This window comes from Copadichromis virginalis, linkage group LG5 (assembly GCF_057382275.1).
Source record: "Copadichromis virginalis isolate Kocher_CV1m ecotype Utaka linkage group LG5, C_Virginalis_male_GT1.1, whole genome shotgun sequence".
NCBI lineage: Eukaryota > Metazoa > Chordata > Actinopteri > Cichliformes > Cichlidae > Copadichromis > Copadichromis virginalis.
The window spans coordinates 39,004,222-39,223,072 of NC_140622.1; the positions used below are offsets into that span (position 1 = coordinate 39,004,222).

Consider the following 218,851-nt stretch of genomic DNA (forward strand, 5'->3'; position numbering starts at 1 on the left):
TCTAGTCACAATATTTATGGGCAGAGTTTCTAGGCTCAGCCAAGGTTTGGAGGGTTCAGTGGTCTCAGGGTCTTATCTCTGCTTTTTTTGCAAATGATGGCTGTGTTGGCTTCATCAAAAGACGACCTCCAACTTGCAGTGGGGTGGTTTGCAACTGAGTATCAAATGGCTGGGATGAGAAATGGTCCTCAGCTGGAAAAGGATGGAGTGCCCACTTCTGTTCAGGGATGAGTCGTTTCCCCAAGTTTCTGAGTTTAAGTACTTGCTTAAGTGCCTGTTTAAGGTCTTGCACCCAAGTGAAGGGAGAGTGGAGTGAGAGATTGACAGATGGATTGGTGTAGCATCTACAGTAACATGAACACTGTACCGGTGTGCTGGTGAAGACAGAGCTGATCACAAAGATTTTATGATCTCCAGGTAGTGATTGAAAAAATAGTGCCCTCTCTCACTGTCCCTCTCCCCTTCTGTTTTTCTTTTCCTTCATCTTTCTTTCTCCCTTTCCTATCCCTCAGTCATGTCTGTCCCGTCTGTAACAACTGAAAATAAAATAAAATAAATAATAACAACAAAGGTCGATCAAATGGACTAATACGGCATGGCCGTGATGATCCATTTGGCAAAGTAAATCCATTGGGTATCCTTGTTGGTCTTCAGACAACAATTCTGACGGCTAAAGAACCAAATGGGACAGGCAAAAAAAAAAAAAGAAAAGAAAGAGATAAGGTGAGGAGTTTGGTCATTTGGGAGGGACGAAGCCAAAGAAGCCAGCCGAGGGGACGAGAAAGCCTTCAGGGTGAAACGTTTTGGACAGGGGCAGCGGGAGGAGGTAAGGAGGTGGGGAGGCCCCAGGGCAGACCCAGGACATGCGGGAGAGATTAGATCTCTGGGCTGTCTGGTTGTGTGTTTGTTTCAGTTATTTTATACTGTGGTTAAAATGACCCGTGAACAGGTTTCATCAAATAACTCCAACAAATAATGTTTACTTGAAATTTCTGCAAACTAAGAGTCAAAGTTTAAGTAATAAAATGGACTGTAGATGGGATAGAAGCTGCAAATTGTATTATAGAAAAGTTTAGATTATAATTTTATGACATATGCAAATGAATAGTAACTTTGTAATAATAATAATAATAATGAAAGATGGCATTACATAACTTTAAGAAAAAATGAGATGTGCTATCATTTTTATTTTTCTATTATGATTGTGTCTCACAGTCAATTATTCTTGGGGTCCTGAGTAAACCCAGTCTGTGGTCCAGTATGTATGTAAAATATGTCAATAATAATAATAATAATGGATTGGATTTATATAGCGCTTTTCAAGGCACCCAAAGCGCTTTACAATGCCACTATTCATTCACTCTCACATAGGATGAGGGTTAAGTAAAGATCAGTGTCCACAGTGTTTACATTGATTAAAAGATCTAAAGACGTACTGTTTGGAGCAGATAGTGAGACAGAAAATCAGTTAGCAAGTGTAGCACCAAACTCTGATCAATACAAGTGACACGAAAGAAAAAAACAATCAGGGTTGTGCAGATGTGCTAATTCTCAGATTTGCATGCTCTGAATAAACCGCCACAGTACTTCCTCTCTAATAACTTAGTTTATTATTTAATATTAAACTGAAAGCAAGAGCAATTTAGGGGCAGGACAGTATGTATCTCTATTATTTTTCACTGACTGCGATCACACCACATATTGAGGATAATATAAGGATTATATGAAACATCATGCTTTTCAGGGGTATTCATCAACCATTAGCATTTTTTACAGCTTTGTTTGGGTCAGAGTTCATCACAAATAAACAAAATCTGTCCATGAATAAATGAGAACGTAACAAAAACCTGTACCATACATGAGCAGACAGAAAAGCAGATGAAATAAAAGAATGAGAATAAGTGAGACCGAAACAATCCCACAATAAAAAACATTTTCCTCTTAAAACATAAACAGAAATGATGCAATTAGAGGACTCTTCTATGTTGTGCAGCTCTGTGCACCAGGCTCAGGGTCAGGCCGGGCTGAAAATAGGACTGCTTTATGTCAAAATAAATAACTTGTCGGTGGTAAGATGTTGGGAGCAGCTCTTTATCTTTGCAGAAACACAGTCTTCAAAACAGAATCATTCAATCTTTGATCGCCTAACACTGAGCTGCCATTCTAAACCTGTTTTGGAGGCTTCATTCTCTCGCAGAAATCTGTTTGTCTCGTGGCTCGTATCAAAGAATTTTATCTGCGTTCTGCAAAACAGTTTGTCACTGTGCAAATAAACTCTGTAACTGACAGCGCACATTGTCCCGCCACATGTAGAGCTTGTGTTTCATCATCCGGGGACAAAGCCATCAGTCTGGAACTAATCTTTGTATGTGGTTCCATGTGGACAGATGAGAGGCGTTGAGGAGGTACATCCTGCGACTGAGAGAGCGTTTCAGCTTTAAGTACGTAGACTGCGTGGGTTTCCTTGGCCTCCTGATGTCCCACGATGCCCCTGAGCATGGTTGTGTTTAGTGGACAAAGTGAAATGTCTCTGGCTGCCAGCTCCGTTTGAATGACCATACAAGGCATCAGGATTTTCTTCAGAACTGAGAGATCAGTCAGGAAAGAAGATTACAGGAGCCTCTTTTAGATCTCTCTTTCTTCTTCTATCACGTTCTTTCTCAGTGTCTTTTCTCTGTCTGTCAGCAGTTAAGTTTCTTTTCAAACTTTGTCTTTCTCAGCATTTGTATTCCTTATCTGACTCTTTTTCACTCCCTTAATCTTCACATTTCTTCTTCTTTTCTGGCTACTTCTCACTCTTTCCTCCCTTCCTCCTTTCATTTCGTCTCAGCCCACTAACAGAGAGAGGGTACTCTAACAGACCTCCCTCAGGTCTCCTGTCCGTCCACTCCTCCCTCTCCTCCTCCGTCCTTTCTCTCTCTCCCCCCTCCTCTCTCCCCTCTTCTCTCTCTCATTCCTCCTCTTCTCAGCCAGCGCAGATAAGAAGGGGGCAGAGGCAATTCCCTTCAGCCACTTCTAAAACTGGAGCCACCAGAGAAGAGTGGGAGTACAAAGATATTTAGCTCTTCAGCTTCACAGACTGTTTGGACACAACTGCTCATCATCTTCACATTACTTCTGCTTTTAAATTTGTAGCTTTGGGTTCTTCCATTTTTTTTGCAGAGTGGATCTGGATCTGCACCTGATACCTTAAGGAAAAAACATGCAACAGCTGATCAGTTGAGCTAATATATGAGCCCTAAAAAGTCTTTATTACCTTGAAGAACCCGGCCTCAGAAAACACGATTACGACCAAACAACGAAGACAGAGGAGGGAGGAATCCTTGGACATCGTCACCACAAATGAAGGAGACCATTCAGTGTGAGGCCAGAGATGCTTTCGGCTTTCTTTTCCAAAAACTGTGATTGAAACAGAGGAGATCAAACTAACGACAGACTGTGCTGACACTCTTGTTCATATCCTGCACACAGACGTTTTCCTAAACTTAATCGGGGTCAGAGTGTGAATGAGCTTCCTTTGACCCTCTTCTGCACTGAGAAATAAACAATTTCATATAATTAAAGAGAGTGTCATGAAAGGCTTAAGTCTCAGCCGGGGGTTGCTGGTCCTTCTGCTCCTTTGGACTTTGTCAGCTGTCATTGATGCAGGCAGCGCAGAACGAGGAGTATCTGGAAGAAGGAGAGGAGGAAGTGGTGGCGGCGCCGGCGAGAAAAGGAGGAAGTTGCACCGCATCCAGCACGGCCAGTGCAGCTACACCTTCATCCTGCCAGAGCTGGACGGATGCCCCGGTGGAGGGTCGCCATCACAGACGCAACACTATGGTGGCTTTCAGGGCGGGCCGGGTGTCGTTCAGAGAGACTCGCCGCCTGCTGACAGCGAATGGTCGGCTCAGAAACTGCAACACCTGGAGAGCACGATGGAGAACAACACACAGTGGCTGCAGAAGGTAAGACACAAACTGGCTTCTTATCTTTCCATTAAAGGTCACGTCAACATAAAGTTACAGATTTATAACAGATGTTGAGAAAGGGAAAAGAAAACTGTGTTTACGATCCTGATTAACTCGGGAGAAATGAAAGTATTCACCAGAAAACATCTGTAAAACTATACAGGAACTTTCTTTTCTTGTGTTTTCCCACAAATACCACAACATAATACCAATGGGTACATTCATAACAGTGGAATCAAAATAACACGGTGATTAGAGACTGCAAGTATCAAGAGAATGTGTGTGTGTATTTGTGTTACCACATATGATGATGGGTGTGTTATCATGGAGCACTGAACTCTTTGATAGGAAGAAAAGCATGAAAACCATCCAGTGAGTGGTAATGTCAGAGCAACTCGGGATTCCTCCGACACACACCGCTCGAGCTCCAGCAGCTGTGTGATTTTCAGCAGAAACCGTTTAGGTTTTGGTGTGTGGTGATCTGTGGGCCAGAGATCAAAGTTCCAGGTAATCACTCTGGGACATGTGGTGTCTGCTTCCAATCAGGAGAAAAACAATGAGCGTGTTCCCTTCTGTTGTCCTTACAAACTACAATTCTGTCTAATCTAATCTACTTTCAGCTGAGCTTTGGTTGCGCAGTCAGCGCTGTAATTGAGCTGTAATTGAGCACTTGTAATGCCATTGTTCCTCCATTACCTCACGTTTGTGCTGCAGGATTGATGCAGAAATCCTTGCTGTATGATGAAATTAAGCATTCATCCATTACATTTCTTATCATGTTACCACTTTCCCAGTTTTTCTTTCATCACAGATCATAGCTTTGGTCTTTTTCAAAGTACGGGCTGCTGACTGAATCATCATTCTGAATCATAGGACGCAAAAAGTAACTTTACATCAATACATCATAAAATTACAAAGTCAACAATACAAATCAAGAGAGAGAAAAAAGTGAAATCTTTAAATCCCGTGGTAAAGTGAGGGTAACATAGGAGGATCTACAGGAGGGAATACTGATGTGCACATCAGAGGTAATGAAGAGGCTTCAAAATCAGAAGCAGAATCTTAAAATGAAGCAATATTTTGCAGGCTTCCAATCAAACTGCTGGAGCACAGCAGTTATATGTTCAAGAAATGGCATAAACAGTTTCGAACAATTTGAAGTCTATGGAGACTTTTGTGCAGTAAAGCAGAGAGGACAGAATTACAATAATCAATCTAAGATGTAACCAGCACATGTACAAGAATAGCAGTACTGCTATCTGTGAGGGACGGACACAACCGACTGATATTACATAAGCAGAAATATCCAGGCTGTGATTATTGATATGTGTTTCAAAATTTAAGGTGGTATCGAAAACTCGACTGACATCTTAACCTGGGATGAAGGAGAGATCAGAGAACTGATGATACAAAGAGAATTACCCAACCAATCGTTTACAAAAAGACTTTTAGTTACAACAAGAAGAGTCTCTGTCTTCTCACTCTTTAATTTAATATGCTTCTTACTTTGGTGTTGGTTCCTAATCTGCAGCCAACAACATTCAGATCAGTGTTTGTGCCAAAACTGTTGGAAGCATCAACACTGGTAGCCACAGGAGGGCGGACCACAAGAAATCCACCTCTGCATGCTGCTGATTCTCAGACCTTAACGTGTGGATTGGTTTTCTACAGTTGCCGTCACAGCACCACTTTGGTGGAAAAGAGGATTAAGACCAACTGTGCTCAGTGGAAGGTCAGCCTGTTCTCACTTGGGCGACCGTGGCTCAGGGGGTTGGGAATCGCATCTGTAACCGGAAGGTCGCCGGTTCGATCCCTGGGCTCTCTGTCCTGGTCGTTGTGTCCCTGGGCAAGACACTTTACCCTACTTGCCTACTGGTGTTGGCCAGAGGGGCCGATGGCGCGATATGGCAGCCTCGCTTCTGTCAGTCTGCCCCAGGGCAGCTGTGGCTACAACTGTAGCTGCCTCCACCAGTGTGTGAATGTGAGAGGGAATGAATAGTGGCATTGTAAAGCGCTTTGGGTGCCTTGAAAAGCGCTATATAAATCCAATCCATTATTATTATTATTATTACTCGCAGATTTGACGCCCTGCGATACTCACAAGGTGCTTTTTGGAGTTGAAGCTGTGATGTCATAGTGAGAAAAGTCTTGTTTCTAGTATCTTGAACGGGTTCTGCGGTCGTCATACGATTACTTTGCAGGTTGCGTGTTGTAGCCGTGTACTCGCTGCAGTGTGCTTTTTTATCGTGGTGTTGTTGTTCCTTCAGCCTGCTGCAGAGTACAGTGAACTTCACACTGAAGTGAAACTGAGTGTTTAAAAACCGTGAAACGTGTTTACTGCTGACACTTATTTTTAGCTTTGTTTTTTCCCCATACTTCCCCCAATTTGTAAACTCTGCTGTTCCTCTCTTTCCTGTTCTGCCCCTCTTTTCAACCAATCAGCTTTTATCCGACACACCCAGGTCGAGCTGCATGGTGTTGGGTTTTTGGGGCGACTGCATTTAAGCATTTTAGAATCGGTTGCGTCCCCGTTTGTGTAGGTTTTATGCTCTATACTGAAACTATGTTAAATGCATCATCTCTTTCAGATAAAATGTAATAAAGAAATCAAAAGTAAAAGTGAAACAACACAAAGCTCTCAAACTGGAAATGAACTGCAAACTCTTGGTTGCACAACACTGATGAACTGAGACGGAGAATGGATGACTGAAGAAGTTTCCTTTGGTTCCCTTATTCAAATATACCAATCAAATCAATTTCATGTACTTACACAGTTTGTATTTAAATCTGAGCTGTAAATTTTTTCATCAATCTTCTACCCAAATATGAACTGGATCCCTTTAAAGACAGACCACACAGCATCTTCCTGGGTTTACCTCTCTCCTCCATCGCCTCCAGTCAGTCGCCTGCTGATGTGCAGATTGAAGGGATTTGGCTGCAGCAGGAGATGTTGATCCATTAAATAAGATTAGCTAAAGAAAACATTTCTAAAGGGATCTGCGTGCAGGGAGTTCCCATTCATCATCATTAGAATCATTTAAAGCTTTCGTAGAATGACAGCAGCTGCATGAATAACGCTGCTGTCTTGGCAGATTTATTTAACTTTCTGAAGACGTTGGCTGCATCCGTCACGGCCACCGCAAAGTTGAAATGTGCTGCTAATTCTGTGGAGAGAAGAAAAATCTGCGACTTCCTTAATGTATCACAATTCACATAATTTTCAAACAGGCTGGTATCCTAATAAATTTAGGAAGTGACTAAAGAGCCTTAAACTTTGGCCTGCTTAAAAAAAGTTGTTTCAGCTGGCTGTTAGTTAGCATGCTGATGTGTCAGACGCAAAACCAAAGTGAGGTGGTGCAAATGGTCTCGAGGAAAGAGCCGCAGAGAAATGGAGGTGAAATTGAGGTAAGTAGTTTAGTGAAAAGAGGATTTTTGTTTGGAAAACTCAAACAAAGGTAGACTGTCTGGTTCCCAGTAGCAGATCTTTGAGTTCCAGTCTTTTACCAGAACCACCATCCTGCTGTACTTCCAGAGTAATCCTTAATATTCTGCACTTTAACATATGTCATAATTTCACCTTTATTACTATTTATTGATGTGAGAAAGTTAAGCAAAAATGTTATTTAGCACCAAATTACTGACGTCAGTTGTTGATTTATAACTAGACTCTGTCAGATTTCAGTCTTTGATACGTAGCAATGATCAGATGCCTTACCATCACCTTGGCTAAGAATTTAACTTTGGTGGAGTAAGTACTCGTGGCTTTGACAATGGTTGCTCCGTGTACACTGACAGCATTGGTTATTTCAGAGGAAAACCCCTAAATATTACTGGAAAAGGTTTATCAAGCCCACGCACATGTTAGCAGGTTTTTCCCGTTCAAACAGAGCACATGGCTGAACTCTCAATGACTTTATCTCCACTAAATCTGCTTAAATCATGTCAGTGACTCCACTGATCTTTCCTCAGTAGATCATTTCCCAATATCAGAGCCCTGACTGCCAAAACTAGCCGAGCCTCTGAAACAGACTAAAGTCCCGTGCATGTGCTATTAAGACTTAACGGGAGACGCTGCTTTGTAGCTGCCAGCTGATCGCTGCGTACACTTTAGCAGTGGTATTACAAACTGTTTAATGTTTTCAGAACGTTTGCTGCACCTGTTTTTAGTGAACAAATGTAAAATGTACTAGTGCCAGTGTATTTTACAGTTGCATGGTTGGGCTTTTTTTATTGGCGCTTTATTATTAATATTAGTGTTATTCTTTTAAAAACGGTTAAATCCATTTTTCAAAGCCAGCTGAACAAGAAGAAATAATTGGAAGAAAATGAGTAAAAGTGCCTGTGCTGAAGAAAATGCCTCTTTTTAGAAGCAGGGATGTGGAAAGATCATTTCTCTGTCAGTTTTTTCATAAATTGTTTGGGGTTTTTTTGGTGGGGGGGGGGGGGGGGGGTGTCACCTGTGTTGTGCACTCTTTACGTGTCTTTAATGGTGGTCACGTGATCAAAATTTGCACCTTTGCAACCTGCTGGAATACCAAGGGGTCTTTGAATCAGATTTCCTCATTGTAACAGTTTAAAGCAGATCTGCTGCGATTACAGTGGATACATTAAATTGTGGCTTTAGATACATTCCGGTGTAAATGGAGCGACTAAGAGTTTTATCGTTTCTGCTGCCCACCATAGTTGAGTGTTTCTTTTTTGTTTTCGTGGTAGCTGTTGGAGGGATGGAATTGCTTTCTGGAAGGCTGTTAATCTGACTGTAAATTCAGTGTTTCGTTGGATTAACCCTCTGAGAGTTTTCCAACGTCTTCAACGAGGCTTGTGTGTGAGCATGTGTGTGTTTGCCACCCACAATGTTAAAGCCCGGAGGAGACTCGGGTCAAGTCCACAGCTGAGGTCTGCAGCACCCCGACAGGAGATCAACAGTGACCTTTAACCTTAGGGGTGGAGTTAGGGTCAGCTGTTGGGATCTAATCGGTGTCTCACTTAAGAACATCGGTGCAAGCTGTCACCTTCACCTCATCTGAGCTTTAATTCAGTTCAGTTAAAAGATAATGTCTCCACTTTCTTTCTTCTTTGCTGACTTTGTCTCCGTTTCTTGTCCTCCCTTCAGAAAGATAAACCATCAAAGCATCAACGAGTCAAAGGTTCAGAGTTAAAGTAAATTTCCTAATCATAAATTAATCCTTTGAACAAACAGATTTTTATGTTGTGCATTGAAACCAAGACTTTGAAGTTGGTGTTAATTAGAAACCAATACCCATTCAAAAGTATTTAAAGTCTCCTGCAGAAGAAAACACTAAATCAGGTTTCAAGAGAACAGATAATTAAGTGCACAGCAATAACGTTTAAGTTTTTATCTACAGAAAGTACAGGCAAAAAAACAAAAACAAAACACTGTCATGAGTAGAAAAGGAGGCACATTAGCTAAAACACAACCTAAAGTGTCTTAGCCCTGCACAGGAGCAGCGTCCGTCCTCCTCGGCGTTGATGTTCTGGGCCACATGGGCCTTATTGCTGACTTCCAAACTATATAATTTTATTTTTGAATGATGGTGGTGATGGCTGCTCACTGAGTCCAGTGATGGTCACTCTGCTTTGGACTAACAGCTGAATATAAATGATGGCCATTGCTGCTGTGAAGTGCATCCATCCAAATGCTGATATTTTTCTTTTAATTTGTCACCTTCCTGTAATAACATCAGTGTTAAGTTGCATACAGCCGAGGTTTCTACTGAACCACAGCTGTGTTGCTTCTAAATCACAGAGCTCGGTCGAAGCACAGAGAAGTATCTAATTCCCCCAACCCTCTTAACTGACGCACAGTGGACTCACTCTATTTGTTCAACTCCTTCTCAGTATTTGTGCATTCAAAACTCCTCTCTCGGGGCTCAGGAAGTCACAAATCAAAACCTTAAAGCTGTGGTCTGTAACGTTGGTTAGATCCAGACTGCAGAAGAGGCAGCTGCTCATGCAGTGTTGCAAGAAGATGAAATGGCATCAGTGAACAGCTGTGAGCCAACAAACCTGACTTCACCATGCCACAGCAGTGGGTCATTGAATCTGTTAGGTAGTCTACTGTTCTGTTATAACAGCCACACCACAAACAGAAACTGATTTAATTACAATTTCTCGACCAAACGGCAACTAACTGGTAAACGTAGTTGTGACCATTATCATTAGCATTTCCACTGGCTAGCTTTAATGGTATAAATGAAGAATAGAGATAAATAGTCTTGCTGTTTTGGTCCTCTATATCTTTTAGATGTCTCATCCTGTAGCCAGACTGACTCCAACTCTGTAGTCTCGGACTAGACTGGGACAATCGTGGCTCAAGAGTTGGGAGTTCGGCTTGTAATCGGAAGGTTGCTGGTTCGAGCCCCAGCTTGGACAGTCTCGGTCGTTGTGTCCTTGGGCAAGACACTTCACCCGTTGCCTACTGGTGGTGGTCAGAGGGCCCGGTGGCGCCAGTGTCCGGCAGCCTCGCCTCTGTCAGTGCGCCCCAGGGTGGCTGTGGCTACAATGTAGCTGCCATCACCAGTGTGTGAATGTGTGTGAATGTGTGGATGACTGGATGTGTAAAGCGCTTTGGGGTCCGTAGGGACTAGTAAACTCAGGGCACTCACTAGTGATTGTGTTGGAAATGCTGCACAGAGCTCTGGCACCTTCGCTCTGGACCTGGCTCTGTTTTCTGTTTCCGTCCTGGCAGAAATTATGGATCAATCCTGAAGAAATATTAATGTAGGACCTTCAACTTAAGCTATCAACAGCACTAATTATAATCAGTTTGAATGAGCAAACTGACCCAGACAGAGCAGACTCTGACACAACAGCTCTGGTTTGAAGTTTACTAACGTGGTCTCGAAAAGCAAATTCAGGTTGCTTCTGCAGGTTGCTTATGAAAAGTTAACTTTTATATTTTATTACTGTTTTATATTTCTGTGAAACAATAAAGAACAATAAAATATTTCTTGAATCAGGTATTGTACCTAAAAATTCTTCTTATGGCTTTTATTTATTCTTTAATCTTTTCTATATGAATAAAATAATGCACACTTTTCTTTACCGGCAACAGTAAACTGCAAATGTGTTTATCTCAAGTGTTACCACTCACTCAGACACTGTTTGGCCTCTGCAGCCGTTTGGTGGTTTTCTCAAAATCTGGTCTGTAAACAGAAGTAAGTGAGGTAGTTAACAGGGGGCTTGTTTAGTTTTCTGCCAAATGACTGACTTCAAATGAAGCCGTGCCTGAGAGACGAAGAGAACGAAACAGGAAAGCCACTGTGGTTAGATCACAGCACGGTTATCAACTGCTGCCACTACCATGCCATGCTTTGATGTGGTCAAAGGTTCTGCTGATGATAACCCTCTGCAGAGAGACTAAGCCAGAGCAGCAGCAGCTATGAAAAATGTGGTGGGATAAGACGGAGAAAGTTTGATTTTATAGCAAAGGATAAATATTTTATTAGTCATGCTTCACTATATGAGCCTGAGGATTGTCCTGGAGCATAAAATTATGTTTATTAAGTCAGCATGACATCAAATGTGATTTCAAAATAATCTGCATTTATGGAAAATATGAATTTTTTATTGAGAAATTGGCTCAAATTAAAATACTTCATATGGCCTCCATTATGAGCTGTTTTACAGGCCAGTTTATGATACATGTCTGGAGCACGTAGCTAGTGAATGTTTCCATTAAATTTAAATAAATTATTAGAAACATTTTATCAACAGCAGCACGCATCTTTGCAGAGTGCTCAAATACTTCAAAGTTGGGAAAACAAACTCTTTATATGCGTATAAGTATGTAAATGTGCAAATAAAGACAAAAACAAAAAGTTGTGTCAATTAGTTTCCAGATATTTTATCCCGTCATGAACACCTTTAAAAGAATATCTGCATAGTTGTTTATGTTTGTTGGTAAATATTTAGACTTTATTCATAAAAATAAAATAAAATCACAGCTTTTGAATTACTTTAACAATAAGTCAAGATTTGACTCACAAGTAAAAATCCAAAGAGAAAATCCAACCTGGAACTGTGAGCTGATACATGATCAGATCATTGATCATGTAGCACGTGGCACCCTGAGCTATGGTACCAGTGAGATGGGTTTCCAGCCCAAATCCGACATTCTCAGTGTGAAGTGTGCAGTGTGGGCACTGTTACTCAAAAACAGTAACATATTACACATTCCGCATTACTTTTCTGTACTGCAGTGCGTTACCTAATTACTATCCAAAGAAAGTAGTTTGTTACACTACTCTGTAACTTACTTTACTTTTTATGGCATTACTCAATAAAATAGCCTGAAACGCACTGTCAGATAATGACACTATTAAGAACCTAATACAAGTAATAACATTATTGTTATTGTGATGTCATTACTCAAGCCAGTATAGTTACATTACTACTGAAACATGTACAGTAATGTGTTACTTTGGGAGACATTATACCTGACAGTGCTGCTGTGGAAGGCCAGATTAAACCCAACCAGTCTGATAAACCTGACACACCCACCCACTTTTGTCCCAGTATGGACTTTTTGGCCCCGAGCACAGTGACGCTATCTATCAGTGACCAAAGGAGACCTGGTGTGTGACTAGACCCACACAGGCAGAATCTGATGGTTATCTGACGCCACGGGAAGAAACGCGCCACACTCAGTGACTCTTTGTCGTGCTTCATTGAACAACATGTCTGTACAGTTTAAAGTGTTTTCTGAACTCAAAACATGTCCTGGACGCACAGCCAGCGGGGTAATAACAAACTACACTGAGGAGCTTTCACGAGTACTTTTTGATCTTCGCTCAGAGAAACACCTGGTCTTTGAGCTACTGCCCTGTGCTCCATCATCCTTCACAGCCACACATCAAACAGCTCTGAGCAGACCCCACTGACAGCAATAATAACAGCGTAATGACCCCCATTATCTCCCAGTCAGCCTCCTTCAGTCTAAACACAACTGCTGACAATTCGGCTCTTATTGAGCTGCTACTTGTTCCTAAATACATCGTTAACATTGCAGCGATGTTGAAAGACTCTTATCTGATCTTTTAGAGGACGCAATAACAAATATCTCAGAGGAAGTAAACGTTGCTGATAATCGATCGATGATTCTGTGCTTTAACGTCATAGTTTCAGTTTGTGGTTTTAATCTGAGTAATAGATGAGACATCAAAGATTTTGTGAGGAGATTAACCCTCCTGCCATCCTTTAAAAAACTCACACCCATCACCCTAGGGACCATTCTCAGCCACGCCATAAAAAGACCATATATCCATATTTTATTCCACTTTAAATTAGCCAACCTTGTAAAACTACTTCTCCCTGAAATATTCATGTAAAGTTTTAATTATATTTTCGTTGTTTTAACCCTTCAAATCCCAGTGTTATTACATGAGCGCCCTGTGTTATAAGCCCCAAAAACCAAAAAACGAAACTAAATATTTCCACAAAAAACCAGTTGAAGTAATATGTGATTGTCATTATAAGTAGGCCTTTAGATGGACCAAAGATTGGCACCAACATACATTTTGACCTGCCATTATTTTTTTTGCATTTTTTTTGCAATTTAAAAATTAAAACTTCAAGGCCCTGAGTCTTCATTGACATCCAAGAAAAGAAGAAAAAATAAAATCATATGATGATAATTTGGGGTTGAAAAATAGCGTTTATAATGGAAGTCAATGGGCAGAAAATGGTCCCCAGGGTGATGGGTGTGGGGATTTCTGCTGCTCAGCCATTTTAGGCTGATTTAAGGAATTCACACTGGAATATTAACATTGACAGGTAAAAACTATCCTGTGGCAAGTTTGGTTATATTCCACTGAACACAGTGGAAATGGCAGCCATTTAACACATAGCAGTGGCACAAAAAGGTCCCAAGAAGGCAGGAAGGTTAAGTTAGAATATTCAGCAGCAATGGAGTTTTTTTATGACCTCACTATTATTGGATTTGTATGACCAATATAGCATATTTGTACGAGGGCTGCAAGAGTATCAAATTTTCACTTCATTGTATTGTAGCTGATAGAACTAAGAACATGAATACTTTAAAGATTTCTATACAAAATGTGAATCATATTAACAATTTGACCGTTGCTTGTTTTGTCCATCAGTCCATTTTCTTCGTGTTGTCCAATTCAGGGTTACGCTCAGCTGGAGCCTGTCACAGTTGCCATAGGACAAGGATGCTAACTGATCACAGCAAGACAGACAACCACACACCTACAGCCAGCTTAGAATCAGTAATAAGATAAGATAAGATAAGATAAGATAAGATAAGATAAGATAAGATAGAACTTTATTAATCCCTCGGGTGGGTTCCTCTGGGAAATTCGACTTCCAAAAAGCACAGCAACGACCGAAGTTACAATTAATTATATATTAATTAATTAATTAATTATATAATAATTAACCTTACATGTATGACTCTGAGCTCACACATGGGGAGAACATGCCAACTCCAAGCAGAAAGACCACAGCTGACCAGTGGACTCAAACCCACGACCCTCTTGCTGTGAGGTGATGACGCTGACCACTGCACTACCGCAAAGTCTTGTGGTTTGTCTTTTCTGGCAAATGAATAATTCTTGAAATGCGAGTGGAAGGGAGTGGAGGGAAACCCTTTAACTAAAACTGTTCAGATGTTTACGGAAACAACAATGTCTCGATTATTTATGATATTATCATGTGTGCTATGAAAACAAGAGCGCTCAGAGAGAATAACTTCCCCTGAAGGGTGAAGGCTATACTCAAACTGTTTTATGCTGTCGTCAGCAGAAAAGATGTCAATATTAAAATCCCCGATAATGTGCGTTATTTTCCTAGACCATTACTGCTGATGTCAGCAATGTTACATGGATATCTAATGTGGTATATTCATATTTTTGTGTCATTGTCATTGTCATTTTAAGACATGGACACGTGTTGTCAGGCTCAGGAGAGACTCGGAGGCAGACCGTCTTAAAGTTTCACAATTTATTTACACACAGACACTAAGTGCAGATATATACAGGTGAGGGGGTACGGGAAGAGGGTCTCCGGGGAACACTGGCACGGGAAGGGGACACACGAGGCTATGCACACAATCCTTCGCTGATGCTCAGGTTAGCTCGGACTCCGGCTTTAGCTCACCAAACGGCGGTCCTCAGGCTGACGAGAAATCTGGCACAGGGAGGAAGAACAGGTAAGCTGCGGCACGAAAGAAACTCGTGGAAAAGCTCAGACTTGCAATGACACTGACGAGTGTTACACAATAATCCAGCGAAGAAGCGTTCTCGGCAGCCGCCTTAAGAAGTGAGCGTGGTGATGAGACGATTGCTTGCAGGTGTCTGAGCCAGGGGCTGGAGTCGTCATGACTACGCCCCGGTAGAGCGAGAGACGCAACACAACAGAAACACTTGTAGCCATACAGAGTCAGCCGAGAAGGCACAGGGTCATGACACGTGTTGTGTTTTTGGGGAAACTTTATGGTGTCATTGTGACATCATAGAGTGATGTATTGAAAAAGTAAAACGCAGGTTGTACAGCTCTATCCATGCTCTTCCATATGATATGTTAATCTATATGGTTTCTTGAAATGTATCATTTAAGGTCAACTTTCTCCTTGGGTGGTAACAGTGAAGGTCAAATGTTTATCCAACCTAGGTACTGGTGTCTCCCGTGGCCTAGTATTTGGAGACAAAGTATCTGAATTTCAGGAGCGGGATCACGCCTCCAAACACGCTCCTTTTGGTTTTTATCTATACGTCCCGCCAGTTCTACAAGCTGTTTGTTCAGGTTTATGTGCTCCACCCTCCCTCCCCTTTTCAATTCTTTAACTTCTTCACTTCACTTATTTAATACATGTGGATCTACCAGGCCTGGGAACCACCGCCAACCCCCCTCCAGGCTTTCCCCAAACCGCAGCTCAATTCATGTCCAAGCCCTTTATCGACTAAAATGCTCTGTTGTTGGTGTCGACCATCACACAAAACAAACTGACTAAATGACATACACCTTTCCTTCAGGAGGAAAAAGAAATCTCTAAGGATGACATCTGGGACCTTGAGTTTGCAGAATACGATGTTATTTTGTCAGATCACTTCTGTGTCTCATGATTATGCACAGGGTTTCCTCTGGTCTTGTTGTTTCAGTTGCGTTTTGGTGTCTCGGTGATAATAACCGTTTTAGAGAGCAGCACTAACATCAGGAGGATGGAGCGGTGAGTGTGGCCTGAGCCCAATTAGTGACTATTTGAAATCTTGCCGTGGTGTTCTGCCGTCTGTCTTCACATCTGTGCGAAGGCCTCAGATTAACAACTTTGGGTTCTTGTTTCCGACTTTGCTCCCCTGTTGAGAATAATTGGGAAATGATTTTTGTAGAATTGGCTGCAGTGATGGGAATCTTTGGGAATGCTTTTACCACAATGATGTATTTGATTATGCTTTATGGAGATCTGCAGCAGGGAGGCGGGATTGTGTTTGGGTCTTTCTAAACCAGTTAATAAAAAGATCTGACTGCTGTGCGCTGGCTGAAGCGCTCGTGGTTCATGATCTGATAGTGTAAAGGCCAGAGTCTCAGAGCAAAGGGCCTCTGTTATACACTTCTGTGTTTGTGACATCGACACCAGGATCTCGACAGTTTAATAACAGCAATCACCAAACCTAAGAACAAAATATATCGTTACTTTTTTTTTCTTTCTAAAGTTTCATCTTATTGAGTTTATGGGATGTAAATCAAATGAAAAGAGACAGAGTTGCACAATGTAGTAAAACAAGGGCCAGAATAGCTATTAAAGTAGAAATTAGAAACATAAAAAGTGGTAACAGTGCAGGAAATGCACTCACAGGGGATGAGGCTGTGGTCATGAGTGGGAGAGTGTGTGTTTCTACTTGTGGGTGTGTGGATTGTTTATTGGCATGAGAGTCTGACATCAAGAGAGGCATCATTCAGAGTGACTGCTACACTGAGCTTAAAAACTATGACATAGTGATACATGGTCCCTCCTGAATTTTGCAACATACTGCTTGTTCTTACTACTTGTCATATATAGTGACATGAATCACAAAGGCAGGTAAACAAGGGTATGGGTTTTCACTGGAACACAAAATTGGCAGTTTGGAGTTCGTCAGTTTGTCAAAATTGAATCATTTTTGTTGCATCGCCTGGTACTTTGCACAGTATTTGTTACATGCCTACGGTTAAATGAAAGAGGAAAAGTTGAACAGAAGGCAGGGGGCTGTGCTGTTCAACACGAACAACTTCAGAACTAAATTCTGCAGATGTCCAAACTCTTCTGGAGCAACGAATGCCATTCTTTCCACCCTACACATGATCGTCCACAATTTCAAACTTGATGTAATTTCAGACTTTCCACACCTGCACTGTTAACGTTAAAGCCGGTTATTTAATATCGATCATCTGATAACAATAACTTAAAGCAGCAAATTAGAAGGAAGAGAAAAAAAAGCACACAGGATGAAATGTGGACTAAAATACTTTTGTGAAAACACAACAGTGGCCAGTTTACTGCAGAGCCCAGGTAAGGTGCAGACGTTCTTTCCTGTCAGACAGTTTAAAAACAATATGCTGAAATTATGTTGTTTCCGTGCACTGACGCATATCCACGTTGCCCACTGCAGCTTTAAATAAGAGGATGACTCAGTCTGTTAAAACCCCAGTGATGTGTTTCCTATAGAAACTATTCTGCAGCTGAATGCCATCAGCAGTTACTTAGTACGGCAGCAGGAGAGGGAAAAATAAACCTTGAGCATGTTATTAATAACATAATATTGTTTGGTACTTCTTGAAAATGTCTGCAAGTCTGACACCTGTGAATATACCGTCTGAGCCTCTGTCAGAAATTGTTTGATTTCATTACACAAATGTACCTGGAGAGAATTTCTGAATATTTTGGTGCTGATATTATGTTGGAAATTGTGCAATCCTTTTAAATGTTGCTCAGCATTCTGTAGTTAGCCTCCAGGGACTTTCTCTTGAACGCTCTCTGGTACATCTTGCTGTTGTTGTCTGATACCTTTACTGTGTATTACAATTTGTGCATCTATGAGTATATGAGAAGCATAAATTCAAACTTCACATGTTGAATCGCAGGTGACCCACAGTGCAGTTTTCTGGGTTAATGTCTGTAATTCCTGCATAGGCCTCACTAGAATGAATTTGGTTGCAAAGCAGCGCTTCACCTAAATCCCCCATATGACTGATTTGGTCACAGTCACTGCTAATTTGCATGCGAGACATCAACCTGTCTGTCTGAAGTCAGACAGGTAGTGACACTGTGGAATGAGTGACGCAAACAGAAAACAAAACCTTTTCATACCTATTCCTGGTAAATTTCACTGTTAAACGATCTGCATTGATTCTCTGTAGAGAAATACACAAACAAATGGAACCATGCTTATGTAAAGCATGCACTGGCTTCCATCCACTGTTGAAGTTACTGTCTGCAATATGACATTAAATTTAACTAGTAGAGTGCAACAATGGTTGCTCCAGCTATTGTGGCTCAGAAGCAGGCCCTTGTGTTGTGTTTTACCAATTTTTGCATTGACATGATTATAAAATCTAAAGTAAGTCATTACATGCAACATGTGGCTGCTACTGCACATATCTGTTGTCATGTTTTCAACGGCAGCAGGTCAAAATAATCGCAGCTGCTTTGTGACCACATGTGGCCCATTTTCAGACCTGGTTACTGACGACTTTAACCGCCCCGTGAAGAAGGAAAGGATGAAACAGACTCACTCGGGGGTTTCTTTTTAGTGGGAGCCAATTCGGACATCTGTATCACTCCCACTGATTGTCGTACTGTTATCGACACAGTGAATCTTACTGGCTGCCGGAGACACACTTCAAACAAGCTGGCAGAGATGCAGAGGGAAGGGAAGAAAAAGAAAATCGTTCATTCAAAGGATTCGAGTAACAGTGGCAAGTTTGTTTGTTCTCTTCAGAAGAAAAAACACATTTTTTTAATCACAGAATGAAAACTCGCAGCTGATTAGTTCCTGAACATTTTACCATCTTTAAGAGTTTACAAAGTTTACAAAGTAATACTTCCCTTTCAAAAACATTAGTAAACCTCATCCTGTTTCAACAAAGAAACCACAAAAGCAAGATGTCATCAAAATGCTGTTAAATTATTTTTACAAGATTTCGCTTTTTTGAGCTTTTAAATAATTTGTGCACAGTTCAAAGACCATATTTTCATGGATAATCGTTACTTTGCTGTTTTGAGCGAAGCATGAATGCGTACCTCAGCTGGAAAACTGTGGGAGGAACTGAAATCATTTGTCACCGGAAACCAAAGATAAAAATAAATAAAATACATCCATCTGTCTTTGTCATGTCTACTTTGAGTTTTTGAGCAGGTGACATTTTGCCCCCCTTCAGACTTTTAGAAATAAAATCGGTTTTAGAGTTATCAGAGTGAGGATGCATTTGTCAGTGGATGTCATCACAAAGATGGCAAAGCAATCATGAGAATATGTTTGCGCCTCTGAAATACTGACCATGAAGGATGTATTTTAATCAAAATATAAGTACTACTCATCCAAATCAACACCCCACTTGCTCGTGCCCCAGCAGCACTGTGGTTCTGTGGTTCTCGAGACAGAACAGATGGACATGATTTCTTGAATTATTAGTAAAATATGCATTCAATATTTCCCTGACCTCCTACATAATGCTGTTCTTATTCGTTCTTCATAACAGCAGCTCTTCTCGTCATGTGTTTCACGTACACATGCTGTCATGAGTAATAACAGTTCATATAGAAACCAGACTGAAAGGCACAAAGCATCTACTTCCTAATGAGACTGAGATGATGACATTAATAGATGAGCTAAAGGAGGAAGTCCGTGCTGTTATAATGTCCAACACAGGCCTTTGCTCGCTGTGGAATTCGGGTTTGACTTAATGGCGTCTTGATTCAGCTTGTTGTCATGATAAAACACTACAGTTTAAAAGTTGGAAGAGACAAAGTGGATTAAAAGGAGGGTAAGTGCTTAAAAGAAACAGAGACAGCGAGGAAACAAGGGAGGGGGAACTGAAGAGGAGGACATAGTTCAGCACTTTCAGACATGTCGCCTATTAACTCATGAATCACAACAGTGAAGCCAAGCAAGCACGCTGGGGGGGGGGGGGGGGGGGGTGACGAAGATACAGTCAGCAGAGATAAATGTAAGGAGGGGGAGGGAGGTGAGAGGAACTGTGAGACAGAAACAGCGAGAGGGAGGAAAAATGCAAATACAGTAATACAGAGTTGCAAAACCAATTTTAGGTCAATATTTTTCTGAGAATGTGGCATAAAAGATGTAGTTGTTCTATATTTAAAGATTAGATGCTTATGATTTCAGGGCCTTAGGTAATGTTTTATTGATAGTTCTCAAGAATACAATAAAGTCTAGAGAGAAAGAGTTCTCAGTCTTCAGTCAGGGTCAATAAATAAAGGTAACCATTTAGTATCAAGTGTCTGTGTCTGTGGATTTCACCCAGACAGTTTACAGCACGGTAACTACTCCACCATTTGCTCTAATTATGGCCACATCTAACTCCAGAAAATATAGGTGGGGGTCCTAAAGTGGAGGATTCTCAGAATCCAGAGATGACTGGGAAACATTGCGGTTGCAGTTCATTCTATCTTTTATATACAGTCTATGGCTTCTCATGCATTGGACTCGTGATAAGTGTCTTTTAAATTAGAATAAAGTGTTTTGAGGCACTCATGACTTCTTTATACTTTTCCCCCAAAGAATTCGACCTTCTTTCTACACAAAACAGGAAACCTATAAGAATTAATTTCTTCTTTGAAACTGTCAGCGCAAAGAAGTGTTGGCTGCTGGAGACACACTTCTAACAAACCTGCAGAGATACAGACTGAAGAAGAGGAAGAGAGGAAAATCATTTATTTAAAGAATTATAGTAATAGTGGCAAAATGTTTTCTTTTTGGGAAAAAAAACCACATTTTTTAAATCGATTCAATTCAATTTTATTTACACAGCACCAAATCACAACAGCAGTCGCCTCAAGGCGCTTTATATTATACAGTAGATCGTACAATAATAGATGCAGAGAAAAACCCAACAATCATATGACCCCCTATGAGCAAGCACTTTGGCGACAGTGGGAAGGAAAAACTTCCTTTTAACGGGAAGAAACCTCTGACAGAACCAGGCTCAGCGAGGGGCGGGGCCATCTGCTGCAACCGGTTGGGGTGAGAGAAGGAAGACAGGATAAAGACATGCTGTGGAAGAGAGACAGAGATTAATACCAGATATGATTCAATGCAGAGAGCAAATTGCAAAATTTAAACTCAAAGCTTCAGTTTCTGGAAACTTTGCTGACACCAAACTCAAATGCAGCTCAGTATCTTTAAGAGATACTGGACTGGATGTCTGGACTAGCATGACTTGTAAACTAGATGGCGTTTTGCATATTCTTTAAAGGCCTGCTTTAGACTTGATTTTAGGGATAAAATTTGAGTTAGGTTAAGGCAAGTTTTAGGAACTTAGTTTTGAAGGTTAAAATTTGGGGGTAAGAGGCTAAGGAATGCAATTATGTCATTATTGTGTCTTTAGGAACTTTGTTACTAGCATCCATCCATCCATCCATCTTCTTCCGCTTTATCCGGGGCCGGGTCGCGGGGGCAGCAGCCCAAGCAGAGAAGCCCAGACCTCCCTCTCCCCAGCCACCTCCTCCAGCTTATCCGGGGGAAGACCAAGGCATTCCCAGGCCACCTGCGAGATATAATCTCTCTAGCATGTTCTGGGTCTGCCCCGGGGCCTCCTCCCAGTGGGACATGCCTGGAACACCTCACCCAGGAGGCATCCTTGTCAGATGCCTGAACCACCTCAGCTGGCTCCTTTCGATGTGGAGCAGCAGCTGCTCTACTCTGAGCCCCTCCCGGATGGCCGAACTTCTCACCCTATCTCTAAGGGAGAGGCCAGCCACCCTTCGGAGGAAACCCATTTTCTGCTGCTTGTATCCGCGATCTCGTTCTTTCGGTCACTACCCACAGCTCATGACCATAGGTGAGGGTAGGGACGTAAAAAAATTGAGAGCTTCACTTTTACGCTCATCTCTCTCTTCACCACAAGGGAAGCATCCGCATTACTGCAGCCGCAGCACCAATCCGTCTGTCGATCTCCTGCTCCCTTCTCCCATCACTCGCAAACAAGACCCCGAGATACTTGAACTCCTCCACTTGGTCTTGTCCCTGACAAGACCAAGTGGGAACTCTACCCTTTTCCGGCTGAGGACCATGGCCTCAGATTTGGAGGTGCTGATTCCCACCGCTTCACACTCAACTGCGAACAGTTCCAAGGCAAGTTGGAGGCCATCACCTGATGAAGCCAACAGGCCCACATCATCTGCGAAAAGCAAATGAGATTCTGAGACCACCAAAGTGAAAGCCTTCCGCAACTTGGCTATGCCTAGAAATTCTGTCCATAAAAATTATGAACAGAATCGTGACAAAGGGCAGCCCTGGCGGAGCCCATCACCCACCGGGAACGAGTCTGACTTATTGTCGGCTATGCTCTTGCAATGGTCGTATAAGGACTGAATGGCCCGTAGCAATGGGCCAGACACTCCGTACTCCTGGAGCATCCCGGTCGAATACCTTCTCCGAGTCCACAAAACACACGTAGACTGGTTGAGCAAACTCCCATGCACCCTCAAGCTTCCTCGAGAGGATAAAGAGCTGGTCCAGTGTTCCACGACCAGGATGGAAACCGCATTGTTCCTCCTGTATCCGAGGTTCAACTAACGGACGAACTCTCCTCTCCAGAGGAGAGGTTACTAGCCTCCAATTGCAAAAACACCCCATTTGTTCCCATTTCCTTAGTTGAATCGATGAAAAATGCCAAAGACAACACAGTTTGACAGCCTAAAATTTTATTTTTTTAGTAGTAACGTGATCCCAAAGAGCTATTAGCTGAAAACTAATCTCAAGATGGTATGCAGTGTGTGCTTAAAAAATTAATACAAGTGGAGACAAATCAAGAAGAAGATGAACAGAAACTGAAGTCATGTCCTTAAAAAATAGGGAAAAGTTCAAGCAAAGGCTGACAGATTCATCTGACAATGGCCTTCCTTGAAAGGCAATTGTCAGTGAAGACTGAGGTACACAAGAAATGGACAGAAAATCAGTGGTTCAAGTCATTGTCAATATGTACAGATGAAGCCAGAAGAGAAGTAGAACAGAGAGCGTATAAAGCCATCTGTAAAACATTGCAGAGGCTCTGGCATATACCATCTGGAAAACCTCTGATTGATTATCAGTCTTAGATTGGAGCCCAGATCGCAGCTTTATTGAAGCAGTGTGGGACCGTCCTGACACAGAACGGACCAAAAGGCAGAAACATTGAAAGAAAAAACAGCTTTGAATGTCCTTCAAGAAGCTTGGAGAACTATTACTGAAGACTGGCTCAGAGAGTTAAGATTAAAGGTGGTCAAACCAAATGACTTTCAAGCTCGTTGTAATATAACAAAGTTTACTGTATTTCTGTTTGTATGTTTCAGTAAATCCCTACACCTGTTTCCAAGAATTGAGGTGAAAGACTTGAAACTTTTCCACAATCCTTCCGATAGAGGTTTGGTCTTGTTGGAGGCAAAGTCAAGATGGCCGATTGGTGGCATGCCTGGGTGTAGATGGACTTTCACTGCATTCTGTGTTTTGTTTAAAGAACCAGAAAACGTTTTCCTCTCCAACTCCAAAATCTCACTTCTCTGTTTAGTTTTGAAACCCTTTTTTCACATGTCATGTTTGGATCATTGAGATTTGTGAACAGTTTTGTTTTAAATAGACTGATGAGCTTTAGAAGCTCATCATTCATTTCTGTTAGGGCAGGATAAACATTCCTGCCTGATCTAATACTTCACAAGTTATCTGAAAAGGAGTGATGGCAGAAAATCAAAACGATTTATTCTCATTTAAAACTTCTTGTGTATCATCACTAACATGTGTATCAGAGTGAAGAATTCTTTTGAAGATTACACATAAATGTGAGTTTTACGTTATAATCTAATTCATGTAAAAGGAAAAATATTTAATATTTAATATGTAATTCTCCCTATCAAATCTTGGAAAGTGTGTTGTGCCATAAGATGTATTAACTATATATCAATAAATAAATCAGAAAATCCAATAAAAAAAATATCTATGTTGCGATGAGAATATACAGGGTTTCTTCTCTATCAGTTTTTCAGACAGGCAGTGATAGCAGCACTTTACTGCAGAGCATCACTTCAGCCGCAGCCTCTTCGTCTGCTGCACACCAGCTGCTTCACGTCTCAGCTCAGAGCCGAGACAGAGCTTTTATTTCCCTGGAAGTCAATCTCAAACTACAAGTATCCACAACACCTTTTTTTAAAACCATCTTTCTCTGCTTCAGATCAAACTCGATGTCGCTGCTATGCAGACAGACAGCTCGCATTACCTTCTAATTTACTGCTGTCAACGCAAAGCCATAAATTTCCCTAAAAGACAGTTTGATGAGTTCAGTCAATCAGGAAGACTGACTGAGAAAACCCACTGCTGCTCCATATCGAAAGGAGCCAGTTGAGGCATGCACCTCAAGGATAAGGTCTTCTGGGGTATCCCACCAAGAGGATGGCCCAGAGTAGAGATCAAATCTATTGGCTGGACTGGGAACGCCTCAAGGTTTCCCTGGATGAGCTCAAGGAGGTCTGCGCTTCCCTGACTTAAGACCCAACCTGACTTCAGATAAGCAGGAAAAAATAAAATAAAAATGTTTTAAATATTAATTTGTCATAATATAATAATAAGGGGACTTTAGTAGTAATGTTTTCATATCATATCTGAGTGTTTCTTGGTTGTAGACTTGTTGGTTAGATGGTAACTTTTTTGGGGGTTTCATTGACTAAGAAATTAGTGGCCAGGAGCATCCCTAATATTAATATTTCAATACAAGATCTCCTTAGAAGTGTTTTTTTATCTAACAGTACTTCTGTCAATAATCTCAAGTGTTACACTTACAATTTACTTGGATCTATTTTATCAGTTATATTTTATTATAATTTTGTTATCATCTCAGAGACAAACGCCATCTAAGAGTGAATCTTCTCTTCTCTTTTGTAGAGTGCTATCCAGTTAAACATGGCTCTTCTTCTCTTGTGTTTTCGCTAAAAAGTATCCAAGTAATTAATGTGATTATTGTGACTCTAGCTCTACACGCTTGGTCTGCAGATGGTGGCAGCAGTCCCTGTTCCTGGTGGGCTAATCCAGAACCTGCACCAGATGTAGCGTTGGTTCTCTTCAGGGCAGAACAAACAGACAGTTCAAAGTATCTGCAGAGAATAATCTTCGTTACGGTATTTAATAATAATGACTCCAATGCTTTCAGCCAAATAACTGGAGCGTTATTGTGAAATATAACCAATAACTAGGGCAGCCTAACCACCACAGAGTCAGCATCACAAACACAAAACCTATAAATGAAACTGTCATTCTTATCAGGTCACAGTCAGACTGACCTGCAACAGTAGGAGTAGATCTGCTGGATGGTCACCAGTTTCATTTCTCGAGCAAAAATGGGAGCTGTTCTTGTTCGTGCTTGAAACTATAAACTATGAAGACTTTCCACTGTCGCCATTCTGCCTTTCTCACTTGTGTTTTTCTTTTTCTGTGCATCCCCATTACTTCTGGTTTATGAATGACCATAAATCCTGCATAAAAAATGTTGCCACTGACTTAGCTTATAGTAGCTGCGGGGCACGTGCAGTATGGATGTTTAATCATACAGGCAACACGGAGGACTTTCTTTTGGGGACAAAAAGCATGCTTTGCACAAATCGTTACATTTTAGGGTGGCAGCTAGATTTAGGATCGGGGTTAGTGATTACTTGGTAATTATGGATAGTTTCCAAGAAATTACTCTACTGTAAAGTCAATATAATGTACTCTGAATTGAGGGGAACACAACTTTGTGAGTGTGTGTTGTTGTTGTAACACAGTGAGTTCACAAGCAAATTCATAGCATAATTCTAGATAATTTCTCCGTGTTATGATCCGCAGCTGCTTTTCGTTTCACTGATTTTTACAAAAGCTCTGAGACTTTTTAATAGCACTTAAGTAAACCCAGATACCAAGATAAGTTGCAAAAACACACACACTTTTCTTCTAATCAGCTGATCTGTTGCACAATGAAGTACTCTGATTACGTGCATGTATGAAAACAAAGTGAAAATGCACCAATGTACGGTCTCAGTCTCTCACACAGACATGCAAATGTGTTGACAGATGAAGCAGGTTCATAAGAAACATACACAAACAGTAATATAAAAGAATAAGAACGGAAAAGGTTACACAAAAATGCTGCACGGATCACACGCATGGACACACACAGCTCTCATCAGCTGCTGTGATTCCCTTTGGATGTCCTTTTTTCTGACGTTATTTGTCAGTTGGCTTTTCCCAGAGAAAAGCTGCTGCCAGCACAACAGCTGGAAAACAAACAAACCAACAGTCAGCAACTTTCCCATTACTGCTTCCCATTAGATCTGTGTGCCTGTCCGTGTCCGTGTGTGTGTGTGTGTGTGTGTGTGTTAGATGAACAGGGGTATCATTAAAAAACATTTAATCTGATCCATACAGTGTTTATGTGTGGCATTTGTCCTAAATTATTTATGGGGCGATCGTGGCTCAAGAGTTGGGAGTTCCCTTGTAATTGGAAGGTTGCCAGTTTGAGCCCGGCTCGGACAGTCTCGGTCGTTGTGTCCTTGGGCAAGACACTTCACCCTTTGCCTACTGGTGGTGGTCAGAGGGCCTGGTGGCACCAGTGTCCGGCAGCCTCGCCTCTGTCAGTGCGCCCCAGGGTGGCTGTGGCTACAATGTAGCTGCCATCACCAGTGTGTGAATGTGTGGATGACGGGATATGTAAAGCTCTATACAAATACAGGCCATGTACCATGTCCTGTAAGTTAAACAGTGTTAACATACTGGCTGTGTTTGTAGTGCACCGGTCCATCCTGAACTTTATGCAAGTGTTACATTTGTGTGATTTATTTACTTACTCTACACACTTTTATTTACAGTTGCATTTCTAGTTGGCACCTGTTGTGCTGATAGTGTTGAAAATTGAATGTACATTGTTGGCACTTGCGTGGATCATCTGCGGCCAAACAATCTCTCTATACCAGACATGAATTGAGTACTTGGATCAGGAAGGATGTCTGGATCCCATTAGTCTTTGATATTTTCTTGAGAAGCTCAAGATGATGTCTTTTTAATTTTATTAGAATTTGTTAAGGTATGACTCAAAATGTCCAATTTTGCTCTGCTTCATTATGGTAAAAAAAAAACAATTTTTCCAAAAATTCCTGGATCCAGATCTGGATTGACCTCAAAAGTTAATCATGTCTGGAGGAGGTTGGGCCAAGCCATACCTCCTGTAGGATTTCCATGCAAATCATCCATAACTTTTTGTGGAATTCTACTAACAAAGAAAGAAAGAAACTCAACCTCTGTGGAGGATGTAAAAAAGAGGTGGTGAGTGACGGCAGCAGGGTGGTTTAATTAAGCGACAATAATTTCATGTAGTAAGACGGTGCTGTAACAGTGAGTGGGCCATGTGTAGGGATGGGTACCGGTATCCGGTGCCATTATGGCAGACCGAAAAGCAGCGCACATTTCGGTGCTTTATTTCGGTGCTTTTTCTTCCTGAGATGTCACACACTTTGGATTCTAGCCAATCATTTTACGTTTCCGAGGATAGTAGGCAGGGCCAGGTACGTACGATCTTTCAGAGCAGAGCTACAGAATGCCCAAGGCGAAGCAGTCAAAGTCTGGCTGTACTTCACAGCAAAAGATGCAAACTCAGCAGCCTGCAACAAGTGCTTTAAGGCGATACTATGATACTGTGCAAAGGAGTTAACACCTCGAATCTGATGAAACACCTGGCGACGTATAGCATTTTGTTAAAAGCCGAGAAATGCGCCGTATTTGATAGCTTGCTGCGAGATCTCACACCGTGCACGTCTACTGCGCGTGGGTTGCCTGTTATCAGACCCGGAGTTAGCACCATCCCCCAATAACGTCTGTGAAGGTTCTCAGTCATCCAGGTCATCGTAGTCAAAGGAGCTTGCAAAGAAAAGCGTCTGGACTTCTTTAAGTTGCTTGAAGACGTTTCACCTCTCACCCGAGAAGCTTCTTCAGTTCTAAGGTCAAATGGTGGAGAGTCCCAGATATAAACCTAGTGGGAGTGACCCCCCACAGAGGGACAAAAGGAAGGGACAAAAGGACCCCCTGATGATTAGAGGCTTAAGGTTGTTTGTGTGTAATTTACGTTGAGTAGGCTAACCACGTTATTACATTAATGCATGTAAGGTGAACTAGCAAACATCATCATAGCTACATGCGGCTGTCTTCTTGTTTGATGGCAGATACTCCCTTCACCCTGGCCAAAAAGGCTAAAATGACCAAAGAAAAAGTGGAAAACAGTTAAACATGAGAGGTTTTGGACAAAGTTTGTGTTTTTTCCATTGTTTAAGCACTGCTTCCAGTCAAGAGTGATGCCATAAATCACCTATAGCTGCAGAAAAGGCTAACATTGTTATCTTTTTACAAAAAAACAGCTAAACATGAGAGGTTTTTGGACCAATTTTGTGTTCTCCATTCTTTAAGCACCAGTTTGAGCACCGTTTAAGCACCATCACCGTTTCAAAAGTACTGGTTTGGTACTGGTATCGGATAAAACCTAAACGATACCCATCCCTAGCCATGTGACAATCCTTCAGTTCGCTCTGTGAGACAAACAGCTGCTGTCTGACTGTTCATCCATGTCAGCATTCATTCACTATGGAGGTAAATACTGAGAGACTCCAGTCACATTTAACATGTTGACCAGGCGCCTCTCATACCTCTCATAGACTTTTGCATGTTGTATCTTGTGACATTGGCTCCTTATGTGCCCACAACAGCAATGATCTGAGTTATTGGTCCTCTTAAAAGACCTCCCAGCCCATTGTTCCTTCAGTGGGCTGGTTTCAGTCATAATGCAAATGTACTGTTTATAAGATTGGGGAAACCTGCAGTCAGCTGAGACTGAAGAAGTCACTTGGTTGAGTAACGAAACGTTTCTCCCACAAAACGCTACGTCCAGATGAACAGAATCCACTTTTCGGAGAGGTCCTCTTAAAAGGACTTAAAAAAGTAGGTTTAGAAGTTGGAGGTTTGGAGGCTGGAAAAGGCTGCAGATCATCTACTGTTCAGTTCACTGAGTGTTGTAATTTCCTTTATATTTACTCACAGAGTTTTTTCTTCGTATTGACTTTTAGGTTTCTCTTTCACTCAGCAGTTAAGTTTAGACCTCAAGAGTACTTGGCTAAATTTAACCAAACATTGTGGTTTGTGTTGAAATTTGTGGCTTCACAACGCTGAATGCTACATAATGACCGTTGACCAGTGCGTGTAAATGTGATGACAGGGGGTCCATGTACGAGTGTCAGAGAGATGCCTGCTTGGTGCACTTGGGCTTAACAAAAAGAGGAAAAGGTAGAGCTACTCTGTGCAATTTTTAAATTTTGAAACATGAAATTGTACCGCTAACTGTAATGGGTCATTCACATGGTCCATTTGTCTTAACGGACATTTAATCTAAATCGATCGGTGCAGTTGCAGTGAGCGGTTCACCACATCTTTATTTTCATGATTACAACTTTAGTTGTTTTTGCTACTGAACATAAAAACTGTGGAAATGTTCTGTTACTCTGCTAATTATAATACTGACATGATGGACTGTTTTAAAAGTCACAGAAAAGTTTCGTTTGTGTTATATGAACAATGTGAAGTGAGATTGTTTGATTAGGTGTCAACTGTCTCTCTAATGTAAATTTGTTTGCACTTTCTTAGAGGCCTTTTTCATCTGTGCACAGGACTCGCTGATGTTACAGGATAAAATAATGTTTGTTTTATTTTCTGTTCGTTTATTTGCAGCATTTGAAGCCGAAATGCTGACATTTAAAGTCACAGTTAAATCTTTCAGTTTAATTTCAAATTGGCACAAACTCTCTCTCTGCGGCTCAGACAGGTGGCCAAGTTAAACAAGAAAACGATGCTGTATTTAATCAAGATTTAGAGCAGTGCTGTGGGTGAAAGTGATTTTATTTGAAGCCGCCGGCCAAATATGTGTTTAAATGAGTGAATATCAGTCACTCTGTGTAATAATGCACAAACAAAACGCTATCAAACACACACAGCCTGCCAGCTCTCGAGATGGACACCGATATTTCATCGCTGACGTCTTTTGGAGTGTTTGTGTTGTTGGAGTAATACAGTACGTGCCATTTGTGTTTGTAATGATTATTCAACCTGTCACTGAGCACTTAAGCTACTGCAATTAATTCAGTCCACTTAGAGCTACGTGCTGTGTGACAGTGCCAGCTGCAGCAGCAGCGAGCTCTTTATTCGTCTTTCATTAAGTCCAATTATCTAAATCGTAGATAATGATATCGAAAAGATAAGACTAATTTTACAGGTTCCCAAAGGCGACCTGGGGAGATTGAAGTAGAGGTGGAGGCTGGTGAACAACGAGAAAAACTTACTAAAGGCTTTAAATTAAATGCAAACAGGTGGTTTGGCAATCACTGACAAGTAACGTAATTCTATAAGACATTATTTTCTTAGTAAACTTAGGAGGGAATAGCTGATTAAGTTCTGCTGGGAGCATAAAACTCTTCCATGCAGCTCCAGGGCGTCTGCACAGATTCTGTCTGCAGGACTCCATTTTTTGTCCCACGTACATATCAGACAAAAGCAAAAACACTCAGTAGTGCGAAGCTCAGCTCGGGCCAAGATGATGGGAAGTCAAAAGGCTGCATAGCTGAACTTTGGAAGGATCAACAGTTTCCCTCTGAGTCTTTAGGCAGCGGGTTACCCAGGTCTAGCTGGCTGCCACCATTCACTCTCCACTGCTTGGATGACTCTTCGTTCCTGCGGCAGGTCAGACCTTGTCAGCCGTCTTTAGGAGACAGACGTTGTTTTTAAAAACACTCTGACTCCTTAGAAGATTACTCCAGCTCCCCCTGAAACCTCCAAGTGCTGCTCAGATGTTTGTTTGATTTTTATTTGAGTTGTATTTAAAGTTTATGGAAATCCGCTGAAAAAAAATAAGCACAGCTTTTGTTAAATTAGTGAAAAATCGTGGGATTAAATTTTGAACTATAATAAATTATTGGCTCAGGGGGTCTCCACCTGTTCTCATAACAGGGCGTCAGATACTGTCAGACATGGTCCTGGTGCCTCGACGCACCAACGTGGAGTGAAAAAGGCTCACATCGGGGTGTTGCATAGGAGGCGATTTAGGAGGTCCGATGTTTGTCAGTCATCATGGTCATCAAAAATAATATTTCTTGTGTTATTTATTCTTTAACATTGTTCAAGTTTTAAAAATTTGCCAAACCAATTTTAAAAATGTTTATTGATTAATTTTAAAAAAATGTATTTTTCTGTTTAATTATTTACTTTGATTTGATTTTTGCAGAACAGTTTTACAATATTTGCATCATTTTTCTTACTCTGTGAAGGACTTGAGGCTGATATATGAATATGGTGAATGGACTGATTCTTATATAGCAGTTTTCTACTCTCCTGGAGTACTCAAAGCCACATTCACCCATTCACACAAGCACTGTGTCTATGCTTTAAAGTGCTTTCTAACTACCATTCACACACATTCATGCTCCAATGGATGCATCAGAGAGCAACTTGGGGTTAATATTTTGCCCAAGGATATTTAGCATGCAGACTGGGGGGAGCCAGGGATCAGTAGATGACCTGCTCTAGAGCTCTAGAGGTAGAGCAGGTAGAGCAAATAAACCTCAGTTGAACATTTGTGTTACTGTTGAATCTAATGAACTATATGTTAAATATTCAATCCCCTGATCTAATATTTGATGCATACTGGTAATGAACACTGGATCACATCTCAGCAGCTGTTCCATCGGTCCTTCTGCATGTTCCTCGCACTTTAAAACATCTCATCAGAAAATAATGAGTGAACATGCACATACTTAGAAAGATGTGCATGTTCACGCCAACTGTGCTCTCATAATCACACAGACATCCAAGGACACTGTGGTGGGACTGAAAAACCATTAATTTGCCATTACTCTGGTTTTCTCAGGGGGTCTTTTCATAAACATTCACTGCTTTCAAAATGTCTTCACCTCCCTGATCCAAAGAAAATGTTCTGTTGAGTTGAGAAGAGACAGAGCGCAAAGTGCACCACACATTTAATCACGTGCAAATAAATATTTGTGAGATTTTCAAGACTGCGAGTGTATAATGTATAACATAGTTAGTTCAGTTTATCATGGGGGAGTATATATAATTAGATGATTTAATGTTAAAGTGGATCAAACAGTGTTGACATCATGTGGCGTAACACTTCCAGGAACAGGCGTTATTTCGACTGTACATCTAACCGACTCTAATCAGAGTTTAATCAAACACAGTTAGACGGGGCGTGTGTTTATTCCAGCACAAACGCTACACACACACTTTAGGCTGAGATTTACTGTCCTTGACTTTGATGTGACCCCACCCCACCATGTTCACTTAACTCATTCATGTTGTTTTAGGGGAAGGTTCAGTGTTGCATGGTCCAACGACTTTAGTGCTGATTCCCTCCACTGCCCCAGACGTAGGCTAATACTGTACATAATATTTATATGAGGGTAAATCACACAGGTTTCCATTTCAAAGGCTCATTTGGATTCACGACATAATCTGCTGCCACAGATGGGCAGTTTAATTGCACTCAGCAGGTTCCCATCAAGCTAAAGCTTTGGTTGAAACTTCACCATTATGGAAGTGACTAAAAACTGCTGTTCTTCATGTGGCCACTTGAGGCTAGCTAAAAAAAACCCTCAAATCTCATAGATTCCCATGATAAACACGTTTATATTGTGGTACATAAAATGATTTTGATGATTTACTCCTGCTAATTTGCTGCTCTATGACAGCTGCACAGACTGTTTTTAGTCTATTTGTTTGGATTTTGTCAAGTTAGGTGTGTGGATGCCATTGTTTGCTGTGTGCCAGCACAGGAAGCACAGGAATTGTTTGCTGTAGTAAGTGGACTGAACTGGTAAACTGGAGCTCTAGACTGTGTGTTAACCCTTTTCCACTGAGATGTTTTCACACATTTACATCAATATGTAAAACTCCAAAACTGCTGACCCAAAATTGTGGTTGTGGGAGTTACAGGCAGATGTGGCCTACAGATTTACCAGCATGACTTTCTTCTAATTAATATTGCCCTGACTTGTATTAGATAAAACTAAAGAATATTTGGTTCTTAAATCGGTTGAAATGGTTGTAGTTGGTTCTCAAAAGGCACCAAGGCAAAACTGACTCAGCATAGAGACGCATAGAAGTAAATGTTTACAATGGAGTACACCAGAACTGCATCAGTAGGTAAGAAGTATTTGGGGTCTTGGTGTGTTTTGGAGCATTGTTAATGCTAATATGATGTTTGAGTTTGGAACTAAAATGTTTTTATTTTGGTTTTAGGCAGTGAAATTCTAGTGTGTCCGTCTGGTATTTAGTACTTTTTAGCAGACATCTCCTTCTGTACATAGGCTGTGAATGCAACTTGATAACCAAGGTTGCTATCATTCATTGATAACTTAGCACTCCACCCTGCATAGACCACAATCATAAGATTCTCCCAAAAAGTTGATTCTGCAGTGGGAGACTAAGAAGAGTACTTCTCCCTACAAGACATGGTGGTGTCCAAAACACAAAACCTCAAAGCTTCCAAACTGGGGTCTAAAACCAGTTCAGTTAAGTCCGTCCATCCATCCATCCATCCATGCATCCATCCATCCATCCATCCATCCATCCTCTCCTGCTTATCCTTGTCAGGGTTGTGTCTAGGTGGGAGTCTATCCCAGCTACCATACAGCAAGGGGCGGGGAATGGAGAGCACAGGAAGAGAGTACAAAACACAAACTGAGGGAGCAAGAGGACAAAAATGCAATGGCATGGTGCAGGTATAGAAACATGTGTGGAGTGAAAAGAGGTGAGTGGAGAAGAATTTCTCACAGCGTATCACGATAAGACCTGCAGCAATCTGAGCCTATAGCAGCACAACTAAGGAATGGTTCAGGGTCACCTGATCCAGCCCTGAAAACTAATGGATGATATCATGGTGGCTACCTCCATTTTTTATATGCAGCCTGTAAATTACATGGATATGATTGTAAGTGTTTCATAAACCCAGTTAGATGCTGTTCCTGGTAGAAGCCAGATTACTGTAGCAGACCTGTAACCTGGTTCGGTCTCGCAGGGTCAAGCTGGACTCGTTGCCCTATGCTTGACCGAGTCCAAAAAGCCCTCTGCTGTATTCCTAAACTCGACCGGGAGTTGATGTAAAGCTTCTTAAATACTTGATTACTCTGGTCAAACAAGCCAAATGGTCCCTTTGGCTCTCAGATGTCCTCCTACGCATCTGTGTTTGGCTGTGTCCTGCCTGACTTGGCTGAATATAACAGGGATCCAACAGTCCTGCAGCGATCACTGGTTTATCAGGTTTTTGGCCTCAAAGGCCAGTTTTTCTGTTATTAATGTTGTAGTGCAAGCTGTGCACACATAGTAGAGCTTTATTGTTGAGATATTAAAAGTTTTATACAGATGTCTTCGTTATAATATTCAGAAGGTTAAAAAGAGTCACATTTCCTACTTAATGGCAAACAGAGAAATGAAATCAGCTGTAATTACAAAGACATTTGTTCCAGTGAAACCCAGAGACTGCACATTGTCAGCTAGAGTGTTTATTTTTACAGTTTAACTCACAGAGACCATTATAGCATCACAAACAAGCAATGTGGCACCCAATGACCGAGCAGGACTCGGGATCCACGCTGAGTGAAACATTTGACCACACAGCTGATTCACAATGAAACATGCTGTATGAATGACATTTAGCATGCAGGGCATTTGAATGCTTAAACCATATTTAAATAAGTTATAATCCGTGATTGTGAGGGTGTATAAAGGCTTTTATGTAAACTGTTAGTCGCAGACTGCACGGACTGTGATGTTTCTTTATTAGTGAGACACAAACCAGCTCAAACCGACATCCAACAAATCCGGGGGATGAAGAATATTTCGGTTCATGTGTCATGTACAGCTCAGTTTGATTTCAAATGTGGTCGGAGCAGTGAAATCATTGCATACTAACCTGTAATCAAAACCCAAACGCCTCAGATTTCTTTTCTTCTTCCCGTATGAAGATGTACAAATACGTGTCCGCTTTCAAATCAGATTTAGTGAGAAATATGCGCTTCAAACAACACATCTCAGTTTTTCCACACGCAGCCTTTTGTGAATCAATCAATCAATCATGATAGCTCCTCTGTGCTTTCATCGCCGTGCTCTGGTGTGGTGTGGAAGGCTGTAAGACCGAGATGATTCAGACCTCTGGCTCAGATGAAATTAACAGTACAGACCGCTCTCTGTCATGGTGCTGGGTTTTGTGTAAAGTTTGAGTCTTTGTTCCTGTTTTCAGTTCATTTAATATTCTTTGTTGTGTTTCTGGGTGTTTACCTTTTTCCCAGCATCCCCTGTGTTTGCGTCTCTCGTGTTTCTCTGTAGTCGTTTCCTGTTTCAGTTGTCCTACCTTTGTCTTCTCATCGCTGCTCTTCTCTAATTGATTGCACCTGTGTCTTCTTCTTCCTTTCCCTGCAGCCCTCAGCACAGATCTAATCCTGTCTCTGCTTCCATAATCTTTCACCCTCCCGTGTCCATTAGTGTCATTGCTCACCTCCTGTGTGTTCTCCTTTTTATTCCCTTTTTTGTCTTTTTTCCACCTGTCACCTTCCTATTTGGCTACATTGTTTAAATAAATTATTAAATAACTTATTTGCCCAGAAGTGCAGTTGCAGCCTCTGAGATTTTAAAAACACTCACAATGATTCATTCTTTGCACTATAAAGCTTCTTGCTGCAGAATTTGGGGAAACAAGCTACTTCCTCCTTTTCTACTTTTTTCACAGTTTCATCAGTGGGCTGGATTTGACCTTTACGTGAAGCAGTTCACTGTCTGACCAATCAATCAAATGTCAGACTAAAACTAGGAACTTTTGTTATTAACATCAAATTCTGAAATCAGCTTCCTCCTCACTCTCTCTCATACACAACTGCACAGTCACGATGATTCTTGTTGGGGCTTTTGGGACTAAACGGCCACATATTTTAAGCTTGCGTTGAGTCATTTTTTTAGTTAAGGTGGTCTGATGCAATTGATGTGAACGTGATTCCCTTTACATAAGCCACACTAACAGAAGGCCTGCCTATCCAGTACAGCAGCCTGTACATTAACATATATGCGTGTATATTACTGAAAAGGCTGGTAACTGACTTTTAATAAGTGTTTTTGATGAGCAACAACATGACTGAGGTGGCATTACTTCTGTATTATCAGTACTTTGGCTCTTTTGCTGTGCTGTTGGCCAGTCACTGTTTGTTTATGTGAGCCTGAGAGAGGAATCTCAGCCTTTGGCCCGCCGCTGCTCTTTCCCTCTGAGCAGCCGGGTCAAAGCACTCAGGCCCAGTTTGGGGGAAGCCAGCACCATCTGAATTGCAAAGAAAACATCAAATCTACTTGAGGCTCAGTCCTGACTTTATGATAACACATAATTAATCGACTGGAATCTTCTGGCGCAATCAGCTGTGGCCTTAACCCTGCACCTCTGTGTAATTACAAGCTAAGGATGGAGAATATGAAGTGTGTTCTGGGGGGGAAATTGTTTTACTCAGAGTTGCTCCACATGAACAAACAACTGGGAGGAAGTGTTTACAGCACGTCTGGGTAGAACGTTTTGTGTGTTGAATCTCTGTGCGTACTGCAGGATACTCCGTTTGTTGATTTGCTTATGGCACTTTCTGGAATGAAAGCGTTTGTCTAGAGGGAAAACAAATACTGCAGAGAGGTTCTGTGTCTGTGTTTCAATTTGTGAGGCTCTCTGGGGAGGTAGCGTCTGGACATCAAGTGGACATTCAGCCCACAGCAAAGCGTCAGGAAGCCTCACTGCAGGATTAAAGGATTAGTTCGTCCAATCATAGCAAATGCAGGTTTTTATGATGTCAAACCATCACGGATTATGAGACGGATGCTAAAGTCAAAGAGGACAGAGTCTAAAAAGATCAAATTGAATTATAAATATTATCTGTTTTATGTGACAGTAGGTCAGGTTTTACAAAATGGGTTCCTGTGGGTACTATGAGAGTACCATCAGAAGGTTGGTGGTTGATGGTTCGATCCCAGGCTTCAGTATTTAACATTGAGCAGGTAGAAACAGAGACATTGTGAGATGTAGCGCTAACGAGTCCTGAATGAACAAAGCATCACGGTTGCTGCTCGGTTGCATGCTCACAGTCAAGGTTCATAACATTTTCACTTGTTTGTGTTAGGTCTTTCTAATCGATGTCACAGTACAGGTGTAGGTCTCATGACTTCATATTAGCATCATGATGAACAAGTTCCCTTGTGGAAAATTAACAGGTTTATGAAGCCATGAACTACTGAATGAATTTTGTTTTGTTTGTTTTAACACAGACTTGGTTTGTCATTCCAGACAAGCAGTTTTTCTGTCCTGGTGATCACTAAAATGAAACTATTCTCTTTATTTATTAAAAATGGGCTTCAGTATATGTGCCAATTTTCAAGAGAGCTGCCAAGTGCTTAAACCTCTTGTTATTCTTATCCTGTTGAGACAGATACCCATCTGACTGATGAAATTGTTCTTACTTTTGCAAGTGTGTGACTCCATGGAGCGCAAAAATCTTCCATCCATCCATTCCGCTTGTCCAGGTTGCAGGGTGGGTGGAGCCTATGCCAGCTGTCTTAGAGTGAAAGGCGGGGTACACCCTGGACAGGTCGCCAGTCTCTCACACACAGAGCACTCACATCACCAATTAACCTGTGGGAGGAAGCCAGAGTGTCCAGAGAGAAAAAGCACAGGGGACATGCCTGACGGTGGAAAGGACCTTCTTGCTGTGAGGCAGTCTCAGGCACAAGACTCTGGTTATAAAAGTATGAGGCTTGAAAACAGCAGAATGGCTCCTCTCTAACATGATGAAGTTTACTTTCTCTCTTTTTACATAAAATAAGGTTGATGAGAACCAATTGCTTCATTTTTTCTGGCTGCAGTGCTGCTTCGTGGTGTTTGGGATACATAACCAAACATTCAGTTAATTTTTCCTGTGGACACAGCGATGTTTGTAACTGAGATGGTTACGTTTAGTGGACTAAGGCTGCAGCGTCTCAGTTCCTGCAGGTCAGCAGTACAGGTGTATTTCCTCCACCTTAATTTCCTTCCTGCAGTTTTAATGAACTGTGTGTTTGTTGTCTGATGTTATCGAGATCCTGCGAGCAGGTGAGGACTTGAGATTGTCATCCTTTCATAAAGTAAACACAGTTGCTTTTCCATGGACCAAACGACCACCAACATCTTAGGAATAAAAAGAATAAACAAGATATCTAGGCATAAACAAGCATATGAGACGTCAGCACAGTGAACACAGGGATGCACCAGTACTTCCTGCAGTGTTATAATACACTGAGATCCTTTTTCAACTCAGCTCTGATAGGCCAGCGGAGGCTAACTGAGGACTTTTTCTTTCTGAACCATTTTTGAAATCACAGCCGTTTAGTATAAGAAAATGAATTTTACTTCTAATAAAATTATACTTTAAGTCATACTGTGTTTATATCAAATCGGTCGCACATTATTCCCAATCTGTAGTCCGTAAGAGTTGCATTAATTTGAACTATTCTCTGAACAGATTTGAAGTCCAATATCAACACAGGAACCTTGCAGAAACAGTCTTTACTTGTAGAGTGGTGAAAGGAAACGGGACGCAGCTCGTGGTGATGAATGATCCTCGTTTTGTATGTCAGCAAAGCTTCTCCATATGAAATGGTATCAAAGGAATTATTGGATACCTGTTATATTATAAAATGCATCTTTGGTGTTTTTCTATGAGCTCTGTGTGAAATTCTTAGTTTTCTTTTTTAGTTTTTTTTTTTTAGGCTGCTAAGTTTTGCTATTTCAATAGAAACGAGGGGACGTGCAAGTACTGCCCTTTCTGGTAACAGAAGTAAACAGTCTGAGACTGCAAACCTTCACCTTCAGCCTTAAAATTCACTCCACGCCATGCACAAGGACATAAAACGGATCAAATGACTTTTTCTTGAATTATTCTTCAATTATCGATATGATGTTTTTCATCGTTTCTCGTACCAATTTGTTAGAGTTGATATTTGTGAAAACATAGTGCAACGGAACCATTTTTGTTTTAAATTACAAATGTTAAAGAATAATTCTGGTTTGGATTAATTCCAAAAAATAAATCATCTCAAAGCCGAGCCGGGCCCCACTGCTAGTGGAATTTTCAAGCAAATCCAGCCAACAAACAGACAAACCAAACTGGTCACATGACCTCCTCTGTAGCTGTAGATTACTAAGAGAACTGCCCCCTCATAGTCATAAAGGGCTGTGGTCATTTGAGGTTGCATTTTTTCATGTATTGCTACCTAAATAATAATCTGTCCCGCTTTTGCCTGTCTTAAAATGCTGTTATGTGCAGTACAATTTATTAGCATTGAGCTTTTTGGGGTTACATTCGTACGTGTACTGACTCTACAGCCTCTTATCTTCTGTAGCATGGGCTGTTATCTCACACTTTAAATTCATGTTCGGTTAATGCAGTGCACAGACATGCGTCCGTGTTTTCTTCGTATATAAATTCCTCGACCTTTTGGCTGTGACAGTAATACACAATACTTCTGAACTTCTGGATATGAGGCAACATTTCCTCCTGTGGATCATTTCCTCTTCCTTTCACAAGATGCTTTCTGCCCCAGAATCTGATTTATCACAGCCTCACCTCATGCGTCCTGCAGAGAAACCTTCCTCATGCTGTGGATTGTAAATACACGAGTCTTGTTTAACATCCAGAGTGGATCAACATATGTCCAGTGTTGCATTTAAGAGCACACTTCAGGCTCCCAAACTGTGCGTAAATCTGCTGCTGTTAGAGAGTTTGAGTGCTTTATAAGCATCAGCCACACTCAGATAGCAGCTTATACAGAAGAAATATTGAACACACATGAGTGGCTGTGTGGGTTGCGGTCTGCCTCTAGAAACTTCCAACCTCACATGATTATACGTGCAGCTGTCAAAAAGATTTGTTCAATTTAGGAAAAAAAAGTTGTAAAAACAGAGTGAAAACTTCTCTCACGTGAAGCTGAAATAGCGTTCGTCTTTTATTGATCCCTGAGAGTTTCATGATTCTGATTTCAGTTGATGGTTTTATTTTTTGTTTTTCCACTTTGTATGAAGGAAATTTGACCCAGCAGGACGCCGACATATGACAAAACCATCAGTGAGCTCTGTGGGGTCTGAGCAGACGTACTCACATCTTCTAAAGAGAAAATCAACTAAATACAAATTCCAGTGTTAGTCAAGAAGCTTTGTTCAATTATTTAAAAATCAAAGGCATAAAATGACAATGTGTTAAAAAAAAGTATTTCATTTCATTTCACTGAGCTAAAAACAATGTTTTTAGTTTAAACATCACCAGGAGAAATCACTGCAATAACATGTTTGTTGTTCTGAAGTTATGAGACCATGACCTGCATCGCATGACTGAAATCACACAGGTCTGTCTTGCCATAAGTCAGTGAGAGCAAATCATTCAGTCTTGATGTTTTACCTGTAACTTTGCACCATAAAACGTTCCATAAAACTAGACTGCATTTTCAATTATCTTACAAGGGAAGTGTATCTTCTGACAACAAAAAAAAGTCTTTGGCGTAGGTTAAACGTGAGAAGGCTGAAGCTTGAGCCCCATGTGAGACGTGGGATCAGACTGGAAGTGAACAGAGGTGGGAGGGCTGTTTTCCAGCCTGGCTGGACGATCATGGTGATGATCGTGGTTATTATAAACAGAAGTTAAACGACAAAATTACAACAATAACTAAGAGATAAAGCATGTAGCTGGTCTTCCTACCTACAGTATGCAGAGATGAGTTTCTGGATATCCACTGCATTTCGTTTACAATATGCCACATGAGCAAAGTCAGACCAGTATATAAAACCTACAAATGCATTTATAACATTTATTCAGACGAAGGTTTGAGAACAGCTTTTGCGAGTTTCCTACAGTAGAATTTGAAATTGGCAGGTAGAAGGAAATGTCCTCAAATCAAGGAAAAGGTAAAGTGGGACTGTTGCAGGTACGCTGTTCAGTTAGGCCAAGAAACCCAAACTTCTTGGACAAGATCAGGTATATATTTAGGTTGTGTTATAGCACACGACATGATTCTGAAACGCTGAACTTACCTGACGCATCTCACCGAGGAGGTTTGAAAAAGGCATCTTTTCTCAAAAGCTAACATCGTCTGCATGGAAAGTCGTGTTTTAGGAGACAATGGCATTGTGGGTAAAACAAGACTGTGTAGTCAGCATGAGCAAAGCAATATGCGAACAAAGAGCCCCAGCGATTAGGTTGTGACGGGCATTTGATCTCCACAAAGTGCTGTTCCAGCACATGAAGCGCATCACAGGGCAAAACAAACAGGCTCAGGTGTCTGCCTCAGCTCCAGTTTTGAGCTGCTGACTTTAAACATCCCTGTTCAGCGTCTCTAGGAGACGTTTTTGTGGCGCAGAGCCAGAACTTGAGACCCGGTGCTTTATGTGACAAATAGGCAAGAGGAGGAAAGCGAGCGAGAGAAAGACTGTAAGTGAGATTTATGGTCTGTTCAAAAGGCCACCAAATTTGTTAGTGCAGCAGACGGGCTTTTATCAGCTGGACGGGGATAAAGTATTGTGTGTGTGTCCCACTAAGAGATTGGGAGTGAGTGGTGGTTCCTTTTGTTTTCAAATCCCAGTTTAAAAAGTCATTAGTCACCGTACAGCTGCGAGCTGCCATAGTGAGCGTTGCCGTGGAAGTCGGCGAGCCGAGGGCAAAGGGAGGACAGACGAACAGAAGAGATGAAGAAGGAGGAAGAAAAGGATTAAAACGGGCACGATTACTGTGAAGTTTGGGGCAGAATGATGGAGAGAATCAGGGTGGTAGATGCGTGAAAGAGCATAAAGATGGGGAGTGTGACTGAACGGGGCTGAAAGAAGAAGTAGAAAGAGGGGGAGTAAGAGAGGGAGAGATTCCCAATGACTCGTGGCTGAGCGCCAAGCTGACCACAACCACGCAGGGCTTCTTGGAAAATCTCTTCTTGTTCCCTCTCACTCCGGCTCTCTCTTTCTCTGATTTTCACTGAGCAACCAGAAGCTCACTAACTGCACACACACACACACATGCACTCACACGCACACACACGCACACACACACACACACGCACGCACACACACACACGTATACACACACACACACACACACACACATATACACACACACACACACGCACGCACGCACACACTTGTATTTCTGTCTTTGTGAGGACCATTGTTAACATACTGCATCCCCATCTGCTTATACTAACTTACTGAAAACATGATTTTTAATGGTGGAGATCTCTGTCCCTCTGTATAACGGGGTCATTAACTCTCCCTGATGAATACTGTAAATCAGCTAAAAAGCTGATAAACTGCACCTCAGGATGAACGTATGCTGTGTGTGTCGAACCATCCCAAAGTACACAAAAGGATTCGTCACTGAAATGCAATTCATCGCACAATAAAGAAGACCTCGCGCACATCAAGCACATCAGGTAGACCTTTTTTGGTGTAAATCACTAAAGTACGACAAATACCTCGCACTGAGAGGGGGTCCTGCTGCTGCTTTCCTTGCCTCAGGCTTCCCATGTAAGGCAGGGAGGTCCCAGAACAGAGAGCCATCACCAAATAAGAATCACTGCTGATGGAAATCGCCATCGTCTGCTCACTGCACTGGTAACTAAATTATAGATGGGCTGTTAAAATCCTTTTTTGGTGTTTCGAACTTGTTCCTTGTTTGTTTCATTTCATACGTCGCTCTCTCTGTTTGTCTTTGCATAAATCCACAGATTTTCTTTCTCACTAAAATCATTAAAAACTTGGCTCACTCCCACTGTCGCTTTGTGAGGAGGGAAAGGGAGCTTTGTGAAACAAATTATATCACCCATATTCTCTATAATGCATGCAAATGTCAGGCAGTTTGGTTTAGTGTAGCCGTTGTGTTGCTTAGTGTTTTTGTAGGTGTTTCATATGTGACTTGTATTGCACCGAAAAATAGGAGAAAAAATTTGGCTCTTGTGTATTTTGCAGTTCGTATTAAAGGGTTAGAGACGTGTGTCACATTTGTTCTTTTATTTCATTGTTATAAATGGTAATAATAAAGAAAAACAGGATGATTAAACGTTGCTAAAGCTTCGGTGAAATTTGACCAGAACATGATCCGAATCCATCTGAGAGCAGCAGAAATTCACAAACGATGACTGAAAGCTCCTGTTCTCAACAGAGAAAGCAGAAAGTGTCCTAAAGCTTATCCACAAGTGTGACTCTGCACTGCATTACACTCACAGAGGTCAGTCATGGAGTAGGAGGGTGATGGAACAGAATGGGAGTCTTCTTCTCTTATTCCTTTCCTATTTACTTTGTTTCTGAAACGCATGAGGCAACGCTGCTCCATCAGTTAGAAACATTGGCCGCATCCACTGGATTAGCATGTGTAACCATAAACATTTGTTACACTACACAAACCTGAGCAATAAAACTACATCTGCATTCTTATATAGTTCTTGGAGGATCAGCCAGAATCCTCTGAAAATGTTCACACTCCCCAGATCTCAAATGGTCCCTCCAAAGACAGATGATCAAGTACACAGCTGGCCTGTTTCCAAGCATCACAACCACTCACAGGCTGAAACATTCCTTTTTTATTGCCCTACAAATGAGTGAACACAAATTTTTATCTGCTCTCCTTCCACGGTTCTTAGGGGACAGCAGGTAGTCAAAACCAAAGCCCCGATCGTAATCAGACGTATGAAAGTTTTTAGGACGTGTGGGAGTACATTTGGCTTTCTTCTTTCATAGTCAGACTGCGAGGACAAACAGGAAGGATAGGAGAGCGTGAGGGAGAGGGCATGAAAGACAAAAGTCTTGGATCAGATTCAAACCCACAACGTCTCAGTTACATGATTAGCACAGCAGACCCCCGAAGGCCAAATTCTGAGCCCTTATTTGCAATTCAGTCCTGTCATTTATAAACTCGTAAGTCAGCAGCTGTTATCGCCAACAACTCAGCCCCACATCCTCAGGTTCTCTGCATTTCCCATTTCTGCAAACCACACTTTGATTTCACACTTGTAAACTTTTATTCAGCATGTGTTCACAGTCCCAGGTAGACTGTAACGTGCTGTTGTGGCCAAACAACAAATGCAAACTTCAGCTGCTCCAGAATGTTGCAGCAATTTCAGAATCCAGTAAAATGTAATTAATTTAAAGCATTCATGAGATTGGTTCCTGATTGCATCCCCAAAACCCCCCAGATCCCTTTATGAGCCCTAACGCAACCTTCAGCAGATTTCCTCGGTCATTTCCTAACTGGAGCCAGAGCTATGAAGCCCCTCTAGGGTCAGCTGAGAAAAAGAGAGGCATTTATGACTCTTGGTTTATAAACTGTGCTTTTGGTTTTGTAATTCATGCCCACAGATTTGCAATCAGAGGCCACAAAGACAGATCATATTTCTTCTCTATCTTACTATGTGCATGCATTTATATACTGGAGTCCATTAGCTTTTGTTTTCTCTCTCGTGTCGACCATCTTGGCTCTGCTGGAAGTTTCTCCCTGTTAAAAAGGAAGTTCTTCCTCCCCACTGTCATAAGTGCAGCACACCGCTATCATCGGGTCATTAAACAACTTGTCTAAAGGTTAGTGGCAGTCGGTGCAGTACGAATAAAGCTGTGGTGCAGTGGTTAGCACTGTTGCCTCACAGGGCTCAAATCCATGTTTCTGTGTGGAGTCTGCATGTTCTCCCAGTGTCTGTGTGGGTTCACTCTGAGGCACAGTCCAAGCACATGCATGTGGTTAGGTTAACTTAACTTAATTCTTAACTGGTGTACTCTTCTCTCAGCCTGTGGTTGGATAAGGATGTGCTGTAAGGATGTGTTGAAAAGCTCCGTTCATTGTTCTGTCCAGAAAGAGATCATGTTCAAATGTGTGTGCGCTGATTATTCACATGAAGATGTGATTTATGAACCAAAAGTTTACTTGCTGTCTACAAAATATTTACTGTTTTGGAGCTGATCATATAGATAGAAAAGGGGATAGAAACACCACACTATGTTTTGTGAATTTATTTCTGTTTTATTTGTGATTTTAATTTTAGGTTTATCTGAGATTCTCCTGATTTTGTGTCACTGGTTGAAAAACTAAAGATTTTTGTAGTATTTCTTGTACTGTTCCTTGAGTTAATAAAGATAAAACTACAGCTACATGCAGCACAATCTGATCTCTGAAGAGTCAATTTTGCCCTTCAGCCATGGCCAAGATTTTTTTAGAAAACCCTACAAATCAGGTGAACGTGACGCAGATCGCCCCGTGGGTGGGGCTTCACGGCGTCAATGCATTAGCGCGGTTAGCTCGTTAACGCGTTAGCGCCGTCCAGCCCCACGCACGGGGCAATCCGCGTTAACTTGCTAATGGAGATTTGCCGCATTACTGCGGTTGTGGTGCCAACGTCACTTTAACGAGATTAACGCTGCCAGCACTTTTGAAAACCTCAAAATTATTGGTGTTTTTCTACGTTTCAACTGTAAAAATACTTTAAACTTGCCAGATATTTCCACTGTGGTGTTTTACTGACGAGAACAGAGCGACGTTCGGCTGCTCACTTGTCACAAGGCATATTTGAATTTTCAGAGTTTTAAGACTGGATGCCTAACCCGATGCAAACAGGAAGGGTTTGTGTCTCTGCCTGAAACCGAATGACGAACAATTTGCCTGCCAAGACATTATGTAAATCACCACACTATAGGACAGACATACACAAGAATATCAGCGTACTTCAATAGAAACCCTGCAATAGTTACTGACTTCAGACTTACAGCCATTAAAGAGGCCCAAACTGGACCCTTCAATGGGCCTGCTGGGGCTCCTGGGCCACATGTTTGACACCCTTGTCCTGAGAGGACAAAACCTCTGCGACCACAGATCAGCTCTCTGACTCTTTCCACCATTGTTTGCCGTCTCCACCGAGGATTGCAACATCCACAACCGCAATCACTTTTCTTCTTGCTCTACCAAACTAACATCAGCCACGCCGTCTATCATCCAGCAATAAGTCCGTCATCGAGTGGCGCCCATCCAGCACCATCTGTTCATACACGCTGACGGTGACAACACTGGTCATTAATATTAAACACTGACTTTATTTGTTGTGATAGTAAATAGATTAGGACATGCAGGTAATGTTACAGACGTGCCTTTCAGCGCCTCAGATGTCCATCTTGTCCGTGCAGTTTAGCTAATGTTCAGCACGGTGAGTGCAGAAATAACAGCTGCTGTCGCTCATTTATTTTCCTACACCTTACCTGCAGCCATCACAGCCTGGGCTCAACTATAACTATATTCTATGTTTGCATTCTTCTGCTGCTTTTGAAACCCTCTATTTTACATCAGAGCATTAACCCCTGTGGGCTGTCTTTATATATGAACCAGACAGTCACGCAGCAGGACAGGTTCTGGCCTCGAAGCGGAGCAGCAAAATCCTCTTTCCCAACCCGTTGTTTCTCCCCCTGCTGTGTCTTTGCCCTCTGACGGGCCTGGCAGATTCTTGTGCTTCATGAAGCCTCTACAGAGTCCACAGCCATGCTTGCTGAGGCTCTACTGTCCCCTCGCACTTTAAAAACTAACATCTGCACAACTTCACACTCACACATGCGCACACACATCACTGTGTTGACTTAGCCCATCTGGTCCAGATTGTGTTGAGATGATTGAGATATTTGTCGTAGCTCGTTTGCGGGGGTGTAGCGGTGACCCGGTAGGCTAACTGAGACGCACGGTCATGTGTGTATACGTTGTAGATGGATTTACTTACATGCACCCACTCGCTCGTTCACTTTGCACACGCAAGCATTCAGACATATTTTCAGTGCTGTGGATGTAACACACAGCAGACAGTTAAAAGGTCATTAAACTCTAATATTTAGGTTAGTGACACAGTGGAGGGTTTCATTACACAGAGCTGTGATGCACTGCGTGTCAAACAGGAAGCTTTTCTTTTGTTTTCTTTTTTATTATCTTATCTTTTCTTATCTATTCCTGTCATGTGGGTGTTTGTTTTGCAGCTGGAGTCATCAGTGAGTTATCCTGGCTGCGATTTGATCTCCAATGACAAAAATTCCAAGTAACCGGTGGTCTGTTTCTAAGAAAAGTTACTAATGCTGGAATTTTTTGCTGTATTTAAAGTGTGTGTCATGGTCCTGGGTCATTTTGGCCCAGCGTTTTGTGTTTCCTTGAAGTTCATTTTTGTGCTTTGTGTTTATTCTGATTTTGTATTGGTTTAGGGTTGAACCTGTAGTTTGGTGTGTGTATTCAGCCCTACCTGTGTCTGTCCTTGGTGCTCTGTTCATGTCCCCGTGTTGTGTTGTAAATCAGTCTGTGTGTTCCTGCTTTACTTTGAAGGCTCATGTTCTGGATTTCCTATTCTATTTTGAAGGTCTGTGTCTGTTGTCATTGTGTTCAGCTTGTGTCCTCCGGTCCTCATGTGTATTAGGTTCAGCTGTTCTTCCCTCCTGTGTGTGATTACCTGATTACCTTGTGTGTGTGTGTATATTTAGTGGGTGTCGGTCTGTGTTCATTGTCGGCTCGTCTGCGTTCTATGGTGTTCCTGTCTCTGCGTCTCTCTGCCCCGCACCCCTTTTGTATGGTCTCAGGTTTGTCATTTAGTTCTCCCAGTTTAGGTTTCTTCAGTTGTTTTGTCATGCCTCACTGCCTGTTTCTGCCATTGTCACTTTGTAAATAAACATCACTCGTATCATCAGTCACTGCTGCATTTTGGGTCCTCCCTTTCCTCCACACCACACGGCTCACTCCGCCAGCCGTGACAGTGTGGCTATTGAGACATCTGCCCGTTCAGACTAAAACACTGCCATGAAATTTAGCACAGACGGGAACGTTGTAGTCACAGTGAATGGCATCATTTCTGGCTTCTGACAAATATCATTTTTGTATGAATCACATACCTTTATGTGCCATGCAGCCCTGCTGTCCACCAGCCTGCTGACTACAGGATGTTTTTGTAAACGTTGATCTCAGAAGAACCCACAGTTCAGAGTCTCGGCTGAGACGCTACCACATCGTGCAAACGTCTTCAGCTCGGATGGATGTGTATTTGACGGTTTACAGTTTTGCATGCAGTTTTGAAAACTTGGGTTTGAACACACCTTTATTCTTGTTTTGTTGCATGACTGCACGATGGTGCTCATCATCTGCTTGGACATCTGTGCTGCTAGTTTAAGAACACTCCTGTTCAGAGCACCTTGCTCTTGCTTATCTTTGGTGCATGTAGGATCCTCTAACTCGTGCCAAAATGGTGACCCTTTATCTTGAATTGTATAAGAAGTTGTAGAAGTCAAAGTCATGGGGACGAACTCCTGTAGAGTAGAGCAGTCAGGATTGGATGCAGCAGTAAAAGCCTGTGGTGAGAGTCTCTCACATCCCCGGTTTGTTCCTTCCAGCAAATTACATGAGCTCTAAACCTGTGATGATTCACAACATGAACATGTTGAGTCAGTGTGACACAGAATGTGTTTTTGGGCAACTTTGAGGTCCGTGGTGAAGCACAGCCGAGCTGAAAGCAGGTCAGAGATGCTCAAAGAGCTGAACATGAAGGGGGAAAGTTGTAAACTTGTTTCTGGTGAAACATATATGTGTGTAAGAAATTGGTCCATGAGATGACAGTGGTCTTTTTTGGGGTGTTTGACATTGAAGAAAAACATTTGCATAAATAATCCTCGCATAGAAAATGGTTCCAACTGTAGCCTAAAGCCATTACTGGGCATCACTGCACCAGGATCTGTGCTGTTTGTGTTTGTCCCATGCCTGGTGCAGTCTTTCTGTTGGTGTCCTGTGGGAACAAGATTCAAAATAACTAATCTGGCCCCACATCACCACTTTCCCACTCCTACCTCTTTCATAATTTTAGACTTCCCATAAAAAGGATTAAAAGACACTCAGGCTTGAGTAGAGAAAATGAAAGTTAAAAATGCATCTGTTTTTCATTCAGTTTTCTTCTCTACAAACTGAGCGCTGGAACATGAACTGTGTGTTGAGCACATCCATAAATGTCTGCTCTAACAAAGATGTCAGTGCAACAGAAGAGTCGCTTAAAGACATTGTTGGACAAAGTTTGAGTGATTTAAAAACTGCTGACAATCACATCAAACACATTTAGACACTTGTGGCTTGCATACATTCCCTCCATGAGATTTTTGAAGGCCTGACAAATTTTGCAGACAGTCAACACAAACACATAACAGTTTGTTAAAAAGGGCTCAAGTGAATTGTCATCCCCTGGAGATTTTTCCATTGCACTCTTTGCCTGGTACCAAAGCAACTGTGAGGTCCACGCCAGATTTAAAAGAAACCACAGTGACCCTGATGGATGAGAGGAATGAATATACGCTCTCATTCTTAGTAACTTAGCTGTAAATCCACCTTTTCCCCTCCTGTAGTCACCTGGGCCTGGACTATGAAGTATGATTAGCAGGGTATTCAGGTCCCTTTAGACTTAATCTCTCATTTTTACCTGTGATAAAAGTTCACTTTAGATGCTCGAGGATATCACTCATACAGATGCTATAAAGACATTAACAGAATAGTTTGGTGTTTCCAGATGTGTCTGCAAACAGAAGTACTGACTTGAAAATGACAGCATCATTTGCATCCCACCTGATTACACAACAAATCTTGACTTTAACTAGAGATAAAGCTGAAGTCTGATATTTTGGGACCTGAAAGCACATGAGGAGTCCCACCTTGGATATGTACGTGGCCAGAAATCTCGGAGTGCTCAGACGTGCTTTAGAGATCATTTCATTTTTTTGCAATAAAGTATCTGAATTTCAGGAGCGGGACCACGCCTCAAAACCTCTGGTTCTTATTTATATGTCGCACACTTGGACGAAACGACACTTCCAGGCGTGCATGAGATTGGAATCGTTTCTCTTTACTTGTTCATTTGCTCTGCAAATACACAAACACAAGCACTTTGGTTCATCGTGGCTGCACTCTGCAGGCTGTCTCTGCACTAAAACACACAGGACCCCCAAGCTGTCCCATCCAGCGCCTGCATGAGCGTCACTCATGGGAATCATCATTAACTAAATTATTCTAGCTGGAATGCCAGTGAGCACAATACGTGTCAGAAATACAGTAATAAAGACCTGAATGCACCCAGTAACAACGATAAGCACCCCAAACACATAACATTCACATACACCAGTTCCCCCAGTTCTACAAGCTTCTTGTTTTCATGCCCCACCCTTCCTCCCCTTTTTCAATCATTTCACTTCTTCACTTCTCATTAGTACATGGGGCTGTGTCAGGCCCATCCGAGGCTTTTTCCCAAACTGGAGCTCAATTCATGTCTAATTCCTTCACCTTTGTCTACTAAAAACACTGTTGAACCTAAAAATGAGTTCAGCTGGTGAACTACATGATTCCAAACTCAGACTCATTTGTTTTGTTTAAAGACAAGTTCCTCAGATGTGACACATCAGAGGCGTGTTCTTGCTCGTTGTCTTTTTATCCTCAGCTGTTCTTTGGTGGTGGTTTGTTTTGCAGCATACAAAGTTATTGTTGCAAACAGGACTAAGGCAGCCTGGTTGAAAAACCTGTGAACCACCCTCATTCCTCCGTCTTCCTAACACAGACCTTTTCAGTCTCAAAAAGAGGACCGTTATCTCCCAGGGACCAACAACAAATACCAAAAAGGCTCTTAGGGATGAAGAAGATGTCCTAAATGAAGTATGTGGAGGTTTGCAGACATTTTAAAACATTTTTATGTTTTTTTATTTTGCTTTCGTGTCAGTGTAGAATGTGAATGTGGAGACCTGAAGTGAAGTATTGGCGTATAAAGGTCAGGAGCTGTTATCAGGAAGTGTAGGTGCAGGGATGAAAGTGGAGCAATGAACTGGTCTGTGAAGTCTGGATGAACTGCAAGATTCAAATCAGGGGTCAGATGTATTTTTAAATTTGTATCAGGGACGTGGTGAAGTTACAACTTCATGTTAAGGGGCTCTTCAAATTATTAAGTCCAATTGTAAAAGTAACACTTTATAACCTTCCACTCCTGTAATCGTGAGGGTGTTATTGTATATTTCCTTAGAGGACCATGTGCAAAGCATCTTCTTGCTGCTCTGGTGTTTTTGAAAGCACCTGTCAGGAGATGTGCTAAAGATGGAACATATGAGGCGTGGGGAATGAAAACAGCACACTGTGGTTTTTACAGCTTCGGACAGGTGAAAAAACACGACAGCACTTACAGATGATTAGCAACTGACAGGAAGACGGGAATGCCTTAAAGTGCGTGTGGTTAGTGGGACACACGGGGCATATGAATTCAATGGAAAACACATTAATGAGGCAAGTATGGAGGCTGAAGGTTTCATCGTGTGGTAGCTTTCACAGCTCCGCTTTTACAAGAACACGACTCAAAATGTGCCTTTAGGGGGTGACAGCAATAATCACCAGGGGTCCACGTACAGTAAAGTCAAGTCTGTTATTTATATCGCACATTTAAAAGTAATAGGAGCTGACTGAAAGCAGTTTCCAGTCTGGGTACATGAGCTGACTGACACATGGGTGGTGTAAATGAGAAATACAGCGAGAGAATAATAAAACATGACAACTGCAACCTCAGACTGAGCTACAAGAAAGAAAAGGAAAAGAGGTGCATGTGAAAAAATTAAAAGATGCCAAACTGAATAAATATAAAGTAAATAAAAGAATGCATTATTTTATTATTTCCTGGAATAATTTCCAACTATTCATCAGTTTTCTTATCCACTTCAGGGTTATGAGGGGAGGCTGGTGTCTAAGCTAATGACAACAAGGAATACTTGATTTATCCTAAAAGCTGGGAATGGGGCTGTTAGAGTGAGAGGTGGGGTCATCATGGTCACCAGTACATCAGAAAGACCAGCACAGACCAATTACACTCAATTTACAATGTAAAATCTCCAGATAACCTAACACGCGTGTCTTTGGACTGTGGGAGGCAGAACGGAGAACCCGGACGAATCCCACGCAGACACGGGAATCCGAGCACAGACTCCAGACTCAAACTGAAGTGACGGTGCGGCACAGAGCCAGCCAACGCCTCATAAACAAAGACATGATTTTACTTTTACACACAAACCCTCTTGCAGAGTATGATGAGATGTTTTAAGGTTTTTTTGGTTTAAATGTGGCTGTTTTGGGAAGCAGTGACATGCGTGTGTCCTCTCATGTGCTCCTCGCTGTCCTCTCATACACATTATATATTTATTAATTATTGAACAGCAGCAATTTTCCGTTGAGCTTGTGGGAAGCAGCTGTTGTTAAGGAAGCATCGGGCTCTTTGTTTGGGAAGCTCGTGTTGGAAGTGTTCGTCTTTATGGGTCGGATGTTCTCAGGCACAGTATGGACTGACAGTGACCTCTTAAATTGGAAAGTATGTTATTATTACTGTCACATCATTTTCACATGTGCATTTGTGTAAAAATAAAACTACAATGTCGTAGTGCAAAGTAGAAGTATTTGAATAGTTTATATTGCAGCTACCTCAGAGGTCTGCAGAAGATCCTGACTGGCTGTTCTGTTTTACTTTTAGTGACTAAATAAGAATATTTATCAGATTTTATAGTATTCAGTTGTTTGATGGTGCGAGGTTCTGGAAAGGCAACGAAACACATTGAATAGAGCTATCTTGACCAAATGTCTCTTTGCGTTGATGGCTTTCATGCTGAAGGCTTGGAGGTAAAGCAAATATGGTCCATAAATTGTGTTTTTAATCTCAGGTTGAATATTGCTGTTAAACTGTCAACTTTTGCCGCACGTGCAGGAAAAACTTGGTTTCCTCTTAACAGCAATTACGGTTTTTAACTTTGTCATGTAACTATATTTTTAAATTCTTTGCTTTGCCCCCACTAAGCCTAATCTGATTTTTTGTGCTTATTTGCGTTGTGTCACGACACTGTGGAGCTTCATAAGGAAATGAAATTCTGTCCAGACTACCTTTAGGGATTCCTGTCTGTATCAGAAAGACCAGCATTAGCAGGTGTCACACCTCAGGCACAACCACTGAAAAAACTTCACTCAGCAGCTCATCACTGCACAGATCTTCACAAATAAAGAGAGTTTATTTAAATTTATAAATGTTATGCAGTTATCTAAACAAAAAGTGATGAAGTATCCTGATTATGATCCTCTGCACATGAGACCCTGGAGTCAAGTTCATGCATGAGGCATGCACAGAGAGCACAGAGGGGAAAGAACAAAAGTTGGCGAGTGCACAAAAAGAGGAGAGAGCAAAGGTCGGGTACCACGCAGGCAGATATATTTGCCTACAGTGCAGCAGTGCTCAGAAATGAAGCCTGAGGCTGTTGGCTCGTTCTGCCGGTTTATAAAGTTCTGATTTTCAGCCAAAACATCTGGCCGCTCTAATACTTACAGGCACGCTGCAATAATATAACACGATCTGCAAGTGTGCCTTTCTTATCTCCTGTTCAGCTGGATCAAAATATATCATTATGTAGGCTAATAGCTGGGAAGGTCGGAATTAGAAGAGCCATCTACGCTGCAGTCGTGGATGACAAACAAACACTAAAGTTAAATATCTAAATGTCTTCTGTTGCTTTTTGTGTGTGTGTGTCTATGTTTGCACAGGGTTTACAGTCACTTCTATAGAAAACTTTTAATCTTTTCCTGTACTCGTGAATTTCTGTGCTCACATGCTGGTAATATTTCCACATTTACACTTGGTAATATCGTCATTTTGCTACCCACTGGCACCTGCAGTCTTATTTAGCTTTCAGGCTGGTCAGCACAGCTTTCCATCCGTGACCTCAAACAAAAATTCAGCTTTGCAAAGAAAATCTTCCTCCTTATAAACAGAAACCAGCGGGCGATGTCAACTAAACGCCTTGACTGGACATTCAAGCAATCATTCAATGTCAAATATTTGCTTAACAGAAGTTTTTTCGGGGTTATTAGGTGAATCACTCAAGCTTAAAACGATTGTGGTCATGGGGAAAGGAACTGTTGAGAAACAGGACTTAAACCCTCGTTTTTGATGCCGAGCTGACCTCCAAACTTCACATTTCACTGCACTCAAACGTCACACTGCTTCCTTACTCGGCACTAAAGATAAACACAGAGCTGATTTTAGCTGTTTGAGCAGAGGGGCGGCGGCAGCCATGTTTCAGTCCCTCAGCGCACCTTCGCATCCTCAGCTGCCAACTCAGACCCCGACACACTCCAGCGACGCACGGTGCACTTGTTACCCCAGATCGCTATCGGTGCTACTTGCCTGTGCTTCAGTGTAATCGAGGCTGTTTGGCGACCCCACCCCAGCACCCCCCCCCCCACCCCCACCCACCCACCCACTCTTCTCCCCTCTGTCCCCTGTGAAGTCACCCAGAGGGCCAGATCACAGCAAAGCCAACATGTGGTTTGAGTTAGCGTCTCAGAAACCAGCCCTCCATACGTGGGGTTGTGTGCGTAATCCCAGGGCTCGCTGGTCAGGCTCTGCTTGTGTAGTGTGCAATTGTGAGCGCAGAGCTAATTGTGTTTGTGTGTGTGACTCTTTTTATAAATATATGCCAGGTTTTGTGAGTCTTAAAAGGAAGTACTATTTTGCATGTGGTTGTATCCTCACACAGGAAGTCAGCTGAACAAAACCAAGAACTAATTTTAAATCTCAAGAGTATTTAGTCGCGCTCTCAACATAAGCCGCATATTTCTGTCCATACTGTGTCTGTTTCGGCCTCTCTGGCTCTGCTGGTTGGACTGCGCAGCAGCCAGGTGGAGGTTTTGGCTTTCATCAAACTTTTATCTGCACGACATCTCAGGAAGCAGAGCAGGAGGGAGAAATGAACCGGCTCGTTCCAGCTATTTTCTCCTTTGCTGATTATTTGATTAAGTTCTCGCTGAGACAAAGCATCAGATTTTTCCCCTCTCTCTTTAGTCCAGGTTAGCTCGATTTACTCTCTCACACTAAAGTCCCTAAGAAAGGCCATTCGAATTTGTGACCGCTCCGATAGGCATCTCCCCACTTGTAAAATCATTTTCTGATTGAACAGAGCGATGCTTGTTCAATCTGAATCCGAATTGAAGCAGACTAAACATAATAGCACTGGAATCACTTTAATTGGTTAGTGAAAATGAGTAATAGTGGCGTCAGCATGCGTGAAGAATGATGAACATGATAAGGTCAATCAACCAGGATAACATCGGAAGCTGATGGGAATAAAAGCATGAAAACATTGCTGAAAATCAGGCGGTACTTATTAAAAATGAATCACCTGTCAGTGTTTAGCAGTCATAACAAGTGAGTTAAAGCCAGAGTCTGAAGCACTTTTTACACATGAACTCGTTGGCAGCATCAGGAAGGAACAATTTTCCATTATGGAGAGTATTTAAAATGAAAGAAAATTTATTATTGACACATAATCAGGGGCATAGTCCGGGTTATCAAAGGTGGGGAGGGATCCACAGGAAATCATAAGATTTGTCATATATGCATACACATGTTTTAATGAAAAGGGGTGATGCAAATATTAAAATGTTGATACAAAAGGTCTGATAATAGGTAACTAAAGCTTTAAGATAAACAGCATGGAGTGCAATAATAATAATAATGGATTGCATTTATATAGCGCTTTTCGGGGCCCTCAAAGCGCTTTACATTTCCACTATTCATTCACTCTCACATTCACACACTGGTGGAGGCAGCTACAGTTGTAGCCACAGCTGCCCTGGGGCAGACTGACAGAAGCGAGGCTGCCATATCGCGCCATCGGCCCCTCTGGCCATCACCAGTAGGCGGTAGGTAAAGTGTCTTGCCCAAGGACACAACGACCGAGACTGTCTGAGCCGGGGCTCTTTGAGCCACGATCGCCCCCAATATTTATGAAATACTGTGGAACAGATGAAGAAAATAGCACAAATACTTAAATAAATTACATTAAACTGATTTCAGGAAAGTCTTTAAGGAAATGTAATCACTTACACTACAGTCCTATCCATGCTCTGCCTGGTGATACTGGTCTCTTTTTAAGATTAATAGTACTTTAGCCAATGGAACTGGTGTCTCCAACTTGTCTTTTGTTGGCATTTGTTTATCATTATATCAAAAACTAGTTAATTTAGTTTGATCTAAAGTCTAATTTTGATCAGGGTTCATGTTTTTTTAATCATTTCTTGAAATCCTGGCATTGCTTAAACCCATGTTCATAGATTTTGTCCATGTGCTCGACCCAATCACCTGCACACGATGCTCATGTATGCTGATGTATTGACTTGAGCACATGAGATTATCCCTGCGATTCATTTCTTGATTTTTTAGGGAAATACAGACATTCATGTGCTTTTCAAGATGAAGCATCAAGCTGATTTTCAGTTTAGGCAAAGTAAATCTGTTTTCTCTCCAAACACGTTTTTTAAAAATATCTGTGCAAAAATGTGATAATGAAACACAAAAGAAACAATGATGCCAAACCACAACTAACTTTAAACACTAGTTAAACCTTTGAAAAATGTCACTATTGGGAATAACAAATTAGGTTTTGCAACGAGACCCCTGCAAGAAAAGTGATCTACACCAGAGCCAAATGTGCTCTGGGCACTCTGGCCTGAACTTTGCTCCGCTGGTTACTGGCCGTCCCACTGGGACCAATCTGTTTGTTGGTCCAGCGGTATATTTATCAACTCCTTCTTCTCAGTGGCACTGACATCCTGAGGACGTGGAGACTGAGGCACGAATGGATGGCTGGATGGATAGATTATTTATTTGTCGGGGTTGAAGATTACAGCATGGCAGTGCGAGCTGGCACGGGTTGATATTCCCAGAGATGGAGAGTCCTGCGTCTTTATATACCAGACCCCCTGACATGTTTTATTAACATGTTTGATTTGGTGAACTTGATACACTGAGTGGGTGGCTTTCCAGAATAAAACAACTCACTGCTGAACTGTGGAAAGACTCAGCACAAGTCATTTTATTTTAGCTGTGACGTCAAATTTACTCATTAGCTTTTCATCACATACTCGTCTTTTCTGTTTTATTGGCTCTGTGTCTTTTTACCCATGCATTGCCCTGCACCTGTACGAACACTCGTGGGTTCCAGATGATGAATCCCAGTGATTGTAGCTGAGACAGACACTCAGCAAATACTGAATAGTATACTGGGATAACACCAAAAATGGCAGTTTCCCCATCAGTGTCCCCGAAGAGCAAATCAACAGCAAAAATGAACAAGTCGTCCACGACTAAGTCCAAGTTAGTCCAGTTCAGGCTGTTAAAGTCTTTAATCCAGCAGAAATGTTGTGAAAAGACAAAAGTGAAGCGTTTATGGGAGGACACTCGCCAACATCGTGAATGTTTTCTGGGCATTATAAAGGACTAAAAGTGGATCACGCCAAGTAATAAAAACAAAGGCTCTTAAACTGTTACCCTCACAGATAATAATAATATCGGATCCTTTTCTTAAATAAACAAAAAGTCCAATATTTTAATTTCCTTTCATTAGTTGCTTTTGTCTTTTTCTAGGACGTCTAGGACTAAAATCTGATGGTGCTGCGTTCATATTTATGCAGAAATTTGCAATACTTCAGCTGCTCTGGATCCTGTGGGTTGAACATTGGTTCCTCATTGGGTTGGCTCATCCTACAGGGTTTCAGCCTCAGTCCTGAGTCACTGGCTTGAATACTGTGTGCTGTTTTTCTTAAAGCTGTTAGCATGCTGATTACCACTACAAACTTGAAATACTGGAAGGGTTTGTGGTTGGAGGGTAGGGGTTTATAGAGCGTGCAGGATAGAGGACATGTTGTTCTCTTGCTGTATGATCCACAATATTCTAATTTCACTGTACTATTGTACGAAGTATGACTGTGCAATAAAGAGTTATCTTATGCTCCCGAGTTTGGACTCACTGATCTCATGTTTCTGGCCAAGAAGCTTGTTTTAATGCATCCAACTAACAGCTCCGTGTTTTATTGGTGGGATGCAGTTTTATGTTGGAATGCTGTGTTTTTCCTCCAAACACTTCTCATTCCAAATCAGAAACTTTTAATCTAATTTAAACACAAAACATTGTTCAGCCTTGTTCACATGACTTCAGCAAACTGCAGAAAGGCACCAGTGATCTTTTTAGAGAGCAGAGGCTTTTCATCTTGATGCTCAGTGTCGTCTTGGTTCTGAGAGACTCATTTTAGATGCTACAAGTTACTCCAGGGCAGGCTTGGCCAACTCCAGGCCTCAAGGGCCGGTGTCCTGCAGGTTTTAGATCTCACCCTACACACCTGAATCAAATGATTAGTTCATTCCCAGGCCTCTGGAGAACTTGACATGTTGAGGAGGTCATTTAGCCATTTAAATGAGCTGTGATGGATCAAGGACACATCTAAAGCCTGCAGGACACCGGCTCTCGAGGCCTGGGTTTGGACACCACTGCTCTAGGGTCAGCTGTACTATAACACACCTCATTCTTGAAGGGATCTCTGTTGTCATTAAAATCGTTTAGTTTGAAGTCAGTCTGTTTGATTCTGGGTGGATGACTCCGCTGTGATGACTGGATGTGCACTGGATGGATTTCTTTGTGTCTCTTGTTTTACTTCTCATCTTCCTCTCATATAACAGACTCTGACACCTTGTGTTTCCCTTTCGTTGAGTGCAGTTGGAGAACTTCCTTCAGAAGAACAACAGGCGTGACGTTGCCAACATGCAGTCGCATGTCGTTCACAACCAAACGGCCACGATGCTGGAAATCGGCACGAACCTGCTCACGCACACAGCAGAGCAGACACGCAAGCTCCATGTGGTCGAAGCAAAGGTAAGGAGCTGCCAGTGAACCTGTCATCTGAAAACAGACTTTTGTGAGTTTATTCTCTGTTTTTGTGTCTCATCAGGTCCTAAACCACACATCTCAGATAGAGATAAAGCTTCTGGAGAATTCTCTGTCCACCAACAAGCTGGAAAAGGAACTGTTACTGCAAACTTCAGAGATCAGCCGGCTGCGAGATAAGAACAGGTGGGAAATGGTTTTGTTCTGTCAGCGTCTGCGTAGGTGGAAATGAATCATAAAACCAATTTAAAATCACTCTGAGTAAAGACAACGGCTAAAAGGACTACTTTTTCTACAATCGAATGCTTGTACACGGTTTGTTCTGACTCAGAATTGGCCTTTGGGGGACATTTGATTAACAAAAACATCTGCTGTCAGTTAATCGAGTTAATAAAACCTCGGTTAACAAAACTGGTTAAGAAACAAGAATAATACAGGAAGGGATTGAAGCCTCTTGGAGTGAGGCAGGATTTCTTTTTTCTGTAGAAGAACAACTCGGCAATAGTGAAGTTAGCACATCACAACCTTTAAAAGCAGCCAAGTGATCATGTGAGACTGACATCATACGCTTCTACGACAGAGACATGTCGCAAAGTAGCCGAACCTCATATAACCTCCTTTCTAACACTAATAAAGAGCACAGCTTGCAAAAGGAACATCATATTGTATTCATTAAGACTCCAGCTAGCAGCTGACCCTATAAAGTCACTGAGGTCATAGATCAGGTTAGCCTGAGGGTAGTTTTCCCATGCACTTTTATAAAACTAGACTTCTTTTGGCGTCAGAGAAATGAATCTGGGTTTGAGGCACTTCAGCACTGACTTTACTCTCAGAACTGGAGACTATGTTTATCTTTTATATACTATGACCTCATCAGGATCCCAATGTTATATTTTGTCAAAACATAATGAAACTGATTGGATAATATGTGTATGACTGATGAGCTTTTCTAGTAGCTATTAATACATTTTTCGTTGCCCTCATAAAAATAAAGCCATTTTTTAATGAAAATGTAGCTGAAATATATCGAATCAAATGTTCATTTATGAAAATGATCATTAAGAAAAAATAGGTTTGCTGTAAACTGAATGTATACCAATCAAGTAAATTTAATTTTATCAGATTACATTATATTTTATATTTTACATTCTACTTCTGTTATAAATTACATATAAAAATGTAAATTTTTTAAAAAGCAAAAGTCAGTATTTTGGGTGTAAATCTTTGTTTCAAGTGTTCCTGAAATCAAACAAACAAAAATATTCTGACTGAAGGTTTTACTTGTTTTATGACAAGTTTGGGTAAAAAGGTGGATTTATTTTGCTATTTTCTTAGTATAGTTAGTAGAGGTTTTGACAGACGTCAAACACATTGTGTGTTCTTGTATTTATTACAGGTGGTCTAATACATTTAATAAGCACTGTATATATAAGCACTGTATATTCACCTGTTTGCAGTTTTATGTATTTGGAAGTCAAGTATTTATTTTTTCATGTTCAGATGATGTCGTTGGATCAGGCTTTGTGTGCTCGGTGCTGCAGCCCCCCGTGGGCTCCTGCACTGTGCTTGCTGGGTCTTTCTTTCTTTTTTTCTTTTCCCTCCCCCTGGTCTTGTCCGTTATGGTTGTAATGATCCAAAATAAAAAAATACCAATAAAATTCTAATAAAATGTGACTGTCAAGTGCACCATTATAACAAATGCCGTAATGCTCCACTTGTGAAAGTAAATCTGTTTGGCATTCAGAAAACAGTTCTGATTGCTACACTGCCGGACACGACAAAAAAAAGACTGGAGAAGGCTTATATACATTATTTTTTGCAGTGCACACGAGGTAGCTGACAGATTTAGCATTCCTGCTACATACTGGATCTGCTTCTAGACATGATGTCAAAATGTTGCTTCTTCAACAGCGTGCGTCCATGATCAGCCTCTTTAATAGTGGCATATTTCTGAGATTTCCCCCGAGACAGATCAACATCTAAAACATATTCTGTTGCAGTCTGACAGGAAAAAAGACGAGCAGCTTATCAGTGACAACATCTGAAATACAAGCAAATCATCGCAGCGACGTAAATATGTCCTCAGCTGTTACTGCAAGACGCAGAAATATTTGGAGACACAATATTTTTGTCATTTTTCATTGTGAGGTGAACTTGGACCGTGCACTGTGCAGTAAAACATGCAGAGCAATTATCGAGCATGTTTACAGTAACAGACAAACAGAGTGCGGGTGTGTGAGACTGTGGTGCAAGGGGAACATTCGCTGATGATCAGCCACAACATCAAAAGCACAAAGAAGTCGATAACAAATCAGTAACATTGATCATCTCGTTATCGTGAGATGTTCTGCTGGGAGCCCATCGTCCTGGCTTTCATGTGGATTTTACTTTGACACGTATGAAGGAAATAAGGCGATGAGACCTTTCTAAACAAATGTAGGTGTCATGTTTGGTCCAGATACAGAAAATGGGCAACCAAACCAGTCTGACAATGCAATCAAAGAAGAGCTGATAACATGTCAGATGACATGATACAGATCTGAAATCTGTTAAAGTCCCAAGTTGGACTTTATCCAGCTTCATCTTCAAACTGAAGCCAAAGTAGATTGCATCACTGAACACATTATTAGCAACCGTGTCTAAGTTTGTGTCAACAAAACTGACGTCTTTGTGTCTTTTGTGCCCGATTGCTCCTGATTTCTAGGAGTAGAGACTTCTAGAAATCCTGAAACCATAAACACCCACACAATACATTTTTGGCTCGCATACTTTTGAGACCTCAGTAAAACAGCTGTCTGAATCTACAAGAGTACATAAACTTTGCACACACATTTTAACACACACATTCACAAACACCACTTCACTCATGCTGCACAAACCACAGCGATCAGTGGCTCCCCATCAGTCCACACCACATTAGCGTTTCCCCGTTCATGTGCGGGTCAGCATGTTGAAGTGATCAGAAGCAGAAGCTGATAGTGTGTTTCAGCTCCTAATGTGACCAAAGTCTCACCTGCTAATGTAGAATAACATCAGTCATCGCTGTAAACGAGCTGCATGATACAGCATGATGGTGGTTCACGTCTGACTTATGTCAGCTACACCTCTCAGAAAGTGGACGTGTGGTTGTAAGATTCATATTCACGTATTACAGAACTACAGCAGAGTATTGAAGCCTAAATCTTTTGATATCAGTTTACTTATTTATGTAGAAAGTGTGTAAGAAATAAGTGTTTACTGTATACTACTGTATACTAAATTAAATTCTATTCTATTTTATTTATACAGTGCCAATCACAGCAGCAGTCGCCTCAAGGCGCTTTATATTGTAAGGTCGACTCTCCAATAATACACAGAGAAAAACCCAACAATCATATGACTCCCTATGAAATACCACTTTGGCGACAGTGGGAAGGAAAAACCCTTTTAACAGGAAGAAACCTCTGGCAGAACCAGGCTCAGGGAGGGGCGGGGCCATCTGCTGTGATTGGTTGGGGTGAGAGAAGGAAGACAGGATAAAGACAGGCTGTGGAAGAGAGACAGAGGTTAATAACAATGTTAAATGACATTATGTGTCAAATTTTTAATCTTAAAATCTAAAAAACTGCAGAATTAATGGTCCTTTGAATCAGCCTCAAGAGACTGTATGGTTGGCTACTTAGCATGCTAACACGCTAATCTCTGACGGTAAAGACACGAAATCTTATTGTGGAGCATTTAGCTGAGTGTTTTGTTAAAAAAACAGATGTTATGAGTGAGGCGTGGATCTGACAAAGACACTACATCAGGGATGGGCAACTCCAGGCCTCGAGGGCCGGTGTCCTGCAGGTTTTAGATGTATCCTTGATCCAACACAGCTAATTCAAATTGCTGAATCACCACCTCAACATCTCTTGACGTTCTCCAGAGGCCTGGTAATGAACTAATCATTTGATTCAGGTGTGTTGACCCAGGGTGAGATCTAAAATCTGGAGGACACCAGCACTCGAGGCCTGGAGTTGGCCACCCCTCCACTGCATGATCACATGGATGCAGTCTGTCAATCACAACGGGTGTCCCGTCCTTCTCCACACTAACTGGGACCATCGTTTGCAAAATGAACATCATATTACATCTAATAAGACTTGCAACGCAGTGATTGAGCCCATAGTGCCACCAGAAAGGTGTTTATCAAGACAGAAGTGAGAAGTGGTCAGTTGGATTTTTATTGCCTGGCTGTTTGGTGGCTTTGGTGGAACCAACAGCCGTGATCAACACTAATGTACAGTGTAAGACCATGAGCATGGGTGTTGGATCCACATGGAGAAACTTTGACCCTTCAAAGTCTGAGTCTTCCTCATCAGCTATTTAATACTATATTTAAAAGAAGTGTTCTGATAATGGCTGCCAGCAGTTAGTGTGTATTCAGCATATTTTCACCACATAAGTCACTTAGATGGAGCTTATTTGTAGAAACATTTAAAAGAAGATAACATTTTTCCACTGGACTCCTGCAGACCAACGCACTCTTAGCGAGTTTGAACTAGAAGTTCAGCCACTTCGAGTGTCCCACGTTCCCCTCTGAAACTCCTGCCACTCCTTCATCGGGTTTCATTCATTTGGCTCATACTTTGTTGACCCAACTGTGGGCTGGAGTCTATTTTCAGCAGCTCTACTGCTGGTTCAGCTGCACAGATAACGAGAACTGTGGTCTGATCTGGCACCAGAAATGATGGTCGCAATATTAATCTTTATTTCGCTGCTGCAGCTTTGCTAATGAGACGGAGTAATTCGGGAGGTAAAAACTCCGCTCCATCAAAAACAGAATAGAATATAGTCTTTCAGACCACCTTAATGTTTTTATCAAGATTTTGCTGCTCCTGCTCTTCACTTGGATGTAATTAGGATTTCTCAGGAAAGCCTTGATTTCTTCCTCTGTCCTATGCTGCTTGTTTGCATGCGTGTAAAGCTATTACAAGGGTAGAAATCGTGACTGAATAAAGTGAGCTGTTCCAGAACCCTTCTAGTTTACATTTTGGTTTTGTAAGTGTGGAATCTCCTGGGCCCTTTTCCATTATTTCTTTACAAGTGTTTGTGTAACACCAGGCCTGCAGCACTAGAAAGGCAGCTTTTCTCTTTGCATCTGAAAAAGAAAGAAAAAAACAACCTGCACAAAAACTTGATCTCCCAAAAAATAATATTAGTCCTCAGGTTTTAAAAGACTCATACAGACAGTGGAATTTGTGCGATCTTGCAAATATCACAGAACAATTACTGACTCACATCTGAACTGTGAGGCAAACTGCGAAACCGCGTGCAGCGAAGGACACCAGCATCTCTTATGTTTAAGGAAGCTTCTTATTTCTGTTGTGATGATATTACTGAGTCTCATTTTTCCTTAGTACAACAAAAAATAGTGTGACAGCAGAGTTTATAACAGAAAGCCTTTGTATTCACATTTCCAGATATGAAAAATTTAAATCTAAGTGCAACGTATAAGAAAAAATATAGCAGAGGAGCAGAATGAGAAGCATGAAGTGATGGACTCTGTATGCAAACCCAGTTAGGATTTTCAGCCTGTGCATCACCCAAAACCCTCCATCACCACAGTTCAACATGACTCTTGATAAAACTATTAAAACGTCACCATTACTCTCGTCCTCTGACGGGATGACTGAGACTGTTATTCATTCAAGAATAAAGAAAATAAACTTTTGTCTAAAGTGAAGTCTCGTTTTATTTCCTGAGATTTTCTTCTGTTTTTCTTTTTGTTGCTTTGTTTTGCACTTTAGGGCCACGGCCGTCTAACCTGGTTAAAAGCAGACAGCATGCATAGAGCTGATAACACACATGAGTCAGAAAACTCACAGCAGAGCATTTTATTAACTTTGTTGGTTGTATCATCAAAACACAAAGATCTACTTTGCCTTTGACTTGTGTAAATTATGCAATCAAAGCATTTTTGCAGTTTCTTTGGTTTACTTTATGGGAAAAAGCTCTGAAACAAAAACTGTGCTGCTGTGAGCTGAGTTGTTTTTTTCTTTTGTTTCAGTCATTTGGAGAGCAAAGTTCAGATGTTGGAGTCTAAGCAGCGAGGAGAGCTGGAGGACATGAGGCAGGAGAAGAATAGACTTCAAGTTAGTAAACCTTTGTAATTTTATATATCACCATCAGAAACATTTTTAAGTTTATGAAATCAAATATCAACATGGATTTTTGCCTCACGTGATATTTGTAAGCCCAAGTGGTTTAAAAACCACAAGCTTCTAAACTTGAGTGATAAATGTTAATTATAGAGTTTTAAGCACGTAGATGATGATTTCACTGCTGTAATCTGGGCTGTCTTGGCGAGGGAAAGTCAAACATTACAAGAAATGTTAAAATCTGTAAAACTGTTAAATCATTAAAAGTAAAAAGTCAAAGTAAAGAACAAAAAAGTACATTTTCAAGTCTGTGGGGATGTAGAACCAAAAAGTAGAAAGTGCTTAAACAGCAGTGAAACTTTTTTCTGGCTCAGTCCGTCATCAGGACTCAGATGGCGGCCATCGAGTCTTTAGAGAGGCGGCTGAGAGTCGCCAGCACCAACAACACCGCCCTGCAGAGACAACAGACGCAGCTGATGGAGTCTGTCCACACGCTCCTTAACATGGTGGCTAGTACTACAGGTACACACACACACACACAGGTACACATGTAGTATTTTTCACACAGTACATTTATATTTCTCACAATTTTCTGGCGTTTTGATGTAGCAGCGCCTCCCAGGAGCCAGATGTGGAGGGACTGTGCAGATGCTTACAAGGCCGGTCACTATGTGAGCGGCCTGTATCACATCTACATCGGCAACAGGACTGAACCTGTGCAGGTAACGCCTCAACAGCAAACATGTGCAAACATTTTTGTACATTAAAATGTTTATAAAATGGCTTTAACAGGAGTTTTCTTATCAAACTCCTTTTTTGTCATCTGTTTCCTGCTAGCTAACAACTGCCCTTAAAAATCAGCTTCAACGATTATGTTTAAATGACCTCAAAATGTTCAACAGAAAGAGAAACTGTCTTTATATTCAAGTGTCTTTGTATTTAGAATAATGTGATTCTAATAGTTACAGTTAATATAATTTAAATCATCATTGGTAGTTAATGATCAGTCATTTCTGTTTCTCCCCCTGAAGGTTTACTGTGACATGGAGACGAGTGGTGGAGGCTGGACAGTCTTCCAGAGACGGTTTAATGGCAGCGTGGACTTCCAGAGGAGCTGGAGGGAGTACAAAATGGTGCGTTTGTGTCACAGTCACCAGGATTTATCTCAGTCCCAAAGTTTGAGTTATCAGTGTAAGGAGTGCTCCTCTTATGATTCTCCCTGCAGGGTTTTGGGGACGTGTTGGGCGAGTACTGGATGGGTAATGAAGTTTTGCACCTGCTGACCAATCAAGGTGTCTACTCTATGAGGGTGGAGATGATGGACTGGGAGGGAAACTCCGCCCACTCCCACTATGACCGATTTACACTGACCAGTGAGCGACAGCAGTACAGGTACAACCGCAGTCCAAACACACACACACACACAGTGTTTTACTTTAATGTTTTTAGAGTTTATTTTTACTATAATAATGAAAATAAAAAGCTGCTGATTACATCTGAAGGCGTGTATAACATTCAAACTTGAACAGACTAATATTGATTGTTTTGGAAATACTGCTGTGTTTAACTCTGCGATTTATTTTCCTGCTATTAATTATAATTAAATTGTTAATGACATGGTGAGACCACAGATTCATAAGCCCCAAAAATGATGTCCTGAAATTGTTGATCTTGTCAGCTGAGGAAATGAGATGCTGCATTATTCAGAGTGTCTGTGGGGAAAAAAACACTTTATAATTTATTAGTTGTGAAAATTGCTGTTAATTTGATGAAAACTGATAACACTGCAGCTCAGCTTGGGGAACTGTTTTTGGCATGCTTCAGTGAGTGGATGCACTCGTCTGTGATTGTGTTGAGCAACAGAAAGATTTTCACACAGCTTTATAAAAACACCTTATGGAATTCCATTAATTCCATAAAGCCGGTCCCATGGGTGGTCAGAATTCAGTGTATTCCATAAAGGACCAACACACTTGGTCCTGCCAAAAACAGAGTCACCAGATGGTGATCCGCTGGATTAACTGCCTCATAGATGTACTGTAAATACGTCCTGTCTACAAGAAAAGATTAAATCAGTGTTTGTTTCATCAGATCTTGTCCTCCTGTGTGTCTCCTCTCCCTCAGGTTGTATCTGAGAGGTTACAGTGGCACAGCAGGGAAGCAGAGCAGCCTGACCACCCACGGGTCCGGCTTCAGCACCCGAGACAAAGACAACGACAACTGTGAACACTGCAAATGTGCCATGATGCTCACTGGAGGTAGAAGCTTTTCTGTTCGTCAGCAGTTTAAAGCAAACAAATGAAATAAACGAGATTATGTATTGGAAATACTCCATAAAGTTGAGATACTAAGATATTTTTGAGAAAATAGAAACACTGCATGCATTACATGGACAAAAGTTCTGGGTCATCCCACCTACAGGAGCTGCTTGGCCATAAACGTGGGGCCTTTTACGCACTCTGTGACCCCGCTCTGAAACTTTACATGCTCTCACACTTCATGGCTGAGTTCCTGTGATTCGTAAACACTTCCACTTAACAACACAACTTACAGCCGGTCATGGAAGACCTAGGAGGATCGTGGAGCCATGTTTGAAACCATGGAGCATGTTTCAGTGAGCTCTTTAGAACAAGCCCGTCTTTCACAAATGTCTGTAAAGGCATAGATAGGTACATGATTTTATACACCTTTAGCACGTGGGCTAAAAACACCTGAATTAAAAAATAATAAGGTTCAGTTCAAATTTATTTATAAAGCACAAAATCACCGCAACAATCACCTCAGCATTCTTGGATGTAGTCTGTGTGTTGCAAAGACACAATTTGACTTAAAACCATGAAAACCATGAAACAACTGGATACATTTATTGAACGTTTACTACTGACATAACAAATAAAACACACATGATGATTCACAAATACATTGTTTGCTGTTTGCAGATCAAAATTAGCAGTGTTTTCCCCCAAAGTTCTGCTCTTTCAAACATCTGTCCCCATCATCTTTCACTGCACCACCCTTCATCTCACGCCAACGCCAAGACAAACAGCTCTTTAGACTCCCCTCGATTGGCTGTGAATTAACTTAATCGTTTCGGCAAAACGTCAAGTCCTTTGAGAAAAAGACGCCAGTGGTCACCATTAGACAGTGAGTCATTTAAAATCACAGCAATTTACTGAGTGAAAGAGAAACGGTGACACAGACGAAATAAGAAACCGAGGGGAGTAACAGTAAGGAGAGAGACGAAGAACAGACAAACATGTACAGCTACAGTTTTCTCTCACGGAGAAATTTCAGTCAGACTTTGAAAATGACCCCCAAATATGGAAATAATATAAACTTTCTAAAAGAAAAAAAACATCCTGAGATCAGGAATTAAAGTATTATTTTCGGACACGTGTCACTTATTTACAAAACTGAGAAACAGATCCCAGTGGGTCCCCCTGCTGACATTTTATTGCTTTTATAGTCACTGTTAAAAACTTTTTATGTTTGTCAAACATTTCTAATTGTGTGCAGGCTTAGAACAAACATAATTATAAATCTAAATGGAGCTTAAACAGAAATGTGTCCTGTTCTGTGTCCTGTACTGAGGAAACTCTACAGATATGAGTCTTGTGTGATTATTTCAGAATGACATTCTCAGTACTAAACAAATATCAGAGAGGACATGCCACTCACTCAAAAAGCACTAGCTGTATATCAAAGACGGCAGCCACAGTGACATCACACACTGGTTTCTAGACTCTTTAAAACTTTGACCAAAATCAATGCAGGGAACTGTTCTACTTTCTATTCTTCCCTTTCAATAGAAATTAAGTGCAAATTGGCTTTAGGGCAGCAGAGGGCGCCCGTGAGTCAGTGACACTGACTCAAGTGGCACTTCAGTATTGTGGTGAACATTTATGTGTGTGAACATATTTATTGGCAAGCTCAGTTAGCAAGCTGCTTTCAAAAACTTTATGGGTGCATCACAAAAATACAGATATCTGCTAATATCTGCTCAGGGGATTGGGAAGCTCATCTGTAACCGGAAGGTTGCCAGTTCGATCCCCCTGCTGTCTCTGTCCTGGTCGTTGTGTCCTTGAGCAAGACACTTTACCCTACTGCCTACTGGTGTTGGCCAGAGGGGTCGGTGGTGCGATATGGCAGCCTCGCTTCTGTCAGTCTGCCACAGGGCAGCTGTGGCTACACCTGTAGCTGCCTCCACCAGTGTGTGAATGTGAGAGTGAATGAATAGTGGTATTGTAAAGCACTTTGGGTGCCTAAAAAAGCGCTGTATAAATGCACTCCATTAATAAGTGCTAAAAAACAAAGAAACAAACAAAGCTCAAACTTCTTTAACCATCTATTAGTGCAGCTAACTGCACAACAAGACACAACCTAACAAGCAGCAAACTAGCAGAGTTGCGACAACCAGCACACCTGTCAATCAAAGAAACTGACATTTGAAAACATGGGTTACATATTTATGGTAACTCGTCACAAACGTGCTCTGTAATGCTATAAAGAATTAATGAGCACTTTGGGAGCGTGACCCAATCACAGTGGATGAGACGCCGTTCTTTACCTGTTAGTAGATTTTCACAGATCATTTCTGTTTTTCAAAGCAGAACTTTTCTTGTTTTTATGCTCATGTTGTTTTAATGTTTGCAGCCTTCATCTTTGTCTTTATGGTAGTCAATGCATGTAGTCGATAGACGCTTTGAAACTCACCCCACGTGATGCCACTACGCCAATCAAATGCTTTATTCAGAAAACTCAAAGGAGGAGACGAGACGTGAGACGAGGGATTTAAATGTGACTTGGTTCACACATGAAAGGTAGTTAAGGAAAAATAAGAAAAGGGAAAATCAAACTACACTTTTTCATTATTTTAAGTTGAGCACTTTTTTGAAAACAACTTTTTTTTTTAAAAATTTAATTTATTTTTTTTAATACAAACTTTATTTTACTTGAAACGATTAAAGACCCACAGTTCATTATAAAAATATTAGTAAACATTGTTGAAATAATGTTGAGTTGTTTTCTCTAATTGGACCTAAATAAAAACATCTGGCAGGTTCACATTAGCTGTCACTCCTCCATTCAAAATATGCTTCAAGTGCTCCTAAAGTAAAATTGTACCACTGCAGTCTGCTTGTTTTATTACTGCATTAGTGTTATTAGTTGGCTTTTGTTTCTCACTCCCTCTTGCCTCCATCAGGTTGGTGGTTTGATGCCTGCGGTTTCTCCAACCTAAATGGTGTGTACTACTCCATCGGCCATAACATCAGGAAGCTTAACGGCATCAAGTGGCACCACTTCAAAGGTCCCAGCTACTCTCTGCGCGCCACCTCCATGATGGTACGACCCTACGACTTTTAAAGGCACCTTTCACCCTCCACAATGGTTTGATCCAACGGAGCTTAAATACCACAGCGGTATCGACCTTCAACTCCTCCGAAATACCATCCTAATGATAGCAAAGCTTCAAAACAATGGCTCCCACCTTCACCACCATCATGGTACAACCCTAAAACACCTCTTGGATATGATATGGTACAGCCCTGAACTGAGGAAATAGTGACTTTAAAACAATAATGGTTAAAGTCATGTGACTCGTGAGGACCTTGTTTGTTACATGTCTCCTGGACTTGTTTTCATAACCAAGGATCATATTGAGGAAAATAAGGGATGGATCATGTAAGAAAATATCTCGTCTGCTTGAAATGTGATTGTCCTTTAAATATGATGATAACGACACACATTTTCAGCCAGTCTGTGCTGGAAGCTATTAAAATGGTTGTGCTGGTTTGTACACATGAGAAGTGCCAAAAGTGTTCACCCACACAGCCAGCCAGTCGCTTGAGACGTGGGTTGGATTGTTGCTTTTGGGTTGGAAAAGGTACACTCTGTGGTACTCAGTCACTCCACCCCGGCTGGTACAGAAAGGGTGACTGAGGGGTTTCCAGAGCTGGAGCATACTGGCAGCTTCACGGTACTTTCCTATATGACATTTGAGAATGTGTTTAATGGTAAAAGGCATGAATGTGGACCCTCATAGCTCACCTGGTAGAACAGGCATCGTTTCTACTGAAGGATGAGTTCGCTACTGTAGCCTGGGCTGCCCCCATTAAACTGTCACTGTCTAATAAAGACTGTAAATAGGAATAAATAATATTATCCACAAATCTGAATTGAAATCTGTGGCTAGCATGAAGGTGTTCACCTACTTTTTTAGGAGGGAATACGAGATTCTCTTTGATGTTATCAGTGTGTTTATAGTGCCACTATCTATGACCGGCACCGAAACACAGACAAGATTTAGATAGCTGATGTCCGTGTCTATGGGAGGTGCTACGGCCTCTGGCTGCCATATCACCTTCCCATGGACCCAACGTCTGCTTCTCAGATCTGTTGAGATGAGGACAGTCTGCACCAGCACAACAATGGAAAAGAGGTTTGAGTGATTGGCTGGTTTTTGGTCTTTGGTGAGCAATTGCATTACATGTGCCATGTGGAAGCACTGCAACATGTTAATCAACAAACCAGATATTTCACAGACAGTGATTGTTTGTTAACAGATATCAAAAGACTGGAGAGACTGCAGATTTCTGAAAATGTACTTTCCAGATGGTACACAGGGCAGCAAATTATACAAACCCATCATTTTTGTAGGGTGATTGTGAAACCTCAGCGCTAGTGTTTTGGTCCCTGCCATATTGGGCTCTTGCAGCCAGAAGTGGCCATACTTGGATAAAAGGGTGGCGTTCTGAGTTACCAATTCCTGGAAATCTTGGTGAGGAGCTTCATCTCTCAAACAGATCCCTGCAAATTGCTAACACACCATTCAAATACTAGAATTTCACTCATCAAAACTGGAGCGCAAACTTTTTGGACAGCCTGCACCACACAGCACGCCAGGCTATTAGTCAGATAATTGTCAGATCAAAACTGCTCCAACAGGGAGCAGGATGGCAAACATGATGCAGCGACTCTGAGCAGCAGCTCTATGACAGCTCGCAGCCACAGCAGCCTGCAAGCCTCCAAATACTGAAAAGGTGAGTTAGCAAAAAATATTTACAACCTTGTTTTTGTTGTAAGGACTGAATGACCTCTATGAGTTTGTCCTGTGATTTCTGTTGCTGCGAGTCTTTCTACAGAAAACGTCTATGTTTAAGAAAACGTTAATATAAGGCGAGAAAACAAGCAGTGAGGATATTGGAGTTTATTACACGGACAGCTTAATACTGAGAGATATGTGACTGAGCAAAGAGTGGAGTTGGCTTTCACAACCCACTTTTACTTGGACTGTTTTTAAAGGAAGCCAGCGTTTCCACATGTTTATCAACAATTTTATAAACGTGGACGCTAAAGCTGGTGTGACTGCCAGAACATGAATCAGATCAAACTGATGAAACCTGAGAGTCACGTTGAGGATTGATCTGATTAGCTGGAACAACATCAGGAACCACAGCGGATGATGTCCAGCAGGAGAAGGTGATTTTCTTCCCACTCACCTCCTTTGGGCGGTGGTGGACGGTCCATCCTGGGTCCTCGTGTGAGCCTGGACGTAATTGTGGGACGTCTTAGATGCCGAATCAGCACATCTCAGATTCTACTTACCGTGCACAGTGTTGATTGAAGCTTGTGCATCATAAATAGAGAATCATGCAGAGGCACGCAGCTGGAGAGACCCTGAACGCTCTGGTTTTCATTATTGGTCAAGAAATAATGGCAAGCAGATTGAGTTTTTTCATGAATAAGTAATCGCATGTTTGCATATGTCAACACTTAAAGAACTTTACAGGAAGAAAGGAGGCAAACAAAACGCAGATCAACCTTTTTCAGCTGTTTTTGTTTTGAACGATGAGCAAAGAAAAGAATTCAGTGAAAGTGAACTACACGCCAGTGATTTACCAGATTCTGAAGCAAAGTATTGTTGCTATAATTATCTTCCTAATACGAACAATATTGTTTTTTTGTCTCTTGTTGGTCTCTGCTCTTCATTACTGCACAAAAAAACAAAATTCCCATCGCTCTCATACAAACAATAAATGATTTACAAGATATGATTTTATGATTTCTGGTTGTGAATTTCTCATTTTCTGTCTCATGAAGGCGCTTTCAATCTGTGGGCCCCTGCAGCCGGGCAACCAGATAACATGCAGTGAAACTGAGGCTCCATTAAAATTGTGCAGTTGATACATTGTAGCTGCATGAACTGCAGCATCTATGGTCCACTTGGTGGTAACATGCAGTGAAAACATCATATTGATTAACACAAGGATAATGTCTCTGCTGAATGAGATCTAATGGGCTCACAGTGGTAATGTGCTAATTGCAACAGCTATCAGTCTGCCAAAGTAAACGTGTGTAATAATCATTTAAACACGAGCGTAAACTCAGTCAGTTCTGAAGTTCTCTACTTTTCACGCCGTTTAAAATTCATCAGAGTCCAACATCAGCAGAGCAACGCAGACACACGAGAGCAGAGATTCAGCACAGGATGATAAATCAAGCTTAAAATGTAATTATATAACTTATGTTCAGAAAATAAACACATGTTTTAATGCTAGCAGGTTGACATTTTTGTAATTAAAAGTCAACTTGGGTCATGTTTTTAATAAATAAAGGAAAAATGTTGTAGGAGTGTGGGGGCGTGAACATTTTTGGCTTCTGATGGGGGAGGCACGCCAGAAAACGTCTGAGAAACACTGATGTCATTCTTCTCATCTGTCAGACCGTGCAAACACACACACACACACACACACACACACACACACACACACACACACACACACACACACACGTAACAAGTTTTACATTAAACCATAAGTAACTGACACTAACTAAAACAGAGCTTGGAAAGAGGCGTCTGTCAAGAATTTCATTACAGCTTTCGTATCAGTTTTAGATTTGTTCTAGGTTGTGTGGGTGGGTGAGAAAATTCAATCCCGTGTCTTTGGTATTTGGTATTCAGGAGATGATTCTAACATATATATATAGATATATATATATATCTATATATATATGAACTAATCAGTTAACTTTTTTATGACACATATATGACACATTTTACTTTTTAAAAACATTTGAACATGTTATCACACAAACTACAAGAATGTTTAATGCTTCATTAAATTCAGTTACTACGAATTTGTGGTGGTTTGAGGCAGGAGTGCACTCTCAGTCAAACACCAAAGATCACAAATGAAATTCTTACCTGATCTCGTCTCCAGCAACCACAGCATTTCAGGTTTATTGTCATTATTATCATTAAAAAGTTAATTATCCCGACTTATTATTCTTGAGGAATTTGTGAAGACCATTAATTTGTTTGCAGTTTTTTGAAGTCTTTTAATGAATCCTTCTGATGTCATGGTCTTTATGGTCTTAAGATGCACTTTACAGGAGTGAAGCTGAGGGCGGGTGGAGTGTGTGGCTGGTGTCTCTGTTTTGTACAGGATGTTGTTCTGCAGTGAGGCTCGTTTAACAAGTTTCACTTTTCCAGGGTTAAACCTGTTTTTTATGTACTGCACACATGTAGTGATGCTTGTCCACTTAACACTGAACAGCCTGCAGCTGTACAATAAAGTATGTTATTAAAAACTGCTTTCACTGTGTGATGTTCCTCTTTGACCTGAAAGCACAATGACAGTAAATAATATTTTCAGTAAATACTTACAAAGATGTGCTTTTACATCTTATCATTTTAGAATGTACAGACTTTTGGTACTATGACCATTGGAATCTGTAGTTTAAGAAACTTTTCTTTGCAATTGAAATAATGTTGTTTTATCTCAATCCTGCATTTACTGAACTTATAGATATTAAATAACAACTATTTTTCTATAGATTTAAAATTAGCCTGAGAAAAATATCATTTGCATCATTCGTGTTTTTCAGGTTAGGGTAATAATCTCTCATCTCACATCAAAAAATATATATTATTATTCAAATTTCAGTGAACAGTTTAAACACCAAGTGAGAACAAACAAAATACAAGTAAAAGAAAATAAGTAGAGAATTTAAAATGCATTCTTATGGTTCATTAGTAATAATAATAATAATAATAATAATAATAATAATAATAGTAATAATAATAACTTACATAAACTAATGAATGATAAAATAAATGAATGAAGAACTTGCAGCCTTCTTAAATAAAACGTAAGTATTATGTTATTCTGATCTTATACTATAAATTGCTTTTCTGTTCTTATTTTTATTCATTTATTACATTTAATATTTATATAGTATTATACTACACAAGCTGTTAGGCTCCACAGGTGAACACTTCTTGGTCGCTGTTCTGTTTTCTAACCATTCTGTGTTGTTCTGCCTCCCTCTTGTGGTCAGACTGTGTTACTACAACAGCTAAATTTTGGTCAAAGGATCTGCATATCCTCCTTCATTACATCCCTAAATCTTTTCTGTGGTCCTCCTCTTTTGCTCCTGCCCAGCAGCTCCATTTTCACCATCCTTTATGTAATATATCCACTAACCCGCCTTTGCACATGTCCAAACTATCTCTGCCTCTCTAACTTTAGCGGTGTCTCAATTCAGGGGCTGCATCATTCGGAGGACCCAGGCTTTGCGGTCTATGTGGGCCGGCTCCTCCGAAGACCGAGAAGGCTGGAAGTGCGAGGCTGTGAAATGGGATGGTCACTGCAAACAAGAAGAGGCTCAGAGCAGATCCCTGGTGTAACCCCCAACCCCCAGCATGAATCCATGACCTGACACTCATAAAGCACACATCATCACTGTGTCACTGTCCTCCTCATACATGTCCTGCACCACCCTCTCACACACTTCTCTGCCACTCCTACCTTCCCCATAAAGTACCACAGCTCCTCTCTTAACATCTGTTTTCTCTGATCCACAAAGACTCAGTGAAGCACATTCTGATCATCTTAAAACTTCTACATCAACACTCTCAAAGCAAACATCACATCTGTAGAGCTTTTTCGCCGCATCTCACCCCCCAAAGTTATTCCCAAAGAGATCTAGTGGGGAAAGTCCATTGCCCTCTCTCATAGAAATTTCTATACATCCACAGGTATAACTGAACCTAATAAATCTCACTTAGTTTTGTATTTTATAATTAGTTTTCTTTTTATTTCATTGTGACTTGTATTTATAATTCGGTTTAGTTTCAGTTTTATTTTTTATTGTTTGAAAAGTGCCGTTTTAGTTTAGTTTTTTTTAGTGCTATTATTAGTCTTTTTAATTATTCTTGTAATTGTAATTGAGAGAATTTCCACAATACTGACAAGAACTGAAAATGCAAAGCAATATACTGAAAGATCCATTTCCTGATGTGATGTCATAATGCGAGACAACAAAACAAGATAAAATAGTTTTACAAATAATATCATACAAAACTTTTTCATACGTCACCTTGTCGTTGTTGCCTTCTGTGACCTCAGTTGCTCTGACTGACTGACTTCGCTTTTACTCCACCTAAGTTTGTCCCTCCGCCGTCCCGTCAGAATCTCTTCCGGTTGCAGCTGCAGTGCGTTAGCGGTTTCTGTGAAGGTCGTGAATCCAACCTGTGAGTATCTGTCAAAACGGAAAACGTTTATATTCTTACACTGAATTTTGTATATAATATGTTGATTTTCAGATGGCTGATATCTTCCGGGTTATTAGTTTCTCCTATTTTCTCTGCTTTCTTCTTTTTGTCGCGGGCCGGTTAGCTGTCTTTGTGTACAGCTAAAGCTACCTCGGCGCTAACACAAAGCCTGTTACTCTTATAAACTGTAGTCCAACAATACATGCTAATTTATGCAGGCTGTGTTGGTATGGCTTGTCCCACCAATAGGTAAAGAAATGGTCGTATTAGAAAGCAAATTACTTTTTTTAAGTGTCGCCAGTGAGCTAACGTTATTCTGACCCTGCGCCGAAGCTGGTGGCGTCAAACCGATTTTACTTCGTTAATAATCAAAATCAGCCCGTTCAAGCCCTTCGATAATGCATATAGATATTATTTAAGAGTCTTTAAGTGTAAACGAGGGCACACGTCAGAGGTAGTAATGGGACTAAGGTCACACCGCTTGAGTGCAGACCTGACTCTGCAGCCATGTGTAATGGCGATCCTCCACACACACACACACACACACACGGATTCATTTCATTCTGCGTGTTTTCAATATTTTATTGTTGTCTTGGATCTTGTATGTCGTATTGAGTTAGTTCAGGTGAAGCAGGGATCTGAGAACAGCAGGTTCATTTAGGGGTGACTGCTAACGACCTTCAGGCGAATTAGGAGCCTCAGATGGGTCATTTTACCCGCTTTTATTTATTAACTGGTGCCAGAGACGTGAGGTGGAAACATGACCATTAAAGAATCCAGGATTTAAATCTGCACCAACAAAGATGACGGTATAACTTCCAGCCGAATAAAGCTTTTATCACACCTTTTTAAAGCAGATATATCAACTGTTAGTCGGGTTCTTATTTGTATAGTCTTTATATTTTGGTGACTACCGAAATTAACTTTAATCTATGAAATGATTCAGAATAACTGCCTGAGTAAATGTCTACATGCATTTCAAGGTTTCAAGATTAAAACTTTCCTGCGTTATTAAAAAAAAAAAAATCAGGACTGAGATAAATGTGTTTTTTACACATTATGTTTAAGTAGGGTTAATATACTGTATGAAATGTATTTTTATTTATCAAAAATGAGAAATTAAAGGAAAATGTACCGATTTTGTTTTATTATTACTAAGTTAATTTAGTCAAATAGTGAGTTTAATTGTTGTGTCAGTTTTTAGGGAAAAGGGTGTCTTATGGAAGATATTTTCAGATTTCAGTTTGTCCAGTGAGGAGATTTGCAGCCTTGGTTTGTCACCAACAGGGTTTCTGTTTTTTAATAGTCTAAAAATCCAAAAATGAGTTTCACAAATTAAAATCTTTGTTTTTGTCTTAAAAATTGATCAAGTTTATTTTATAAAGTTGCATTAAATTCAGTTTCTGTTAAATGTGTTTTGGTGGAAAGGTAGAAACGGATCATGCACTCATCGAAAGGTTGGTGGATCAATCCAAGGCAATCAGTCCTCATTCCAGAGATCCTTGGGGCAAGATACTAACCTAAATTCCTCTCTGATGCATCCGTCATAGTATGAACGTGTGTGAATGTTAGAAAGCAATTGCATAGAAAAGTAATTGGAAAAAGTGCTTGTGAATGGGTGAGTAATTGGATTGCTCAGAGTAAGAAAGGACTATGTTAGAAGCCCATTTAGTCCATTTATTATAGCAAAACTACAGAATAAAGCCAACATGGTGAAATTTTGTGGTGAATCAGGGACGAGTCTCATTGTTTTCAAAACTGTCTGCTTAGCAAACTGCATTTAAAAACTACTTTGTATGTACTGCAGTATTCAGTATGTGTACAATTCCAACATATTTTGACTTTGTACTTTCACCTTTGACCCCCTTGCTGAGTGGGTCACAGTAGCCACCAAAGCATGCTGGCAACAGGCATCCTGGTACTTTTAGTGTGCTGCAGTATTTGGATATACATAAAATTTGTGTGCAGGCCATTTAGTCTCATCCACGTTTTCTCCCATATTTCCTTCCACGGTCACTCTCTGTGTCGTCACTGCAGTTTTTATTGTCTCTATTAAAACTTCCATGGTGGCAATGGTAAAACATGGAAGCTATAAAACTACATGCATCTTATTTTTATAAATCCACTTTTATCAAAACACACACCATGATTTGTATTCATTGTATTTACATCGGGTCATTCTTTAAATTGGGTTGTTAAATTCAGCTTTTATTTGACTCTGATCACTAACCAGGAAATGATTGTTTTAAACATTTTAAAGTGAAATGATATAAAGACAGTACTTTTGTTCTTTCTCTCTGATATTTGTACAGAATTTAATAATTGGGGGGAAATTTAAATGATTTTTTTTCCCCTCTGCAGGTGATTCATCATGTCTCTGCCAAAGCCAATGATGAGGGGGCTGCTTGCAAAGCGACTGAGGTTTCACCTGCCCATTGCTTTCACTCTGGCTTTAGCAGCTGCCATTGCATTCAAGGTGAGAGGATGACGCACACTCAGGCGGCTACAAACACAACTCTGATGGTGATGCTAAGATTAAAAAAATGACACAGCCGTGATGAAAGGAACACATCAAGTGTCCTGTCAGTGTCTAGATCCACTTACAGCTCAGCAGACAGCTGATCATATTTTATTCATCACATTTATTTTCTAGTTAAACTTCTTTTTTTCAGATCAGTTTATAAGATGCAATGAATCGTTCACTTAAAGGATATGACATTTTTGATGTTGACAAATAAATACAGTAATATAATAGTTTTTTTTTTATTGTGACCAGTTTTACTCTTCTGCATAGTGAGTATCCTACTTTCATTTTTAATACTTTGAGTAGTCTCTGTTATCTCTGTAGTTATACTAATTTTACCTGCAGTAAGTTCTGTCATATTTTTGTTGTTATTCCCCACAGTACACGGTGACAGAGCCCAAGAAACAGGCGTACGCAGACTTCTACAAGCAGTACGATGCCATCAAAGACTTCAACGCCATGAGGGAAGCTGGGGTCTTTGAGAGTGTGCAGCCCACTGGGAAGTAAAGCCACGGTGAGGGCCTCATTACTTGGCTTTAAATATTGTCATTTCAAACTTCGGTATCATATGGAATGTAACATATGATATGATGGTGTTTCCATCAGCATTAACGTTCTGCTTTTTTTTTTTTTTTCCTGGAGATAATATTCTTAGTCTAAAGCAGGTCATGGAAACACGAACTTTCATCTACGATATGTCGGATTAGCCTTTTAATATTTTCTGAAAATGATACGAGATGTGCAGATATTGAGAATTTATTATTACTGCAGTTTGTAACAACTTCTTTCTTGTTTACGGGCAGTTTCTGTGACTGAGCAGGGCTGCATATTCAAAGGAAAAAGTTCACATCTGTGGTTGGAACAAGAGACACAGCTAGCTTTAAATATAGGGAAAGTGGATCTGATCAGATTTATTGGCATGCAAACAAACATTACAGCAGCCATGTTTTCAAGAAAGTGTTTGAAGGCTGTCTGTACATCGCTGAACAACATTGTTGGAAAGTATTTCATGTTAGGTGCTGTAGCAATTCTTCAAAAGAATGATGCAGATCTCAGTCTTTTAAAAAAAATTGGGGGGGGGGGGGGGGGGGGAGAGTTAAATAATTTAAAAATGTTTTTAAAAGTCTTTTTTTTTTTTTTTTTTTTTTGACCACAGGCATGATCTTAATTGAATCCTAAACAAATGATAAATTCCATTATTCTGAAGTATTTCCACTTCACTCTTGAAGCTGAGTGTTAAGTAAAGCAGTTCACCTTTCATCAGGCTTTAGCTTCACAGCTGCACATTATGCATGAGCAACACAGTACATGGAGATGGACCATCTCACAATATTGCAGATGTTTTCTTTTGCAAGCTCAGATTTTGTTTTAGTGAAACTGTTACGTTTAATTATGAACGCAGCTTGGTGCCTGCTGCTGAGGTCCTTTGAATTTGTATGTTTTCTAAAGGCCAACAGGGAGTGCCGACTCTGACTGGAAATAATTCAGATTGAAGAGAAGTGTTTAGAAAAAAGACGGTTGGCTCTGTGGAGTTTGGTCTCTGAGTTGTTTAAAGTCTCATTGAATACAACATGATGGCCGTTCTTATAAATTATGGAGTCAGAAATGGATGATACAGCAAGGTTTGCTTAAGGGTGGGGCTACCATATGAATGTTGCTGCCCTGTGATGAGCTCGCAGCATCACTCCGTTTCTCAGTCAGGTCTGCGTCTCGCAGGCACGTAAAGTTTCAAAACATCTGTGAGACGGTGACTTTACGAGCCAATAGGTGATGTCATGGTGGCTGCATTCATGTTTTGTATACAGCTTTTGTTTAATCTTAGATCTTTTTTTAATTTAAGTTTTGTAAATTGTATGTAAACTGGAATAGTACTTTATTTTATACTAGCTCAGTAAGAATAGTATTTTTTTATTTTTTATTTAAACAAAACGTTTGTCGTGCTCATCAACGTGCTTACTGACGTATCAAACCACGTGCATCTCTAATGTCTGGTTGTTTCCTTCCTCCAGCTCTGCTTCCCTGTTGTTCATTCCTGGTCTAAAAGATGGTTCCTCTCCACCTCCACCTTGACGTTACCTACTGATCAGATGTAAACGTCGCTTTGCTGTTTTTGTTCATTCAAATAAAATAAACTATTCTATTAATGATCAAACATCTGCCTTTGTGATTTATTCAAAATAAGCTTTGAATCTTGTTCTAATCGGTTTGACATTTTTGAGATGGAGTATTTTGAAAATGCTTTGACATTTGAGGTGAAGCATCAAGTGTGCGCATTACAAATGCTGAGGTTGTGTCTACTGAAAATGCTCAAAGCTTCCAAAATCAAGTTCAAACTGACGGTTATCTTATACATGGCATAAAACCTTCGAGGTTTATCTATCACCCGAGAAAGCAGTGTGATTAAAGTAAATCAGTGTAGACATTATTTCTCACAAAGCAGGAGATAGATACACCAAGTTATTACAACATTTCTAAACTTTATTAATAATACATTAATTATAATTAATACATTATGAAGAAATTAAAGAGATGCTCACTACAGAACAAACCTGATAGAGGCAGGGAGTGAACGATTTCAAAGACTGGAAGAAAGAAAGCTAGTAGTAAATGTTTCTAAAGACTAAAGGACTGAGTTGGGAATTGTAGTCTCAAAGAAAACTATCACTAGACTTCACCCTATAAATGAAATTTAACAGAACTGAATTGAAGAAAAAAGGATGTGTGAAGATTCTGAAAGAAAATCTCAAGCAGTCAGCAGTAAATCTGTGTCTGGGTCTTTGGTCTGTTTTCCTACACAACAACGACCCAAAACATGCCCCGCTCCAAACATGAAGAACAGAAACAGAATACGGTAACTTTATATAATATTAGTAACTTATCATGTTTCGGTGTTATAATTGTTTTTTCAACATACTTGAACAACTGTCGTGTATTGGATGGATGGATTCTATCTGGTGCCCCCTGCTGGCCGCGTCCCGCACTGCAGTCTTTGTTTGCACCGCCTTCTACTACACTTCCTGGTTTTTTCAGGTGGATGTCACAGCGGCTGCCAAACGGTCTGTCAAACAAGTCTAAAGTTGGAGGACGGGAGAGGAGGATGAATTCAGTGATGAGAATACGGCAGCTGGAAGAAACGCGCGGTGTGTGTGGAGCCTGTATTGCAGAATGATGACCGGACGTTGTATTTTTGGCGGATATCAGGCAGCAGCGGCGGCAGCGGGGAGGCTGCTGTGAGGCGGAGGAGCGGGCTAAGTGTCCCTCTAGCTGCTGCTAGCCAGTTAGCGAGCGAGTTAGCATTAAGCGGTCTGCTACTGTTAACATCGAGTGTCTGCTTTGAAACGTTGGCCAGCTCCCCCCGAGTTTGACTGCAGGCCAGAAGATCCAGAAGAGTCCGGTTCTCCTGAAGAGGACATCATGGACTACAAGGACAAAGTACAGATGAGGCATAACCCTCGCAGGTAAAGCTATGCTAAGAATGAAAACAGGCTTTTTGATGGCTGGCATCTCATTGATTTTATCAGTCTAACGGTAGCAGTCGGTGAAGTTTGTCAGTGGGGTGGCAATCTTCCGGCCAATTGGTATCTATTCAATGAGGCTGTAGCATTACATAACCGACTGTACGATAAAACAGACATTAAGTTAAAACGACTTTAAAGCTTCTCCATGTCCCCTGTAGTCTTCTTATGGGTAACTTTAATGGATCGTGCTGTCCTACATGTAGTTTATGTCTTAAAAGAGTCTGTTCTGATATGTTGTTCTTTCACAATATCCAGAAATTGTAACAAAAAGTCAAGTCAGTCTTACGATTCCTTAAGATCTTAAACGTTTCTCACCTAAGAAGCTGCAAACAGAACTTTTTTTTGTCTTAATTGATTAAATAAATAGTGGCCTGTCAGTACGACGCTATCCCAGCTCTTATTGCATTAACCAAGCCGCCTGTGTACACTTGATCTGCTGTGTCAAATCCTTGGGCTTGTCACCATCAAAGGCCCAGTGATCTAATTTAATGCCGTAAATCTCTTTGAAGATCTCGGATTATCTGCTTTAATCTCCAACAGGTTGTTACTGAATCAGCTCAGAGTCAATAAAACGCGCAGTAATTCTAACAGAAGAGCTGTGTGTGTGAAACTTCGTGTGAGTGTGTGGGGTGTCCACAGCACTGGGTTTGTGGCAGGTGGAAAGAATGATACAGGGGTTAGAAGAACACGTTTTAATGAAATGAGTGTGATTCATGCGGGGCTTTGTTGCTCCTGTGTGTGGCTGCTGTGTCTCTGCACCTGCAGATCTTTTATTTACACTGCAGATAACCTGATTCAGATATGAAGTTGTGAAATGTGTGATAGTGTGACTAGGCTTTTAAAAGGAAACGGGTATAATTGTATATGTGCAAAAATATATAGACAGGAGTGGCTTAATGTCCTGTTCAGTTAAAGTTGTAAATATAGGTAAAAATTGCTTTTCTCTGAGATTCTAAATTTAGATTAGTTTTAGTCATTATGTGTTTGGTGCTATGCCCATAAAACTTGTACCAATTCAATTGTATCCAAATTAAATGTTTTCCATCCACAATCCTTCGGCAGGTACTCGCGATATTAAATAAGCTATAAAATACCAAACACATATAAAATACAAGTCATAGTGGTGTAAACATTCTTCAAAACCACAGTTTAGTTAATGCGTTGGTTTCTCGAGATGAATAACAAAACACAGGAAAGTCTTGGTTGCCTGATCAGTTATTCATGACCAAAGAAAAAACCCTCCATTATGATGATGTATTTGCAGTTCACTCGTTTCCTGAGCTGTCCTTAAACGTCACAGCATTCACTTGTCTAGTTCCACTCGGGTATTAAGGTACAGGAAGTTAGAGCTTCGATGTGATATTCTGGCTGTTTGTATCAAAGTCTTAGTTTCTGTAGAATTACACCAATATAAAGCACATAAAAAAATTAACTGATCAGCCGAAAGTGACTAAAATCTATTGTATGGAAAACATATTTCAGGATGCTTTTGTTTTGGCCTTATACATCTCCTTTCTTTACCTTTGTCCCTCTCTTGTGCCAAACAAGTTCAGATTCGCTCCCTATTAAGCTGTGGCACGTTTTGTTCAGTTTGTTTGAATTATAATTAAAGTTCAGGGAAAGCAGTGCATCTTTTCTTATTTGAAATGTAACAAATCTACAATTTTTCTAAAGCCTGAGTAATCGTGTTAAATAGCATCAGCCAAAATAACTGATTGTTTTCCATTATTGAGCAGCTTTAGAGACATTTTCACCATGAAACACCATAAATGCTAAAAATAAAAAAGAGAAGAAGAATAATGAAAACTAAACAACAAACTCTTCATTAAAAATGCATCCTGTTTTTTTTTCTTTCCTCGCTGTCATCACTCTGTATGTTGATGTTGAGCAGCTCATAACAGACGTGAACTTGTTTGTTGTGGGAACTGGTTTGTGAGCTCAGCGTGTTTGACAGTAGGAACTGAGAGGTTCCTATTATCCCCTCTTATCAGGAGGATGCTGGTAAAACTCGCCGCTCTTATGTTATCATTTTAACTCACTCATCCACTGTTTCCTCATTGCGTTGACGTAACGCAGGACTTTTGTGTTGGTTTCATCCCTTGTTATTGCAAGACTGGGTTAGACTTTGTGTTCAAATATAAAATCATGTTTGTATATCCTGATGTATTTCATTGTCACCCTCAGGTGTGTGGGGGAGTCACAGTCGTGCTCTTTTAAATGAATTATTAAATAAATACTTTTATGGGGCCTTCCTCTGCAAATACCGTAATAAGCAAGTACTTTGTGCAGATCAGTAACAGGCTAACAAAATCCACTGTTGCTGTACTGAGTTTGTCGTCCTGTGGATGGACTCCACAGTCTTGCCCTGCAGCTGCTGATGATAGTCGTCGTTTGCTCTGCGAGCTCAGTGCGGTGGTACATGAGTCTGTTCTCCACCTGTAACCTGGATAAAGAGACCCTGTAGAAGCAGCTGAATGACACTAAGGTGTGTTACAATAACAACCTGCTGAGAGGAAGTCAAGAGATGGGAAGGACCTAGCGTGTTAGGAGTGATGGGTCTTTCAAAATAAAAGTGCAAGGATGAGTTGTTTGTTCATTTTAGGATATAAAAAATGACTTGGTATATTATTTTTAGGGTTTTATGTTGCTTTTACTTTATTTTCATCGTCTCCTGAAGCAGATCACCTAAACCCATCCAGTCTAATATTTTCTTAGCTGCTTATCCAGTTTGCAGTTGCAGGGAGGCTGGTGGCTGGCAGACTAGGGGTGGGTGATATAAACGATATACGATAGAAACGATAGAAATTTGGCCAACGATAGAGATTTTGACTATATCGCTCTATCGCGATAGCGCATGTTGATGATGTCATCAAGCTGCACCTGTTTTGGTCGAAAGCATCGCAGAACCATTATCATCTGCAAATTATGCCGGGCGACAGTCATAGCAAAGAGATGAAGCACTTTTGAAATATGGGGAAATCCAAAAACTGCGCTTCCTCCACTTCCGTAACATTGATACATTAATGTTGAATTCTCTGGCAGCTGCTCTATTCCCATGTTATTGCAGTATATTAATGACTAACCTCGTATTGTGGATGAATAATCTCAGTTGTTCTCCTGACTGAAGTTTGGCCCGTGTATAGCATCAGCGAAGCTCCTCACTACGGCAGTAGTGGTGGTAAATTTGATTCTTTTTACTGAATTGAGTTTTAATGAGTCACTCACCAAAGTGAATCGGATTTTTTGAGTCATTTGATTCACTGAGTCAGTCGACCAGAGAGTGCAAAAATGTACATTTTCACTCAAACTTAATTTGTTTCTCTTTTCATGTAAATCCTACTGCTAAGATGAATGATTCTAAAAGAAAACAACTATTTTATAGAGCAAAAAAGAGCAAAAACATTTCTAAAATTAAGCAATTTCCTATCAAAATTGCTTAATAAACATTTATTATGTTTATTTTTATTTTATTAGTATTTTCCTTAAATGTGTCAAATATATATTTTCTCATCTAAATGTCCACTGAGCTGTGAGCCAGGGGGCGGTAATGCGCCTTAACATTGGTTGCCAACCAAGAAAAAATGAAGCTGTGAGCCAGGAGGGAGGGGTGAGTAGCTCAAATGTGCTGTTAGCATGTTAGCAGAGCGATGCTACTGTGAACCGTGGAGCTATTGTCTTGATGTGAGCTTCTACTCAGGGTTTTTTCTTCCAGTTCAGAGCAGAAACGTTTTTGTTGAGATACTGGATGTTGTGTTTTTCTCCACAGTTGTAATTATAAGCTAGATATATTGCTTCTAACAGCAACAGGGATGAGTCAGTGAGTCAGTTGGGCTTGTGAATCATGATTCTCGAGTATCGAACGATTCGTTCATGATTCGCGCATCACTATACGGCAGTAATGCTCCGACAATCCATCAAGCAGTGTGGCTTACCAAAGTTGTACTAAAACATTTTTTAACAGATTTCTGCACCCCCAAATTGGTTAGAGGTCAGTAAGCACAACCAGAATTCATACATAAGGCACACTCTCGATTTTTGAGAAAATTAAAGGATTTTAAGTGCGCCTTATAGTGTGGAAAATACGTTATACAGAAGAAAAGAATATATCGTGATATATATCGTTACTAGGGCTGCCACAAACAATTATTTTGATAGTCGACTAGTCACCGATTATTTTTGCGATTAGTCGACTAATCAGATCATCATCCACTGGACGTACAGCTTATTGCACCAGCAGCATCTGCTCTTATATAACTATCATTAGCTTACAGCTTTAAGTGTTTAAGGTCTGTGCTAACTAAAAATAAAGACAAGATGATAGTTTATTAAATTTTTATGAAATTTGCAGATTGTTTCGGTGAAGTTTAATAAACTCCTTGCTATCTAAAATATAACAGGACACCGGAGTAAATTCTCGAGCATCTCACACTTCTGATAATCAGCTGTCTGCTTGACGTTTATTCAGCTGTGTAAAAACTATAACTTTAATCTCAGCCAAACTGATTTACTCAGGAACAAATAAAATACAAAAAAAAAGCCAAACAACAACATTTTAAAGTTATCTAAGTGACTTATATATATTTAACCTGAGTAGCGAAAGATGGCGGTGGGTTTGAAAACGATCTGCCGGGAGTCCGGTGTTCTCACGGCTCTAGTGAGCCTTGCCCCCGGCTAGCTATCGAGGTAGTGGGTAACAGACGTCCCCGAAAACGTCGGAGCGCTTTTGAAAATATGCGGTGTCTTGATAAACTGAGCAGAGGAAATAGATTTTATAAGTAATGATTGGAACAATACTGGTCCATGTAGATGTAAAAAGCTACAGTCCTGTTTCATTCCTATGCTTAAAAAGACCTGGCACCATGTTTTTAATGCTCATCAAATATAGTTGGGGAAGCAGGTCCTACTGTGTGTGTCTAGTTTCGGGTAGACTTTAAAAAGGGTCTTTAAAAGAAACGTAGCACTTTTTAGACACAAATATTAGTGTTATGCTTTTAAATTAACACTGTCCAGTAATGTTACTGATGGGTACGATGATACATTTCATATTTTATACTTAAGTATATGTATATTAATACATATACTTACTGAATATACAGAGTAGACTCCAGGGTTGGGCGAAATGTAAAAATTTTCCAACCGGCAGTCTCAGTAAGAATACCAGCAAATATCTGCCTGAGCCTGACGTGGCCCCAAATGACAGGAGACAGGCTGTATGTGACTTCCACCGAGCAGCGGGTCGGCCACATGTGGTCTAAATGTCAAAACACACATTTGACATCTGGCACACACGAGGCAGACGTGTGACGGAGTTGTGGCTGACAGATTAGAGGGAACATTTGGGCCAAATACATTCACCCCTGTTTAACATTGCTTTGATCAATTTGATACACGTTGTTTTAATAAAACAACGTTTTCATTGTTTTTAACGGTGTCTGTTATTCATGTTATTAATATGTAATGTCTGCTGGTATTTGTTAGCATCCTCTTATTTGTGGGATACTTGGGATAAAACTTTCACTCGTGTGTGAAAGTTTTCATTAATCACCATCACAGCTGCTTGCCAGCCGCTTTAAAAAAATGTAAACACAAGGTTTTCTTTCTCAGTGTTTTAATAAATATGGAAGAATATTATAAGCAGATGTTGGTAGTGAACAAATCAGTCTGATCAGTCGGACTGTGACTGAATTTCTAGAGGAAAAATAGACATACTTGAAGCATATACAAGGAAAGGAGATTTTAGGTTAAAAGATTTTAAATTTAGGAACAGGAGTCCAGGTCTTTTGGCCTCAGCAGATCCACACATGCGTTTTTAGAAGTTCACTTGAAAAGCAGATCATGGGCTGCTGTGGTAGATTAGCATCTCAATGATTTGCTCTCACTCTCTCTTTTGTGGCTTGACGCTGATACACTGGACAGCTTGGCTTACTGAGCTGTGCTGGGCAGTGTGAGGTAGAAAATGTGGTTTGCTGGCTTTAGAGAGGCACAGACTCACAAATCAGGCTGCCTGAGACACCAAGAGAAAGACCGGCTCTCAGCGTTCAGTATGTTCTTAAAGAGATGTTCTCTGTGTTGTAAAGACTTCTCTGCCATCTCTGCTGTTTTGTTTTTGGATTTTATTCTTATAAAAAAAATCTTGTATGATGTTTTTTGAGCTCAGACCATAAAAATCATTTCCACACTTCTGATCTGCTCCAGACTTCTTCTGGTCACACGTCACACGTCCTTATCTTTGCATAAAGTTTGTCGGTCAGGTTTTTGTGTAATCCCACTGATGAATGCACACTTATAAAAAGTGCAATAAAACACATCTCTGTTTACTCTGTAGATGCAATAACAGTCACCATTTGTAATATCAGGCCTCACAATTCAAACTAGAGCAGATTAAAATGGAAATAGTCCTCATGTGTTCATATCTGAGTGCTGTGTTGGGCTGAGCGTTTGAAATCGGTCAGTGTTATTTGTGGCTAAAGAAATAAGATAAACCTTTTTGTTTAGAGTCGCTAAGAGGCTCAAACTGCACTAACCCCTACTAGTGTTATTTATTATTAATTATTTATTTATACTTGAATGTTTATTTCTACAGAGATAAGCATGCAGTATGACCCTGGAACAACACACAGCATTTATTGCTTTGGCTTTGCAGTGTCCCTCAGACGTCAATAATAATCATTAAATACTATAAATACTAATCCAAATACTCAGAACACAAAATTTAGACAAACACAAGTCAAGTACAACGAGAGAGGAGGCAGCAGATTATTCAGGATATGACTCGGCTGGATCTTTGGTCAGTTGTTTTTAGAATAAATGAGACCTGCTCTCACTGAGTTGGATTTAAATTCTCTCACAGAAGTGTAAATACAGTCCAGGTAAGTTCAGGTATACGCTTGAAGTCTCAGCACAGCAGCCAGCTACAGTTTTTTCCCTGTTATTACTCAGCAGTAAAGTAATCATAGTTTATTTGCCCAAGCAGAAGCTGCCACTCTGTTTTACAGCTGCTGTGATTCAGAGTCTCGGAGTCAAGGCCATCATTATTACTTAAATCATAACATTCCCAACAGCTTCTAGTTAATAGAAAAGATTCTGAGTCGAAAACGATCTACTGCTAACCGATGTTGCTCCACTATTTTGTGCTTTTTTTTCTAATAATATTAATAAAAAGAACCGACCTGTTCAAGAGTCTTTTACACTTCCCTTACTGTACTAAGTACTTGTAGAAAAAGTAACTTGTTACAGAACTTGATCTGTTTAATTGCCTCTTAACAATCTAGAAATAAACTTTTCATGTCTCCACAAATAACTAGAAAATCTATAATCTTAGAGTAACAAAGACTCTTTGTCATAATTATATCAGGTCAAACAAGATAGTCACTCCTCAGGCTCGTTGAACATCAGTAATCTACTTTGTTGTATATAAAGTATAAATTGTGGAGAGAGAGAGAGAGAGAGAGAGAGAGGATTGATTGATTGGGGGTGCAACAATACACAAAATTCACGGTATTTTGTCGATACAAAAAAATGTTTAATTTGTCATTTATTTAAGTTATAAATATATATTTTAACTCAGAAGTACAGTTTTTAAATTTAATGTTGTTGAAACAACAAAGTAGTAAAAAAAAAATCTATCTGATTGAGGAATCACTCATCTTTATTACAGAGAAATGGCTCTTTCCAAAATAAAAGCTATACTATACGCTTCTTCTGGGCTATATTCTCAGCAGCATATTAAACATATTAAAGTTTGTAGCATGCGTGCTTGTTGTTTTTCTGCCTCCACTTGTCTTTGCACTAGGATGATGTCGGTGTAAATGTGCAGTCATATTCGTTGTGTTCCCACTAGTGCTGTCAGCGTTAATCTGAAATGACGTTAACGCCACAACAAATCTCCGTTAACGAGCTACCGCACGATCGCCCCGTGTATGGGGCTGGACGGCATCAACACCTTAACGAGCTAACTGCGCTTATGCGCTAGCTCCCACCCATGTAATTGAGCATTGCGTGGCACATCCAACATACTGTTTTACTTTAGTCCATGACGCGCTTACCTTCAGGGTCATACTTCACATGAAAACCAAAATAATTCCAAAGGCCAGATCTGAATGAGGGTGGGGGAGGTTCAATTTGCCATGTTGCAACGAGCTTAGCTTCTGTCTTGCTAGCTTGCGCTGCGCTCAGTGGATCTGCGCTCGACAGTGCAGCCTAGGCGGAGTAGTCGAACACAGATTCACTGAGCGCTCAACACAGACAGCATCGTCAGAAGAAAAGTTGATAAAATAAATAAATAATTTTGTATTGTTCGATACATATGTGTACCGAAATGAAAGCACTGTATCGAACAGTTCAATATCAATACGAGTATCGTTGCACCCCTAATATGTAGGTGTATTCATCTGCTTATCAGCAGGAGTTCAAAGTGACCCTGTTTTTGTAAATTAATGCCAATTTTAAAAAAAATTTAAGTGACCACATTTCATACTAAAGCTTGCATGTCTGGGTGTTCCCTTTATAATATCGTGATCATAGGCTGTGGACAGCTACAGGTACCTTGGTGTTCATCTGAACAATAGACTGGACTGGACTCATAACTCAGACGCCCTCTACAGGAAAGGGCAGAGCAGGCTGTACCTGCTGCGGAGACTCAGGTCGTTTGGGGTGGAGGGCCCACTCCTGAAGAAATTCTATGACTCTGTTGTGGCTTCTGCTATCTTTTATGGTGTGGTCTGCTGGGGCGGCAGCATCTCTGCTGGGGACAGGAAGAGACTGAACAGGGTGATCCGAAGGGCCAGCTCTGTTCTAGGATGCCCTCTGGACCCAGTGGAGGTGGTGAGTGACAGGAGAACGGCGGCTAAGCTGTCATCCCTGATGGACAACATCTCCCACCCCATGCAGCAGACTGTGACAGCACTGAGCAGCTCCTTCAGTGGGAGACTGCGGCACCCACGGTGTGGGACGGAGAGATTTCGCAGGTCTTTCCTCCCCACTGCTGTCAGACTCCATAATAAAGACTTTAACTGAACAAACACACACATCCACACATGTGCAATAACACTAAGTGCAATAATCCTTTCTGTCATCGTTGTATTTTTACTCAGTTGTATATAGTATTTGTATTTGTATTCTATTTTTATCTTATTGTATATTTATTTTATTTTATTCTACTGTATATAGTATTTTATTTTATTCTATTCTGTACAGTTGTGTACTGTATTTATTCTTATTGTATTCTAATTTTTGCCTCATAACTTTTGCACTGTCCACTTCCTGCTGTGACAAAACAAATTTCCCACGTGTGGGACTAATAAAGGTTATCTTATCTTATCTTATCTTATATTAGCATTACTTAGCCTAACTGTAGAAGTAATGCTATTATAACATAGTATTGCATTTTTATTTTATTCCCATGGACTTGTGAGCAGAGGACCTTCAGTTATCCTAAAAAAATATCTCATCACAAGCTGCATCTGGGACATGTTGCATCTATTTTTGTTTGCGTAGAGATATTTTTGTCTCTTCAGTTCAAAGGTTGTGGAGATATTTTAATGTTTCAGGAGAGAATGAACGTGATCAGCACTCAGAAGAAGGCTGAATTCAGTAATAAAGTCTTCTCTCAGATTACACACATGCTTTTGTTGGAAGGAAAAAAATGTATTTACTGTTTTCATTACTGCATAAAATGTTGGCCTTGAAATGTTAAGCTTTTAACATTTTTTTATCTTGAGGGTGGAAAATGGAACAAAAAATAATAATAATAATAATAATAATAAAGACCCTGCACCAAATTAATGCGTTTACAATTGTTTTTTTGTTTTTTTTTACTTTCAGGTGTTAATTACTGCAATATTTTTTTAATGTGAAAGTGCCAGAGTGTCAGTTTAGGTCAGCAGGAGTTGTCCTAAAGTGCTTTAGAGGCATGTAGTGTACAAAAGCTGTGATCGTGTGCTGCAAACGATGAGACAAATAACCAAAAACCACGAACAAAAATCCTGAAAATTGTTCTTTCTGTCACTGCAGACAGCTGAAGAAGCTGAGCGAGGACAGTCTCACCAAGCAGCCAGAGGAAGTCTTTGATGTCCTGGAGAAGCTGGGTGAAGGGTGAGTCATGTAGCCGTACAGTCTGAGGCTCACCTCGGTCCTGACAGGAGCAAAGTTTCACTTTGCCTGTATTTATGTGTCATCCTGGACTGTGTTAGTCATCCTGGTCCTCTCCGTATCTCTGTCCTTCTTTCTGCTTCATTTCATCTCTGTTCCTGTCAGACTTCAGGCTCCGCCCTCCTCTGTTGCCTGTCAACATTGAGAAACAGGATATGAAGAGGCAATGTGCTTCCTGTTCCGAGCGGTTGATTGACTCCTCGCCTGCACGCGTCATAGCTGATTCCAGACATTTCTTAATGATCCTGCAATTAATCAGAGTCATTTGGTGCTGCTCGACTTTTGCAATAAAGACGTCTTATTAGTAACGCTGGCTTTAATGAAACTATTTTTTTCATACCCGTTTTCTTTCATGCTCATATCACAGCTTTTTCTCACTCTTGCTTCATCTGTCAAAGTGAGAAAAACTGTTGGTGGGAAAGTAATGAAATAAATTGAATAGTACACTGATGTTTACTATTGACATCAGTCACTAATTAATGTGTCTGTGAAGTCTTTCCACTGCAGGAACTCGCAGACAGTTTTTGGGAGGCCACACCTTTAAATGTGGGAACCCCCCCGAGGGCTATTTTCAGTGGAGAAAGAGAAGAAGGACCTCTTCTTAGACGGTTACTTGAATTTTGGTTTCCAGCGATTGTGAAAACAAAATAATCAGGATAAAAGGTTCACAGTTTCTATTCAGTTTTGCTACAACCCTCTCATATTTTTCCAATGTTAGAAATGAAGCCCACCGCTCTCCTATACAGAGACGTGCTTTTCACTTGCTGTCTAGTTAAGCGCAGTACAAGATGACTGAAAGAAAGAGTTTATCTAGGGAAAGAAAAAGTTACAAGGTTTCTGAAGGAAGACCTGTGGAAAGATCGTTAACAGGTGCGTTTGTCTCTAGATCCCTCAGCGTCTTTCACCTCAGAGCTGAGTGAGTTCCAGTAATACGGTTGGAAAAGCAGGAAAAAGAGGATTTGTTGCTTCTTAGCACGTTACAGCTATTCACAGATCAATATTAATAAAGCACAGATTAGCTTTGACTATTTTCCATCCACTGTTGGATCCTTAACTCAGGATTCGTGGGGCTCCTCTGACTTTCCGAGTTGGAAATCCAGCTTGAGGGATCGTTCCATTTTTAAAAACCCGACTGGGAACTCGGACATTATGACTTATATAGGGCCGCTGTTGCCCACCTGCTGGCCGTCATGCAGGTCCTCCGAGGCACCTGAGCTCACAGCTTCTGCTTTTTTACTGCTTTGTGCACCTTCACACATCCTGCTGTAAAGGCCAGCACGGACAGACGAGCATCCCTTAGACTGAAAAAGAAAAAGGCTTCTCTCCTTTTTCAGTAAATGTAATCTGTTAAAATGAAGTTTATAAGTTCAGTAACTGTCTGTGTTTAAGTTAATGAAAATCATTTAAATTCTGTTATAATCGAGCAGCCTCACCAACTCTTGGGTGTGGCTCGATACTGTTTGGTTAAACTTGGAGATAACAACTATCTGCTCATTGATCTCAGTCATTAACAGCCGAAAGAACATGTTAAGCCTCTCTTTGTGTTCCTGCAGGTCTTACGGCTGCGTATTTAAGGCTCATTATAAAGAAACTGGGGAGATCGTAGCCATCAAACAAGTTCCTGTGGAGTCTGATCTGCAAGAGATCATCAAGGAGATCTCCATCATGCAGCAGTGTAACAGGTACATGCGTTACTGAACTCGATCCGTGCCATGAAACATAAGAAAAACCCAAAGGCAGTAAGAGCATCACTGGTGTGACTTGGTGTTTTGTGTGGTCAGCGTTTTGCCGCTCATCTTTTGCACACGTCCTTCCGCCCTGTAATTACACACGACCTCAAACTGGATTAAAAAAAGTCCCCCGTAAGAGAAGTGTGGGCGTAGATGTTTGGTTAAATTGCTGAAAAGCAGTGAAGCAGATACTCGAAACATTTACAGTAAGTGATTTCAGCCTCTGCGGAAACATTTAGAAAGTTTCATTAAGTTTTTCTGGGGGGGCTTTCCCATAAGGTGACAGCCCCACCTCCACACCAACTGACTGTTATATAATTCTCCAGGGGAAACACATTATTATGGTCTGTTTCTCACTGGGAAGTGTACCAGACCTGCAGAGTCTGTCATATAAAAGTGTTTACTGAGGTTTTTCATTCATTGCTGCAGCAGCTATAAATAGACAAAGTACCAGCAGTTCCAGAGTGTTCTTCAAACGTGAGCGACACTTTCACTTTGACTCACAAACCTCATCAGGGCCTGGGGATGCTGTACTACTGCACTCTGTCTGCTGATCTGCAGATAATACAAACTGTGATTTCCACTAGAAAAATAGTGAGATCAGTAAAGTATTACATGTAGTAACAAAATAACTATTACAATATTTCATCAACCTCAGAGGTTCTGTGGTAGTTTTAGTCCATTGTGAGTTAGCACAACACTAAACACTTTGAAACAATAATAACTAAACTTGAACAAACACTCTGAAACTAACCACAGATGTCTGTAAATTCACTTCACCCCTGTGTGATTGCACCACAACTCAGATGTGAGCTGGCCGTTTCATAAGGTCTCCTGCTAATGTTGAGCTCAACTTTAGGAAATAAGTTTCATCAGGGAGAGAATCGTAGCCTGACTGAGCATAAAAGCAACACATTGAATCTCAAACATCCTGAAATAAATGGATGAATGTGGTCTGACTCACCCATGTCCCTGTGTTCAGTCCCCACGTGGTGCGCTACTACGGCAGCTACTTCAAAAACACAGACCTGTGGATCGTCATGGAATATTGTGGCGCTGGGTCCGTATCGGATATCATCCGAATACGTAACAAGACGGTAATGTAACACCCAGACACACACGTACACACTCACTCACATGTAGTTTGCATGGAGCACAGCGTGTGTGTAAGGCTTCTGCACGACTTCAAGGTTTTCGATAAATGAATGTTAGTCTGATGCATCTCTACGGTTTCAGTTTAAGAATATTTAGATGTGCCTCCTCCACATCAGTGCTACGTCTTGTTTGAACATTGCTTTGCATACATGAATCTAATTAATGTTACTTGCGTTTGCCTTGTAGCTCAAAGAAGAGGAGATAGTCACCATCCTTCAGTCCACTCTGAAAGGTCTGGAGTATCTTCACTTCATGAGGAAGATCCACAGAGACATCAAAGCAGGCAACATCCTGCTGAACTCGGAGGGTCAGGCCAAACTGGCCGACTTTGGAGTTGCTGGACAGCTCACAGTAAGAGAAATCAATCTGCTACTATAAATGCATATGATGTATGTTTGATGTGTTTTAAATGTTTTGTTATATCTGGTTTAATATAGAAAGAAAACACAATTAAACACCAGTAGCTGAATAAAGATGCTATCTGCCCTTTGAATGTTGTAGAAGCTTTAACCTTCTATGCTTTACTTTATGTTATTTTCTCTTCATCCTTCATCAGGACACGATGGCGAAACGAAACACTGTCATCGGCACGCCGTTCTGGATGGCTCCAGAAGTCATACAGGAGATCGGATATAACTGTGTGGCAGATATCTGGTCTCTGGGAATAACAGCTATAGAAATGGCTGAGGGCAAGCCACCCTACGCGGACATACACCCAATGAGGGTACGGATCGTGTTATAGTCCACAAATCACGTGTTTTTTACGAATACTTATTTTGAACAAATACTTGAAAAAATATTTGTATTCGGGAACAAGAAAAACTTTATATCAAAAAGCTGAGTTTCCTTATGAGACCGCAGTGCACGACCGGATGAGTGAATGGAAGAGGTGACTGACAGAGAGGCTCGGCTGAGTGAAAAAAGGCTGAACTGCGTCACTATTTTTGTTGAATATATTTCTTTGTACCTTAACTGGGTTCCGGAGACAGTTTATAACTTTTGCGAAGATTGAGAGATTATTCCATTACGCTGCATTACTGACGACTGCAGTCAGTGCTCTCAATGGTAACTTTAACTCATGTTCGCTCTGTTTACGTAGCTTTGTTAGCTCGGTCATTTAAAAATAGGCTGTTGACAGAGTAACATTAAAGTTTGGTTTAAAAGGTTAAAACGATGCTTGTGTAGTTGTGTCAAATTGTATGCACTTGTGGGAGTTATATGATACGTTTAAGTTACTATACCTAATTAACCTTAGCATAGCTTCCCGTCACGCATGAACTTAGCTGAAACTCCCCACATGGATTTGGGCAACAAAATAGAAAAGAGTGTGGCTGCTGCTGAGCCACCTCTTGGTCCTCCACCAGCCAAAACAACTTGATCAAGTTCTGTGTGGAAGCATTCAGTCAGTGCTGCAGATGAAACCAAAGTGATATGTAATGTGTGCAAAAGTCAGATCAGCAGAGGCACACATATCAAACATCTGTCAACATCTGTTATGCGTAATCACATGCACTTAAAGCATCCTCTCCTGGCACTGTCTGCCAACCCCCCCACAAGCACCAATTCATCATCACAGCCATGTTCTGCCCCTGCAAGTCAGTTTCGCTGTCTGTTCAGTCTCCTCCAACAGGACGGGTGGTGGTGGGTTCATAATGTTCATAATGGTATTTTATCAGTTGTTGGTTTGACCACTGATGAGGTAATGGCTGTTATGTTATTTTCTTTTCAATGACGTTCCTTGTTACATGTTCATTGCTGGATTTATGGAAAAACATCAACTAATATTGCATATCCATAATGATTATAAAGGATAGTGCAAGTATTCTTTAATTCTATTACGTTAATTAAAAGTATAACGCAAATTTTTTTGAATTTTACTTGAATACAAATACAAGTACAAATACTTTCCCCCCTCAACAAATACAAATACAGATACCAGCTGCTTTCTACATCTCTAGTAGAAAGCAGTGCAAGTGTGTTTGCACTGTGTGTGTAAGCCCCAAAAATGTTAGTATGTAAATAATAACAGCTGTATGTGTGTGTAAGAGAAGACAAAGAGAGGAAACGAAGGAGTGTGACATAAATTACTGTATTTAGCTGAACAGTGATGGTTAGCTGGTTTTGCCTTCAGTGTGCTGAACTGTTTCCTCTTCCAGGCCATCTTCATGATTCCCACAAACCCTCCCCCAACCTTTCGGAACCCGGATCTGTGGTCTCCGGGCTTCCGGGACTTTGTCAGCCAGTGTTTAGTGAAGAACCCAGAAAACAGAGCTACGGCCACACAGCTGTTACAGGTAACGAAGCAATCCTGTAACTGACAACAGACCGAGTGTCGTGGATGACCGTGTGATCAGAAAACATTCAAACCTTTAGATATCTTTAAATTAGATTTTTAATTATTAAAGCCACACTATGTAAATGAGGTAATAACTATTAAAAAAAATGTGCTCATTTTTTAATCTGTTTATTATTTTTATTTCTGTTTTATTGTGTGACCTGCTCTTTAACTTTTTCAAATCAAATGTATTTTTATTTTAAATTTTAAAATTTTTTTGATTTGATTTTTGAATATTTTCTTTTTTACATTAATGAGCTTTATTTTTTTGATATTGTCTTTTAGTGGACAGCTTCACTTAACCATTCATTTTATTTTGTTTTGTTGCTGGCTGGAATTTCAGTTTAATACATCATATTATAGTAGTATTTTTTACATAATCGTAGTATTTGCTGTAATATTTGCTATTGTGGTCATGCTTTAGCTTTCATGGATCATTTCTAATTGTAACTAATGTCAAAACCCATAAACGTTTGGTTTGAGCGTTACGTGTCTTTCTCCTCGACAGCATCCGTTTATTAAATCGGCCAAGCCCAATTCCATCCTCAGAGCTTTGATCACAGACGCCATGGAGATCAAACTGAAGAGACAGGAGGAAGAACAAAGAGAGCAGGATGCAGACGACGATGAGAATTCGGTACAGACTCAGCAACTTAAATATCAATAGGATAGCATTTACAGCTTTTAAGTTACTGCAACAAAAGAAGACGTTAACTTACGAGTGTTTTTGTAGTTGACGAGCTTTTGATTTCTAACTTTCCAAAGCTAAACACAGCCTCATATTTATAAACATGTCCTTTCTGGATATTGTAACTGCCGTTGGAGAGCATTAAATCACGCTGCCCTCTGCCTCTGTGTTTCAGGATGAAGATGAGGTTGACCAGGGGACGATGGTTCGGGCAGGTACGGGTGACTCAGGAACCATCCGGGCTGCCGGTTCTTTAGGAAGTTCTCTTGGAAGCTCCGCAGGAACAATGATTGAACACGATGACACGGGAACCTTGCAGTCACAGCTGGGCACCATGGTCATCAACTCTAATGATGACGAGGACGATGATGATGACGAAGATGCTGGCACTATGAAAAGTAAGTCCCTCTAAACACATGACATGCGTGCTGAAGTGATCGATGAGGGCTGCAAAATCAACTAAATTCTGGCCTCTGATCGTAATCAAAGTTAACTTTATACAAAGTGTAGTAGTAGTAGTAGTAGTAGTATAATAGTAGTAGTGTAGTAGTGTTGCTTCTCTGTGATTTTTGGCTTTGAGGAGCTGGTTGTCTCGCTGCAGAATGAATTGGAGATTAGTCGAGTGACTTCTCAGTGCTGAAATCTAAATATTTAAATTGGGTAAGTGTTTGCTCTGCACTCCTCAGTGTGTTTTTAGCTACAGTGAAATGTGCTCGTACATTTGTGGAGCTGTGCCTGATAAATGCAGTGATAAATTAGCTCTCAGTTTACTGGAAAACATGTAAGAGGAACCAGATGATGACGTGCTTTGGCATTATTTTTAAACAGACAGGATCAGCGTCACGTCATCCCTCTCTTTCATGCACGCAGGGTTAGAATAATAAGATCAAGACATTCAGAACCGTGTTCATGGACATGCACTGTGTGATATTCTACCTCTGTGACAGGCCAGCGGGATTATGACAGAGAATTGAGTGAGCTGAACTATGTGTGCAAACAAAACCAAAATAAAAACAGAGATTTTAATGGCCACTTACAAAACTAAAGAAAACAAGCCTGAGCTTTGGTGCATGTTTACTGACACTGGGATATCTATCAGACAAATACCACACATTATAACTGAACCAACAATGAAACTAATAATGCCTTCAGGTATATGCATTGTTCTGCAGAACATGCAAAATGCTTGAAATTGAAACAAAAAGCTCAGAATATTCAAAGGCTGGAATGACTGCAGGTGCAACGCAGTCATTTTTTAGCCATAATATCCAAAGATGCAGCTGTAGTGTTTAATTTGTCCACGAGGGGGCAGACTGTGACCGAGCTGTGAACCGACAGGTTCACTGTGTTGTGTGTGTTGGTGTTACTGAGGATGTTTCCTCCAGAGGCTTGAACTCCCGTACCACAGTGACTTTCCTCCTAATTCTGGGTGTGTCCGTTAATTCCTAAATTACAAGCACGAACTTGCTGCTGGTGAACTCGGGCGGGATGCGTGTCAGCAGAGGCCTCGAATAGTAACAGCAGAGTTTGTTCCATGTTTGATTTATACACCAGTGATTTTTCTAATGGCTCAGTGTGTGTGATGTTAGCAGCAGTGATGTCCTGAACACTAACACTTTGTATGGTCACGTGTGATTCTGGGTAATGTAGTTCTGCTTTATTTCTTGTCTCTTTATATAACCTGTGAAAATATATGAGAGACACGTGGCACTCAGATAACCACGAGTAGAAGTAGAAGAATTATGTAGTGCGATTCTTGGCAGTTGGCCCACCTCTGCATCCAGGGAGCCAATCAACGGCCAGTTGTGTGGCTGCAGGAGAGGTTTTATTACAGCTTCAGCTGTGTGGTGGCAGGTATATCTATTGTTTTATTGGGCCAGTCAATGTAGGTAAATGTATTTATATTTTATTCCCGGCAATCTATTCAGAATATTCATTAGCTTCCTGTTTGTGCAGTCCTCTGGTGGGAGGAGGCATGGGCATTAATCATGTGGATGCTCTGGATTGATCTGTTTAGGCGAAATTATGTGAAGCTGCGTGTTTAATAAATGTGTAACTTTTAGGGGAAAATCACAAATTTTTCTCTTCTTGTCTGATTTGACTGATTCTGTATGTTTTTGTTTCAGTTACCTTTGAAGTAAACCTAAAGCCATTCAAGCATTGCCTGTGCGCTCCCCCAAAAGCTTTGCTATAACCTTTAATTGACATAACCTGAGGGACCAGACTCAGTTCACCTGAGAGAAACAAAACCAGAGGGCAAAGAGTTAGAACAAAAAGATGAATAAGATCAGACCTGCTGGAGTGTCTTTCAGGGATGTGTTGGTGCTGCATCGGTCTGTTGGCGTCTGTCGACTGTGTGGGAGCTGAAGCGTTGGCTGTATTTGGTGCTTTGGAACAGATTCTCAATAAGAGTTGGACTGAGTTGATCAGTGCTGGCGGTCTGTGGGCGTGTTTTATGTTTGTTTTTATACGCAAAGAATTAACCCCAATGAGACACTGAGCACGCTGACGCTTGACGTGTGCGTGAGTGTATATTTGCTTTAGCTCTGCGTGACTCCAGTAATATGCAGCCAGAATACGCTCTGATGAAAATAAAGCTACTGTGGAGGTTCGTGGCCAAATATCACAACTCCTACACTTCATCTAATGAGAGTTACTTTCAAACCAGGGGAGCGCTGGCCACATTTACTACCACTGACACGAACCGGCAGCATTCAGGTGCTCACTGGACCAGTTTGCAATTCTCCAGTGCCCTGATGAGAAAAAAACCAAAGTAATCTGGAACCACCATCTGTGGAGAAATAGACCTTTTAGATTCAGATATACTCACATGAGCGACATACAACCCAAAGGCCAAAGCTAGTCTGTGAGCCATCTCAGTCCAGACTCTGACCTCCCACCACAGGAAAATAAATAAAAGGCAGTGTAATGTTGATGGATCTCAGGTTAAATGACTTTAATAGTTTTTATTTTGTGCATTTCACTGCTCTATAAAAGCCCAAACTCACTTACAGCAACTCATCTCTATCATCTCAGCTCATGTCTAGAGCAAAGACGACTACCAAATTAACATTATCTGTTTGCAAGAGTTAATGTGTGCAGTCGTTTCACAACAAGGAGGTCTTTGGTTTGAATCCCCTGGCCTGCCGTGGGCCTGTATATCTACATGGGGACTCTGACTTCCCCCCCCACTGTCATGCATGTTGGTGTTTCTAAATTGTCCATAGGTGTGAATGAAATTGGCCTCCAGGTGGAAGAAAATGGATGGACGAATAAGAGCGAGGGGCTGTTTGTGCAGAGAATTTAACTGAAGTTCAAAAGGGAAATAGATTTTTACTGCTGGTATTTTTGCACAAGCTCAAGAAACTGGAACTGCTCTGACTGCCAACCACACGTAGTTACAGAAATAAACGGTCTATATTTGACCCGCACAGTAACGGCATGGTTGGCTGTTTCATCATAAACAACGCTGTCCACCACGTGCTGTTTACTATGACACCAGAAGTCGACTTTCAGGTGTAATTTGAATTACTTTGAGGGCTTAACTGTTGAAGACTTGGAGTAACAGGCTTTATTGGACTGACACACTGATGCTCACAGTCACTGTTAATGCAAGACACCACACTCTCATATGAGACCAGATGTACAGACGTACACTGCCACAACGCCACTGTGAATTTATTGAGTCTCCATCACACATGCACACACACACACACACACACACACACACACACACACACACACACACACACACACACTTCTCGTACCTATGGTACGACAACTTTTCTCGTGCCTATGGTACGACGACTTTTCTCCGTGCTCCTGGTACACTGCGCAGAAAAACCTTGCCCCACACACACACACACACACACACACACACACACACACACACACACACACACACACACACTGTGTGTCTCCGGTCAGACGTCCTGATATCAGGTTAGTATGGATCTCCACAGGCAGCGGTTTAAACTGCATTAACACTGGAACATTTCGAATTCATAATTGCATTACAACTCCAGTGTCCTTCAGTTGTGTGTGTGTGCGCGCGCGAGTGTGCCTTTTTCTCTTGTCTTTAATGTGCTCCTCAGAGGGTGCCTGTGTGTGTCCCAAGCTAATGACTGTGGTCTGATGCTGAAGGGGCCCTGAAGATCAAGATGAGATATTAGATCAGTTATTGATCCTCCCTAATGCTACTGAAAAATAAAAGGAATTTTAATTTGCAGTGATTAGCCCTTAACTGTGTCTGACTAGAATCCGGATTAGAAACTCATCTCCTGAAAACTGTACGGGACAGAAAACCTCGTAGAGTTTCAGCCAGATCTACATTTAAATGGATAAACGGGTAGAAATATTGCAATTTTTACGATCTAACTTTGTAGTTAGATCGTAAATTTAAAATTTTCAAAATTATTTTGGGATTAAAACTAAACAAAAGAATCAAATATTTGATATGATACGACATAGAACAACAAGAGTCATTACTGCCCTCCAGGTGGACTTAAAGGAACGCAATTGGAATGAGGTTTTTGCAAATGAAGATTCAAATAGTGCATATGATGCATTCTTATCAACTGTAATTTCACTATATGAAAAACATTGTCCTTTAATGAAAATCACTAGAAAGCATCACAGATCAAATAAGCCATGGATCACAAAGGGGATAGAAGATGCATGTAAAAAGAAAAATAATCTATATAAGAGATTCATAAAACAGAGGACAAAAGATGCTGAAATAAAGTACAAGTTATATAAAAATAGATTAGTAAATATTATAAGAACAAGTAAGAAAGAATATTAGCACAAATTATTGGAGTAGAAGTAACACACAAGAAACATGGAGGATATTAAACAGTATAATCAAAAAGGGCTCAAAAAATAAGAATTATCCAGGTTATTTTAAAAAAGATAAAGATATTGTGCTTGATAAAACTAAAGACATTGCAAATGAATTTAATGATTTTTTTGTAAATGTTGGCTTTAATTTAGCAAAAGAAATTCCAGAGTCAAGAAATAATAACGACTTAATATAGACTTAATAAATATATTGAGAAGCATAATCTCCTAAGTGATAACCAATATGGCTTTAGAGTGAAAAGGTCCACTTCGATGGCAGTGATGGAACTTGTAGAAGGGATATCTAATGCTATAGATAATAAGGAATATACTGTTGGTGTTTTTATAGACTTAAAAAGGGTGTTTGATACAATTGATCTATATTAATGAATAAACTAGAGAGATATGGCATAAGAGGGTTAGCATACAAGTGGATGAAAAGTTACCTGGATGAAAGATATCAATATGTCGAATTCAATAATGTAAAATCTAAGCAGTTGAAGGTAACTTGTGTTCCTCAGGGCTCTGTGCTGGGCCCTAAATTATTTATATTATATATAAATGACATATCTAGTGTTTCCAAACTGTTAATATGTGCATTGTTTGCTGATGATACCACTCTGTACTGCTCAGGTAAAAACCTAGAACAGCTTCTGACTACAGCGGAAAAGGAGTTAAATATATTAAAAAACTGGTTTGATGTAAATAAGTTATCATTAAATATAAAGAAAACAAAATGATTATTTTTGGCACTAGACAAATGAAAAATGTATCTAAAATAAGGGTTAATGGAATTGAAATTGAAAGAGTGTACGAAAATAAATTTCTTGGAGTGATAATTGATGATAAGCTGAGTTGGAAGTCTCATATAAACCATGTGAAAACAAAAATGTCAAAAACCATCGATATTCTCTATAAAACAAAGCATGTCCTGAACAAAAAATCATTATACACACTTTATTGTACTCTGTTGCTTCCATATATGACTTACTGTCTGGAGATATGGGCTAATGCATATAAAACGAACACTCTTCATATTTTCAAGTTACAAAAAAGAGCTATAAGAATTATAAACCAATCAAACTATATAGAACCAACTAACATTTTGTTTATTAATCTGAATACCCTGAAATTTTATGATTTAGTTGAATATAAAATGGCACAGATAATTATAAAGCACAAAATAACTTGCTTTGCCCCAGTACTCAGAAGCTGTTCAAAGTCAGAGAGAGTCAATATGACTTAAGGGGAACAGATTTCTTTAAAAAAAAACAAGATAAGGACAAATATAAAGCAGAGATGTGTTTCTGTTAGAGGAGTTAACCTGTGGAATAGTTATGACAGTGATTTAAAAAGGTGTGGTTCATTTTCCTTGTTTAAAAACATGTTTAAAAATAGAGTATTAGAAAAATATATAAATCAAGAATGAAAAGAGCAAAAAAACCAAAACTCTTGGTTCTTTTGCTTTGATGTAGTTACTTGTGTGATGGAAAGTTTTGGTTTTTTTTGTTTGTTTTTTTTCTTGTTTGTTTGTTTGTTTGTTTGTTTGTTTTGTTTTTGCTTTGTTTTAGTCTTTGCTTCGAGCCCTGAGGAGCTGCATGCAAAAAGATCTTTTGTTAAAAGGGTTGGCGTAATAAGCAAACGCTTCAGCCAATACCTTTTGATTAGCCTTGTCTCATGCTTTCTTGCTTTGTGGTAGATCTTTGTTCTGTCTTCACTGAGATATTTGAATGCTAATCAATAAAAAATCAAATCAATAACTTGACAAAATCTGACCCAGAAGAGGATTTTGGTGGACAAAGGTCACACAAATTGTATAATATTGAGATAAAATGATAAAGCCAAAGGTGAGATTCACTGAGCCGTTTTATTGTTCTGCAGAGACACTTTTCTGTCCATTATTCACATGGTAACTGAGGAGCAGGAGGAGACATTATTTCAGAGGAGATTGTGTTTCAGATGTGATCAGATACTGAATTAGTGCATTAATCCCTGGCACTCATCTTGTAAGTGGTGATTATGGCCACATCTGTACACATAAAACCTCCCTGTTTTAGGAGCTCTTTGCAGGACCATCGATATTCGAAGTAGATTTAGTTGACAGACATTTCAATAAATTCCTCCCAAGTCTGCACTACAGTACAGGCAGAGATGTTGACTTTAAATTAGCTGGTTGGAGGAAGCATGCAAGTGCAACGCATTAATTGCAACTAATATTCTAACCACCGGCTCTGATTTTATGTCAGAAAGTAACCTTAATCTCCTTTGATATTTCTTAATGAGACAAGTATGAAGCTATAAAGATGTAGTCTGTGCTCTTCGACCATAACGCAGAGACACAAAATGGGAACATGTGGCAAGTTCTGACATTGGTCTCTTTCCCTCTGTCTCTCTCATGCAAACATGCAGAGTGGCTGGCAGTGTGATCTGAGACCGATTCAGGCTTTCCATTTGTCATCTGAAGTGGATGTAGTCTGCGCCATTAAATTATTTAAATAGAGTTTTCTAACTCTGAGCTGTGACAGTGTTCTCTAATGTCGCTAACATTTTCTAATATAGCAACTCACAGCCATCACACAGTAAACTCTGTACTCTTAAAATGAGCAGGGCAGTGCATTTTCCTCCACCTTCTCTTTACGGATCCTCGTTAAAAAGACAGAAGAGCTTTTTAAGCCTGCTCATCTCTCACAGCTCTTTGTGTTATTAAAGTTTAATTTTGTTGTGGAAAGTCGTAGAACGCACTTCCTTGGCTTTAAATTGAAACTGTATTTTCCTAAACTTGTAGGTTAAAGACTGCAGCCTTAGCTGTTAATTCTAATGATCCAACACCCCAAAACATGGATATATGTGACATATGTCCATACGGATCGCCGGCTACGCCAGCAGGTGTTTGTGGTGCTGGTTTCTTCTCCTAATCAAAAGCTTCTGTTAACTGTTGTGCATGCTCAGACTTGATGGCATGAAACTGCAGAAAAGCATATTGTCTGTAGGCTAATATGAATTTCATATGGATGGAATAGGAAAACAGTATTTGAGTAATGAGCTTTTGGTGATCGCTCTGACCTTTATCAGTCCCCGTAATCATCATCCATTTGCACAACCCTAATGTGATCTGTTTTAGATATGCAAAAAGTTTCAAACTTGAGCATAAACTTGTCTGAGGTTATTAAGTTTACTGGTTCTGAACTGGCGAGTCACTTCCCCAAAGAAAAGGGACACAGGCAGACAGAACTTTGGGTTGTCTGTGAAGGTTCTCAGTCATCCAGATCATCGTAGTCTAAGAAAAAAGCGTCTGGACTTCTTTAAGTTTCTTGAAGACGTTTCATCCGAGAAGTTTCTTCAGTACTGAGAGCGTCTGGTGGAGAGTCCCAGATTGGGAGTGTCCCCAATAGGGTCATGGACCCCTATTGATCCTCTACCTAACGAGTCACTCTCAGCCAAGGTTTTGGGTGAACCCATAGTGAGACCTTGCCACACCCTGTGTTATCTGATTTACTGAGATCAAACGGCCCAGGATGAGCAATAGACAGTTGTTTTGTTTTGTTTTTAAATGCATAGAATCCAGGAAATAAAGTCGCTTAAAATAACCTGTGAATGTCACCAGCCCACCTGCTCGAGGTGTCCTCCCAGGTGCGCAGCTAAAACCGACATCCCAGCAAGCTTCTTGAAATCCAAGTTCTAATAAAACCAATTTTTTTTACTTTAAACCGTTAAACTTATACAAAGTTCTACAAAAATAAAAAGCAGGCCACTATTTATACTTTTTAATTCAAAGTAAACGCCACCATGTCGACTTCCTGCAGTGATGCGACTGCAGTGATGATGTAATTGGTCAGAAAAGACCCAGCAGACAGCAAAGCAGATCAGTGGCAGAGCAGAGAGGACAGAATAATGGGCTTGTCAGTGGGTGACAAACGGTAATGGCAGAATGCTTTTCTTCTACTCTTTTATTTTTGTCTTTTTGGTACAGGCCCCATCAGCTGAGGGCAGTCAGGCTGCGTCTCCAAGCCACTCAGTGTCTGTGCAGCGGTTAGATTTAATGTCTCAATCAGCTGCTCAATTGGTATGAAATATTCTGGTGGCTGTTGCTTCCAGTAAAGGGGGGGAAAAAGAGATCAGTGTCCCCATTTTTTTCCCCCCGCTGCAGTCTACAGCATCTGCTGTCAGAAAGTAGAAAATAAATGGAAGATCTAAATGTCACAAGAATCTTTTCATTAAAGGTGATGGACGTGTGGAGTCTGGGTGCGGCGGCTCTGGTCAAATTAATTACTCACAAAGCCAGTCATGACTCTTGCTGTGTCGCTCAGCTCTCTTTATAAGTTTCCTGTGTCTCCTGATCAAACAAATATGAGAGAAAATTTACTGCAGGCTGAGAAAGATCAAATAAAAGACTTCATTAACTTTTATCTCTACATTTGACTCTTCATATTACTTTCATTATGCATAAACTTTATATTTTACTGTTGTTTCAACTGTTAACAAAATTATTTTCCAAATATGGGATACTTAAAGTAAATCTTCTTGTTTTGCTCATTTGCTGCCAGTGTCGTCATCAGTTTTATCAATTATTGATGTTTCTCTCACTCATTTAAAAGGCTGTGTTGCACAGAAGCTGGATGTGGATCACAGTGTGGGTCAGGTTAGGTGTGAGTATCTCCTCAAAAAAGTGGTTTAGTTAAAGTGTAAGGGTAATGGGTGTTATAAAACATTCAAACATGGACAGCTGCATAAAAGATGGAGCACAGATCAAGTGTTTGGTTTGATTTTTGTTTTTCTCGTCTCCGGCTGAAGTTTTGAAAGTGAAAAATCATGTTTGAAAACCTCACATTTAAATACTCGCAGTCTAACACTTACCCTCGTCATGTCTTTGTGGTTTTTCGGGAGTTTGCTGTTTTAAGCTTAAGTTGAGTGGAGGAACGTCCACTGAAGAAGTCACTTGGATGAGTGACGAAACGTTCCTCCCACAAAACGCTACGTCCAGATGAACAGAATCAACTTTTTGGAGAGTAACTGGGAATTAGGGCTGTTCGATATAACGATATATATCGGATGACGATATAAAAACATCTATCGTTTCATTTTACGCTATCGTTTGTTTTGTGGTGTCGCAAAATAAACTGTTTACGGCAATATTTTTTCATGGTTCTGATGGTCACTGTAGTGGCTATATTCATTTCTTAAAGTTCTCTCTTTCTCTTATATTTAATACAACCACACTACGGACGGACAAGGGCCTGTTTTTATGCGTTGTCGTTAGCAACAACGACGGTAAAACCACGGCGTGTCAGCTTGTTTATTTTCCACATAAACCTTTCACAATAAAGCTCAAGATCCTGTTGAGACTTTTCAAAATAAACGGAATCACGTGAAAGATGCAGAGTATTTACGGTTGAGAAGCAAAAAAATAAACCTTAGACTCAAACGTTAGAACAGGCTTTTCCCCGCAGCACGCCGTGTAATAAATACTCACAAAGAAAACGGCGGCCATTACAGCTTATGTCTAAAAATGTGTCTCCCCCCCGTCACCTTGTAAATGAGACATATTACCATAAACATGCCATAAGAGTGGCCAGCCAGTGAGCCAGGTGGTATGGAAACACCTGACAGGAAGGTCCAGGTGTAGCTTTACAGCAGCGACTGAACTTTCAGAGTAAGAGCTGAGATTGCCCACTAGTTGGACCAACGTTGTCCTAAACAGTAAAGGTCTAAAACATAAAGAATGCTTTGTAACATACTTCCTCCCACATGGCATTGCAAGCAGCATGTCCATTTACAGGAATGTGGTGCACAGCTGGAAAAAGTCTTTGTCCAGTCAGATAATTCCTCAAGTTGCCAAGCACTAGATAACAAACTAGGATCAAAGTAACATTAGCTCATTGATTTTTATGGGTCTGACCTTTTGTCATCTGATTAAAGTGTTTCCTCTAATAGAAAACCAAGAGTGAAGTAAAAGTCTTTAAATAAAGGCTGCCCCCCTCACTACATCCAGCTGCATGCCTGCAAATGTCTCACAATAAAAGCCTTCTGTCCACTCACACATGGAGCATTGGATTTATGTTGAACACCTGGGTTTGGAGGAAGCTAATCGATGTTAGCCAACATTAGTAGTTAATTTTGTGTTTGTTCCTCTTTGTGTAGAATTGGCTCACTGATGCTTCGTTTGCTTTCATGTTACTTTAGTGAAACTGTGACACCACGAGTGCAGTGCTGGCTGGTTTTGAACAGACTGAAGCTTCACTCGTGGAAATTAGAACAACTGTGTGAAGATTCAATGTTACTATAATTTCTCGTTTTAAATACAGACCTGTTGCATTCTGCAGCTCAGGTGAGTAAAGGTCTCCGAGGAACTGCATTATGCTGAAAAATTCCTTATCAGGAGAGGTTTTTTTCCCAACATGCCCGCGGGTAGCTGTCGGTAGCTGTGGTTAGCTTTCTTAAACAATGACTTTGTGTGTGCCCTTGGCAACTTCATCTGGGAGAGAAGGCACCCGGCAGCACAAATGAAGAAGAACATTCATTAATTCTTTTTAGGGGGGGGCACTAGACTTTAAATTGATTTTGTGCTTGAATGAAAACAAACTGTGGAGCCCCAAGTGAGATTATTGATGCAATGTTAGCCATTAGTCACCATTACAAAGAAAGCAAAACACTTTGAGTGGAGGTGGAGGTAATCGCCGGATGCCTTTCTGTTTCTGACAAAAACAAGTTTTTCCCCTCTTCATTGTTGCATTTGAGTGATAAGGAGACAGACGTGCCTGGAAATAAATACAATAAGAGCTTACATATCTCACCCAGATCAGAATCTGACACCTTTATCTAAGATAGTGATATTTTCTTGAGAACATTAAGAGAATGAGTTTTTATTAATTCAGTTTTAAACTATTTTCTGCTCCCACTAGTAGAGTTCTTTCAAAAAATTCTGAAAATGGATGAAAAACAACAAGTTTATCACGTCTACACTGGAAAACAGCATTTGGTAACAGTTTTCATAGAAATCTATACAATCTTCCAACATGTTGTGACTGTATTGATTTAGAAGTACTAATACATGCCCGTGCTGCAGTACTGCTTTCTGTGTTGGTGGAATAATTGGCATATACTTATTCACATTGAAAAAACAAAAGTTAGAAATGAGATATGTTTATTTGCTAAAAACAATCATTTTAGCCCATTGCTGGGTGGGGTGTAAGGCAATGTGATGATATATCATATGTCATGTAGATCAGCGGTCCCCAACCCCCGGGCCTCGGACCGGTACCGGTCCGTGAGTCGTTTGGTACCGGGCCGCGAGAGTTGAGGCTCAGGTGTGAAGTGTATGGTTTTCAGGTTTTTTATCAGTTTTCAGCGTTATTTTGTTAACGTTTTTATCGTTAACTCTGTTTTCCTGGGTCTTTTCACATGTGTTATGAATAAATCTTCTTTTTTTTCGGTACCGGTACTAGTTTTATTTTGTTGTATTTATCTGCGACACCTTAAAGGCCGATCCTTGAAAATATTGTCGGGCATAAACTGGTCCGTGGCGCAAAAAAGGTTGGAGACCGCTGATGTAGATGAGAACCTTCTGAGTTCTGCAGTGCAGCTGCGCACCAGCTGTAGTTTGTAGGAGTCATGCAGACACATTTCATGTATTATAGTAATTATTTGGTCTGCACCTAGAAAAGTGTGTGTGTGTGTGTGTGTGTGTGTGTCTCTGACCGTAAACAGTAAAGGGAGTAAACAACAGATTTGAATCACTTTAGATGATTAATATGAGGAAATAAAGTCTCAGCATGACATCACACCTTTAGCCTGTGTGACATAAAGCTGCACAACCACCTGGTTAAAAATCAACATATTTCTTCAGCCATTACAGCATTAAACAAGCCTGAGTCACAGTCAGCGTATCCCAGTTATTACTTGCCCATTTAAAAATAAATAAATTGCTGTCCATAAATTTATTTAAGTGAGCGCACACACACTAACCAGCTCTAATGTCCTCCTACTATGACATCAGAGTTTCCAGCACATCTAAAAGGAGAGGCTCAGTAAGTCAAGTGCTGTTATAAATCTGTGAATAATTTCTTACATAAAGAGCTTTTTAAGGATAAACCTGATGGAGCGTTTTTAAAAAGTAGAGAATTATTAGTAGAAACGATCTCTGTTATCACAGCAGAGCGGTGCTATCTGATCACACTGGAATCTGTGCATAATGTAGGTGTGTAAAGACCGCAGGAGCTTATTAAAGCCATGAATCAAACGCTCAACGACACTCATGAACTCGCTGATTTCCTCTCGCTTGGGTAAAATTGACAGTGTGGACATTTTTATTCAGTGAACCAGAAACCGTGTCAGTAACTCCTCTGGAATTGTCCATGTAGCTGCTGACTTTTCCATGCACGTGCACTCAAAAGCACACAGTGTGTATATTATAAAATTACTTAGGTTGGGTGAATTTTCCGACTGGTCAATGTAATTATAACAAAATTGAGCCATATTACTCGTTATCTACATCCTTGTCTCGGGGCAGGTTTTGTTAGGTTCGTTAAAAGTACAAGCTAACATTGTTTTCATTACAGCAATGGAAATAATTTGGAAATGATGAGGTCTTTTTAAAAAGTCTACACTGAAGTAATCTAAAATGTAAATGTATTTTGGAGAAAATCTGTAATGAGCACCAAAAACAAAAGAAAAAGGCATCGAAGCATGACGTGTTTCCTGCTATCACCTCAAGTGTTTCTTAAATCAAATCAAATCAAATCACTTTTATTGTCACATCACATGTGCAGGCACACTGGCACAGCACATGCGAGTGAAATTCTTGTGTGCGAGCCCCACAAGCAACAGAGATGTGCAAACACAACAACACAAACGAGCAAAATACAAGAATGGCCAACCTGAAACTAATAAATATATGTACAATATATAATAGTGTATGCATTTCTGGATGTGTATACTAAATATTTTCCTACGTGTGTGTGTGTGTGTGTGTGTGTGTGTGTGTGTGTACACATTTTTACAAATTAAATAGTAAAAAAGAAAATAATAATAATAATAATAAAATATATAAAATATACAGAGTTGAATATGTGCAGAACAAGTGGCATTTATATACAGTGTGGAGTGCATAATGTTGAAGTTCCAGTAGTGAAGCTGAGGTGTCTATGACGTGTTCAGCAGTCTGATGGCCTGATGGAAAAAGCCTGCTGTTGTTCTGTTTACTGTTCGTCTGGGTTTTATACTTATTTATATATATTGTCAACAATAGACAGCTGCTATTGTTTTTTGTTTGTTTTTGGGGTTTTTGTCGTCGTTGTTGTTGTTGTTGTTGTTGTTGTTGTTGTTGTTGTTGTTGACATGTCAGTGAGACAGTTCATGCTTCGAAAGAAACAAGATGCTAATCAACACTTGAGGCAAATCTAAAATCTAAAATACCCCTAAACTTCGCTCCAAAACAAAGACACACAACCTTGGGTGTTGTTTGTTTGCCTTTTCCTAACATCCAGTTTCCAAACCCTAATATTTGCTTTCCCGACCATTTATTATTAATTTAGCACTCGTTAGCAAGTCTTAAAATATTTCATCTAAGTGATTGGCTTTTTTTAATGGGCTCCATCACATGCCGTGCACTTCCTGTAACATGCATTAAAATCTGGAGGTGCTCTCCTCTCTCTATCTGGTTCAATAGTGTTACATTAAAGCCTCTGCCATCTTTTTTCCACTGACAGAGTTTTAAAAGCCGTAAAGCCATCAGTACCTGAGCAAGTCACTTACTGGTATCACTTTAATGCATATATATTATGATAATCTTGTTCCCTGCTTATTGCTGCCTTAATAATGGAACACTTCATTGATCCCTGAAGGAAAATCCTCTTTATGCCTCCACGTTCATGCTGAGGCTAGAGTGCAGTAACCTGTGACTGTGGGTGATGGATCCACTCAGGGATCTTTGAGCAGGGCAGATGCTTGCTGACATTTGTGTTTGCACCGTTTTAATCCTTTTTTGCCGGGAACAGATCCTGATTTGCATTTATAAATGTTTTACTTAAATCACCAGAAAAACTGAGTTACAACGAAAACGAGTTTGTGGTAAAGTGAATGATTGTTTTAAACTAAGTGCAAAAAGAAAGCAGTTTAGTGCATCTAAATGCTCTGCCTTAGTTTGAATTATTATGCACTTTGTCAGCACGCAGTAATGCTCGCACGTCTCCATTTCTGATGTGACTGACTGTAGGAGGATCTTCTCCTTCTACAAAGCTTCTAAATAAGGAGGAAAAATGAATGGATGCAGTCTGTAAAGGGGAGTACATGTAAATTACAGTCACAGAAATATCTTAACAGCTGCCAGTGTTGCTGCAGTTCACTAAAACAGTGCTGTAAAACCACAGCATCCCCCATGTTTGAACTCCCAGAGCCCCACTTTACCTTTTCCAAGAAATATTTAATTCAACAACACTCGATTCCAGCAAACCCGTCATCCGCTGCAAGAACAGCAGCAAAGGTCTCAGCAGTCCTGCTGCTGTGTTTCAGTGCGGTGTCTCTGAAGCTACCTCGAGATTTCAGTCCATTATGGAGTCTGTGCGTGTCGCTCTCACAGTCTAAGACTCATCTGCAGTAAAGTAAATGTTGGACTTGCTGTTTGTTTTACAGGGCGAGATGAGACCATGCAGCCTGCCAAGCCAGCCAAGCCGTCCTTCCTGGAGTACTTTGAGCAGAAGGAGAAGGAGGCGAACATTCATAATGACGGAGGAGGAAAAGGACAAAACAACGCTGATAACCGCAAACTGCCCGGAGAAGGAGATCTTGAAGTGGTGAGCTGGAAACGTGGCGCACACTGTTACACTTTACCGTGAAGCCGTTACCTGGTCCACTGAACACCTGTAGATGTTACTGAATTCACATCAGTACAAGCACTGAGGTGACAGGAACTATATTTAAAATGGCACCATGAACACGGCACAGGGGTATGATCCCCACCAGCTGCTTCGTTTTCAATAAAAAGTAGAGGTCTTCATTTTGGAAATGTTCCTGGTATCTAAGTGAAATACTGATTAAATACGAGGAAAAGTCACATAGGTTTGAAAGTAAGAAAACACTCAAACCATAAATCTGATGGGCGAGGGTAAATATTACCTGTACAAATACTGTGTGTGTATTTAAGTGCGCTGCTGCCGTCTGCAGTCAGGTTGCTCTAAAAAGCAACACGAGTAATGGAGATGAAGACGGTGAACCAGCTGCACAATGAGCCGTGTGATTCAGGCTTCTCTCCTAAAATAAAGTTACTAAACTAAACTAGTGAGGATTGAAAACTGCCAGTAGCTCATAAACTTATTATAAATAAGAAACTACCAAAGTGGATGGAGGAGATGGAGCTAACCCAACTGCACCTTCTCCTTTGGCTTTATATGCATGCAGGTGAGCCTCTGCAGCTAATCAGAACTCAGATTAAACCATAGAGAAAGGGCAGGAGGGCGGAGGTTAATCACAACATGGATCGGGCTGAATGCTCCTTAGAACCTCTCAGAATATGTCTGATGTCTTCAGATCAACCTGTGGAGATGTCTAATAAACAATGAGTGATGTCTAGACCAAAATACTCAATTTTGCTCTCCAAGGGCCTGATATCCACTTACGAGGACGTTATACTGCCACTGTTCTATCGAAATTTAAAACGAATATCCTCATATGTGGATCTCATTTTTCTCAGAAACAAAAATCAGGTAATTCTTTGTTTTTACATTCAAGTGCCAATGAGCCCAAATAGCAAAGAGAAATTAAAAATGCCATGGAAGAGTTCGGGTCTTAGGTTAAAGAATTTAAATTCAAAGCTCTAAAAATGGTTAAAATTTAGTTTATTGTAGCTTCTGAGTTGCTTCACTTTTCAGAGCCTGATGCCTCAGATGAAATCATGTTAACGAAAAAGCAGAGGTTGTTTGTCTCGCTCAGAGACATTTATGCTGGACGCGTGGCTGCTCCTGCTGCTGGAATTAAATATTGAATATGTGACCTTTAACTGCGAGGTGGTTTCTCTTACCTGATCACCCAGCTGCCGTTTCACCTTTAGCTGTTCAGACGACGCATCAGCAGAAAGCAAAACGATAAATAAAACTACAGGTAGGCACCGAATCCTAAAAGCTGAAATTATTAAAAAGAAACAAACAAAACAATAAAGCAAAATTGTATTTTGCAGAATTTATTATCAGTGGTGAAGCTTTGCTTGAATTATGTACAACACTGAATTTCACAGCGGCTGTTTGAGCCATAAAAGAACAAAGACGTGTGTTCTGCTGAATGTGCGCATGTATGACTTCATAATTTTCAAGTGTGTGTGTGTGTGTGTGTGTGTGTGTGTGTGTGTGTGTGTTGAATGCACTTATATGTGTGCAACTGTGCGTTTGAAGTCGGTACACTAACAGACAGTGACGGCTCCCCGCTGGTTGACCCTGATTTTCCCTCTTGTTCTCCTGGATCTTTAATATTGTAACTGTTCGATGTAGGAAGGAGGGAAGAAACACACAGTCACTCACACTCACACTCACACACACACACACACACACAGAGGATCATCACAGAGGTGTATCGCTCGTGGCTGTGACGCCTACATGCTGTCAGGTTTGATGCTTGTCAGGCACACGTTCAGTTAGAAGATCGTCTCTCAGTGACTTGAAAAAGTTTTGGATTGTGTGTTCGAGGGAGACGAGTTGACTTAAACATTTACATCTGCACTCGAACACGCAGGAATATAAGCAGCATGCATTTATAGACAAGAGGAAGTACATGACAGATGCTTCCTGTCTACACTGTTTGATCAGAGACTGCGTTGAGCTGAAATGCTCCCCAAAACACTGAGGAACAGGACCTGCACATTTACAGGAAGTGTAGAGCAGCTGGCTCATAACTGGACATATGGAAGTTCCAGTTAGGTTTGCTCTTTGTGGTTTGCATTGTTTTAAATGTGTTTGTTATCATCAGCCAGTTTAAAGGTGGAGAGCTCACTCGGGGTTGGTAATGAGGTGCTGCCCTCATTATGACCACGAGCAGCAGGTGGCGACCAAATGAATCAGAGTGTGGATGCAAGCAGTGGCAACGCAGGACTTTAATAGAGGAGCAGATTGATTTGTTTGTTTTCTTTCAGTTAGTTTTGTTATTACACAATACTGTTTATTCAAAGTGTAATCTTTGTATTTTAGTCAGCTAAATTATCTTTTCAAGACTTTTCAGTTTAGTTTCAGTATAACTACAACAGCACCGAGGATAAACGCAGGTTTTACTAATACTGACATTTTCACAGGTTGAACTTGCCTTGTGTTTTGTAGCACAGAGGATCTGAGTATTTCTGTGTCTGCGGTGCATGAACATACTGCCAATTAGCACTGAGCCTCTGTGTGTACAGAGACGACCTGATGGCAGCAGAAGTAAAGCTGTTTCTGCAGCGTTTAGGGGAAAATCAAGTCGGCTTTACTCGAAGACTCCAATCCCACTCGGGGGGATTTATTGTTCCATTAGACTTTCAAATGTGAGGATAAAAAGCTAATTTCTTTTTGGATCTCTAATACACTGAGACAGCTTGTTGACAGCCGCATGCTGACTGTGTTTAATTTTAGATATGTCGGCTCTTCTATTTTTGTATTTTGCTATCAGATGTTTTTTTAATGCTCTTACCTGGGACAGTCATGTAGGCTCGTTGAAAACTCCAGCAGTTTGTGATTTATACATGTGCTTTTTAAAATCTTTTCGAGGTTTATTTCTTCCCGCGCAGGGTTGCTCTTTCACTCTCGTCTCTGTAGACCCTTGCTAATAGTGTCCCCATTGTACATGGCAGAGGTGTTTGCATAAATCACCTTTATTTTAAGGTGTGTCATCATCTTGTATAGGATTTTAAGGTCTATATATAGCTGTCCTGCATTAATATTTACCATTTTAGCTGTGGTTTTAGCTCCAGCCTCCTTAGTAGTGTGACAATGCAGCATAAGAACATATGGAGGAAAGCACTAACCCGCATTATTCATGAGAAGACGTAGAACAACCTTCCCCGCGCACCACCCAGCGCTTTCTCTTTTTCTCTGTTTTCATTCCCGTCTATTTTTGTTCTTCACTTATTGGTTTCTTTTTTTCATCCCTCCTGCTGCTTTTTTCCATTCTCTCTCTCTCTCTATCTCTCTCTCGCTCTATCTCTCTCTCTCTCCTCTTCAGATGTAAAGGAGTCCATGTTCTTGGCTGGCAGACGGTCAGCGGATGCAGGTTGAAACCAGTCACTGTCTAGTGAGCCCTCATCTGTCACATGATCTGTCAAAACGTAACTGTTAAACAACTTAAAGAGACATGCCAACACACACACACACACACACACACACACACACAGACCACTGGAGTTTGTTTGCTTTCCTGATGGCGGCTTCAGTGCAGTGGTGGGGGAACTCCAGGCCTCAGGGGCCGGTGTCCTGCAGGTTTTTGAGGTGTCTGCTGGTTTAAATGGCTAAAGGACCTCGTCAACATGTCCTGAAGTTCTCCGGAGGCCTGGTAATGAACTACTCATGTGATTCGTGTGTGCTGACCCAGGGTGATACCTAAAACCTTCAGGACTCTGGCCCTTGAGGCCTGGAGTTCCCCCACCCTGCTTTAGTGACTCATCTTATAATCTCAGCAGACATTATCTTTCAACTTTTCTTTATTACCTTTCCCTAGCATCCTCATCCTCTGTCACACCAGGCTTCTGTATCTCCTTCAGTAGGTTGTCCCTCCTTTGTGCCTTCCCCCGCCTCCTCCACCTTCAGCCAGTAGCAGTTTCCTCAAACACCCTGCTGGTGATCAGCACTGGGAACAGTTATTGTTAACCCATTTAATTTAGTCATTCTTGACACCACCCTCCCATTTATCCGTGTCTTACACCAGCACTAGGAGTACCCTAGCTTTTGCTTGTGGATGAATGGAAACTTTGCATAAAGGGTTCAAAACCTTTTCCAGGGAGCCGTCATGCGTCATGTGTTCGAGAGGGAGTCAGACTTGGTGGGAACACGTCTGAATGTCTGAGTACAGCCAGAGCCAGCAGGCGCTCATTGTTAAAGATTTGTGTACTTTAACTGAAAATCAGACGTTCTCCACTGCTTTAATGAACATGGATTTGTTTCCAGAGGTTCCTGTTTGAGTCTTTATGTCTGGAATGAAAGCAGCTATTGAACAGAAGGCTCTCTTCAGCTACTCTGAGTCTATGGCTCAACTTTTGACCTCTGTGTGATCGAGGCTCAGAGAACCCTAGAGCAGCGGTCCCCACGGACCGGTTTAATGTCAGACAATATTTTCATGGACCGGCCTTTAAGGTGTCGTGGATAAATAGAACAAAATAAAATGATACGACCAAGACAAAAACTGGTATTTGGCATTTTGTAAATATAAAAATAAACATAAATTCAGAAACATGTGTAATTGTGTAACTTTATTAGCAGCGTCCTCCTGAAATTGCGCCAACAACACTGAGAGTAACATCCCCCTCTCTGCCCCTTAATGCTCTCTGGTCGCTATGGTAACACATCAATATTTCTTTCAAAATAAGACACAACTGCAACACGGAAAAAGTCCCAGGGAAACAGAGTTAACGATAAAAACCCTGAAAACCATAAATTTCACACCCGAGCCTCAACTCTCGCGGCCCGGTACCAAACGACTCACGGACTGGTATCGGTCCGTGGCCCGGGGGTTGGGGACCGCTGTGCCAGAGCAGTTGGAGCCTGGTGCTTCTGCAGGGCCTGATGAACTAGCAGAACAACTTTTGCTTTGAATTTTACTCTGACCAACAGTGAGATCCCATATCAGGTTCCCACGGAGATATATCGAAGTTCTGTTTTGTTTTGGGTTGTTTTGCAATCTTTAATTAATGATTGTGATAATTAGCCCCATTTAGAGAATCTAGCAGATGAAATGCTGCTGTTAAAGTGTAAATACAGCTTTAAAGAAAGGGAGTGAAAAGCATCCTGATGTGCTGCTCGTCTTCTGGATTTGCCGCAGGTTTTTGACACAGCTGATCATTTCTATAGTTTCAGTCATTACTCAAGAGAAGTAATGTAACGCATATTAATCCTTACTTAAAAAATCATGCAAATAATGCTTTACTGAGAATAAGTAATCTGGTAACACTGTTACATTAGTTCTGTGGTGAACTGCAACACTGAGTTACATTATTACCAGTAATCAGCTGTTCTGCTTTTTCATATTGTTTATTTCATATTTAGATGTGAATCGAACAAAATCTGTCCCGGAGTGAAGAAGTGAGGAAACACTTGATGGGGCAGTGTGCTCTTTCTGGTTGCTCCTGAGCAGACTGACTCTATAACGCTGTCCTGCTTAGAACAGTTTGAAACAGATGAGAGAATAGTGCTGTTGGTGAGCCTGATTGCTCTTAAAGCTGCACTGAAGTTTGTTTGAAATGGAATCTTTAGTTCTTGTGACGGTACATCCATTTCTACAAGCAAAGCCCCGTTTGTAGTCTGCGCACACTTAAGAAGTTGTGTACTCATAGAAAGCTCTGAGCTGGCAGGACGAGCTGCAACAATGTCAGAACAGATGAGCAGCTTTGTATCTGCAGCCAACAATACAGTGAAATCCTTTAGCTCTTCAGCTGCTGAATGCTCCACTGTTTTTGCAAACTCGTGTTTGGCTGCTGAGATCTCACAGAACTGTTTCTGCATGAAAGGGAATTAAAATGGCAGAAAAGTGCTGAGATGAGCTGAAAAGGGAGAATTCAGCTGTGGGTTGACCACTACAGCAAAATATGAAAACTACAGATCCACACAGCAGCCTTAAATACCCTTCGGTTTGATAAGGATAGGTGGAGAGGGAAAGCCCACCCCCATTCTTCTTGTACAGCCACCGAGTGCTTTGATGTCGTTCCCTTTAGAGGGCGGCTCTGTGTTTTTGGTCAAATTATGCAGCGTGCTGTGGAAAAGCCGAGAGAGCAGACGGTTTGTAAGCAGTTAGCTCAGGTGCTAAATATTTCATAACCAAAGTGTGTGTTTTTGTAGTTGTTTGCTCAACAAAATAATGCATCACAGCTGCAGCTGAAAAGAATGCGCTCATAACAACATTATGGATAATTCATATTTTCATTTTAATGACCGCATCCTTAAAGAGGGACTCCTCCCTAAACCCGGCATCGAAATTTACAACAAAGTCAAGAGTGTGCTGTGTCAAATGTGTCAAAGTGCATCAGGTGATTTTATTGGTTTAACTGAAGAAGTCGTCAAAGTTTTAGTTTGTGTTGAAGTTTGAATGAATTCAGTCGGCTGTGAAGTCGAGCGCACCGACCGCTGGAGTCGAAGCAGGTTTCAGTGTTGAGGATTGTGATGGGAGGAGCCGAGCGATCCTTCTGTTAATAACAGCAGCAGGTGCACAGGTGTGATGTGCGTCTGTGTTTAGGTGAAGCACACTTTCACTTTGGGTTTGAACCTGCTGATCAGCAAAAGTACTGATAAAGCTCCGAAGGTCACATCTTAATATTCCAGTTAAAACCTCCCGTTGCTGCTTTGATGCACTTCATCATTTATTCAATAAGTGAGTATTTTTTTATTGGCTAGTTTAATAACTGATTAAGAATTTATTGGCTAGTTTAATAATTAAGCTGTCTTCTCCAAAAGTTAAAATGCTTCTGACATAAAAAATATATTTGTTGGTCTGTTGGGTTAATTTTACTTCTTCATTGATGAGTCCATAAATCAAAGAAGGTCTTGTCCCATTTTTAAATGCTTTAGTTGGATGATTCCTGTAAGCAATACTCATGATTGATTACTGTAAATATATTGAATGAACTGGACATATCAGCAGCAAAAGTTGATGTGAGCTTTTGGCCCTTTTGGCCGCTTTTTTGGAGTCCAGTTGTAGGACCTTCCCTTGTTCACGGTTATCTGTCTAGTGGACTCAAACAGCGGCGTTATTTTAGCTCTATTGATTCTGGGTAATAAATAGCCTGAGAGCGTTGTGCTGCTGGTAAAAGCTGAGAGGGGGAATCCCCTGGGGAAAAGCTAAAGCAAGCACCAGGTCCCTGTCTGAGGCCGGCAACCGAGAGAGGAGGGATTGAATACAAGTCAATAGATTCATCCTTTGAAAGCTGCTAAAATAGATACTTTCATCAGACACTTTGGTTATTGCTGTCATGTGTGACGTACTTTGAGGGCGCGGTAAAGGTTTTTGTCAGCGTCCACTAATGGACTGCGTCCGCATTGATCTTTGACCCTAAAGTCATCAAATCCTGCTTCGAATGTCGTTGTGACGCGTTGTGTGTATCAAAAGCTGACCGTGAGAGTTCACTCATGACAAACGTTCAGTGTTCAGAAAACTTTGTGTTTCTCGTAACTATAATTTAAAGCAGAGAGGTGAGAGCAGGGAGGGAGTCTGAAGCCAAACTGTGAGCTGGTTCCACATGAGAGGAGCCTGAAAGTCAACGCTCGTCAAACTCAGGGAAAATAAATGTTTGCTCTTAATGAGGTGCCCTGACTTTCCGTCTCACACACCCGAGGTCCTCGATGCTGATGAATAAGCACAGCAGCCTTAACATAGTTCAATGTGTTCTCCTCTAGGTAAGCACGTGGTCGGTGGAGGATCTGCGGCTGAAGCTCGCCTCTCTGGACCCTCAGATGGAGCAGGAGATCGAGGAGATCCGCCAGCGCTACCAGTCCAAGAGGCAGCCCATCCTCGACGCCATCGAGGCCAAAAAACGAAGGCAGCCGAACTTCTGAGAAGTTCTGAAGGATTTCTCTCACGTTTCCCGCAGCAGTTTGGAGGAACGTCACCGAGGCTGCTGGAGTTTCTGCGTGATGTGACGTTTGGGGAGTGAGGATTATCGGTTTGACGTCTGCCTGCTGAGTTTTTGGACCTTTGTCTAAGAAAAACTGTAGAAAAGCTGTTCAGCTGAATATCATTGACATTTATTTTGTCTGCTTGAGATCCATGATCCTTCTGTTTGTGGCATTTCTTTTCATTTCAGTATCATCAGCAGCAGTTTTGGACTCGAGTTTCTTTCTGCTTATTTCAAGCTTGCACACAGTTGCTTTAAAGAGGTGAACAGGTGAACATACCTGGAGACCGTCAGGTCCTGTCTGTAATCATGTGGTACATCATCATTTGAACTGCTGACTGTTAAACTTCGGTACTCGTCTATTACTTAACTTCTTGCCATCATTGTTGGTGAAGCTGCGGAGCTTTTCTAGGTTTCTGCGTCAGACAGCGAGGTGTTTTATAGAACAGGATGAATCTTCATTCTTGAAAAATGCACAAAAATGTAACATGGACAGTGGATAAAACTGGGTTCTGTCGGCACGTCTGCTTTTCCAAAGATCTCTAAAAGACAACAAATCACTGAATTTGAATTCACAGCTAAAAGCAGAGGAGATAACCAGTTTTTCTCCTCTTCCACTCGACTGGTCATCTGAGAGATGCTGCACATATTCTGTGTTTCCACACAGTTTGCTCTGAACTCCAAAGCTAAGGTTTCTTTCAAAGCTGCTTGAGGAAACTCTCTAATCTGGTACATGTCCCTGCGTTTCTGTTTTCTACATTTCATAACTTGGTGTTACATTGAAGTCCTACTCATTATATCGGACTTTGTGTTTGTGCCTCGCGACCAAACTGTTACTAGATCTTTTCTTTTGTCTTTGATCTTCTGTGGGCTGAAGCACATTTCTCTCACTCCTGCAGCTGCAGCATGAAGCCAGCCTGCAGAATTACTTCAGTAAAGAAGACAGAAAAATGGGATCAGTTAGTGCAGAGTGTGGTTCGTGAACCAGACGTATTCTTTGCTTTGTAGAGCACATCATTTCACTTTTTCCAGTTTTATATATTTATAAGATTATGCGATCGTCATCTCAGCTCTTGGGCCAGTTAATGAGGAGTGTTTACAGTTCACAGGTGATGATTCTGCTCTCTGATTGGTTTGTTCGGTTGGGTTTCGGTTGTCTGTCGGCTTGTGGGTCAGAAGATGAATCTGACAGGTTGAGATGATCAAAAAGAAAAGAAAAAAGAAATCTGGCTACATGAAATTACAAATCTGTAGAACTATGTCAATATTTAGTAAATGTTTCTAACACACTGTAAATTAGGAGTTAAAAGACATTTTCAAGTGTTTCCAGTTTGTGTCGACATTCATAACTCCAGTATTACAGTACGTCATCAGTATCCTGTCATTACAGCACAGGAGGAGTTATTGTTGTCGACATGCAGACTAAATGAAGTGCCCTTTTTATTTTTTTATACGTTTCCTTTGTTTGAGTGGGTCTCTGAGTGTAGCACGGGGCACAGTGGCCGCCCGGCCGCTGGTTTGACTCGTCCTCAGATGAACTTCGCTCACTGTTCTCGCTAAACTGAAGCAAAACTTGTTGTAGAGAAACTCCCTAAAGTCCAGCAGGGGGCAGTAGACAGATTTTCCTGAGTGAAGTGGAGTGTGTGGAGCTCGGGGGCTAAAATGATTGTGCTCTACACAGAAAATCCCTCATTTTACTTTTTTTGTGTTTGTTTGTTGATAAAGTAAAATTACACTCAGGCCATTTAATTTTTCTTCCAGTGAAGCAGATTTTTTTTTTTCTTTCGAGGTAAAATGTTCGCATTGTGCTAAAACATGCTGATTGGTCAGGACGGCCCCCTCGACTATGCCCGTTCCCAGAGCAGTGTGGTTGAACCACAGCACAAACAGAAGCAGCCGGCTGTGATTGAAGGCGACTGTATCTAAAAATCTCTCCTGCTCGCTTCATGACTGAAATCAAAGCTGCTGTACTCGTGGTGCACGCTCCTGTCACGTCTCTAATACTTACAAAAACGTATTTTACTTCAGCTGAGCTTGTTTAAAAAGTATTTAGAGAGAGAAAGTAGAATTATATACACTCTCCTGCCCTTCTATCAAAAATGTTGACCCTGCAAATTTTACATTTTTGGCTGCAGCTCAATGAAGTCTCCTTCATTTTGGATCGTCTCAGCACGACTCCCTACAAAGACGTTCTCTGACAGTGCCTTATTCTCGATTAGCCAAGTGACCAATCACAGCAGAGACAGGTGACCAATCACAGCAGGGCCAGAGGTTCTGTATCAGTGAAGCCTGTGAGGAAAATCCTGCATTCTTTAACATTAAACATGTAGACGTAGTCTGCTGCAAAATGAAACGATGAAACTGTAAATGAGCATATCGTGGGCACTTGTAACGTTACAGTGTGTTAGGAACCATTTATTAATGTCTCCTTATAAATGTTTGACAGTGGACGATAGACGAGAAGATCTCATCTTTCTTATATCCGTTTACTTGCTAACTGTTCCATCTCTCCACAAAGTCATTTTTTGAAAGCACAGATGATGGTTTGTAAGTAAAACATGAAGTTTGGGATCCTAAAACTTCTGAATTTTGATGTTCTGATTGTTGATTGCACCAAAATGTGAAATATGAGCACATTTGCCTTTTTGTTTAACCACCAGTGCCCTTCTTATTGTTTGGATTTTCATTTCAGATCCAGTTTTTTTCTTTATCTCTCCTAAAATAAGCTCTAAAAAAACAGACCTGGTTTGACAGATTTATGGAGCAGATTCAACAAAGCTTTTATCCCCCCGGGTTTGATCTGGCACAGCGGACTCGACGAGGCCGCTCCTGAAAAAGTGCCAAGAAGACTTAACTTCTGACATTCCTTTAGGAGGTCCAGCACAAGAGAAAATAAGGGACGGTTTATATTTTTCTACGTAGGTTTAGCGGTGACGCAGTCAGTCGGCGAGGTGACGGTTTGTGTGTGTGTCCGGATGAAAATGAGCTTCTCAGGTCATAAAAACTCCTCAGGGCTGTGAAATAATGGCAGAACCAATTAGAAAACGCTGTAGATGGTTCAGAGTTCCTTCATACACGGTCACGTCTGTATATATGAGCAACACTCGACTGCATGTGTATATTTTGATTCATTCAGCTGAAAAGTTCAGTGTCAAAAACAGGACTTTAGAAAAAATGTGAGAATGGCTGCTTTCAGAGGGAAACCCTTCAGCTGGATTTCATCACACAATGCTGTATTTAACGGGTGGTTCAAATCCACAATGTGCACATTTTCCTCTGGCCTGCGGTGCTCTTTATCCACCAGCCATGTTTTAGTCACATGGCCAGTTTCCTTTCGGTCCACAGCATCATAGCAGAAATAAACATGTTAGCAGCCTGCTGCAGAAATGGTTCTGCCCTCTGTGGCTGTTTTCATCCTTCATAAGAACTGTACAGTGGGTTCACTTTTCCTTTATGTCTGTTTAGATTTGATTGTGGCTTGAAATTCGAATTGTCCACCTTGGGAAGCTGTAGCTGACCGTTGTCTGTCTACAGCTCAGCTAATTTGGATCATTTCTCTGTGTTCACACTGTTTTTTGAGCCTTTTTGTGATGCAGATCATCCATCAGGTCTGTGGTTACAGTCATTGACATGCTCGTGTTTTATCAGCCTGTTACTTTGCAGTAATAAGCAGCTGTAGGCATGTCTGAGACCAAACTGATAAAGGTGGATGGATATCAGTGCAGGCCGGAGGAAGAACCTGTGAGTTTGTTTGAACTGCCCCTTTAAGCTGGTTGGTGTCTCCTGTGTTTCTCTGTAAGATGATGACTCATGAGCACAATTCATTTCCTGCTGTGTTACAGGCAAAGCTTTTTCTGCCTTGTCCTACCAACTGTGGATGCACTGTGGGGCTGTCAGAATATAAAAACTGGTTTTGATCCCTCGACGTTCAGAAAAAGGGGACACATATTTAAAATAATGGCGCCTGATTGTTGTTGAATTATTTGCATGAGCTGCTTGTTGCTGCCTGAAATTAAGTCAAAGTCACTGGAGACCAGACAACCTCTTTTTTTTTTTTTTTTCTTTAATGTAACAGAGACACTTTTAAATGCTTCTTTGATTTTCCAACCTTTGACTGATTCTTCATAAACTGCTGAATATGGAAACCACAACAAACATCAGAAAGCATTTGCAGGTTTATTTTTGGTACAGCCAAACTTCTTCAACCTTGAGACTGTTGAATTTTTACTTTGATTTAATATAATTTACATGCTTGAGTTTAAAAAAAAAAAAAACTGAGCAGCATGTCAGTTTACTCAACGAGTGATTCATGGATAAATCCATACACTCAAAATGAGGCTCTCTTTAATCTCTACGTTTGTTTTGTGAACATTTCTTTCTTTAACTTTTTGTTTCGTGCTGGTTTTATATAACTAGCTGTTTAATTTCACCTCAATATTCAAGCACAAACATTTTTTGGATCAAATAAAGACCAGAATTGGATTCCTGGAAAAAAGTGAACAAACGAACAAAACAAAGAAAACCAGAGAAAAACATGAAATGTTGCTTTAGTTCAGCAACTCCAGATTAGACTTTTTATTTTACAAGTTAATCTAAGTGAAAATCTTTCTGCTGTCTTGTGTCTCTGCCTTTTGTATAAATCTGTTTGAGCATGTCAGGATCTGAGTTTGCTTCCTGTTGGCGTCGGCCTTAAAGTCAGCTTGTGTTTGAGATCACTGGTGTTTGGTTGGTTTGTGTCCTTTGTGGGTTTTTTGTTGTTTGCTTGTCTAACAAAGAAAATAAAAAACTAAAGCAATAAAAGATGCTGCTTTTACTTTTGTACATATAGATTCTTATTAAAGTTCCAATTAAATCAAATGTAACTGTAAACACGCAGCAGACGCTTCATTAGGTACACCTTGGCAGTAACAGGCTGGACCCCATTTTTCCTTCAGAACTGCTTCAATTCTTCATGGCAGAGATTAAATATAAAGAACACTTCTCAAAGATTTTGGTCCATGTTGAAATGACAGTGTCACAAAGTAACTGCAGATTTGTCAGCTGCATCCTTCATGTAACTCTCCTGTTGCAGCACATCCCAAACTGAGACTCAACACACCAGGCAAATTATATTTCATCATTTGTTCACCAGTTTTAATAAGTCTGTTGCAATTATTGCCACAATTTCCTGTTGTTATTTGACAGGTGTGGTCTTCTGCTGTCTACAGTTCAAGATGCTCTTCTGCATATCTTGGTTGTAACGAGCGGTTATTTGAGTTACTGAGTTACTCTGACCTCTGACATCAAACATTAACACAGTTTCTGCTCACTGGATATTTGCTCTTTTTTTTTTAACCGTTCCCTGTAATCAGCAGTTTCTGAACTACTCAGACCTGCTGCTCAGTTGGAGCTTCAGCAGGTCGTCTTGACTCTACGTGGCTAAATGTACACTGTTTCTGCCATGTGACTGTCTGTCAGTATTTCCATACTGGATTTTATATCTGATGAAATAACTGATGTTCCAGTTTGCACAGTCATGCTCTGCCTTCATCATCAGCGTTGGCTGCAGGACTCTCACTGCCTTCTGCACTTTCTGAAAGTTTTCTCGTGTCCTATCAGATCCATCACAAACACCCAAACGTTTTAGGCACGCCTCGTCCCCCTTTTTCTTGTTCCCTCTCCTTGTTCAGACTTTTGACTGTCAGCCAAAATAGCAGAAATGAATTTTTAATCAGCCAGTCACGAATCTGATCTCTCTCTCCTTCAGTCTGTCTGCAGATGTGCTGTTTGTCCCGACAAAAATAAAACAGAAAGTGTGTGTGTGTGTGTGTGTGTGTGTGTGTGTGTGTGTGAGAGAGAGAGAGAGAGAGAGTTTTCCTAGAAAGAGGACATCCAGCACTGGGGCAGATCTACTGGGGAGCAAGAGGGGGCAACTGCCCCCCCACTGTAGAGCCTTGCCCCCAACCTGCTGCATGTTGCTGAGTGTTCTTGAGCTTTTTGCTCTTCCTAAAGCTCTAAGATGCTGCCCACCTGCATATTTAGGGTTCAAACTATAGAAATAGGCATTCATGGCCTTTTCATTCACCACATCCAGGAACGTAGGGGCTCTAGGAACGCAACCCCCACAAATTCCGGGGGTTGACTGGATGACTGGATAAGCCACCTTTGTCTGACTGTTGCTGTGATTGGGAGCTACATGATTAAAATTGAATTGAACTAAATGAATTGGATGTCTCTCTCTGAGACTGACAAACCCTGACGGCACCTGAATGGTCGTGCCGTCCTAGAGGAGCTGGACTACCTGTGCTGCTTTAAAGGAGTCCAGCCTCTCCAGGGCTCCTGATGTCACTTTGATCCAAAGCAGCTGAAGTGGAGTCGGAGTAGTTTTTGCTTCCTAACTGGACAGAGAGATGTCCTTGATGCTTAACTGCTCTGACTGATTGTTCCCTTAATTGTTTCCTTTTGAGCACTGTTGAAACTTTACAGTTCATCCGTTACTTTTTCTTCCAAAGTCCTGAACACACTCTCATCATGCTGAAAAGGCAGACGTTGCACTGTGTTTAGGCTGAGAAACATTGTGCCAAGGCTTTTTCAAATGATGACAAAAACCTTTCTCAGTTTCTCTCCGCGTTTTCAAACAGACAACAGCGTTCAGCCCCAACTCGACGTGGCACAGCTTCAAACTGTGGATCATCAGCTCTCTGTCAGACTGGAAGGAATCCTGCCCGGAGACTCGTCCGACACAAGCATCCATTATGTGAAACTCAAGCTAAGCTGCAGAACAATCTTAATGTCGTTCATCCTGCGGAAATTTCACCCTGCTTGTCTTTCAGAACGAAGTTTTGGCAGAGAGGTGACATTTAAAGGGCCAGTTCACCCAAATCCGATTCTCATTAAGACGTCTTAACGGTTTCAGTCCTCTCAGAAAGAAAGTTGTTATAGTAAGTAAACCAGAGGTGAGTGAACTGGAACTAGAATAGAACTAAATATTAAACCAGTTCTTCTGTTAACAGCTTCTTAAGTTAGAAGTTCAAAAGTTAGTCCAGAGCCAGAACAGTGTTGTCGTCCACCGTCTGCTACATAAAACTATAAAAGAAATATGCACCGAGGCTCATGCTGTCGTGTTTAAGAGTTTTGGTTATCCTTCATTTCCTGTTTTTTTTTATTGTGAAAGTATCTTTTCACCTCATTAAATGTCTTGTCTTTAACTTTGTTATTTGATGAGTTTAATGTTTCTGTTTTCCTTTGCTCTCTTTCAGATTTTCCCTTTTTTATTAACTTGTTGTCTCCATTTTAAGAAACATCTTTAGTGCTTTTATAAATGCAGCACTTCAGGTTTCCTTTCTCTCTTCAACACGTGCCTTTTTATCTTCTGTTTGACTTTGACAAGTTTTAAAGGACATTTGATTTGCATTTGATATGATGACAAAGAAAACAAAAGGAAGAGAGGGAGAGAGCAAAGTGCCCAACGGACACTGAATATAAACTGAGTGTAAAAATTAGATGGACATGAAAAGGACTTAGTAGAATTAAAAAGAAAGAGACATCAGCTCAGGTGAATGCTGAGTTTGATGCTCTCAGCAGCGTCAGAACTGACTTTTAGTGACAGTTTGACAGGTTTGGTTCATTTACGAGTACAAAGTGTTTGACGTTTCACAAAGTGATGACTAAACAAACACCAATGACGCATCTCAAACTGAAACAGGCCTGTAGGAATCTATAAATACTGTAAGATGCAGTATATCTTTATTTATCTTTAGAATATGACCCAAATTTAAATGATTTACTCTTGAGTTTCATGTATTTGCTCTTCTGTGCAACAGATTATGATTTTACGGTTTTCAGCTGCTGTCCTGAGTCAGAGCTTAAACGTTGCATCTCATCACCCTCCAGGAGATGAACTGAAGCGTCATCTGTCTGGTTAGTGTTTCCTCACAGAGAGGGTCTCGTGCACCTTTTTGAGCCAGTCTGAAACGTCTGGAAGGATTTTTATAAACATCCACAACCATGTTTATTATAGCACACTCAAAATCTGTGTTCAATTTAGGTTTTTACACCTCAGTGAGATTTTTCAGTCAGTTCTCAGAGATAATTCTGGTTTTTCAGATGCTGCCTGCATCTCACTGTTAATCATAAGGTGACTTTTGGCTTTAGTGTCTTTTTAAACCAAATGTGACAAAATAACGACCCAGTTTCAGAGACAGTTTACAAAGTCTGTTAGAACCTGAGCGGTCCGAGTCATTTGGGACTTGGTTGCGCTTCTTTCAGTCACTGATTAGGTTTATTAAAGATCACGGTTTGGGTTAAAAAACAACCCTCAGCAACATAACAGTGACACGGCGCACACCGGCCTCTCACTCAGTAAAGCTGTAGGTCAGTCAGTCACACTGATTTTGACACATGTGGGCTAACTGCATTTGCTAGAGTGACCATATTTTGATTTCCAAAACAGAGGACACTTGGCCCAGTTATGAAGAATTTTAATAATACTGTTTGTTTAAAGAAAATTTTAACATATTTAAAAGATGCCTTCTCTGTGCGGTTAATGAATGGTGAAATAAAAAATGTCATAAAGGCTTTTACAAGTCAACAAGTGCAAATAAATAAATAAATAAATTTACAAAAATTGGCGTTTCTAACCTCAGTTAACTTTGTTTGCACGCCACCATTCGTCCAGTCAAATTGGGAATATTTTCTCTGTTCTATGGTTACTTAAGTCTGAGAAATGTCACCGTACTGGATTTCATAGCTTCAAGAGAGACAATAGCTTCAGTCTTGGTGCGACACTGCTGAACTTTTTTAGCTGTGTTAAAGTCTGGAAATGTTTTTTTGTTGTTTTTTTTTAGCAACACACTAGTGCAATCCATGGATGTGTAGCTATTGTGATGCTTCATAGTATGAAATGTCAGTGCACCTTCTGCTCCAGATACAAGCACCCTCGTTTTTCCAGGTGTAACAAAGAACTCAGTCAACTTACAAGATGAATTTTTGCCTCGTGCAGCCTTTTTACGTTTTTCTGTGTCCATGTGAGCAACAAGATCTCTGGCACCTTTGTTAGACACACAAATGTCTGTGCCAGCTCTGCACACAGTGCACTCCGCCTCCCATTTATTCCGACTGGGATGGTACAAGAGAAATTTCTTGATGCACTTGCGCTTTGGCATCTTTTCAGCGCGCTGCTCCGCGCTCTGTCCCGTCTGTGCGTGGGGAACGACCCCTTACACCACATTTCGGGGATGATGTTGCACATATGAGTCCTCTGTAGGCCTGTAGGAAAACCCGGACATTTTCATCCATCTCAAAGAAAAGGACGGTTGGTCACTCTAGCGTTTACCTCTTTCCAGTCTTTATGCTAACCTAAACACAGCTTAACTTTTCTTATTCTACCTGCAGAAAACTACAAAAATGCTTCCACTGAGGCTTCAAATGACAAAGTTGACCAACTTTTTTTTTTATCAAATGTTACCTTTATACATTTTACTTCAAGAACAAAATAACAATTCAGACTTTCATAATCTTTTTATTCGTTTCATTTCATACATGTGCATGCTATTTCTCTTCAGTCCAGCTCAGTTAAGGCTCAATTGATTCGGTTCTTGAGCAGACCTTCGTGTTTAATCTCGCCTTATGTAATTTTATTGTTTTGGGTGTTTTATCTTTAACAGCTACATAAAAACTTCATTATCAGAAAGAACAAATTTCCACCCTGAAAGCTGCCCACATGCACGAATAATAGCAAACTACCGTCCATCATGTAGGTTTGTCATGGAAACCCAAAGCTAATAATTAAAACCAGTTTACAACACGATCCCTCCAACTCCTGATTTCTTTAAATTTCCCAAAATCTGATCAAATCCCAGCCCTCCTGGACTTTAGTCCTCCTGTTAATGCTCGATGAGTTCAAAGGTCAAACTTGAAGCGTACAGATCACTCTTGTGTTGCCTTGTTTTAAATAAAAGCCAGATTAAATATGAATGCAGTCATCGTTTCCATATGAACACGTCATGCATGAGGCAGGAAGTGAATCTGAACAGCTTTGATCTCCTGCCTTGATCAGCTCTTCAGCAGCTCTTCATCAGCTCTTCATCACAGCTGATGCGGCTCCTTCTTCCTCGTTATCGACATGTAAGATGGATGCTCCACATAACTATAGTTTATTACACCTCCTTCATCCTCATAATCTATATCGTCCTCTTCAATATCATCAATATCATCATCGTCCAGGCAGCAGCTGTCCCCGTCTGACCCCTCGTCCTCTTCATCCTCCTCTGGCACATTCTCGCAGCTCATCCTCATCTTCTTGCCGTTGTTGTTCCTCACCGACGCCTCCAGAGCTTTCTGGCGACGGTAGAAGTGGGAGAACTTGTTGAAGATGATGGTGATGGGCAGCGCCACCACCAGGGTGCCACCCAGGATGCAGCCGCTTGCCGCCAACTTCCCGACCACAGTGACCGGCACTACGTCTCCATAACCCACTGTGGTCATGCTCACTGTCCCCCACCACCAGCAGGCCGGGATGGTGTCCAGGCCCACATCCTGGAATCAGACACAGAGGGATGCTTTAGACATCCAAGGTAATGATTTTCAGATGTATTAATATTATTATGTAAAGAACACAATTAAATAATAAAATACTTTGGTATATAAAATCTATCAGAACAAAGTTGAAGCTCTAATTTTCAAGAGGAAGAGATAAAGACAAACCTCTGACCACACGGACTAATGTGCTCTTTGAATTGAATCATTAGTAATTACACCAACAGGTGTGTCTTCCAACATCACAGATATCCCTGAAAAACAGGATAACTGCCACTTCGACTGTTCACTCACTGATATTTTTATTTGTTACAGACCAAAGCAAAGCTAACAGCTTGATTACGCTGTGAAGGATTTATCAGCGTCTAACGACACTAATTAAAGTGAAACACTCTGTGAGCCAAAACCTTTTAATTAGCCAAATGTCATGAAAATCAGCTCAAGGATTTCATTGGCCGGAGGAACACGAGTGAGTATTAACACAAAGACTTTGTTACAAAGTAACTGAGTAGTTGGTTGAAGTGTGTAGCCATGTTTTCCGTCTTCATACCGTAGCATCCGCCGAACATTTCACAATGTAATGTTTGCTACGTTCATCGCCGTGTTAGCATTCCGACATTTATACTGAGAGGAATTCAAACTGCTCAGAAAGTTTTGGAAACATTCAAACTGTAAACTGATGATGGCTGTAAAACCGTACGCCAGACTCTCACTGAAATCACTGAAACTAAGATGTTAAACTTTTAAAAGGCAAATTCAAAGAATTTATTTGAACACAAACTAAAAGTGAAATGATTTCCACCAGTGAGGAACGCGACCCCACGTCAGTCAAACTTTACCTCTTCATACTCAGCAGTGTAGGCGATACCCGAGAAGACGGACACTCCCACGGCCAGGTAGAGCAGCAGGATGCCCACCTCACGGTAGCTGTGCTGCAGGTAAAACATGGAGGGGTTGAGATGTGTTTGTGCACAAAGCCTCATCTGTCACGATCCAATAACTGAGGTTCAATTTGTGACAGCGTCACAGCCAAACGCCCACCGCCACTCCCGCCCAGCGGGAGAAAACACTCATCTGTGTTTTTTCTTGATGTGAACTTTGTGTCTGCAGCTCGCCTGACAAAAAGTTTGTCTCTGTAAATGTGACTCTACTTCTAAAGTTTTGCACTTCCTCATAAAAACTCATAAAAGAAGGTTTTATAAGAAGACTAGAAGAGAACATGTGGAAATACTGATTTGTATTCGACTGCCGCACTCCTCCACCAAGCTGAAAGTCCTCCATATAATGGATGAGTTCAGTTCCTGGTTTCAGGACATCTAGATGTGAAATCACTTTGAAATAAGAAAATCTCAAGAATGTCAACAGATTATTACAGTTTGATATGTATTTATGACATTTTGACGCGATGTGTCCCGTCTCCTGTAACGTTTTTAGGGAACTCTGCCCATAACTTTTTATAATCCTGCCAACAATCACATGAACTTCTTACTGAAAGCAATGAGCAACACAATCTGACAACACAGCAGAATTTAACACAGTTTAAAGTAGGGGTGGGGAACGTCCGGCCTCCGGGCCGCATGCGAGACCGTTTCAATCGGACCGCAAAGCAATAACATGTATATATTTTATATATGTAACTTATAGCATGAATAAAAAAATATGGAAAAAAAACCCCACTGACAGTCATTAGTTTTCTGAGATAAAACAGACGGCTATCTACGTCCAAGTCAAAATCCTGCTCCTCACATACAAGGTCTTAAATAATCAGGCCCCATCTTAATCAATCAATCAATCAATCTTTATTTATAAAGCACTTTTCATACAAAGATGTAGCACAAAGTGCTTTACATGGTTAAAAGCAGCCCACCCCACCCCGCCCTCCAACTCACTCCCCACACTCTCATTAACATAAACGATCGTGAATACATACACCCCCCCCCCCCCCCCCACCCACCCACACACACACACACACACACACACACACACACACACACACACACACACACACACACACACAAAGAGTAAAATTGGGCTGGGCACACATGAGCCCAGTGAGGAAACACTATCACAGGGAGCCGTCTGCACCGGGAGCCGGTCACAGACCGCAGCCTCCAGGCTGGGCACACAGCAGGAGGGAGGCAAAGGAGCCCCCCAGCCAGGCTGAGAGGACCCCCAGAGCCCCAGCAGCCACAGTCAATCAAAGCCCCGGTGCAGAGAGCCCCCTCTGAGGAAACACTGGAGATATGACCTAATAAGAGTATATACAGGATAAAAAGATAAAATAAATAAGATACAATATAAATATAAATAGAGTAAGAAGTTTAAAAAAAAATAAGAATAAAATGAATAAATATTAGGCAAAACCTAAATTAGTGATGTAAATAGAATAACAGGATAGAATAAATAAGCATAAAATTAATAAACGCTAAGTAAAAGCTAAATTAAAAAGGTGGGTCTTGAGCCTGTTCTTAAAAACATGTACGTTCTCTGCGGCCCTGAGCTCCTCCGGCAGGCTGTTCCACAGACGAGGACCATACCACTGAAAAGCTGCCTCTCCGTGAGCATGTGTCCTGACTTTAGGGACAATCAAAAGGCCAGTACCAGAGGACCTCAGGGTCCGCGAGGGTTCATATGGTAAAAGCAGATCTGAGAGATAAGACGGCCCAAGACCATTAAGACATTTAAAAACCAATAAAAGAACTTTACAATCGATCCTGAAACACACGGGGAGCCAATGACCTTGTAGTACCATATCACCCTATCAGAGCACTTCGCTCTCGCTCTGCAGGCCTACTTGTTGTTCCTAGAGTATTTAAAAGTAGAATGGGAGGCAGAGCCTTCAGTTTTCAGGCCCCTCTTCTGTGGAACCAGCTTCCAGTTTGGATTCAGGAGACAGACACTATCTCTACTTTTAAGATTAGGCTTCAAACTTTCCTTTTTGCTAAAGCATATAGTTAGGGCTGGACCAGGTGACCCTGAATCCTCCCTCAGTTATGCTGCAATAGACGTAGGCTGCCGGGGATTCCCATGATGCACTGAGTTTTTCCTTTCCAGTCACCTTCCTCACTCACTATGTGTTAACAGACCTCTCTGCATTGAATCATATCTGTTATTAACCTCTGTCTCTCTTCCACAGCATGTCTTTATCCTGTCTTCCTTCTCTCACCCCAACCAATCACAGCAGATGGCCCCGCCCCTCCCTGAGCCTGGTTCTGCCGGAGGTTTCTTCCTGTTAAAAGGGAGTTTTTCCTTCCCACTGTCACCATAGTGCTGCTCATAGGGGGTCATATGATTGATGGGGTTTTCTCTGTACCTATGAAGCGCCTTCAGGCAACTTTTGTTGTGATTTGGCGCTATATAAATAAAATTGAATTGAATTGAATACAGCACGTGATGTACGTTATTACATGATTGACAACAAAGGATGAATCCTGGCAGCTGTCATGAAAACGAAGGTGGATTCAGAACGCTGCGTGTTCCAGGAAAGATGGACACCTGATTTTTTTTCTTTGTTTAAGTGAAAGGCAAGCTGTGCCCAGTTTGTGGCGCGGCGCCGGCGCCATTACAGTTCGAAACATGCTAAACATGATGAGCTGAGAGCTCAACGTTAATGCTCTTCCCCAGAGTTTGAGTCCTTAACAAGCAGCTCTCACACGACCACAGACAGACAGAGAATAACGTGTGCAAGTTTTGTGGTGAGTGCATTAATAGCCATGAAACCTCATGAGGCTTAGTAACACGGTACTTTGTAAAAAATGAAATGGCCCCCACCCCTGCTTTAAAGGAAACAAATGTCAGCTATATTAAAATGAAGAAGGATGGTGCTGAAAAAGAAGTGTAAAAAATAAAGAAATGTGGATCCTTTGCACTATGAAAAACAAATCTAAGAGAAAAAAAACTTTGTATGCAAAAAACAGTCAGTGGAGTAAAAAAATGAGTTATCTGAGAAATGGAGCATTTCCACAAATAAGCAGCAGTAAAAGTCAATTCACAATGAAGCTGGTCTTTTTTCAGAGAACTGCTTTTTCATTAGATTATGCTTTACTTCTGAAATGTTTTGTTTTCCATTTTCAAGATCAAACTAAACATTAAACTAATGTTTTGAGTTAAAGGCTTTTTCATTACTTGATATGCAGGAAAGAGACCAAATAAGCTCTCAGTGCTTCATTTCAAATGCCGGTCACGGATCAGGAACTTTATTAAAGTGGTGCTGCACTTTAATAAAGGCTTTAATAATCCTCTGCTGGAAGGAACAAGCTCATGGTATAGGAGACGAGACGGAAACACAATGTGCAGATGTAATGAAAACCAGGAGGAGCAGCATGGTCCCTGATCCTTCATCAACAACTCCACCTCCAAAAAATGTCAAATAAAACAGAACACATGGATTTCCATAATATCAGATTATGTTCACAATAGAATTGACAAAATATCTAATTTTAAGAAAAATAAATGCTCATTTTGAATTTGATGACAGTAGTCCATCTCAGGATGCTGGGACAGGCCGTGCATTCCCACATGCATGCATTATGAGTCCATAAACATCTGGGAACTCAGGAGACCAGCTGTCATAAGTCAAAGGAGACTCTGAAGTTCTGGACTCTGCATTCACAACCCAGCAACCGACAGAGCTGTTTAACAAGTGTATTTACACAAGGTTTAAAAGGCAGCAGGACCTGAGGCTGATGAATCACAGGACGGTGATTCAGGCGGCTGTTTTGTCAACAAAGGAGAGAAGACTCGGTCAGAGCCAGAGCAGAGGAGTGGTTAGACTATCCTGACATCCTGGGAGGGACGGGAGGAGCGGTGGCGTGTGGACAGGCAGGCAAGTTTCCTCAGTTCCTTTCTCAGTGCACACAGACCAGCTTGGAAATCCCGGGAAAGACGTCTGTTGCAGGTCAGTGGCTTAACAGGTATGCTGACTGATCACAGTCTGAGAGGTTTGGCTCGAGCGGGTCTTAAAACTAATCACTAATCCTCAGATGGACGGCATGTGCAGCAGGCGAGAAGCAATTTTCAGTTGGTGTACGGTCCGGACTGCAGGGTGCCACTTCAGCACTTGGACTCTATCCAAGGAGCTGTGCTGCGGGAATAGGAAGGCCTTCCCTGGAAAAGTTGTCGTCTGGATGGAAGCATATGTATTAACATCAGAGATGCAGGTTTCTGAACTGAGTGCTGATAACAAGCCAGATGTTCCCTCTGCTCTTTAGTCCAGAGGCCGTAGCATCCATGATTTCCAAATAGAATTTCACATTTCAGTTCGTCTGACCTCAGAACAGTTTTTCACGTTGCCTCAGTCCAATTTTAATCAGCTACGAGAGACGGCGGCGTTTCGGGATCACGTTACCATACGGCTTCTTGTTTGCACGATAGAGCTTTAACCTGCCGTCCCGCGCAGATGGCACGGTGAGTTGTGTTCATAGGCAGAACCGACCCTGCACACACTGATTTCTCCCAATTCTCTGATTATTTTGATGATATTATGCATCATAGATGAGGAGATATTCACAGCCTTCACAATTTTAAATTCAGGAACATTATTCTGGAATATTTTACTTCTTAGAAACGGTCTCTCTGAGCTTCTCGGTGAATAAACTTTGGGTCTATGAGGTTTACAAAAACATTTTACGCCGCGTCCCAACTTTTTAGGAATTGGGATGGTGCGTCCATTTTCCCCGCTGGTGTCATTGATACATTACACATGATACTAAACATACACAATATACACAAAAAGGTTGCTTGGACTGATTTAGAATATTAAACCAAGTTTCCATCAGATGTTAAAGGTTGCATAAAGAGATTCTGAGCAGATTAATGTGTAAACATGACTTAAAGTGTAAATGTTGCCATCATAGATTGTGCTAGCTTCAAGGCTTTTACAGATGACCTCACTAATCCAACTTATACCTTGAAAGCATGATTTGAATTATAAACCATCCACAGCAATGCTAGCTAATTGGAATTGCTAAGTCATGCGTTTCCTAATGTTGTTTTTCTTCCATCTCAAACACACTGACACAATTCCCCTAAACTCAACAAGTGAACATCAGTGAGATCTTGTGTTAAAAACTGCAGCCCACATGCAAACTTTAGTTTCCTTCCGTTGTCTTTTTTTGTGCGTCATCTCCAAAACAGTGTGCATCACATCAGCTGAGATCTGCTCACAATCCATCAACCTGTATCTGAGGCGTCTACAGAAAGGTCAACAGAACAAAATGTCACAAAACTACAAAATAAAAAAATCAGTCACGTTGTTTGTACGGCTGGTTAATGTCGCTGTGTGTATGGGATACACACATTACAAAACTTTGTGTGTCTGTGTGAGCAGACAGAGTCCCCACTCACCCGCAGTGTTGCTCCCAGTGATCGCAGGCCTGTCGAGTGTCGCGCCAACTTTAACACTCTGAAGATCCTCATTAACCTGAACACCTGAGAGGACACAGAGTGGACTATGAGTCTTTAAAAAGAGTCGAACTCTGGCTGCACGGCAGCAGCTGCAGACATTCACTACACTGATCCAACGGTGGAGTCACGAAGCTTCAAATAACGGGGTCCGTGTATGGACGCGTAATCGCCGCGAGCTTCAGATGGGGTTTTTTCTAATGAGCACAGAAGCCACACCCACCATGTGCTCTAAGCTTTTGTTTGCGAGGAACAGCCAATCGGAAGGAAGTTGCATCAACGACATGTTGGTGTTAAAGACCCTAGCATTAGCTCAGCAGCAGGCCCATTTTATTTTTAGTGCTCTTTAAATGACAGAAAGTAACAGAAAGAAGAGAAGACGAGCTTTAGGGAGATAAGCACAAAGCATTCATGGAAAAATCAGCTTCACATTACTGTAACTCCTCAACCACACTGGGCTACAGAAAAATGGTTCCTGAAAGATGAGAATTATTTTATAATTTTACAGCCACAATGATAAAATAAGCCCAGGCCCAGTATGATACTGGTGTGATAAAGGGTTGAACAGTGGGTGAACGGAGGCGCCTCATTAAATATAACTGTTTTGAACTGGGAATCATAAAAAGTTACTCGAATGTGAAACGAAACCCTAAAAAAAAAATCCCTGACCCCGATGTTTTCAATTTAAAATGAACTGAACGTCGTTGTTATAAAGAGCAGGTTTTGTGTTGTGGCATTTGAATCTGTTTGTCATTTTAGAAATATTGATTGAGAAATAGCTCCAGTTACACATGTATCATAGTTGTGCACTAATTAGCCGCACAGATCCATGAAATGCTAGACTGTCATTCAGGACCTGGAAATATATCAGACTAATGGAGCTACAATCCATAAGCCTTAGTTTCCTCCTGCTACAGGAGAATCTTAAGTGTGACATTAAGACCTGTGAGTAAGCATACACTCTTACATTGACTTCCTTTATGATTTCTCTTCATCGTGTGTAATATAAAATGAGCGTGGTCCAAGAACTGGTTGTTGTTGCTTGTGTGATCTCACTCTACCTGGTCTGGAGTTATTAATACTGTCTCAGCGTTACAGTTTGAGGCTAGCAGAACCTCCACAGATGGTGCATGTAATATTAACAGTGTGCTCTTTGATGGGACTGATGAGATTAATACTGCATATCAGACACTGTCACCATAAATACAAACTATCACAGCCTTTACTGAGCGATTATGACAAATGTGACGAATCCTTCGTTACATTTTTACCAGAGCAGCATGCGGTCCACATCCACAGCACAGACCTGTATGAGTCGTCCCAGGTTGCCCAGCTCGGACTCGGATCCCAGAGTCATGTCAAAGAGCAGAGTGACGTAGATGGGAACCACAGACACCATGTCAATAATGTTCAGAGGGTGATGGAAGAACTTCTTCCTGTTTGGTGCGAGCAGCAGCCGCGTGACGACCTCAAAGAGATCACAAACACTCAGCGTTTGTCACTGTCCTCTGTGTTCAGCGTCTCTATCAGCACTGACATATTTGGGCCTAATATTTAAGTTTAGGTATTTTAACTGTGCCTGGAATTTGTGTTTGGTCTAAACAAAGTAATAAAATTAAACTGATGCAAGTCAAACCAATTGAATGAAGTATGTAACAGCTCATCATGGTCTGACTTTGCATTCTTTGAGGGTTTTTTTCTTTGTCTCGTGAGTTCCCCGCGTCTTTGTGTGATGTTCTTTGTCTTCTTTTCATTTTACTTCCTTCTTTATTTTAAAGATTTATTTGACGGGACAGCAGTAAAGAGGGGAGAGAGAGCGGGGAAAGATACACAGTAAAGGAACGTGGGCTCAAACCTCAAACTGACGTTCTTCCTGTTTTATTTTGAAGGGTATTTCCTCACTTGGCTTCCATAAGTTTAATTCCCTCCTTGTGTACCTTTCTCTCTCTGCTGTATTTACTCTGTTAGTCTTTGTGAAGTTGTCCCCGTGTCTTCCTTCGCGACCTGTTTCTCTGTTTTTTTTCACTTCCTGCTCCGTATATTTTCGGAGTGATCCTCTCTGTTCTGTGTTTCCTGCCTTCACCGTGTAGCACGTTGCTATCTTTCAGGAGTATTTAAAGTGCCTTTTCCTTCATCCCTGCAAAGACATTAAACTCTGTGCTGTGTTTCATCTTCCCTTTGATAAATCTCCAGCGTGAGATACATATTTATGATCATTTTAAAGCATATTATCTTTATTGTTTGCTTAACTGATACACAGTTAAGTTTATTACTTTTTTTCTTCTCATTGACATGCATGGGAAATGCCCTTATACACAACCTCAAATATTAGACCCAGTGAGTTTTTAGTGCACAGTAAAACAGTTCACAGCAGGCTTAGTTTTAATCACCTCACCTCGAAGGTGAACCAGCAGGAGCAGAACACCTCCAGCGCCTGCATGGTCGGCTCTTCAATCAACTTTCCATCAGAATCAAAAGTCTGGGAGACAAAAAGGACAGAGGACAGTTTTTAAAAGTGTTTTCAATTAAACATTTAGTGATTTCAAATGTATTAAAATTTGAGAGCCCATTAGATATTTTTATTTTGAAATAATTACAAACACAAATTTTTATTCATGTATCTTTTCAACGACAGGATTTTCTTTAACAGACATCAAAGGTAGAATGCTCAGTTCAGCATGAACGCTGATCTTAGAGCCAAAGAAAAGACAAACAGACACATGGTGGCTAAACAGAAATGATCTGTTGTAATAAATGCAAATACAAACAGTAAAAGTGATGATATAAGGTGGACTAAGGATAAAAACATGTTAAAAAAATAGACTCAATAAGGCATCAAGAGTTTAAATAAAACACAAGTAAAACAGGGTCAATCTATCTGACTGATTAAATCATTTTATTGGTACTTTATTCTTCTTTAATTATCTTTATGTAAATAGTTGTTCGTGTGCTTTGGGACTTAATCAGGAAAAATCTAAAGCACAGAGAGCTGCGTGTCCAAGCTGTTGATTTACTGGTTCATTTAGTTTCCCACCATCACCTTTGGCCACTTACTGAAAGAGTGAGGTCACAAACGAAGGAAATGAACTTCCTCTGCAGACTGTCTGAGCAGTTAAAGGACACACTGGAGAGATTATATCTCAGTTTACTTCCTTAAAAAGCTGGGAGAGCTGGCCAGGACATCGCTGTCCCTGTGACCTGGACCCGGGCACTTTGGTTTTTAGCATCACTCTGTTTGGATGCAAACAATTATCAGTATTTTACTTTGTTTTCAGTTCATAAGGTTGCTTCAAGCATGTTTTTCTGTCTTTCTCAGAGCGGATTTAAGGCTCTTTGTGAAAGACATCTTTGGTAATATTAGACGAGTGTAAGTCACACAAAATTAGTTTGTCTATTTGATTTCACTGAGTTTGACTCTGAGAGCAAACAAACAGTTTTAATGAAACTGTGGATGAAAAGGGTTAAATACTCGAATTGTCTTCATGTGAGCCTGAATCAGCCCGATGAAGCCAACAGATGCTTCCGGCTGAAAGCTGACTGAACCGTGTTGTTTGGTCTCCACGTTTCCAGCTCGCCGTACCCACCTGATACTCTGGCATGCTGTTGATACACATGGTGGAGATGGATGTGAGCACCACTCCGATGGAGAGCAGACTGAAGAGCTTGCTGGGGATGGAGTATCCCGGGTTCTCCAGCGTCAACCACAAACACTTCCTGATGTTCCCATAACGCACTTCCTGGAAGTGCTGCATGTCTCTGCGAAGGTGGAAAAAGGCAGTGAGTTAATAATTTATTTAAAAAAAGGAGAAAGAAAGTGCAGCTGTGTGTCTTTTACTTGTTTAAGTCGGATATCTCGTCCACAGATGTGTCTACACTGCTGGCGTCGCTCTCATCGTCCCAGCTACGATGTCGGCTGCTCTCCAGTTTGCGGTCGTGGTAACGGTAACTACAGCAACTGTCCAGGAAGAACTCATTGATGCCCCAGTACTCGATCTCCTGGCTGTTCGGGGAATAGAAGCCAAATCAAGGTTATCTATGCAGTATTAAAAGAAAAGTACAAACTACATCAAAATAAAATGATTTCCATCTGTTTTTTTCTTCATCTGCTTCCAATGTTATTAGTGCACTAAATGGATCCATGACTCCTATAATTATGCTGCATAAACAAAGGACATATGCAAGCAGGCCAAAGGCCTAATTCACGTTAAATCTCTGCTTGTTCTTTCCAGCACAAATATAACACTGACACACCTGAAGATCCACTACAGGATTTGCAGATTTGCTTTGGTGTGAAAACCAGGATGTGTTCCTGAAGGTAACCAAACAGGCTTTTTGAGCAAACCTCAGTTTAACAAACGTTAAAGAAAAGTAAAACAAAAACAATCCAACCGTGGAGCTCAGTCTTTGCGTTCATGTCCAGGACACGGGACCAATCAAAGCCTCCACCACCAGCGCTGCACCCTCAGTGACTGTAGATGATGTCACATTTGTGCACAACAGCAGTGCTTCAGTGTGTGAGATCATGAATAAGAGGTGAGATGTTACAACTTAGTCTCAGTAGTTTGGGTTTGTGACTTTTTCAAAGGATCAGCTGCTTAAATTTTACACGATTGTGTAGAGTTGATGAATTCATTTTACTGTTTATGTTTTTAGGCTTTAAAGTTTTTCATGCAAAGCAACAATGAACAGTGAAGTCTGTTAGCAGCTGCTGTGTCTGATTACAGGTCAGATAAACCAAGAAAAACTGAACAGACTAAAACCTTTGTTTGAGTCACAAACGTCCACAATCAGTTCCAGCTGGATTGGTATGACAGGTGTAAAGGTTCTCTGGGATGCAGAAGGATGAGGATGTTAAAATGAATGTTGCTCAGACAGACCTGAAGGAGAAGACGCACAGCTCCTCCATGATGTGAAGTTTGCCAGTTTGGTAGAAGTGGATGACGTAAGGGAACAGGCCGGGATTCCTATCAAAGTAAAACTCCTTCTCCTGCACATCATAGTCATCACACACCTATAGCAGGAAAGGTGGGAATACGACAGAGGAAGAGTGAAGAAGAAGAGAAGCAGGTGGGCTTTCAACAAGTCAAGCAAAAATCCATCAGGTCTCGTGTCAGTCGTATCCCGCTCACACCCAAACACCTGCAGTATGGCCTCCTCTGAGTCACATGCCAGCAGCTTTCCCAGTCTGGTGTCTGGGAATTTCTTCAGCGTGCTGGAACAGAGGCTCCTCTTCAGACCTCCGACGTTCACGTGGACGAGACCCTCGTCAGAGTCCTGGTGAGCCCAGCTGGGCAGACTCTCCTTCCCCATGGTTAGATCAGCTGAGACACAAAGACAATGAAATGAACACAAACTGAAAAACACCGCTCTGACACTTTTTAGAGACATTTAATTTTGTGGTTACATTATTAAAAGACACGATGTAGATAAAAAAGGAACTGTGAGTCTGATCTATCAGTGTGTTAGCCTGAGTCCTGTAAACATACCCTTGTCAACATATTTACCACATCATGCCAGTATACTCAACCATCTGTCACCATTCATTTCCTTTCACCGCATCCCCGCATGTCTCTGCTGCAACAGTTTCCCTTTGTGTAAGTCATTTGTGATAAAATTGCTGGTTAATTTCAAAAACTGTGAACGTATATGGATAAAACCCAAACAGCCAAGCTGTGCTCAGACATAAAAATCAATTCAGCTTTGAATTAAATCTCCACAGGACACAAACACAGATCTGCAGCAGTTTCTGTGAAGACTTCTCATAACCCCCCCTCTTGATTCTTGTCTCACATGTGAATCTGTCAGTAAGACACATGAGTGAGACAGCGAGAGAAAAGAAGCATTAAAATGTAATCATCTTAAAAGGAAAAGACATCAGAGGTGGAAAAGCCAATTCAAAGTGACGTTTCCTAACTTAAATCGGCGTTTTCTGCCGTGGTTCTGCTGGGCCGAAGCTCAGAGGCATTTCTCAATGTTTTTTTTCAAAGGGAATTTATCGACGCATGGTTTTCTGAGTACACGCGATCTTTACGGTCCAGATTCAGTTACATGAGAGCTGCTTTATATTCGGCAACCGCAGCCTTCTAGTGAGGAGTAAGTACTGCGATTCAGTATCACTAACAATGATAAATAATGCCCCTCTGTTCTACTATCACTCACTCAGACGATCAAGTTTTATTCTTATTCTTGCATCTATACGTCATGTACAGGTAGAGGAAACCTGTACAGTTTATCCTTCTCCTCCTTCCTTCTATGAGTCACATGTTCCAGGCTTCAGACTGTGCTAAACACTCAGATTCACACAGTTTTTTCTGCTCTTGGGTCTTTGTGATGTCATAAAGAGTGGACATCTCCACCCATGTCCATCCTGGACATTATGGATGGGGATAGAAAATAATATATTCCCTAAAACCTTCAGTTTGGGATGAGCGACCAATCAGAAACAAGCTGGGAGGAGCTAAATCGTCTGGTTTCAGACAGAGGATGAACTGGAAGTTTCACCATGACATAAACAAGGATTATTTTGAAGTGCGATCACTCAGAGCTATTCTTGGGGCTGGAAATTAGCTGAATACGACCCCTTTGATGACAGACACAACATTTTAATGGAAGCTGTGATCGTTTGACAGTTAATGTGCATCTGACTGAATCATGACTCATCTCTCGCCCTTAATCTTTGTCTTCTTTATCTCAAGCTGAGTCAGCACTCATTAAACCCCCCATGAAGAGCGTGTAACAAAGAAGAGTCTCAGCTTTATTTTCTGCTCCAAACGTTTGAGCTTCTTTTTAAAATTCTAGCTCCTCTAACTCCACCTGCTGCTCTAAATGCACTTTTAAGACCAGGGGGGCAGAAACTAATATGTAAGTACATAGAGACATTTTCATGTTGACCACAAAACACAACAAGCACTGGTTGAGAGCCAGACTTAATCTAAGCGTAACCACAGTTTGCACATTTTCAAAGTGTTTCTGTGCAAGAAGCAGAAGATTTAAAACGGTTCTTCTGACCTCATGGTTTCTTGCAACTTTCTCCATCAAGTTTAAAAAAACAAAAAAAACATATATCGATGCAGCCAGAACTCCCACACGTGCTCATTTACTGTACTCCCGGTGCAAACACCCACACAGCGCGCATACTTTCACAACAAAAAGAAGCTACACAATGAAATCAGACAACAGATGAGTAAATTACAAAGTTCACATCAAACCCCCAAAATTGTGGAAAGTGCTGTGATGCTATCAGCGTCTCCCAAATCTTCCTGCTGTGATTTAAGATGTTTTTTAACAATACCAAGGTAACATGACCGCCAGGAAAACATAATTCAGTCCTGTTTAGTTGCCAAGAATTGTATTAATATCGCTTAGCAACAAGTAAAGGTTGTGAGGATGAAGGTGTCTGCAGCTCTGTTTTCATTTTCACTCCATCACCGCCAGTTTGAGCTGAGTGTAACTCGTGTTTTTGGAGCTACAATTTACAGCCGTCCCCCAAACACACCACACAACAGTTTATCGTGACACTCTTTCAAAGACCTGTCTGAGGGCTGAGACTTGGCGTCATGTGACGACTAGAGCTGGATATTATACGGCATGTCTGGTGAGGATTCCCCCACAAAAAACGTTTGAACCTGACACTTCATAACTTGTGTTTCTGCACCAATTTGTACTTTTTTTTCACTGATGTCTTTAAAGGGAACACAAAACTCCATCAGTATATATACTGCAGTCTAATAATGTGAGGCTTTAAGGCCATACTGTGTTGCTTTTAAAAAATTATGCTCAGTTATTCCTTGTAATAGTATCCCTGCTGGGCTAACTCGCAGACACATTTCCTCTTCATCTTCTGTGTTTTGACTTTTGCAGTCATCAGAGTCTGAGCTGACGACGTGTCAGGCTGCTTTTATGTGGGGAAATCTGGTTAAACATGTGTCACATGGTCACATCAGTACTAAACTGTTGTGTATATTTTAAGCCACTTTTAATAGGTCAGATGCACTTCAGACAGAAAATGCTGCTTCCAGTTTGGATTGTGATTGATATTCCCTCAGTGTACACCCTCCTTATATTTCTGAGCCTTTGTGTGGCCGTCCTCTACACACAGAGTGGAGCAGGCAGCAGATGCTGCAGGGGAAACAAAGGCAGCACAGGTGACAGTTTGTATTTGTCATCAGAGTGTAAATATCCAAACAGTTGCTTCTCATGTGGTGCTCACTCTAGCAGGACCGAGGACATCCATCCATCCATCCATCCATTGTGAGGCTGCAGTAAGTGCCTCGCTGCAGGTAAAGTGTAGCTATAATGTAATGTAACAAGGTTACAGAGCCTCTAATTACAGAGTGTAGGAAATCGCCCGAGGAATCGCAGACAGGTGTTAACCTAATGTGGACATAATGGCGTTTTAACCAGGACGCTCTGACTTCATCTGCTCCTGAATCTTTCACTGTCTTCCTGCTGGTATTTAATCAGGTTTCTCTGCGCTCAGCTCACTGATTTATGGTCACACGTCCTGGCTACTGTTCGCTTTACCGCAGCTGGAATCTGTCTTCATCCGTCAGCGGCATGTTTGGGTCAAACTCAGAGACGGGTGTAAGAACTCACAGAGCGCTGGACAAGAATAATAATAATAATAATAATTCCATGTACGTTACTATATAACGCTCTTTTACACTTGACCACATTTTTAACTCATTCACTGCCAGCCATTGGCAGTGAATGAGTTAAACCCATTGACTCATTCACTGCCATTGACGGCTATAGACGTCAATGGCAGTGAATGAGTTAACAGAAAAACAGATTTTTTTACATCCCTTTGAATTCGTGTGTAGCTACATGTTTATTTAAAAGTTGACCATGAATAATTTATGAAATATGATTTCAGTCTGAAAACGCCAACATTACATTCAGCTGCTGAAACATTCGAATCCAGCCACACAGTAATGCACAGCTGATATATTTCAGATATACTTCACTGTAATCTCTGGTCTCCTCTTTGCTGTGTTTGGTTTCTTTGGTGATTTTTAGTTAATCGTATTTATGTGAATGTTTTGTCTCTGCATGGTCATTGTCTGTTTTTTTATGGTCGGTCTTTGTGGTTCTCTTGTGTTTTCTTGTTTCATGTGGTTGGTTTTATGGTTATTTTTCATCCTTCATAATTGTTTATGCTCTCTTTGTGGCACATCCTTGTAAATGCATACATTGTTGTGAAACCACGAGAGTTAACGGTCCCTCTCTGAAGTTGATGCATGTTCAGAAATCCATTTCTAAAGATTCAACGACCGAATGCCTCCATGCATTAAACTGATGAGGCAAGAGTATTTAACCACTGAAAACGGCCTCTAGTGATAAAAGCTGAATGTAAACAAAACTTACAAAATAATCTGAACTCAGGAGTGTCTTACTGGACCTCTTAAACTCATCACACAGCCTTGTCTAAGGAGCTTGGAAAGAAAAGCGACTGGACTTTTCACCTCTCATCCGAGAAGCTTCTTCATTCTAGGGTCAAATGGTGGAGAGTCCCAGATTTAAACTAGAGATGGCACGATACCACTTTTTAATGTCCGATACCGATTCTGATATCATAAATTTGGATATCTGCTGATACCGATATGAAGCCGATATAGCGTATTTTGTAATCAATAAAACTGTTTTTTATAAATATCTCGCTGCATTTTGTATAAGTTCATACTTAAGTTTTAAAAAACAAGCGACCGAAGCTATTCTGTTATACCCGTATGCAAAAAATACACTACACACAAAACATTTTATAGTTTAGCAACACTGATCAATCTAATAAATTTAAACCTACACCATCCTCCCTATTCTGGTATTTTAAAGAGTAGTTACCTACCTCACTAATAGGGTTGCAAACTCCCAGCAAAAATATTAGGGAACCACCCCCCGCCCTTAATCGATGTAATCAACTTTAATTTAATGCAAGTGTAAAACAAATGCACAGAAATGAATTATTTTTCTACAATAATTAAATAGATTCAACATCTTTCTTCAACAGAATTGCAGACTGCACAGATGGTACCAAAGGAAAAAGTACTATAGCTTACTAGGGTATATGTTAGACTTATTAGTTACTATATACAATAATGGATTTCTATACATTTAATCAGATGACCACGTTTGTTATAAGATTCAGATAATTATTTATTCAAAGTTTTTAAATGACATAACAAAGAAAAGTATGTCTTTGTGCCCCTCCCTCTCCCTGTTAATGCCCTACCTGGCCCCCGACAAAACTTTGCTAGACCCGCCCCTGCACAGTTACCAGCCTTCAGCTATGTAAAAAAGGATCCTGGTGTTATTTGTCTCTCAGAAACAGTTCATAACTTCCCTTCAACTCATTCAACTAAAAGGTAAACCTGTTTCTCCATCACCTGTTCAGCTCTGATGGTTCAGTAAGGACATCTCCTGGTTTCATCTTCATGTTTCCCTCTCACCACATAACCAAACCGACATCATGACCAGCAGCTTTTATAAATACATTCTGCTGTTGTTTATCCGCTGGTCTCCTCTTTCTAGCGCAAAGTGGGCGATAAACAAACAAGAAAGACGGAACTTGCAGCAGAAAACCCGATCAGCTGATCATTGATCAGTTTCATGTTTGAAGTAATAACAGGAGAGGAAGGGGGAGTGAATGTGAGAAGTAGATGCAACTGCGCAGCAAAGACAGAATAACTCCAGCTTTGTGTCTATTTTTTAATTCTAGCTGAAATACCGGACAAATCGCTTCCTTTTCACCTCAGTATGGAACTCCGATGGTCAGTGCAGCTGTGGCTCAATATATCAGTTGTTAAGCTTAACGTGGAAATACTCTGCAAACATTCAGGGATGAACTTACACACTTGCTTTACTTCTCTGGGAAAGTTTTTGCCAAGATGAAATGCTGCGGTTAGGAAGCATGTAGCGAGGCTCCAAATGCTCCAACAGACCGCCGACAGGTGTCGCAGACAACAGTCGCTCTATCACGTGACACATACTGCTCCGATGCGCCGAGCTGGGTTACGCCAAGTAGCGCGTTTTGTGAGGTGATTTTGTGATACTTCGGATCGGATTACATTTTTTATTTCTCTCCGATATCCGATCCAGTAATTTAGGTCAGTATCGGACTGATACCGATACGTAATATCGGATCAGTCCATCTCTAATTTAAACCCCGTGGGAGTTTCCCCCCAAAGAGGGACAAAGGACCCCCTGATGATCCTCTACCTAATCACATGAGCCAAGGTGTGAAAGCGGGTGTGGGTCCCAATCAGCCAGGGTTTCAGGTGAGTTCATTGTGAAACCTGGCCCCACCCTATCATGTGATTTCCTGAGGTCAGATGGCCCAGGATGTGAGTGGGCGTTAAGGCGTCTGGGAAGGGATCTCAAAACTGGATTATAGATGGCAGAGAGTTGGTGTCGTAAACCACCGCCTCTGTTCAAAGATGGTCGCTCACAGTGGACATAGATGCTTCTTTCACTCCTCTTTCAAACCATCTGTCCTCTCTGTCCAAAATGTGAACATGGGCATCCTCGAAAGAGTGTCCTTTATCCTTAAGATGCAGATGGACTGCTGAGTCTTGTCCTGTGGAGGTGGCTCTTCTGTGTTGTGCCATGCGCTTGTGAAGTGGCTGTTTGGTCTCTTCGATGTAGAGGTCTGGGCATTCCTTGCTGGACTGTACAGCAAACACCACATTGTTAAGTTTGTGTTTTGGAGTTTTGTCTTTCGGGTGAACCAGTTTCGGTCTGAGTGTGTTGCTGGGTCTGAAGTAAACTGGGATGTCATGCTTGGAGAAAACTCTCCTGAGTTTCTCTGGTACATAGGGGATGTAGCCGGTGTATCAGAGAGTGTCTGGGAGATCCCTTCCCAGACGCCCACTCACATCCTGGACTAGGTTTCACAATGAGCTCACCCGAAACCCTGGCTGATTGTGACCCACACCTGTTTTCACACCTTGGCTCATGTGATTAGGTAGAGGATCATCAGGGGGTCCTTTTGTCCCTCTTTGGGGGGAAACTCCCACAGGGCTTAAATCTGGGACTCTCCACCATTTGACCCTAGAACTGAAGAAGCTTCTCGGATGAAGGTGAAACGTCTTCAAGCAACCTAAAGAAGTCCAGACGCTTTTCTTTCCAAGCTCCTTAGACTATGATGACCTGGATGACTGAGAACCTTCACAGACATACCACACAGCCTTCACTGAGCCTGGATTATGTTGTTGTTAGAGTAAACTGCTCCCGACGCTCAGTAACTGACTTTATAAAGGAGTTTGTTCAGGATAAGAAACTCCCCACGATAACTTTAAAGTATGTTTGTTTTTGTTATCTGGAAACACTGTTCAGCCACTGCAGCTCTAAAATGATAGATTGCCCCAAAGCCTCTGTTTCTGACACCAACACTGACCTAGAGCTGACCCATTTGTTAGATTTAGTTTCACTAAATGAAACAAACATAGCTCTTTATTACCCGCTGCACTGCATCTGTCGTATTAAAATGGGCTTATTATGCTCATTTCCAGCTTCAGATGTTTATTCTCAGACTTTATCACAGTGGCTTTGCATGATTCAGATTTTGAAATAATCCTTATTTGTCATGTACAGGATGGCTTTCTTCACACACACATTAAATACGAGTGAGACACTGGGAGCCTCCGTGTGTCTGTAATTACATGCTGAGCTCTCCGGGGAGCTGCTTTGGTGCACATACAGAAATAAAGTTGATCTATAATTCAGCACCTGCAGCCTGGAATCACAGCGGTGGGGAAAAAAGCATCTTCAACAACAAACTCCCTCCGTGAGCGAGAAGCAGTGCTGCAAACAAAAGGGCGAAACTTCCCAGAGTAATCTGGGATAACTGGAGCTGCCACTTTAAATCTATTTCACTAAGACCACGCGACGAAAAAAGATGCTGGTGTGTTTTAATGTGACTTACCTGTGATGTCATCTTCACCCCATGATGAAGTTTTTCACTCCTCCACCTCTGAAAAAGATGTGATCGCTGGAAAACAAACAAGAAACCTTGTAAAACCCGCGCGACCTCCTCGTGCTGGAAACTTCAGCCTCCTGCTGCAGGGCTGTCACAGTCCGCCGTGCGCGCGCAGCTTTCCTCCATCTGAAGCGCTCATCGGTCCGTCTTCTCTCTCGGAGGCGGTCTTCGGCTTTTTCCGTCACATTCCGTAACAAGAGCCGATCTCCGAGTGAGACACGTCTCCTGTATGAAAGACTTTTTATGATGCGTTTGCGGCGCTCAGCGGTTATTCAGAGTTCAGCGAGGCTGTTTTTAAAGTTTTAATCTGTCCGCGGAGAATCAGCGCAGCTGCGTTAAACCGGCTCTAACACCGTCATCGTAATATCTCTTATATCTTACATCTGGGATGTAAGCTCTGTGTGTGTGTGTGTGTGTGTGTGTGTGTGTGTGTGTGTGTGTGTGTGTGTGTGTGTGTGTGTGTGATAAAAACGTGTAAAGTCCCAAATGCCACTTCTTCTTTTTCTTCTTCTTCTTTTTTTTAAAAATTCATTTACTTTTATTTCCTATATTAAGGCTTTAATATCCCAGCAGGGACACACTGCAGCTGTGAACAGCTGACTTACCTTTTTTCTTATTAAGGTATAAACTTTAAAACACTTCCTCACTGTATTGCCAACAGTGTCTGTGTCACGTGTTCAATTCTGCTTAAATCAGTGGTGTCAAACATGAGGGTTGGGGGCCATAACTGCCTCAAGAAAGACTCCAATCCGGTCCACTGGAAAATGTGAAGGAAAGCATAAACTGTATTTAAAATAGTGTTTACCTGAATTTGAACTATAATTTAATAAATTTTTACAACTCGTTGCACTGATAAAGACCTTCTCAATGGCTATTCATACAGCACCAAAGTAATTATGTAATAAATAAATGTAAAAAAAAATCTCTGATTTAATAAAAACTTTCTGGGTGATGAGCTACTTTCTATAATTTTACATATTTATTTCTTGCAGTTTAAGCCCAAAGTGATGTGCTGACAGATGTCTCTTATCTGCTGTAGCAACATTTCTTTGTTGTGCAGAAAAACTGAGAGTAAGTTTCCTAGTTGGACTTTTTTCTTACATTAAGATATCTCAGGGATTAAATGTGTAGCTTCTTTATACTGACAGAAAACTGATTTGTTTTAGGTCTGAACCAAAGTGCGCTGTGTGTGGCCCACAGTGTAACAGGCTTATATGTCCACTTACATCTTTTCCACAGCTTTTTTTCCCACATGTGATCTTGAGCTTCTTCTCCTCCTTCCTGCATCATCTCGCTATCCTGATTTGTGAATTTGACTAATTTTAGCTCATTTTGTATCAGTTTCTTTACCTACATTTGACAACCTCATAATCTCAGCATGTGAGCATGAGTCTCTATTGATTTCATAATATATTTATAAATAGATGTATTTGTTCATTTGTTTATTCGAGTGCCGTAAACCATTACAAAGGTTTATTCTGCACAAGCTGTGGCACACAGAAATTTGGAATATGAGTCATGATGACATTCAGTAAGATTCCAAATTGATTCAAATATTCAGCAAAACTGTCCAGTTCACAAAGTGTTCTCATCATTTGCACATCTACAATCTTTTTATGTCACTGATCTGCTGCTCGCTGGAGTTATAATACAGAAATGAGCATTTCATTGAGATAATGGGTCATACTTCTTTCCTTTTATATTTTTTCTCATATATTTTTAAATGTTCTGTTTACCTTTTTATTACACAAATTTTTTTTATGAGGAAACATGGGAAAAACACATTCCTGAGAAATAATAAGCGCAGTGTGTGCAGACCTGGGTTTTTAACATACCAGACTGGAAAAATTGTGTTTTGTAACAACAGATATTTCACTCAGTTTCATAATTTAAACATTTGTGAAAAGGTAACCTTCCTGTCCATACCTTAAGTACACATCATTATTACTATTACACTTTATTATGAACGTTATTGACCTGTTCATTGAGTGTTCTTTATTTTTGCTTTGTAAGGGTATATGAGTAGTACATTATTTCAATATTTAGGCAATCAAAGGGAAATTTTCAAATCAAAAATTACATTTAGCTAGTAAATAAAACAGAAGTCTTATCTCTCACAGCGAGTCTGTACAGTAAGCATTCCATGTTGGAAAGCTCCTGCATGTCTGTGATGAGGGCTCCATCTAGTGTGCATGATGAAGTTTTACAGCTCAGTCTGGGTCGATGGACGTCTTTGCTTCTCTTTTTTATTTTGTTCATAAACATTTTTCAGAATTTTACGTGCGGTGCAATAAGTAATTCTGTCATCTTCTCTGATAACTGGAACACCTAACCTGCTGTAATGCTTCTATCACCACACTGTTAATCACAGACTCCACTTGAGCAACTTCACATGAGTCAAAGTTCAAAACAAATCCTACCCTACACTCAGTTCATCATTTGTCTCATCCCGTTTTCTTTCTTCTGATTGGCTGCCCCTCTTAATCAGAATGTTTCATTAGCAAGTGGGGCTTCTGCATTTGCAGCCAGAGCTGACAGGGCTGTGTGCCTGACAGGGTACATGTACAAATCTATACTGTAGGCAAGTTTTAGCCACAAACTCTTCTGACTGCACCTACATAAAAATGTGCATAAGGTCAATTAATTTGCTTCATTTAGACCAGAGGTGTCCGACTCCAGGCCTCGAGGGCCGGTGTCCTGCAGGTTTTAGATGTGTCCTTGATCCATCACAGCTGACTGAAATTGCTAAATCACCTCCTCAACATGTCTTGAAGTTCTCCAGAGGCCTGGTAATGAGCTAATCATTTGAATCAGGTGCGTTGACCCAGGGTGAGATCTAAAACCTGCAGGGCCCGGCCCTCGAGGCCTGGAGTTGGACAAACCTGATTCAGACCAAAATCAACGTCTGTGCTCACTGGATAAATCAGGTCAAACCACACTTTTTTAGGTATAGCGTGTGTTTAGAGTCAGTGCTTCTCTGGCACCCTGCACTTCCTGCTCTTCCCTCTAGATTTAAAACCTTTACAGCCAAAGTGAACCCTGAAGTGGCTGCTGAGCTTCTGGTCTCTGGCACCATAGATGAGTGGACTGAGCAGACGTGGAAGCAGGTTGGTGAACAGAAAGGTGGTGAATAGGATTATGGTCCTCTTATGGGGCCAGGCTGTGACTAAAATGAGGTTGATGAAGGGAGAAATGTATGACAGCATGCAGATGAGGAGCTGGACTCCATGCAGCAGGATAGTGTTGTGAGCATTTTTAGCAGAGGCCTGGTTAGAAGAAGAAACTGCCCGAGCAGCACAGAGGACCTTCATGTAGGTGACGATCAAAGTGAGGAAGACAAAAGAAAACAGGAGGACCTGAGGGAGAGAATTCAAGTTGATTTGATCCACCAATCATTTAAACTGAGCCATAAACGTAGAAAACGAACATGTCACCTGGATGACCAGACTTTGTGTCTCATGGTACGGTGTGTTGTACACAAAGGAGGGGTAACAGATGACGTTCTTCGTGAAGACAGAGAGGGGCTGGACGAGGAGGAGGATGATGACATCTGAGATGGAGGGGATGAAGGAGACAGCCCAGATCAGTGCGATCAGAGCGTACGCTCGCTGCACCGTGCAGAGCTGAGAGTGATGGAGAGGCCGGCAAACAGCAATGTAGCGTTCAACCGCCATGCCGGCCAGATTCAGAGGACTGTTCCTGCATGAAGACAGTTAGAACACACAGGTTTATATTTGCTCATGACGTCTGTGATTCTCTCTTTCTCCCTACAGTCTGAGTACAGCTCAGACTGTCTTAAAGTGCACATTGACTGTCCACTTTAATTGAACAAATAATAGCAGAATACTGCATTTCATTTAAAAGCGTAGTGAATATTTTGTCACCCACGCTTCATGTATGTTAACAGTTTTCAGGTGTACCTAATAATATGGTCAGTGGCTATGTACAAACTGTTATACTGTCTCTCGCACAGATACTTACTTGTTGGCTGTCACTGAGATGAGCAGCATGACACAGCAGGGAGCAAAGCTCAGGGGGGTGGTGTAGGTGAGGATCTGCAGCATCACAGTAACTGTCAGCATAATCATGTCATTGATGACCAGGTGGATGTAAAGCACGTACCTGCAGGAGACGGGGCAGGAGAGGACCAAAGAGCAAAACGAGGCAACAGATGCAAAAAACAGTCCCAATGTTAGGTAGCAGAAATATCAAATTATAATAACAAACTTCATCCTGCTCTCAGTTTTCTTTGATTTATTATTGAAATTGATGTGATAGAAATCTTGTAGAAGGAAATGATACACCTGGGGTCTTGCTGGAAGACAACACTCTTAAAATAGGTATAGACAAACATCCCATTAATGTAGTTGATGATGAAGCCGAGAGCAAAGGAGACAAAGTTCTTTGTGAAGGCGTCATTGAAGCTGTCCTGGCGTTTGGTTGTGTTCATGTCACACCTCGTCCTGCTCGGACACGACAAACCGAACTCACCTAAAACAGAACGAAAGATGAAACTCAGAGAAACAACTCCACATATAGCACAAGGTTCAAGTGGTGTTTTTCATTCATTGCAACCACTGAGACAAATAAAACATGTTTTTAACAGAAACTTGATTCTGTTGTTCATGATTCTTTTTCAAATCACGAACAAGAATCATGATTTGAATGAAACTAAAAGAAATGACAAAAGGAAGAATTTCATTTTAAGAAAAACAGACAAAAGAAAAATCAAAACAAACATTGTGTTACATGTTAATAAGATGTAGTTTGGTGAATTTTGCTGAAATATCACTGCCAGCCACCAAAAACAAAACATGTAAAAAACAATGAGACAATGGAAGTACATTATGACTGTATAAGTCAATATTTATCACGACCGCCTTTATTGTCCTCCACACTGATGGTGATAGATCCTGATGACAAACTGGACTAAAAATGTGACATTTGGATTCATGTTTCTATTTTCATTCAAGTCCTAGTGTCTAAAGTCTGTTGTGCACAGACACAACACTGGTTCATCACTTGAGTTAGGATTTTTTATATAATGCGTGAACAATTCATAGGTCAGTGTCATGATGCTTAAGAAAAGAACAAAAGCTTTCTCTGAAATCGTTAGGTTCAAGGACTGGACTGAAAATAAGTGAAACAAGAAGAGTAATAAGCACTTTTTAGTCACTCTGCAGTTTCAGATGCCCTGAAAATTTTTAAATATCCTGCCATAAACACCACTTCATCTCTAAAGTCCAAAAACTTGTTGGTATTTGTTCATTATTCTTAAAATGATCACCATTCATATGTTTTCACAAAAAAATTCAAAACTTCAGCATTAAAAGACAGCAAACAGCAGATGTAAGTTACTTCTTCCTACTCTTAAGTCTTTAAGCAAAAACGACTTACTTCAACACGACACCGTTCTGGCCTGTGCTGATGTAACAGGCTGTGCAGCTGCGTGTGAGAAGTGAGAGGAACAGGAAGACGTGTGGTTATATAGATTTCGCTGCCGTAGTGATGTGAGATGATCCTGGAGAGGTGGGGAGCTACAGGCCAGAGGGTGGATTATCATTTACGTTTTGAAAACTGTGTGTAGTTGTGAACTGTGAGTTTGTTTATCAGAAATCTTGTGCAAGAATATTATGAGAGATCTAAATGAGGTTTTATTCAAACAGCATGATCAGGTATTTACAATTCAGAAAACCCACACCCTGTGAGCAAACGCTTTGGCGACAGTGGGAAGGAAAAACTCTCTTTTAACAGGAAAAAAGCTCCAAAAGAACAAGACTCAGGGAGGGGCGGGGCCATCTGCTGCGACCAGATGAGGTGAGAGAAGGAAAACAGACATGCTGTGGAAGAGAGATTACTAACTGCAGCTGGTGAGGGTTAGGGCAGGTATAAGCACCTCCTGCAGTTTATGTGTTTGTTGTGTTCAACACGTTCTCACTCCCAAAGCGTAACATTTTACGCTAGGTGACAAATCGTCAACATATTAAGTTTCCGGCTACCCACCACGTTCCGAAATGACGACCTCGGAAAAATGAGAACTGTCTGGACTGAATCTACACATGTTTGCTCTTTTTCTTCAAATCGCTTAGAAACACGCTATTTAACGTCATTAAAGCCCTGGTTAAGATCAGGAATAAGGTTAGGTTTAGGGCTGGAATACAGGGCTATTACCGAGGGAGCGTCATTGCACTGGATTTCAGCCATAACCCGCCACGTACCATAAGAACGCCGAAGGTCTCCTTTGGTGTTCCTCAGGAACGCCGCGGGACGTGACAAAACGTCGGCATGTTACGCCTCGTGCTCTACCAGCTTCTGCTATATTAGGAAATGACCTGTTTCGTCCAGTTCCTCTGCACGAGAACAGCTGATACCTGGTGTTTTAGGAATGATGCTGATCTGCTCAGTACTGCTGACATCACTGTGGTTAATTTTAGGGTCACTCACTTTAAAACAAAACAAGTATTCTTGCTTTGACCTCTGACAGTTGATTTGTGTTCCGACACAATTATATAAACTTTATTCATATAAAAATGGTTTTGCAGTTAATTACATATATATTTTTAAATGATTGCCCTTTTAGATACTTAAAGCATTATTTTATTCAGGATTAGTTGTACAAGAATAAAACATCACAACTACCTTTATGATTTGTTTAAAAGTTTTTATAGACAAATTTCACAGTGTTTCGGTCGCGCTTTGATTCAGAAACACACGTGGATGACAAAAAAATACAGATTTCACTGGAAATGTATTAATCTGCACATCAGCCCATGCACTTTGAGCTTTAATTATTATAGATGTTATTTAAATCTATCCATCCATGAATGCATGACAAACAGGTGAAACAATGATCACACAGTGGGCTGTTTGTGTGCAGCAGACTGTGGTCAGGTTGAGCTGAGGTTCCCTGATTGTTTCACCTGAGGGTTCATTTTCTGTGACGCCAGCCTGAGCAGAGTCACGCTGTGTTCGTGACAGGAAAGGTATCGGGTCCAGTACTTCCTGAACTGCTCATCACGAAAGCCATAGATCATGGGGCTCAGGAAGCGAGGGATGATGTAGACAAGCAGGAAGAAGATGTATCGAATCTCCAGGCTCAGCTGAGGGAAGAGAGAGATCAGAGCCGCCTGAAGGGAGGGAACCACAAAGGCGAGCATGCACAGCAGCAGCTGAAACAAAAACAGAGTGTAGATAAAGCTGATTTATGCCTCTGGACTCAGATATTTTCAGATATATGTTCCTTTAACTGTTCAGGGGATGTGGTAAAAGTAACAATAGGGACAAAAAAGGACAAAGAGGCAAAACTGGCTTCTTTGTAGGTTGCTGGTTGCACCGGCAGCGGGCAAAGCCGGGTCTTCCAGATTCTTCTCCACAGCCACACGTTCCAGCTCCAGCTGGAAGGTGTTTCCAGGACAGCCAAGACATGGTGTTCCAGTTCAGATTCCCAGGAGGCCAACTGCCTGAACCACATCAACTGACCTTACTGTAAAGAGGATGCAACATGGAGGAGCAGCAGCTCTACTCCAACATCCTTCCAGATCTTTAAGCTCCTCACTCCATCTCTAAGGCTAAGCCCATGCACCCATATGAAGCAAACTCATTTCAGCTGCTTGTATTCATGACCTTACTCAGATTTCATTGCCATAGCTGAGGGTTATAATGTAGATGGACTAATAAATCAAAATCTGTTCCAATGCCCACATTGCTGCTGATGCTGTTCCAGTCCACTCACTCTCCACCTTCCCATCACTCATGAATAAAATCAGGTTCTCAGACCGATGAATTTTCGCAGTACACCAGACTGGTGGCTCTGGGGAACTCGGCTGTAACCCTTCTCCAAATCTACAAAACAATGTAGACTGGACGGTCAAACTCCCACGATGCCTCCAAAAGTCCCACAAAGGTGAAGATCAGCTCTACTGTTCCATGGCCTGTTTGAAATCTGCATTGCTCGTCATGGATTTAAGGGCAGAGCTTCCTTCCCATCAGCCAGAAACAAACTGTCCCCAGTAAACTGAGTAGTACCCTGATAATTGGAGCAATTATACAACAGTCTCAGTTTTTTAAAAATGGCACCTTCCACACTCTGTCTCCACCTCCTACTTGTTTGTTGTTTTGGGAATTTTTTTTTTAAATTCAAGATAGAATTAAGTAAACGGTTTAAAAATCTCGTTGCTCTTCATCACACCATCTTTGAACATTTAAGGGGGAACTAGTGATAAAGGCAGATGATAATGTTTGGTGAATGGTGTCAATTCATAAATGCTTTTTCATGGTGTGACACCCACCTGCACCCCGTGAAGCAGCACGGTGTTCCTGGCTCTCTTCACAGAGACGAGGCTTGTTGAGACAGCCTGCGCTGTCAGCATGATCTTACAGTAGGTGTAGAGCAGCGCAAGGGCCACAAAGGAGAGGTAAGTCCCGTCAAACACACAGTTCTTGTAGTAAATGAACTGGTCACGAAAAAGAAGTGAGTGGTCACAAAAAATCTTGGTGTGGAAGAAACTCGGAGGCTCCTTGACGATCGTGATGAGGAGGTCGGTGATGGGCGGGGTGATGGTGAGGATGACGATGACGCAGATGAGGAGGAGAGTGCGAGGGATGTTACACATCTGGCTGTAGTGCAGAGGGAAACAGATGGAGATGTAGCGCTCCACGGCCATGCCGGCCAGGATGAGAGGGGTGGAGCGCGTGGTGAGGACCGCTGTCATGATCTAAGGATGGGAGAGGAGGGTGGAGGGAGAGCACAAAGGTTAACAACGGTGTATAGTAGTTAATTTGTAGATCACAGAGTTATATTCTTCTTTACTACCTGTTGTGGATTATAAATCAATAATAACAGTATTCATACTGATCCTGTGAAGATGCAGCACTGTTTTCCTTTCCTCTGTTTACGTTAGATGGTCTGTAGTCAGGATCCCATAGAAGGATGACATGACATGCAAAACATATGTGATGGGCTTGACTGATGCTGCTGTGATTTACCAGAAGGCAGCAAACAGAGGCATGGATCTTCCTGAAGATGTAGCTTATCACATAGAGAGCTGTCACCAGGGTTAGCTGCAGAGCATCATTGATCACCATGGAGATGAACATGATGTATCGCGGGTTCTCGTAGAAGAGACTAGGGTCAGAACAAAGAGCTGAGAGCTGAGAGACAGATGCTGTGGTTTATGTTTGTGTGTATACCATATCATCACATGCAAGTTTTCCTACTTTGGATTCATCTGCTTATTTTTGAACATTTTCCAGGAAATGTCTCTTCCTTTTCTCTTTTCAAACCAGTTTAGGCTTTTTATTGCTAAACTGGAGATTAAACTGGACTAATGCAGCGAAGTCTAAAGCTGTTTTCACATAAGAGCTCTGGACTGAATTCGCCCTTACTCGTGTGTTGGACACAAGTTCGAAGGGTCACCTCTGGATGTATTCTCAGTGCTGAAAATGCCTCATTTGAGGTGAGGGTGCTTCCTCGCTAGAGCATTACTTTTATACCAGAGTAAATAATATCAAACAGACTTTTCATGCAGCATTATACTCGAAACTCAAAGGTTAAATGTGTCCAACATCTGACTTCTCATGTGCATCTTTTCTTAATAAAAACATTTTAATATGGAAGAAGGCAGAAGAATGTAACCTTTGGGAGTTTTGCTGTCCTCTAATACGTTTTTGTGTATCCCTGAGGCTCTGAGTACCTGTGTCGTTGGAAGGTGTGCACCATGCTGCCATTGATGATACTGAGGACCAGCCACACCAGCATGGCCACTATGTTCTTGGTCAGAATGCTTGAGAAGCTCTCCTTAACACCTTGTGTCTGGACAGAGGTGGTATTTGACACCAGTGGGTAAAGAGGCCCAGTGGAGGTGGAGTTCATGACCAGCATCTCCTCCTTCTCACTGTCTGAAGGAGCAAAGAAATAAAACCTACAGTTATACAAGAGTTATACTAATGAACTTCTTCAATTATTAATTACACACTGCATCTTTAATTAATGATAAATCTTTGATCAATAGTAAAAAAAAAAGACACATTTCTGGAATATGTTAAAGTACATGGTATGGATATGTTTTATTATTATTATTATTATTATTATTATTATTATAATTATTATTATTAGCACAAGTATTATAGTGAAAAAGGTAACGCTATAATAACATTTTAGAATAATGAGGATAGAAACATGTTAGCCTTCACACACCTGTGCACAGATCTGCTCTTTACAGTAAGGTCAGAGGTCATTTCTAATTCTGTTCTCTCTTCTAAAAAACAAACAAAAGATTCAAGAGTGCAGAAACATTGTTTTTGTGAGTAACTCAAACACAACATAACCTATGTTCATATGCACACACTAAGAAAAGAGAGATTGTTAGATTTAAAAATCATTCTGTTTCACTGCCGATACATCAACATTCACATTTTATATGTTAATATCATCAGAGAAAATATACAAATGAACAGAAGAAAAACCTTTTTACAACTTTCAGCCTTTACAAACCAACAAAATAGGAAATATTCATAATTTAAATATTGCATTAATGTATCCTAAAGCTTTGATAGAAAGAGATGGCAATCACAGAGTGATGTGCAAAGACATTAAACAGACAGATGTCAGAGCCTCTCACCTGCTGACTCCCTGACTGGGCCTGCTGGATCTGATAAGCCCCCTAAATATGATCCGTCCTCTACAGGATGATGTCAGATGACTAATTTCAAAACTGGAGCTTTGAGTGGTGCAAACGTCAGGACATCACTGTTGTCATGCAGCCAGGCAATTACAACATGTTGCTGTGTTTAATGTAAAGACATTATATCCATGTCCAAAGCTGCTGAAGACCATAAAGTCAGAAAAAACCACACCAAGATGGAAATGCTGGAAATTATTTTGTCATAAAAAGAAATCATGTCTGGGTCCAAATGCAGATTAAATCGAGACCTTTCATTTCGATCATTTAACCTACTTGGGATACATATAAATTGTTGCTCAACAAAAATAAGATTTTGGTTTTAGAATAATTGACTCAGTATTATATTTTCATTCATTTTGATATCTCCTGTGATGAGGAGTCAAAAATGATGTGACTTCAAAAGCACGTAGCTCTAATTTTAATTTTTGTAATATGAGGGTAAAATTATTTTTGGTATTAAAAAAGCAGATTTTGAGGTCAGCTGAAACTTTTTTTAAAGGTTTTATCAGATGGTTTTGATCTTGCTTTTCCTTCAGGCTGCATTTGATTTCATTCAGTGTCCCATTCTGCAGTTTCAGTCCGTGAGACGGTGGTGAGCTGGATTTGTGTTAGAAATATAATCAGCAACATTATTTTGCTTGACTGACTTCCTGCTCACTGCGAGTCTTAGCGAAGTATTAGAAAAAGGCCAACATTGGTTATCAAGTAAACCTGGGCAGGTGTTAGTACACCAGGATGACCCCAGGAAACCTGCTGCGAGAAACACAGACTTCAACATGTTACGCAGCCTTTCTCTGTAAAATAAATATAAACCGAGACATCAATAAACTCAGAATGTTTTCATTCAGTAGGTTTTACAGCAGAGAATAGATTTTGCCACAAGGTGGAGCTTTTTTCCATTGAGACTGTACATGTGGGAGAGGTGCTGCTCGGTGTAGCAGTGTCAACAGTATCCTGAAGGATAAATTAGTCTATGTGCTTCCTCTGCATGCTGGGTTTGGAGTTTATCTCTGTCACTGAAGATCGGTGCCACATTTAAAATGGTTTGGCTTAATGAAAGTGAACACAACTCTTACGAAAAGTGTAGCGGAAAAAGAAATGTGCTGACCTCTTTGAGGCGTCTGTACTGGAGTCCAAACTGCAGCTGACAAAACAGAAAAGAGTCTGAACTGTTGCTAACACAGAAAAAGTCAGTGCTTCATATCAAACCATAAAAACATTTTTTATGGTCTTGGGTAATCTGTCCTTTATTCTCCCACACAAATGAGTTTTTTTTAATCCCTGATTTAATTTGTTGGGACGTGGCCTCCCCAATAAGCATTCGCTCCTTTGAACAGTTTGTTTTCTCCTTAATCTCTGAGACATTCACACATTCAGACCACATGAAATTAGATATTTGCACTTGCCAGGATTGTCAACATAAAATACATTTTTATGTATTTATTTTTCACATTAAAACATTGCAAATTAAAGGTTTTCTTCAAGCACTATACAAGTCTCTATAAGTGGTCTTTGTCCTCGGGCGTTACTTTCTTCACTTTGTTTCTGCATCTGTTGCTCAGAAAGTCCATCCTGAGGTACTCCCTGAACTTCTTGTCTCTGACACCGTAGATGATTGGACTCAGAAAACGGGGCAGGATGTAGACGATCAGGTAGTTTGCAAATCTGATTTCGAGGATCCAACCTGGGAAGATGATGTGCAGGACCACCTCCACGCTAGGAGAGACGTAGGAGAGCATGCACATAGCCAGCTGGGCCCCGTGGAGGAGGATGGTGTTCCTGGCCTTCTGGGCTGATGTCTTATCTGTGGAGAGGGCTCTGGCTGCAAACAGGATCCTCAAGTAGGTGACGACCAGAATCAGAAACACACAGGAGAAGTAGATGATATCAACGGCTTGCCTTTTGTACGCCAGGATTGGGTCTTTGAACACATTCTGGCGCAAGCAGAACACCGACTCATGAAAGAAGCTCAGAGACTCGGTTGCAAGTGTTACAAACAGATCTGTAATATCAGGAGCCACACAGATAAACCAAATCATCCCGATGACGATGTAGGTCCTCCTCACGGTGCAGATTTGGGTATACCGCAGAGGTTTGCATATGGCTATGTAGCGCTCGATGGCCATGGCAGCTAAGTTGACAGGGGTGTTTCTGGTGGTGAAGACTGCCACCAGGATGAAGAAGCAGCAGAAGGCGACGTTAATCTTGTAGAAGATGTAGCTGAGGATGAAAAGCATGATGGTGACAGTCAGCTGGATGGCATCGTTGATCACCATGTGGATGAAGAGGATGTAACGAGGGTCGTCATGAAAGGTCTGAAGGAGGAAACAGAAGGAGTGAAATGTCCTGTGCTGTGATACTTCTGTGTGACACTCCTCGGTGAGTTTGGTGTAGAGGCACATGAATCACTTCACATCTGATGCATTCAAACCTCACTGCAAATTTCCAGACATGCACATTAATCGTGAACTCCAGCTTTAAATCACAGCTGTGGACAAAAGTTTACCCAACGAACAGAGTCACAGCGACCTCTATAGAGAGGCAGCTGAGAGGAAGCAGAATGACTCTGTGCTTAACAGCAATAGAGATTTTGTTCAGACTATTGTAGAGTTTTGTTTCTCCATGGACTGAAAAGAAAAGAGTGACGGGCGTAAGTAGAGTTTGGGGGGAAAACTGCCTCAAAAACAGTTTTATTAGCTGCGGTTTCATGTACTCCTTTTTTCTAAATTCCATAAAAATAAAACGTCCTCTGTTTTTAGACACATTAAGGACGAATAACAATAAGAAACTTTTACAACCCTCCAAATTTTTGTATCACTCACTCAGCAGCAGAAATAATACCGGCCTTATCATCAAATATGGAGTGAATGGAAAAAAAAAACCTTTACAGGTGCCTGATGTCACTCACGGTCAGCTTTGTCTTTGCTGCTGTTGTTAGTACAAAATGCCTTCAGTGTCTTACTGGAGTGCAGTGAAGCACACACTCTTGAAACAGCAAGATCAAATATCAAAATCTCTGCTGTATCTATATTTCAAACATGCTTTGTACGTGTGTTTTGGTACTTTCTTCTTATTTTTTTGTCACTGTTTTTCTCTATGTGTTGACCTTATAATGACATCTTTAAATTGTTTTGTGTAATTTCCTGTAAGTATGCACTAAACAAACATTTATCAGTTCATACATGTGTGTGACGTGTATGTTCTGTGGGCGCTGCAGGGCCAGTAAACCAAAATATCATATTAATAACATGTTTTGGATTAATAATTATAAATGACAGGATAAATAATAATATGTGACAAATAAGCTGCTGTGTGTGTGTGTGTGTGTGTGTGTGTGTGTGTGTGTGTGTGTGTGTGTGTGTGTGTGTGTGTGCCTGTGTGTTTACCTGGTGTCTAAAAAACGTGACCACCAAGGTGCCGTTGATGTAACTGAGTGTGAGCCAGACCAGAACCACGATCAGGTTCTTGACAAACGCTGTGGTGAAAGTATCTCTGATGAGCAGCAGCTGATCCAGCAACGAGAGACAAGAAATTCAGTTTATCTGCTTCTGGTGTCTGTTAGCACACACGTGAAACAGGAAACGGAGAATAACAGCAAACAACATCTTCATTGTTTACTTGGGTGATAGTGTCTGGACTGAATTTTCCTCTTGTAGCCTTGATAAAAGTACATTTTACTGAGCAGACTTTCAAGTTTTAGTAATTTGTTTACACCATAAAGTAAATCAACATTAGGATTTTATTTAAATATCAATAGATTTATATTTTAACTGATTTAATTATTTACTGGAGATGCTTAACTGAACCTGATAAGGGACGGTCATGTTGCCTCTGAGACCCAGCAGTGAGCTCATTCTTCACATGTGAGACCTGAGGGAGGATGGACACAGACAACACAATACCTGTTTAAATAACTCATCCTAGTACAACTACATTAATAGTAGTATCATAATTTTAATAATCAGTTAAAAAAAAAAATCTTGCATACCACGATTTAAAAAGTGGACACTTTCCTCTAAAATAAAGGAGGTGTGAGTTTTACAATTTTACTGCCACATTATTATGAATTTCATACTTTGTTCTGAGTCTGTATTTTAGTCTTAGCTGCTGATGCTTTAACAGATCAGATTTTTTTGATTTCCCCCATTACCTGTCTGACATGAGCGTCGGCCAAAACTCAAACCATTCTCAGTTATTCTATAACTATAATATCATACATGTTAACAGCAGATTCATTTAGGTCTGGGTCTGTGTTTAAATAAATGTTTGATTAAATAAAAACTGCCATGCTCTTTCCTTTTCATCACAAAGTTATAAAATTGTGGTTTTATTTCAGTTAGTGCAGTTTTATTCCATATAATGTTAATAAATGTCTACCTGAGCACTCAAAGGGCTTTATGCAAATTGCTTCATTTACCCATAAACACACTTTCTATCTAACATTCACATACATTCAAATTGGATGGATGAACATGGATGATGCCTCTAGAATGGCAATATTAGTAATAGTAGTAATACTCCATTACATGTGAATGACCTCAAATTTTACATTTAGGTAAATAATATTTAAAACATTAAATTAGAATATCATTTAAAACATAGAATATAGTTAAATCATATAAATAAAGGAACAGAGTAACTGCTGCCATGCAAACAAATTCACACTGCAGAGATTTTAATGAGGACCTACCTGAGTGCAGGTGAAACACAGAAGGCAGGCAGTGTGAGAGCGGAGCTTTTATAAGCGTTTCAGTGTTTATCACAGGAGGGAAAGCTTCCTGATGATGACAGTGATGGTGCTGCTGTGATTGCTATGGTCTCAAATATGAGATTTGAAAAAAAAAAATCAAATGGTTAAAAAAATAACAGAAAAATAAATGTTAATCTCTGTCAGCTGTACCAACTCATTGCTTTTACTGTAAAACAGGGGTGGGGAACTCCAGGCCTCAAGGCCTGTGTCCTGCAGGCTTTAGATGTGTCCTTGATCCAACACAGCTGATTTAAATGGTTAAATTACCTCTTCAACATTTCTTGAAGTTCTCCTGAGGCCTGGTAATGAACTAATCATTTGATTCAGGTGTGTTGACCCAGCGTGAGATCTAAAACCTGCAGGACATGGCCCTCGAGGCCTGGAGTTGCCCACCCCTGCTGTAAAGGGACCAGTCATGTATAATCCCCCAACAAAGGCCAAGTCTGAAGCATGAATGCTCTTTGTCACAGTTTCTTAAAAATATATGAATCAGTCACAGCAATTTTCATTATCCTTAATTTATAAGATAAAAAGGCCAAAAAGAAGAGAAGAAAATGAAGCATATTCTGACCTAAGAGGACTTTATTTATTATTTATTACCAAAGCATGATGCACAGTAAACCCCAAACTAACCTCTGATCATTGAAGGCTGGTGGTGAGTATTTTCTGCTTTACTTTTAGTGTTTTCATTGCACATTAACATGGAATTTATACAAAATGTCTCATCATTTCTTGACTAATCCCAGTGGATATTTTCTTTTCATTGAATAATTATAAGCCCCCCCCCGGAAAAAAGAAATATGCTTTATAAAATCAAGCAATAGTATTTATTTATTTATTTGCAGCATAAAAAACACAAATTAAGTTAATAATAAAGTTTTATACTGTTGCAGATGTTACAGGCCTTCGATGGGGTCTGTTTTTAAACTGTTTTTTTTAACAGAAAAGCAGAGACAGGAGACATCAGTTGCGTTCGGTCTGCAGGCTCTTCCTCGTCTGGTTTATTAACAGAATTTAACAACGTCCTTTTCTTTTCATTTAGACACACACATTTCTCTTTTAACAACACAAACATTCAATTAGGTCCATAGCTCAAACCCTTTTGGTTACCTTGCACTCTCGCAAGAATAAACTTACAAAATAATCATTGTATATGAGTGTCCTTATTTACAATAAATCTGTAACCAATTCTAGTGCATTTCAGCATCAAAAACATTTCTGTGCAGCACCACTAACACTGCAATTAACCCGCTTATATACCATTATACATTCCTTATACTTTAACAGATTCAAACAACATATTACATTTGTAACCAATAAACAAAAATGTTCTTCCATTGCTCACAAACAGTTCACAATCATCCACAAACAGTATACATCAGATTATTTACATTTGACACATAAGAACTGGGTAGGTCCTATTCAACTGTAACTTCCAATAATGTCAGGATAAAAGAAGCGTCTTAAGAGCTGCGTTTGTCACAAAATAAAACAGGTAATAAGACCAGCTGCCTATTTAGACTAAGAGTGAAATGGCGGCTTCACTGCAAAAACTCAAAATCTTACCAAGTATATTTGTCTTATTTCTAGTCAAAATTATCTCATTACACTTAAAATAAGACACAATCAGCTACAGGGCAACATTTCAGTAAGCTAAAGGAACTTGTTTCAAGACAGTGAATCTTGAAACTAGAGAAAAACTAGAGATTTTTCACTTGTTCCACTGGCAGATTTTTTCACTTATTTTAAGCTAAAATATCTTGTATTAAGTGAAAAAATCTGCCAGTGGAACAAGTGAAAAATCTCTAGTTTTTCTCTAGTTTCAAGATTCACTGTCTTGAAACAAGTTCCTTTAGCTTACTGAAATGTTGCCCTGTAGCTGATTGTGTCTTATTTTAAGTGTAATGAGATAATTTTGACTAGAAATAAGACAAATATACTTGGTAAGATTTTGAGTTTTTGCAGTGAATTCCATTACAAATGGCGGTATAGTTAGCTTTCTCTCAATCGGTGAAAACACACTCTCTCACAATATTCGCGGTCTTTAAACTAAGACAGAAAAAGGTTTCTTGCCTTTATATGTACATTGCAGTGAGCAAACTTGAACCACTAACCTGTTTTTTTAACAGAAAAGCAGAGACAGGTAGTGATGTTCGATTCGTGAACAAATCGTTCAATACTCGAGAATCACTTTACTGACTCGTGAATCATGATTCACAAGCCCAACTGACTCACTGACTCATCCCTGTTGCTGTTAGCAAACTAATTCCATTAGTAGAAATATATCTAGCTTATAATTAAAATTGTGGGGGGAAAAAACAACAGCCAGTTTCGTAACAAAAGGATTTCTGCTCTGAACTGGAAGAAAAAACCCTGAGTAGAAGCTCACATCAAGAAAATAGCTCCTCGGTTCAGAGTAGCATCGCGCTGCTAACATGCTAACAACACATTTGAGCTACTCACCCCCTCCCTCCTGTGCTGAATCGTAAGCGTAAGCGAATCACTCAGGACTCGCTCACCCCCTCCCTCCTTTGCTGAATCATAGAGCGAGCGAACGAATCACTCACTCACCCCCTCCCTTCTGTGCTGAATCATTGAGCGAGCGAACGAATCACTCACTCACTCACTCACTCACTCACTCACTCTTCTTTCCATTTCTCAGCATAACCTCTTGCAGTTTGTGGCTCTCCATCAGTAACCAACTTGAACAGGAGGTCTACTGGCATTCGTGGATGTCGACCAAAAAGCAGAAAGAATGGTGAGTAACCCGTTGTTTCATGGCGCGTGCAATTGTACGCATGAACCATCTGTGGGAGATACTCTCTCCATCTTTCTTTTTTTTCTTCACCCAGGGTCCTCAGCATCTGCAAGATGGTACAATTAAAGCGTTCAGCTGGGTTGCCCTGAGGGTGGTACGGAGTTGTTCGAGAGTGCCCCACATTGCTCAACTGTTGTAGAGTCCGGAAAAGCTCGTTCTCGAACTCCCGCCCCTGATCATGGTGCAGCCTTAAAGGGTAGCCAAATCTGGGGATATAATCACTGAAAATCCTTTCAGCTGCAGTTTTTACCACTCTTGTTGCGGGTTGGATAGGCCTGGGCATACCTAGTAAAGTGGTCTACCACAACTAGGATATACTGATATCCGCCCCTGCTTGGCTCTAAGTGGAGGTAATCAACTGAAACCAATTCCATTGGTGAGCTCGTGGTAATGCTGGACATGGGAGCTCGGACATGTGTCACCGGTTTCTTCTGTTTGATGCACGGACACTGCCGGGTGACTTAGGCTTCGATGTCTCGCCTCATGTATGGCCAGTAGAACCGTTGCCTCGCCAGGCTGAGAACTCTTTCTACCCCGACATGCCCCATGTCATCATGCAGATGTTTCAGGACCAGGGATTTGAAGCTAGCTGGTAAGACTAGTTGGCGCTTTTCTGCAGTCTTACGGTACAGAACTCCGTCTTCTAAGCTCAGCTTTGTCCACTCATGCATCATTTTCCTTGCCGGACCGCTCACATTCCGTCTCATGTCATCTGTCAGCTTTTGATCTGCGTCTTTCATTTTCATGATCTCACCTATCGCAGGGTCTGCTCTTTGAGCCCTTTGTAGTTCATCCAAATTGATGGGCGTGACCATTTCTTGGATTACTGGTTCAAGCTGGTCACCTTGTGCTAGAGCCAGAGCAGCGATCCATGCGACATCTCCATGCTTGCCTGCTCCACATCCCTCCCAAGTAGCGGCAACAGCTTCTTTGGAGAGCTCTTTTGTACATTCAGTGACGTATATGTCAATGTCAAGGGGACTCCTCGGCAGGGTGTCTGCGTCAACATTTACTTTGCCAGGTCTGTACCTTATATCAAACCTGAAATCTGATAGCTCTCCCACCCATCTGAACCCAACCGCATTCAACTTGGCGGTACTCATGACATAAGTTATGGGATTGTTGTCTGTGTAGATGGTAAAATACAGGGCATAGAACAAGTAATCCCTGAACTTCTCGCAGACAGCCCACTTGAGGGTGAGAAACTCAAGCTTACCCGAGTGGAGTCTGTAATTCTTTTCAGCCGGTGTCAGTGTTCGGGAGCCGTATCCAATCACTCTTAGCTTCCCACTCTGATGTTGGTAGAGAACGGCCCCAAGTTCTTTATCAGATGCGTCTGTATGAAGGACGAAGGGAAGCTCAAAATCCGGGTAGGCAAGTACAGGGGGGTTTACCAACATATCCATCAACTTACACAGGGCACCCTGGTGCTTCTCTGCTCACTCAACTGGTGTTTTGGGTGGTAACTGTGCACCTTTCCCCTTCTGTCCTATAACCTTCCCCAGAAGATGCTCCTCTTTGGTTTTCTTGGGTTGCAAAAGCTCATAGATGGGTTTTGCTATTCTCGAGAAATCCTGGATATACGAGCGATAGTAACTCAGGAACCCAGCGATCCTCCTCACATCTTCCACTGTGGCAGGTGTCTCCTTTTTCAGGGCGTACACTGCCTCGAGATCTTTTGGATCAATGCGTACTCCTTCAGCTGACACTAAGCCCCCTTCATACCTCACTTCTCTTTTAAATAGGTCACATTTTGTCGGCCGGAGTTTGACTCCGTAGTTCTGCAGGGCTCTCAAGACTTTCCTCAGCCCTTCCACATGTTCCTCAAAAGTCTTGGCGTAGCACAAGATGTCATCCAAGTATGGGATGCAGCACTCATCCCGAAGGGGAGCCAGCATTTCTTCCATACTGCGTTGGAATGCAGCAGGTGTGTTGGTAAGACCGAAGGGAATTCGCACCCATTCATAAAGGCCCCAGGGGGTGATGAATGCAGTCAGATGGCGGGATCCTTCTGCTATAAAGCCCTGGTGATAGGCTTTTCCCTGGTCCAAAATGGAGAACCAGTTGTACCCTCCCAAGGTGTCAATGAGGTCCTGGATTCTTGGTAATGGGTGGCGATCAGGTACTGTGCGCTGGTTCAGGAGACGATAGTCTATACAGAGTCTTAGGGAGCCATCCTTTTTCCGCACACAAACTATTGGTGCAGAGTAAGGAGATCTAGACTTTACAATCCATCCTCTTGCTAGGAGGTCCTCAATATACCCTTTAACCTCCTTATAAAGGGGTTTTGGAATTGAGGTGTACGATTTCTGAATTGGGGTTGTGTCTTTGAGTGTTATCGTCATTTCCAAGCTGGGAATGCACCCCATGTCATTCTCATCACGTGCAAAAGCCCCTGACTCTTCCCTTAACATTTTCTTGGCAACAGTTTGTTGGTCTTCAGTCAGGTGGCTAACATCAACAGGTGGATCCCATTCCTGTGTTGCTTGATCTTCACCGCACTGCTGGGGTATTTGAGATACATCAGCCGGTGAGGGTCACATCGTGCTTAGTGTGGTTGCCAATAGGTACTTTGACATATGGGACTCTGGCATCACAAACTGTGAGGAGGCTGTTGCCAACATCAAGCTGTTGCAGTTGTGGGTTGCTCTCAGTTGGCTCAAAGAGCACGAGGGGGTTGGACCTGTCAACTGTAGAGGAGACTTTACACTTAACATACTTAACTTGACCAGCTGGGATTACTACATCATACAGGCCCACTTTTAGGACACTCTGGCTGACCACGTTATCACTGGTAAGCTTGGTCTGGATGAAGTTGACCAGTGCCGTCGCTGTGTCATCCTGGAGGTTCATTGCGCTGCGCAGGAGGCTCACAATGGTGGGTATGAGGTTTGTACTAGCATTTGGCCCCAGTATCAGCTGTTCAATTACATTGAAACCAATCAGGGGGCAGTCCATGGGCACACTGCTTACTAAAAAGGGGACTTGTACAGTCAAGTTTGGGTCACTATTCTCTGGGAGACTCACCATCACGCCCACCCAGCCGTCGTAGGGTAATGGCTGGCCATTAACACCAAGCACACTAAGAGCCTTATCTCCAATAAGTTCTGTCAGTGGCCGGAGTTTGTGGTCAGAGAGGTAGGTTTTTGCCCACTGGCGATCAATGAGACTCACTTGTGCACCTGTGTCCAATAAACAGTCCACTGCAAAGCTATGAATGTAACATTTGATTTTACATTTCTTTCCAACAAGCTGTGCCACTCTCTCACTTGCCCCTGTGTCTGCATTTTTCGTTGGAAGGGTCGCCCAACTACTTCTGACATGAGCAAACTCTTCTGAGCACATACCTCGTGATTTTGGGTCTGGCTGTCCACTGGTTCTGGGAGTGTGTGTATCAGCAGAAGGCCAACTAGAGCTTCTGTGTTGGCTTCGTTTGAGACATCCCACTGCCCTGTGACCTGTCTCCCCACAGATAAAACAATGAGTGCATGAAGTAGCCCCGCTTTCAATACACTTGGGACAGCCGTACTGTTTTGCAGTTTGTCTGGGCTTCTGCTTTGGGTGTGCACACTGACAGTGGGTTCACGAGCCTGACTGGCTGTGAGAGACTCCACCACTTTGGTCAGGGTTTCCACCTTTGCAGCCAGCTCTTCTATGACTTTATTCTTACTCTTAGATTTACAGTCAGTCATTTCAGTGTCTTTAGCCGGTTCAAGTTGAGCAGTATGAGCATGTGTTACCTTTTGTCGAGTGGAATATCCCAGCCTTCGCTGTCGCTCACTCTCTTCACTTGACACTTTGTTCACTTGCCTTATCAAGGCTTCATCTGACACACTGTAGTCTGATAGTAGTGGCTTGAGTTCATTACGAATATCACTATATTTTGGTAGAAGACCTTGATGAATGGTGCGTAGAAACACATTTTGGATCGTACGTGTCTCATACGCAACGTCCATGTTATCCTGCCTGGATGCAAACATGACTTTCTGCTTCAGTCCAATCATCCTGTAGAGGAACTGTTGTGGAGTTTCATGGTCATGTTGCTTAGTGCTCAACAATTCCTGAAATAACTCACTCCCACCCTTCTCACTCAGGTGTGAACATAGTAAGCTGTTGAGTTCAATGAGGGTCAAGTCATCTTTACTGATCAACATGTCCTTAAACTGTCCAGGCTTGATAATACGGAGCACACCTTGAATGATCTCTCCCTCTGTGTGCTTCACCTTGAGCCCATCCTCAATCTGCTTACACAGTCCATGGTAGCTAATGTCAGATGCAATGTCCCCAACCTGACCACCATGTACTTTAAACTCTCTGCGTTGCAAAAATGGCAGGTCTGTTAGGGAAAACATGTGATCAGGCTTAGATTGTCGCATGCCTGTGGTGGAGAGGCTGTTTGTCACATTCTCAGCTCGAGGCTGGAGTGACTGTGTAATAGTGGGGGTGGGTGTGTCTTGTGTTGCGGATGTCACTTGTAAATCTGCTAACTTTTTACCAAGTGCCTCGTAGTTAGCCTTTAGCATTTCATACTCTGTTGTTTGTGGATTAGCAGACTCAAGAGGCAATATAGCTGAGGTAAGTACATCACTCTGTTCAGGGTGCTTAAGTGTTGTGAGAGTAACAACATTTTCCTTTGAGACTACAAGGTGAGATACTTCAGCTGTACGACTATTAATGAGATGAATAATAGCATCTTTCAACAACAGTAGGTGTGAAAACCCCTGATCCTCTAAGTCAAGCAATGTCTTACAGCGCAGATAAGCACAAACATAATCAAAACAACTTTCCTCATCACCACGTCGTACACTTGCGGGGTCCACATCAGGTACTGGTGTGATGTTTGTAGCAATCTGGAAGAGTTCCTCTGCTGTCAGTGCATTAAGACTCTTTCTGATCTGCCAAGCCAGTTCTTTTCTTTCACTGTCCTCCATTGTGTGTCCTTTGGCTAGCAACTCCTCACAGTGCAATCAGCTCAACCACGCAGCCCGTCACCTTTCCAGCAGGGGTTCCCCTCCTCGACACAGGTCCCTCTGCTGCCTCAGTTGCACGTCTGCTGTTCCAACACGCCTGCCCTGTGATGGCTGTCTCTGGTTCATTGATTAAAGAATCAGCAGTCACCCTCGTAGCATGCTGATCCCTGTACGGGCCACCAAAATTATGTTACAGGCCTTCGATGGGGTCTGTTTTTAAACTGTTTTTTTTAACAGAAAAGCAGAGACAGGAGACATCAGTTGCTTTCGGTCTGCAGGCTCTTCCTCGTCTGAGGCCAAGACGCGTTGCAACGGCCTATCGCACTCACCCCTATCTCTCCCTTGTGGCAATGCCACGCAATTACATTGTCCAAAACTCTAAATGAAAAGTGCAATACCACCATAAAATCAGGTCTTTTACATCAAAAACAATTCACAAAAAAATTACAATAGTGACCATACACTTGTGGGCGTCACACAGATGTAACATTAAGTGAGGCCTTTTTAGTAGTGGTGTTTTCTGGGTGGGTGATTCCTCTCTCACGGCAAACGAGGTACCTTCTCACATATTTCCTGAATGTCTGGTCTCGCAGTCCATAAACGATGGGACTTATAAACCGTGGTATGATCTGGACAATGACAAAGGCAGCAAATCGTATTTGACTTTCCCGGTTTGGGAATAAAAAAAACAAGCTCCGTTCAAAAATGTTCCTCAGATAATTCAGCATAAGTAGCAGCACCTGAAAACCATGAAGAAGAATAGTGTTTCTGGCTTTTTTGATGTCACCGGTTAGTCCCTTGGCTGCAAATATAATCCTAGCGTAGGTGTATATGAGTGTGAGCCAGACCACGACAAGACAAACAATGTGTGAAGCGTCCCTCTTGTTCAGGCTGTATGTGCTTCTGAACACGAAATCTCTAACGCATCTCACTTTAGAGTGAAAGAACTGCAGAGGCTCTGTAGCCAGGAGGATGAACAGGTCAGGGAGGATAGAGAGTGCACTGGCAGCCCAGATCAAACCAATCAGAATGTAGGTTTTCTTGACTGTACAGATCTGCCCGTGACGGAGAGGCATGCAGACGGCGATGTAACACTCGATTGACATGCCAGCCAGATTTAATGGGGAGTTGTGGGTGACGATGATGGAAATGATCAGCAGGATGATGCAGTAAGGCACGAAGAAGATGCGCAGGGCGTAACTGATGATGAGGAGAAGAGTTGACAGGAAAAGCCACATCATGTCATTGATCACCAGGTGGATGAAGAGAATGTAACGAGGGTTTGAATGTAAGATCTGTAGAGTAAAAACAGTGAATCCACACATGTGAGGGAAACAGGATTCCTTTTAAAGCAATTTGATGTTTCTGCAAATGGGCAAGAAAAGATTTTCACTACATGGTACTGAAAGCAGACTCTACGGTTAGCAATAACTGACACAAAGTATTACAATAAGGATTTTTAACTATTCGAACTACTTAATATTGATTTAATCACATTTTCCTGAAATTTTACACCTTTAAAGAAAGCTTCCATGTTTTCCAGAAGCAGATGATTTTTATTTTATTTCAATAATACGGAGTAAAAGACTAGATTTAAAGGCATGCCTTGATGCATAAAAATACACTATTTGCAGAGAAGCACACTGTATCAATATTTCCTAATGTCGTTTTTTACATAGAAAAATCTGAAAATGAATCACAGTGAGAGTGATAAACTACTCTTTTTTCATGATTTGTACAACAATGTACGAGTTTATACCTGATATTTTCTGAAGGTGTGGATCAGGGTGCCATTGATGTAATTAATGGTGATGCAGAGGGCTGCAGCTACTATGTAGTTGGTCAGGAGGGGATTCTCCTCATACGAGGTTAGAGTGCAAGAGAAATTGACTGAAGACAAATTCATGTCTGACATGACAAATCCTCCCAGTCTGAAATGACACACACACACACACACACACACACACACACACACACACACACACACACACACACACCACACACACACACACACACACACACACACACACACACACACAGAGAGATGGTGTTGGAGGTTACTGTGTGGCATTGAAAAGGTTCAAACATTCATGAGTAAAAGAGCTGTTACTGTACAGCGCATTGATCTGTGAAAGACACTCGATGTTTCAAACACAGCTTGAAACTTTATCAAATCACAACTGCTCACATGTTCTTTACTTTCTTTGTTAAAATCAAACCTCCACCAAACAAGTTACTACAGGAAACTGCATTCATTACACGTCTTCACTTTAGTGTTTGCTGCAATAAAACTGCTAAGACAACACTTGTAATCTAAAAATCTAAAATTAAAACCCCAGAAAAAGTTAAAATTATATAACAAATATGGCAAACAGCAAAAAAGGATATCAAACAACAACACAGTAATTTATAGTCTGCAAAGTATTTCCAGTCCAGTAATGCAGTAACAGTACACACTAAATAAAGATTGTACTTACCCTCACAAACAACATGCTCTATTAGATTGTAGGGAGTGCAAGGAATTTATATAGATGCCAGTGTTTGCACGCCGGCTTCCTCCATCTCGCCAAGAGGTTTGGAGTTAGATTGGATAATCCCAAATGATGTTATATGCAGTGATTGGTTGTTTAGTCTGTTTGGTTGCATCATTATTTTGCATATTTGCCCACTTCTGGTGCACAAAAAGTTCCAGGATGAAGAAAAAAATTCAACACAGAAGAAAAAACAAAAAACTGGAGCCACATCAAAAATGAGTTGATCCCCACAGACTCTCACTTCAACTTCCTGAAAGGACAGTTTTACAGTCTGCTTTAAAAAAAGGTTTCATTCCTGGTGTGGAGTTTCTCCCTTTATAAACACGGTATGTTGGGTGACAATATTTTCTTTTTCTCCTGTTTAAAAAAAAAAATCTTAACAGGCATGTCTGCTAATCAGAGTCATTAAACTGGACTTTGCATGTTTATGCCACTGGTGCAGTGTCACTGTGCAAATTGTTACTGATTTAACGTTATTAGATATATTTGTGGTTTTGTACTCTTTTACCTGAATCCTCATGCCATGAGACAAATGTTTTCAAAAACATCATCATCATCATTTATTTATATAGCACTTTAAAAACACACCTGGTAGACCAAAGTGCTGTACAATACTAATATGCACATAGTAATAAAACCAGAAATAGCAATAAAAAAAATTTAAAAAGTCAGTTACCCACAGAGTTAAAAGCCAGGGAATAAAAATAGGTTTTTAATAAAGACTTAAAACTGGCACTGATGTAGCCTGTCTAACATGGAGAGGAAGGTTATTCCAAAGCTTCGGCGCTGCAACAGAGAACGTTCGGTCTCCTCCAAGTTTCAGCCGTGACTTTGGGGCCGAAAGCAGCAACTGCTCAGCTGACCGAAGGGAACGAGTGGGGACGTGGGGCTTCAACAAGTCAGACAAATAAACAGGTGCCAGACCATTTAGAGGTTTAAAAACCAATAAAAGGACTTTAAAACGGGTCCTAAATTCATAATTCGTCACCTATGAGGTGTTTTCAGTTTTGCTCATCATTGAGTGTTTTTTAGGTCTTAATGTCTTAAACTTATACTTTCTTTTAAATTCTTATTCGTTTTGTTTCTTCCCCACATGCAGTGGGTTTTCAGGTGAAAGTAAAAAACTTGCAGTTCTTATGGGATTTGGGGAAAAAATAGACAAGAGAAAATAATTTTGTACCTTGGTCTGGATGTCAGCTGATTTAGCTTTATCTAAACTTTTACAGGTTCCACTGATTACAGTAGGTGCGAGTTACGAGCTGAGCTGCTGGTTCCTTTGTTGCCTCTCTTTTTGTTTGGTTTTCATGTTGCTGAGTAACTTTTGTTTCAAGTCTCCTGAAGCTCTCAGATTGAGATTTTTGATAACTGTGAAGGTGTTTTTCTTTATCATGATGTCTTGTGTGGACATAAAAACCTTTTTATATTTCAGATCATTATTATTATTATTATTATTATTATTATTATTATTATTATTATTATTTCTATTATTATCATCAATAAATATGTTTTGGTGGCATAAAAAACCAAAACGTGTTAAAAATGTGTTACTATCAAAACATTTCCCGACCTCAGGATAAGTGTGCATTTGACATACCTGTAGGAGAAATTTGATCTGCCTTCACTCTTCAGAACAAAGCACATAAAGAGCCTGCAAGGCTTTATTTGGTTAGGACATAAATGAGCGTCATTTGAACATGAATGATGATCAGAAATGGTTGGTTGGTTTTAGTTTACTGTAATTGGCAGTTTAGAAACATACAAACATATTTCTGGCAAAAAACACAAATTTCAAAAGAAGATGTGCTACACCTAAAGCTGTTTCTGTTTGGGTGGATCCAGAAGAAAACAATAATTAGATGAAGAAAGACTGATGAACCTCAGTCTTTAAAACAGAATAAAGCTAGTGATGTTGTTTTGGTGTTAATTATCAGAGTCAGGCTTTGGTGTATAACGCTGGTATCTTTTCAAGTACTTTCTGAATGTCTTGTCCTGTATGCCATAAACTGACGAGTCGAGCCAGAATGTGAACGAGCACCGAGATTGTGTAGCGAACAGTCAGCACTCATTTTGGGAACAACCTTGTCAAACCACTTAGTATCAAATCACAAATCAGCACCGTTGTTTACAGTGCACTCAGTTTCTCATCCACTCATCTTCTTTAGTTTTTTTTAATTCACTGTGTTTATGCACTATTTACCTTCCCACTGTTGCCAGATTGCTTGCTCATAGGGGGTCATCTGATTGTTGGGGTTTTCCCTGTTTTTGCTGTATTGTAGGGTCTATACCAGGGGTCCCCAATCCCAGTCCATGAGGGCCGGTGTCCCTGCAGGTTTTAGATGTGTCCTTGATCCACCACAGCTGATTTAAATGGTTAAATTACCTCTTCAACATTTCTTGAAGTTCTCCTGAGGCCTGGTAATGAACTAATCATTTGATTCAGGTGTGTTGACCCAGTGTGAGATCTGAAACCTGCAGGACACGGCCCTCGAGGCCTGGAGTTGCCCACCCCTGCTGTAAAGGGACCAGTCATGTATAATCCCCCAACAAAGGCCAAGTCTGAAGCATGAATGCTCTTTGTCACAGTTTCTTAAAAATATATGAATCAGTCACAGCAATTTTCATTATCCTTAATTTTTAAGATAAAAAGGCCAAGAAGAAGAGAAGAAAATGAAGCATATTCTGACCTAAGAGGACTTTATTTATTATTTATTACCAAAGCATGATGCACAGTAAACCCCAAACTAACCTCTGATCATTGAAGGCTGGTGGTGAGTATTTTCTGCTTTACTTTTAGTGTTTTCATTGCACATTAACATGGAATTTATAAAAATGTTTCATAATTTCTTGACTAATCCCAGTGGATATTTTCTTTTCATTGAATAATTATAAGCCCCCCCCCCCCCCCCCCCCCCCGGAAAAAAGAAATATGCTTTATAAAATCAAGCAATAGTATTTATTTATTTATTTGCAGCATAAAAAACACAAATTAAGTTAATAATAAAGTTTTATACTGTTGCAGATGTAACATTAAGTGAGGCCTTTTTAGTAGTGGTGTTTTCTGGGTGGGTGATTCCTCTCTCACGGCAAACGAGGTACCTTCTCACATATTTCCTGAACGTCTGGTCTCGCAGTCCATAAACGATGGGACTTATAAACCGTGGTATGATCTGGACAATGACAAAGGAAGCAAATCGTATTTGACTTTCCCGGTTTGGGAATAAAAAAAACAAGCTCCGTTCAAAAATGTTCCTCAGATAATTCAGCATAAGTAGCAGCACCTGAAAACCATGAAGAAGAATAGTGTTTCTGGCTTTTTTGATGTCACCGGTTAGTCCCTTGGCTGCAAATATAATCCTAGCGTAGGTGTATATGAGTGTGAGCCAGACCACGACAAGACAAACAATGTGTGAAGCGTCCCTCTTGTTCAGGCTGTATGTGCTTCTGAACACGAAATCTCTAATGCATCTCACTTTAGAGTGAAAGAACTGCAGAGGCTCTGTAGCCAGGAGGATGAACAGGTCAGGGAGGATAGAGAGTGCACTGGCAGCCCAGATCAAACCAATCAGAATGTAGGTTTTCTTGACTGTACAGATCTGCCCGTGACGGAGAGGCATGCAGACGGCGATGTAACACTCGATTGCCATGCCAGCCAGATTTAATGGGGAGTTGTGGGAGACGATGATGGAAATGATCAGCAGGATGATGCAGTAAGGCACGAAGAAGATGCACAGGGCGTAACTGATGATGAGGAGAAGAGTTGACAGGAAAAGCAACATCATGTCATTGATCACCAGGTGGATGAAGAGAATGTAACGAGGGTTTGAATGTAAGATCTGTAGAGTAAAAACAGTGAATCCACACATGTGAGGGAAACAGGATTCCTTTTAAAGCAATTTGATGTTTCTGCAAATGGGCAAGAAAAGATTTTCACTACATGGTACTGAAAGCAGACTCTACGGTTAGCAATAACTGACACAAAGTATTACAATAAGGATTTTTAACTATTCGAACTACTTAATATTGATTTAATCACATTTTCCTGAAATTTTACACCTTTAAAGAAAGCTTCCATGTTTTTCAGAAGCAGATGATTTTTATTTTATTTCAATAATACGGAGTAAAAGACTAGATTTAAAGGCATGCTTTGATGCATAAAAATACACTATTTGCAGAGAAGCACACTGTATCAATATTTCCTAATGTCGTTTTTTACATAGAAAAATCTGAAAATGAATCACAGTGAGAGTGATAAACTACTCTTTTTTCATGTATCACTTAAGATTCAGAGCAAAACCAGCACACCAAAAACATGAACGCATAAATATATAATACAAAATACTACTATACATATGCAGTCAGGCAGCAAATACTGATCTTTATCCTTTTAAACAAAAAGAAGAACGAGCTTTGCCATTAGATTAAACTCAAAACAGGTAAAACTCTGCATCCGTTTCTTTAAGCAGAACAAAACAAAGTCAGAAAGGGTTTGCATTTAAGATCTGCCCTGTGCTGCAGTAATAATAATCACAATTTTTCATGATTTGTACAACAATGTACGAGTTTATACCTGATATTTTCTGAAGGTGTGGATCAGGGTGCCATTGATGTAATTAATGGTGATGCAGAGGGCTGCAGCTACTATGTAGTTGGTCAGGAGGGGATTCTCCTCATATGAGGTTGGAGTGGAAGAGAAATTGACTGAAGACAAATTCATGTCTGACACGACAAATCCTCCCAGTCTGAAATGACACACACACACACACACACACACACACACACACACACACACACACACACACACACACACACACACACACACACACACACAGAGAGAGAGAGAGAGATGGTGTTGGAGGTTACTGTGTGGCATTGAAAAGGCTCAAACATTCATGAGTAAAAGAGCTGTTACAGTACAGCGCATTGATCTGTGAAAGACACTCGATGTTTCAAACACAGCTTGAAACTTTATCAAATCACAACTGCTCACATGTTCTTTACTTTCTTTGTTAAAATCAAACCTCCACCAAACAAATCCAAGTGACTACAGGAAACTGCATTCATTACACTTCTTCACTTCAGTTCTAGCTGCAATAAAACTGCTAGGACAACACTTGTAATCTAAAAATCTAAAATTAAAACCCCAGAAAAAGTTAAAATTATATAACAAATATGGAAAACAGCAAAAAAGGATATCAAACAACAACACAGTAATTTATAGTCTGCAAAGTATTTCCAGTCCAGTAATGCAGTAACAGTACACACTAAATAAAGATTGTACTTACCCTCACAAACAACATGCTCTATTAGATTGTAGGGAGTGCAAGGAATTTATATAGTTGCCAGTGTTTGCACGCCGGCTTCCTCCATCTCGCCAAGAGGTTTGGAGTTAGATTGGATAATCCCAAATGATGTTATATGCAGTGATTGGTTGTTTAGTCTGTTTGGTTGCATCATTATTTTGCATATTTGCCCACTTCTGGTGCACAAAAAGTTCCAGGATGAAGAAAAAAATTCAACACAGAAGAAAAAACAAAAAACTGGAGCCACATCAAAAATGAGTTGATCCCCACAGACTCTCACTTCAACTTCCTGAAAGGACAGTTTTACAGTCTGCTTTAAAAAAAAGGTTTCATTCCTGGTGTGGAGTTTCTCCCTTTATAAACACGGTATGTTGGGTGATAATATTTTCTTTTTCTCCTGTTTAAAAAAAATCTTAACAGGCATGTCTGCTACTCGGAGTCATGAAACTGGACTTTGCATGTTTATGCCACTGGTGCAGTGTCACTGTGCAAATTGTTACTGATTTAACGTTATTAGATATTTTTGTGGTTTTGTACTCTCTTACCTGAATCCTCATGCCATGAGACAAATGTTTTCAAAAACATCATTTATTTATATAGCACTTTAAAAACACACCTGGTAGACCAAAGTGCTGTACAATACTAATATGCACATAGTAATAAAACCAGAAATAGCAATAAAAAAAAAAAGTCAGTTACCCACAGAGTTAAAAGCCACGGAATAAAAATAGGTTTTTAATAAAGACTTAAAACTGGCACTGATGTAGCCTGTCTAATATGGAGAGGAAGGTTATTCCAAAGCATCGGCGCTGCAACAGAGAACGTTCGGTCTCCTCCAAGTTTCAGCCGTGACTTTGGGACTGAAAGCAGCAACTGCTCAGCTGACCGAAGGGAACGAGTGGGGACGTGGGGCTTCAACAAGTCAGACAAATAAACAGGTGCCAGACCATTTAGAGGTTTAAAAACCAATAAAAGGACTTTAAAACGGGTCCTAAATTCATAATTCGTTACCTCGAGGTGTTTTCAGTTTTGCTCATCATTGAGTGTTTTTTAGGTCTCAATGTCTTAAACTTATACTTTCTTTTAAATTCTTATTCATTTTGTTTCTTCCCCACATGCAGTGGGTTTTCAGGTGAAAGTAAAAAACTGGCAGTTCTTATGGGATTTGGGGAAAAAATAGACAAGACAAAATAATTTTGTACCTTGGTCTGGATGTCAGCTGATTTAGCCTTATCTAAACTTTTACAGGTTCCACTGATTACAGTAGGTGCGAGTTACGAGCTGAGCTGCTGGTTCCTTTGTTGCCTCTCTTTTTGTTTGGTTTTCATGTTGCTGAGTAACTTTTGTTTCAAGTCTTCTCAAGTGCTCAGATTGAGATTTTTGATAACTGTGAAGGTGTTTTTCTTTATCATGATGTCTTGTGTGGACGTAAAAACCTTTTTATATTTCAGATCATCATCATTATTATTATTATTATTATTATTATTATTATTATTATTATTATTATTATTATAAATATTATTTCTATTGTTATTATCAATAAATATTGTTATGCCTCCAGAAATACGTTCTTATGTGCTCTCTTTATCTTGTTATCGCAGCTTAGAGCGACTTGTGTATTTTCGTAACCATGACAACGTGAGAGCAGTGCACGCTGGGAGTCAGGAAGTAAATTTACCGTGTGGTTCTGGATATTGGTGTGTGGGCTCACGCAGTCGTTAGCTCCACCGTTACAGGTTTAATCCTTTTCCCTCCGCTAAGGTATAGTCTGTGAGTATAATTCATTTTGTACAATTAAGCGGTGAAGCGTTTTGAACTGTTGTCTGTTATTCGGTTAGCTTTATTGTGTCTCATATAAGCTGTGCGGCTAGGCTGTCAAGCTGTGATAATTAGCCAGATGCTTTGAGTTTATTGCATCTATAATACATTTCATATATTTCATTGTATTGTGTTTACAGTTTCACAAAAGTGCCCAGTAAAAAACTCCTGGAGTTCAACCGTCTGCGTCCTGGAGTTTTTCTTGGGAGTGTTTAAGCTGAATGGAAACTTAGCCCATTACAGTGAAAAGACTGCAACGCAGCTAACAGGGCATACGAGGATCGCCACCATACGGAGCTACCCTTTACCAAGAGATAAGCGGCTTCTACTACAGCCTTTGGAGAACTTCGCTACAGCCTTCCTCTCCCGATACCGGAGACCCAACGACACGCAATATCACAACGTAGCAATGCCGACAAAGGAAATGGAGATAACCAGTCAGAGTGTGTACGCTCAAGGAGCAGTCGCTCATCTAGTACATCGTCTGGCTCAAAAATCAGCATAGCCATAGCCATGGCAAAAGCGAAGGCCGAAGCCGCGCAAGCTAGAGCGGCACATTCAAAAAGGGAAATCGAGCTTAAAGTGGAGCAAGCACGTATTCAAGCCAGCCTTGATGCATTAATCGATGAAAAGGAAAGGGATGCCGCTGTTGCAGAGGCGAACTCCCTAGTAGCTGGTCTACAAGACATGGGTCTCGAAGTACGCAGCGAAGTTAACAGCCCGGTCTCCCAGTCTATCAAAGACCAGCGCGTGGCTGCCTTTATCTCCGAGCAGGCCAGCCTCTGCAACAAGGGTCTACCGGCTACAGAAGATAACCTTCCACCTGCTGGACCAGCCACCCACCCACATAACGCGGGTCAGACCCAAGCTGCCGCTTCTGCTGCTATTACGCCTCACCAAGCTCTTCAGGGCCCTTGGAAAAGCGATGCACCGTTACGACAGAGCTCTAAATCGCCCTTCTACCCCCCTCCAACCCCCCAACTTAGCGGAACACTTCTGCAGCAGAACCCTAAGCAGGATTTTACGTCTCCCGCGCACCAGCCCGTTCATGGGATGCCTTACAGAGGTGACCACGACCATTCTACAACCAATGGCCTCATCAGATATCTTGCTCGCAACCACTTGGTGACTTCAGGTCTCACCACATATGACGACCAGCCGATAAATTACTGGGCCTGGAAAACATCGTTCCAGAACGCCACCGCCAATCTAGACCTGTCTGCCGCAGAAGAACTCGACCTCCTAACCAAACACCTGGGAAAGGAGTCAGCAGAACAGGTAAGAAGAATTAAGGTGGTCAACATCAGGAATCCAACTACTGGACTGTGCTCGGCATGGGGGCGCCTCGACGAAGTATATGGCTCGCCAGAAGCCGTCGAACAAGCTCTGTTCAGCAAACTAGAAAGCTTTCCAAAGCTCACAACAAAGGATCCACGGAGGCTCCGGGATCTAGCCGACCTGTTGTCAGAGCTACAAGCCGCCAAGGAAGATGGCTACCTCGCAGGCATGTCATACTTGGATACCTCCAGAGGAATTAAGCCCATCATCGAGAAACTTCCATACAGCATACAAGAAAAGTGGCTATACCACGGGACGAGATACAAACAAGAACATTTCGTCAGCTTCCCACCTTTCTCCGTGTTGGTGAACTTTATCCGCACCGAGGCGAAAGCACGTACGGACCCAAGTTTCAACCTCTTCATGCCAAGCCCTCCAGCCGAGAGAAGGAATAAATGGGAGAGGCCCACGAAGACGTCCGTTCACACCCACAAGACACAGGTCTCAGGCACTGCCAAGTCTGAGTCTAAAGAAAGCAGGGAACGCATCGACCAGAATAAACACTGCACAAAAAGCCCCATCCTCTGAGGAAATGCAGAGGTTTCCGTGAGAAGAGCTTAGACGATCGCAAACAGCTTCTGAAAGAACACTACGTCTGCTTTCGCTGTTGCTCGTCAACAGAACATTTTGCAAAGAACTGCACAGCCGAGATAACATGTACTGAGTGTGGGAGCGCTGCTCACGCAACAGCTCTCCACCCCCACCCACCTACCTGGAAACCCAAGTCGTTCCCCTCCACCTCAGAGGATAGCGGGGAAGAGGACAAAGCGGATAACCAGGAGGTCAAGTCAACGTGCACACAGGTATGTGGGGAAGGTCTGAGTGCCAGAGCGTGTGCTAAGATCTGTCTCGTCAGGGTGTTCCCAAACGGACGCAGAGGGGAAGCCAAGAGAATGTACGCTATATTGGATGAGCAGAGTAATCGCTCTCTCGCGCGGTCAGAGTTCTTCGAAGCCTTCAAGATCTCTGGGCGCTCGTACTCATACACACTAAAGACCTGCACGGGACGTACGGAGACATCGGGGAGGAGAGCCAGCGGCTACACCGTAGAGCCATTGGGTGAGAAATTGAGTATTTCTCTGCCTACACTCCTCGAGTGCAACCAAATCCATAATGTCCGCGCGGAGATTCCCACCCCCGGTGCAACCTACCATCATGCCCACCTAAAATGCATCGCCGACAAGATACCACCTCCGGATCCAGACGCCAACATTCTTCTCTTACTGGGCAGAGATATCTTACGGGTCCACAAGGTCCGAGAGCAGATAAGTGCCCCAGGAGATGCCCCCTTCGCCCAAAGGCTCGACCTGGGGTGGGTCATTGTCAGGGATGTGTGCCTCGGAGGTGCTCACAGACCACTGGAGGTGAGAAGCTACAAAACAGCCGTTCTAGGGAATGGTCGTACAAGTCATCTCCAGCCATGTAACAACCAGATCAAAGTGACAAAGGTGTTTGAACAAGCACGTGACTATCAACATCATCCAGCGATAACCTCGACGATGCTAATTGGAGACAATTTGGGGCAAACTGTCTTCGCTCGCACTCCCAACGACCACAAACTTGCTCCATCCATGGAAGATCTAGAGTTTCTGAGAATAATGGAAGCCGAGTGTTGCCAGGACAGCTCCAACAGTTGGGTCGCACCTTTGCCGTTTAGGTCACCGAGACGGCGACTCCCCAACAACAGGAAACAGGCTCTCGAACGCCTCGTCTCACTTCGGCGCTCACTGGAAAAACGACCACGGATGAAAGCCGACTTCCTAGAGTTTATGGAGAAGATGCTCAAGAAGGCGCACGCAGAAGCTGCCCCTCCCCTGCAACCTGGTCAGGAGCGTTGGTACTTGCCCCTGTTCGGTGTATTGCTTGCGGCGGGCGGCTAAGGCAGCAGAGGCCGACTACGGCAGCGATGCCAGGAGATTCATCGACCGCGATTTCTATGTCGACGATGCCTTAAAGTCCTTCAGCACAGAAGAAGAAGGCATCGCAGTTCTCCAACGAGCACAGAAGATGCTTGCGGCTTCCAACCTCAGGCTGCACAAGGTTGCATCAAATCGCTCTGCGGTCATCAGAGCATTCCCCCCCCAGGATCACTCTCAGGATTTCAACGGCCTAGATCTCTTCATTGATGATCTGCCTATCCAGCGTAGCCTGGGACTGTTCTGGAACATGCGCACGGACACCTTCACGTTCCAGATCGAGATCGATCAGAAGCCGTTCACCCGCAGAGGGGTACTCTCGACTGTGAACAGCCTATACGACCCCCTAGGGTTCCTCGCACCTATCACAGTTGACGGAAGACGGATACTCAGAGAACTCACCTTGCAAGCGGAGGATTGGGACGCACCCCTTCCCAAAGACATGGAGGTCGAGTGGATTAGTTGGAAACAGTCTCTCCAAGACCTGGAGGGGCTCCAAATACCACGCCCGTATACATCCCTCTCCACCACAGGTGCCCTAAGGAGGGAACTCTGTGTCTTCGCCGATGCATCGGTCAAAGCAATAGCAGCCATAGCCTACATCAGGGTAACTAGCAACCAGGGACAGACCGAGATTGGCTTTGTCTTTGGGAAGGCAAAGTTGGCTCCCCAACCTGGCTTAACTATCCCTAGACTTGAACTTTGCGCTGCCGTGCTCGCTGTCGAGATCGCCGAGATGATAGTTGCAGAGATGGACACAACGTTTGACAACATCACCTACTACACAGATAGCAAAGTTGTACTGGGGTACATCTACAACCGGTCAAGGAGATTTTATGTTTATGTACACAACAGGGTCCAACGAATCCTACAGTCACCTTGTCCCGGCCAGTGGAAGTACGTCCCAACGCATCTCAACCCAGCTGACGTTGGGTCAAGAACTGTAGCATCAGCCCTGCTCAGCAGCACACCATGGCTCAAAGGACCAGCCTTTCTCTGCGACGCATCAGGGCATCCATCCGAGCTTCAAGAGACGTACAATCTTGTCGACCCCGACATTGACGCCGAAGTGCGTCCACAGGTGACGACGAAACTCACCCATGTTGCCAAAGGTGTGGTACGCCCTCAACGCTTTGAACGCTTCTCCAAGTTCAGCGCACTCCGTGCAGCCATCGCACATTTGATCCACGTAGCTAGCTCCTTCGCTCGCTCGACGCAGAGTGAATGTCGAGGTTGGCACATTTGTCGTCCTACAGAAGAGGAGTTGCTGAGAGCCGAAGTGTGCATTGTAAAGAGTGTCCAGGGTGAGTGCTACACAGAAGAGCTCAAGTGCATCAACTCGGGAATCAACATACCATCTTCTAGCAGCTTGTGGAGATTGCACCCCATTATGGACCAGGATTGAATACTTAGGGTAGGAGGTCGGATCGAGCAGTCAGGCTTAGGCATGAACGAGACTCATCCCATCATCATTCCCGGCCGGCATCACCTCGCCACTCTGCTCGTGTCCTACTATCACGAAGCAGTAAAACACCAAGGGAGACATTTTACTGAGGGTGCCATTCGGGCTGCAGGGTTTTGGCTCGTGGGAGCCAAACGCTGTATCAGCAGTCTGCTTTACAGATGCATCATTTGTAGGAAACTGAGAGGGAAGACCGAACATCAACAGATGGCAGCCCTGCCGGTAGAACGGCTACAAGTAGCACCTCCCTTCACCTACGTAGGTGTCGATGTCTTTGGACCATGGGACGTCGTTTCACGCCGCACAAGAGGAGGAGTCTCGAACTCCAAGCGATGGGCGGTGATGTTCTCGTGTATGTGTTCCAGGGCAGTGCACATTGAGGTGATCGAAGCCATGAGTGCTAGCAGCTTTATTAACGCCTTGAGGAGCAGATACGCTCGGACTGCGGAACTAACTTCGTCGGCGCCTCCCGTGAGCTGGGGATGGACAAGGAAGGCCCAGGGTTTGACAGGGTGGAGAAGTACCTCAGCAAACAGAGCTGCACCTGGGTGTTTAACCCACCCCATGCATCTCATATGGAGTTTTTCTTGGGAGTGTTTAAGCTGAATGGAAACTTAGCCCATTACAAATATGTTTTGGTGGCATAAAAAACCAAAACGTGTTACAAAATGCGTTACTATCAAAACATTTCCCGACCTCAGGATAAGTGTGCATTTGACATACCTGTAGGAAAAATTTGATCTGCCTTCACTCTTCAGAACAAAGCACATAAAGAGCCTGCAAGGCTTTATTTGGTTAGGACATAAATGAGCGTCATTTGAACATGAATGATGATCAGAAATGGTTGGTTGGTTTTAGTTTACTGTAATTGGCAGTTTAGAAACATACAAACATATTTCTGGCAAAAAACACAAATTTCAAAAGAAGATGTGCTACACCTAAAGCTGTTTCTGTTTGGGTGGATCCAGAAGAAAACAATAATTAGATGAAGAAAGACTGATGAACCTCAGTCTTTAAAACAGAATAAAGCTAGTGATGTTGTTTTGGTGTTAATTATCAGAGTCAGACTTTGGTGTATAACGCTGGTATCTTTTCAAGTACTTTCTCAATGTCTTGTCCTGTATGCCATAAACTGACGAGTCGAGCCAGAATGTGAACGAGCACCGAGATTGTGTAGCGAACAGTCAGCACTCATTTTGGGAACAACCTTGTCAAACCACTTAGTATCAAATCACAAATCAGCACCGTTGTTTACAGTGCACTCAGTTTCTCATCCACTCATCTTCTTTAGTTTTTTTTAATTCACTGTGTTTATGCACTATTTACCTTCCCACTGTTGCCAGATTGCTTGCTCATAGGGGGTCATCTGATTGTTGGGGTTTTCCCTGTTTTTGCTGTATTGTAGGGTCTATACCAGGGGTCCCCAATCCCAGTCCATGAGGGCCGGTGTCCCTGCAGGTTTTAGATGTGTCCTTGATCCACCACAGCTGATTTAAATGGTTAAATTACCTCTTCAACATTTCTTGAAGTTCTCCAGAGGCCTGGTAATGAACTAATCATTTGATTCAGGTGTGTTGACCCAGTGTGAGATCTGAAACCTGCAGGACACGGCCCTCGAGGCCTGGAGTTGCCCACCCCTGCTGTAAAGGGACCAGTCATGTATAATCCCCCAACAAAGGCCAAGTCTGAAGCATGAATGCTCTTTGTCACAGTTTCTTAAAAATATATGAATCAGTCACAGCAATTTTCATTATCCTTAATTTTTAAGATAAAAAGGCCAAGAAGAAGAGAAGAAAATGAAGCATATTCTGACCTAAGAGGACTTTATTTATTATTTATTACCAAAGCATGATGCACAGTAAACCCCAAACTAACCTCTGATCATTGAAGGCTGGTGGTGAGTATTTTCTGCTTTACTTTTAGTGTTTTCATTGCACATTAACATGGAATTTATAAAAATGTTTCATAATTTCTTGACTAATCCCAGTGGATATTTTCTTTTCATTGAATAATTATAAGCCCCCCCCCCCCCCTCCCCCCCCCGGAAAAAAGAAATATGCTTTATAAAATCAAGCAATAGTATTTATTTATTTATTTGCAGCATAAAAAACACAAATTAAGTTAATAATAAAGTTTTATACTGTTGCAGATGTAACATTAAGTGAGGCCTTTTTAGTAGTGGTGTTTTCTGGGTGGGCGATTCCTCTCTCACGGCAAACGAGGTACCTTCTCACATATTTCCTGAACGTCTGGTCTCGCAGTCCATAAACGATGGGACTTATAAACCGTGGTATGATCTGGACAATGACAAAGGCAGCAAATCGTATTTGACTTTCCCGGTTTGGGAATAAAAAAAACAAGCTCCGTTCAAAAATGTTCCTCAGATAATTCAGCATAAGTAGCAGCACCTGAAAACCATGAAGAAGAATAGTGTTTCTGGCTTTTTTGATGTCACCGGTTAGTCCCTTGGCTGCAAATATAATCCTAGCGTAGGTGTATATGAGTGTGAGCCAGACCACGACAAGACAAACAATGTGTGAAGCGTCCCTCTTGTTCTGGCTGTATGTGCTTCTGAACACGAAATCTCTAATGCATCTCACTTTAGAGTGAAAGAACTGCAGAGGCTCTGTAGCCAGGAGGATGAACAGGTCAGGGAGGATAGAGAGTGCACTGGCAGCCCAGATCAAACCAATCAGAATGTAGGTTTTCTTGACTGTACAGATCTGCCCGTGACGGAGAGGCATGCAGACGGCGATGTAACACTCGATTGCCATGCCAGCCAGATTTAATGGGGAGTTGTGGGAGACGATGATGGAAATGATCAGCAGGATGATGCAGTAAGGCACGAAGAAGATGCGCAGGGCGTAACTGATGATGAGGAGAAGAGTTGACAGGAAAAGCCACATCATGTCATTGATCACCAGGTGGATGAAGAGAATGTAACGAGGGTTTGAATGTAAGATCTGTAGAGTAAAAACAGTGAATCCACACATGTGAGGGAAACAGGATTCCTTTTAAAGCAATTTGATGTTTCTGCAAATGGGCAAGAAAAGATTTTCACTACATGGTACTGAAAGCAGACTCTACGGTTAGCAATAACTGACACAAAGTATTACAATAAGGATTTTTAACTATTCGAACTACTTAATATTGATTTAATCACATTTTCCTCAAATTTTACACCTTTAAAGAAAGCTTCCATGTTTTCCAGAAGCAGATGATTTTTATTTTATTTCAATAATTCGGAGTAAAAGACTAGATTTAAAGGCATGCCTTGATGCATAAAAATACACTATTTGCAGAGATGCACACTGTATCAATATTTCCTAATGTCGTTTTTTACATAGAAAAATCTGAAAATGAATCACAGTGAGAGTGATAAACTACTCTTTTTTCATGATTTGTACAACAATGTACGAGTTTATACCTGATATTTTCTGAAGGTGTGGATCAGGGTGCCATTGATGTAATTAATGGTGATGCAGAGGGCTGCAGCTACTATGTAGTTGGTCAGGAGGGGATTCTCCTCATACGAGGTTAGAGTGGAAGAGAAATTGACTGAAGACAAATTCATGTCTGACATGACAAATCCTCCCAGTCTGAAATGACACACACACACACACACACACACACACACACCACACACACACACACACACACACACACACACACACACACACACACACACACACACACACACACACAGAGAGATGGTGTTGGAGGTTACTGTGTGGCATTGAAAAGGTTCAAACATTCATGAGTAAAAGAGCTGTTACTGTACAGCGCATTGATCTGTGAAAGACATTCGATGTTTCAAACACAGCTTGAAACTTTATCAAATCACAACTGCTCACATGTTCTTTACTTTCTTTGTTAAAATCAAACCTCCACCAAACAAGTTACTACAGGAAACTGCATTCATTACACGTCTTCACTTTAGTGTTTGCTGCAATAAAACTGCTAAGACAACACTTGTAATCTAAAAATCTAAAATTAAAACCCCAGAAAAAGTTAAAATTATATAACAAATATGGCAAACAGCAAAAAAGGATATCAAACAACAACACAGTAATTTATAGTCTGCAAAGTATTTCCAGTCCAGTAATGCAGTAACAGTACACACTAAATAAAGATTGTACTTACCCTCACAAACAACATGCTCTATTAGATTGTAGGGAGTGCAAGGAATTTATATAGATGCCAGTGTTTGCACGCTGGCTTCCTCCATCTCGCCAAGAGGTTTGGAGTTAGATTGGATAATCCCAAATGATGTTATATGCAGTGATTGGTTGTTTAGTCTGTTTGGTTGCATCATTATTTTGCATATTTGCCCACTTCTGGTGCACAAAAAGTTCCAGGATGAAGAAAAAAATTCAACACAGAAGAAAAAACAAAAAACTGGAGCCACATCAAAAATGAGTTGATCCCCACAGACTCTCACTTCAACTTCCTGAAAGGACAGTTTTACAGTCTGCTTTAAAAAAAAGGTTTCATTCCTGGTGTGGAGTTTCTCCCTTTATAAACACGGTATGTTGGGTGATAATATTTTCTTTTTCTCCTGTTTAAAAAAAATCTTAACAGGCATGTCTGCTACTCGGAGTCATGAAACTGGACTTTGCATGTTTATGCCACTGGTGCAGTGTCACTGTGCAAATTGTTACTGATTTAACGTTATTAGATATATTTGTGGTTTTGTACTCTTTTACCTGAATCCTCATGCCATGAGACAAATGTTTTCAAAAACATCATCATCATCATTTATTTATATAGCACTTTAAAAACACACCTGGTAGACCAAAGTGCTGTACAATACTAATATGCACATGGTAATAAAACCAGAAATAGCAATAAAAAAAATAAAAAAAGTCAGTTACCCACAGAGTTAAAAGCCAGGGAATAAAAATAGGTTTTTTAAATAAAGACTTAAAACTGGCACTGATGTAGCCTGTCTAACATGGAGAGGAAGGTTATTCCAAAGCTTCGGCGCTGCAACAGAGAACGTTCGGTCTCCTCCAAGTTTCAGCCGTGACTTTGGGACTGAAAGCAGCAACTGCTCAGCTGACCGAAGGGAACGAGTGGGGACGTGGGGCTTCAACAAGTCAGACAAATAAACAGGTGCCAGACCATTTAGAAGTTTAAAAACCAATAAAAGGACTTTAAAACGGGTCCTAAATTCATAATTCGTCACCTATTCGTCATCTTCTTTTATTTTTTTTAATTCACTGTGTTTATGCACTATTTACCTTCCCACTGTTGCCAGATTGCTTGCTCATAGGGGGTCATCTGATTGTTGGGGTTTTCCCTGTTTTTGCTGTATTGTAGGGTCTATACCAGGGGTCCCCAATTCCAGTCCATGAGGGCCAGTGTCCCTGCAGGTTTTAGATGTGTCCTTGATGCACCACAGCTGATTTAAATGGATAAATTACCTTCTCGACACGTCTTGAAGTTCTCCAGAGGCCTGGTAATGAACTAATCATGTGATTCAGGTGTGTTGACCCTGGGTGAGATCTAAAACCTGCAGGGACACCGGCCCTTGTGGACTGGGATTGGGGACCCCTGGTCTATACCTTAAAACATAGAGCCCCTTGAGACAATTGGAGATTATGGATCGGAATTTCAGGAGCAGGACCACGCCTCCAAACACGCTCCTTCTGGCTTTCATCTGTATAGGTTCTCCCAGTTCTGCAAGCTATCATTCTCGTTTACATGCACCTCCCTCCCTTCCTCCCCTTTTCAATTCTGTAACTACTTCACTTCTATTTAGTACATGGTGATCTGCCAGGGCTGGGATTTATGTTGGTTAGATGCTGAAAGACCACGTCTTTCATGTGAACATGGAGGGGAAACTCTTGGTATGTTGAACTCTCTTTATATGTTTGTGAAGGTTCTCAGTCATCCAGGTCATCATAGTTTAAGGAGCTTAAAAAGAAAAGTGTCTGGATCTTTAAGTCGTTCACACACATGGACCAGAACCTACTCTTTGACTTCCACTACCCTCTGGAACACAAAATTGGAGTAATCAGGACTGTTCCCTCTGGGACTGTGGCAGAAGGGAAAAAGGAAGAACACACACATGTAGGGAAAGCCCATCTATGTCCACCGTGAATGACTATTCTTGAAAAGAGGTGTGCCTTCCGACACCAACTCTCTGCCATCTATAATCCAATTTTGAGAATGGCCCAAATGCCTTAATGCCCACTCACATCCTGGGCCATTTGATCTCAGTAAGTCACTCGATAGGGTGGGGCTATGTTTCACAATGGGTTCACCTGAAACCTTGGCTGATTGTGACCCACACATGTTTTCAAACCTAGGCTCTTGGGATTTGGCAGAGGATCAATAGGGGGTTCAGGACCCTCTTAAGGAAACTCCCAATAGCCCTTAAAAATCTGGGCCTCTGGGATTGCTCTTAGAACTGAATACACTTCTTGGATGAAACGTCTTCAAGAAACTTACAGAAGTCCGGATGCTTTTCTTTCCAAGCTCCTTAAACTGTCTTTGTAGTATAGGGCCCAGGATGGACTATGGCAAAGACATAAATAATGAGGATCATTTGTACATGAATAATGAAAAATGGTTGGTTTTGGTTTTAAAAAGCCTCATCTACAAAAGACTGAAGATGGTTTTAGAAGAAGATGGCTTTAGTTGATCTCTAATAAGAAACAACACATTTACATAAGTACTATGACTCTGACAAGAAATAAAGCAGACTACAGATCATGCACTTCTCAATAAAAGAATGTAATAGCACATTAAGGTAGGTGTCATCAGCATCGATCAACATGCTGCTATTTTTATGAGCACCACACTAATGCTGAAGAACTTTCCATTCTGTAAACCTTAGTGTTTTTACCTTAATGCATTAAGTCATTTAAAAATATCACCTGGAATGTATTAGTTAATTAAAGAGAAACTCTTAAACTCAGAAGAATGTATTTTGGATCTTATTTTATCAAGGAAAAATCACTGCATTCAACTCGTTTAAATATAGATAATATGATAAATAACTGCACATAAGAAATGTCAGGAAAGACTCTGAAATAAAGTTTTACCATTTTTTAAGTCACCAAATATTGGCTTGAAAAATCCTGGCTGGGCTCTACTGACATCTTCTGGTGGGCACTTCTGACTGTTTTAGAGCTCTTGGGTTCCTTCACATTGCTCCTAAAAATGTATATATTTAAAATATTTTTCTGTATTATTTAGTTATACTTACTCTTTTTGCATTGGTTCTTTTGGTAATATCTACTTCTTATGTTGATGGCTTTTGTTTTGCCTTTTTGTGCAACATTTTCTTCCATCTTTATTAACTTTGCTTTCATTTTGTCCAGTTTTATTTCCGTCCATATTTTCAGCTCTCTGGTTGAATTCTGCAGTTTTTGTCTTTCCGAACACTAAAGTGTCTTATAAAATCGTGTCTTATAAAATTGCCATATAGTGAAAGTTACTGTTCGACACATTCAATGTGACATTAGATTAGAAAGATATGCAAACAAAAAAGGACAATAGAATAAGATAAACAAAGACTACTCAATCTCAGTATTTTAAATTAAAAGCGCTGATGGCATTGTTTTTAACTTTTGTTAACATTAGCATTTGGTGAGTAGAACAGATATTTTCTCAGATATCTTCTGAATGCCTTGTCTCGTATCCCATAAACAAGTGGACTAACAAGTCGAGGCAGAACGTGAACGAATACTGAGACTGTGTAGCGAATAGTCAGTACTCCTTTTGGGAACAACTTTGTCAAACCATTCAGCAGCAAATCATACACGTAGGTGAGCATGCACAGCAGCAGCTGGAAGCCGTGCAGCAGTACAGTGTTTCTTGCTTTCCTGGCGTTTGCAGCAGCTGCCTGTGCAGCGAAAAGGATTCTGAAATATGTGTAGACAAGGGTGAGCCAAACAATAACCAGAAATACAATGTTGGATATAGTTCGCTTCTTTTCTAATTCAGGAAGTCTGAAAACAGTTTCTCTAAGGCAGAAAACTCTTGAATGAAAGAAATCTCTGGATTCTGTGGCCAGGATGGTGAATAAATCTGGCAGAATTGCAAGTGAACTTAGCACCCATATCACTGTGATCACAACGGTTACATTTTTGACTGTACAGATCTGTGAGTGCTGGAGAGGGAAGCATATGGCAACATGACACTCTACTGCCATCACAGCAAGGGTCAGTGGAGTGTTCAGGCTACAAATTATGGAAATCAACAATAAAATGATGCAAAATGGAACAGGAAGAGTGAAAATGATGTAGCTGAGGACTTGAAGGAGGGTGAATATTATGAGCAGCAGGATATCAATGATTACCAGATGAATGTACAGGATGTAACGAGGATTTGTGTTGAAAACCTGAAGAGAAGGACAGGATAGTTTAGACTTATAGGTACATTACAGATGATCACCTGAGAATATGCATGAAATAAATCACATTATACGATGTCCCACATACATCCCAAACATATTGAATTATACAAAATGAATATCAGGAATGAATAAAATACAGACCTCATGTTTTTTGAATGTGTGCACCAAGCTGCTGTTGATATAGATGATGGAGACAGAGAGACCCACGGTAACCAGATTCTTGATGATGGCTGTGCTTAAGGAGTCCTGATACACCGCTGTTGTCGAATTCATACCAGCATTTGAACGGTTCTTGAGACGTCTGAAAAGTTTTCTAAAAACTGGACACTTTATTCATCAGCATTTCAGGTTCATATAACATAAAACATTAATATAGGAAAGCTTCAATACTGAAGGCTGTTTATCTTGGAAACATTATTCTCAATAAGAAAAATAGCAAATAGAAGCCAGAAGAGTAAATAAATATACATATATGTATTCATTATATGCTTTTTTTTTTTTCTTGTAAGCCCAATCATAATGGTAATGATGATGATCCTTCTGTTATATGTTTAATTTTTATGCACAATGTCATTTTTTAACCTACCAATCTGTTGCCAAGGAAAGAAAAACAGCAAACAGTAAAACAACGGTTCGTAAGGCACACATATTATTTATACTGTAACACTTGATAACATTTAAAAAAACATCAAGTGAACACAATGATGAAAAAGATCGTTATCATATGATATCGTTTTATCTCTTTACACACAAACAATTTAAGAACAGGCACTCACCTGGTTATGATCTCATACCACACAGGTCTGGTAAGTCAGGTAGATTGTCACTTCTAATATAGAGTACTGGTACTAGTCAGGTAATAGTGAAGGGGTCTGGTTGTGTGTGTGCATGTGCACGTGGTTTCATGAGAGCCTTCAGAGTGCGTGTGCCTTAGCTCATTACGTTTCATAAATCCTGATGCTTACACGCAGTACTGAACAAACCAATTTAGATAAATGAAATCTTAAATAAAATTCTACTACAGCTCTTTACAATCCACTTCTTTTGCCAGATACTTTTTTTCAGTTGTGACTGATGACCTAAGGAGGGTATAATGAAAGCGAACCTGAACTTTCAATCGTTTTCATGGCATGAGAGACAAAATTTCAACAACACCATGGTGGTTGCTGGTTTACTTGTGGTTCCTGGAGTATTTTAACCTCCACGGCATGCATTTTTAATTTCTCTTTGATATTTGGGCTGATTGGGGCCGGAGAAATGTAAAAACAAAGAATTACCAGCTTCATTTTTTTTTTTACCTTATTTTTGTTTTTAAGAAAAAATCTGAGCCACATCTGAGGATATTCGTTTAAAATTTTGATAGAACAGTAGCAGTATAATGTCCTGTATATCAGGCCCTTGCAGAGCAAAATTGATTATTTTGGTCTAAATAACCCAAAATGTGATGTCCACATATGTGGACGGAGGTAAAAAGTAGAATGGGAGGCAAGGCCTTCAGCTTTCAGGCCCCTCTTCTGTGGAACCAGCTTCCAGTTGGGATTCAGTAGACAGAGACCCACTCCTGACGTTATTCATCAGCATGTCACTTCTCAGGGAATATATAACAGAGAAAACTTTAATACTGACATTGTTTGTCCTCTCATAAATATTATTATCACAAAACAATCTATGGCTTTTAAATCAATTTACAAATATAATTTTGATAATATGTTTATTACATAGTTTTGTCTTACACTGTAATGCCTACCATAAACTAGTTTTCTCATTTTCTGGTGATTGATGATGACCATTATTTTAAATGCATCACACTTCTTATGGACCATGTCCATCCATCCTCTCATCCTATTCAGGGTCATGGGGCGTTGGAGCCTATCCCAGCTGTCTTCAGGGCAGGGTACACCCTGAACAGGCCACCAGTCTGTTACAGGACTAACACGCAGAGACAGACAACACTCACATTAGTGCAAAAGGTTGCCCTATTTCCAATTTCGAATCAATTAACACTAAAACAGGGACACACAGGGAAAACATGAAAACTCCACACAGATGTTAGAACTGAACTCAGGACTTTCTTGCTGTGAGGTAACAATGCTAACCACTAAACTACCATGCTGCCATGTGCTGCCACCATATCATTTTTTTAAACTTACTCATTTATCGGCATAGGGGAAAACAAAGGGAGAAAAATGGTACACCATAGACTAAACACTAAATTGAAGCTGCTAATTTAACCTTGGTCTTCAGTTGTTATTTTCAACATGTCTGCTATCGCCCTGTAGCCCTCACCTCAGTAGTGATGAAGTGCTTTGAACGCCTGGTCAGAGACTTCATCATTTCTTCACTACCAGACACACTGGACCCACTACAGTTCGCTTACCGTCCAAATCGTTCCACAGACGATGCCATCTCTCATCTCCTCCACACATCACTCACTCACTTGGACACTAGAAGGGGGAATTATGTTAAAATGCTCTTCATAGACTACAGCTCTGCATTTAACACCATAATTCCCTCCACACTCACCACCAAGCTGGAGCATCTGGGACTCAGCTCATCTATGTGTCAGTGGATCTCCAACTTCCTAACTGGCAGACCACAGGCAGTAAGGATGGGCGGACATGTCTCAGCCTCCACCACTCTCAGCACTGGAGCCCCCCAGGGGTGTGTTCTGAGCCCCCTGCTGTACTCTTTGTACACATATGACTGTGTGGCCACTACCAGCTCCACCACCATCATCAAGTTTGCTGACGACACCGTCGTGGTGGGCCTGATCTCTGATAACAACGAGACGGCCTACCTGAAGGAGATTAGGAATCTGGAGAACTGGTGCCAGAGGAACAACCTCCTTCTAAACGTCAGTAAGACAAAGGAGCTGATAGTGGACTTCAGCACTAAGCAGGAGAGGAACTACCAGACCCCCGTCATCAACGAGTGCCCAGTGGAGAGAGTGGACAGCTTCAAATACCTCGGAGTTCACATCACGCAGGACCTGTCATGGTCCTGTCACATCAACTCCGTGGTGAAAAAGGCCCGTCAGCGTCTCTACCACCTCAGACGCTTGAGAGACTTCCAACTGCCCTCCAAGGTGCTCAGGAACTTTTACTCGTGCACCATAGAGAGCATCCTGACGGGAAACATCTTAACCTGGTTCGGGAACAGCACCATGCAGGACAGACGAGCTCTACAGAGGGTTGTGCGGTCAGCTGAGCGCACCATCCGCTCCGAGCTCCCTGACCTGCACTCAATCTACAGCAGGCGGTGCCGGACCAAGGCCAGGAAGATCGTGAAGGACCTCAGCCATCCCAACAACAGACTGTTCTCTCTGTTGAGGTCAGGAAAGCGATTCCGCTCCCTGAAGACCAACACAGAGAGACTGAGGAGGAGCTTCTTCCCGCAGGCGATACAGTCTCTCAATCACACCACCACACAGTACTGACCCACACATATAGTTCTTACACACACACTGGACATTCTGGACATTGTTTTCACTTCATTACTTAAATCACTGCTGCTGTTATTGTGTATATATTTATTTATACTTCTTGTGTATTTTGTTCATACATTCTTATATAGTTCTATATTGTGTATTTTGTTGTACAGTTATTTTATTTTCAATTTAATTTATATATTTTATCTTATTCTTTCCCAGTGTGTTGTACAGTTATTTCATTTTTAACCTTAATTTATATTTTATTCCTTCCTAGTTAAATTTACCCTTTTTAATTTTTCATATTTATTTCCTATCTTATTCATAGCCTTTTCCTTTTTTGTTTTCTTTAGGTCACGAGCAGTTGTCCAAGCATTTCACTACATATCGTACTGTGTATGACTGTGTACGTGACAAATAAAAATTTGAATTTGAATTTGAATTTGCTGTGAGAAACATCTTCTATTCTCGCTCAAGCTCGATTTGTAAGTGATTTTATATGCATATATTTTTAAGTTCACACATATAACTCTCATTTCATAAGAGTAAATAGAAGAAGATCCAGACAATGTTTATTTCTAAACATGAAGTTATAACTGAAGTAATAGTTGATATACAGACAAAATATTATATTATGAATTTATATGCAAGAAAACACAGAAGAGGCACTCACGTGGTTACCGTCTCACATGTCATACATCTGTCTAGTAGGTCAGCTACTAATACAGAGTAGTCAAGTAATAGCAAAGGCCTTTGTGTGTGTGAGAGAGTTTGGTGAGAGTGTAGTTTAGTGAAGGCCTCAAACTGTTGCCCCATTATGTGAGGTGTGACTCATGAACGCGTTTAGATAAAACATAGCAACTTAACAAATTCACAAATGTGAATGAAAACATTTTAAATACTGCTTCAGCTCTTTACAATCCATTTTTTAGGGTTAGGGTTAAAGGTTAGCATATTTTACTTGTGTTTACTAGTAAGATTTTTTTCTAATATTTAAATTTGTGATCGTGCTGGAGGTATTAAAGAGATTCTGTTGCAGTGGTTTGAATCCTATCTATCTCATAGAGTCCAATTTGTTCATGTATTTGCAGACTCCACTTCATACACTTAGGTTGATTATGGAGTTCCACAGGGTTCTGTGCTAGGACTAGTTCTGTTTACTTTATACATGATTATTTTAGGCAATGTCATTACAGGGCGTAGCATCTATTTCACTGCTATGCAGTTTATCTATGCATGAAGCCAGATAATGCACACCAATTTGTTAAACCTAAGGAATGGCCTAAAGACAAAATGACATGGATGGCCTCTCATTTTTTACTTCTAATTTCAGATGAAACTGGGGTTATTGTACTCAGGCCTAAAAATCTTGGAAATATGGTGTCTAACCAGATATCTACTCTGGATGGCATTACCTTGGTCTCCAGAGACACTGTGAGGAACTTTGGAGTCATTTTTGACCACGAAATGTCCTTCAATGCACATATTAAACAATGTGTACCGTCCCTTCCTGAGCCTGGTTCTGCTGGAGGTTTCTTCCTGTTGCTAGCTCATAGGGGGTCATATGATTTGTGGGGTTTGCTCTGTTGTCTTTTTATTATTGTAGAGTGTTTACATTAGAATTCAAAGCACCTTGAGGCAAAATTGAATTGAATTAAATGTACGCAAAAGGGGGCAAACTATTTTTCACACCACTGCAATTATCAGTTAACATAAGGGTCATTCCATTTCAAATCATCAAATTTTCAGAACAATTTCTGCACAATCATTTCTGATGGGTTTAAAAAAATTACATTCAAAATTTTGGACATATGTAATATTTGCTATGAAACTATAGCTTCATACTTAAATTATTTTTAAAGATATATGTTCTTGAAAATAATTTTTGGTCAACACACTTGCAGCATGTTATGTTTTTCACTTTGGAATCTGAGATCATGTTTGAACAGTATTATATCAAAATCTATTAAAGACTATAGTGATGGGATTTCCAGCTCTTTTTAGAGAACCGGCTCTTTCGGCTCGGCTCACTAAAAAGAGCCAGCTCATATATATGTATATATATATATATATGTATATATATATATATACATATGTATGTATACCACTCATATATATTCAAATGATTTAAAAAAAAATGTTCATTTGCCTGTTACTACCACACACCAAATCCGGTCGTTGGTACTTGCTGGCTTGGGTAGCCACTAGGTAACAAAAGCTCAACACTTCGCCTGCATCCTGGAGCACTTCTGTTGTGCTTTGTACGTGTTTTGGAGTTTTTACATGTTTTGGAGTTTTTACATGTTTTGGAGTTTTTACATGTTTTGGAGTTTGTATGTGTTTTGTCTGTAGGGGCCACCGTAAATCTACTTTTTATTTATTCTCTCCACATAAAATGTAATAAATAAATCATATATTACAAAAACCAACTATTCGCAGTTCAACTTTTAGCTATTTAAATTTTCAGCTTTTTCCTTTTAAACAAATTTTAAGTAAAACAACACAAAACACTGCAAACCACAACACAATTACATATAAATGAAAATATGAAAACAAAAAGAAGATGCACATTCTCTGTCATATGGGCCTGCATGAATAAACTTTGTGAATCCTTTAACATCCACAACTGTATTTACTATACCTTTCTAATGTGACATTGTTGTCCCTGGCTCTCTCTCTCTCTCTCGCCTGCTCTGTTCCTGTGCTACTGCGAGTGTAAATTCCGCCCCTCCCCCCTCTTCCCAGCACAAAGCACAAGGCTCATGTGCTGAGTGAAGCAGAAAAAAAGAGTGAGAGAGAGGGAGAGAGAAAGAAAAAAAAAAACCCACGGCTGGCGATAAGGAGCCGGCTCGTGTCGTTCACTTCAAAGATCCGGCTCTAAGAGCCACTTCGTTCGCGACCGACACAGCATCCATAATTTAAGACAAATGTATTATTATTACCATATTATTCCATTTGAGCACACATAAATAAAAAAACATAAAATATTCTTAAATACAGTGAAACCCCGACTTACGAATACCCCATGTCACGAAAAATTCAAGTATGATACCAAATAACACAAGTAACAAAACTGAAAAGCTGGATCAGATCACTGACAATGAGCCAGTCCATTCAGATCAGTTCAGTGGTGTTCTGCATTCACTTCATCACTGCAAGTTCAAGCACTAATGTAGCTTACAGGAAGCCAAAAGCAATAATTACTAATTAACAGTACTATATAAAGTATCCTGCTCTGCAATTTCAAAATTTCCCTCCACATAAACCACCACATAAAATCCATTAGTGAGCCAATGGTAGCAAAATGTTTGCAGGAAAAAGACTCATGTGATTATTTTCCCATCATGCACATAATTGGAGAACCTGTCTTACATAAGTAACAACAAAACTGTTATACCATTTTTCAATTTAGCACAGTAATGCTTTATGGAAAAATGGACTGTCAATGAAGTAGCATCTTACTTTGGAACATATTACACTAAACACTGAGCACCAAAAATGAATCCAATAACACCAAATTCTGAAAACTCATGAAAATATGTTTTTATTTGCTGTAGGTTAGGTTACTGCAGTTTTCTCCTTTGTGATACAAACAGGAAGTTACAGTATTTCTGCCTACAGCTTCAAAATGCAGAGACTAACAGAACACTGTTTCACTGTGAATGAGAGTTTAGAAAGATCAAATATGATATGAGAAACATAAAGTGAATTTCACTACTCCCATTACTTCTACTTAGCCTGTATCTAAAAGAAAATGGTAATAAAATTAAGAGAAATTGATAAATGTGTAACGTCAACAATGTCTGTCTTGTCTGGGTTACCTGTGTACAAAAGCATTAGCATTTTTTGTATGAAACAAGTATTTTTTCAGGTACTTTCTGAACATCTTATCTCGTATCCCATAAACAACTGGACTGATGATTCGAGGCAAAACATGTATTAGTATTGAGACTGTGTAGCGGATAGTCAGTACTCCACTTGGAAACAAGGATGTCAAACCATTCAGCAGCAAATCATACACGTAGTTGAGCATGCACAGCAGCAGCTGGAAGCCGTGCAGCAGTACAGTGTTTCTTGCTTTCCTGGCGTTTGTAGCAGCTGCCTGTGCAGCGAAAAGAATTCTGAAATATGTGTAGACAAGGGTGAGCCAAACAATAACCAGAAATACAATGTTGGATATATCTCTCTTCTTTTCTAGCTCAGGAGGTCTGAAAGTTGTTTTCCAAAGGCAGAAGACTCTTGAATGAAAGAAATCTCTGGATTCTGTGGCCAAGATGGTGAATAAATCTGGCAGAATTGTAAGTGAACTTAGCACCCATATCACTGTGATCACAACGGTTACATTTTTGACTGTACAGATCTGTGAGTGCTGGAGAGGGAAGCATATGGCAACATAACACTCTACTGCCATCACAGCGAGGGTCATTGGAGTGTTAAGGCTGGAAATGATGGCAATCACTAGCAAAATAATACAGAAGGGCACATGAAGAGTGAAAATGGTGTAACTGAGAACTTGAAAGAGGGTGAACATGATGAGCAGGAGGATATCATTGATTACCAGATGAATGTACAGGATGTAACGAGGATTTGTGTTGAAAACCTGAAGAGAAGGACAGGATTTAGAAGATGAAAGGTGAATTATTCCACTAAACATTGAACGGTGGATAAAAAACAACTGCTTCAGTGACCAAACTTGGACGTCCAAAAATATCACTTAAAAGACGTCACTCCAACGTCTCTTTGCGCGATGGAATGTTCACCGTGCAGAACATATCACATTCTGTCGTCTAGTATGTAGTTCTAAATGGATGTAATAAATAGATGCAAAATTTATGAGCAGGATACAGACCTCATGTTTTTTGAATGTGTGCAGCAAGGTGCCGTTGACATAGATGATGGCGATACTGAGGACCACAGTTATCACATTCTTGACAATAGCTATGTTTAACGGGTCCCGATACATAACTGTTGTCAAATTCATGGCAGCATTTGAAAGGTTCTTGAGTTGGCCAAAAAACCTGTAGACATCATTGATTGTTATGGCAGGTTGTAACACAGAAGGTGTTAACTTTAAAAACACGGCAAAGTGTTGATATCTATGAGCATTCCTTATCTGATCAATAATAATCTTAGAAATCTTAAATATTCTGCAACACTATTACACCAACCATAAAACACCATATCCAAGCATGAAAAATTATTCATTTTGCTTAAGCAAATAATTTACATTTCAGAAAATGCATTTTCTGCAATGTAATCCACCATAAATTATTTATTCTCATCAATTTTATAAAGTTCAAGAACCTTTCTGCTCCAGTTTACAACAAACTATGCTTTTCTGCACTAAACTCTGCTTTAGTTAAGTGTGAACTGCAATAAGACATTTTCATTAAAGAAAAAACTCCACATGTTTGTCCTATAACATTAACTTAGTCACAACGAGCTGGATAATAGTAGCATTCTCATTCAAAGCAGTAACTTAAATCATAGTTGATAATTGCGCCTGGTTGTGTTACAATCAGAGTTATTATATAGCTGATCACATAAAATAAAATATACTACACTAAATGATTCAATACAATACAAATCTCAAAGAATATATAAATTGTTTTTATAAACAACCCCACCCACCAAAGAATAGGTGCTCACCTGGTTATGGTTGACTTCTGTCTTGTAGCACTTGCCAGTGATTGATAATTTATAATAGTGGTTATATGCAAATGACGTCAGGTGTGTCTATACTGTATGTGTGAGAGAGGGAGACAGTGCCTAAATGTTTGTGAGTAGTAGGAGTGCTCGTACCCATTAGTGCATGCACGTGTGTATTAGGCACTTTTGCTAGCTCACAGAGAAGAGACAAGAATCTCTGCAAATGTGTCAATATCATGCTTTGTCTTATGGTCCATCTCCTTAGGTTGACATGACACCAACACATGCTCTAGTGTCTTTGTTTAAAGTTTGAAAAGTCAGAGGATATTGTCAGCATTTAGGCTACAACATCCACTAACCCCAGCTCTCCAGAAACATCTGAAACATCTCTCTGTATTATATGTGTATCAGGGCCCTAGGCCATGTGCATGCATTAAAGGACTCCATTCAAAAGGCCTGCTCATTAAGGGCCTTAATACCCATTATTTTTTGTCTTTTACATCAGTATGACAAAACATAGTTAGATTTTCTTTAGAACATGCTGTTACGGTTCGGCGTTGGCAGTGTATTGTTTTAGGCGTTTTGTTTTGGCGTGACTGTTATGTGTTTCCTGTTTTACTTTGAAAGTCTGTGTTATCTTAGTGTGTTCAGTATACGTTTCCCTGTCTCGTCAGTTCAGCGTTGCCCCAGCTGTGTTTCCCTCTTGTTGTCCATTTCCTGATTGCTCCTTCTAGGTATTTAAACCCTGTGTTTCAGTGTGTCAGGGTCGCGATCTTCCCCCCGTTGTAAATAGTTTGGTGTTTTGCTGTAAATAAATGTCCTATTTTTCTTTAATGTAAATAGTTGTCGATACTTTCATTTTGGGATTTTTTTTTTGTGGTGAACCGTAGTAGTTTTTATTTTTTTCCCCTTATTTTTATTTTCCTGCGTTGCATGCCGGTTGCCTAGGCCGGGGTGTAACATATGGGGGCTCGTCCGGGATTGCCTTCGCTGGGGGGTCCGGGGACCGCCCCAGCCTTTGTCGTCTGCTGGAGGGTCCGTGGGACCGCTCCAGCCTTCATCCGCCTTCGCTGGAGGGTCCGAGGGACCGCTCCAGCCTTCGTCGTCTGCTGGAGGGTCGGTGGGGCCGCTCCAGCCTCCATCAGCTTCGTCTGCCTTCATCCGCCTTCGCTGGGGGGAGGGTCCGTGGGACCGCCCCAGCCTTTGTCGTCGCTGGAGGGTCCGTGGTGGCTTTTTGATGGGCGGAGCCATGCAATCATGCATGGACTGATTTGAGTGTTCACAACTCAGAAGTCCAAGCACATCTTTGCAGGAGGTCTCCTCTCTACAGGAGCTCACTCCAATATCTTTAGGGGAGAGATATTGGAGAGGTGGAGAATGACTCAAATTGGGTGTCTATTGTCTTGTGCAGTCTGGGAGAAGATTGGACGATGAGGTGGGTGCAGTTTTCTCTGCGGTGGGGTCAGGTGGGCTGCCCCGGACTCTGTGGGGCGGGGTGGTGCTGCTGCTGTGGGCCCCGGTCTGGATGGGCCTAGGCCACATTGCCCTGGTGGGTTCCAGAGTGTTGGGATACCTCCTGGGGTCAGCGGGGGAGCTGGCCCCAGGAGCTGGCCCCTTTCTTCCCTCCCCATCCTCAGCTGCCTCCTTCTTCCCGCTCCACCACACCCACACACACACCTGCACCCCAAGCAGGTGTGTCACCTGCTTGGGGTGCAGGTGTGTCACCAGGGTGCAGGGGAGGCACTCCCCCTCTGTCCCCTTCTGGCTGCCTGTGCCTAAATTTTATTCTGCAACCTAGACATCCACATTACTCACACTCTCATAACACATACATGTAGGGACGTGGGGGTGGGCACGTTATACAGCGTCCAGAGGATGGTCTGTGTATTCAAACCCACCTCTGACGCTGGTGCCCTATCCTCAATTTTAAATGCATATAGACACTGAGGGTTATCGGTAGGAGCCGTGCTGCTCTCTGGCAGGAAGAAAAATGCTTCCTGCCAGAGCAAAATGAGTATGTTTGGGGAGTGTGAATGTGTGTACAGTGTCTATTTGTGTCTGTCTACACATCGGGTGAGTGTCAAGTATTTGTTTGTGTATATGGGGGTGGGAATGCATGTTTGTGTCTGCGTGCGCCTGTTCATCTGTGTCTATATGTCAGCTTGGGTCTTAGACTCCACGCTGTTGTCAGCGTTTGACATGATATGTTGGCGCATGTGTTGTGTCTGTGTATATGAGTTTTAAAGCATGAGTGTGTGTGTGTAAACTACAGTGCTATTTAATTTAGAGACAGATACCATGAGCATGTGACTGCTGATCATCCAAACCTCCCCCCTCCAAACTCTGTGTCTTTAGCTCTCTTCCACTAGTACGTATTTGGCTTCACTCAAAGTGACTCAACTCATCTATTACAATCGTGTACCACTTAATATGAGTGGTGTTGTTATAGCAATGTGGCTGAAAGTCTGTGACATCATTTGTACGCAAAACAAATGCCACAACAAAGGAGGATGTCGAGGTGATGGTATACCTGCTGCTCGGTGTATGGCATGTTGTTTTCTGTGCAGACATTTCCCTTAATGGCTGCACCAATGGTTTTAAAAATAGCGGTTTGGATTTTTGTGAAGGAGACACCGTCATGACTCATTGAGTGCCACCACTAGCCGATTGGTGGCATACAGTCGGTTGACATCACATTTTTCTTGGAACCCTGACGGAGTAATTACCTGGTACCAGGAACTATCACCTAATGGAAAGCACTAAAAACGTAGTCAAGCCGAGCTAAAATAAGCAGGTACAAGTGGAAAAGGCCTATAAAGTGCAGATAAAATTGAGAGGCAGACAATAGCCCCAACCACAAATCTCTGGCTAACACACCTGCTCCTGCAGGCCCTATTTCTATAGTGATGTACTGAGAACCGTAATCACTATAGGGTAATTAAAAAGGAGGGGCAGGTCACCGCACAGCACCTGTTTGAGTGATGTGGGGGAGGGTCAGGATGCAAAGGCTAGGAGCCAGCTGCAATTCATGGTTTGTTTTTATACCACTGTGTATTTAATCATTCTTTGTTAATTTTTGTCTCTTTTCCAGTGTTTTTTTGGTCCTGTCTCCTGCTCCTCCTGCCACCAGTAGATGTCAGCCATCTACTGGTCTTAGTAGATGGCTGCCCCTCCCTGAGTCTGCTGGAGGTTTTGTTTAAAGGGAGTTCTTCCTTCCCAGTGTCACCAGGTGGTTGCTAACAGGCTGCCATCTATTTGTTGGTGATTTTTCTCTGTTTTATTGTAGGGTTGCAATCTTGTAATAAAAAGCAGCTCGAGGTGTCGTTGCTTTGTCTGTTTTTATATAAATAAATATATTTAGCAGCATTTTGTCAATTCAAGAAAATGTTATTTACATAGTTGCAAAAGACAACCAAAATTGCATCAAGGCATTTTATGCTGTAAAGTAAAGAACCTACAATAATACATCAGTAAGCATGTATTTATGTTTTTTTACACACTGCTTCTGCATATTGGCATAATAAAAAAACAACAACTAACGACAACATGTCACGCTGTTTTCATGTCAGATTGCATTTGCTTATTTTAAAGACCTGCTAAAGGCCAGATTACTCTTTCCCCAAAAGGGAGGGAGTATGTAATCAAGTGCTACATCATATGAAAGGAAATGAAGAGAGATGTTCATCACACATTATATTTTTCCAATACAACGCCCTACAAATTCTCAATGTCTGTATAAGGTTTTGCAAAATCACACACTGCATGAATTTAAGTATTTAAAGCTTATAGAAACCAAAGATTTAAGCCAGTTATGCTCCAATCAAATGGGTAAAGATATAAAATACACCTTTTAGTATCTGCTTCAAGGTCAGAGATCAAACATCACACAGTCACACAATTAGGAAAACACTAGTTTCCACTGGATCATCTCCAAACTTTAAAGTAGTATATTAGGCATTGTGAGACAAAGGAACTTTCTTTCTTTGAGCTTTTTAAAAAAAAATTTAATACACCATTATGTGATTCATAATGACACTAAACTATACTACATTATAAACTACAATATAGATAATGCTGACATCAACACAAAGAAGAACAAAAACAATGCAGATGAGATTTTGGGGGATTTCCATATTACCACTGCTGACATCAGCATTAGTTTTAGTATCGCCTGTTACTTACATATCATGTTTTGATACATAAAACCTTAGAATTGAAGGAGGATGCTAGTTTTTTTTAAAGTGGACAAATATTTGCCAAAGAGTTAAAACAGTAAATTATCACTAGTAACAGTAACGTTTTTTTTTCTTTCTTTTTTTTGTTGCTTTTTTAAAATTGTTTTTTTTTTTTTACTTAATTCAGATTCTATACAACGCTACTAACAAGAGCAAGGGTAATGTGTGATTTTCAAGACTGATGGTGATACCTATGTCTGAGCATTTAAAAAGCCAACATATCAACTAATATTTGGGGGTTTTTCTGGAACACAATGTGCACCCAGTGCATGTCCAGAGGATGAAATCCAGTTAACCTGATGATTAATTAATGTTTTTTACCAATACACCTAGCTGCCCTCTGCTAGATCAAGAATGTTATAGTCTAAAATCGGTCTTGTTACCCATTTTCATGGTACACAACAGATACTTTTTCAAATACTGTTTAAATGTCTTGTCTCGTAACCCATACACAATAGGGCTAACAAACCTGGGGACAATGTAGATTATGATATAGGAAATAAAAACAACTATTAGATACTGTTTAGGGAACCAGCGCACCAGAGCCTGCATTAATGCAGTTGCTATATAGGTTAGCATAGACAACAGAAGCTGAAAGCCATGGAGCAGGATTGTGTTTCTCGCCTTCTTCGACTCTCGCTTGGCTGATTTAGCTTTGTTAGCAGCAAAAAATATCCTGAAGTATGTGTACATGAAGGTGAGCAAAACTACAATTAGGAAAATTAAATATGAAACCTCTTTCTTTTTTACAATGATTGGATGCCGGAATAAGTTATCTCTCTCACATTGTATTGTGGAATAAAATAACTCCACTGGCTCTGTTGCCAGAATAATAACGATGTCGGACAAAGCTGAGACTGCACTCATGGCCCAGATCCAACCTATAGCCACGTATGTTCTTTTAGTGGTGCAGTACTCAGCGTGTTGCAGTGGTAAACAAATAGCAATGTAGCACTCTAGTGCCATGAGAGCTAAATTTATTGGAGTATTGAAGGTGGTGAAGATAGCCAAAGTGATAAGGAAGCAACAGAATGCAACATTAATTTGATAAAAGATATAAGTGAAAACAAATAGACTAATTGAAGAAGTGAGCTGGATCATGTCATTCACCACCAGGTGGATGAACAGGATGTAACGAGGATTCAAATAAAATATCTGAAAGACATGAAACACCTCATCTCACTTTTATTACTTTAATACATATATATTTCTTGTGTTAGCAATATTTAGGTATATTTTTCCAATAATGATAATTAAATAAAAACAACAATAACAATAAATACTGACCTGGTGTTTTCTGAAGGTGTGTATCAGTGTACCGTTAATATAGTTGATGGTAAAGCCGAGAGCCAGAACGATGACATTTTTGGCCACGGCTGCACTTGGCGAATCGCGATAGTTCAGACTGCTCGACGCATTGAGGGCATAAGATGAGGAATTCATAGAGATGCTTTTTCGGGATCCTTACAAAAGAGTAAAAGTAAGTCACACACACTTTATTGCCTAAATTATTCATTCAGCCATCCAAATAATTGAATTCAGATGATCCATGGCCACAGGTGTATAAAATCAAGCATCTAGGCATGCCGTCTGCTTCTACCAACATTTGTAAATCAATGGGTTGCTTTCAGGAGCTCAGTAAATTCCAGCTTGGTACCATGATAAGATGCCACCTGTGCAACAAACCCATTGGTGAAATTTCCTCAGTACTAAATATTCCACAATCAACTGTTAGTGGTGTTATAACAAAGTGGAAGTGACTGGGAATAACAGCAACTCAGCCACAAAGTCATGTAAAATTACAGAGAGGCATCCGGGGATGCTGAGGTGCTTAGTGAGCGATGCTGAGTGAGCAAAGGTCACTAACCTTTTAGTGACCTTTTAGCTCAATTACATTAGCTCAAAAACAGTGTGTAGAGAGCTTCATGCAGTGGGTTTCCATGACTGAGCAACTGCATCCAAACCTTACACCTTCAAGTGCAATGCGAAGTGTTGGATGCAGTGATGTAAAAAACAACATTCATTTTACCTGAAGCAAAACAATGATCCTAAATACACAGCTAGGAAACGCTCAATTGTTTCAGAGAAAGAAAATAAAAGTTGTAGAGTGGCCCAGCCAGTCTCCAACTGAAACTCTGGAAAGAACTAAAGCTCCGAGTACATAGAAGGGGTCACACAACCTTCACACAAATAAGCTGCTTTGCTCAAGCTTTATGCATTAAAGAATCCTAAATACTGCACTATAATGAACTGATAGCAGCGACAAAGACAAAAAACTTTCCTACCTTAGACAGACCACTTCAGTCTCCACTTTGACCAGTTAGGAAACTGATGTGGAAATAATTTGTCTTTATATTAAGGAGTTTGATGCATGACTCCTGTTAAAGGTTAGAAATGATGTCACTGATACTGTTTCTCCTCATTGGTTAAACTTTGGCATCTTTTTTTTTAAAAACATTTCTGTTCTGTAAACTAATACCAACCCCTGTTATATCCCTCTGGGTGTTATTACATTTAAAAAATATATCTAACATGAAAAAAACAACAAAACAAAAAGACATTTTCATTTATTGACAGTTAAAAACATTTCCTCTTTGTACTTTTTATCCTGGTGGGAGAAATGTGTGATATGGGAAGGTGTCAATTTGGCTTCAGTTTCAGAGCCCTTATAGCCTTCATAAGCACTCACTCAGTCACTGAACTCTTTAAAAGACATTACAAAAGATCTGAATTATTTATATAGAACAAATACTTAAATAGAATGTATTATAAAGCATTAATGGAAAATTCTCAAAATGGGGCAAAAGAAAAAGAAAAGAAAAAAATCAAGAGCAAATTAGCCTAACCTTAACACCAACAGACATAACCACACAGCAAAGTACCAAATGCCTCCTTTGACTTACACTATGTTGCCAAATGTATTCCCTTGTCTGCACTTGTCACATGCATATGAGCTTGAGTGACATCCCATTCCTAATCCACAGAGTTTAACATGATGTCAGCCCACCCTTTGCAGCAAAACATCCTCAACACTACTGGGAAGGCTTTCCACAGGTTTAGGAGTGTTTATGGGAATTTTAGATCTTTCTTCCAGAAGTGCATTTGTGAGGTCAGACACAGATGTTGGATGAGAAGAATTGGAGCGGTGACTGCTCTAATTCATCCCAAAGGTGTTCTTTAGGTTGAGGTCAAGACTCGGTCAGGTCGGCGCCAAACTTCCTCTTATATGTCCTCATGGAGCTTGCTTTGTACACTGGTCTGCAGTCATGTTGGAACAAAAAGATGTATTCAAACTGTTGTCTGTGAAGGTTCTCAGTCATCCAGGTAATGGTAGTCTAACGAACTTAGAAAGAAAAGTGTCTGGACTGTGAAACCTGGCCCCACCCTATCATGTGATTTCCTGAGGTCAAAAGGCCCAGGATGTGAGTGGGCATTACAGCGTCTGGGAAGGGATCTCAAAACTAGATTATAGATGGCAGACAGTTTGTGTCGTAAGCCATCGCCTCTGTTCAAAGATGGTTGTTCACAGAGGACTTACAAGCCATCTATGTCTATGAAGAAGCTTCTCGGATGAGAGTTGAACCGTCTTCAAGCAACTTAAAGATGTCCAGCTTTTGTTTTCAAGCTCTTTAGAGTCTTCAAACTGTTCCACCTTCAAACTTTTAAATCTTCAAACTGTTCCCACAAAGCTGGGAGCAGGAAATTGTCCAAACGTCTTGGTATGCTGAACCATGAAAGGTTCCTTTCACTGGAACTAAGGGGCCCTTTCAAGAATGTGTTAACACGCCATTATGATTAGTGTGATTAAAATCTTTAACGCATTTAACCCAGTCATTCATTTAATCCAGTCATTCATTTAATCCAGTCATGAAATTTTCTCGCTATGAAATACTTCATAATCGACTATTAGTAGTGTTAAAAGTGGAAGTCATGTGAAACAACAGCAAATAAGTCATGAAGTGGTAGGCCGTAGTACAGAGGTCACCAACTTTCTGCAGTCAATCGCTACAGACTTCCAAACTTCGTGTAGTCTTCAGATTAGCTCAAGAACAAGTTTCCTAGCAGCTACATTAGTGCCTTACATCGCTAAGCTCAGTGATGTAAGGAAGTGTCAGATGTAGTGGTGTAAAATATCACAGCGCAGAGTGGACAAGCTTTGAACATACTGCCCGAAATGTAATGTTATGGTTCAAAAATATTGGGGATGGACACCAGAGGAAAAACCCACAATAACAACACTGGTCCGGTCGGGTTGAGTCAAACGATGATTTAATGATCACACACGTGGGAGATGGACACTGTATGCAGACAGTCTCAGATCTCATCTCAAAAAACACATTTCCATAGTTTTATGAAATCAGGGTATTAGAACGCCCCCTCATGCGTAGTGACAGGTGTAATACAATCAATGTTGACAATTTTATTTAACACAAAGAATAACATTGTCTCCTTCCCGAGGGCAGACGCTAACTGCCCCCCTTCTCCTGGAACCGTCTGTACCCTGCTAAGACACAACATGGCAACTACAAGGACTCTTTCATTTATTAAGACCATCAGTGTGTATTGCTCTAAATCAAGTATATAATATTAAATGAATATTGCTGGATCAGCTACTTCTACTTAAAACATATTAAAACATGACTAAGCACAAAATCACCAAGAATGACATCTTATAAGTGCTGTGTAAGCGCGTGCGGCCTTCCAAGCTCAAAGCCTTTGCCCTCCATAGATCAGTCAGACTCGCGCTGGCTGTAGCTTTTAACCTTTAATTACCTTGAGCACAACTCTAGAATGAGCAACAAACTGCAATGTGTATGGAATGATCATGGTTACATCTGCAATGGAAAATCATGTTATTATTCTGGTACCTGTAAGAAAAGATCAAACTAAAGTTATCACCATCACTGTAATGCAAAGAATAATGTAAGATCAAAAACTTCAATTCATGCTTAATGCAAAGCTGGTTATATACTTCTAATGAACTAATAATGGCATATTAAAATATTAAATGATAATGAGAAAAACGTCCCCTCCTTATTCTACAGTAAGAAGTTATGACCTGCAGTCTATCTGGGTCAGATATAAACCAAGTTTAGGTGGAGTTTATTTTCGCTGTGCTGACTTTTTACAGTCAGTTACAATAACTCGTACTGCGTGCTAGCTAGCATGACGGAGTTTCTATACAGCTGGGTGGGTGCTATGATGTTACTGATAGTGAACTTTATTTTATTCATAAGGTTAGTTAGTAGAGATGCCAAACGTCCGGTAAAAAATGGAATTGTTCCGTATTCAGAGAAAATATTATGCGTTTCATATTGAGCCGCAAAGGAACGCGATTTGTCCCGTATTTCAGCTAGAATGGAAAAAAAGACACAAAGCTGGAGTTATTCTGTCTTTATGCTGTCAGCTTCCTCTTCTTCTCTCATTCTCTCCCCTCTCTCTCCTGTTGCTACTCTAGTCATGAAACTGATCAATGATCAGCTTTTCTCTCTTGTTTGTTTATCTCCCACAAAGAGGAAACCAGCGGATGTCGCGGTAAACAACAGCAGCACGTTTAAGCTTGATCAGCTGTTGTTAGAATTTATTTAATATTAATTTCTAGTATCAGCTGATGTTTGCTGGAGCCACAGCTGTAAAGCTGCTGGTCATGATGTCGGTTTGGATATCCTGGTGAGAGGGAAACATGAAGATGAAACCAGAAGATGTCCTTACTGAATCATCAGAGCTGAACCAGCCCGTTCTCACTCCCGAGGCATAATGTCCCGACGTTTTGTCACGTCCTGAGAAACGCAAAAGGTGACCGTTCGCGTTCTTATGGTATGTGCCGGTGTTGTGTGAAAAAATGATTGTCTGCCAAAAACTGATTGCTCGTATTTAAACTGCTATAAGTAACTTGTTGGGCTACAAGGTAGAAGCTGCAATCAGTTTTTGGCAGTGACTTTTATATAACCTTTATTTATGCAGTTAAAAAAAAATCTCATTAACATTAAAAATGTCTTTTGTAAGAGTAAGTTGGCCAAGAGGACAGCAGAAATGGCAGCAAATATTACAATAGTAGGGATAAAGGACCGGATTGGTTATAATGTATTACAGTAACACAGAGTTGTAAAGATACTTGAAAAATGGATAATTTTTTAATTCTCTTTATAACCCCTTTTTAAACCCTGTTCACCGAAGTCTATTTACGAACATACATAAAGATATTACACATAAAAAATACACAGAAACATTGGAAATTAGTTTTGGGCAGACAATCGCTTTTTGGCACAACACCGGGTTATGGATGAAATCCAGTGTAATGACGGTCCCGCGGTAATAGACGATCCAGCCCTAAACCCAACCTTATCCATAACCCTAAACTTATTCCTAACATTAACCAGCACTTTAATGACGTTAAATAGTGTTTTCCCAAGTGATTTTAAGAAAAAGAGCAAACATGTGTAGATTGAGTCCAAACGATTCTCATATTTCCTCATTTTTCCGATGTCGTGATTTAGGAACGTGTTGGGTGGCCGAAAACGTAACATGTTGATGATTTCTCACCTACCGTAAAATGTTACGTTTGCAGGTGATGGAGAAACAGGTTTACCTTTTAGGTGACATGAATGTTGAAGGGAAGTTTGTAAGACAAATAACACCTGGATCCTTTTCTAAGGAGCTGACAGCTGGTAACTGTGCAGGGCGGGTCTAGCAGGTAGGGCATTAACAGGAAAGGGGTCACAAAGAAATACTTTTCTTTCTTATTCTCATTTAAAATGTCTAGCTGTAAGAAATAAAGCTAGACATTTTTATCTAGACATAATTATCTGAATCTTATAATATCTGTATCTATAATATCTGATGGAAAATGTATAGAAATCATACATATATACCAACAAGACAGTGTACATCCCTGTTACAACAGTGTTTGCTTTCATTCAAGGCTTTATGGCTTTTCCTATAATACCTGGTGGGCCGATTTTTTGTCCCAGCCCAGCCCTGGTTGGAGCCGGTTCCTGCCCAGGAGCTGAAGCTGCTTTTCTTTCTTTTTTTCACCTCCTTTTTTTCTTGCTCCATGTTTGTTGTCATATATCGTAAGACATATAAATAATCATAATTTTGATTACATTAGTATTTCTTTTTACACAAAACTTTTTTGGTAATAAATTTATTTAAGAATAAAAAAATCTGAAGAGCCAAAAGAAGTACCATCAATAAGCCTCAGTTCAGGTGTGGAGGTAAAAAGAGGGAAAACCACATTTTAAATAAAATTCTCTAAAAAATGTCAATTCAGAAATGAGT

The 218,851-nt window shown here is 40.9% G+C and overlaps 13 protein-coding genes across 15 annotated transcripts; 3 read left to right on the forward strand and 10 right to left on the reverse strand.

The window, feature by feature from the left end:
- The first annotated feature begins 3,038 nt into the window (after window positions 1–3,038).
- angpt4 (angiopoietin 4) lies at window positions 3,039–74,743 on the forward strand. The gene is made up of 10 exons (XM_085457750.1): window positions 3,039–3,947; window positions 58,869–59,024; window positions 59,101–59,222; window positions 65,068–65,152; window positions 65,533–65,680; window positions 65,768–65,880; window positions 66,190–66,291; window positions 66,384–66,550; window positions 67,283–67,416; window positions 70,362–74,743. The coding sequence occupies exons 1-10, from the start codon at window positions 3,573–3,575 to the stop codon at window positions 70,520–70,522; spliced, it is 1,563 nt and encodes a 520-aa protein (XP_085313876.1). The 5' UTR covers window positions 3,039–3,572; the 3' UTR covers window positions 70,523–74,743.
- Window positions 74,744–76,612: 1,869 nt separating this feature from the next.
- cox6c (cytochrome c oxidase subunit 6C) lies at window positions 76,613–81,391 on the forward strand. Its single transcript, XM_085457751.1, has 4 exons — window positions 76,613–76,694; window positions 79,077–79,191; window positions 79,621–79,753; window positions 81,249–81,391. Exons 2-3 carry the CDS (start codon window positions 79,087–79,089, stop codon window positions 79,744–79,746), a joined length of 231 nt encoding a protein of 76 aa, XP_085313877.1. The 5' UTR covers window positions 76,613–76,694; window positions 79,077–79,086; the 3' UTR covers window positions 79,747–79,753; window positions 81,249–81,391.
- Window positions 81,392–82,178: 787 nt separating this feature from the next.
- Window positions 82,179–127,226, forward strand: LOC146710351 (serine/threonine-protein kinase 4-like). 2 transcript variants are annotated; one of them, XM_085457753.1, is made up of 11 exons: window positions 82,179–82,697; window positions 92,769–92,849; window positions 94,460–94,588; window positions 95,619–95,733; window positions 95,978–96,142; window positions 96,348–96,515; window positions 97,948–98,085; window positions 98,635–98,763; window positions 98,990–99,212; window positions 114,280–114,440; window positions 117,823–117,882. In XM_085457753.1, the coding sequence occupies exons 1-11, from the start codon at window positions 82,654–82,656 to the stop codon at window positions 117,826–117,828; spliced, it is 1,359 nt and encodes a 452-aa protein (XP_085313879.1). In that variant the 5' UTR covers window positions 82,179–82,653; the 3' UTR covers window positions 117,829–117,882. The 2 variants fall into 2 exon arrangements, with proteins under 2 accessions (XP_085313879.1, XP_085313878.1); XM_085457752.1 differs by lacking the exon at window positions 117,823–117,882 and adding an exon at window positions 122,196–127,226 and having other exon boundaries at window positions 82,180–82,697.
- Window positions 127,227–131,779: 4,553 nt separating this feature from the next.
- On the reverse strand, window positions 131,780–152,415 carry LOC146710352 (delayed-rectifier potassium channel regulatory subunit KCNS2). 2 transcript variants are annotated; one of them, XM_085457754.1, is made up of 10 exons: window positions 152,250–152,415; window positions 144,470–144,651; window positions 144,208–144,341; window positions 143,166–143,330; window positions 142,915–143,086; window positions 141,726–141,809; window positions 140,637–140,798; window positions 139,274–139,357; window positions 133,768–133,860; window positions 131,780–132,928 (listed from the first exon to the last, which is right to left on the reverse strand). In XM_085457754.1, the coding sequence occupies exons 2-10, from the start codon at window positions 144,638–144,640 to the stop codon at window positions 132,479–132,481; spliced, it is 1,515 nt and encodes a 504-aa protein (XP_085313880.1). In that variant the 5' UTR covers window positions 144,641–144,651; window positions 152,250–152,415; the 3' UTR covers window positions 131,780–132,478. The 2 variants fall into 2 exon arrangements, with proteins under 2 accessions (XP_085313880.1, XP_085313881.1); XM_085457755.1 differs by lacking the exon at window positions 140,637–140,798 and having other exon boundaries at window positions 131,781–132,928.
- A 2,752-nt stretch (window positions 152,416–155,167) lies between these two features.
- LOC146710353 (odorant receptor 131-2-like) lies at window positions 155,168–156,753 on the reverse strand. Its single transcript, XM_085457990.1, has 4 exons — window positions 156,656–156,753; window positions 156,285–156,425; window positions 155,738–156,002; window positions 155,168–155,659 (listed from the first exon to the last, which is right to left on the reverse strand). The coding sequence occupies exons 1-4, from the start codon at window positions 156,751–156,753 to the stop codon at window positions 155,270–155,272; spliced, it is 894 nt and encodes a 297-aa protein (XP_085314116.1). The 3' UTR covers window positions 155,168–155,269.
- Window positions 156,754–159,190: 2,437 nt separating this feature from the next.
- On the reverse strand, window positions 159,191–162,183 carry LOC146710354 (odorant receptor 131-2-like). The gene is made up of 4 exons (XM_085458111.1): window positions 161,996–162,183; window positions 161,289–161,427; window positions 160,592–161,017; window positions 159,191–159,472 (listed from the first exon to the last, which is right to left on the reverse strand). Exons 1-4 carry the CDS (start codon window positions 162,181–162,183, stop codon window positions 159,191–159,193), a joined length of 1,035 nt encoding a protein of 344 aa, XP_085314237.1.
- A 2,301-nt stretch (window positions 162,184–164,484) lies between these two features.
- Window positions 164,485–166,839, reverse strand: LOC146710355 (odorant receptor 131-2-like). Its single transcript, XM_085458112.1, has 3 exons — window positions 166,792–166,839; window positions 166,372–166,491; window positions 164,485–165,300 (listed from the first exon to the last, which is right to left on the reverse strand). The coding sequence occupies exons 1-3, from the start codon at window positions 166,837–166,839 to the stop codon at window positions 164,485–164,487; spliced, it is 984 nt and encodes a 327-aa protein (XP_085314238.1).
- A 9,157-nt stretch (window positions 166,840–175,996) lies between these two features.
- LOC146710356 (odorant receptor 131-2-like) lies at window positions 175,997–177,429 on the reverse strand. The gene is made up of 2 exons (XM_085457991.1): window positions 177,283–177,429; window positions 175,997–176,818 (listed from the first exon to the last, which is right to left on the reverse strand). The coding sequence occupies exons 1-2, from the start codon at window positions 177,427–177,429 to the stop codon at window positions 175,997–175,999; spliced, it is 969 nt and encodes a 322-aa protein (XP_085314117.1).
- Window positions 177,430–181,062: 3,633 nt separating this feature from the next.
- On the reverse strand, window positions 181,063–182,771 carry LOC146710357 (odorant receptor 131-2-like). Its single transcript, XM_085457993.1, has 2 exons — window positions 182,625–182,771; window positions 181,063–181,890 (listed from the first exon to the last, which is right to left on the reverse strand). The coding sequence occupies exons 1-2, from the start codon at window positions 182,769–182,771 to the stop codon at window positions 181,063–181,065; spliced, it is 975 nt and encodes a 324-aa protein (XP_085314119.1).
- Window positions 182,772–192,026: 9,255 nt separating this feature from the next.
- LOC146710358 (odorant receptor 131-2-like) lies at window positions 192,027–193,465 on the reverse strand. The gene is made up of 2 exons (XM_085457994.1): window positions 193,319–193,465; window positions 192,027–192,854 (listed from the first exon to the last, which is right to left on the reverse strand). Exons 1-2 carry the CDS (start codon window positions 193,463–193,465, stop codon window positions 192,027–192,029), a joined length of 975 nt encoding a protein of 324 aa, XP_085314120.1.
- Window positions 193,466–197,464: 3,999 nt separating this feature from the next.
- On the reverse strand, window positions 197,465–198,532 carry LOC146710359 (odorant receptor 131-2-like). Its single transcript, XM_085457995.1, has 2 exons — window positions 198,401–198,532; window positions 197,465–198,244 (listed from the first exon to the last, which is right to left on the reverse strand). The coding sequence occupies exons 1-2, from the start codon at window positions 198,530–198,532 to the stop codon at window positions 197,465–197,467; spliced, it is 912 nt and encodes a 303-aa protein (XP_085314121.1).
- Window positions 198,533–205,503: 6,971 nt separating this feature from the next.
- Window positions 205,504–206,676, reverse strand: LOC146710360 (odorant receptor 131-2-like). Its single transcript, XM_085457996.1, has 2 exons — window positions 206,536–206,676; window positions 205,504–206,286 (listed from the first exon to the last, which is right to left on the reverse strand). Exons 1-2 carry the CDS (start codon window positions 206,665–206,667, stop codon window positions 205,504–205,506), a joined length of 915 nt encoding a protein of 304 aa, XP_085314122.1. The 5' UTR covers window positions 206,668–206,676.
- Window positions 206,677–211,927: 5,251 nt separating this feature from the next.
- LOC146710361 (odorant receptor 131-2-like) lies at window positions 211,928–213,013 on the reverse strand. Its single transcript, XM_085457997.1, has 2 exons — window positions 212,858–213,013; window positions 211,928–212,725 (listed from the first exon to the last, which is right to left on the reverse strand). The coding sequence occupies exons 1-2, from the start codon at window positions 213,011–213,013 to the stop codon at window positions 211,928–211,930; spliced, it is 954 nt and encodes a 317-aa protein (XP_085314123.1).
- Window positions 213,014–218,851: the final 5,838 nt, after the last annotated feature.

Excerpts from the sequence above, each read along its gene's own strand:
- LOC146710361 (XM_085457997.1), bottom strand. The coding sequence starts at position 213,013 with ATGAATTCCTCATCTTATGCCCTCAATGCGTCGAGCAGTCTGAACTAT. Across the intron at positions 212,726-212,857 it reads ACACCTTCAGAAAACACCAG|ATATTTTATTTGAATCCTCG; the intron begins GTCAGTATTTAT and ends CATGTCTTTCAG.
- LOC146710359 (XM_085457995.1), bottom strand. The coding sequence starts at position 198,532 with ATGAATTCGACAACAGCGGTGTATCAGGACTCCTTAAGCACAGCCATC. Across the intron at positions 198,245-198,400 it reads ACACATTCAAAAAACATGAG|GTTTTCAACACAAATCCTCG; the intron begins GTCTGTATTTTA and ends CCTTCTCTTCAG.
- LOC146710351 (XM_085457752.1), top strand. The coding sequence starts at position 82,654 with ATGGACTACAAGGACAAAGTACAGATGAGGCATAACCCTCGCAG. Across the intron at positions 96,516-97,947 it reads CGGACATACACCCAATGAGG|GCCATCTTCATGATTCCCAC; the intron begins GTACGGATCGTG and ends TTCCTCTTCCAG. Across the intron at positions 98,086-98,634 it reads CGGCCACACAGCTGTTACAG|CATCCGTTTATTAAATCGGC; the intron begins GTAACGAAGCAA and ends TCTCCTCGACAG.
- LOC146710353 (XM_085457990.1), bottom strand. The coding sequence starts at position 156,753 with ATGAACACAACCAAACGCCAGGACAGCTTCAATGACGCCTTCACAAAG. Across the intron at positions 156,003-156,284 it reads ATCTCAGTGACAGCCAACAA|GAACAGTCCTCTGAATCTGG; the intron begins GTAAGTATCTGT and ends GTCTTCATGCAG. Across the intron at positions 155,660-155,737 it reads CACAAAGTCTGGTCATCCAG|GTCCTCCTGTTTTCTTTTGT; the intron begins GTGACATGTTCG and ends TCTCTCCCTCAG.
- LOC146710352 (XM_085457754.1), bottom strand. The coding sequence starts at position 144,640 with ATGGGGAAGGAGAGTCTGCCCAGCTGGGCTCACCAGGACTCTGACGAG. Across the intron at positions 143,331-144,207 it reads CTGTGCGTCTTCTCCTTCAG|CCAGGAGATCGAGTACTGGG; the intron begins GTCTGTCTGAGC and ends TTCCCCGAACAG. Across the intron at positions 132,929-133,767 it reads ACACTGCTGAGTATGAAGAG|GATGTGGGCCTGGACACCAT; the intron begins GTAAAGTTTGAC and ends GTCTGATTCCAG.
- angpt4 (XM_085457750.1), top strand. The coding sequence starts at position 3,573 with ATGAAAGGCTTAAGTCTCAGCCGGGGGTTGCTGGTCCTTCTGCTCCTT. Across the intron at positions 59,223-65,067 it reads CGGCTGCGAGATAAGAACAG|TCATTTGGAGAGCAAAGTTC; the intron begins GTGGGAAATGGT and ends CTTTTGTTTCAG. Across the intron at positions 66,292-66,383 it reads GCTGGAGGGAGTACAAAATG|GGTTTTGGGGACGTGTTGGG; the intron begins GTGCGTTTGTGT and ends TTCTCCCTGCAG.
- LOC146710354 (XM_085458111.1), bottom strand. The coding sequence starts at position 162,183 with ATGCTGGTCATGAACTCCACCTCCACTGGGCCTCTTTACCCACTGGTG. Across the intron at positions 161,428-161,995 it reads CACACCTTCCAACGACACAG|TCTCTTCTACGAGAACCCGC; the intron begins GTACTCAGAGCC and ends TTCTGACCCTAG. Across the intron at positions 161,018-161,288 it reads CCTCTGTTTGCTGCCTTCTG|ATCATGACAGCGGTCCTCAC; the intron begins GTAAATCACAGC and ends TCCCATCCTTAG.
- LOC146710356 (XM_085457991.1), bottom strand. The coding sequence starts at position 177,429 with ATGAATTTGTCTTCAGTCAATTTCTCTTGCACTCTAACCTCGTATGAG. Across the intron at positions 176,819-177,282 it reads ACACCTTCAGAAAATATCAG|ATCTTACATTCAAACCCTCG; the intron begins GTATAAACTCGT and ends TTTACTCTACAG.
- LOC146710360 (XM_085457996.1), bottom strand. The coding sequence starts at position 206,667 with ATGAATTTGACAACAGTTATGTATCGGGACCCGTTAAACATAGCTATT. Across the intron at positions 206,287-206,535 it reads ACACATTCAAAAAACATGAG|GTTTTCAACACAAATCCTCG; the intron begins GTCTGTATCCTG and ends CCTTCTCTTCAG.
- LOC146710358 (XM_085457994.1), bottom strand. The coding sequence starts at position 193,465 with ATGAATTTGTCTTCAGTCAATTTCTCTTCCACTCTAACCTCGTATGAG. Across the intron at positions 192,855-193,318 it reads ACACCTTCAGAAAATATCAG|ATCTTACATTCAAACCCTCG; the intron begins GTATAAACTCGT and ends TTTACTCTACAG.
- LOC146710357 (XM_085457993.1), bottom strand. The coding sequence starts at position 182,771 with ATGAATTTGTCTTCAGTCAATTTCTCTTCCACTCCAACCTCATATGAG. Across the intron at positions 181,891-182,624 it reads ACACCTTCAGAAAATATCAG|ATCTTACATTCAAACCCTCG; the intron begins GTATAAACTCGT and ends TTTACTCTACAG.
- cox6c (XM_085457751.1), top strand. The coding sequence starts at position 79,087 with ATGTCTCTGCCAAAGCCAATGATGAGGGGGCTGCTTGCAAAGCGACTG. Across the intron at positions 79,192-79,620 it reads CAGCTGCCATTGCATTCAAG|TACACGGTGACAGAGCCCAA; the intron begins GTGAGAGGATGA and ends TATTCCCCACAG.
- LOC146710355 (XM_085458112.1), bottom strand. The coding sequence starts at position 166,839 with ATGAGCTCACTGCTGGGTCTCAGAGGCAACATGACCGTCCCTTATCAG. Across the intron at positions 166,492-166,791 it reads ACATGACCGTCCCTTATCAG|CTGCTGCTCATCAGAGATAC; the intron begins GTTCAGTTAAGC and ends TTGCTGGATCAG. Across the intron at positions 165,301-166,371 it reads TCACGTTTTTTAGACACCAG|ACCTTTCATGACGACCCTCG; the intron begins GTAAACACACAG and ends TTCCTCCTTCAG.